Below are 288,358 nucleotides of genomic sequence, written 5' to 3'. Positions count from 1 at the left end.
ACAGAAGAAAAAGGAATTAGGCCTGAAGGCGTCACAGCTGAGAGGAAGAGAAGCTCTTGTGGAGCTCAGTCCTGGGACATGTAGCAGACAATGACTTGGAAAGAATGACCCAACCCTGGGGAGGAAACAATTGTCCTCAGAGGTAGGAACTGACTGAGCTAGGTGGTGAGGGGAAGAGGTGTTCTGGAAAAGGGCTCAGCCTGTTTGGAGCTGGGACAGGGGCTGAGGTCCAGGGTCTCACTGGGGTGGAAGGAATAGTTAGAGGAAGGTGCCTGTGGGCAGGGGTCATGGCAGCACTGCTGTGGCCAGAGTGTAAAGTGGCCCCTGAAACATTCCCCAGGGCCATGTGCCTCCTGGAGGCTGCTTGGAGCAACTGGAGCTGGACCCTCTGGCTTGCATGCAGCTGGGCACAGACTGGAAGAAGGTTGAGCCAGGCCCCAGGCTGTGGGTGTCTGCAATGGGCACTCAGCACTGCAGGGACCCCTGAGTACACAGCCTGCATGAGGTTCTGGGATCTCTGTCTGGGGCCCTACAGGAGATGTTGAGCTAGTTTTGGTTGCCCAAGGGCCCCCCTGTTAGACCCAGGATGTTTGTGCACGGGGAGAGGTTGGCTGTGTGGGGCTGTGTCCCTGCTACTAGCACAGAGATACAAGGCAGAGTCATCAGGCTCCAGGGCGTCCACGTGAAGGTAGAGCCTGGAGCTGTCTGGGCACTCAGGTGAGAAGCGACCGGAGGCAGGCTCATTCTCAATGAGTTCCTTATATCTGTAGGCAAACATGAGCTTCGGTGGCTTCTGACCGCTCTGCTGATACCAGTACACATCATCATGTCCCAGATGTTGTTCACAGTTGAGGGTCACTCTCCTCCCAGGCCCTGTTACCAGGTGTTTGGGGGTCTGGGTAATTCCAGTGTCCATGGGAACTGTTGAAAGAAAGGGACAAAATCAGACAAAGCCCAGAAAGAAGAGTGTTGATGCAACCAAAGGGACACTGCTTGAGGTCCCAAGGCAACATCTGGAACGTGAGACTCACCTGCTCCCAGTAGACAGAGAGCCACAGAGCACAGCAGCCTGCAGCCCATGTCAGAGAGGTTGTGGGCATCATCCAGCTAGGGTGTCCTGGGGAAGGGGCTGGGCTCTGATCTCCTGGGCTTTGGTTGGTGATTTGCCTGTGATGTCACTGTCCCTGTCCTTTTCACCAGCCCCAGAGGATATTTCTTCTTCCCTCTTCCATACCTTTTGCAGATTCTAATCGAAGGTGAATTCAGAGTGACTGTGTTGAGCTGTCCGTCTACCAGTTGCTCTCATGCTATTAGCTGCTGTCCTGATTACAGGACCCTGTCTCCATTCCCCATCATTCCAAGATCCACATCAAAGGACACTGTTCAAGGGAGAGACCTTTATTCTTTAATCAGGCTCCTTTCATCCCTTTCAGTTGTGCAGTCATTATCTAAAAGGTCGTTTCCCTCAGGGTCTAAGCTCCATGGAGCCATTTTGCCCATATCTGTGGAGTGGGGAATTGGAAGGGAGTGCTTCCATTTGGGGCTCGTGCCCTCCATTCAAAAAACCTGAGTGTGCTGCCATCCCGGAGCCAGGTACTGGGAAGGGTGGCTGAGGGGACAAGGGATCAGCCAACCTCGACCCCAGTGCTGAGGGTAAAGTGCTTGGCTGGGCTTAGACCAAACAGGATTTTCAAGAGGAGCAATACAAGTCATCTGTGTAGGACCAAACGGAAACAATATGAAAATGATTTTTATTTAGTATATTTGATGAATCGGCAACCTATGCTCCCACTTGACCTAAGGATGGAGCCCCTAATGCCCAGCTTTCCTCCTCAGTTCTTCCACTATTAGCTCCCATTCCCTCCCATCACCCCCACCTCAGTTTTCAAAGGAGCCACATCGCCTCCTTGTGACCAAGGCACCATATTTCCCAGATTGCAGCCCTATGGTAGCAATATAGAGGATGCCTGTTCTCTCATTCACCAGAGGAAAGGACAGGTGGGGATTGGTGGGGGTCAGTGGCTCCGTGAGGAGTACAAGATGTACGCAGCTCCGAATAGGAAAGAAGCATCTAAATTAACAAAAAAAAGTCAGCAATATTGCCATTCATGCATATACCTAGGACAATCAGTCTCTATTCATTTTTCTAATGTAATAAAGTTTATCAGGATTTCAGTGTAGCCCCTAAAACAAAAAAAGGCAGGGTATATGGGTTGGAATTTAAGCAAAGCAGTTGGTTTCTCCTCCTGACCAGGTAAGGTATATAATGAACCCCAAAATCACTAAAGCTGGAGATATTCAATTCTTACACAGGATCCTAAAAGTAACCCTAGTGGAAAAGCTAGGATTATACCTATTATGCTGGACTCCACTGTAGCAAAGAGACGCTTTCTGGCCCTTCCACAAGGAAAGAGCAGAAACTTGAGTAAATAAAATTTTATTGTATTGTTAGGCTTCCAAAAAGCAAAATTCCAACAATTGCAAAATATATATATATAATATAAACTGATATCTTGAACAAGAAGAGGAAGTGAAGGCTCAGTTGCACTGAGAATAATACTGAACATAAGCCTTTCCCAAGGCAAGGGGTAGAGGTAGAAGGCTGAAAGGTGAGTTTGAGTTATCTGAATTAGGGATGTGCCCATGGAAGGAAAATGATGTAGTGTCAACCTGAATCACAGGAAGAAACAGCGAAGAGGTACAATGGGAAACAGGTAAGGAAATTGATATAAACAATGTATGTAATAATAATGACAAATGTTGCCTTAAGTGCTAAAGAAGGCTTGGATTTAGGGCACAGGGTCCTGTAAAGGAACTCTAAAAATGATTGTAAAGAAATCCTCTTTCTTCTTGGTTACATCCTGATGTTCACTCACAGCCTGGGAGTCCAAAGCTGAGAGAGGACAGGTTCTACTAGGCTGGGGAGCAGAGCAGAGTTTTCAGGAGACACGCAGCTGGAAACCACTGGCATTCAGACCCAGCTAGGTTGAGAGAATGTGCTGTGACTCCACACTGAGACCCTAAAAATGCCATGCACTAGTAATAATGACCACATGCCATGGCTCCCTAACGGGGAGGGAAACACTGAAATAGAATATAGCAAATCCTACAATAAAACTGCAAGATTGAACCTAATGTTCTTCAAAGAAGAACAAAGACTCCAGGTGTCACTTGTATATTGTCCACAAGCCCCCCAGAAACCTTTTATCATCTATCCTGAAGAATATTTTAGATGCCTCCTCATCGATTATTCCATCCCCACACTCTCACTCTTCTGATCCATACTGTACCACCATTGTATCAAAAACCAATGTGCTCATGTTACCTGGCTTCGGGTAGGACCCATGACTAGCTACTGCCTTGAGATTCGTGTCCAGAGTCCTTTGAAGGTCTATAATATCCTCCATCACCTGGGTACGGCATGAGCGGCAGGAATCTTCAAGATGCCACTGGATCTGAATTGGAAAGAGTGACCCTGGTCATCCTTCTGGAAAGGAGGGAGTCTGCAGAGCACAAGCCTACCCCTCCTGGGGCTTATCCCCAACACATTCTTTCTAGTTCACCTGTTGCCATAACTTTCATGCTTCTCCAAGAATATTTTATTCAGCAAACTCAGTGATGATCTGAATTTCCTTACATCCTTAGATAGTTTCATTATTACCTCGTTTCCTCCCTAGGATTTTGCTCATCAACTATTTTTAGTGAATTGCGTGTATTCGGTCACAATGTTTGTACCATTGGCACCCAAATGTACAGCAGAGAAATTCAAGGAATGGCTCCTTCCACCATGTAAGATCTTCAGCACATGGGACAAAGTCCTTTCTTGTTTCTGAAATCCTGAGTACTTCAGTGAATTTATTGGAAATCATTAGAACTTCAGTGAATTTATTGCTCCAGCTGATAATTGGAATTCTGGACACTTGTATGACAATAATGGTAGAACTGTCCAATCAGGCATATGAGCAGCCTGTACTACAGACTGGAAATTCTGATACGGGATCTCCTGGGGGGTGAATGGAGCCTCAGGATCAGGTGAACATGTAGCCCCACAGCTTCCTGGCTGGGCCGGGGGGTTTGTGCACAGGGGTGTAGTGAGTGTGTAGGGCTGTGTCTTGGCTGCTGGCACAGAAATACACAGCAGAGTCACCTGTCTCCAGGGAGTTGACATGAAGGTTTAAATGAGATTTGTCAGATGTCTCAGGTGAGAAACGACCTGGAACTGATTCATTTAGAATGGGTTCCTTATTGTTGTAGATAAACATAACGTTCAGCAGTTGCTTGAGGTCTTGCTTATACCAGTACATAGCATTATGGCCCAGATTTTGCTCACATTTTAGTAACTTCTTCGATCCCACGTGCGCGATGAGGTATCTTGGAGTCTGGGAAACTGTTGTGTCCAGGGGTGCTGAGAAGGAAAGGAGAAGAATTCAGACCAGTCCCAGATGGCAGGCTCTTGCTGGCCACATGATGAACAGGCTGAGGGACGCATCATAGCATCACGCCAGCTGGACCAAGGACTCACCTGCTCCCAGGAGGCAGAGGACCATACAGCAGAGGAACCCGGAGCCCATGGTGGAGACAGGCACAGTCTGGTCCTCAGTGGTAAGAAGTAGGCGGCAGTTCTCCACTGCCCTGACAGGTGCGCTGCCTGTGATGTCACAGCCCAGAATGACTTCCCCATGCTGGGCCTCTCCTCTTCCTTCATTTCCTGCCCTTGTGCCTTTCAAGACATGCTAATTTCTCCTGTTTTCAAAGGAATTTGGAATATCTAGGGATAGTTTGAATGGGACATCTCTTGCCTCAGGAATATATCTCTGCCTCCCTGGGTTTTGGCTGGCCCACATCTGGCCACCTCCTCCCTCCTCCTCGTTTTGGCTCCACTCTCAGATTTGGGCAAGTTTCTCTTTTCTGTATCTTCTCGTCTTTCTCCTCAGTAATGCAGGGAGATCCCTCTCAAATCTTGGTTCCACTGAATCTCTGATGTGTGCTCCGCCGCCCCCCTGGCTACTTCAGTTGTGGACAAAAGAACCACAGTGGGGTCTCCCACAGGCACCAGCTGCAGACAACTAAAATGCATGAAGGAATGTTAGGAGCAAGCTGTGATGATAAGTCCCCTTGAGGGGGACCATACAGCAACCCCATCCCTGTGAAGGTGTTCTCCGTCGGAGGGGCAGTTCAATGTAGTGAGCAGGAGGCAGCTAGGCAATGAGCAGTCCCTGTGGGACAGGAGCAAACAGTTGGAGAGGTGAATGACAGCAAGAGAGTGGGGGAAAACCTGGGCTGAATGACTTTACTGTCCTTGACCTGTCTACAGGTCACCTTCTTTTTTGGTACCAAATTTACACCTAAATGTTTAGCCTAAGGCATCTCAACCTCAGAGATATTGCAGCATTGTTCTGGATATATCTGTGTTGTGGACACTGCTTAGCAGCATTGTGGTCTCTATCCACTACCTGCCAGTAGCTCTCCCACCCCAGCTGGGACAACAAGATGTCTCTACCATCACCAAACTGCGCCTGTTGACAACCACTGCCCCTTTATTCATTGGAGACCTATAGCCCCAGGCCACCACCTCTTTCATGGGTTCTGGTGGTGCCATGGCTCCTCCTAGTGGTCGTCAAGGCGCACTTCCCAGATCCCAGTGTCCTGGGCAGGCTCCAGCACTTACTAAGGCCAAGTCAGGAGGAGCTAGGCATGAGAACAAGACACTATTACTGCCACAGAGACAGCAGGCACATATGCTAATACCCACACCCACACCCACACCCACACCCACCACACACACTGTTTGGCATCACTAACTGTCAACTACTGGTCAACTTCTTCAAACACAGGTGTTTTGCTTTCCTTTTTATTTTTTTCTTAGTTGAACACAGAACAGGTGCTTGAGACACAGTAGTGAACCAAACAGAAACAACCACCATCCTTCCAGGAACTCTAACACGCTTTACTTATTTGCTCTCATTGAATAGTTATTTAGTGCAAAGCACAGGGAAGGCAATATTCTCATGCTCATGACGCTTGTATTCTGATAGGAACAAAAAGAATATCACAGACTGCTCTAGGCATATTAAATATAAAAGATATAGAAGTGAGGATATAATCAGTAGTAACACAGTTAAAAACTACCCTATATGACTTCCCACTTGTTCATCTAAAACAATGGGCTGAAATAAATAATTTCCAAGTCTCTCTCCATGTTTAGATTGTATGATGCTAACCAGGGAGACCCCTAGATGATAGCTGGATTAGTGGGGCTTATGCATGCAGTTCCCAAGTACTTACCTCAAGGTCCCTCTCAGCTTATAAGGGAAGCTTTACAAAGAAAACTGGATCGTGGTGATAGTTGAGTAGTACCTAAGTATATTTAAACTCCAAGAGTTGTACACTTGAAATGGGTACTATTTCATGCAGATTACACTTCAGTAAAGTAAAAATACTCCAGACGTTTCATTTGGAACCTAAGTGATCACATACTAGGAGCAAAGGTGAACAGCCATCCACAAAACTGAAGCTTGGTTGAAATCCAACTCATTTTTCAAACAGATTCAGAAGACTTGCCCCCACCAAGATGTCGTAGTATAAGCAAAAAGGAACTATCTCTATAAGATAATACATCATCCAGAGCCGTCATCTTATCTCTAACATTTTTCACTTACAATATCTAGCATTCAAACACAGATCATCTCTGGGCTGGCTCTACAGAGTGGAGAATGATCCATCAGACCTTCCAGCTGAGGGATCCCTGGATGGCGCAGCGGTTTGGCGCCTGCCTTTGGCCCAGGGCGCGATCCTGGAGACCTGGGATCGAATCCCACATCGGGCTCCCGGTGCATGGAGCCTGCTTCTCCCTCTGCCTGTGTCTCTGCCTCTCTCTCTCTCTCTCTCTCTGTGTGACTATCATAAAAAAAAAAAAAAAAAAAAAAAGACCTTCCAGCTGAGAACTGATCTCTGAGTGTTTAGACTTCTCAAGAGAGTATCCTTGTAGGATAAAATAAGAAACTCCACTTTCTGCCCCAGCATCTGTCTCTACCAATGGAGGTATAAGTGACCAGAGATGGGGTCACACGTCAGGATAACTCTCATCCACCTCTCTGTGACCAGGTGGCTGGGAGTCTGTTTGACTTCAGGTTCTGTGTGTCCTGTAGAAGGAGAAAGAAGCCAGAGATTGAATAAGGAAATGGTTTAGAAGAGCCTCAGGTAAGTCCAAGATGAGAAATTTCTAAGATTTCAACTGCTTACCAAAGACTAAAAATCTCCCAAGAGCCTGGAATCCATGGCAGAGTCAGGGCAGGAATGAGTGTTCTCCTAGCTCAGGCCTCTGCACCCCATGGATTCCTGCTACACCCACTGGGGCGCCCCCTACAGGAGAGAGGAGGGAGCCTCTGTGTCAGTGCAGGCATCTGACTCTCTAGGACACAGGGGTCGGCTCAGCCCATGGTGTCTGCTAGCCTGTGCAGGATGGAGGACCATGGCAAGGGGCAATGCCAGAAATCCTGGGGTTCGGCAAGGACAGCCCCAAGGATGCAGTCCTGCTCTGAAATGTCAGGGGCCCTTCCAGTCTTATTGCCTGTTGTGAGCAACAATCCTGGGGCAGAGGACTCTGTGGCTGATAATGCAGGATGTGAAGACCTGAAGAATTAGGATGAGAGTGACAGAAGGAAATGGAATTAGGCCTGAAGGCGTCACAGCTGAGAGGAAGAGAAGCTCTTGTGGAGCTCAGTCCTGGGACATGTAGCAGACAATGACTTGGAAAGAATGACCCAACCCTGGGGAGGAAACAATTGTCCTCAGAGGTAGGAACTGACTGAGCTAGGTGGTGAGGGGAAGAGGTGTTCTGGAAAAGGGCTCAGCCTGTTTGGAGCTGGGACAGGGGCTGAGGTCCAGGGTCTCACTGGGGTGGAAGGAATAGTCAGAGGAAGGTGCCTGTGGGCAGGGGTCATGGCAGCACTGCTGTGGCCAGAGTGTAAAGTGGCCCCTGAAACATTCCCCAGGGCCATGTGCCTCCTGGAGGCTGCTTGGAGCAACTGGAGCTGGACCCTCTGGCTTGCATGCAGCTGGGCACAGACTGGAAGAAGGTTGAGCCAGGCCCCAGGCTGTGGGTGTCTGCGCTGGGCACAGGTTGCATGAGGTTGCATGAGGTTCTGGGATCTCTGTCTGGGGCCCTACAGGAGATGTTGAGCTAGTTTTGGTTGCCCAAGGGCCCCCCTGCTAGACCCAGGATGTTTGTGCACGGGGAGAGGTTGGCTGTGTGGGGCTGTGTCCCTGCTGCTAGCACAGAGATACAAGGCAGAGTCATCAGGCTCCAGGGCGTCCACGTGAAGGTAGAGCCTGGAGCTGTCTGGGCACTCAGGTGAGAAGCGACCGGAGGCAGGCTCATTCTCAATGAGTTCCTTATATCTGTAGGCAAACATGAGCTTCGGTGGCTTCTGAGCCCTCTGCTGATACCAGTACACAGCATCATGTCCCAGATGTTGTTCACAGTTGAGGGTCACTCTCCTCCCAGGCCCTGTTACCAGGTGTTTGGGGGTCTGGGTAATTCCAGTGTCCATGGGGACTGTGGGAGCAAGAAACCAAAGTTACAGTGTTTAGGAAGCAGTACCATGAAAAAAGCCAGAAGCCTGAGGACAGAGATGTCCCAGGAGTTCTCAGGACTCACCTGCCCCCAGGAGACAAAGGACCACCCAGTAGAGGAGCCTGCAGCCCATGGCAGCACCTGACTGGAAGGGACTGGAGTCTGCTCAGATTCCTGTACCGGCACCTGATGAGGATTTGCTGGTGAAGTTCGTGTCCTATTTACTTCCACAGCTCACATTTCCTCTCTCACTTATGCCCTGTACCAGCGTCACCAGAGCTGGTCTTGGTCTGGCGTGGCAGGACCAAATGTACCAGGGCAGGTGTGGAAGATTTCCTACGCCCAGCTGCCTCAAGGAGGTTTCTCAGTCAGTTGCTTTTTCTTTTCTTTCTTTCTTTTTTTTTTTTGCTAGTAGCTTCCTCCCCCAACTGAGCCTTTCCTTTCTCTTTCTACTTGACAGCACCTCCTCAGCTCAGACATGCATTCCTTCCCTTGGGGTAGATGTCCCCCCACACTGTGTCTCATAGAACCAGGACAATCCCACTCAAGCCTCATCTTGATTTAACTCAGAGATACCACCTTGCTTGGTTTGTGGAGTCTCTCCCTGTCTCCAGCTGTGCTTCATTTTATTTTATTTTTTAAAAAGATTTTATGTATTTATTCATGAGAGACACAGAGAGAGAAGAGGCAGAGACACAGACAGAGGGAGAAGCAGGCTCCATGCAGGGAGCTCGATGTGGGACTTGATCCCGGGACCCCAGGATCACACCCTGAGCCAAAGGCAGATGCCCAACCACCAAGCCACCCCGGTGTCCCAACTGTGCTTAATTTTAAGACATAAGAATTTAATGCCAAGTGGGTAAGAAGCACCCTCAGTGGGTACTGATGAGTTTACAATGTAATATGCTGCAACCTGTACCCCTAGAGAGCATCTCTCTAACCTGGGGTGCCGAGCCTGATCATGGATGGGTCACATACAGAGGAAGCACAGGAGAGTAATGAAAGATCCTAAGGGATGTGAACCCCGGGGGCTGCAGACAGAATGCTATAGAGGTTGGGGAGGTACACCGTGGACTGGGTTTTAGTGTCCAGGTTGTGCACATACCATCTCCCAAGCTGACCCGGGAGCAAACCCAATGCTAGAGTGTTCTCTTCCTTCTTAGGCACCCTGCTTCCCATTGCCTTCCCTTCTCCTCCCAGACTAGCCCCAGAGATTTCAGTGAAGTCACAGCTCCTCCTTAGGGTTCAAAGAGGGACACATTAACCTCCTCTGCACCATCTGTCTCCGTCCTGGGGTGTGGGAGGGGTGGAGGGTGGTGGTGGTGGTGGTGGAAGGGAGCATGGAGTTCAAGGGCTCTGTTAGTTTGTTCACCAAGCATTGGTGAGTAAGGCGATGTTCTCGTCCTTGAAATTCTTCTAGACTCCTAAGAGCAAAGCGACTTGTTTTGAGATAACATGGAGTTTGGAGAGCTTTAGTGTATTTTTTAAGAAAGTTAAAACATAATTGGTTTTTATTCGGCTAAAGCATTTCATCTCCTTGCCTTCTCCTTTCCTCATCCCCGAAACCTGGATCAAGGGAGAGTCTGAAATACTGATCTCCAACCCCCCGTTTAACTCTGAAACAGCATGAGCTGTCAGGATAAGCTTCCACCCAGATGTTTACTGGATGGCCGGGCTACAGAGCTCCCCCCCCTCATCAGAATACGGAACACTTTGCAGGTACTTGACCCATAATTGTCAAATGAAGGAATAGATGGACACAATGGAAAGTAGTAAAAGGCCACACGTGAGTCTAAACAACAAAAAAATTATCTCCAAATGTGCTATGATTGGCACTGGCGTATTCGTACTAGTGACTTAAGGAAATCGAGGGCCTGGTGTCAGGACACAAGGCAGAAATTTGAATGATAAATAAATTTGCTTGGCATGAAGCAAACATTTGGTACTAATTTGTATTTTATTTTAAAGATTTTACTTCTTTATTCGTTAGAGACACAGAGAGAGAGGCAGAGACACAGGCAGAGGGAGAAGCAGGCTCCATGCAGGGAGCCCGATGGGGGACTCGATCCCAAGACTCCGGGATCACAACCTGAGCCAAAGGCAGATGCTCAACCACTGAGCCACCCAGGTGTCCTGATACTAACTTGTACTTTAAAGGATAGGTATAATAATTTTCCAACATGCATCAAGCATCCTCCAAAGGAGATTCAGAAGTCGAAAAATCGTTTCTCTTCGTAAACCATCCTTGTTGTCAGGGCCCCCATAGTGATGGGTATTTGAGTATTTCCTTACGATACAGCACAAGAATATATTCTAGGCTTATCTTCTTCTTTCCCTGCCTTCATCGTGATATCAGCTGTTTCTCCATAGAGCCCTGGTTCTGTTTATTATCCAAAGAGCCCTGGATAATGGTATTTAGAAAACAAGAGATGGGCACTAGATCTGGGCTTTGGGGGTGCTAGCACTCCCAAGTCATCAGTGGACAGATCCTAGGGGATACACATATGTAGACAGGCACACAAATGCACACATATTAACAGGCATCTTTAATTCTATATCTATCTATGCCTATTGAAAAACCAAGAGTTTACACGAATAATTCCAGTTCCAATTCCAATCTGATAAGGCCCATTCTAGTGTTCTGGCGTCATCCCTTTCTATATTTGCAATTCCCTTGCAATACGGAGAAACTTGGCTCCTGTCATCCTTAATAGGTTTACACATTTGATCCACCTCTTCGCATGTGCCCAATTGCCCGTGGCAATGGCAACCTTCTCTCCCCTGCATGTGTCTGCCTCACCCTGCTTGGGATCTGACAGCCTGGGCCAGAGAGTCTTCTCCATGTTGGATATCCCCTCACCTCAGTTCAGTTTCTGATACCTGACATGGGGCACGCCCTGCCCGGTATGGATAACCTTCTCAATGTGCTGGAGCTTCAACGGCCTATACCAGGCCACTGTTCTCACCCTACTTGGGTGCCAACACGCTCTTTCTTGGGAATACCCTCCTCACTTGGTAGAGTCTCTGTCACCTTGTATCAGGCCTCCTTCCTGTGTAGATACAAAGCAATGCGCCAGCTTAGTCCTCAGCTAACAAAGACATTTCACTTCACAGGTGCTTTATAAAATAATATGAGGCACTTCAGATTGGTGGTGGGTAAGGGGGAGGCCTCAGGACTTTGTCTCCCATATACTCTAGATATATGTCTAGATCTAGACAGGGTGATGGATACATAATGCACATGTACTTAACTTGCTTGGGCTTTTCTGAACCTTTTTCCCCCCCTCACTCTGTTCCCCAGGAAGCAATGCCAATTTCTTGATTCTAAAAGTCCTAGACTTTTCCTTTCTTCTCTCCTATACCAATACGTTATTGTCATGTGTGTACCTGTTTTCCTAATGAATTTGCTCTTTTTAAGGTCACAGGCTGTATCTTTTTAAAATTTGTTTTTAAAATATTTCTGCATATTGTTCTCTATAATTTTATTTATTTTTATTTTTTTAAAGATTTATTTATTTATTTATGATAGACATAGAGAGAGAGAGAGAGGCAGAGACACAGGAGGAGGGAGAAGCAGGCTCCATGCAGGGAGCCTGACGTGGGGCTCGATCCCAGGACTCCAGGATCGCGCCCTGGGCCAAAGGCAGGCGCCAAGCCTCTGAGCCACCCAAGGATCCCCAATTTTATTTATTTTTAACAGCTTCTTTGGGGTATAATTGATAGACAAAGACCCATACATATTTAATGTGTATAATTTGATAAATGAGGGATATGGAAACACTCATAATAACCATTACCATGTCAAGATAATACATATCTGTTAATCAGTTTCTTTTTCTTCATTCCCGGGAAAACCTCTTCTTATCCTCCAGTGTTTGCAAAACATGGTAAAGGTGCATTCCTCTGGCCTGAGAAAATCGGAGTACCTGAAAGCCCACCGCATGCTTCTCTTGCTAGTTCCTCTCTTGAAGGAGAAGTGGGAGGGCCCTTTGATCATGTGCAGGTGAGCACACGCTCCAATCACCACCCACTCATCTCTCCAGGACCCCAGGCTGCTGAACCACAACCAGATGCTTTCCCTCAGCCTTCAAGAGTGCCTCAAGCCTCAGCTTCCTTAAAGGCTGGCCATCTGCTATGCTCTGGTCACCAAACAGCCATTGACTATAACTCTATAGAAGAGCCCGGTTGCAATGGGTTCTGTGTTGACAGGGGAAATAAAATAATAAAAAACAAAAACACAGGGTATACATCTTTGGTTTTGTGTGTGTGGATATTCTAGATGATGAGACAGAGCCAATATTGAGGTGACACTAACAGTATTACTATACAATAGTTCACTGATCATAAAATAATAGCATATAAGCTGTATTCATCAGCACTGGAAGAATTTGTAGAAAAACATTTATCCTTTGGAGACTGCCATAGTTGGAGAAGGTATTTTGAAGGAGAGAAGTTTAACCCAAATCTTTAAGCAACATAGTCTTGTGCCAAGTTTTGTTTTGTTTTGTAAGAAGATGTGGCATATGTATATATATATATATATATATATATATATATATATATATGAAAACCCATATATATATATAGTATATATGGTGTGTGTGTATATATATATACCATATAAAGCACTTAAGATTGGTGGATATGCCATATATATATGGTCCTTATCTTTCCATTTGCAAAGATGTGGATGGAACTAGAGGGTATTATGCTAAGTGAAATAAATCAGCTGGAGAAAGACAAATACATTGTGATAGGGGTTAGTAAGGGCTGGACTGACACTTTGGCACGGACGGTGTACTAACAAGGGAGAAAGATGATCCTAAATCATTATAAAACAACTGGGAGTGGGGAGGGCAACATCAGGACATGAATGGGGATGCGAGCCTTCTGAAGGCCTTGGGGCTGGAATGTACTGTGTGGTTGGCGAGGAGGTGGGAATGAGTGGGAAGGGCCACAGGGGGCTGTACCACGATGAAGGGACTCAAGGAAGACCCACGACTTGGCCGGAATACACATCTTCTGCTTCTGTGATACAACTTAATTCTTCTTTTATGAGGTGTACTTCTCCACCTGCTCTGGTGAGATAGAAACAGGATCTGGCTGTAAAAGGGAAGACAGAGCAGCGTGGAGAGAATTCTAAGAGACAGGATTTAGTTACATTAACACTTTAACAAAAACCCTTCTAATGTGGATCAAAGATTGTGTTAACTTCTCCTATTTGCCCATGGTTTTCTGTGGGCGTTCATGTTATACATGAGGATATTAATGTCCAAAGACCCCCAAAATAGAAGCTAGCAACAGAATGAAGGTCAGAACTCTGGTTACTAGATCGAAATGTTCTTTCTCAGAATTTTATTGTGTCTCATGCTTTGGTACAAGTTTCTGTCTCTATGATTCTCTTTTTTGTTCTACCTTGTTCTCTATCATTCCGACATCCCAGCCCTAAATCCCCAAACTCCCACTTACTTTCTCCCTAAAACATTATGTGAAGTAAAGGCCTTAATAAGCTAGTTCTCTTGAGATTACTAGTTTTATTTCAAGCCACACCTGATCATTGCAACTGAACCATCATACAATGTTAAGTGTGGATATGGGGCATTTAAATAGGTCCTTCCTTATGTTCTCAGGCAGGGTCAAGGACAATCTGACCTACAGCCTGTTTTAGCAAATGAAGGTTTCCTGGGACTTAACTGCCCCCACACATGCATGCGCTGCTTTCATGCTGCAAAAGAGGGCAGTTGTGACAGAGGCTGCTTTGCCTACAGAGCCCGAAACATTTACTCCTGGGCCTTTTGCAGAAAAAGCTAGCTGAGTCCTGCACACAATTTTATGGAGAGAATCATGTGAAGTTAGGATAGAAATGTCCTCAAGCCAATGCCATCCTTCATCAGCATCAAGGAAACCTGTTTCCAGGGTTCAGTTTACCAAGAAAGCACATTTTATTTGTCAACACTGATTTCCTGCCTTAGGGCAATGATTAGGAATTCAGGTTAGTATAGACTTGCCAGGCTAGCATCGGGGTTATTATACAAGCACATACTTTGTAACTTGTTCCTTTTTGTAGTCCAACTGCCCTGATTGCTTATTTCAGTGACTTATTGTATCTTTTTTCAGAGAGAGGAGTTCTTCTTTAAAAATTTCCCCTCTGGATGCCTGAGTGGCTCAGTTGGTTAAGCATCTGTCTTCCATTCAGGTTGTGATCTTGGGATCCTGGGATCATGTCCCATGTCAGGCTCTCTATTCAGTGGGGAGTCTGACTCTCCCTCTGCCTCTCCCCCTGCATGTGTTCTCTCACTCTCTCTCTATCTAATAAACAAAAAATCTTTAAAGATTTCTCTTCCTGTTGGAATGGTAAAAAAGCCAGTAATGGCCTCAGTTACTAGTATTGTATTAGCCAGGAAAGTCGCTGGAGGAGCTAAGGAAAAAGAAAAACACATTCCATTAAAGAAAAGATCATAAAATTCCCTTCAGAGGCTGTTGACTCTTGCTTCTGCCAATATAAATGTCAATATATTTGCTGGACCCCAACCAGCTCCCAGTTCAGGAACAAGTTTAAATAGTCCTCCAAGGCCACTAAGCCATGTGCATGAGAAAGAGAGGTGACAAATACAGATTCATTAAATATAGACACGTGCTTCAGGGCCACCATGTGTTTGAAGTTAGGAAAAGAAGAATCAGTACCAACTCACTCTGCTGGGCAAAAGGAATGTGGCCATTCCCACACCTAGTACGTGGCTCTTTTCACGGATGTGACTGAGAAAGGAGAATTCCTCCTCCCTCCCCCACACACTGTGGCCTGTCCAGTGTTGATTATAAATAAGAATTCCTCGATGTTATTGAGGATAGAAGTTTTGCACACATAAAGTATGCCTCTTGAAGTGGGAAATTTCAACCCCATTCTCCAGGGGCCAACTTCACAGAACGATTCACAGTATCTCATAAGTAAAAGGTATCTTGTAGGTCCAAGCTCACACATGATCATGCAAGGGTTTTCTTCTTCGGGTTTGTTCACTCACTTTACCTAAATGATGGACATGATGCTTACGTACAGAGACACCTCATGCTGATCCCATATTCCCCTGGCCTCTTCAACATGTTCTCCTAGTCTCTTCCACTTGGTGTATGTTTCTTTTTTACTTAAAATCCAGATCTACTCCAGATGCCTGGGTGACTCAGTGGTTGAACATCTGTCTTTGGCTCAGGTCCTAATTCCGGGGTCCTGGGATTGAGTCCTATGTCAGGGTCCCCGCGGGGAGCCTGCTTCTCCCTCTGCCTATGTCTCTGCCTCTCTCTGTGTGTCTTTCATGAATAAATGAATAAATACATAAAATATTTTTAAAAGTATCCAGATCGGGGATCCCTGGGTGGCTCAGCGGTTTGGCGCCTGCCTTTGGCCCAGGGCGCGATCCTGGGGTCCCGGGATCGAGTCCCACATCGGGCTCCCGGCATGGAGCCTGCTTCTCCCTCCTCCTGTGTCTCTGCGCCTCTCTGTCTCTCTCTCTCTCTATGTCTATCATAAATAAATAAATAAATCTTTTAAAAAAAATAAAAAATAAAAGTATCCAGATCTACTCTGCTCCATAGCTCTTTCAAACCTCAGCAGCCACCACAGCCCCCACCATCAGCAATCCTTAGAGTTCCCCACTCATTTTGTCTAGCCCTCTGCCTAATACTAGGGGATGTGTATCTCCAGCCGTTTTCAATACGCATTTTCTTTGGTGGCACCATATACTAAAACGACTAGTCTTCAACCTCATTTCAGATAGCGCACAAATGACCATTGTTATTTAAAGAGCTGTATTATTAAATAGCTTATGTTCATTCTAATGCACATTAGGTAAAAATTCACCAGCCAATGAGAAATCTTTGCTTGAGAAAGCAAACTCTTTACAAAAATTGATAACATTGATAAACGTGCAGCCAGAATGGTGGGGGAGAGAGGGAAGACACAAATTATCACAGTCAGAAAAGGAGGAGGTAATGTCACTGCTGCTTCTGCAAATATTAGAAAGCTAACAGGGAAATATGATAAACACCTTTATTCTAACAATCTTGGTGACTTAGAAAAAGTCTATTTAAATATCAAAGCGTCAGTTATATTATAGTCACCGTGTTCAGTGGTTTCCATGCAACATGTAGGAGAGTTATTTGGAAATAAATGAAGTCCAGAAACTATCACTTGGTATTTTCCCCATATCTTTCCCCATATCTCAGGCTGCTGCCTTATATGACTGAAGAATCATCACACTTCCTCCAGAGGGGTCCATGTTCCTTTGTTGCAGGTGTCTATTTGGGAATTTGTAATTGACCCTAGATAATTCTCCTTATCTAGTGACCCTCACAGGAAGAAGGGGTCTAAGTGATTAAGCCTAGAATTCACCAGGGAGAGCTCCCTAAAACATACAGCAGTACATGAGCCAATAATTGTGGAAATCTTGCTCTAAGATGTGTTTTTCGTATGGGCTAAGATTTCTGATGAGGCTCAGGGAAAGTTCTAGGATGACACAGAATCCTACATCTTCTAACACCTCATCAGGGAGTAGTCAGGATGGAGTATAGTTGGACAGGTTGGAAAGGCTTTCCCTTCTTCATTCTGGGCCTGGTTCTTTCCTCAGTTTCCCTGATTTTTAGGAATCAGTAAAGGGCAGCCCCCTGCCTTATGTGCCATTCATTTGGTGGTTAATGAGTGCCCTAACATTTAAGGCACTTTCCCATGGCTATGGCTTTAGAAGCTTCTTTGCTAATCTTTTCTCCTTAGATCAGTTGTTCCCAGCTGGGAAGGCTTTTGCCCCCAAGAGAATATTTAGCAATGTCTCCAGACATTTTGGTTGTCACAAGTGGGAGGAGGGGCTAGTGATATTTGTAACTAAGGCCCAGGATGCTGATAAATATCCTACAGAGTGCAGGGCAGTTACCCACAACACAGAATTAATTACCTGGTCCAAGTGTCAATTCCGCCTTCAAGTTAATCATCTTTTTACCAACAGAATTTCTAATGTAAAAGCAACAAACTACTTCAGGAGGGATGATTTGCTAAAGCAGCAGTAATATCCTGGTTGGCCAGTCAGGTGTTTGGGAGTAGAATCTGGTTCTATGTAGCTACAGGTTAGTTCTTCCCGACATTCACTTATTCTGGATACGTCTACCATACCTCATTAATTATGAGAACTCCTGGTCAGGAACACATTTCTTAGATCTTTCCAAGAATTCTATCTGTTCCCAAGAGTTATCCTTTAATTTTGTAGAGTTCCGACTGTTCCCCTTAATTATGTTTATGGCACCACAGTGGAGGACACGGCCCCTGAAATAAGGCTGCTTAAGTCTGAACCTTGTGTTGGTCACTGAAGAGTATAAAACGTTGAGCAAAGCATGTAATTTCTCTAAGCTTCACCCTCCCCATCTATAAAATGGTAAAAATTAGAATAATACTTATAAAGCAGTTGGTAAGGATTGACCTGAATTGATGTACATAAATCCCATCCACAGTGCCTGACACAGAGGAGGCCTCCATAACTTCACTTGTATTGTCATTGGCCAAGATTTCCACATTAGTGTGGTGTTCAGAATATGGTGAGCTTATTGAGGGAAGTGTTGTACAGTGATTAAGTGCACAGACTCTAACGCCAGATTTCTTGGGCTGGAATCCTGACCCCGTCGTGTCCTTGCTATGTGATTTTTGGTCAAGTCTCCTGCAATTTTGTGTGCCTCCATTTTCTCATATGTAAAGTAGGGATAGTAATAGGTACCCCTAAGGGTTGTAATGAGGATTACTAAATTGATATATGCCAAGTTTTATATATGTAATATATATATAATAATTTCTAGTAAATGTAAGTTGTTCTTTCACTCTTCTGTCTAGATTGATCCTAGCTTCAATTCAGAACAGTTTTTCTTTTCTCAAGGAAACAAGTTATACCTATTAATAATGAAAAGCTAACATGGTTATACAAGACCAAAGATACTACAGAAAAATTATATATTTGTGAGAGAGCTAATTATAATTAAACTTCAAGGGGGTAAGGGTCCCTGGGTGGCTAAGTGGTTGAGCATCTGCCTCTGATTTGGGTACTGGGATCGAGTCCTGAATCAGGCTCCTTTCAGGGAGCCTCCTTCTCCCTCTGCCTATGTCTCTGTCTCTCTCTGTGTGTCTTTTGTAAATAAATAAATAAATAAAATCTTAAAAAAAAAAAAAAAAACTTCAAGGGGGTAGTGTTCAAGATGGTCCTCAAGATAGAAGTTCATAGTTGAGATGACCAAGTACCTAAGATTTTTGTCTGGGAAACAGGACACCCGTAGCCTTGTTCCATGACTTTACTCCAACTTACTTTTCTATTATTGGGAACAGATAGCACCAGGTGGGTTTATTACTTCCATTCCCATAACCTTCTGGAAAAATAGATAAAAGCTAATGTTTAAATCTGATGCTGAATTATCTTCAATTTGGCACAGAATTGAATTCTAAATTTGGATTAGTAAATCATTTTTCTGGCACTCATGGCCTTGAGTGTCAATGTCAAACCTGGAGATATAAATAGCTGTGAATAAGGAGGTTCACTGCACACCCCAGACCAGATCCAGGGAGCAACCATGAAGACCTTTATCTTCCTCGCTCTACTGGGAGCCACTGGTGAGTCTATGATAATAAGTGAATCTGTTGGTGTCCGTGATGTACTTATTTGCACTTTGTACTCTGAAAGACAACAGTGAATGTTGAATGTAATCTCTGGGCTCAAGAAGTTTAAAATATTGAAACAACAGTGTATATAGTAGTCTCATCTTTTCTGTGGCAGATGCATCCACCCACAGTGGGTGCCTGAAGCCACAGCCAGTACTGAACCCTATATGTATAGTTTTTCATATATATATATATATATATATATATATATACACACACACACACATATATATGAAACATATATAACATATATATATATGTTTAATTTATAAATTAGGAATAGCAAGGGATTAACAACAAAACTAATAATAAAAGAACAATTATAACAATATACTGGAATAAAAGTTATGTGACTATGCTCTTTTCTCTCTCTCAAAATATCTTATTGTACTATACTCATCTTTCTTTCTTTTTAAAGATTTTATTTATTTATTTGAAGGACAGAGAAAGAGAGCATGAGCAGGGGGGAGGGGCAGAGGAGGAGGGAGAAGCAGATGAGCAAGGAGCCTGATGTGGGACTTGAGCCCAGGATCCTGGGATCATGACCTGAGCCCCCAAGCCAAAGGCAGACACTTAACCAACTGAGCCACCCAGGTGCTCCTGTACTCACCTTTCTTGTAATAATGTGAGATGATAAAATGCCTGGATGATGAGATGAAGGGAAGTGAATGACATAGGCATTGTGACATAGTGTTAGGCTAGTAATACATCAGAAAATGGATCATCTGCTTTCCTGATCTGGTTAACCAAGGGTAGCCAAAACCATAAATAAGGGGGGCACCTACTGCTGTATAATTGCCTATACATAATTAAGTCTCACTAGTTGGGGTAAGATTATAGTGAGCAGGAGTAATTAGTGTAGAAAATATAAAGAGGCAGAAATTGCCCTGAACTTCAAAGTAAAATCTATGGAGGAAGAGAGAAAAGGAAATGATAGTTAACATTATGGAAATGTTGTTTTGACCTTTCTAAGCATTTGGAGTTAATAATCAGGAGTTATAATTGGGACTAGTAACTAGTACTAGTAACTAGTAACTAGGGCTCATTGAAGAGGCTATGAGGATCAGAGCCCAAGGCTCTTCTACACCAAAGGGCATTGTCACAGGGATCTTAACAGGTGAAGGTACTTTATTTCTCATGAATAAAACCTAAGGGCTGGATTTTACAACATTTTTGCTAATGAAATTTCTCTGTGTAAAATACCCTATTATTTAATCATCAAAAGAAAGAACAATTTCTATTTTTTGTACTACCAAACTTTATAAAAATCTTACTACTAAACTTTCCCAAATTGGATGGGTATACATTCAATACATTAGTAGATACATCTAGAAATGTCTTTTCCAAAATTACTTTAAAATACTTGAACAATAGGGTGCCTATAATACAATCATAGACTTTGAAGCCATAGAAATCTTAATAAATCAGTAGGAAGACTTCAGAACGCTGAATAAATTGAAAAATGTTGGAAAGATGATTGAGATAAAGGGAAAGGTTGGAAAGCGAAAACCATACAATGTTCTATGAAATTACATCCTGAAAATTTTAGGCGAGAACCAAAAAGAGAAATTAAAGTGCAAAAGTCCAAAACTCCCAATTCCTTCCAGGCTAGAACATTCTTAGGTAGCTTCTAAAAGCTCCCTTTCTGTTACTTTATGAGGTTATCTATCCTATGCCAAACACCATAAATAAACATAAGCATGATTACTGTAAGGCTTTGTTGAACACGTTTGCATGTCTGCTGAGCAAAATTTTGTACAAAAAGGATTATATCCTTAGATAGCAATGTTCAGGGAATTTACTACACAGAGAGTCTCTGATTGAGGTGTGTGTGTGTGTGTGTGTGCATACATTAAAAAGTGTATTTATCAGGGGATCCCTGGGTGGCGCAGCGGTTTGGCGCCTGCCTTTGGCCCGGGGCGCGATCCTGGAGACCCGGGATCGAATCCCATGTCGGGCTCCCGGTGCATGGAGCCTGCTTCTCCCTCTGCCTATGTCTCTGCCTCTCTCTCTCTCTCTCTCTCTCTGTGACTATCATAAATAAATAAAAAAAAATTTTAAAAAAGTGTATTTATCAAATTTAAGGCATAAATTAAGGATTAGATACTTAGAATAGTACAAGCAGGGTATGTGTTAAAGGTATAGAATAATAAGATTTTGGAAAATATTATGTAAAAATTATGTTATCATCTCCTGATTATGTGTGACCGGAAAGCATTATCTTTCCTAGTTAATCTGTAAAAACTCAGTGGTAAGTAGACATTCCAAGATGGATCTGTTTAATAGATTGTTTCTAACTTTTTCTGGTCAGTTGCTTTCCCCATTGACGATGATGACAAGATCGTCGGGGGCTACACTTGTTCCAGGAATTCCGTCCCCTACCAGGTGTCCTTGAACTCTGGCTACCACTTCTGTGGCGGCTCCCTCATCAACTCCCAGTGGGTGGTGTCCGCGGCTCACTGCTACAAGTCGTAAGTCACCAACATTCACATCCCTGTCCTCACAGATCAACTCATGCCCCAGCCCTGCCAAATCACAAAGGGAGTAAACAGCGCAGTTAGGCTTCAGGGGTGAGCATTCAGATTCTAGGAGCCTCCTCATTTCCTCCAGGCACTGAATGATGATGCATTGAGGAAATTTTACACGGAAAGGTACCTGTGTGTGGAAACACTAGAAGGGGATGGTGTTCGCGCTTGTGCTCCTGATTGGGGTGAACTGGGAAAGGGGCAAAGCTCAAGCTGGTCCTCACAGAATTGTGCATCCTTTAATCCAGCCGAATCCAGGTGCGTCTGGGAGAGTACAACATCGCAGTCTCTGAGGGTGGAGAACAATTCATCAATGCAGCCAAGATCATCCGCCACCCCAGATACAACGCAAACACTATCGATAACGACATCATGCTGATCAAACTGAGCTCTCCTGCCACCCTCAACTCTCGAGTGTCTGCTATCGCTCTGCCAAAATCCTGTCCAGCTGCTGGTACCCAGTGCCTCATCTCTGGCTGGGGAAATACCCAGAGCATCGGGCGTAAGTGTCACCTGGAACAAAAGTGCCAAATCTGAAAATCCGAGAAATGAAAGACATGTTGAGGGTCAGCAAGTCCAAAGTGTCCAAATTGTCAAGCAAGGCAAGGTTCCTTGAGGATAGTTTGGGGCTATATGGAGTCTTAGAAAGATTCCTTTGCCAGAAAACACAACAGAAATGAGCTATGATAAAGATGGCAGATATCCAGTTGAAGTGTGATTAGTGATTTGCAAAGAAGTAGAAGCTGAGGAGAACAGAACAGAGGCTGAGGGATTTGGTACTGTCTAAAAGGTACACCTGCCTGAGAAATAGTCTCTAGATTTGAGATCTGCAGTGCCTGATGCTAGCTAGCATCAGAGAGAATAACTTGATGATTAAAACTGTTTGGAAGACTTTCCAAGTAAAAGTTGCTTTTCCAAAATAGAAGTTACTGGCAATCTGAGAGAGTGGGTAAGGGGTTGGGGGTCAGGGTGGGGGGCGGAATATTGGGAAGGAAATCTCCACGAATGCTGTGGGTAATATTCTCCCACTTTTACTCTTGCAACCAACAGAAAACTATCCTGATGTCCTGCAGTGTCTGAAGGCTCCCATCCTTTCTGACAGCGTTTGCCGTAATGCATACCCTGGCCAGATCTCCAGCAACATGATGTGTTTGGGCTACATGGAGGGTGGAAAGGACTCTTGCCAGGTTAATTTCTTTGTACTCCTTTTTCTAGCTGAGATTCATGCATTTCCACCATAGTTTCCCTTTCCCAAAACACGGAAAATTGAAAAGCTGTCTCTGGGATGGATTAGAAGTAGGATTTGGGATAAGTGATAAATTTTCTTTTTGAGATATTAATGGCTAGGGTTAAGAGTAAAAAGATAAACAGAAGATGGTGTGCAAACAGAACACCCAGGTGCCCTCCTGAGGAGGTATATTGTAGAAGGAACCTTTCTGAAAAAGCAGGGCTAGCTGGGCAGCATTGCGCTCACTCACTCAGTCCTCCCTTCCTGGCCCTGCATGCCTGTAACTAAGAAAAGAGCAGACATTTGGAGGTGGGAGGAGAAAGGAGAGGGATGTAGTCAGAGGATGAGGATTGGATTTCCAGGGGAAGGGAAGGTGCTTCCTGGAGAATCAACAACCTGGGGAAATGGACTCAGGGTAATGGAGAAACAATTTTGAGCTTTTCTCCCATCCTGGCGTAGTTGAGAGTTCTTAACTGTCTCTTTCTTCTTGTGCAGGGTGACTCTGGTGGCCCTGTGGTCTGCAACGGAGAGCTCCAGGGCGTTGTCTCCTGGGGTGCCGGCTGTGCTCAAAAAGGCAAACCTGGTGTCTACACCAGGGTCTGCAAATACGTGAGCTGGATTCAGCAGACCATCGCTGCCAACTAAGCATGCGACCTTGTGTACCACTCTATGCGCCATCCCCTGTTGGCCAATTGCATCTTCCAACTATGCTTGAGAACAGTATCTAAATAAAACCATTTTGTTCCACAGCACATGTATCCAAGACCTGTCCTTATTTAATATTTATGAACTTTCTCTTCAAACCTGCTGCTGAGTAAGAGGGTGGACATAGAACTGAACAATTACAGGAGAATAGAATTGGAGAGGTTATGTGGTTCTTCACTCAGCCTGACCAAAGTAAATTTACTGATCACTTTCTATCTGCTAGGCTGTGTGGTCCCCTGAGGATATAAGCATGGATAAGCTTAGAGGTCACTGTTACCATCACATTTTTTTTTTTTTTGGATGAGACCTCATGTTTTATTCAGTTTATGCTGTTTGTTCAGACACTGTAAAATAATTTCAGAGAACAAAATGTAGTGTTCTAATTGGAAACGAATTGGTTATTCTTTTAAACTCTGCACTGTACCTAAACCCCTGGATGCTTTGTTTTGTTTTGTTTAATTTTTTTTATTAGAGTTCAGTTTGCCAACATATAGCATAACACCCAGTGCTCATCCTGCCAAGTGCCCCCCTCAGTGCCCATCACCCAGTCACCCCAACCCCCTCCCACCTCCCCTTCCATTACCCCTTGTTCATTTCCCAGAGTTAGGAGTCTCTCATTCTTTGTCACCCTCACTGATATTTTCACTCATTTTCTCTGTATCTCAAGCCCAAAAAGATGAGTTAATTCTTGAAGGAAATGACATTGAACTTGTTTCAAACTCAGCTGCTTTGATCCAGCAAGCGACAACTGTTAAAAACAAGGATATCAGAAAATTTTTGGATGGTATCTATGTTTCTGAAAAAGGAACAGTTCAGCAGGCTGATGAATAAGCGCTGAGTTGTCCAGCAACAGAAACAGCAAGATGCCAGATGATTTTTCAGACTTCTTTGTGATACCTTAAGAATGCAATAAAAACTACACTGATAAAAAAATATTTCTCTTTATTCCCTTTCACTAATTTTTACATTCCCCAAATGAATGAGACCATATAAGGTTTGTCCTTTTCCGATTGACTTATTTCACTCAGCATAATACCCTCCAGTTCCGTCCACGTCGAAGCAAATGGTGGGCATTTGTCGTTTCTAATGGCTGAGGAATATTCCATTGTATACATAGACCACATCTTCTTTATCCATTCATCTGTCAATGGACACCGAGGCTCCTTCCACAGTGTGGCTATTGTGGACATTGCTGCTAGAAACATCGGGGTGCAGGTGTCCCGGCGTTTCACTGCTTCTGTATCTTTGGGGTAAATCCCCAACAGTGCAATTGCTGGGTCATAGGGCAGGTCTATTTTTAACTCTTTGAGGAACCTCCACACAATTTTCCAGAGTGGCTGCACCAGTTCACATTCCCACCAATAGTGCAGGAGGGTTGCCCTTTCTCCACATCCTCTTCAACATTTGTGGTTTCCCGTCTTGTTAATGTTCCCCATTCTCACTGGTGTGAGGTGGGATCTCATTGTGGTTTTGATTTGTATTTCCTTGATGGCTGGTGATGCAGAGCATTTTCTCATGTGCTTGTTGGCCATGTCTATGTCTTCTTCTGTGAGATTTCTTCATGTCTTTTGCCCATTTCATGATTGGATTGTTTCTTTGCTATTGAGTTGAAGAAGTTCTTTATAGATCTTGGATACTAGCCCTTTATCTGATACGTCATTTGCAAATATCTTCTCTCATTCTGTAGGTTGTCTTTTAGTTTTGTTGACTGTTTCTTTGGCTGCGCAGAAGCTTCTTATCTTGATGAAGTTCCAATAGTTCATTTTTGCTTTTGTTTCTCTTGCCTTCATGGGTGTATTTTGTAAGAAGTTACTGTGGCCAAGTTCAAGAAGGGTGTTGCCTGTGTTCTCCTCTAGGATTTTGATGGAATCTTGTCTCACATTTAGATCTTTCATCCATTTTGAGTTTATCTTTGTGTATGGTGCAAGAGATTAGTCTAGTTTCATTCTTCTGTATCTGGATGTCCAATTTTTCCAGCACCACTTATTGAAGAACCATCACATTTTTGAACAGATGATGACAACAAGGTGCAGAAAGTGGAAATCAACTGCCAGAAGTCATTTGGCTAGCTCATAGTTGGGCAGAGACGAAGCTCCAGCTGTCCTTATTCTTGATGCTTTGCTACTGCTGTAATGACATGGTCTCCCTCTGCAGTCTAATTTATCTGAAACTCTGTGAGGCTAGATAAAGGAAACCACCAGATGGAGAAATTTTTACAAATCACTGATTTTGTGCATCCTTCAAGGTTTTCCTTACCTATATGTTCCAGTTCCCTGAGATCTCTCTTGTTTTCCCACTGAGATTTTATTGCTATAGCAGGCATGGTGTCTTCACGCAATCTGTGCTCCTCTTCCACCACCTATACCCCAAATCCCAGACCAAATAATATACTATTTTGAACTCTAAGAAAAAGAAAGTGCAAATGCAGGTAAGTTTGCAGAAAATCAATCTATTACACTAAGGTCCTAAAAGTCTTGGCTATAGAGTTGGAGTATAAGTCCTGACACATGATTCCTATGCATATCTGGTATGGATCCAGGAAAAAGATATAATGAGCATGAAGACACAGCAGCAGGTGGAGGAGGTTTGAAAGGGGGAAATGTTCGCAGCTTTAGTAATAAGGTGAGGAATTGCTTTAGTCAGTATAAGCTGCTATAACAAAAAAGCCATAGACCAGGTGGCTTAAACCACAAACTGATTTCTCATGGTTCTGGAGGCTGGGAAGTCCAAAATCTGGGTGCCATTGAAATAGTGGGGGCCTACTCCCTGGCTTGTAGACAGTGTCCTTCTCACTGTGTCCTCACATGGAAGGGCTCTAGTCTCCTCTTATAAGGACGCTAATCCCATCACAAGGGCTCCACCTTTATGACCTTATCTAAACCTTGCAAAGGCCCCACCTCCTAATATCATCCCATTTATGGATTAGAGTTTGAGTACATAAATTTGGTGGTGGGACACAAACACGCAGGCCATACCAGGTATCTTGAAAGAGGAAGGTATGGGAAGATATACATCCCATTACCAAATTCCTATTCCTCTGTAACTTTGGATGGCACATGCATAGGGAACAGTCCTGAGCCCTTAATATCATCTTGTCAGTGCCACCAGGATGGAACCCAAATTCCTTAGCCTTGTATTCAAGGCTCTTAAATATTTGGTCATAACTAAGCTGATCTGTCTTATTTCCATGGCTCTCATCAAATTGCTTTTACGTTTTCATACAGCCTAAATTAATTTCATATTTAACTCCTCTTTATTAAAATGGGTAGCTTTAGATCTATCTTAATTAAACATCTCAGGTTTCTCACCAGAAACAAATGAGCTTAAAGATTCTCCTATTTCCTCTGAAATGCTTTTTATTCTACTCCATCACCACCATCAATATACACCTACCCACCTCACCACAAGTAGAGGGCAGATTCAGAGAAGCCACAGGCTCAGTGAGATACACAAAAGATGAGAGATCAGGGCAGGCCCAAAGAAAAGTATGAAGAAAAACAAACAAGTTCTATTTCTTGATACCATTCAATAGTCCCTTTTCAGCCTCTCGTCACTTTCTACCTCTTGTCTTTTTAAAATCTAACTCTTTGTAATTTGTAACTGTATATTAAAATGCAAAATCTGTATGCTCTTTGACCCAACAAAATCATGTCTAGGACTCTATCCTATTAAAATATGCTTATAAAAAACAAAAACAAAGTATAAATGGGAATGTAGCATTCAGAAGTTATTCGTTGCAAGGAATACAATATCCAACTCACGTGGTCTTTAAAACTATACTAATAGAAGCTTAGAAATGGGAAAGGCTTCATGGATGTTTTGATTCAGCAATTCAAAAATGTCAAGGACCAATTTATTCCTGTCTTTGCCCCCTGTGCATTACTGTCATTTACTGTCATTACTGCCAGTTTTTCCTAGGGATAAAGCCTTGTGATCAAAATGGCCATTGGAGCCCTGCTCTCCTTTGTCTGTATCCAGGGAAAGAGATAAAGTTGTTCCCAGCAGATCTAGAAAGCTTCTTTCCCAGATGCCCCTGGCAGACATCATATTGTGTGTCTTTAACTGATTTTGGTCACTTGCACAAACCTGAGCCAATAATCTAATGGGATTATGTTGATTAATTTACAATTAAGTGACAAGGCATACCATCAGAGCAAAGTGTGGACTTTTTATTCTGCAAGATATTTGGCCTATTTGATATATGTTTGATTAACTGAGTAGTTATAAGGAGAGTTACCAAGAAAAGGAGGATTGGATGTTAAGGAGGCAGTCACAATCCCCACCAGAATAATCTAGTGTACTTACCGATAGAGTATCCACATAATCCTGAAAATCCAGAAACAACTCAAATATCCATTAATAGAGGATTGATTAAACAAATCTGGTGTGTCCTTCAGTGGAGACAATGTAACTATTCTATTCATTTATCCAGCCACTTACTCAACAAATACTTATTGGAGACCTGCAATGTACTGACCTTGATTTATGTGCTAAAGATACAGCAGAAGAAAACAGTCAAAATCCTACCTTCATGGTATATATATATATATATTATATATATATATTATATATATATAATATATATATATTCTCACTGGGTAAAAAGAAAACAAAAAGAGACTGTAGAATGTAATGCTGATTAATGCAAATGCTACAGTAAAAACAAACTGGATAAAAGTAAAAGGGTGGGTGACTAGAAAGCACAGACCGGCTTCTAAAGTACAGTTGACCTTTGAATAATATGAGGGTTGGGGCATCAACACTCAGCATAATAAAAAATCCTTGCATAACTTATGACTCCCACAAAACTTAACTACTAATAGCCTACTGTTGGCCAGAAGCCTTAGTGATAACATAACAGTTGATTAACACTTATTTGGTATGCTATATGTACCACATACTATGCAGTAAAGTAAAGCAGAGAAAATGTTATTAAGAAAATCACGAGGAAGAGAAATACATTTGCACTTCTGTACTATAAGGTGTCCACATGTAAGTGGACCCATGCAGCTCAAACTCATGTTGTTCAAGGGTCAAAAATACTATCAGAGAAAAACATAAAATGACCTATGAAAACAGGGGTGCCGAGGTGGCTCAGTTGGTTAAGCAACCAACTCTTGATTTCAGTTCAGGTCATGATCTCAGGGTTCTGGGATTAAGCCCTGAGTAGGGCTTAGCGGAGAGTCTCCTTGATGATTCTCTCTCTTCTCTCTACCCCTCCTCCCTCTCATGCTCTCTCTCTCTTTCTCTCAAATAAATAAATAAATAAATAAATAAATAAACAAACAAACAAATAAATAAATAAGTCTTTTTTTCTTTAAAAAAAGACCTGTGAAAATAAGTTACAATTTAAAATAAAAAGCCCCTTTGTAGAGTCAGAAGAGATATCTCTCACCAAAATATATTTACTACAAATAAATACCTAATTCATAATTCAGTAAGATCCAGGAAGACATGGTATATTTGGAGCAAAAATAAGGAAATATATAAAGTGATAACAATCTGAGATTAGGAACAACAGCATAGAGGCAAAAGTGTTTTTTTTTCTTGCTATGTCTAGTCATAGTAATAGATGAACTTACTTATCTTTTGCTCCTGAAAAGTCTGAGATGGCTCTCAACTGTCAACCTCATGGTTAAGACCTTTTGTACCTATATAAAATAAAGCAATATCTGCACATAGAAACTTAGCTCCTTGAGTAAATGTTTTTTTTTCATATAGGATAGATAGGCTTGGTGGAAGTTTACTTCATATTGGTACACTTCATAATCCACTTGTTAGTTTTTCCATTAACAAGAAAAGAATTTCAGCATATGCTCAAGATGAATTTATCTGTGAAACTTTTCTTTAATAAGACAAAAAGAAGCTTCTTTTACCCTAGAAATCTCATTAAATTCATTATTTAAATGTAACTATTCTCATCATTCATCTTTTATGGCAAGTGATTTTAGTACTTGAAATCAAATTTTCAAAGGCCTTTTTTAAAAAAAGATATTTACTTACTATCTTGGTATTATTTTAGTCTTACTTTTAAGGGTCAATTAAGAAGTTCTGTCTCATTTGAATGGATACAAACAAAAGTATTTAATCTTAGAGTATTCATTTATTCTGAGTAGCTCAGTCCAATCATCGTCTATTTGTACTTCTCAGCTATGGGATCAGCTTAAACATAGTCTTATCATATGATCCAACAATCAAGATAAAAACTTATCTCCACACACAAACCTTCATATGGATATTTATAGCAACTTTTGTTGTTTGATAGATCATTTCTTTTTAGCACTGAATAATATTCCAGCTAGTGGAATGTCCCACAGTTTATTTATCAATACACCTACGGAAGAACATCTCTGTTGCTTCCAAGTTTTGACAACTACAAATAAAATTGCTATAAATATCCATATGAAGGTCTGTGTGTGGAGATAAGTTTTTATCTTGATTGTTGGATCATATGATAAGACTATGTTTAAGCTGATCCCATAGCTGAGAAGAGGTATGGGTGACGGGCACTGAGGGGAGCACTTGACAGGATGAGCACTGGATGTTATTCTGTATGTTGGCAAATTGAACACCAATAAAAAATAAATTTATTATTAAAAAAAGACATTGAGGAAACTTAAATGCATATCACTATGGGACAGAAGCCAAACCGAAAAGGCTATATATTGCATGATTCCAATGATAGGACAATTTGTAAAAGGTACAACCATGGTGTCCATAAAAAGAATAGTAGTTTCCAAGGGTCAGAAGTCAGGGAAAGGATAAATATAAATAGGAAGAGCCCAGAAGATTTTTAGGGCAGTGAAAATACTCTGTATGATACTCTCATGATACATGTCATTTATTATACATTTGTCCAAACCCATGGAATGTACAACACCAAGAGTGAACCCTGTGGTAAACTATGGGCTGTGAGTGCTAATAGTGTGTCAGTGTAAGTTTATCGATTGTAACAAATAGACCACTCTGGTGGGGATGTAGGTAATGGAGGAGGCTATGCACTTGTGAGGGTAGGGGGTATATGAGAAATCTCCATTCCTTCCTCTCAATTTTGCTGTGAACGTAAAACTGCTCTTAAAAAAAAAAAAGTTAAAAAATTATTTACTTTTTTTGTTGAGGGCAGATTATAGAGAATGGGCAAAACAAAAAGGCATTGCAAATGCTGGATGTACTAATAGTGGATAACTCTAAGTGGAGTTATAATTAGTGAGTTTTTATTGTTGTTTCATGTTTCTGTTTTTTTCCCCATATTTTTCTCAATAAACATGTAATAGATTTTACAGAGCAGAAATATTATTTGTTTTTAGTGAAATTCCCAGGCTGATTACTTCACAAAGCTAGTCGTAGCCCTTACTACCTTACAAAAGTCTCTTCATGCACACTCATGTCCCAGGAGGAAGGCAGCTAAGAAGGAGTGCAGTGCAGGGCAGGCTGGGACTACTGAGAGGCTCCACCCTCATCCTCCCACATCTGTTCAGAGTCTCACATTTGTCACCAGGTGTCATAAGCAAAATATGGTTACAACTGGAGGGGATAGTCATTTATTTTGGTAGAGAATTGTATTAGACTGGGGACCCCTGAAACCCATGGCACTCAATGATCTCAAATCCCTGACTTTAGGAACAGCATGTTCCAGGACAGTGCTGACCCAAAATACACAATTCTGTGAACCAGAGACATACTGAAGGTTTGCTATTTCTCAGTATTCAGGATGCATTTCTCATTGTTGCAGAGGTAAAAAAAAAAAAAAAAAGTAATCAGCATAATCATCACAACTAGTATTTATTAAGTTTTTTCAATGTGTCACACATTCTTACAAGCCTTTACGTAATATTCAGTCCTCACAACTATCCTATGAAATAGGTACAAATATTCCTCCCTACATGAGGCTTAAGAGGTCAACTGTTTTTCTCAGGATAAGACATCTAGTAAGTCCTGAAGCCAGGAATCAAATCCTAGAAGCTGGACTCCAGAGCCCATGCTCTTCACCATTAAGTAGGACTTCACAACAATATTTGAATATTGGGAAAGAAAGCTATCCTCTGAAGCTTGGAAAATATGGAAATACTATACTCAACTCAGATTTACTTCATTTAATAAGCATTTACATAGTACTTCCTATTTGCCATTAGAACTCACTGTCGTAAGCTTTGTAATTAGAACATTTGAACATATCAGTGAGGAGTTCAGATTGAATCAGTAATCCAAAACTCCCAACATTGAAAACCACAGAGCCAGCTGGCTCACTGGCAAATTCTACTGAACATCTTTTTTTTTTTTTAAGATTTTATTTATTTATTTGACACACAGAGAGAAAAAGAATGAGTACAAGCAAGGGGAGCAGCAGGGGGAGAGGGAGAAGCAGGCTCCCTACTGAGCAGGGAGCCCAATGTGGGGCACAGTCCCAGGACCCTGAGATCATGACCTGGGCTGAAGGCAGATGCTTAACTGATTGAACCACCCAGGCACCCTCTACCGAACATTTAACACCCATCCTTCTCAGATTCTTCGAAAAAGTTGAAGAGGAGGGAGCACTTCCAAACTCATTCTATGAGGCCAACATGAGCCTGATACCAAAGCCGGAGAAGGAAGGACACTATAAGAAAACTATAGACTAATATCCCTGATTGAAACCACTATTTGTTTTGTATTTCTGGAAGTGGGGGACAGCCAGGAAGTTGTCATGTAAGGGTAACTTATAAACAGGAGTGCAGTGCATTGAAAAGAGTAATAAATGTCAAAGACAAAAACTGAAGGAGATTGATTTGATTCAGACTACTGTAGTAAGAGCACCCCAGATCAAAGAAGATGTATACACACACACAACACACTCACACACATATAGATACACACACACACACACACACAATGGAATATACTCAGTCATCAGAAAGGATGAATATCTACCATTTACATCAATGTGGATGGAACTGGAGGATATTACGCTAAGTGAAATAAGTCAATCAGAGAAAAACAATTATCATATAGTTTCGGAATATAAGAAACAGTGCAGAAGACCATAAGGGAAGAAGGGGAAACTGAATGGGGAAAAATCAGAGAGGGAGATAAACCATGAGAGATTCTGAACTCTGGGAAACAAACTAAGGTTGTTGAAGGGGAGGTTGGAGGGGATGGGTTAACTGGGTGATGGGCATTAAGGAGGGCACGTGACATGATAAGCACTGGGTGTTATACACAACTGGCGAATTACTGAAAACTACATCAGAAAATAATGACATACTATATGTTGGAGAATTGAATTTAAATTAAAAAAATAAAGATGCTTTCTACACACACACACAAGAAAAAAAAAAAAAAACAAAGATCAGAGTGTCTCAGCAGGATGGTTTTGCCTTAAGGCTTCTATAAACAAGTTATAGGTGGAGAGATTTGCAGTTGAAAAACTATTGTTTTGCAGTCAGGGGACTTCTCAGTCAGCTGAACAAAAAAAAATGTTTCTCTGTGTTTAGCCAGTTTCAGGGGAAAAAAGAATTCTAAGCTTAGCTAATCATTCATGAGACAAAGAATGGGGAGTTGGAGGCTCTGAGTTGTCACCTCAGCGGGTGCAAGTAAAAGGGGAAAGGTCTGTGTTTGGGGGCATCTGAATGGCTCAGTGGTTGAGCATCGCCTTCAGCTCAGGTTATGATCCCAGAATCCTGGGATCGAATCCCACATCAGGCTCCTCGCATGGAGCCTGCTCTTCCCTCTGCCTCTGTCTCTGCCTCTCTCTCTGTGTCTCTTATGAATAAATAAATAAAATCTTAAAAAAAAAGAAAAGGTCTGTGTTTGGTCTTGTCACAGGTAAACCAGGGAGCCATCTAGAGTTTTATGGGAGCCATGAGAAAGAGTGGACAGAGTCTTTAGTAACTTCTGTGTGGAAGGGTAATTCTTTGTGGTAAGCCATTTCCCTGAACACAGAATTCCCAGAGGCTTTTTAACAAGTGAGGGCAGAGAGAGGGGGAACACAGTCACAAAGGGAGGAGGGGACCAACAAAGAAAGGCCATGTCACAGAGAGGGGAGGAAAAATGTCAGCATATCATCAGGACTCCTGAGAAATTTTGGATCAGAAAAGAGGCACCAGGGCCTTGACCTGTTCTGCTCCTTCCTCTTCTGCCCTGCACCAGAGACAGTGCACAGCTGGACCTTATATAACTGGGTTTTGAGCAGCACTAGTCTCAAGACTGCTATAAGATCCTGGCTTCTCCCTCTAAGCCCCAATTAACATTTCTGCCCAGCTGTCCTGACCTAAAGCTGGACTAAAGATTGGGACGGTTTACAGCTTGATCTAACTACTGTGCTCCCTGCAAGATTGCTGCCTACCATGAAGCCCTGTCTCATCTTCACTCTCCTGAGCACAGCTGGTGAGCAGTTGGCCTTGGCCTCCTGGAGAGGGATGGGGTGGTGCACAGGAGAATGGTGGGGGTCTGTCAGAAGGGGAAGCAGGCAGCCACAACTGAAGGGACCAGAAGGGGCAGACATTTCCTTCAATTAACTGTTGAAGGAAACAAAAGGAACTGCTCCCTCTGCTGGCCAATCCCATCAGGGTGCTCTAACAGTCCCTCTGAGGCCTGTGAGCCTGTTGGGATGTATTGCTGTCATGCCCCACTCTCTCCTGAGACACAAGTTTGTGACTCCTTAGACTGCCACGTTTCCTGGCCAGCCACACTGCCCTCTGGCAAGGCAGCTGGACCCAGAGGAGTGGTCAGGGAAGACAGGTGGGCTGGATGGACTGGAAGCCATATGGCCCTGCCCCAAGCCTTTCCATCCCTCTCACTGCCAAAGTCAGGTGGTATGTAATTATGACTTCCATGCTTCGTTGGCAAAAGTTAATTAAAAATAATGTTTTGGAAAAAAAAAAGGTTTGAAAGCAATAATTCACACCCCCCCCCCCATTTTTGTAATACACCACACTGCCAATCAGGGTTTTTGATCAGCCCATAAGCTAGTTTCACAGAATTTTAATATATTTCCATCTCAAGCAAAGACATGTCAATGTCCCTACTGTGTATAGTTTGGGTGACATGTGTGATTTTCTCTGACTTTTAAAAAGATCTTCAAAATAAGTTGTAGTCCCTGGCATTTGAAAACATTAGGTCAGAAAAAAACTACCGTAGCCAACTCTTGCCTTTCATCCTGTTTGACTCTCTTTCCACCTGTGATCCCCATCAATTCTTTAGGAGTCGTTCTGGCCAGAGATTCTAAAGATGATGACCTAAACTTACCAGAAGATTTTACTATTCCTTACATGGTCTACCTGCAGTCCAGCCCAGAGCCCTGTGTGGGGTCTCTCATTCACCCTGAGTGGGTACTGACAGCTGCCCACTGCTCCTCACCGTAAGTATCCCTTTATTCTTGGGAGCTGGGAGGGATCTATTTAAACAAAAGCAGGCCTGGTGGGGCACAGCATCCTAGCAAGTCTTAATGACATCTGAAGGGAACTAGAAGACTCGAGAAGAGAGAAGATCTCCTTCCTAATAGGAAAAATATATCCATTTGGGTGGTTTAAGAGGAGATCAATAGGAAGGTTTCAGGAGACTCTCTCAAGGAGTATAAATAATATTCATTCATTCAACATATTATTGGGCATTTACTATATTCTAGGAACTGTTTAATGCACTGAGAAAAGAGTAAGGGAACAAGATGGAAATAAGTTTTCTCTCATGAAACTTGCATTCCGGTAGAGGATATAAGCCAAAACAAAAAGCACCCAAAAATAAAACACAAAAAGAGTGGCAAGCTGCAATGAGTAGGAATGAAACCAGGGATCTGCTTTAGTTAGGGTGGTCATGTCAGGCCTCTTTGAGGAGATGAGACCAACAGGAAAGGAAGAAGGCAGCTGAGTGTATAAAGCCTGGGAAATATTCTGGGCAGAGGGGACAGTGTACGTAGGGTCCCTAAAGTAGTAAAGATATTTGGGTATTTAGCAAGCTCAAAGAGCAGTGTGGACTGTAGTGAGTAGGCGAATATTCCGAGGATGAGTTGAAGAGTCAAGCAGAAGCCACAGGATGGAGGTAGTAAGAGAAGGACAAGGAAGTGCTGCATAAAATCCTGCTCTCCCTTGTAAATCTGTGTCCCTGCTGTGACTGCATGAGAACGTGCTGTGTGATTGGGACCTATTGAGGAGTCTACAAGGCTCATTTCAAACTCAGAGCTCTCAACCACCTGGTCACTCAAGACCATTTATTCAAACAGCCTGCTCTGCCCATGATAAGAAATACAAAGGACAGACAGCTCGTCCTCTTCAAGAATGGGAATTGGAAAATTTGATGTTCATTTCTCAGCCAGATCTAATGCATGAACTGATTTGGGTAGGAAATGGCACTTATATCTGTGTCATGACTGGACTCCTGGTGATGGAAGTAGATATGTTTGAATGTGTCCAGGAAATAGAATGGAAAATCAAAAATGGGAGTCCTAATAGACTACAAGCCTTGGGGATCAATGATAAAGAAGCCAGCACATCATAAATGTAGTGACATGGGCTTGAGAGAAGCTAGGAGGGATCTAAAAATATCCAGAAATGAAGGGTACAATGCACTTGCTCAAGAGCTGCTAGAGACAATGTAGTGCAGGCCCATCTCTATTACTTGTCCGTTCAGATCTTCCAAGTCTTAATAACAATAATAAAACTAGACTGTATCGAGTATGTTCTAGGTTGCAGATACATGTCAGGTTTTATACATACACTGACTCTAGCCCCTAATACAACAACCCCAGAAACTATTAGGACTTTTTGACAAATCAAAGCAGATCACTTCAGTTCTCAGGTCTGAGAGAAAAAAAAATAAGATTATTGGGAAGGTAACTCCTGACATTTGTTGCCATTCTGACCTTTTGTGACCCTGTTCTTCCCCACCTCTCTATCTTTCTTCCAAAGCGTTAAAATCCGCCTGGGAGTTTATCAACCTAGCATCAGAAATAAGAAAGAGCAGATACGGAACTACTCATTGATTATCCCTGCCCCTGAGTTCAAAGCACAGTCTCTGGAGAATGACCTGATGCTGATAAAACTGTCCAAGGCCGCTGTACTCAACAACTACGTGGGGACCATAGCCATATCTATGGAGCCCTTAACATTTAATGATTCCTGCTTTATCCCAACCTGGACTTGGAATCAATTCAAAAATCGTAAGTGTGTGGCTCTGTGTTCTTCATCTTGAGGAACGTTTCGGAGCTGGGAAAATGTAAAGGGATACACTTGAAGGGAACAGTTGCCATGAGGTAATGTTCTTGATCCTACTGGGATTATTGCCAGGACCTTATCCTACCAAGATTAGAAAGCAAGAGATATAACTCAAAGAGACGGATACAGGGCAGCCAATCTGATACCAATGAGTGGAGCAGTCAGTAACTGTTATATCTCTAGAACATTCAAGACACAAGTCCAGGGAACTGAATTCAGATAATGGTGGGGGAACTAGGAGTTCTCACTCTAAAAACAGTATCAAGGCATCCTATGGGATGGTGGTTTACTGTCTCACTGACAGCTGCTGGAAGTCCACCAAGCAATTCATCCAACAGCAGCAGGAAAACCAAAAACAGAACATATGGTGAAGGTGACAGAGGACATTTCCCACCCCCTGCCACAGACAACCCAACATATGTTGATGGTGATTCATTCAAGTGGACCCCGAGAGATGAGGGTAGCTGAGGGAGTTCTTCTACCCAAGAATGCAACTCTTACACCTACTACTTTGCCCAAGAGTCCCCCCTCAGAGGTGGACACCAGGGCATGCCCAGGGGGGTGATTATGACATGCTGTTGGTGTCTCTCTGACCTGACCTACCTCTGAGATAAATTGCCATGGCCCCTGTTGCAGGCACACCTGCCTCCAGCCTCTGAGCTCTGATTGGCATGAGCAGAGAAACTCTGGTCTTTGCAAGAGCATGTCTTACCGAGGACACTTATGAAAAAAGTTGCTTTCTTATGCAATTGTTGGTCGTTGGTGGGTCTTGACTTAATGTGGCTGCTAATAATCCGTCATGCTCTCTTTAGGGATTATCAGAGGATGACGGGGCCACCACGCAATATCTGAAATGAAATGATAAAGCTAAATTTATTGCTGGTTATAGTAGGGAAAAGCAATGCTGAACAGACACCAGTCTCACTGAGCGGAGTAGAGTACTGGCCCTTAACAGGATTTGGGGGGAAGCTTTTTTTTTTTTTTTAATAGAGATTGGAGGACTTTCAAAGGCTTAAGGGGGTCGACATCTGTAGAGGCATGGCTGTTGTTCATTGCTTGGCACTTTGAGGTATGTTTATTGCAAGAGGTCTGATTGGCTGACTTTAAAAAGTGACATTTATGGTCTTGATGAAGCTGTGTTCACTGAGGCAATTGTCATGACATTAATCAGGTTTCAACTGTGCACTGATGGCCACAGAACAATCCATCTGTCCTGTAAAAACAAATAAAAAGTGGGAACTTTTATATTCTCAGTATTTGGCAACTTCATTTTTAACTCAGAAGCAACATTCCTGGAAATCTAAATGAATATATTTTCCGAACAAATAGAAATTTATGATTTTTATCCTTGACTTTCAAGTCTTATTCAAAGTAATTACAAAAGTAATTTATCACATCTTGTTTGAAAACAAAATAAAATCATACAAAGGTTTTATCACATGGGTTTTGCATGTCAGAATCACAGTAACAAACTAATTTTGTAAGCTCTTTGCTGCAAGACTTTGAATATTTATTAGGAATTCAATATTTCAAGGGCTTGGTTACTTTCACCTAGCTTATTCTACACATTTCAATTCAACTCCCATAAAAACTTAAAACTGAATATAACTCACCTCCCTTTTTTCTAACTTGACACTTTCTGTTTTAGGACATTAGGTTGGATATACTTCAGAAAAATTCTGCTCTGTAAGCAACACTAGGCTTAATTTGAGCTATCTCTAGTCACTTTTTGGTTCCTTCTTCCTTGCCACTCCCCACTAGAGACTAGAATTATATAACCCCTTGATTAGAAACTTTGCATCCCGAGGTTAACAGTAGAGTAACAATTACAATGAGGGAGATAAACACTATGACTTATAAGGGGGAAATATATATCCATACTTATACACACACATGCATACATTTTTAAACAATCTGTTTCATTAAAAAAGCAGCTTTAGACACATTAAAATAGTTTTTCTCCCTTTATGATTAACTATAAAGAGGTTGATGTAGACGCCAAAAATAAAGGGTTTTTTAGAGACACTGGTTTTGTGTCTGTCTGTTTTCATGGTCCTTTATAATCTTCTTGCGGATTTTCAAAGGGTTTCTAAATTAGGAATAAGAAAGGAAGGACAGATCTGATGTCTGATGTAAGGAGAACGTCATGCTCTAAATCTGCTGCTCTGACATAGATAGAGTTAAGAAACCCTAAGAAGGTTGGAATGTGTTTACAAAGAGGAAGTGATCACAAGAATGTGATAAACAGGGAAACCGTGGACTTCATTTGTCTTTTTTTCCCCCATAGTCAGTGACCCTGACATCCTGACTTGGATAAACCAACATTCTCATCCCTTCAGTGACTGCAGGAATATGATAGGAGAGAGAATGGCAGTAAACATCATGTGTGTGGGACAACCTTTAAGCATCATATCTAAAACCAAGGTATCTTTCTTTTCTTGAGACAGAACGATAGCAAGAGGTCAGTGAAAAGGAGAGGTGATTGTAGAAAATCAAATGGTGCTTATCCAAAAGGCCAAGAGTCCCTCTTTTCTCCCCCCAGGTCTTTGGATTGGTCATTAATTCCCCTTCCCTCATTTTACAGTTCTGAGTAGAACTGTTTGTCTTTTCTCCCCCTGCTTGCACTCAGCTTGGGCTCAAGCTCAAACAAGAGAGGTGAGATCTAAAAAATATATAAAAATAAATGTAATAAAAAGAGAGAGGTGAGATCTAGGTGGATGTGAAGACAGGAAAGTTACCTTTCAAGAAAATGAGTCTAGTCCTTTAGATGCCTCTGTGACTATAATAATGCCATATCTTAGGATTTATTCTTTTTCCATGAGGACCAATTAACATTGACCTCCTGTTCCCTCTCTCTAGCCAGAAGTTTCAGCTGCTCCAGCTGTCTGTGGTGGGAGGCTACATGGAATCTTATCCTGGGACAAAGGAAGTGTCACCCTGGGAAGTGAAGGGTTTTTCACAGAAGTTCATCCCTATGCAAGATGGATCATGAAAACCATTACTACCTACTGAGGGTATCCGCTTCTTTGTCCCTCAATGCAACATCTTCATGATTTCTATACTGAATTCACAACTCTCTCAATCTTTCTTGTTCTTGGACAAAATCCAAATAAGAAAACATTCAGTAAAAAAAAAAAAAAGTGGCACTAAGAATTCAAACTGTGACCCTGATCTTTTTATACGTAAACTGCAAGCATGATGAGAAATGTAGCAGCATACCGGCCATGTGTTCATTCCTTCAAAAAGTATTGGGCTATCAGCTGCTTAGCAGACATTGCATATGCGAGGGATACATGAGAAAATATGACCTGCACTTGGCCATCAAGCAGCCAATTATAACACTTTATGACTACTGTTACAGTGGAGGTGAGCAATAAATTTCAGGAGAGAAGAGAAAAAAAACATTCCGGGTGTCAGAGCCCGGGGATACTTCACCAAATAGGCAGACAAATTAAGGGAGAATATTGTAAAGCTGAGGAGACAGTTAAGTAAAAGTTAGAAAAGCACAAAAATGTGGCATACTCTGGAGAAAATATATATGCAATAAATAATACTGGAAGGTAGAAAGTAAATGGTCAGTAGAGGAGGAGGCCAGACATGATAAAAGATTATTATTTATAGGTGAGCAAGGGTTAGGTAGCGAAGGACCTGATCTGTTAGGTGAAGAAATTTAGATTTTTAATCTTGTTGGAATCAGAGGGGTGTCGTTAAAACCTCTGCAGTAGAACATCATCAAATTCTTGAATTGGGAGATACCAAAGAAGCAGAACCTATACAGTTTACATGTATTGACTATGAGTAGAAAGAGAAAGAGAAGTGTCTGGAATAATGCCCAAGTCAGAAACTAGGGTAGATTGGGTAGATGGTCGTTCACAAACATAATATGCAGAGAACCTATGTTTTCATGTATAAAGGATCAGAGTACAGTCATGGGTAGGAGAGATGCTGGAGACAAAGATCTGGGTCTTATATAATGTCTGGGCAATGACAACAGAGGGGTTGTATGGTTATGAGTGGTAGCCACAGACTTCAGGAGAGTTCTGTGCTACTGGGAAGAGCTCTGAGCAATGCTCGGTCCTTCTCTTGCATTGGCCTAGAGTGGGGAGATACAGAGCATTTTAGACCCATTAACCAAAGCATCTAAAAATACAGAATTGAGAGGATTCCAAGTCACCCAAAAGCAGGAATCCAGAGTAAGAGGCCATGGAGTTACAAACAGAGGAGGAACAGTGTGATAATGACATCATCTGTTAAAAAGGGAAGGAGGAACAGAAGGGGTCAGTGAGATGAGAGAGAACAATGCCGTGGAAGGAGAAGACTCTACAAAGAGTGAAGTGGCTTGGCATACATTCCATCACATGAGAGAGGTGGCGAACCCATGCATCTATAGAGATTGCAGGGGAGGAGAGGAGGGTTGATTCTGGGGCATTGATATACTCTGTTTTTCCTCCTCTACCAAAGCCAAAGCCAAAAAAAAAAAAAAAAAAAAAAAAGCTGGGTATGACTAAGTCCATAGCTTATCCTGACACATAAAAAAAGAATCGAATCCTCAAATTTGGAAACTAAGGCCATTTAATTCAAATATGCTTCTTCTTTCTTGTAATCCTTGGCCATCCAAAGCACAAGCCCCTCTGTTTGCCTGTCTTCTCCAGCAGCCCGGTTCCTAGTTTCTCCCTGCTTCCTGTGTGTGATTCACTGCCTAACATCCCCTGCCCCCTTTACTGAATCACATTTAGATCATTCCAGAGTTTTTTTTTTTTTAGGATTTTATTTATTTATTCATGAGAGACAGAGAGAGAGAGGCAGAGACACAGGCAGAGGGAGAAGCAGGCTCCATGCAGGGAGCCTGACGTGGGACTCGATCCCGGGACTCCAGGATCACGCCCTGGGCCAAAGGCAGGCGCTCAACCGCTGAGCCACCCAGGGATCCTCATTCCAGAGTTTTTAATAAAATACTCATCTGATCATTTCTTATAACTCTTAAATTATGTCTTCAACACGTCCTAGAAATCCTACATGTCCCAAGTCACTGTCTGTACAGTTCTCCATAAAGGCCACCTCAAGCATTCTCCTCTCTCCTCTGGCCTTCAGTGCTTCATCTGCAGTGGATGACATCTGGTCTGCGAGTACCTGGAGGTTGAAACCGTCAGCTATAACTTCATTAACTTCCCACCTCCCTCCCTGCAAACATACTTAGTGCTTTTCTTCCTCATTCTTTTCCTGGGAGCAGGACCCTGCTGTCTACAGCTTCTATCTCCACTGTGATGTGGATCACCTCTCCTCTGACTTCCTCATTGACCTGCTTTTTGAGCATCTCTACTACTTTATATTTTTCCACTTCCCCTATCGACTTCTTCCTGTCACCACTGAAGCAGGATAAAGCCTGTTCCGCCTATCATTGGAGCCCAAGGATATGCTTCCTGGATCTGCTCTCTGGTTGCCTCCTGGGTCTTCTTTGTAGGCAGCTCCTACTTAACAATTCCCGAATGATCTGTTCTGTAGGATTCTCCTCAGTCTGTCTTAAAATTCTTTTGCTCTCTCTTTTGAGTCCTCATCCCCTATCTCTTCATTTGGTTAACTTTTACTCATGCTTTAAGCTTCAAACATCACTTCCTCAAGGAGGTCTTCTTCTGACCCTTACATTAGGGTCCTGGCTATGCACGTTTCTACCTCCCTTTCCTTCTCCTGTTTTGACATTCATGATGGCAAGTCTTCTTACACTTATTTCCCCTGCTGGTCTTTATAATCTGTGAGGGCAAGATTTTCATCTCCCTTACCACAAAATCATCAATATCCAATAAAGTGCTAGCACACGGTATGCATTTGTATTGGTTTTCCACTGCTGCATAAAACATTGCCACAAATTGAACAGCTTAAAACAACACGTATTATTTCACACTTTCTGTGAATCAGGAGTCCAATCATAACCTATGCGGGTCCTCTGCTCAGGGTCTAGCAAGGCTTTAAGGTAAGAATTTGCTTCTAAGCTTATTCAGGTTGTGGGCACAATTCATTTCCTTCTGATACCAGATGCTCGCTTTTTGCTGGCTCCTCGCTGAAAGCTGCCCTCGGGTCCTCGAGGCTATCCCTTGTGCAGTGTGGTCATCCATACATAGTTCTTTGTCACTTAGGCTTCCTCAGTGTGGCTGCCTATATCCCCAAGCCAGTGGGAAGAATCTTTCTTGTGCATGTTAGCAAGGTGGATGTGTGTGTGTGTGTGTGTGTGTGTGTGTACACGATGTTCAAGTTATGTATTAACATGATTATAAGAATGACATCCCATAATTTTGCCATATTCTATAAGTTCAAAGTTCAGAGGAAGTCAGGGTCTGTCCTGGGCTTAGGATCTGTCTAAAATCTTCAATACAATTTCATCAAATAATACATTTATTGGATCCTTATCTCTCACACAATAAATACTTATGCAAGTCTTATATGTGCAAGGCTTATATAATAAGGCTTTTCATTATATAATTTCTGTTTATCTTTCTACCTGGTTCTTAACACTTCCACTGCAATACGTGGTTGCTGTTCTACAAACACACCATGTTGTTTCATATATTTATGCATTTACAGAAGCCTTTCTCTCTTTTTGAATTATTTTTTCTCTTTTTCTCTCTTCTTTTTTTTTATGTCAGACAACCTCTTTCCCCTTCTCTAAGACCAAGGTAAAGTATAAGATTTTGGGTGTGCCTTCCTTACACACAATATAGACTGAAGTATCTTTAACCTTATGCTCTAAGGCACATCCCTCAATTTTAATATTTTTTCCCACATTAAGAAACAAAACAAATGAGCATAGGGAAAAAAGGAGAGAGAGAGAGAGAGAGAGAGAGAGAGAGAGAGGCAAACCAAGAAGCAGACTCAACTACAGAAAACAAACTGGTGGTTGCAGAGGGGAAGGGATGGGGGAATGGGTGAAATAGGTGATGGGGATTAAGGAGGGCACTTGGTGTGATGAGCACCAGTGGTGTGTGGAGGTATTGAATCAGTATATTGTACTCCTGAAACTAATATTATACTGTATAGTAACTGACTAAAAATTTAAAATGTGCTCCCACATGTTAATATGAAAAATTTTAAACATGCAACAAGGCTGAAAGAATTTTATAGTGTACACCTGTAGCTCCATTACCTGGATTCTATCACCAAGTAACCTATTTTTTAAATTCATATCTTGCATTGATGTGGTATATTTGTTATAGCTGATGAATCAATACTGTTAGTAACTAAAGTCCATAGTTTATGTTAGGGTTTGCTCTTTATGTTATGTAGTATTAGGGATTTGGACAAAGGCATAATGTTATGTATCCGTGACATTGACATGATAATTATAGTATCCTACAGAATAATTTCACTTCTCTAAAATTGACCTGTTCTAACCTGTTCATCCCTGTCCCTACTCCCCAAACTCTGACACCACTCATCTTTTTATTGTCTCTATAGGTTGCTTTTTGAGCATCTCTACTACTTTATATTGTCATTCTAGGTCTATGTCTATATTGTCTAGGTCTATGTCTATATATGTCTATATTGTCTGCCTCCTTATATTGCCTTGTCTACTACTTTAAAATGTCATTCACTGGCACCATACAGTAATTGATATTCTTTGGCTTCAATGCTTAGTCATATGTATTTAAGGATTCTCTATGTCGGGGAATCCTTGGATGGCTCAGCGGTTTAGTGCCACCTTCAGCCCGGGGAGTAATCCTGGAGTCCCGGGATCGAGTCCCACGTCGGGCTCCCTGCATGGAGCCTGCTTCTCCCTCTGCCTGTGTCTCTGCTTCTCTCTCTCTCTCTCATGAATAAATAAATAAAATCTTTAAAAAAAAGGATTCTTTATGTCTTTCATCTTTTTTTCTTTCATCTCTTGATAGCTCAATTTTTAAAAAATCATTGAATAATACCTATTCCAGTGTGAATGTACCACACTTTGTTTACTATTTACTTATTTAAGGACATATTGGTTGCTGCCAAAGTTTGGTAGTTATGACTAAAGCTGTTGTAATTATTCATCTGTAAGATTTTGTGGACATAAATTTTCAATTCATTCAGGTCATACCCAGGAGCGCGATTGCTGCCTCATATGGTAAGATTATGTTTAGCTTTGTAAGAAACCACCAAACCATCTCTCAAAGTGGCTGTACATTTTGTATCCCTATCAGCAACAAATGAAAATTCTTGTTATTTTACAACCTCACCAACATTTGGTGTCCTGTGCCTCAAACTTTAGCCATTCTACTAGGTGTGTAGTGGTATCTCATTGTTGCCTTAATTTGTTATTCCCCATTGTACGTTGATAATCTTTTCATATGCTATTTGCCATCCGTACACCCTCGTGTTGTTATGGACTGAACTGTGTCCTCCCAAAATTCCTATGTTGAAGCCCCAAGCCCCAAAGTGACTGTATTTGGAGATAGGTCCTATAAGGAAATAATTTTGGGGAAATGAGGTCATTAGGATGGGGTGCTATTCTGATAGGATTAGTGTCCTTATAAAAAGAGATACAAGAGAGCTGGCTCTTTTTCTCTGTACACATAAATACAGAGGAAGTGCCACATAAGGACACAGTGGTCTACAAGCCAGGAAGAAAGCTCTCACCAGAAACTGAATTTTCTGGCACCTTAATCATGGACTTCTAGCTTCTAGAACTGTGAGAAAATAAATGTCTGTTGTTTAAGCCCTGGAGTCTGTGGTATTTTGTTATGGCAGCCTGAGCAGATGGATGCATTTGGGAAGGTACCTGTTCAGAACCCACTTCTTAATTGGGCTGTCATGTTCTTGTTGTTGAGTTTAAAGATTTCCTTATATATTTTGGATCCAGATCATTTAATGGACAATGTGTTTTGCAAATATTTCCACCGAGACAGTGATAGAGGTAGAATTTTAGCTCTGACTACCTTGTTTTAAAATTGCCTACTCAGGAACCTATCATCCCCCCTAGTCTATGGACTCTCTGAAGGCAGAGCAGTGTGTTCACATTTAGGCATCCTCCATAGTGAGCACAGAGCCTAGCACAAGTCAGACATATAATATAGATCATAGGCTGGCTGGTTGAATAAATGAGTGGGTAAATAGTGACATGAAAGGAAAAGCTGATATAACTCAAGGAGGAGGTCAGGGTCAGGCAGAGGGGTCAGGCCAGCACCAGAAGGCTGGGTTATGGTGGCTGGAGACAAATGTCTGTGTCACACAATCAGGGGATAGCATCACACAGATGGGAGGGGTCCCTGTCCTGAAGGTAGTAGTATAGAAAAGGGCCTGATTTCAGAGTTTGACAAAAGGTAGACCAGAGAGGAGGGGGCTGTGGAAATACTGTGAGCTCCAACATCTCTCAGATTAGGTATGTTTTTCCCCTGAAAAAGGAGAGCAAAATGCTGAATTCCAGATCCATTCTCTACTGTGTCAGGGACCAAATCACCTGATCTCCATTCTTGTCCTTCTGACACCTGACACCATCCTCTCTTCTGACCTATAGATACCTCTCCTGGAACTGAATCCTGCCACTGAAAGAATTCAGATGAACTGAACTTCATCCTTTGAAAAGGCTTTTGATATCAATATGAAGTTTATCCTCTTCTGGGCTCTTTTGAACCTATCTGGTGAGTATCTTCACATTTTTCTCTTTCCTTGCCAAAGAGAAATCCTGGAGGAATCATGAAAGATAGACAGACACAGACAGGAGGCACATTCCAGACTACAAGTGTAGAACTGGCTCTCCCTCACCACTGCCATGATCCCCACCAGCTTTCCACCTGTGACACTGCCTGCCTGCCCCATCTCAGCCTGATTGCTTGTATAGTCTTTGAGGAGGCATGTACACCAAAACCCTAATACCAGCCCCACTCCTGAGAAAGACTGTGGCCCGACTCTGGGCCCTTCTAGAAGAGGACTGTTGTGGGCACAAGGGAATGAGAAGTGGAGGCAGGTGTTGAAAACAGAGGTTCAATTGATGGACACAGCAAAGCATTCAACGGTTTTTGGTCTTGTCCTGGCAGGTTTCAGTTACTCAAGCAAAAACCTTAGAAGCATTCATGAAATCTCTTTCTCTCACACCCCACATTCAATCTGTTTGGAAAATTTTTTTGGTTCTATCTTCTAAATATATCCCAAATCCAATCACATCTCACCACCTCCACTGCTCACGATGGCCAAGCCATCATCTTTTGCTTGGATTACCACATGAATCCTCTAACAGGCCTCTCTGCTTTCTACTCCTACACTCAGTATTTCTCCACAAGGAAATGACCATCAGTGCCTTACACAAAACCCTAATGTGGCTTCACAGTCCTTCAGAAGAAAGTCCACAACCTTATGATGCTCTACAAAGCCCTGCATCACTGCTTTGACCTCCATCCTTTCCTGCCCTTCTCTCTCTCCCCTGCCACCTCAGCCACACTGGCCTTTGTGATGCTCCTAAACAAGTCTTAGGACTCTTGCTTCAGCTATTTCCTCCACCTGAATCCAAGTTCCCCAGATATCTGATGGTCTAACTTTCCTATCTTCATTTAATTTGTCATCTCTCATGCTATCTACATAGTCTACCTAAACTAAGGTGTAATATTGCAGAATTCCCCACCACACACACACACACACACACACACACACACACATCCATCCGGTACTGTCTTTTCCTCTTTCCCTGTTCTACTATTTTTCCCACAGTACCAATCATCATCTAATACACTAGATTATTTACTTATGTATTGTGTCTACTGTTATGGAATGTCTTCTCTCATCAGAATGTATGAGAGCAGGGCTATTTCTCTGCATAGTTCCCTATAAAGCCCAAGCCACCTATAACAAAGCCTGGCACATATGAAGTGCTCATACTTGCTTGTCAAATGAATAAATTATCTCCCTCTCCTCAGATTCCGTGAGCAGGTAGTCTGTTCTTTAAATCACTCTTATATTGTTTTTCCCTGCATTGTTGTAGAGAATAAGGAGTCAGACTAGTAAAAGCATTCTTAAAAAGGTAAAAGCATTAAGTTGCTCATGAGTAGATTTAACATATGTTCCCTGAATTGTAGAAGGTATTTAAGAACATTTGTATTTTAATCTGAAAAATATTTAGTGACAACAAAATGAAAAACACCTTTATCTGTTGAAATTGAGATGTTTCTATCATTTTCTTCATGTTTTTAGAACAAACTAAGCCAGTTTGCAAATTCAGCTTACAGATAAAGGTATTAGAGAGAAAGGTAGGGGAACTTGAGCATATTAAATAATTTTCCTTGTTTTTTTCTAGTGATCCCTGCAAAAATCTCAGAATTTCCTGTATATGTTTCTCTTTCCAGTTGCTCTGGCCTATGATCCAGATTACCAACATGGCACTGCTCCCCCCTACCTGGTCTATTTGAAATCTGATTACTTGCCCTGTGTTGGGGCTCTGGTCCACCCCCTTTGGGTGATCACAGCTGCACATTGCAACTTACCGTGAGTAATAAGCCCCCAGTGCTACTTTGCACTTTAGGTTCTCAGATTGGGCATAGACTCAGATCCCTGTCTGGCTCCATTCTCTAATGAAGTGGGATTTGGGAGGCCTTCTGAGGGTGTTTATTGGTAGAGAGAAAGGCCTATAGGAAGGGGCTAAAAGAGGCCCATGGGAATGGATACATTATCTCTGTCAAGTCTTCTCTCAAACAACTATATTGTTCCAGAAAACTTCGGGTGATATTAGGGATTACAAATCCATCAAATCCTGATGAAAAGGATGTACAAGTTGTTGGCTATGAGAGGATGATCCATCATCCACGCTTCTCAGTTACTGCTATTGAGAATGACCTCATGTTAATCAAGCTGAGAGAAAATATTGAACTCAATGACTATGTGAAAGTGGTCAGTCTGCCTGAAGAACCTGTCCGTGAGGAAGCCATGTGCATGGTCTCCACGTGGGCCTACAATCTATGTGATGACTGTGAGTCACCTCATGATAATCTTTTCTCTCAGAGTATGACACACTCTGTCCCTTCTCTACTCTTACCTTCTGCAATTGTTCCCAAAAAAGACTTCTTTCCAACCTCTTAATTCATCCTTATTATCTCTCCCCCCTTTCCCTGTACTTCCCTGAAGGAGTCACAGATGTAGTTAGTTAAGCATTTAAATTTCTAGAAAATTTTAAAGTAATTCGTTTCATTTAATGCAGAGATGTCTCATATTTACATATAAATTCCAGGAATTTAATCTCTTTTATAAAAAGATAGACACTTGTATCATGAGAAATGGTTAGTCTGCTCATTTCCTGTTGTCCAAGCAGCCATAGTTGTGATTTCTCTGTGTTTGATCTCCTTTTCTTTTTAAAATTTTTTAAGAGCATAGATCTCTCTCTCTCTCTTTTAAAAGATTTTGTTTATTTATTCATTCATAAGAAGCACAGAGATAGAAGCAGAGGCATAAGCAGAGGGAAAAGCAGGCTCTCTGTGCAGATCCTGATGTGGGACTAGATCCCAGGACCCTGGGATCATGCCTTGAGTTGAAGACAGATGCTCAACCACTGAGCCACCTGGCACTCTCTTTCTTTCTTTCTAGATTATTTATTTATCTATTTGACAGAGAAAGAGAGCAAGCACGAGCATGGGGAGCAGCAAAGGGAGAGGGAGAAGCAGACTCCCCACTGAGCAGGGAGCCCAATGTGGGGCTGGATCCCAGGACCCTGGGATCAAGATCTGAACTGAAGGCAAATGTTTAACTGACTGAGCCACCCAGGCACCCCTCTCTTTTCCTTCCTTCCAGAAGAAGAAATATGTTGAAAAAGAAGGCAACAAAAAGAAGGAGGTTTGTTAGATACTAACTCTTAAGGAAGTTGTACATCTTTCTTTCCCCTAGCCAAGGAGCCCGACTCACCACAGAGCGTGAACATATCCGTAATCTACAGGGATGAGTGCCTCGATGCCTATAAAACCCAAAGGATCCAAGAAAATATGCTGTGTCTGGGCATTGTGCCAGGAAGGAGGCTGCCCTGCAAGGTAATGTACTCTTGATGCCTAGTTTTCCCATTTTATTTCTTGTGTCTTTTGCCAGAAAGATAAGATAACCCTATTTCCCTTTTTATTCTGGCAGGAAGTCACAGCCGCCCCAGCAGTCTGCAATGGGGTACTTCAAGGAATATTGACTTTTTTAGATGGATGTGTTTTGAGAGCTGATGTTGGAATCTACACCAACATCTTTAAATACATGTCCTGGATTAGAAATACAATCAGAGACAACTGAGCTGCCATGGCAGGAATTCTAGATCATGTGACACAACCTGTGCCTATGTCCAGCCTCACAATTAAACCTAAATAGATGCCCTGGGTTGCATCAGGCATGCCTGTCTCACTTCTACCCAACAGAGTGGGTGATTGGTACCTCCCCATACCATGACTATACATGATAATCTTCTTCCCCTTTTGATGAAGATGACAAACTCCATACCCCTTAGGCAGTTGAAGTTTATGAGGTGGGGATTGTGTTCTAACAGAGATCACAGGCTATGGGAAAAAGGCCCACTCAGCCATTTTGGGTAATAAAACCCCTATTACTTGCACTGAATTAACATGTGCTTTTGGCAAGTTACCCATGCTAGAAGGGAAAAGGAAGCCTGACAAAGAGTGAGCTAACTAGAAGCATAGGTGAGGGAAAGAAAAGGTTCTAGGAAGGAGCCTCTAAGAGGTATTGCATAGTTTCCCCTTGCCTATGTAACTATCAAGAACAGCCATAGATCTTGCTCATTCATTTTGCAGGATTCTGGGTAGGGACTTGAGCTATGAGGGGTTAATACAAAAGTGAACTAGGGCATAGGACAAAGCAGATGAAACAGGGAGTCCAGGTCAGATTTTGCCAGCACATGCTTGCCCTTTCTCTTATGCCATCTGCCACAGAGACTCCATTCTCTCCAACTATTACTCTTATATTTTTCTTCCTTCTTCCCTCTCTTTTCACCTCACCCCTGCAGTTCCAGTTACCACGTGAGAGTTTTAATTGATAGTTACTGAGGATCAAAATCACAGAAACCAAAATGATTTTTAGAGGGTTTTGCCTGTGGCCACTTTGGGTGGACTGTTGAAAACTTACAGTCCAGCGAGCGGACACAGGAGCTCCTCTCAGGAAGCAGAGTGTGCAGCTTGCAGAGTTAAAATGCAACATTTTGTGTTTGGTTTATTAAGGCAATTGTGAGAGCTTCACCTTCATGTGTGTTATTAACTGACATTTTAGCTATGGGATAAACAGATGGTTTTTGCAGGAGAGTACCTCACCCTCTGGGGATGTTTCCCACCTTAAAAATGGTGCTACAATTTCAATAGTTCATCCTGGTATCTTATAAGGCTAGTTGATTCTAGGTGATGAAGCATATGTCAAGGACACCGAATTCCATGGTCATCAGCCTACTGACTCACGACTGTCACTGTACAGTGACTTCCTTGGTTGGAAAATACATTCCTTTGTTGCGGGGTACATAAGGGTTTCAGTTAATTCAAGGATGGTGGTGCTAGAAAGGTGACAAGGGATAGAAAAATCCAAATCTAGACTATATCATTTTTGGTGAGGAAAATAGCTATTCTCTCTGTGTTGAAAAGGGCTGCTGGGGGTACCTGGGGTACATACAGTACTACATCAAGACTATATCAAGGCTGAGATTGGTCATTGACACTGTCACAGTGGATCTGCAGCAATGGTGGTAGCAATGGTGAGACTTGCAGGGAGCCTGAATATGCTCCATCTGGACCCACTATATGTTTATGGAGCCACTAAAAAGCACGAGAGGGAATGAAGAAAGACTTCAGAATAGATCTGCTTATCTCTCTGATTATTAAAGTCTACCGAATCAAAAGCATTTTAGTGAGAGTTCTCATGGGATACAATATTCTCCTTCTCTAAACTCACCCTGAAAAATCCTACTACATAATTTTCCCCTAAATAGCTAATCTCCATTCCCTCCACCTTCCCCCTTCTGATTGCCTGTCAGGGCAGACCACAAGCCATTCCCAAGAAATTCAACTTCAGGGAAGAAAATAACCAGACGTGTTAATTGAATTTCTGTCTCCTGAGAAGAATGAGATTCTTCAGGGCATCCCTCTGAGGGGTTTTATTATCATAATAGTAGACATGCAATCAGTACCAATGTATCAACCAGTGAAGTCTTTCCACCCTCAAGAAACTGTTTATGAAGAAGTCTCTTTGAAGTCACTGTATGGCTTAAGGGAAGATTCCCTGGAGCAATTGCTTGGGCAATTTATTCGGACTTTCGGGGTCTAATTTACCCCTTTGGTCCACTTATACTCTGAGTTGGGGCTGGAATGTTGCTGAGCATACCCCAGTCACTGACAAAGAGTCAGGTGGCCCCACCTAGAGCAAGTTTCACGGCCAATTGGTGATCTGGAGTCAGGCATTTAGTTTCTACTAGACCCCAGTGGCAAACCAGAAGCTATTTCCCAAAAAGAGAAAAGGAGCATGACTTTGCCACCATCTTTTGGGACCCCTATCTTGATTTTATTAGGTTTTGCTGTGTCATTTAGTACACTAAAAATGATACTTCTAGAACCATTGAATCTACAGAGTTTTAAACCGAAGAAACAGCCAATTGTGCTTCAACCTGTGCTGGAGGCAAAGTCTTTTCTGAATTAGTATCTTTCTAACCTATCAACTTTCTAGATCACTCATGAAATGGTTCAGAGCAGGATACCCTGATGAGATATATGTTGCTTATAAAATTTAGAGGTCTTCAGATATCATTCTTCATAGTAGGGAGCACAAGTATAACAATGTGTTCATTTCAATAGAGGAATCCAACATATACCCACAAGGTTCACTAGTTATATCACCTACCCACTACCACACACCTGTCTTTCCAAGACACCCAGGAACCTTGCTACTTCCTGTCATCTCATCCTACCAACATGATATCATCAATACAACAGATCAGTGTGGTGCGCTTGGAGATTTTCAAGTTCCTTAAATACTATATTCAGGTTCAGGAGCAGAGCAATGATGACTGCCTGAGCATGGAGGTAAAAATATACTGTTGTCCCTGACAAATGAAAGCTAATTAAATTCTGAGCTTCCCAATGCAATGTATAAAAATACATTTTCCAGACGGATAGTTGCATACTGAGTGTGAAAGACTGCATTTATTTGCTCTAGTAAGGTCCCACATACGAAACAGCCACTATAATTGGACTTATCATGTGATACTCAAACACTATCATTCCCCACCACTCTTTTATGACATGGCCAACTGAAGAACTGAATGACATTATAATACAAATTATCACCCAGCCTATTTCAAGTCTGTATAGTCTGGTAGTACTGACCTTTCCAATGTGCTGATGTTTTAGATTTACTAAGGGGAAATTCCATCAACTTTCTCTTAGCCCTTTCTATAACAAAAGCTCACTTCACAGCCCTGAGGGATATTGTACAGACTCTAACCAGTTGTAGAAAAAAAAAATTTACCCCTTGTAACTCTGCCAGTGCACATAGGAACTATGGAAATAAATTATAGATGGTTTCAGAGCCCCATTGAATTACTCTAGGGAAGACTTAGGTAAAAAAAAAAAATCCATTTATCCCTCAATTTTCATAAGCTCCACTCTGATCAGAGGATAGCACTGATTCTAAGTCTTCCCCACCACCACAAACACCACAAATTGGTACCAATTCAGAACCAGAATCTCAAAAAATTTAGCTATGTTCTCGTCCCTAGAACACAAGTCACCAAGTAAGTTGATCCAGGTCATCTTGTATGGGCTGGAAGGCTCAATGTTAGAACAAGGTTCATTCGTTGGGATATCAGGTTCCCCTGCATTCAGTTGAGCATTGGATCGATTAAGGTAACTAGCTGAGGCTTGTGACCTAGGAAGGAGCCCCTAATCAGTCCATTATTATCAAATCTGTCAAGTGGGGTTTTTTTTGTTTTTGTTTTTGTTTTTTGTTATAGAAGTCAAATAAGAACTTCAACTTCCTGTCAGGTTCATTCCTGAGGATCCCATTTTTGTGGAGAACCCTTGAAAGAATCCTCTAAAGGGCTCCAAAACACACTAGCTAATATTATTTGTTTCCATTTTAAGAGTAAAAGAGGCAAATGAACATAATAACATGATGTTTTGTCTATTTTCCTTAAACAAGTTAAACTAAAATCTGAGATGCCCTTTAGCAGGGGACAAAGGCCACTGTAAGGGGAAAACATGACATCTGTAAACTTCTTCTGCACAGCCTCTTTGTTTATTTGAACTTTATGTCTTTAGTAGAAAATATGGTAGGCTCCATCACTCAATATATCCTGAATCTTTCTAATTTTCTAATCTTTCTAATCTACATCTTTCTAATTTTAAGTTGCAGCCTTAGGAATCCCATGTTGTCATGTATCTAAGTCATATTCTCCATCAGCTCTATAAGTAACATGGCCAGAAATTTCCCATCCCAGCTGCCTTACTCCTTTGTCTCTCTCAAGTTGTCAGAATTTAAGTGGAGAAAATAGGGGGAGTCATTCAAAAGTTTCCTCCAATCATAATAACATGTTAGGATTTGGACAGCATGTTGTTCCATTGAGTAAGGGGGGGTATCCCCTATAACCACTGTTCTCAAGGCTGCAAAGCTATGATTCCAAAAGCTACCTAAGGATGGAGGATGAAGATGGCCAAAGTCTTACAAAAACAAGGTGAAAATTAGGCTAGAGCCTACACTTGTGCACAGAAATTAATGCCAGCTACTATATTGATGAGACTTTCAAGACTTCATACAATTTGTAATTTTTCTCTTACGCATTCATTTCAAGGACAGGAGGATTTCAGTAACCATAAAATGAGCTCTGTTCAATAGGGAATCAGGGTGGAAAAAAGCCTTGATTTGAAGTCACTGGCTATAACAATTGGAGTAGAATCAAGGTGCCCACTGGAAGCTAAAGATGGGAATTAGAGAAGCTGGCCTAGGGTCTGACACTGGCAAGGAACCCCAAGATCATCACTCCAAGGCCGTTTGAAGACTCAGAAGTCCTAGGTATCTTCATTATTCCACTCTGAGGTTTCCGGCAGCTATTTTGACTAAAATCAAACCAATGTTTCTTGTCTCTCTCTCCCAGTCTATGATTTGTTGTTTGTTGTTGTTGTTGTTGGTTCCTTTTAAGGAGATTATGATGTGTTAGTAAATCACATGTAGGATTTGCTTCAACTATAAAATGTACATCCAAATTTGCTTTTGCCTTGCTCTCTGTAGCTCCAAACCCCTACCTTGAGGCATTTAGTTGGCACATCTATAACCTCAAGAGCCCCATCTACAATAGCAGCCCAAGATATGGGTCCAGTACCATTCTTGGTTAAAAGAAGTTTAGCTCATCACCAAACTTGCTGGTATACTCTTCTACCCAAACAGCTCAGCTTTAGTAACTGGGCTTCTGTTCTGTTCCCGCAGTGAAGCCCCCTTCCCACCTTTCCCTACCTTTTTAAAATCCCAGTTCCATTAATGCTGTCTTTGTCTTGACAACCTTGTCTTCCCCAGTTCCTCTAAGCCTAGGGCTCTGCCCAACGCTTCCCAGATGTTGCTGGAAACCCATACGAGGCCAGCTTCTTGCTGTTAACAACTTCATGCTGCCGATTACCTGCCATATAGCCAGTTTTCCTGGCCTGCCGCCCTCTACTGGCCACCTGCCTGACTTCCCTTCCACCTTCACTCCAGGATGCTTTGCGGTCTGGATTCTGATAGCCCAGAATCTGACTCTTCCCTGTGATTGTTATCCCCTCACTCTGATTTCTACCATCTGCCCTTTAGTGTGAGTTTATCTCATTTCTAGATCCTCAAAAGGATGATCTTGGGCTTAGCGCAGCTGAAAGAGCATGGGTTTGGGATCCAATTTGGTATTTAATCCCAACTCCCATAGCTGGTAGCTATGTGTCTTTAGGCAAGGAATTAAGAAATTTAACCTGTCTTATTTTAGTTTATCTCTAAAATGGGACCAATAATACTTTTCTGGATTGTTGGGAGTAAATAAGATAACTTACGTAAGACATGAAGCATAATATTTAGCACATAACATGGTAGGCACTTAAATCTTTGCCAAGGGATTACTGGTAATCTGTCACCACTTCTTTACATCTGTGTTTATCTTTCTTCAATTAGGATAGAAACTATTTTCACGTTCACACACACAATCAATCAGGTTGTATCAGAGCACGAAAGAACATTCTAATAAAATTTACCAATATACCTTTCCTCAGGGGTCAGGCCCCTGTGCCTTTCCCAGCCTGTGTGGGAGAAGTCTTAGGCATAAAGGACAGAGGCAGTTTTACAGTGTTATTGTATTTCTTTGTGTAGAGATCTAAAATTATAAGTGCAATGTAAGTCCATTATAATATCATTTAGACAGGTGATTGCCAGGTAGGGTTGCTCTGTTTCTGAAGTGTTTCCATGATCTCAGACAGCCTAAACACTGATTGCATATAATGAGGAGAACCCACAAAAGTAGAAAAATAAATTTAAATTCACAATCCTATTATGTTATTTTGTGAAGTTTTCAAGTGTGCTATACTTTCTCCTCAGTTTAGTGAACTGCTAATCCATGTGGGGACTGTCTACCAAACACAGTCTATGCAGTTTATCACAGTTTACCCTTAACAAGCTCCACCAGCGTGTAAAGACAGACATGTGCCTAAACTCAAAGGACTTGCATGGATCCTGAAGCTCTAATAGTTATTAACCCACTATCAACTCTCTCTTCCCAAGTTCACCTGTATCTAAGCCCTTACCTTCACATTAAGCCCACGTTTGCTCTTCTGCTCAGGGGCCCTGAAATGATGGCATAGGGGCCATAAACATGGGCTATGTTTCTGTTTGGAATCTGAATTATAACAAAAACGTTCATCTTCCCTCCTCTGCCTCTCGGAGAGGCAAGTGAAACTTTGAGCTCATGCTCTCTGCTCTCCAAGGACCTTCTTAATGACGGAATAAAGCAAGTAAGAAGAGGGGTAAAATTTGGAGAAGACAAAGAAGAAACATGCATCATATTTCTTGAAAATTCACACCACATCTGTTAAAATACTGAAAATGGAGTGGGTATTCTCTGCATGTCGATCAACTGAGAGGATGCCTAGGAGAAGGGAGAACAGAGAGACGGCTGCCTTAGGTGAGTATATTCACCCGCCAGTCCTGCAGTTCCATGATCTTAAAACTCACCCAAACTATGGAGATACTACAGAGCAGGATTTAATTTACACAATCATAAAATATATTACTTTCCCCTCCAAATGATTAGATGTGATTAGTGTAATTCCATCTGTTCCTATCTGGAGCTGTTGAGCCCCAGGACAAGTCTGCAGGGTACTTAGTGTCTTTTCAGGACACTTATCTGACCTGTTGCCATGTCGTGTATGGGCTTCTCTGTGCTCTCTGACCATGTCTGTAATGTGATGGAAGCTGCCTTTCTGGAAGAGGCAGAGATGCCTGCCATGTCACACTTCCCTAATTAGGGTGACAATGTATTCAATTCAAAAAAAGGCAGCATCACAAGGTGTTGAGAGTCATAGATCTGACTCAGAATTCCTGTACCTGAGTCCTGGCTATACTACTATTAGTTACGTGACATCAGGCAAGGTGTCCAAAGTGTCCCAGGCATCAACTATCCATTTCCCTATTAAAATAAAAACAACCAGGGACCTCTGGGTGGCTCAGCAGTTGGGCGGCTGCCTTCGGCTCAGGTCGTGATCCTGGGATCTGGGATTGAGTCCTGCATCGGGCTCCTGCAAAGAGCCTGCTTCTCCCTCTGCCTGTGTCTCGGCCTCTCTCTCTCTATGTCTCTCATGAATAAATAAATCTTAAAAATAAAATAAAATGAAAACAACAATAAAAAGCAAGAAATGGTGGTCCTTGCCTAATTGGGCATTTGAAAATATTGACCGAGAAAATGAAGTTAAATATATTTCTGAAAGACATGGTCAAATCACTCACAGCGGCCTGCAGACTGGAGGCTACACCACATAGACTGGTATTTCCTATCTGAATAATGACAGATGAATAGCATGATCTAATCAAAAAGCATTGTTTGGACCCTTACCACCTGCCAATCCAGGAGGGCTAGTTTGATCATCAAGGAATCAAGGTTTCTGGCAGTGGTCTTAAGGCATAGTCATGGTCCAGGTGAGCAGTGTTGCATCTGGGAAGTCTCCAGGGAACTCTCAGGGACAGAAGTTGAAGGGATTCCATCAGAGCATTGGCGCCTTCGGTCACTACAGAGGTGACTTGGTTGTAGTTATTTCAAGAGCCGCTAGTGGAGGCCTCAGCTTTCCTTGAGAGCAGGTGGTCCAGGGACGCCTGGGTGGCTCCGTCCATTAAATGTTTGCCTTCAGCTCAGGCCATGATCTCAGGGTCCTGGGATCAAGCCCCTGGCGGGCTCCCTGCTCAGCAGGGAACCTGCGTCTCCCTTTCCCCCCTCCCACTTGCACTCATGCCCACATGTTCTTTCCCAAATATATATTATATAAGTATATATCTAAATTAAATATATATATATATATTTTTTTTTTTTTTTAAAGAGTAGGTGGTCCAGGCCTCTCTGCCCTGCCATCTCTGTATCTAACAGCCTCTTGGTGATCTCTAGACCGAGGATCTTCAAGGATCTCCCGATGAGGGCCTTTTCAACAGAGGTACCCTTCCCGGAGGGAGGAGAGAACACAGGTATCCAAATGTCTCTGGACGCTGTACCAGGCTCTAGACCTACTCCCCATCACTCTTGTCCTCTGGAGCTGGGCAGGTGGTCACCCAAACAGCTGAGTGGGGGTGCCAAGAGAAGACTCAACACCTTTGAGTCAGGCCAGGCCCAGGCAGAGCAGAGCATGGAAAACTATGGGCAGATGGTTCCCCCTGGTGGACAAAACTCCTCCCTCTCCACAAGCGGAGAGGAAAGTGCTTGCCTGTAGCTCTGGGCCACAGCCACCCAGATGGCCACCAGAGACCCAGCATTGAATGTCTTCTCGTTCTCTCCCACCTTGCACCCCGGTTACCTGCTTATCTGCTTTGAGATAGAGATGCTCCTACCTGGCAGCGGAGTGGCACTGCTACAGCCGCCTGCCACCTCCCATCTCTGTAGGGCTCTCACCCGCAGTGCTCCTGCCTGCTGCTTCTGGGATCTGCGTCTCCTTGTTCCACCCCTCACTCTGTGTATGGCCTTGCTCAGGTGGTAGGCCCACTTTTTTTTTTTTAAGATTTTATTTATTTATTCATGAGAGACACAGAGAAAGAGAGGCAGAGACACAGGCAGAGGGAGAAGCAGGCTCCCTGCGGGGAGCCCAATGCGGGACTTGATCCCAGGACCCCAGGATCATGACCTGAGCTGAAGGCAAGACCCAGTTCTGAGCCATGGCTTTTTGGTCAATGTTTGGTGAGCCCTCACCATGGACCCAGACCGTGGTCCTTTCTAGGTCAGGCCCCCTCTGTGAGGATCTTACTTTTAAAAAGATCAACTTGAGGTTAGTGAGTCAGACGTCTAGGCAGTGGTAAGCACTGAGTATGGGGATCTATTGGAAAAGTGGGTGTTTAGGGGTGTGAGTGAGGGGCTACACACTGAGATACTCCTTCTTCCTCCTTTCTGAGCTTCCAGAATTTCTCCAGGTTTCTTTCCAGCACCCCTGGGGGCTTTGATACTGGTATTAAACCCCAAATGCTTGTTACCTAGGCCAACTGTGGAGAATCATGCCCTTTGATCCTCACAGCAAGCCTCTGAGCTGGGTAGAGTTACCGCCTGTACTTTACAGGCACAGAAACCAAGATTCAGGGAGATAAAGTCTTTCCCAAAGCTCTCAAGTGGCAGAGCCAGGTCCGGAACGGAGCCCCCCAGAGCCTGGGGTTAAATCTCTGTGTTAGGCAGCCAGAGCGTTCCCCAAAAGGGCCATGGGCAAGCAGTAGGAAGTGTCTGCTTGTAGAGTAGAGGCAACAGGAAGGAGGTAGGGGAGCGGAGGAGGAGTCAGGTCAGAGGAGGAGGAGGTTGGGTCTGTGGCTGGCAACCCAGGATGGTTTGTATTCACTTGTCCAAGGGGAGTTTATCACTGTGTCTTTACTGCAGGTGCAGTACAGGGTTCTGCTCTGGGTCACATTGGCCACGTGCAGCCTCAGCTCCGTGCTGTTGACCCTCGTGGCCCGGTAATCTGCTCCAGGACGGGATACGAGCTCCTCGTCCCCGGGGCTCCGCAGAGTGGCCAGCACCTGCAGTTGCCCCTGGAGATCCTGTTGGTACCAGCTCATCCAAGGGTACTGGGAATCTCTCAGGATGCAGTGCAGGGTTTCAGCCTGCCCACGAGCTACCAGGACCCAGCGGGGCCTTTGCTCCACCAGGCTTGCAGTGGCATCTGAAAAACACAGGCCAGGGTAAAGGTCCCCAGGGTAGCAGTAACTCCTCAAATAACCAGCCAAATCCCAAAGAGGGGGGCCCATGAGCAATGCCAATAGGAGACTCCTGGAAACGGAAGGAATACTTTCTCATAGGGGTGCTATGCCAGGGAGGGCTTCAGCAAGCCTGGAATCAGAGAGCAAAACCTTCTGTGCCTACTAGTCCTTGCCCTCCCTCAACCCGTGGAGTGGCTTTTTCTGCCTGGCATCTGACCTGTACTCACGGTAGCCATGAGCACCCAGCCCCACAGGATGGAAAACAGTCCCATTCCCTGGCCACACTTTCGCCAGCAGGGCATCGGGCAGCAGCCCGGAGAGCCGGATCCAGGTCTATGAGGTGGCCGTGAGCAGCTGACACTAGGCCTGAAACTCGAGAGGGAGTGGCTTTTCCAGGAAACGTGACAGTCTGTCTCATTTTCTCACTGAGGTTCAAGCCCCCTGACGTTCCCTGCTTTCTGCCTGCCAACAGCCCTCACACAGGCAGGCACACACTCCCCATATTCACTGAGTGCCTCAGTGAGGTTGTGTGGCCCCGCACCCTCTCCACCACCGTGTCCCAGAGATTCTGAACACAGACACTAGTGGTTCTGAATCTGTGCCTCAAACCTTTTCGAGGGATTCCAACATCTCAATGCAAGCGAGCAGGCCGGCAGATTGAGCAAAGACCTCTCCACCCCCCCCCCCCCCGCCCATGCATTTCACACATAGAGGCTGGGCAGTAGGCAATGGGCTTTAGAGAGTCGCCTCTCTAAGGGCAACTAATACACTAAACATTAGAGACTTAATTTTTCCCTGTTGAAAATAAGGGAAGAGACTTACCTCCTACCCATTTCTTTAGAGGATTTACTGTAGAAAACTTATAATTTCAAGTTCTCTCTCTTTGAAATATATGTAAATCACCCAGAAATGTTTTTCTCCAGGACCTGCAATCATCTCTTTGAAATGCAAACATCAAAATGAACCTCACTTAATGTAGAGTTAAGCTGCAAAATGATGCCCTGTTGTAAAGACGTGGCAAGATTGCTTGTCCTTTGGGTAGAGCAAATTAACAAACCCAGATGGACACCCCCCCAGCCCCCCAGTAAGCAAGTGACTCCAGGATGTCCTGTCCAGTCCTCTTATTTGAGGACTGGTTATCACTCTATCTCAAGAACGTGTATGTAATGGGTTGTGTCTGGTGGCCCATATGAAAGGCTGGGATTTCTGCTTTTGCAATATCCCCATGGAATGCCTGGGATGTGAATCATATTCTGGTTTAATGCTTATTCAATGATAAGACTGCTTTCTTTCTCTTCTACTTCTGGGGAGAGAGTTCCTGACAACGCCCAGTGCTGGCACTACCTAGCGCTGGGGCCTTGGGACTCAGTTTCCCCATCTATAAGATGGAGATAATAATGATTTCATAAGAGTAAATAGATTCACACAAGAAAAATTCTTGGAATAGAGTTTGGCACAGGCTGAGCGCTTAGTGAGAGTTGGCTTCCGTCACTGCAGTGGTAAATTGCCAATTCAATTTACATATGACAATATTAATGGCAGCATTTATCTTCCTTTCTTTATCTCTCCTTTAGTCATCAGCTGAGATGAAAATCACAAGCTCACATAATTTTCCAACATAGCTAAGAGGCCTCGTTTTTCAGAAAGTTTGGAAACCAGTGATCTGGGAAATTAGATTTAAAAAGACCCTGTCTTTACCTTCAGCCTTTCACAGACAAAAATATGGGGACATATAGGAGTCTAGCAACCAAACTACTATTTCAAGACCTCGGATCGCACTGTATTCAGGTCGGTGCTCCAGTGAGGTGTCTGTGCTTTCAGGGACCCTTGAGGAAGAAGAAGGGAGATGGAGCCAGGCGAGACTGCAGACCCCTCACCCTGGGGAGCCCGCATGTTGGGAAACAGCTGGGACCTGGTGTCCTGGGGCTTTGCGCCTCCCAGATTCACTATTTTTGTTAATCTGCGAAATTATAATTACTTCCAACAATATGGTTCACATGATTGTGGGGAAGGATAACAGGTATTGATGCCATGTGGTGATGGCATAATAGTTTATAATCCAGTTGGCTTGATAACTTTGAAGTCCTGTTGTTCTGGATTTTTTTTTTTTTTTTTAGAAAAGACACTCTTTCTGGGGTGCCTTGACAGCTCAGTCTTTAAGCATCTACTTCAGCTCAGGTTAAGACCTCAGGGTCTTGGGATCAAGCCCGCTTTGGGCTCTCTGCTCAGTGGGGAGTCTTGTCCCCCCGCCCCTCTGCCTCTCCCCCTGCTTGTGTGCTTTCTCTCTCTGTGTCAGATAAATAAAATCTTTTAAAAATAGACACTCATTTTCATTATGTACAATTTTGTGTATAAAGTGAGTTAATATTTTCAATAGCCAGATGATTTCAAATTTGCATCATCTAATTGTGCACGAAATGTCAATTGCCCTGCATTCTAAATCACATGCGCTGGTCCCCTTCTGCCGTGAGCTCTCTTACCTATTCCCAATCTCTTCTCTCCAGAGAGGGTAGGAGGGTGATGCTCTGGGAAGCATTGCCCAAACCACACATCTTGAACACCAGAAATATGTACATGCCAACCCAGAGGCGTCCTCACCCGGCAAGCCATGTGCATTGCATTCTGAGTTTACCGTGGAGAGAGTGGCTCTGGGGATCAGAGGATGGAAGGGAAGAAGGCCGGGCAAGGGGAACAAACCATAACTAGGGGAAAAGGTCAACAGACAGAGAAAAATCCTGCTAGTGGCCAGAGGGAGCCCAGGAGCAGATACTCTGAGGCTGCAGGCACTGGCTCCCTGTCCCTCCCTCAGGCAGGTAGATAGATTGCACGATAAGGGATCTGGCCCCATCTTGGCTTACAGGGCTGGCTCACCTGTCTCCCTGTCGCCTCCTCCCTTAGCCTTAATCCCCAAATGCGATTGGGATCAGAGTGTCTCTGACACTCCTGTTATCTCCTCCCTGGATTCCTGCTCCTCAAGGTCAGGCTCCTCCTCTGGTCTTGGCCCTACTCCCAACCTGGGCCAAGGTAAGCCTCTTCCTTCCAGATGGCTGCCTAGCAACCTCTCTGCTCCCATGCCCAGAGTTGGGCATTATGGTTGCTGCCTTGGGAAATAGATTTTTTTTTCCTACTGCACCATAACTCCTACCCAGGTGCTCACAGCAGCTGCCAACAACCTCAGCTGGGTCCTTACCAGCTTTGATGAACTCAATAGATACTGAAAAGAGTGTGCAGGCCGTGACTAGAGGCATAAACAGATGCTCCAGCTCCTGTCCACCTCCCCCCCAACCCCACCCCCCTTTGAGATGAATTCCCGTGTGATGTGTGGTCCAGTTTCTGTGCTGGGAGACAATACCTCCTGGGCACAAGTCCTTGTTAATTTTTCAGTGTTCCTCCATTGTCTGATGGAGAAAGGACACTGGGGGAAAATGAGGCAATTCCAGCTGGATCAGCTGTGTCAGAACCTGGACAGAGAAACCTCCAGGCATCGAGTGAGTCCCTTCCCTAAGAAGCAGTCAGCAGATGACAACTCCATCAGGGCAAACCTCGGTGGGAAGGCATGGCGGGTGGCCAGGCGCCCCGTGGGTGTCTGTAACCTAAGAAAATAATGGAAAGAGCACTGCTGGGGGGGCAGGACCCCTGTGTTCTGGTACTAGCTCTGCCTCCGACCAGATGGGGGTTCAGGCACTACTCGTGTTACCTCTGGGTATTTAATTTCCCTTTCCTCATCTAAAAATTAAGTGGATCTAAAATTCCTTTTCACTCTGGTATTCTAATTTTCTAACATTCCTTCTGTGCTTTTATGGTTTGAATACTGAGGCACTTGCCAGCGAGGACCCTGGGCCAAGCCCCCAGTGGAGCGAGAGTCACTAAATGCCCTGGCAGGCAATTCATGTAACAAGGGTAGAGCACCAAGCCTCCCAAGGGCCAGTTTACACTTATCCCCCAATCTCTCCCTCTTCCCCCCTCCCCTCCTCCTGCTGCTCCCCAGGAATGTGCAGAAACTCAAGGCCACCCCAGACTTGCCCATCTGGAAAGCTGATTATGGCTCCTTCACCTCTATGTGTCCTTCCAGGGATTAGTAGCTAAGACTCCTCCGAGAGATGGAAATCATCACCTTCCCTGAACGCCTCCTCCAAAACTTCTCTCCTTCCTCTGCTGCATGTAATCACTCTCGCCCCCACCCTCTGCTCTGCTCCAGTTCCAGATATAGAAGATGCCCATAAAAACTGGGGTGGGGGGCAGGTGCCAGAGGGCAGAATGTTCACTAAGGACATCCAAGGACACAGGGATGGGGGTTGCAGAAAGGTAGAAAGACAAGGAAGGAGAGGCAGGGAAAAACCAACCCCCCCCCCGATTCTGCAGGGTCCCCATTGGCAGGACACTGGCATGGGGTTGGGGTGCAAGAGTCTAAATGATCTATTCCCGAGAATTTTGCATCAGGACCCAGCTCCAGGGCAAGAGCTATCTTCTCTGTACCCTCTCTGGACACTCATACCTCCAGAGTTATGTAAGTGGCACCACTCTGAATCCAGAGGATAATCATATCAGAAGAGCCCCAGTCTGTCCCTCCCCCATGGCACAGTGCCTGGCACAGGTAGGGACACATATAAACCCATACTTCCTGCATGTCCATCTGTAGGAGAGATGCTCCAGACCCCAGGAGCCATGACTTGTGCCCTTCTCTTCAGGCTTCTCCTACTTACGGCCCTGGTAGTCCCCTCCCCAGGCAAAGGCCTTGGTCCCACATCTCGCCTGCGTTATTCCAGGTTCCTAGATCCGTCCAACGTCATTTTCCTGCGCTGGGACTTTGACCTTGAGGCTGAGATCATCACTTTTGAGCTGCAGGTCCGGACAGCTGGCTGGGTGGGCTTGGGTGTCACAAATCGTAACGCCAGAACGGGGAGCGATCTGGTTGTTGGAGGAGTCCTGCCCGACGGCAATGTCTATTTCTCGGTAAGTCTGAGGGTGGCCCCCTTCCATGGATGAAGGTCCCTTGCTGAGTTGAGGATGGCTCTGAGTCCAGGAAGGATCCACATTTTCCAAACATATCCAGGCCCATGCCCAGAACACCAGCTGACTGCTGACCTCTCCCTACAGAAATGGTCCTTTGGAGAGTTTCCAAACTAGGCCTTCCAGGCTCCATGGTCCTAAGGTGCTAAGAAATGGAATCACTGGACTGAGGGAGTCCTGCACCACTAAATGCAGGGCAATGGGGGAGAGTCCATGCTATTGGTGACCCAGTCTCCAGTCCTAATTCCCATTAGGCTCAGTCAGGTGGGCCGCAGCATAAAATGGTCTAATAACCACAGCAGCAGCTACAATAATAATAGCTTAAAATTGTCACGTACTTTTGATCAACCAAAAGTTGGGTTAGCTTGGGTTGCTAAAGGGAACAGCTGCTCTGAAGTCATGACCACAGGGGTTTCCTGTTCTTTCTCTTTGATCTTCACTGGACCCCAGGATCAGCACCTGGTAGATGAAGACACCCTGGAGGAGGACGGGAGCCAGGATGCTGAGCTGCAGGGGCTGACGGAGGATGCTGTCTACACCACCATGCGCTTCTCCAGGCCCTTCCGCTCTTGTGACCCTCATGACCAAGACATTACGGTAAAACAGTAAGGGGAGAAAGCACCCAATCCTAAGCAGCTTTTCCTTCTGGGGAGGTTCAGTCACCACCAATCTGGTATATGCACGTGTCTCAGGCAGCAGTCACAGTTCCCAGGGGTCCTGTCCCTCTCTGCCTTTCCATTGTCCTCCCTTCCAAATCCACAAGCCCACTGATTAAGCACCCACCTCAACCTCCCCTGGGTTCCCCTCTCCAAGAACCTTGCCTCATTTCACTGAACGTTAGGGTGTCATTTCCCAGATGTGGACACAGGCATCGAGAAGGGATGTCCTTGCTAAAAGTTTCCAGCAAGTTGGCCTCTGAGGTAGAACTAGAACCCGACTAGTTCCAACCTCCAGTTGGAAGCTCTTTCTGTTCCATTGTGTATATGTGAGCAAGTGGCTTGTGTCAGTTCTTGGGTGTGGATATGTGCAAAGTGTTGCTCATGGGCAGCACCTCAATGCCGCTGACATCCCTAGAGTGACACCATGAGGGTGCTGGCCACCTATGGCCTGGATGACACTCTGAAGCTGGACCGGGACCGTACTTTTGTCAAGTCTATCTTCCTGCTACAAATAGTCCACCCTGATGACCTTGACATTCCTGAGGATACCATCATCCATGACCTGGAGATCACTGATGTAAGAGGCCCCCACCCCACCCAGCCACCTCAAAGCCTCCTTCCCATGTTCCCACTCAATCCAGACCCTACTCTGGCACCCAATACCCAGTATGTTCCTTGAATCGAGGTAAATGTGACTTCCCCCAGCCCCCTGAGGACGCAAAGTGGGCCTGTCCCTTCCCCAGCTTCTCTGAGAGCTCATTTCCAACCCAGCTCAGTCTGTGTGTGTCCTTCTCCAGTTCCTCATTCCAGAGGATGACACCACGTATGCCTGCACCTTCCTCCCTCTCCCCATCGTTAGCAAGAAGCATCACATCTTCAAGGTATGGGGAACCAGACATGGACAAGGTAGTGAGCACAGCCAACTGAGAAGGGATGGTGTTCAGAAAACTTTGAGAGGAAGCTGGAGAGAAGTAGCCAGGAGAATATGGGGGCCAAGTCAGATTTGGTGGGGGGCGGGGTTCATGCTTCCTGAGCCCAGAACTATAGCTCCCAACACTTTTCTAATCAAGCCCCACAATGCAGCAGAGATTTTGATGGAGGTCATCAATTAGTGTTTCCAAAGAGCAAAGTCTTGAGCCCTACCTTGGACCCAGAATCGTACTCATGGCCTAGGAGGAAGTTCAGGCTTGGAGGACAAAGGCTGTCAGGTCAGTGAATTTTGGCTAGAGGGAACTCCAACTTGATCACCTGATTTCACAGTTGAAGGATTTCAAATTTGGATCTTACAATAACTAGCAAATGTGTGGGAGTCATTTTTTTTTCTTTAGAGCAGGATCCAATGAGGCCTGTGCTCAGATACAGTGAACTGGTGAGGTTATTAAGGGAAATTCAGAAGTCTTAGGGATTGTCTCAGCTAGATTCGGTATGTCACACACTCAGGGAAGGAGTTTAAAAGGGTAGGGGCTGAGAGAGAAGTCAGACAGAATTGGGGGTAAGTGATGGTTTGGGGAAGAAAAACAGAACAAATGGAGAAGGAAGAGAAACAGAAATGTGGAATGGGTGTAGTTTTATTTGGGGCAAAGGAATGGGGGGATAGGACTTGACATAGATCTTGACCATGCTCTGCCTTCCTTCTCTCACCCAGTTTGAGCCCAAGATGGTGGAGCATGATGAGACAATGGTGCATCACATCCTGGTGTATGCCTGTGGCAATGCCAGCGTTCTACCCACGGGCATCAGTGACTGCTATGGAGCTGACCCTGCCTTCTCCCTCTGCTCACAGGTCATCGTAGGCTGGGCTGTCGGGGGCACAGTGAGTCCTGAGATGAGGGAAATAGGTGGCTAAGGGGGTGCATGGTGTCAGGAGACTGGGATTGCTGGACTGATGGAGAACCAGCAGACAGGGGAGGTCTGGGACGAGGGCCAGAAAACATAGGCAGGTCCTGGCCCCTGCACCTAGCACCTGGCCCTCCTTGCTGCCAAACCTTCCTCCATCCAACAGAGTTACCAGTTTCCAGATGATGTGGGTGTCTCTCTTGGGACCCCCTTGGACCCCCAGTGGATCCGACTGGAGATTCACTACAGCAATTTTCACAACCTTCCTGGTGAGCATCTAGAACATTTTTGGAGGAAGAGCTGGTGCGGCTGGCTGATGCTTTTAGGTGTTGGGAAGGTGCTGTGGGAAGCACACGGGCTCGTTTTGGTCACAGCCCTGTCTCAGCTTTCCTGGGTCTCTCGCTCCCACATTGTGATCAGCTCTCTTGCCTTCTGTCACTGTTCCATTCTGCACCAGGTGTGTATGACTCCTCGGGGATCCGATTATACTACACTGCACAGCTGCGCAAATATGACATGGGAGTCCTCCAGCTGGGCTTCTTCACTTTCCCCATCCACTTCATACCCCCGGGCGCAGAGTCCTTCTTGTCCTATGGGCTGTGCAAGACGGAGAAGTTTGAGGAGGTGAGGCTGGTGGAGGGAGGGCACATCCTTCCTGAAGTTTCTTGTTTCCCATCACAGATCTGGGCTGGTCCATAAGCACACACAGCCTGAGCCTGGGACTTGGCGAATGGCCAACAGCCTAGCCTGGTGCTTGGGAAAACTGCTAACCTGGATCATGCAAGGGAAGGAAGGAGTTGGGCTTTGGGAGTTGGAGGGTGGGCCAGGAAGAGGGTCTAGGAGGGCTCAGTAAGAATGAAAGAGGCTTGTGTCGGTCATAAGAGGAAGGTTTTCCATATTAAGGGGGGCAAATCAAGGAGCAGGGCAAGACGAGAGTTCCTAACAAACCAGACGGGTCTCCTCCCTATCACAGATGAATGGGGCCCCAGTGCCTGACATACAGGTGTACGGCTACCTGCTCCACACCCACCTGGCTGGCCGTGCTCTGCAGGCTGTGCAATACAGGTAAGGGAAGGCGTGGACTTGAAGCTTTCCCATCGGCATGTGGGAACAAATTTGAGGATAGTTATTTATTCTGCAGCATAGGGTTATGCTTGGTTGGGAGTAAGGAAGAACTAGAACTATCCCTAGAGTAGAGGTGACCAGAATAAGACTGTGGAAGGAGGAGCTTTTTTGTTTTATGGGCAACCTGTGCCCCCAGCATGAGCTCATACACTGCTTCGTTCCCTCTAGAAATGGGACACAACTCCAAACAATCTGCAAAGATGATTCCTATGACTTCAATCTGCAGGAGACTCGGGATTTACCGTATCGAGTGGAGATCAAACCGGTGGGAGCCTGCTGGGAGGCAGGACTGGAGTCGGGGTGGGGAGGCAGGATGGGAGCTCATCACTGTTAGCCATGGGAGCTCTAAGGCTGTCACCAGTCCTTCCGTGTCTTACTGTCAGCCTTTGTGTTTCACTCTGAATAGGGAGACGAGTTGCTGGTAGAGTGTCACTACCAGACGCTGGACCGGGACTCCTTGACTTTTGTAAGTACCTCCCTTCCCGTCACAGTCAAGGACGAAGCCTCAGAATAGAGCCCATCCCTGGCTTTGGCTATCGAGTGACTCTGATTATTCTAGATGAAGCCCTTTTCTTCCTCCAATGGTGTTACCCATTCACATGGGGATTTCATATTCTCACACCCCGGTGGTTGTAAGATGCGTGCAAGGATCCCCTACTTTCTCTGTTGATGACCCACTAAGACCCCGGACAGACAGCATGTTAGAGTGACACAGAGCATGGACTTTTGGTCTCCTTGCCTGTTTTTTTTTTTTTTTTAAGATTTTATTTATTTATTCATGAGAGAGGCAGAGACACAGGCTGAGGGAGAAGCAGGTTCCTTGCAGTGAGCCTGATGTGGAACCCGATTCCAGGACTCCGGGATCACGACCCCAGCCAAAGGCAGGCACTCAACCACTGAGCCACCCTAGAGTCCCTTCTTGCCTGGTTTTGAATGTCAACATAATCATTGGTAGCTTTCTAACCTTAGACAAGTTATTCTATCTCTTTATGCCTCAGTTTTCTAATTCATACAAGAACTAATAATAGTATCTCATAAGATTGTTGTGAGAGTTGATTAACCTATGTAAAGCATCTAGATCATTGCCTGACTTGTAGTGAATTCTCAATTAGAGTTAACCACTGTTGTGATGGTCTACAAGGAACACCACCCCTTTGGTGTGCCAAGAGTGGTTCAGTGCTCATAGGATTCCAAAGGGGTTGCATGCTATTGAGGAAGAAACTACAGCCATATATACTACTATCATGTGAGGTAGAAAGTGATACATACTGTAAGAGACAAATGGGGATAATGCAGGAGGGGAGTCACAGGGAAAAACCATAAGGTCCCACTGCGGTGAACTGAACATGTGACTTATTTGAGTAGGTCATGCTTTAGGACATGTGGAGATGGGGAATCCTGGAGAAACTCAAAAGGGAGTGGCTTTTTCAGGAAACTCAATATCTTCTCTCATCTCCTCAACCATTTTATCTGCTCAAACCAGAGCAAAGGCCGTGGCAATGTAGGGGACGGGACAGATATATGGGATATGGCTTAGGAAATAATATCAATGATTGTCTATCAATTGGAGGGAGAGGAAGGGAGAGGAAAGAGTGGGTAAGAAGTAGAAGTAACAATCAGTCAGCTGGTTGTAGGTTAAGGGAAAAGTAAAATGGCATCATTGGCACAACGACCACCTGCCCTATTTTCTGCCTGCCTTCTTCCCAACTCTCTGCTTGCCTTAGTAACTTTGTGTTCCATCTCTTTCTCCCTCTTCTTCCCCAGGGGGGTCCCAGCACCATTAATGAGATGTGCCTCATCTTCCTCTTCTACTATCCCCGAAACAACATCTCCAGCTGCATGGGGTACCCTGACATCATCCATGTGGCCCATGAGCTGGGGGAGGAGGTATCAGAGTAAGTCATCCTGGAAGATGAGACCTTCAAGTGTGTGTGTGTGGGGGGGGGTCTTGGGGAAGATCAGGGAAGGAAGAAAAGGAAGACCACCTACTACCCCCTACATAGTGAGTCAGGATTCGTTGGTGGGCTGCCTTGTTGGCGCCTACCATCCTAACCCTGGCTTCTGTCGATGTCTGACTCTCAAAGCCCTGACATAAGACAAAATAGCATCCCTCCCATACCACTAAGGTCATTCAGAAAAGCAGATAAGAACAGACCTCTAAAAGTTAGATCACTTATGTATAGATTCCTCGTCTGCCTTTTTCTCATGTGCTCTCTGACTCAGTCAAAACTGTTTATTTTCAAGTAATAACCCTTAATTATTTAGAGGTGAAGGTTGTCTCTGAGATTCTATGAAAGCCCTGAAACTCCTTTCCAAGGAAAAGGCACTTTTGTGCAGACACACCCATTTCACACACAATTTCAGGGCCTTTACAAGTTCCCTGAAGTCATTCCATCCAGGACTTTATGACCTCCAGATTAAGAACTACGTCTTTAAAGAGTCAGGACTTTCTCTTTTTCACTTTAGAAAAATCCTCATCTTTGAGTTTTGCTATTTCTCTCTTTCTGCCAGAATCATGGTTGTCTTATTGAGTTGTGAGGCATTCCTTTTGGCTCTTGTTGACACGGAAATATTGTTAAGAAACATGAGGGCATTTTGTCAAAGATTTGAGTGGATCCTAGCCTATCATGTGTTCCCCCTGTCCACGGCAGCTCCATGGAGGGCATGATGGCCATGAACAATGTTGAGTGGACTCCAGAGAACATTAAGAAGGCTGAGAAAGCCTGCAAGGACGCCCAGCAGATGGTGATAATAAAGACCATTGATGTGAGTGTCCCAGGAGCCAGCACCCTCTCAGGGCTGGGGATGGAGGGGTTTGGGATGATGTAGGGCCAGGCCAGAAAAAGAAAGGAGGAGGCTGGTGAACTACAAAGGTGGGAATACTGGGTCAGGGAAGGAGTGGCTGGGGAGTAGAAAGATGGACTGATGCTGTTCTGGAGTGGGGTGGCTGCAGTCTCCCAGCTAGTTTGTGAGGCTGCAGGGACTGGGGATCACCAAGTAAGTGTGGAAGAAAGGAAATGAGTGGGGGAGGCTTCTGCCTTTACCCATTTTCTCCCATTTCCCTTGTCCTGCAGGAGGTGGTGGAAAATACGACAGGCTGGATTCCAGAAATCATCCCTACTACTCGGGGACCCTGCTTGGAGTCCTCTGGAGGCAAAGTGGAACCCCAGGACAAAACCCCTGCAGGTTTCAGGGCTGCACCAGTGGGCCTCTCAAGCTCCAGCACTGCTACCCTGAGGTGCCTCCCTCTGGCTGCCCTCTTGTTTGGGCAGGGGGCTTTTTCTTGGCTTCTTGCCACCCTGAAGGTTGTAGTCTGATACTGTATCCTCATGTCAAATACTCAGGTTCCACTCTGCTCAGCCTTCCCCTTAATATCAAATACAGAAACTCCCCTCTGCTTGGGCTCACCAAAGACCCTGACTGTCCCCCTTCCCACAATCAGGCCACAACATTGTAGGCCTGGGTGATTGCACTTGTTCCATAAAGGCTCTTCCTTCCATGCTCAGGGATGCAATTCATCTTTTAAAGCTTTAGAAACAATAATGAGACCACATATTTTCTGACAAAATCTGGATTCAAGGCTGGCTCACTCTCTGAGAAGCCTGATGCTCCAGCTTACCTAAGGGGATGCCACCTGGGGAGATGGGGACTGCAAGCCCTCCTTTGCCCATGCTGACCCTAAGGGGGGCTCCTGTTTCTCTTTTCTTATGGCATTTTTTTTGTCCAGCCTTCCCTATGAGGCAGAGGTAGCAAGCCACATGTGTGATTTGTAGTAAAGGGAGAGGCTCTGTTTATAGGGGACAAAGTTCAAGACAACAGATTAAATAGAATTCAACCCGCTTCCTGTTGCCATCTCCTTCCTTTGAGCCTTTGGCCCAGGGAGGCAGCTGGGAGGTCTCTTGAATGGCTCAGTATAAGGCATCCAGAGGGCATTTGAGGACCCGGTTGCCAAAAAGCAACATTGAAAGCAGTCCTTGGTCTCCTCACCTGTGCCTCTACTATCAGATGATTTTCACTTATCCCACCAAGTGTGACATTCTCCACACTCAAGTCATGAGGGGTCAAGAGACTAACTGGCAGGGCAGGCTGAATTGGGCTCTGAAAAAGTCAAGACCAAGGTGGAGAGGGGCAATCCATAGCTCTGCAGGGGATGTCAAGAAGGTTCAGATGGACAGAGTAGGGAATAGACCCAAATGGTTTGTGGAGTCAGGTTGCAATTTGCAACCACAATCGACAAGAAAGGGGTATTGGTCATGGCTGTTCTGGGCTTCTGGGGGGCACTTCTGGTTTCTAAGATTGAGAACCTGTGTGGTGCCTTTGAGACTTAAAGTCACCATTCTACTTTATGAATTGCCTTGCTCATTGTTCATGTGCAAGGGACCCCTACTCTGGCTATCCCAAGGTATTTAGAGGAATCATAATCATAATTATAACCCCTTGAAACCAGGGATCTGGCCTCTGTAAATTGTTAACCACTGCTTGAGGGGACCAGCCTTGATCGAACATAATAGCCCTGCTTCCTAGCAGAGTAAGCTCTGGGCTTGGTGAGGTATGTGCCAGATACTGAGCCCATTACATGTGCTGAAACTTCTGGAGAATTCTGGAGGCTCCGTTCAAAGATTATGCAAAATCTTCAGTGTTAGCATTCAGTTCCTGCAGTCTTAGTCTTGGATATTTTTAATGTTTGGGGCCACTTCTGGGCCTTGTAATGTGTGAGCAGAGGGACTTGCTATCCTTAAATCAAAGAGGTTTTACAAAGTTTATGATTATGGAAGGATCTAGTTTCACCTGAAGCCAGAGGACTGTGTGTGCTCGCAGTTGAGTATCTCTGTGGTCCCACCATTCAAGGAAAATGGAGGATTTCCTTTTGATCCTCAAACATGCTTGATGCCGTTTGGCAGCTGTGTGAAGTACGCAAATTACTCTCTACAGCATGAGGAAACATGCAGATAAAGATGAGATGCAGATAGAAGCATAAAACAACGAGCACAGACCACTTTTGTCTTTGCCTTGTCAAGTCTGACATTTCTATTCCAATATTCTGTATTACTCCAAGGCCCCCAAGCAAATCCTTTCAACTTCAACCTCCCAGGTTAAAACAAAAACCAAACACCCTTTCTGGCTGGGTTTCAGAAGCCAACCCTCAATTTAGACAGCAGCCTTACCGTCCCGTCTACCCTGGCAGGTTCAAGCTACTGAGGCAGCTGCCCCCAGGTTCTGTGCCAGAATTTCCCAAGTCTCCCTTTGCCCAGCTCACAGCCCAGTGTGGGACCTAAGCACCTCTGCTTTCCTTTGTGTTCCCTTGAATTTCTTGTTCTTATTTAGCCTTCCTTCTTTAATTTTATTTTTCTTTCCATCTCCTGACTTCAGCATGTAGTGATCATGCACATATTTGCTGAGCACCATCTGTGTGCTTGACATTAGGTTAGAACAGGAACCACTGAAACTAATAAAAACTGGGACAAGCACCTGCTCTGCCCTTGTGGGGCTATGGTCAAGTTTCTACAAACCCCTCAATGGTCATTTTTCCCTTTGGCTCACACAATCCACCTCTGAGGGTTTCCCAGTGCCACTGAGCATTTCCTCCTCAACTACCTAGAGAGAGGAACTCTCTATCAACCTATACAGAATGATATTTCTATAGGTAAGAGGGATGCATTTACATCATACATATACTAGACAGAGAGCTCAGACCAGTACTTCTGGGGAAATGTTTTAAAACATTCATACTTAGGGGCAGCCTGGGTAGCTCAGTGGTTGGGCTTCTGCCTTTGGCCCAGGGCGTGACCCAGGAGTCCCCGGATCGAGTCCTGTATTGGGCTCCCTGAATGGAGCCTGCTTCTCTCTCTGCCTAGTCTCTGCCTCTCTGTGTGTCTCTCATGAATAAATAAATAAAACAAAAAAAATCGTACTTAGGGTAGGAGACTTGATGAGACACCTTGAAGTTTTTGCAACTCACAAGCTGTGACTGCAGTTTCTTAGTGGCCTAATGACACACTGCAGGAGGAAGGGGCTCAACGTTGAGGTGGGAAGAGATAGACCTCAACTTCCTGAACATTCTGTCCTTGGGGCTGCCACCCCTTAGCCCTGAGAGGTCGACTCTAAGTGACTGAGACTATAGTTCCTTCTTCATCTCACCTCCTCTACTAGAAACCCCATGTAAATAGGAGGGTAAATAAAGGATTTATTCCCTCATTATTTTTTGTCTGTGGTTGTGTGAAAACAAGAGGAGCCATGGGCTCATGTTTCCAGTAACTCCGGTCTTTCTTGTTAAATATTTTCTTAAAGATCTTATTTATTTATTTATTTATTTATTTATTTATTTATTTATTTATTTATTTATTTTTATTCATTTAAGAGAATAAAAGAGCATGGGAGGGCAGTGGGAAACAGTAACCAGCGGACTCCTTGCTGAGTGCAGAGACTGATGTGGGGTTCCATCTCACAATCCTAAGATTAAGACCTGAGCTGAAATCAAGAGGCAGATGCTTAACCAACTGAGCCACCCAGATGTCTCTCTTGTTTAATATTTTGGTACAATTTCTAATTTATATAAAACTTGCAAGAATTCTTATATATCCTTTATTGACCTTTACCCATTGTCTATATTTTGTCACATTCCTATCTCTCTCTCTCTCTTCCTCTTCACTCCTTCTTCCCCTTCCTCCTTTTTCCTTCTTTTCCCCCATCTCTGTCTCTCTCTCTCTTTCAGGAAACTGAGAACTTAGTTTCTTTCCCCTGTTGGCTAGAATCCCCATCAATATTTAAATTCCTACTACCATCAAGTCAGCAGAAACTAAGCAGGAAAGCTCCCTGCCTCACTATTCCAGTAACATGGTGGCTCCCAACCTTGATTCCATATTGCAATTACCTGGGTGGTGAGCATAGAGTCCAGGCATTAGTGAATTATGAAACTCTCCAAGTGCTTCCCATATGTACCCAAGACCAAGTATCTCTGAGCTAGAAGTTCAATTGCTCTTGACTAATCCATTTCCTGCACAGGCAGGAATCCTGTTCTGGCTTCACACATTGAAGGTGTTACATAGGCACTCACCAGTTAGAGTGGCCCCAGGAAAGAAGAGCCTGTAAGCCCCCTGGATTGCTAGGAGTTAGAACTTTAGTTGTTGGATTGTGAGGCTATGTGGGGACCTCAGAGAAGGGGCATATTTAGGGGACTCAGGGAAGTGGCTATTTACCAAGAATTACTAAAAAAAATAAATGGTAAAGAACAAACAACCACTATAATGCCAAATAATGAGTGAAGGAGGAATGTGAAGTTATAAAACCATTTGAAAAATTCATAGTAATAATTGATTCAGGCAAGACTCATCAATGCATGACAAAAGAGACAGGAGGGGAATCATAGAGCTACCTAGCCTCAAAGTATTCCTCATGATGTATTTGTTACTAACTATGAGATAAAAGAGTAATTTTCCTGTGGAGAAACCTGGAAGACAGCATCTCAATCAAGGTAGTGCCACCAAAAGTGGACAAATAGATGTCACATACGTGCTGCTGTGGTGCACAAGAGCGACAGAGCATCACTTCATGGTATTTCTGCCCAAAATATACAGCATCAATGCAATCATTAGGAAATATTAGACAAACCCCAAATGAGGAATATTCTACAAATAGCTGGTTTATAATACTTAAAATGCAAAATCATGAGTGAAAAAGAGGGACTGAAGAATATAAAGGCAACTAAGTAGCAAACAATCCAATTAAATAATCCAATGCAATATGTAACGCATGCTTCTGGACCAAATTCTTTGTTGTTACTGTTGTCATTGTTATTGTTTTGTGTTTTCCATAAAGAACACTACTGGCTTTACTGGAAGTTTGGTGTCTATGCATTAGGTGCTAGTATTGTATGTACTTTGAAGTCCAGGTTTCCTTTTATCTACTTTGTTTGGTTTTTGTTATTGTTGTTGTTTCTATCGCTTTTTTTTTTTTTAAGGAGTACTTACCTTTTCAAGATCCCAAATTTTCAATTATGATTGATTTATATACACAAAGGGAATGAATTTCAGTAACTACAGAACTGTGGTTGTTTGAACAAATTAATCCCTAGTTTTCCAAATCCCAAGTGCTTTAAACAAAGCCTTTAGCCAACTAATCTGTCTTGGTGTGGTGGGCCGGCTACAGGACCCCATGTGCCCTAGGACACGGAACACTTTGTAGTATATCAGGGTTTGTGGTACCAACAAAATAAGGGCACTGGAGCTCCTTCGGTAAAGACAAGTGAGGGAGTCTATGACTAAGGTCATGGATACAGTTTGGAATTATGAGTTTTGTTTTGTTTGAGTTGGAAGGTCAAGTAAAGATGCATATAGGCCCTAGTATAAGGTCTGTCAACTTTATTCAGAAGAGTGCAGTTTGTGGGAAGATTCGAAAAGGCAAATGAGGGATCCCTGGATGGCTCAGCGGTTTGGCGCCTGCCTTCAGCCCAGGGCGTGATCCTGGAGACCCGGGATCGAGTCCCACATCAGGCTCCCTGCATGGAGCCTGCTTCTCCCTCTGCCTGTGTCTCTGCCTCTCTCTTTCTCTCTCTCTCTCTCTCTCTCTGTCTCTCATGAATAAATAAATAAAATCTTTTTTTTTATTTTTTTTATTTTATTTTATTTTATTTTATTTATTTATGATAGTCACACAGTGAGAGAGAGAGAGGCAGAGACACAGGCAGAGGGAGAAGCAGGCTCCATGCACCGGGATCCCGACGTGGGATTTGATCCCGGGTCTCCAGGATCACGCCCTGGGCCAAAGGCAGGCGCCAAACCGCTGCACCACCCAGGGATCCCCAATAAATAAAATCTTTAAAAACATTAAAGAAAAAAAGAAAAGGCAAATGAAACTAACTGATGAATCTTTGTCCCTCATGTGGAACCCTGTCAGGCCAGCCACACAACAGTACAGGTGTGGTGTTAGGTCAGAAGGCCATGCAGATGTGTTCATAGTAGGGGGTAGACATTCTTGTGTAATTAGAACCAAACCACAGATGCTGGAGCTCCTGAGTGCTGGAGAAGTTCATAATGTATTTGACTATGGAAGTGATCCTCAAACTACTTAGTCTCAAAATTGCTTTCTTTACAGGTGCATCTAGGTGGCTCAGTTGGTTAAGCATCTGACTCTTCATTTCTGCTCAAGTCATGATCTCAGGGTTGTGGGACTGAGTCCCTCATTGGGCTCCACGTTCAGTTTGGTATCTGCTTGTCCCTCTCCCTCTGCTCCTCCCTCCACAGATGCATTCTCTCTCTCAAATAAGAAAATAAAATCTTAAAAAAAAACCTTTACTTTTAAATTTAGTGAAGACTCTGCTTTGGATTTGTTTAGGTGGCTTATATGCTAATATGTACTGCATTCCAAATTAAACTTGAGGCATTTGTAAACTGCTTTGTAAAATATTTATTTTTTCATTCATTAAAAATAACAGTATATCAACTACATGTTTACATAAATAATACATTTTTATGAAAAACAACTATATTTTCAAGGCATAAAATAGTGAAAAGAATGATATTTTATATTTTGTAAATCTGGTTAATGTCTATCTTAGAAACAGCTAGATCCTTGTATCTGTTTTTATATTCATCTATTGTGACACCATACAGCATAAAGTCTCTGGAAAATGCCACTGTCTACAAATAGAGAATAAGAATAAAAAAGGAATATAAGAACATAGTATTATGAAAATATATTTGACCTTGTGAACCCCCCAGAAAGAGTTCTGTGGCCTTCCACGAGTCTCCAAACTACATTTTGAGAATACTGTTCTAGGGTGAAGCCTTCAATACCATTCAATTGGCTATATTAGGTTATGACCATGAGTCTACTTATGGGGTCTGGATGATCTAAGAAAGTAACAGACCAAGGATAAATAGTAAATTTGGATACGAAAGACCAAGAACATGCTCAAAGTCCTAACACAGGAGAGTTCACAGTGAAGTAATAATGGAAAAACTGGCAGATAAGAAAAAAAGTAAACAAGGTTATAGGTCAATTAAAACTAAATAAGAACTCTGATCCCAGGGTAGAGACTATCTCCCCTAAGCCATATCTTTAAATATTCATCTCCATCGTGGTGATTTCTGGTCTACAAAGAGTTAGAGATTTGTAAATGAATCCAGTCTTTCAGGGTACCAGCAAGGGCCTAAGATTATCTCTTAAGTAAAATTAACTGTAATTTCCTGGAAGTGCTTTTAATGTCTGTAAATAAAAGTACTTATCAAATTTATATTAAGAGTATCAGTAATATCTATGGAAGTAGTGGTTGCAAAGTTTAGGAAGTTATGTTTTTAACATCTATAATCACATTTTTATTCCTATGATAATAAAGGTAACATCTAATATTTTTAATTTAATTGTTTTAGTTCCTGGAGTCCAAGTATGTACAAAATCTACAATAGTAGCACTTTCCATATCTATAGTTACAGCTAGGATTGCTTTAGAAGCAATAATACTTTCAGGATATGTGATAGTGAATTGCTATACTGGTAGACATGGCATGTGGAAAAGTCATAGAAAAATGAAGCATGATTTTAACCTTACTAGTTAAATAATTTACTATAATATTAATAATTGTTGCTACAGGGGCCATGTGAGTGCCACATATCATCAGTATTCCAGGGACAATATCATGTCCTGTAACCCAAGAATAAGTTAGGTTACTTCAATAACTATATCTAAAGCAATAGTATTTATGGAGCCTCATATGGTATTGTCTGAGATACCAAACACATCTGTGAAATCTCTAGCAAGGATACATAAAATATCTAGTTTAATTGATAGGGCTATAGGGGTTATCGTTTTTAAAATAAGAGTATATATTCTGGCTGCAAAACAAGGATTCACATCTTCTTTAATTACATTTTAAAATGTAGTCATGGATGCATCTTTAGACCTATCTGCCACACCTACAGTGCTTGGAGTAGCCATATCTATAAAAGCTAGTGTTAATATCTGTGAAGATTTATGTAGCATAAGATCATGTATCTGCTAATTGATTTTTTATATCTGTTGTTTTAAAGAGATGTCTGTAGTAATTTTCCTGCTTTGAGTATTAATCACGGAACTAGAGTAGCATTTGTGACATTTGCAATATAAGTAGATACAGTAGCAGGAGCATTCATCGCTGTTCTACCAAGAATGGTAGTATTTAAAGCAGATGTGGTGATATTTGTAATATCTGTGGTAGCATTAGTTGCAGTAATAGGTAAATAACTAACTGTAGAGTTTGTTGTTACCCGATGGTGAGCTACTGCATCTAGACGAGCTGTCATTAATGTATCTAAGGTTACTGTGGTGTTTGAAATAGAAACATAGGTAGTGTTACCTGGAACACTGCTAGACTTATCTGCATCAGTAATATTTACTGCATACCCTGTACTATTTAGAGTACTGGTGGTGGGGATAGCTGTGGTATTAGTGCTAGTAGTATAAATATCTGCAGGAGTGAACACTGTGGGAATAGTATTACTAGTACTATTACCACCAGAAATTGTAGGGGAAGGAGAACTGGTAATAGGAGTATGGTTGCCAGTGCCAGCAACATCAGTACTTCTAGGAGAAGTGGTTACCATAGAAATGTTAGTATCCATAGTATAAGTACGTGGAGAAAAAGTAGTCATAATAGTAAAACTATTGCTGGTACTATCAGCATCACTATTTGTAGAAGGAATAGTTGTAATTGGAACAGTACTTTTGGTACTAGTTATATCAATACTTGTTGGAGAAAGAGCAGTGGTAATTAGAACAGTAGTATTGGTGCTAGCATTAGTATTAGTTGTTGGGAAAGGAGGGGTTATGATAGGAAGAGTAGTATTAGTGTTAGCAGTAGTATTAGTGTTATCAGTAGTACTTATAGGCGAAAGCATAGTGGTATTAGTAACAGCAGTACTAGTTCTAACTTCAATAGTGTTTGCTGGAAAGGGAGTGCTTGTGATAGGAAGGGTAGTACTAGTGCTAGCAATAGCGGTACTTGCAGGAGAAGGTGTACTGGTATCAGGAAGAGTAGGAGCAGTTGTCAATGAAGAAGCATTAGTTGGGAAAGGAGTGTCTGTGACAGGAAGAGAACTATTACTCCCAGTAGTGCCCGTGGGGGAAGGCATAGTGGTATTAGGAACAGCAGGACTGGTTGTAAATGCGGTTGACAAAGGTGCAGTGGTATCAGGAAGAGTAGGAGTAGTTGTCAATGAAGAGGCATTAGTTGGGAAAGGAGTGTCTGTGACAGGAAGAGAACTATTACTCCCAGTAGTGCCGGTGGGGGAAGGCATAGTGGTATTAGGAACAGCAGGACTGGTTGTAAATGCGGTTGACAAAGGTGCAGTGGTATCAGGAAGAGTAGGAGTAGTTGTCAATGAAGAGGCATTAGTTGGGAAAGGAGTGTCTGTGACAGGAAGAGAACTATTACTCCCAGTAGTGCCGGTGGGGGAAGGCATAGTGGTATTAGGAACAGCAGGACTGGTTGTAAATGCGGTTGACAAAGGTGCAGTGGTATCAGGAAGAGTAGGAGTAGTTGTCAATGAAGAGGCGTTAGTTGGGAAAGGAGTGTCTGTGACAGGAAGAGAACTATTACTCCCAGTAGTGCCGGTGGGGGAAGGCATAGTGGTATTAGGAACAGCAGGACTGGTTGTAAATGCAGTTGACAAAGGTGCAGTGGTATCAGGAAGAGTAGGAGTAGTTGTCAATGAAGAGGCATTAGTTGGGAAAGGAGTGTCTGTGACAGGAAGAGAACTATTACTCCCAGTAGTGCTGGTGGGGGAAGGCATAGTGGTATTAGGAACAGCAGGACTGGTTGTAAATGCAGTTGACAAAGGTGCAGTGGTATCAGGAAGAGTAGGAGTAGTTGTCAATGAAGAAGAATTAGTTGGGAAAGGAGTGTCTGTGACAGGAAGAGAACTATTACTCCCAGTAGTGCCGGTGGGGGAAGGCATAGTGGTATTAGGAACAGCAGGACTGGTTGTAAATGCGGTTGACAAAGGTGCAGTGGTATCAGGAAGAGTAGGAGTAGTTGTCAATGAAGAGGCGTTAGTTGGGAAAGGAGTGTCTGTGACAGGAAGAGAACTATTACTCCCAGTAGTGCCGGTGGGGGAAGGCATAGTGGTATTAGGAACAGCAGGACTGGTTGTAAATACGGTTGACAAAGGTGCAGTGGTATCAGGAAGAGTAGGAGTAGTTGTCAATGAAGAGGCGTTAGTTGGGAAAGGAGTGTCTGTGACAGGAAGAGAACTATTACTCCCAGTAGTGCCCGTGGGGGAAGGCATAGTGGTATTAGGAACAGCAGGACTGGTTGTAAATGCGGTTGACAAAGGTGCAGTGGTATCAGGAAGAGTAGGAGTAGTGGTCAATGAAGAGGCATTAGTTGGGAAAGGAGTGTCTGTGACAGGAAGAGAACTATTACTCCCAGTAGTGCCCGTGGGGGAAGGCATAGTGGTATTAGGAACAGCAGGACTGGTTGCAAACTCAGTAGTACCTATTGGGAAAACAGTGGTTGTGATGGGAAAAGCAGTACTAGTATTAGCAGTACTAGTGGTAGTAGACTCAAAAGTCGTATTCTTAGTAGTAACTGTAGAAGGATGTAGAGAACTTGTTGGGAATGTACTTGTCATAGGTGTAGTAGAAACTACTGGGCCACCGTATATCCAGGTAACCTCAGTTAGCTTTTCTAGGCTGATAATCTTGTCAGTCAATTGAATAATCAGCGTCTGCCAGAAAAGAAGAGATAAAATTGGTATTTGAGAATTTCTTACATATCTCTTTTAAGTCATTTTTCAAATTAGAATTTAACCAAAAGCAATGCATTCATTTTTTTTCCAGAGTGCAATAAAAATATATAAAGATTCCTTTTCAGGTCACTGATACCAGACGGATAAATGGGGGGATGTGTTGTGTGCGTGATCCCTGTGTTGGGAATCTGTGTCTCTCCACTTCATCAGGCTACACCACACTGTTTGCTAATATTTTCAGCTTTAAAACCAATGCTTATAAAAATCTCTTTGCCTTGCCTCTAGATTTTAACCTTTCTAAGGGTAGTCCAGTTTCATGTTTTCACCATCCCCATACGCTACAGTTTCTTACAAAGGTCTGCATCAGTAATTACTGGAAGTAATTACTTGCAGTGGGTGGTCTTGAGCTCAACTGTCTAGGAAAAACATGTTAAAGTAGAGAACTAGAAAGGACTAGAGAGAGTGAAGCCATCTGAGTGTTCAGAGGGTCATTTTCCAAAATCCAATTATCAGCAGGGAGGTACTCTTTCACTGGGTGGAGGGTAGGAACCAGACTTAACCCATTTTAACTTGGCTAAATGACCACTACAGTTCGTTGGAGCATGCTTAGGACCAGTCTAGTCTTCTAAAGTGGGATACTTTTCCTTCTGTGTTTACTTCTTGGTAATTCTACTGGTAATTTGTCTTCCATGTAGGCGGCTCTGAAAACAGACTCTGCTATAGGGTCTACTAGGGTCTGCTATCTTTGCGTTCTGTTTTGTTAACCAAATAATTTTATCTCACATCACAAGTGAGAATATTCATTTTGATGATTCCCACAGTAGACTGCCAGTTTTCACCAACCTATAAGACCTATCAATTTGACCAGGGACATGAATAATTCCAGGAAGGAGGGAGAAAAATCTCCAATAATTTTAGAGGATTACACTTTCATTTTAGCCTCTGCTCTAGAAACCAATTAAGTTTTGTGACACTAGCCTGAGAGACTATCTTTACTTGACACATGGCACCACTTCTGGGAAGCACATGGAAAGGATTTCACCAGACCATTGATCTTGATCCCTGGACCGCTTTGGGAGGGCCATCGATGCTACACATTTTACAATAGGATTTAACACTTGTAACTTTTCAGGAACATACTATTGCACATATCTATAAAATCTTTCAAATATGAGCAAATAAAAGAATGATAATAAAAGTGGTGATAACGCTGTAGGATAATAAAATTAATTCATAACATTCCTTTGAGACATACCTGATAGCCACTCTTGAAATTCATCTCCATGAATTGCTGGTTGTCATAGGTGAAAGTAACTTGTGTCACATTAGTAGAGGGTACCCCCCAGATTTTAATATATCCAACTTTTAGCGGGTTTGAGTCACTCAAATACTTATTGTGTATGGTTTGGATTTTCAATAGATTCTATAAAAAACATGTAAAGAGAAAAAATACATAATCCATCTGTTGAGAGACTCTACTTCACATTAAAATATTAAGAAACCTCATATTACTCTTGTCGTGTTAGTTTGCTGTTTTTATTCTTAAATACTTTATGAAGATACACTTCCTGAGTACCTGCTACGATAAACTTGGTAACACCAACATAATGAAAGTTAATTTACCTATATTATTACTAATTCTTGCAAGGATTTTGAAAAGCAAACATCATTATCTCTCTATGGATGAGGAAGTTGAGGCTCGGGGTGAAAAGTGAGTAGCTAAATGATACAGATACGGTTGGAATCATGATGTGCCTATGTGCATAGCACTGTTAATACAGCGTGAACAAAGAATCACAGCAAACAGTCCCTAGACTAAGAACAGTTTGCGACAAATATAGGGACTTGACTAAATCATCAACTATTTAAGTACCAACACCAGGGTTACACTAACGTGAGGTAAGTAGTACTTTTCAACCAAATGAAAATCATAGTGAATATTTGTTATGGGTTGTAAGAGAAAGGAGAAATCACTACAGAATAAGAGGATCAAGGAAGGACTTAGGAAGGACATGGGAATTCAGGAAGCCTGGAAGGGTAGATGGATTTAGAAAGGTGAAATGAATGAGGAAGGGGATGGGGGCAGGGACATGTTGAAGAAAAAGAAACACTTGTTGAGTGCAAGAGCTCCAGGAGCTGGTGCTGAGCAAATGAAGTAAGACTGGTTAAGATGGAGGAGAGGATGAGGAATACCAGGACTACTGTATGCAATGCATCAAGGAGATAAACTCCTTGACTCTCATGGCAACAGTAGAAAGAAAAAGAAATCTGTTCAATTGGAGAATTAATAAGCTTTGAGACTGACTGCATAAACAGAATCAAGGGAAAATGAAGACAAAGGGACGTAACTTGAAATAATTGGGTGTCTGAGGCCAGTGCTTACTGATTTGGGAGAGCCTACTGTTAAATTGCCTGGAATCTTCCAAGCCAGTTGATTGTCTGAAATTGGTAAAATGGTGAAGATTTACATCACAGGAATTAACAAATGCTACAAATCAGCTCCACACCTCCAAGTCCCCATCCTAGCCCTCACACCATTGATAATTTCTCCCAGAGAAAGTTAGAAGCTTTCTTTCATGTCAAGCCTCTGATCTTTAGGGGGAAAAATGCCATCAAATATCATGTGGAAACAAGAATTCATTTATCACATCTTTGGAGAATAACAGATGAATAGATGAATGGAGTCTTAGAGTTTGAGACTAAGGGAAATGTAATGCTTTATAATAAAGAAACAGATTAAACAGGGGAGGTGTCTTCCCTTGGTTAAGCAATTGGTTAACAGTACAAATATAACTAAAATCCAGGACTTCTAAATCAATAGCTTCATTTAAAAAACAATATCTTGAGAGGAAAAATATGTAGTCTTCAACTTTTCTTAAGTTAGGAACAGAATTTATGCATTTAATTAGTATACAAAGTCTTGCATTTAAAAAGGCAACTGCAAGATGGAGAGAGCATGACCTGACAATCATGTATATGAAGACAATTTGAAAGTTTTAGCTGACCATGAGATTTATAACATCTAATACATGTGTTTAAAAAATTAACACAATGTGTGGCAATAACAGTAAGAAAATAGAGTATAGCTAAAAAGAGGTAATAGTTGGGCAATGAACTATTTATTGTTTCATATCACTGATGTTTTGAGGTTGCCTGTTTTGCAGTATTAAGTTCATGCCATCCTACAGAAGTATAAAGCAAACCATATATGTAATTTTAAATGTTCTCATAGCCACATTTTTTTAAAAATAAAAGGAAACAGGAGAAATCGATTTGAAAATACATTTTATTTAACACAATATATCCAAAACATTATTTTTACATGTATTCAATATAAAAATACTAATGAGGTATCTTACAATCTTTTCAATTAGGCTAGTCACATTTCCAGTGCTCAAAAGTCACGTGGGGCACCTGGGTGGCTCAGTTGATTAAATGTCCAACTCTTAGTTTCTGCTCAGGTCATGATCTCAGAGTCATGAGATAGAGCCCCACATCACCCTCCACAGAGGGTACTGAGTCTGCTTAAGATTCTCTCTCTCCTTCTCCTCCTGCCCAACTCTTCTTGTGTATACCCATGCAGGTGCCCGTGAACATGCTCCCCTCTTTCTCTCTCCCAAGAAAAAAGTCACATGTGGCTAGTAGCTATCATACTGGTTAATGCAGCTCTAAGATATTCTTTCAATCCTGGGTATCAGGTTTTAAGAGGAATCTAGACTAACTGTGGTCCAAACAGAATAACCAGGTCTGGAAACTCACATAAGCACAAAGCAGAAGAAGTGAAAAGTTAGCCTGCAGATGTATAATTCCAAAAGAAGACAGAAAGTATATATGACAGCCATCCTCAAATAACTGAAGCACTCTTATGCAGAAAAGAAACCCAATAGATTTGTGTTATATATTCCTTAAATGCAAATCAATAGGTAAAAATTATAGAGAAGCAAATTCCAGATTTGACAGAGTGATCCTCCTAGTCTGAGAATGATATCAGTTATCTGTGGGGTCATTTAACATGACTGGTAGTTTGGTTGTTTAATTTTCTCCAATTATTCACTCCTGCTCTTCATACCCTTTTCCTTGTAATTTTGGCAATGCCCTCCCTTTCTGGATGGGGTTTTCTATCCCACCTTTGCCTTTGGGCTTGGCCATCTGCCTTTCCCTTCCTAATAGGATGTTAGTCAACTTACTACCAATTGGAGATTTTAAAAAGTGCTCAAGCATTTCCACTTCTGTTTTTGCCCTCTACCTCATAAAAAAAGGTCCTGCCCATACCTGTCCATAAGGCCATCTTAGATCATGGCTTGAGGACTGGCTTGCAAAATTCCAGGCAATTTAATGGCAGAGTCTCCTGAATCAATAAGAGCTAGCTTCAGCACATCCATTTACTTCAAGTTATGTCCTCTTTTCTTCATTTTCCCCTGATTCTGCTTGCAATCAATCTCAAAGTCTTGTTAGTTCTCCACAATACCAATTGAATATTTCTTTTTCTTAGATCATCAAGGAGCCAGATGCCAGGTATATGAATGAGTACAGTAAAGATCATCCAAGCAGCCAAACAGTCAAGTGATTGCAAGCTAGCCAAGATCAGCCAAGTGCAGACAAGATCATCTGAACACTATAAACTCATGGACTAAATAAGAATTTATTGTTACAAGCTGTTGAAGTTTTGAGGTTGTTTATTATACACCATTGTTGTGCAATAGATAAGTGATCTAGCATTTATCCTACAAAATATTGTCAGCCAGAAAATGCTGTCTCATCCTCAGAAAACATGTCATACATTTAAAGACTAATTTTTTCACTGGCACTATATGAATTATAAATTTTCTTTTTATAAGACTGATAGATATCAGATAATTGTCAAAATAAGGACTGTTCCTCCCTTATATTAATGTCAAAAGACCCAATTTATAAATGTAAAGGTAGGAAGTTCCTCCTACTAAGATGTGGGATTTTATTTTGATACAGTTAAGTAATAATGTTTAACCTGTAGCTAACTGGGAATGGATTTATAAAATTCAATATATTTTATTGAATAAATTAAGACTATTTGTCTTACCTGAGTTGCTGCAAAGTTTGCCAAGAAATAGTTGCCATTTTCATAGGTATCTGCAAACAAGAAAAAAGAATGAGCAACTACCTCATTGCTTCAATGGTAGCAGATAATCTTGTATACAGTAAAGTGGTCACAATTACTGATTAGGATAATCATGATCTCTCTGAGGAACACTAAGGATAGTAGTCAAGTCAAGGATAGTAGTCAATAAGGATAGTATTCTTTCACTCCAGGGTAGTGTGGAGGTGTGCAAATGGAAGACAGTTTCAGGCCACAATCAAGATGTTGTAAAACCAAAAAATCTTAGTTGAACTAAGAATAGATACCCCAGATGAGGAAACGTGGAGGCTACTGACTGGTTTTTCCTTTGCCGATGTAGCAAGCGCATAGCCATGAGAGTTGACACAGCTGTGATGATAAAGGCTCAAAGCAGGGGAGAGTGGTTAGGAAGTCAGGCTCTCAAGTCAGATTGACATGAATTCAACTCCCTGCTCCTACCCTTAGTGGCTGTGCAATCTCTGGCAAGTAGCTTAACATTTTATCATCTGTAAAATGAAAATAGTAGCACCTAGCTCGTGGCGTGCTTCAGGAGCAGAATAAGTGCTCAAAATGTATTCTTCACTATCATTAGCAAAGTCATCATCATCTTCATTTTCATTATTCTTCTCTCCCTACTCTTAGATCACCCTATCACAGTGCCATAGTTCCCAAGCCCTCCTGCCTATACACAACTTACTCCATCAATTCTTCCTGAGACCCTCTCCATTCCTCCAGGCTCCAATCATGCTCCAGAACACTCCATTCCGACAAACACTCTACTTGACTCTTTATATCAAGCAACCACCAAATTTCTTTTTTTTTTTTTTTTGTGCCATACTGTCTAAAAAAAAGTATCCTCTGCTTGTTATGTCTGTATACTCAACTCGTAATTCAATCCTACATCTCCTGTGTTTCAGTTCCTGTGTTTTTTTTTTTAACACTGAACTCAATCTTTTCAAAGTCACCAGTGACAGAGTACATTAAATCTAACTATCTCTTCACAATATTCAGGTTTTTCAGACCTCTTTCCCCAAACATCTCCACCTTGAAATAATCCTTCATAGATACCTACTTTATTCATTCTTCTCATGTGGCTTCTATAACTCCTATTTCTTTCCATCTTTCTTTCCTTTTTCCTTCCTTCCTTCTTTCCTTACTTCCTCCCTTCCTCCTTCTTTCCTTCCTTCCCTCCTTCCTTCTCCACACTCAGCATGGACCCAATACGGGGCTTGAACCCATGACCCTGAGATCAAGACCTGAGCTGAGATCAAGAGTTGGATGCTTAACCAACTGAGACACTCAGGTGTGCCTATAACTCCTATTTCTTAAAAGTCAGTTTCATTTCATGCTATGTTCTTGCCCTTATCAGCATTCTATCTCTTACCAATATTCCAACATATTCCCTCCATGAACCAATCCTCTTCTTTGCTTTCTATAAATCACCTCCACACTTGCAGAAACAGTATGAAACTCATATTTTGAAATTTAGCCTTGGCTAGAAAATGTAACCTAAGCAAATAGAGACTTTTTTTAGCAATTTTAATGAAGAATTTTTAAAGAATAGAATTTTGTTAAATTGGGTAATCTAGGATTATCCTCGAACTAGCTATTAAATCTCCTTATGTAAGGAAAAAATTCACAAATAGAAACCTATTAACAGAAAATTTAAGTTAAATTTATACTTACACTGTATATTGGTGTTTCAAATTTTGAATTTCTAAGTCTGGTGAAAAGGAGCAGAGAGCCTCTCTATAGAAGCTAAAAATCAGGGACTATTGATTTTTAACCTTGAGAGTAAGACATTTGTTGAAGTAAACTAGAACTTTACAGAAAATTGTTTTCCCCCTACATTTTTTGAAATATATTGTTCTTGGGAGCTGATTTTTAACACTACACTACCTGTGGTGTTATTAACCCACTATGGCATGAATCATCTAGTCTTAATTAGCTCAAGCTGTATAAAAGGACTCTAGATTCCCTTAAAGCAGTGGTTTTCAACCAGTAGTGATTTTGCTTATGGGACACCTGGCAATAGCCAGAAACACATTTTACTGTTACATCTTAGGATTAGAGAGAGTGCTTTTGGCATTTGGGGGATATTGCTAAACATCTTGTAATTAACAGCCAGCCAGCACAAGTAAAAAAAATGATCGAGCCCAAAATGTGAGTACTATCAATCATATGTCTGATAAGAGACTCATATCTAGAACATCTGAAAACACAATTCAATAATAAAAAAGACAATCTGATGTAAAAATTGACACAGAATGTGAACGGACATTTCTCCAAAGATGGTAAGTACATGAAATGGTAAGTACATGAAAAGATGTTCAATGGGATTAGTTATCCAAAAAAAATGGGATTAGTTATCATAGAAATGCAAATCAGTTGAAGCCACAATGACATATTACTTGACACCCACTAGAATGACTATAATCAAAAAGACAATAATAAATGTTTATAAGGATGTGGAGCAACTGGATCCCACATGCACTACTGAAGGAATGTAAAATAGTACAGCCTCTTTGTAAAAGAAGCTGGGAGTTCCCAAAAAGGAAACACAGAGTTACTATATAAAGTGGAAATTTCACTCTTAGGTATGCACCCCAGAGAAGTAAGGAAGTATGTGATTACAAAAACTCGTACATAGATGTTCATAGCAGCATTTTTCCTAATAGCGAAAAAGTGGAAACAACCCAAATGTCTAACAGCTGATAAATGGATAAACAAAAGGTGGAATGTTCATACAGTGCCATACTATTCAGTCACATAAAAGAAATGAAGTATAGATACATGCTACAACATAATGGAACCTTAAAAATATTATGCTAAGTGAAAGAAGCCAGTAATAAAAGGCCACATTTACTCCATTTATGTGATTCCATATGATTTCATTCATATGAAATGCTTAGCATACATAGATCTATAGTGACAGAGTAGTAAATGCCTAGGGCTACATTTCCTGGGGCTGGAGAGAATGAGGGCAGGGCAAGGGAGGATTGAGGGATGATATCTAAAAGTTAGAGGATTTAGGGATGCCTGGGCTGCTCAGTGGTTTAGCATCTTCCTTTGGCTCAGGGTGTGATCCTGGAGTCCTGGGATCAAGTCCCACATTGGGCTCCCTGCATGGAACCTGATTCTCCCTCTACCTGTGTCCCTGCCTCTCTCTGTGTGTCTCTCATGAATAAATAAATAATTTTTTTTTAAAAGGTGGAGGGCTTATTTTGGTGGTAAAAAAAATGTTCCAGAATTGTCTTTGTAATGATTGCACAAATTGGTGAACATACTAAAACCACTGAATCGAAAAAATAAAATAAAATAAAATAAAATAAAATAAAATAAAATAAAATAAAATAAAATAATAAAACACTGAATCGCACACTTAAAAACGGTAAACTACATGATGTGTGAATTATATCTCAATAAACCTGTTACCAAAAAAGTTAAAGTCAGGCCCAAGAACTAACAAAAATAAAGGGCATTTCTTTTTTATAAAAAAAATATATATATTTTAAAAACCTACCCGATTAATCTTAAACATTAATCCAGTGTGATTTCTACTTGCTATAATACTCCCAGGCTTCTCACTCCACTTGTCATCAGACTTTTTGTCATCACACCCATATTTACAAAGTGTGAGCCCCACCAGGAGACTCCATTAGGCATCTCAGATTCCAAGTGTGCAAATTAATCTCCATAACTCTCATCATTCTTTAACCTGACTTTATTGCCCATGTTCCATATCATGATAATGGAATTGTTTCCTGCCTAATCACCCAATTGTATAGCTGGCATGATCCAACGATGCATTGTTCACAGTCACCTTGGCAAGATGTCACTGACGTGACGCCGTGTTGAATACCTCAACACAGTCACTAGCTCCTTTTGCTACAATTTCTGGTTCACCAAACAAATCCTTGATTAAAATTTTATCCTTCACATAACTTTAAGGAAAAATATGTACTTCCCAATAAATGGGAACATTCTAGCTCATTAATAAGCATAGTTCTTAAATTTAAAAATTGGCATTGTAGCTTATTATTCTCTTACAAGGTTTAAGTCTGTGACTGTTTTAAAATCTAATTTGGATGGTCAGTTAACCTCCTTTCTCTGACTTTTGGACTTTCTATTGTCATATTGACCACACTTTTTTGAATGTAATATGTCTTGTCTAATATATCTTATCTTAAAGGCTTATACTGGAATTTTATTTACCTTACCATATTAATGATATATTCTACTCAACATCCACGTGCCAGGAATTCTTTCTCTATATGAATTAATTTTGTCTACATGAAAGGCTCTATGTGGTAAGTAGGGTTTTGTAGATGTTAAGGATGAGAAAATGCTGGCAAAGAGATGTTAAGCATCCTTCCAAAAGGCATATAACCAGTAAATGGCTGAAATGATATCTGAATCCAGAGCTACGGGATGCCACATGTCACATGCCACATGTCACAAGCTTACTTATCAGACTGAACTTCACAGAAACAATCAAGGACTAAGTAAGTTGAACTTTGAAAAAAGTAATCTAATTCTTTCATATCCCACCTGTTAGCCAGGTTCCTCCTCTAAATAAGCAACCAAATCACTTGAAAAATAGCTCTTTTAGATACCATATTAAATGAATATGGGGTTATAAAGCATTATCCATACACTGAGAAGGGAAATTTAAAGTCCCATCTGTAATATTATTTATTAGGATGCATTTAACAAAATATGTGTACTGAATGCACTGAAAATTACAAAATGCTCTGAAATAAAGAAGACCTAAGTAATTAAAGATGATAGACAGATGTCCCCAAATTGATTTGCAGAATCAATGCAATTGCACTCAAAATTCTAGCAAGTTTTTTGTTAATTATTATTTGTTAAAACAATTTTGAATCTACCTTTGTTAACACAGTGTGATATTGCATAAGTATGGACATAGAGATCCATGCAACAGAACAAATAATCCATGGGATGCCTCGGTTGCTCAGTGGTTGAGCATCTGCCTTTGGCTCAGGGCATGATCCCAGGGTCCTGGGATCCAGTCCCACATCAGGCTCCCTGCAGGGAGCCTATTTCTCCCTCTGCCTTTGTCTCTGCCTCTCTCATGAATAAATAAATGAAAATCTTTTTTTTAAAAAAGATTAAATAATCCAAAAATAGACTCTCAGCCATACAAGATCTATTCATAGCTAACAGAAGTGTCAAGGTAACATAACAGGGGAAAAGATTCTGTTTTCAAAAAGGTGCTGGATCAGTTGGATAAACATATGGGGGAACAAATGAACCTTGACCATAATGTACAGACAAAATTTAATACAAAGTAGGTGATAGTGACAGAACGTGAGAGACTCCTAACTCTGGGAAACGAACAAGGGGTAGTGGAAGGGGAGGGGGGAAGGGGGATGGGGTGAGTGGGTGACGGGTACTGAGGGGGGCACTTGATCGGTTAAGCACTGGGTGTTATACTATATGTTGGCAAATCGAACTCCAATAAAAAATACACAGAAAAAATAGGTGATAGTCCTAAATGTAAACGCTAAAACTGTAAAGTTTCCAAAAATAAAGGAGAAAAAATTTTGTAACCTTGGGTTAAGCCATGTGATGTGATTTCAATATGTATTTGGTCTTCACCCCCTTTCTGGCACAGAGTTCTTAAAATGCTTGGAATTTCCTAAGTGATGAGAACAAAGTGTCTTTTGTTATGTTAATGAGGACCTTTGAAAGGGGATTGGAGCTGGAGATTGAATCAATCTCCAATGGCCAATAATGTAGCTAATGATGCAGATGTAATGAAGCCGCCATAAAAACCCAAAAGGACGTGGCTCAGAGTTTCCGGATTGGCGAGCATGCAGAGGTTCAGGAGAAGTAATGCCCCGGAGAGGGCACAGAAGCTCTGAGTCCCTTCCCACATACCTTGCCCTATGCCCTACACATTTTTTCCACCTGGCTGTTCCTGGGTTATATAAATATATATTTAGTAATAATAAATATATTATTATTAAAGTATATTATTAAAATAAACTTTAATCAAAATTAAAGTTTCTTGCAAGATACTTATAAAAGAATTGTATGGGAAAGTTACAGACACGGAGATGCAAATCATATCTGATAAAATACTGGTATACATGACTCCTACAGGTCAATAATGAAAAGACAATATAATAAAGAATAGGCAAAGGACTCAAACCAATACCTCAATAAGAAGACATACAAATAACCAATAAAAAAAAAAAAAAAAAAAAAAACAAATAACCAATAAACATACGATGCTCAACGTCAAGGAAATGCAAATTAAATCCATAAGGAGATGCACTATGTACTACTAAAATAGTTAAAGCTTTAAAAACTACCAACTCCGAGTGTTAGTGAAGATGTGGGAATGGGAACTCTGAATTATTGCTGTTGGGAAGGAAACACATTATAGTCATTTTAGAAAATAATCAGGCAGTTTCTTCAAAAGTTAAACATACACTTATCATCTGACCCAGCCTGGCAATTTCACTTCTAGGTTTTTACCCAAGGGAAGTGAAAATGTATGATCTTGAAATGACTTATACTCAAATAATCATGGCAGGTTTACACATAATGGTAAAAAACATAAAACAACTAAAATATTGATCAATAAGTAAGTTGGATAAACAAATTATGGCATATCCATACAACAGAATGTTACAGGAGTCAAAAAGTAATAAGCTACTTTTATATGCCACTGTATGGCAAAACATTTTGCTATAAAAATTGTTTTGCTAAGTGAAAGAAGCTAAGCACAAAAGGATACACACTGTATGATTCTATTCACATCAAACCTAGAAAAGACAAACCTCAACTATAGTGACAGAGAACAGACCAGTGGTTGCAAAGGCCTGGGAGTGGAGGGCAGGTCAATGGAAATATGTAAAAGCGGAATTTTGGGTTATGAAAATATTCTTGATTTTGATTATGATGGTGGTGATACAACTGCATATATTTGTCAAACCTTATTGAACTATATATTAAGGATGGATACATTTTATTTGTGTAAATAATTATTTGTGTAAATAAAATAAATTGTATAACTCTAACAAGTTGATTAAAAAAGCAATAATTTCACTTCTAGGAATGTACCCCATAGAAATAATCTGAAACACAAACAATGGTTAATATTTGATGGTGTTTATAACTGTGAAAACTGAAAATATCCTGTGTCCTAGATAGAGAGTAATTACAGAAAGTTAGATAAATTATGGCATATCCTCTCAGTGGGATGTAGTAACCATAATTGTGTTTATAAGGAGTATATGATAACATGTCAACATATTTCTATCATTGTTAAGTGCAAAAAACAGGATTCAGAAATTAAATATGCAGTATGTTTTCATAGATATAAAAATTAAGCATTTTCTTAAGCAACATAAAAGCAAAAGAATACAGCAAAAATATTAATTACTTTTTTCTAGTTTTCTATCTTTCAGATATTTTCTTTAATGATAGCATATTAATGAAGAAAATGAAAAGGGGATATTACCAATAAAAAAACAGTTTATAATTTCAGAAACTGTGACATGTTATAAGATTAAAATGTTCTCATCCACAGTAATAAATACTGGAAAATGGGCATCGGTTGGTCAGGACATGTCAGTATTTCTGTAGAAATGTTTAAGGAAGAGGATGTTCTGACTAAAGTGACAAACCCCAATTATCTAAGGTAGCACTATCATGCCCCTAGATTGGGGAAAGAAAGCATACAAAGTAATATTTCATTGATATAAGCATCTTGTTGACAATGCTTAATTCTATACTTCTGAGACTAAGAAAATTTCTGAGCTCTAATCAGTCTCCTGTGTGGGCCTACTTAGGAGGAACAGGGTACCTGGTTATAGATGGCTGGCCCAAATAACAGAGCCAGGTCTGTCAACCACTGAGAATGAATGAATGGTCAACCCAATAGCTGCATCCACACTTTTACCAGAGCAAGGCAGTTAATTACACAGACATAGGTCACCCCTGGCTGAATCCGTAACATCATGTTGCTGAACGTACAAAGCTGGAACCATATACTCTTCTATAGTAATTGCAATGTAAAATCAAGTGCAGGCAAAAATTGCAAAAATTCTTTCAATATCATCACTTTATAACAGTAGCAGAAACAGGTTTAGAAAGAGATTTTCAGGTCACGCCAATTACATCCTGAGCTATGGTTTTTCTGCAAGTTCTATGGAGATCCTAGAATGCTACTCACCAATACTTTGTCCATCATCCCAGAATAGCTGGCCTTCAGCTTCCCCATTGTCATCCAGTGCAACAATCAATCCCATAAATTTTTGTCGGCTATGAAAAAAAGAAGGAGTTATTTTTATCTAGATTAGAGGTTGTAAGAATGAAGGATGGTTTCTGTTGAAAGTATTACTCACCCAAAACAACAAAAAAATTAATGCATTAAAAGGGTATTATGCTGAGTGAAGTAAGTCAGTCGGAGAAGGACAAACATTATATGTTCTCATTCATTTGGGGAATATAAATAATAGTGAAAGGGAAAATAAGGGAAGGGAGAAGAAATGTGTGGGAAATATCAGAAAGGGAGACAGAACGTAAAGACTGCTAACTCTGGGAAACGAACTAGGGGTAGTAGAAGGGGAGGAGGGCGGGGGGTGGGAGTGAATGGGTGACGGGCACTGGGTGTTATTCTGTATGTTAGTAAATTGAACACCAATAAAAAAATAAAGAAAAAAAAATGCACATAAAAATGCACATAAGAGTTCTAAAAATAGGTAAGTTAAAAGGCATCTTCTTTACAAAAGAGCTTATTGCACACCCCTTAAATATTAAGGTTTCCTACATGGTTTAAAACAATTTTATTTTAAAAATTATACACATGAATGTCTAATATATAACACATCGAAACATGAATACCATTAAATTGAGATGTACTTAGATATTTGTCTGTGAAAATATATTTTGCAAATAGCAATGGATTCCATCTCAAAGGATATATGTGCAAACCAATTTTTATTAAAGAGTCCTATTTAAATTATTTTATGAAATGAAAGAAAATATTTGTTTGAAATTTTGAGGTGGTTTCTTTATTTTTATTGTTTTTTTAAAGATTTTATTTATTCATTCATGAGAGACACAGAGAGAGAGGCATAGACATAGGCAGAGGGAGAAGCAGGCTCCATGCAGGGAGCCTGATGTGGGACTTGATCCCGGGACTCCAGGATCATGCCCTGAGCCGAAGACAGATGCTTAACCGCTGAGCCACCCAGGCATCCCTGAAGTGGTTTCTTTATAGTAGAAGCTTATAAATAATTATGGTAAATAAACACCAAATATGTATAATTGATGTCCTTTGATTTGAATACATCTCAAAAAACTTAATTTTTAAAAGATTTAATTTTTAATAATTAACACAAATTTTTTAGACATGGTTTTCTTATGAATTAAAAAAATAGATACCTACTAAACAAATACACATATAAGATATGAATTCCTTAGGAAGAAAACCACCAAACAACCCTTCAGTAGCTTCCAGATTGCTACAGAATAAAATGCAATTTCTGTCTTGGCATTTACAATCTTCCATGACCTGATCCTACCACGCTTGAATTGCATTTATTTTGTATTTCATCCCTCTCCCTATCTGCACTCCAGTTAAACTGAGCAGTCTACTACTCCCCAAACCAGACTCATTTTTCACCTTTAGCTCTTTAATACTCCCAGAATATTTATTTCCTTGTCTTCATATATTCAAATCCTATTTATTATTCAAGACTCAGCTCAAAGCCCTCTTTCATATGAAATCATGCTTTATACCACAAGGCTAAGTTAACATCTCTCCTTTTAAATGGTTATAGTTTTTTTATGTGTGTCTCTCTTGACATAACATGTTCCCTTTAATTTAGTAAATGTACACAGATATATGAATATAAATAAAATATATAAATAAAAATAAACTACTGAGTTGACCAAAGCAGACTTCGAAATAAGCACTAAATCATCCTTGGACAGCCATCACAAATCAAAGAATTCATTAATATTCCCAGCTTTTTTTAATAATGTGGAAAGAGGTAAATGCTACTGTCCTCAAGGAAATTTTTGCCCAGGGGTGACTGAGCAGCTCAGTTGGTTAAGCATTGGATTCTTGATTTTGGCTCAGGTAATGATCTCAGGATCATGAGATGGAGCCCTCCAACTCGGTGCTCAGCATGGAGTCTGCTTACGATTCTCTTCAACTCCTTTGTCCCTGTCCCCCTTCCCACCCCCATGTGCACTGTCTCTCTCTCTCTCTCTCTCTCACACACACACAGAAAAGAAAAGAAAAGAAAAGAAAAGAAAAAAGAAAAGAAAAGAAAAAAGAAAAGAAAAGAAAAGAAAAGAAAAGAAATTAAAAAATAATTTCGTCCTAGGCTTTGGACACAGAGCTACAGGTAAAAGATCTCCCCAAGACTGACTTCATGAACGCAACCTCCCCCAAGTCACTCAGAAGGTACTTACAGAATTTAATCAATGAGACCATCTGTAAGTGTGTTTATTTATCCCCTGAGCCCTGGTTAAGGCAAGCAGCTCCATTCGAGGCGACCTCATTACAAAGGTGAGGCCAAGGACAAAGTGAGGCCTTTGGGACCATTGGTCTCCTTACCTGGCGTGAGTGTTCATCGCAGGCTCTTGCCAAGGCAGGATGTAGCCCCCTCTGATGTGAAGGTTGATGTGGTCAAGGGGAGCGTTCAGGATTTTCCACTGCCCTGTTGATACACTGCCAGATTCCTAGAAGAGAGAATTCAGGCAGGGAAGGATGAAGATAAAGAGATGGAATGAATGCTGCAAGCTTTAATACAACAAGTCTTTCCAAGCCTGCTGGAAAGTCAGCAAGAAACAGCAAGTCAAAGGAGAAAAATCGCTGATTTCAGCTTTGTTTAGAACTCTAGAAATCTAGTCTTTTCTCTGTATCCTCCAGGAAAGATGGGGGTGGAAGAAAAGTCACTCTGATATGGGCGGCAGGTTTTACCTAATTATGCTTTTGTGTATACTTTTATATAAGCAAATCTTGCTTGGCTGTAAGGTTGAAAACTACTGCCTTGGAAATTAGGTGCCTCAAAGTCAAGAGAACTTGAAGAGAACAAGAAGAACTTGAAGAGAACAAGAAGGCCACCCTTCTAGCCAGCATGAGCCAGTCTGATTCTTCACAAAATGTAGGTTCTTACCGTGCTGTAGTCATACCAACGAGCTCTGGGAAAATAAGCGCTGACCTGAAACTTGTTCTGAAACATAAAATCGACATGTCATTATGCATATTCCAATAACTTAATTATTAAAATAATTATTAAAATTCTTTCTGTAGAACAAAACTACAAATGAGAATTTTATTAATGATTTTAAGAATTTGGGAAGTTTGAAATGAAAAAGATCTGAGAAAATTCTTCAAACATATAGAAAAATTCATTTTTAAACAAGGTACACTTGATGAAGATATGGGGTAATGAGACACTAAAATGAGAAATCAGTTGGGGTTGTGAAGTGAAGTTTTCATTAATGGAGATTTTGAAAAAAGAAAAAGATCTCCCTTAAATATTCTAGAAAGATATTTACTAGAAAATAGCTAGTGGGACAAGATGACCTTTAAAACACCCTTCTTGTACTTTATTTATTTTTATTTACTTTTTATCTATTTTTTTTTCCTTCTTGTACTTTAGATTGTGTAACTGAGGGTTTCTGATCTCTGATGGAAAACTCACATTTTCCAGCACAGGGCTGATTAAGATGGCAGGGCCCAACATGAACTGGCAGTCGATGACCCATGTTTCACGGTCATTCGTAAACCTTCAAAAGAAAAAATATGAGAATACCCAGCAGCCTGTGAGGACTGTGGCAGAGGACTATCCCCAAGACCCAGCCACAACCTCTGCTTGGGGAGACAGGCTGTACTCACTCATGGAGCAGGGGCCGCACAACGGTGCTGCCCTCCACGTGAGCTTTATGCATCAGAGTGTAGAGGTAGGGCAGCAGGGTGTATCTGGTCTCGAGGACTTTTCTTGAGAACATCTCGAAGGTTGAATTCCAGGCCACAGGATCTTGTCTCTAAAAAGGTAAAAGAACATGTGGCAGATATTTCTTTACATCATCCTAATGGTATCAGAAAAGGGTCAGCAGGCACGTACATGTCCCACATACCAGTTACTGGGATCTCACCCTTCATTTCTACCCCACCCATTCTCTTCCCCTTGCTATCCTGCTAATCCATGCTACTTGCTTCTCACTGTTTACCACTGACTCCTAAGTCACCTGTACAGCCCTGGAGAGACGGGTCTCTATGCAGCATTGACAGAGCGTGGATGGATTTGAATAAAATAAAAATTCTCCAAAGAAAAGGAGCTGCTCTTGTTTTAGCCCCATAGGGAGCTCTAAACCCCTCTGTCCTCATAGGCATACATCCCCCAAGACATGAACAAAGGTCTATTCTTGAGAATTGCTTATAATTCTGGGGTTTTGAACTCTGTGGGTTTTATAAGAAGTGGAGGTTCTGATTTTTATGATTTTTTTTTCCTCATCCTACTCAGAATATGATACTTTTGAGGGTAAAAATGAAGTTGTGATTCAAGGGCGCAAAACATGGTGGCACCAAGCTGCTGCCTCACCCTTGTCCCCATGGTGTTGTGGTTTCTGGAAAATGGATAAAAGGCCCCCAGTTGCATCCAGCGAATACACATCTCGTATTCGGCATTTCCAAAGAAGCCACAAATATCTGCTCCTGTCTGAGAAGATGCAAAATCAGAGCATGAGGTGGGACAGTTTGTAGGTTGCGGGCGCTCTGGGGTCTGACTGGTTAGCGACGGCCCCAGTATAACTTACATACGGTATTCCAAAGAGACTGAACTCCATCATGCCTGCAATGAGAAGACACAGCTGTGTTGGACGAAGCAGCCCTTTCAGAGGGTAGGTTTGCCCTTTCTCTTCCATACCCTATTTGGAAGCCCTGGGCCACCTATGATGAAAATATCGAAAGATGGGTATAGACTATAAACTAAAATTCACACCCACAGAGAAGTCGGCTGCTGCTGCTTCTGCTGCCCATGTGGATGGTACCTGGACATAACCAATGCGGCTGCCAGCACACAACCCAGTCCCCTCCCAGCCAGCAGAGGCCCCTGGGAGTAGGCCCACACACCAATGATAGACTTCTTCAGCTGGTCCCACGCGGCCGTGTTGTCACCCAGCCAGTGGCCTCCCCAGCGGCCAGAAGAGGGGAATGTGGAGCGGGTGATGACGACCCCTCGCTGTCCCGTCACCTCCTGCACAGCTCTGATCGGAGGGGAACAAGGAGGTGAATTGAGGGTGAATTTGAGGGTGGACAGCTATGGAACTACATTACAGAGAGCAGCCCCAGTCTGGAGTGTGAGGCGGCAATGGCACTCCATTCTGAGCCAGAAAGCATCTTCCCCAGAAGCATCTGGTGTTTAAAAGTGATGCTAAGTGTCATGGCAGGACTACTGGAGATCTATCATCACTTAAATGTGGATTTCCTTTCTTTAAAAAAATTAAATTGACTAGTTGTCTACATAGAGGTGGGAAGAAGGAGCCGAGGGAGGTATGCGACAGGTGTTTACTCTAACCCAGGTAATATCCTGGTCACTCCCATGTACATGGGCTAAAAACCATGATAGACATATCATGGAAGGCTTATAGACATATCATGAGGAAGGTTTCCTTGGCCTCCTTTTACTGTTACAAAACTGAGGCTCAGAGAAGTTAGACAATGTGTCAGAGGACATTTAAAGAGTAAGGAGACAGATCTGGGATCCAAATGAGAGTATGTTTGACTACAGCTCTTCGGCAATATTCTCTCTCTGTATTTGTGGCTACTCCTCACAAAGTGGGATAAATTGGGCACACGAGGACAAATACACACAAAAGATGTTCAGATATGTCCATATGGATGGTGGATCTTTTGCCTGCAGCCTCAGTAAGAAAATAAAAACAATTGTCTGAGAGAAAAATCAATGGAACAAAAGAGAAAGTCTATTAACAGATCCGAGTACGTAATTCAATCCACACATTTGCTGAAGGAAGCATTATAAATCAATAGACACAGATGAATTATTCAATAAAGGATGTCAGGAAATGGGGCTAGCTACTCTGGTGGAGATTAATCCATTCGGTCAGTTCCAATATTTCACACCAACATAAATCCCCACGTGGATGGACACACACACACACACACACACACTCACTCACTCCTACACACAAATCTGAATGAGAGATAATGAAGGCCTGAAATAAGGCAGGGATAGACAGGAAGGGTGGATGTGAGTGATGCAAAGAGCTCTGTCACTGGCCATTGCAGAACTCTAGAAACTAACCAGCTCTAGAAAGAAATGAAAATTCTCTATCCAAGGGAAACTACTAAATCTTGGCAAGACAGTGAGGCCTGTGGGATTTGAACTTGGGGCTGTTCCTAGCTGACCCCATCCCTAGTGCAGTGGCTCCAAAAGCCAGCAGCCCCGGCAGCAGCCTCAGAGGTCTGACCTCTTTGGAGGCTCTGTTAAAAGCACCAGCCCCAGAGCATAATTAATACTTTGCTTTTAGCTTCCAGACCCCTGGAGAAATCTCTATTCCCACGGTGTTGTGGCCATTTGATTGGACTCACAGCGCAACTCAGCAGAGGAAAAAAAATAATTCTCAAGCTAGGGAATTACCAAAACAATAACAATCTTCTGGCACCATCACAGGTATTCAGGCTGGGGTTCAGTTGGGACAAACAAAGCTTGGCTGGTCTTAGAGTACATCCTGGAGAAGTAGAACCACGGAGCACTTTATAAAGCACCTACATATTCCTGGGGATTAACAGGACAGCATATGCACAAGGCTCTGGGCATGCCTGGGAAAGAGCCACGAAAGGAGAAAATTCCAGTGACTCACTGGCTAGACCCGAGATCCTGAGTCAGCGGGAAGTGAAAGGTAGTGCTGTCCTACAAATTGCCTCAAGTTGAAGGCATGGCTTTTCATACTTACCCCTTGGCAAAGGGTAAAAGACATAGAAGCAAGGCATCCAGGGGACCAGGGAAGCCTTAACTTTCCCTTCAGCTTGACTACACCTTAGGCAGCCTTCTTCCTTTTTTTTTTTTTTTTTAATTTTTTATTTATTTGTTTAAGTAATCTCAACACCCAGTGTCGGACTTGAACTCATGACCCCGCGATCAAGACTTGCAGGCTCTTAGGACTGAGCCAGCCACTCTAGGAACACACTCACTCATATGTGGGTCTGGTCTGGGCCCATCCATACAGGCTGTGAACGTCATAGTGCCGCACCCGTGAGCCATCTGGCAGGATCTGCTCACTCTCCATGCACAAGGTCTTGATGCTCAGGCCCTTGTCCCTGGACTCCAAATCTGAGTGGAAATGCCGAGTTAACTTCCCAAAATAACCTGCTTTGTGCATTCACCAGAAATGCTCATTGCCTTGCTTTTTCTCCATTTCAATCAACAACTTTGTTACCAGTGACAGTTGGGATTTCAAGAACTCTTTTGTCTAGAGAATCAACATCCTGTGACTTTATAACTAATGAAGGGTCAGGACACAGTGAGGAGCTGGGGAAGGCCCGCTTCATTTTCTTCTGATATTTGTAGAATGCAATCAGAGCCCACTTAACAGCACAATAAATTCCTTTGTTATTAAGACTGTTTCTTCCACTAGATGGTACCATTCTCAAGGGAATGGATCTCGTTTCAACCAACAGTATTAAGGTCTCCATTTTCTGTTTTTGGTGGATTTGTGTGTGTGTGTGTTTAAAGATTATATTTATTTATTCATGAGAGACACAGAGAAAGAGGCAGAGACATAAATAGAGGTAGAAGCAGGCTCTCTGCGGGCAGTCCAATGCGGGACTTGATCCCAGGATCCTGGGATCAGGACCTGAGCAGAAGGCAATGCACAGCCACTGAGCCACCCAGACATTCTGCATTGAGTGGTTTCTTTCATAATACATCATGTCATTATTTCTCTGCCTGATTAGTAATTTACTCTTGTTCAGGGTAATCTATGTTCTATTTGGGATTTTGTGTCATGTGTACAAGTACTTTCTTTTTCCAAAATTAGGGTTCACTTTGACAGGAAGAGGGAAACTTTCAGAGTTTTTGAGTAGGGAAGTAATTTGAGGAAGGAATCATTTACATACATGGCATATAGGGTGGATTATTAAGAATTTCATCACTGCAGCCTTTGACAGATCCATTCACAAAGTTTGAGGGCTCATTCATATCCTGCAAAGAGTCAACAAACATTCTGTGATGTCAGAGGCAGTGGGGCCTTTTCTCTGGAGGACACTGACCTTACAGAGATGAACACACCCTAGGTAAGCCCTCAGCTAGTCATTTCATTGACTTTGTTTACTCTGAGGCATTGACCCAAATGGAATCTAAGAATCTATGTTCATCTAAGTAGAGTGTTAAACTCCCAGTTTACCTGGCATTTTTAAACTTGGGAGGATCATTTCATAGTAGCACAGATATGGAGATTATGCTGGATCCATGACCTAAGGAGATTTCTTGATACATCTCCCAACACAAGAAGGCCATCTTTGTTTTCTTGTGTGTGAATTATACACTTTTTATCTGTGGCCAATGGTTGCCAATACCTTCCTTTACTCTTTCTCAGTCTAATTCTGACATCAGCAGAGACCAAACACAGGAGGAGTGTCTCGCTTTCTGTGGTAGATGCAGTCCTGAAGAGTTGTAGGTAACTCAGAAACAAATATGGAGATCAAATCATTCTCGGGGGCTTATTACTTAAAGGCAAGAAGTAGCTGTTCCCGAGGTGAATGTTCACTGCCTACTTTATTCGCAGAAAAGTTAAGATTTTGTAAATCGGACTACCTTAAACCAGGCATACTAAGGGCAAAGGCAAGTATTTGGGGAACTGTTTACTATTTTGAGTTTTTCAGTTGCATCTTCTTTCCAGCAGAACAAATATCCCAGAGTGATCATCTCCCTATTCCTCAGAGCTACCCATACCTCTTCACTACCTGCTTTGCCTGTTCAGGCTAATATTTCATATGTCTGCTTTGCGCCTATCTACCCCAAGAATAGTGGCCAGAGAAGCCCCAGGGCTGATAGTGGGCTTATAGGTTTGTCTCTGGGTGAATTATGAGCTTCTTTCAGCCTAGTCCAGACCTATGAAGCTCTTGAGAGCTAGCCTAGAATATGCTCAGGATTTCAGGCCACTGGACAGTGAGGAAGAAAGTTAGAACACTGATATGCCTCCCATCCCTAGGAGAACACGAATAGAACAACCTTTGGACACATATCCCACAGACATCTCAAGAAGCCCTACTGACAGGTGTGACAAATATCTGAACAGGCCTTTGAAGATGAGTCTGTACCCTCACTATGGTAAACATCTATTGTCTCTTGAATTCATGCCTTGCCCCCACTAGCTCTACCTGTATCATAAGATACAGGACTGTCAAGCTCCTGTAGTGTTAGCTTCTGGGTAGTTTGACCAATGGAAGGCACTGGCCAGTGACTGGAGGATGGGAGATAAGAGAAGCTGGGGTATTTGTCCCTCTCCCTCTTTCTCTGGCAGCATCTCCAGCAGTGGCACATCTCTTCCACTGGCTCCAGCCACAAGCATGTTCCTGGGCAGACCCACAATCATCTCTGTCTCTGGGGGTCCAGCACCTCAATTGTACAAGAGTATCCCTCTCTCTTACTCCTTCAGCCTTAGTTCCCTCTTTTGCTAGTCTCTGAATTGCCTCTCCATGGTTTGACTGCCAACATTTCCAAAGAAAAAACAAGGGTACACTTACAATCCACAGTCCATCAAACTTCAAGCTCTTTGTTGAGTCTCGAGGGTTTAGATAGAGCTCTTTTATTTCCGTCTTCCACCACGCAACTGTGCTATTACGTAAGAAGTCAGGAAAAGCAACGTGGGCTCTGTAAAGCTGTAAGAGTAACACATCCTCTCACACTGGGTCTTTGCCTATCCAGGAAGGGGAGTCTGGGGACCAGGAAGGGGCGATGAACAGGTCTTTGTGCAAGGGTCTGAAACTAGTCTCAGCTCTGCTATTGCTTCTACAGAGTTTACTGGGAACACAAAGAGATCAGAGAAGGCTGATTGATTGCCTTCTTTATTCTCCTAGAAGGAGGTTATATAGTCTTAAATCTCCTTTAAACATGAGATTCATTTTATTACTGGGTCTTTAATCATATGAACTGGAAAATTAACTGTCTGTGTCTAAATGATCGAACTTGAGATATACAAGTGTTTTTTCTACACTGGCCAAATAAAGGAGACCAGTCATCCAGAGAAAAGTGAGCTACAGGGTGAAGGGGATGCTACATGCCCAGAATGATGTGACATCAATTGCTGAGGTCAAAAATATTACTCCTTTTAACTGACTGGCATATTTTTTTTATATGGAGACAATTCATTAAAAAGGCTGTTCATAACCTCTCCAGGGAAAATATTTTGGACTTCATTATTTTTCAAGCAACATTGGATTTAAACAAAATATAACCTATTAAAGATACGCATGTGGAGACATTTCACTTGATTTCCTTCTACACATATCCAGTTTAGTTGCTTGTTGTGTTTTCTATTTGAGGATCTCTTTCTACCAAGAAATTACCAGTTGATAAGCATGCTCAGAGAGCTGCTTAATCAAGTTCTGGGATAAAACTTTTAAGTATCCAGATGTTTAGGGCAATGTGGACAAAAATCTGCATGTAACTATACCTTAACCTGAGTTTCATGGTCAAGGGATGTATCCACATTCACATTGGGTAGATCTGGCCAAACCTAGAGCAAAAGAAGAAAAATTAAGGCCTCTAAAAGGCATTGCATATGGATCATGAGATGATTCACATGTTAGACTCTATTGACTTGCATCTCCACAAAATTCTTGAAGATCTTTGCCATTAATTAAATTATAAAATCTGAATATGTGAAATTCTCTTAGGGGAAAATAGGTTGGGGTCCCTTGACTCATTTCATAAATTTTCAAAATGATTAAGTTCAAAAATGAAAAGAACTAAATCTTTTTTAAACATATCCTCTAAAAAATCACCTTTCAAATGATTGCTCTGTGTCTGTCATAGACATATACAAAATTCTCTTCATAAATTACAAATTTAAAGCATGACTCTAAAGAACTAAGATTGAATTCACTCACAACCCATAAACTTCGGTTCAATATGCTTAAGCAGCATTACCACTTATTGGGGACCCCAAATATACATAGCATTAAAAAATCCAGAGTTTCAACCAATCTCATCTATAACCAGAAGGACATTAATTACATACATTCATTCATTCATCAGCAAACATTTACAGAGCACTTACTTTATATGATAGGCACTGTACTATAATCTGTATTTACTGAGATTTAAGTAAGATGGTCCTTGTTTTCTTTTTTTCTAAAAATGATGTATTTATTTATTTTAGAGAGAGAATGAGCAGGGGTAGAGGCAGAGGGAGAGAATCTTCAAGCAGACTTCACTGAGCCTAGAGTCTGACACAAGGCTCTATCCCAGAACCCCAAGATTATGACCTGAACCAAAACAAAGAGTTAGACTCTCAACCCACTGATTCACCCAGGTGCCCTGATAGCCCTTGTTTTCAAGGAGTTAACAGATAAAATGTGCATGCTAAGTGACATGCTATCCTCTTGAGGATACTAATATAGAAAAAGGAAGAAACAGGGAGAGCTAAACTGGTCATTGAATGCTTCATAGGAGTATATATTTGAGTTGGTCTTGAAGGGCAGATATTATCTGCCTAAGCTGAGAAGGCAACATTCAAAGGCATGGTAAGCATGGCATGTATCTAGAACAACAGGAAGTAGCATAATACAGTAATGGAGCAGAGTCTGAATGCTGGCTAGGAGCTTCTATCATCTGGGGTCAGGAAGTTCACCCACAATCCTATTGCTATAAATCAAACAGATGAAGAACCGAGGTCACAAAAAGGAAGTAAAGGAGACAAAAGGAGGAGAATCTACAGGACTTCATGGTTTATTTGGGAATGAAGGATGCAAGCATCATAGGTAAAAGATGAATGCAAGCTTTGAGTGGGGGTGCCTGGCAGACACAGACTTCAGAGCTATTCTTAAAGGAATTCTTTAGGTTGTTACATGACCAGCTGACATGCATAAGGGGTAGAGCACCAGAATATTTCCAGACAATAAAACAAAGCTTACTGATATTTTAGAGAATTAGACCTGTAACCTTGGTCTTATTAATCAGCATCAGGCAAATTTCTACTCATTCATAATTTATTAATTACCCAATATATTTTGCCAAGATTTATAGACACCCTCTTTTAATCAAGACATTCTGTTGCTGATTAATGATGGACACCTTCTCCCAAGGCTTACCTTTCCCCAGACAATGTCATTCTTGCCAGGCCATTTGATGAATACATTGTTCTCCTGCCCTCTGGTGAATGGGAGATACTGAGTCTCATTGCCAGAAATGGCTGGGTCCTGCAAAGCAAGGGTTTAAAACAGAGAACATGAGAAGAATATCTCCAAGACAAAAAAAAAAAATACCCATAGATAATTTGCCTCACATCTATGAAGTTCTCGAGGAATTAAGTACACTGTTTGAAAATATTCCTGGAGATAACCAAGTTGATAAGACATTTCCCTCCCATGAAGAAAGCCAATTTTATTGTGCTTCCACAGTGTGACATCAACACTCCTGAAGAACATGAAACTTCTTTCTTCTGTGGCCCAACTTATGTAACCAAAGTGGCTTCCCTGTTCACCCCATTCCATACATGCCTCAGTTACTCTATATAGTATCCTATTTCATAATTGTCACTATCTGAAGTATAAATCGCCACTATCTGAAATGATCTTTTTTTAATGTTTATTTAATGGCTGTCTCCGTTTGATAGAATAAAATCCTTGTAAGAAAAAGAACAATGTCTTATTCATTAATTTAGATTACACACACACACACACACACACACACACACAATTTTTAGAACAGTGATTTTCAAAGACCCACTATTTAATTAATACTTGAATGAATGAATGAATAAAAGTCAGCAAATAATGTTTCATTTTTTGGAAGCTAGAAGGGAAGACCATTTGCAGGTAACTACTTCTGTGTTTATCAAAGTATAGCTTCCAATGCAAAGTAACGAATTGCAGTTCTGGATCTTAGGTCAGTTGTTTGTGAGTTTAATTAGGAAGAAATAAGTCCCCTGAGCCTCACCATTGCTGGGTAATGATACAACTGGAGTGGGTTTTGAATGCCTTAAGGTAAAGATTAGACTAGGATATAGCTATTCCTCCAAGGCACAGCCTGAAACAGTCAGGCTTTTTGGATGTTGTTGCTATAGTCAGTGTTTCAGTCCACAGTTCTAACCCTAACCAAGGGAATCCTAATAATAAATTACATCCCAGTGACAGTTGTAAAAAATCAATATTGCAAAACATAACCTTTTGAAAGCCAATTTTCATTTGCTCTGTCCTCCTTTGTTTATTTGCTTTTTAAAACTTAAAAAAAAAACAATTATAATGTCACAGGAAGTTGAAAAAAATGTACAGAGAAATCTCATGTACCCTTAATTTAGTTTCCCTCAATGGTACTATTTTAAAGCCATGAACACAGAAACAGAAAATGGGCTCTAATCTTCTAAATACTTACCAGAATGAGAATGAATCTCATGCCATCTTTCTTCATTTCGTCAATCAGGAGACTGAGGTTTTTGAAGTTGGGGCTGAGAGTGAAGTCCAGCTTCCGGTCCATGTAATCGATGTCTACATGCTGGACATCCTACAGGAAGGAGCAGCAAGATGCTGGGATCCTACAGCAGGACCCATCAGGGCACACAAACAGCTCTGCTAACCCTAGCCCAGGCCCCTCCTAATTTGTCCCATACCACCCCCACTTCTCACCCCCCACCCCCTATCACTGACTTTTCAATTCTGCTGATTGAAATTATTTTCTGATTCCTGCATACAGATCACCTGTCCCCATCCTTTTCCTTCTGTTTCTTTAACTGGAATTCTCTTTCCTTTCCCTCCCTTAATTCATGTCTTTTCCACTCTTCAAACTTGGTGAGCCTATCAAAGTGCTAGTTGAATGTTCAAGGTAGAAAGCAGGACTTCTCTGATTAATAGAATATATCTATTCCCCCACCCCTAGTAAACCTTATTGGATTTATTGACATTTAGAAGTATATTATTGTATAGCCTTCTAGACTGTATATTTCTGCCATTCCGTTCGGCTGGATGGTCCTTGGGATTAGAATATTGTCTTCTTTTTTCTCTAAACGGTACCAACCTAGGCTTCTGCATGTGAAAGTTACTCAATCCAAGATTGGTGACTGATGGCTACCATGGTCAATATCTAGTTTAAAAAAAAGAGATGCTGCTTTTTAGCCTGAAGAGGATAATCACTTGTATTGCCTTAAGACTCTAGGTAAAACTTGTTTGGGGAGCAGAGACTTGTACAAAAGTCAAAGCATGGAAAAGAACAAACTGTCATGTTATTAACACTGATCACTCTGGTGAGGTAGATCTCTGGATTTTTTCATCTTTTAATTTTCCTATCTTTTCTAATTTGCATTTAATAAGTATATGATAGAATAGTATATAAAAATAAAATACTTGAAGCCTGGATGAATGCTTCAAATTATCTTTGATGAGAATATCATTACACCTTATTTTCATCCAGTCATTAATTGTCCTCTAAACTCTCAGAAGGTGGACTGAAAGCAGAGAAAGAGCATGAATGATGAGAAACTGATGATTATGGAGAAGGAAGGGTATGCTATCTTGGAATTCTGCTTGCTGACAGCAGTGGACTGCACTTCTCGGGGCTTATGAAGGGGACTACATTGCCATTGTATGATATGCATATGAGTGCTTTAGAGAGGGTAAACACTTGATTTTTACTGCTTTCTTTCATATTGTCATTTTTTATTAATCCTTTCTAAGGACAGGGATCCCTGGGTGGCGCAGCGGTTTGGCGCCTGCCTTTGGCCCAGGGCGCGATCCTGGAGACCCGGGATCGAATCCCACGTCGGGCTCCCGGTGCATGGAGCCTGCTTCTCCCTCTGCCTGTGTCTCTGCCTCTCTCTCTCTCTCTCTGTGACTATCATAAATAAATAAATAAATAAATAAATAAATAAAAAAATCCTTTCTAAGGACAATCACAGTATAATCTAGAATTGTCATCTTCTTGATGTGATTCTCACTTAGAACTCCCTAGCATCATGGCTTAAGACCAGTTGTGCCTAGAGCGGGATATTCCCAGCAAAAGGCAGTGAGTAACAATATCCTTCAATCACACTGTTAATCACTGAAGAATTAATGCAACTTTCAATTTTGAACCCTTGATATAAAAGGGAGGCATGAAATTCAAAAAGCAATGTATTCCACACAAGACTAGCTCCACAACTATATTTTCCTATACTGAAGTAGTCATCAATAATTTCCCCAAAGACAATTTCAATCTGTAATTAGGTGCAAATTCCCATAACTAATTAAACCACAGACTGAGTGGGGGATTCATACATAGGGAATCTGGGCCGCCATCATTGCATCATACAATTGGGAGATCTCAATGTCATTCTGGTATCCATAGCGACTTAGTTGGAATCCCAAGGCCCAGTATGGAGTCATTGCTGGCCGACCAATCAACTAGAAAAAAAAAAAAAAGAGAGAGAGAGAAATGAATCCAGGAAGACTTTTTGGGGAAGGGAAGAAAAGTCTTATACTTGAAGCAACTTGAGCACTTCTACTGAGCCCTCTCCAGTCTAAGAGGCCTCTTCCAAGAAAAATAAGGAAGTCAAATAAATATGGAAAAACCATCAGCATGCAGAATGACAGAATGATAGAAAGTCTCCCGTGTTGTGAAGCTTCCACTCTGGGGAAGTTGAGAACTCAGGAGTTATTACCGATTAGAGATTCTTAGGTTACTTAGCATATAATTAAGAGGCATGTGGGGTATCTTTATGCCTTTATACCAGTAAGACTAAAACCTAACTTCAGGAAAGACAGCAATAATGTAGTAGGAATACCCAAGGGTGATAAAAACAAAAAATTAACCTATCTCAGTGCTAAGAACATGGTAATACCCAATAAACATTTGATGGTTTATCAATGCATAAAATGAATTCCAACCTCAGTGTATTGTTGAGTTACAAGCTCAGGGGTTGGCCCCAAAACAATATAAAAGTCCAAAATCCCTCCTGTGGTGCGGTATGTCAGGGCAGGAGTGGGCTGGAATGACACATCTGTTAAAAAAAAAAAAAGATAGATAGATAGATAGATAGATAGATAGATAGATAGATAGAAAGCAAGGAGTCCTTGGAGTGTATATCACCCAGATAAGAAATTTGCCCTAAAATGTACTCTTCTCTCTCTCTCTTTCCCTAATACCCTCCTCCTCTGGAAAGTCTTTTCTCATGTGGTGGAATAGATGGGTTTGCAGGTATAAGAAACATAATCTTAATCTCAACATCCCGTATCATGCTGTGAAAGGAAGTTAAACTGTCACAGTAAAATAAGGTCATGCAATTTGGTCAAATTTTTATGCATAATACCTGGCCTATAGCTTCTCATAAATCTAGAAGGAATGAATGAGGAAATGAATGGAAAGTCAGTTTATCTGTCCCATTTCCCTTGCCCTTGAATTTCTCTACTTCTATTGATATTCCAAACCCCAGGAAAATGGTCACAGCTAGTTATGGTGATACCCAAGGAACATGCCTCTGTCTTACCCATGGCATTGCTGTTTAGCAGGAGCACTCCATGGGCACTGCCATCTTCCTCCAGTGCCATGTAGTACGGGTGGACACCATAGGAATTCTTCTTGTACTGGGAGAGTCATAGGGGAAAGGAGGCAGTAAACACACACACACAAAATCCAAAAAGTTGTTTCTATGTCATAATCCAAACAGCAAGTTTCTACTCAATATTAAAGATTCAGCACAATGTCACATCCTTTATAAAACCATCTTTAATCTTCCCTTCCACCCAAGTAAAAAAATTCGGTGACATCCCCCTCCAAGCCCTCCTCATTTATTATTACATACTTCTAATATATTCCTGATTATTCTGGATTATCATTAGTTCTGCATCTCTCTCTCTTACTAGCCTCTGGAGAACAGACAGCATTTTATTAATTAAGACATGTACCTGACACATAGAATATACTAAATAAAAGTTTTGAAGTAAAATAGTCCATGGGGGAAAAATATGTCTGTCTTCTAGGAACAGAAGAGTATAACCTGTGGCTTATTTCATCTGAGAACAGAATTTATCAATATAAGGTGAAGCTGATTAATAGGGTGCTATATATGTACATACAGATTAAGATAAATTTACACAGGGAGAAAATGATTGAGAATCTTATTTTTCTGTGCTTACCGCTGGTGGCTCATCACGAGCAAACATTCCCCACATGGTCCAGTTCATATCTCTTCTGAAAGCTGTGTGCTCTGTCTCCCCAAAGCCATATATGTACTGAGAGGGGAGGCGAGTAGAAATGGAGAGGAACATGTCGTTGAAGGTGAAGCCAGGGAGCTGAGAATCCCAACTGCAACACAAAGGCATATCTCCGCACTACACTGATCATAGGCCAGAGCAAGCACAGGGCACACAGAGGAATTCTACTTGATTCTGAAGCCTCCTAAAGGAATGCACCACTGGATCCAGGTTCAAATACTGTGAGAGGACACAGCTTGTACCAATGGCCATGACTCACTGCCAACGTTTTGTCTTTGCATTTTTATTCTGTGGTCTGCAAGGCTGAGACCTCATTTTCTGGGTCATGGGCTCCTTGTATGCAAGGACTATGTCTCACTCATCTCTTTAGTTATCATTGCCTGGAGTATTAGTTTGAATACATGGATGAATAAATGAACAAGGTCTAAGCAAATTTCCCAACAGAAAAGTGCGAAGTTCTCAGAATGGCTTTTCTGGATGGGCCAAAGGAATTCTTAGCAAAGAAGGCAACTGACCAAAGTCAAACACACAGTCAAAGAGAGCCAAAAGCTGTCCATATGTGCATATACAGGTGATGGTTTTTACATGTATGGGGAATTGCAGCCCCAAGCAAAATCCAGACCTTCACTTCATTCCATTTGGCAGCAGGACAAGGGATGAGAAATGACAACTCTTTTCACATTTAACATTGTGAAAAGGCTTTAAGTCTACAGCACTGATAGAAGCAACGATTGTAAGAAGCTGTTTCTCTTTCCTTAGTAAAGTTTGCCCTCTCTCTGAGTCTTCTGTTATTTTGTAATGAGAGTATATAGAGCTGATTTTTATCCTAGGTTATCTATCACACTTATTAAAAAGAGTTTTCTGCTCTACTTAACAAGAGCAATGAGTAGAACATGCATTTTTCTTTTTCTGAAATCAAGCAACACTTATTTTAAGCCTCTGATTAATTTTTCTTGTTGAGTTAGTGACTAGTAGAAAATGGAGCAATAGATCTGCTCCCTGTAAACACAGACACACAGACACACACACACACACACACACACACACACACACTTATATTGTCTCTAAGATTAATATTTCATGTACATTAATTAGAATCACCATAATTAGATCTAGAACTACTTTAATGAGAACTAAGTAAATAATACTTACATTACGGTGCTGGAGTTTTTTCGTAGAATCTGGATCCCAAAAGGATTGTTCTGAATCCTGACATCATACAGACGGTTTTCAGGAGAGCCAGATGGAGAAGGAGGGGTGTTCAGAGGCACTGGGACCTCGTACCTTTTGTTTGTGGGATCAAAGATCTAACAAAGAGAGAGAAGGAGACTTTCTGATGGAATAATATTAGACCCAAAATGCCTCCTGCCAGCTCAAATAATTCAGTTCCCATGTTTTCTGGCCAGTTTGAATCATATTGGGAGGCATCAAATATCCCATAACATATAGATATGAAGCCCCTGCCACCTACAGTGCCCAATATGGATCCTGAACTCCAAAATGCCTCAGAAATGCCTATTCAAAGGCAGGGAGGGCACTTCCTCTAAATAATGTATGAATTATGTGTAAAGAATTTCATGGATAGAATAACTGCATGTATGTTTATGTGTATGTTTATGAATATGTACATGCAAGTAAATATGTAAGGTTATGTTTGAGCATGTATGTATATACCAGAAATTAGAGAACTGAGTTTTTATATGGACTCAGATCTTACTGGTTGAGCCTCCAGATGCTTAAGACAAGTTTTGTCCATAGCCTTGCTTCTCAAAATTGTGTTTCTCAGACCAAAAGCAGCAGTATAACCTAGAGGCCTGTGAGGAATGCAGAATCTCAGGCTCCCCCACCCCTCTACCTCCTGAATCTGAATCTTCATTTTCACAAGAGCCCGGGTGATTCCTCCAACATTACAGTGTGAAAAGCAATGTTTAGGGCTGAGTTGTCCAAGGTGGTATTGTCACTGGTGAGGCCCTGTAACCTTCTGAACTCGAGATTGATGCCCTGAACTCAGAAAAGTCCTAGAAGCTTCTGCCTGTCAGTTTCATCTTTTAGAAACTTAACTAAGGAATTTCTAGAACAGGAAAAGAAACATTTGAGGAGAGGCCTTCGTAGATGAATCAGAAAGTGTGTGGCACAGTTACCTCAGCTTCATTATGATATTAAAACCCCCTTCTGCTAGTCATCCCAAGCCCTAACAAGAGAAGCCTGCTTGTCCCTGTTGGGGAGTGACTGGCTTTGGAAATCATTCCTTGAGACCTCCTTATTTGGACACATAAAGATGACCTGGTGAGGCAGCTCCACCTGGTGTAGTCTCTGTCTATAATTCACCCAGCATCGGACCAACCAGCCACTTGTGGCCATTAAAGACTTGAAAGGTGCTAATCTGAATTGAGACTCACTATAAGTGCAAACTACACACCAAAATTTAAACAGTTTGTATGAATAAAAGATTCTAAAATATCTCAAAAATTGTGTTTGGATTACATGGTGAGGTAATATTTCAGCATCTCGGTTAAATAAAATGCTATTAACGTGAATTGCACTTGATTTTTTTTCAAATACATTCTTAGGAGTGTGGCTATTAGAAAATCTATGTGGTTCACGTTGTACATCCCTCAGAGCAGAGCTGTGGGTCTCAAAGTATGGCCCCCTGACCCGTAGCATCAGCATCACATGGAAGCATGTTAGGATTGTGGACTCTCAGGCTGGAAACTCTGGGGCTGAGACCTAGAAATCTGAGCTTTACCAAGACTTGTGGGTGATTCTGATGCTCTCTGAAGTTTAAGAACCACTGCTAGAGAAATAACTCTAACATCAGAAGTGAATTAATGCCACTTGTGTGAGTTTTCCACGTAGCAGACACATTTTTCACAGGGCTAAGAAGGGGTTATTTGAGGACACTGCTGACTGAGCAACTTGATAGTGAAGGCCATCCACAACCCTGGTGGTTCCAAGGTCACATCCCGGCTCTACCATGCTCCTAAGTCTCTGATCTTGACCTCTCTGGGCTGTGTTGCCTTTATCTATAAAATGAGGGATTGGGCACAACGGTGTTTCAATGACTTTCATCCACCTGGAGCTGTAAGAATTCCATGTTGAGGATCAGAACCTACACCACCTTGGCAATTACCTTGAACTGCAGCATGTTTTCTGTGTGGTAGATCACACTTAACTGGAGGAAGCTGACCGTTGCAGAGAGAGAGCCAGATGCCGAGGCTGCTCGGGCTGAGTTGGGGGCTCCCAGGTAGGCAAGCTCTGTGGTGATGCCCGTAGGCAGGTACTGGATGTTACTGGCAGCGTAGCTGGGGATGGTATCGTAGTAACAGGTGGGCACGCCAGGAAGAGTTGTGGACTGGAACAAGAGGAGAAACTCCCCATCAGCCTCTAACACTGCACTTCAAGGGTCTGATTCCTAAAGAAGTTGGTTCACACAGACTAAGTCTCTTACACCATGCCCGTTATCATGGCTTGAATTATGTTCCCCAGAAGATGTGAAGTCCCACCCTGGAATCCGTTTAGAGCTGAGTTGGAAAGTGACCTTATTTGGAAATAGGGTCTTAACAGATGATCAGGTTAAATGAGATCATTGGGATCAGCCTAACCCAATATGACCGGTGTCCTTATTAAAAGGGGAAATTTGGGCACAGAGATAGACTTGCACCCCATGAGAACCCCATGTGAGGATGAAGGTGGAGATCAGGCGATATTTTTATAAGCCAAGGAAGACCAAAGAGTGCCAGAGAACCACCAGAATCTAGGAGAAAAGTCTGGGACAGATTCTCTCTCCCTTTTCTTAGAAGAAACCAACTCTGCTGATGCCTTGATCTCAGACTCCTAGCTCCCAGAACACTGAGATAACAAATTTCTGTTGTTCTAAGTCACCTAGTTTGTGGTACTTTGCTATGACAGTGCCAACAAAATGAATACATCCATTTAAAAAACACATGCTCATTGGCCTCCTCCACTGGGTGGCAGGGAAGGGTCAACAGGAAGCCTGATCTGGAGACTGAAATCTTCAGGCAGGCTTCTGCTCCCGGTGTAGTGGCCTCACTGCCCCCATTGGACCTTGAGGTAATTACTTATTTTCTCTGGCTTTCATTCTATTTTTCAAATGAAAGAAATAGTTCTAGCTTACCTTCCACAAGAGCTGTCTAATATATGAAAGAAAAAATGACTTCAAATACTCAATGTACAACACATACCCAATGTATTATTGCTGTGTTAAAAATAAAAGTGGGTTTTTAAATGCTGTGGTTGGAGGAAAGAGAGAGCCAGAGTGGCAGTAAGTGTCTTCTGATTCAGGATATCTGAGGAAAACACTGACACCTATCATACGGAGTTAGCAAAATAATTCATCAGTTATTAATAAACTGATAACTTATCAGTTGATAAGTGTCATTTTCTTCCTGAAGGATGATTACTCTTCAACCCATCAACATCTGGGAAGTGTTTCTAGGTGTCTAATTACTCATGGGACACTTCCTGTTCACTGTGGTAATGTGCGCCCGATCATTACCTCCCAAAGGCACCCCCGCTGCCTGCAATTCTCCTCAGAGACAGCAGGGTCCTCAGGGTAGCAGTTGAATTTCTCCAGGTCACTGACTGGAAGTTTCCATCCAATGGAGAATTCTTGACCAAGTACCAGTCCCTTGAGATCACTGATCTTCACCACCTGAGGAAGAAGAAAGGAAGCCACGTGACAAACAGAACGAGGTTGAACCACCTGGATAATGTCCTTCCCTGATGATCTGGAAGGTGAGCTAGCCCTTCATCCAATACCACTTTGTCATGGGTTACTTGAAATATTATTTTTTATCCTTTGGGGCTTTTGACCTCCTTGTCGGGAAAATGAACTTGGCTTATTCTTGACCTTTCTCACCTCATGAAGTCACTGTGGAATATTGAATGGGAAGGGCTTCCATCAAGTTAAGGAGTATAGATCACAGGTAGGGCTGTCTTTGTCAGACTTATTGCCCTCTGGGTGTGGTGCTCACACATTGTAATAATGATGGCAGTAATAACAATAGTTAAACTTTACTGAGCATTTATATGGGCCAAGCACTGTGATAATCATTTCATATGCATTATCTCCATCGATCCTAGAAGGTAATCCTATGCTGCAAATTATATGGAAATTTCATTTTACAAAACAGAAAACTGAGGTTTAGAGAGATTTAATGCTTTGCCCAAGATCTCATAGCTAGGTGACGGCAGAGCTAAGATTGGCAACCAGGCTCTTAATTTTTTGTTCTCTGTACCTTCAAAAATGAAAGGGACCTGCCCTAAGAAATGGTGAATTTCCCAGTGCTTGAAATATTCAACTAACAATTGGAACCTTTTGTTAAAGATTAGCATGCAAGGAACTCATTCAATGAGAGCAGAACTGGATTACTCCTCGAGTTCTATTCAACTCTCCTTTTCTGTAATGGTATCAAAGTAGTGTGTCAATTGTGTCTCAGACAAAGAGAGTCTTTAGCTTAAATGAGAGGACAAACATGTAAATACTCTCCTGAACTAGGCCAATGTACTGAATCATATTTACACTCTATCACATCTGGGATCAGTAGGTCTAGTTTTAAATCTACCCAGAGAACTGCCTTCCCCCAGGGTCCCAACTCCCACTGTCCCCTTCAGCGTTCTGATGCAAGCAAAGCTCCAGAGTCCATGTTTAGCACGCGTGTTTCTCCTGCTGCAATGGCCCTGTAGTATGGTAGATTTTGCAGCAAGCCAGCTATCTCTGTAACTGCCCAAAGTCAAAAGAGCAAGAGAGAGCTGGCTGTCAGAATCTTAGGCCAGGGCTTTTGACAAGGGCCCTGCAAGGATGGAGGAGTCTCCTACCTTTGATGAAACATTGTAGTTAACATTTGAAACGGGGGTAGGAGAATTACTAAGTAAGACAGTAAAATCAGTAGGTTGCTTGTCCATTCCCAAGATTATGATATCTGTAAACATGAGGTTGTCAGGGTCCATATATGTATTATTTATAATTTTTGCCTGTAGCCGGTTCTAGGAAAAAACACACACACGCACACAAAAGCATCTGTTTAGAAATTGGGTACATCACCAAATACCATCAACATCTTTCTTTCTGACATCCAAGGTATGTCCTTTATCTCTGAAGCGCTAATTGGTATGTGGTGATCGTCCCCAGGGAATTTGTTGATCTAGACTTTTAATGGTATTCAATCTTACAGTAACATTTCATGTTTGCTTGATTCACTGGTTATTTATTGATTCTATTGCTCAGGAAGTACGTTCTTGACATCACAGAATTTCCAAGTGAGCAAGATGGGTATTCATAAAATGAACAAAAAGACACCAGCACCCACAGAAGCCTATTGGCAGAAAAAGATGAAGACAGACAGACAGACAGACACACACACACACACACACACACACAGAATGGCCCAAATACTGTTTTTCCTTTTTCTTTTAATGATAATGAGAATAGGAACTAAAATTTATGAACGTTTGCTCTGCGCCAGGCACAGTGCTCAGCACCTCATTCCATTGACAGCAAGCTATGAGGCTGAAGCTACAATGAGCCCATTCTTCAGATGAGAAGACTGAAGCCCAGGGGAAGCTGACAACCTTCACAGGGAACCACAGTTCAAAGGTGATGAAGTTGAGCTCTGGCCAAGGTGGAACTGAAGAATGAAGAAAAAAAGGCGGGGGGGACATTTTGATGTTTAAAAAGATTAGGTGACCCACAAGTGCGCCCAAATGATTTTTTGCAAAGGTGCAAAAGTACTGTAGTGGAGAAAAGAGAATCTTTTCAACAAATGGTGCTGGGATAGTCGGCCATCCTGTAGCCAAAAGCCAAATCTGTACCCAAATGTCACACTGTGTGTAGAAGTTAACTCAAAGCAGATCACAGACTTAAATGTAAAAGGTAAAACTAAAATTTTTAGGGAAAAAATAGGGGAAAATATTCAAGTTCTAGCGATAGAAAGAGTTTTACAGTGGACACCAAAAAGCACAATCCACAAAAGAAAAAAAAGTTAAATTAGACCCATCAAAATGTAAAACCTCTGCTCTGTGGAAGACTCTGTTGAAAGAATGAAAAGACATGTCTACAGGCAGATAAGAAATCTTTACAAACCATGGATCCAACAAAGAACTCCTCTCTAGAATGTATAAAGAACTCTGAAAACTAAACAGAGAAATCAGCCAAAAATAGTCAATGAAAAAATGGCTAAAAGAACTAGACAGACATTTCACCTAAGAGAATATACATGGAGGCAAATGAAAAGATGGTCAACATCATTAGATATCAGAGAAATACTAACTGAAACCACAATAATATGTCATTATACCCTTATCAGAATGGCTAAGATTTAAAAAATGTGACAACATAAATGCTGATTATGATGCAGAGAAACTGGGTGGGAATGCAAAATGGTCTGGCCACTCTGAAAACCAGCTTGGCAGCTCCTCACAAAATGAAACATGCAACTCCTGTAAGACCCAGCAACTGGCTCTTGGCCAACCTCAGACAAATGAAAATCTGTCCATAAATGTTCAAAGTAGCTTTATTTGTAATAGCTACGACTGGAAAAAACCCAGATACTCTTTATTAAGTGACTGATTAAACAAACATCTAGATCTTGGAATGCTCCTCAGCAACAAGAAGGAATAGGCTTTTCATATGCCACAACTTGGGTGAATTTTGAGAGAATTTTGCTGAGTGAAAGAGAAGCCAGTTCTAAGCTTACATGCTGTATGATTCTATCCACATAACATTCTTGAAAGGACAAGATGTTTCCATGAGGAGAAACGGGGTGAAGGGGACAACGGGGCTCTCAGTATTACTTCTTACAACTACATGAGGCTCTAGAATTATCTCAAGATAAAAAGGATAATTAAAAAAAATGCTTTCTTATTCTTTATTCTTTCTTAAAAGAAAGGCAGAATAAAGGAAAGAGATCCCCCACAAAAGAAATCTTCGCTCACACATAATCAGACTTCCAAGAAAATCAAATTAGAATTCTCACATCCTCTGCTAGCATTACTGCTTTCCTTCCTGTTGGTCCCTTTGGGAGACAGAGACGAGGCAAGGGATGATCTATAGTTTTTGGTATCTCCCAACCTCTCAACACCACCACTTAATACCTGTGTCCAAGGCCAAGTTTGGGGGCTGGAAAAGAAGGCCGTTATGGGAGAACCTCCGAAAGGCCCCATACCACTCATCACCTATTCACATCCCTACCCACATCCCACATATACTTGCGTGGGAACACACACACACACACACACACACACACACACACACCATCCTCCCAGGACACATCCCAGAAGCCAGGACTCATACTCATATCAAACTCAGAGACAATGAATTTTTTTCCAAAGAACCCCCCAATTTCTAAAAAAAAAAAAAAAAAAAAAAGAACCCCCCAATTTCTTCACTGAAGTCATACTGATTTTTGATAGGCTTAGATATCTAACATAGATTAAAAACTCTCATATTTTCTGGGACCATCATGGCCACAAGACCATGATGAGTGGTCCTGTTCCAAATGACCAAGCATCATAGCAAACCAAAAACTCAAAAAGGTATCACAGAAAAGAATGTACACTGTGTGTTCCTCAAAAATTGTACTTACCGAGGTGACAGAAAAATTATACAGAATATACTTTTCAGTTACAGTATCTAAAAGAGGAAAATAGAGGAGGACTCATTATTATAGGAAGTTGAGGAGCCTTGAGGTCATGCTTTTCCCTTCTCTATCTCTGCTTATCCAGGTTCTGCCCATTTTTGTCAAATCTCCCAACAAGTTTCCTGGACTGCTTCAGCCAAACCTAACTGCTTCACCCTCTGAACTCCTGTGGCACTTCGTGGCACCATTTTGCTGGCACTTAAAACATCATGACTTGTACGTATAGTCATCCACATGCACATTGTATCTATCCTGCTGGATCAAGAGTTCCTCAGGGGCAATGCCTACATCTTACTCAATTTATATCCCCTGCGCAATAATATGTATTGCATACAGTACAATAATAAGTAGCCAACAAATATTAATAAATGCTAATTCTACACAGGGCAGGATTTTTATATAATCACAGATCACAAGCTTATGGAGTTACTTCCATGAGAATCTTATAGTGGAAAAGCACACTATACCAATTAGGTGCTTCCCCTTCAATAGTAACCAAAGCAGTATTTTACAAATCGATTAACAAAAGGTATTATTTGGTATTGGTAGAGAGACCCAAAAAAGAGAGTAATTAAACTAAACCCAATAATGTCTGTCGCTTTGGTAGTCAATAATATATGAGTTGCTCATCTGAAGTCGATTTTAATGCATCATACTTGGCTAACCGAACCTTTAGGATAAATTGATTCTAAACTTAAAGAAATAAGCATCGATGATAACAGAGTTAGTGCCACACTGGACAGCTTGTAATGATTACTTTTCACTGAGAACTCCAGGGAGGGCACCACAGGGAAGCCTACCTTTAGATACACCATCATCCCAGTACAGCTCTCCCTGTGCTTCTCTCTTATAGTCCAAGGCAACAATGAGTCCCAGGGAATTCTTCCGACTATAAAACAGCATCTCTCAGTTTCAGAGAATGAAGAAGACATAGAACTTTGTTCAACCAGCCCCTTTCATGCCTCAGGGACAGTCAAACTATTGTCATCCCCAGCTTGCTAGTGATAAGCAGCAACACAGAGAGTACATTGCCCATGGCAACACATCTGGTAGTAATAGTGCTGGGGTCTGCACCTGAACATCCTGGCTCTTGACCTTAGAAGCTATGTTTGCTTCCATGTGATAACTCTCACCTCCTATTTAACTCAAGGGAATCTCCTTGAAGACAGTTTCTGGCCATAGGGAAATCCTCACAAATGATTGTCTGGGCTGTTCTTAAAGTCTGATTCAATTTCCAAGTGAAAGACTCTAGACAGTGAAGGAACTGAGGCTACCTTACCCACTAAATGAACATGAAGGCGCCACTTTGGGGCTGACCTTGAAAGGAAGGGGAGTGATTATTGACTAGAGATGTTTTTCCTTGATCTATCCACTTTTAGTGTCCATTTGTCTGTCCCTTAACATGCTCCCCTTGAAGCATCAGAATAGTCACACCTTAGAAGAGTGTGAAATCACTTACCTGATTTCCGTGGTTGTGCTGGGTTGCTGGGTGGGAAATATGAAGCCTCCTCGGAGGTGAAGTCCTATCTTATCAAGTGGCAGCTGCATCTCCACTGATTGTTTCCTCCACTGCATGGCTACCCCCTAACCAACAGAAGGACAACAGAGCAGATAATGGACTGTTAGAGTAGGAGGGACCATGCAGATCCTCTAGTTCAGTTGCCTCATTTGAAATAAGTCAGTGAAAGAAGGACAAATACTGTATGATTTCACTCACATGTGGAATTTAAGAAACAAACAGATGAACTGGGGGGGGGGGGGAGAGAGAGGCAAACCAGAAAATAGACTCTTAACCATAGAGAATACACTGAAGGTTGCTGGAGGGGAGGTAGGTGAGGGATGGCTTAAAAGGGTAATGGACATGAAGGAGGGCACCTGTTTGTGATGAGCACCGGGTGTTATATGTAAGTGATGAATCACTAAATTTTACTCCTGAAACTAACATTACACTGTATTCCAACTAACTGGAATTTAAATAAAAACCTGAAAAAGAAAGAGAGAAAAAGAAAGAAAGAAAGAAAGAAAGAAAGAAAGAAAGAAAGAAAGAAAGAAAGAAAGAAAGAAAGAGGAAAGGAAAGAAAGAAAAGCAGAGACTCCCCAAAACAAAGGGTTTCCCAAGGCATAATTGAAATAGGTAGCAGATCTGAGACTCAGTGGTTTGTATTATTTGGGTTACACAGTGCAGTGATTCTTTCACAACTGTGCTTTCATTCACTAGGGTATCAGAGCTTCACAGTACCCAGGTTGATACAGTGAAAAGTGCCCTAAACCTACCCCAGTTATTCAAATTATTTCATAGTACATCTAGAAGGGCCTTCCTCATAGAAAATTACCCTCTATCAACCAAATGTAAAATCTTGTGCTATCATCCTACCCCAAGATCCCAGGACTCCTGCCTTAGAATTGCCCTCTGCTAGGGGCTGGTCTCTGATCCAAGCAGGGCAGCCTTACTTACGGTCTCGTAGTCGTACCAGATGGCGTCCGGTATGTATGCTTTCACTAGGTCCACACCCTAGGGAAATACCGATAATGAGCAACATCAGCATGCCCCTTATAGTTTACATACCTCATGTGTGGTTGCACATGCTTATCTGCACAATCCTGAGATGGTTGGGACCATCCCATTCTACAGGTACAAATACAGGTACCCAAAGCATAGCTGTGCCTAGAAATTAAGTTTGTTTTGTTTTGAGGGTCCTGAACCTTTTAAGAGAAGTAGAGAAAGTTGATTCACTGTATAATCTAACAAGTTAGATTACTTGTGTTACATGTGTAATCTAACAAGTGGGAGGAGACTGAGACAGCCAGGTCTCCTGGAGAGCCTTCTAGCAGGACCTCTGCTGGTCACAGCACCTGCCAAGAGATGGGCCTTTGACATGAGTATATTGGCGATCTCTCATGTTTATAAAGTGAGCAGCATAACCCTGATCCCTCCCCCACACTGCCCCACTCGTACTTTGGGAGAGTATGTGTGGTCCTTCATATCTGAAGGGAAGGAAGTAACACCCTTCCCTTGCCCAGACCTCTCTCCCTTGCCCAGACCTCTCTCCCACCCTGCCCAGACCTCTCTCCCACCTCTTCTCTTTTCCCAGCCCAACCTCAAGAACACATGTCCTCTGGTTAAAAGGAAGCACAGGGCAGCCCCAGTGGCACAGCGGTTTAGCGCCGCCTGCAGCTCAGGGCGTGATCCTGGAGACCCTGGATTGAGTCCCACGTCAGGCTCTCTGTATGATGCCTGCTTCTTTCTCTGCCTCTCTCTCTCTCTCTCTCTCTCTCTCTCTGTCTCTATGAATAAATAAATAAAATCTTAAAAAAAAAAAGGAAGCACAGACAGATGGCCAGCCCAGACTTACAAGGCATTTAAAGTCTGTCAATCCATAGTCATATGCTTAAGAAAGCAAGCCTTAAGGTAATTTTGCAAAATATAAATTGTTTTGCTTGGTGGGGCAGGAGGACCAAGTATTAATTTTTCTAATTTCCAAACTTTCATGATCGATCTCTCTCTTTCTCTCTCTCTCTCTCTCTCTCATTCATTTATTTATATTTAAATGCAGTCATAGATACTCCAGACTTAGCTTATTCAGCTATAGAGCCACGGGGACAAGTGTGATATTCTAATCCCATTGTTCGGATTATAAACACACCTCATATAAAACAGGGGTGATGAGGAGTCCAGGCCCCCATAAGAACTGCTCGTGCACATCCCATGTAGCTGGGTCCTGATAGAACCTGGAAAACAGAAAAGGGAGATGAAGCCCCCAGTACAGGGCAACAGCACACTAGGTGGACTAACCTTGTTACCACTAACAAGGCAAGTGAAATTAATGATCTGAAAGAGATTCTTTGTGGGTCAAGAAACTCACTCATGGACCAGTGGCCTTGCTACAGTATCCCCCCGGGTGTGAGCTCGGTAGAAAAGGGTGTAGAGGTAGGGCAGCAGGGTGTAGCGGATGTTCAGGTAATGTCTGGAGGATTTCAGCAGCAGAGAGTGTTCACCAAAGGCAGCGGGATCCTGGTCCTAGAAGAAAATGAAACAAATATTAGAGATTTCCATCATGTTTTAAAAGTTTGTTCCCTTATAAAAGAAGCTTTCCCAGATGAAAGTAGCCATGTTCTTCAACTTGGATGATATCAGAACATTTCCAAAACTAAAAGGACCTTGGTACTGTTTCTTTATTTTATAGATGAAACACAGGACAAAAGATTCCATGATTCTCCCAAGGTAAAAGCAGAGTGGGGAGTTTATATTTGACATGTGTCTTCTGATCTCGGTCTGTGGTAGCCTCAAGGGGGATACATACAGAATTTCATAGAGAGGGCCACCTGGGTGGTGCAGTCAGTTAAGCATCAGACTCTTGGTTTCAGCTCAGGTCAAGATCCCAGGGGCTCAGAACTCAGCACGGAGTCCATTTGGGACTCTCTCCCGCTCCCTCTGCCCCTCACATGCACACTTTCTCTCTCTCTCTCTCAAAATAAATAAATACTTAAAAAAAAAAAAGGAGGTTGTCATGGAGATAAAGGGGTTATAGTGGCCCTGTTCCCTTCTTAGCTGATCTAAATTATTGTTATGTATTATGTTTCTCCATTGCCTACCATCATATTCTATAATTCATCTTTTCCTTTCCATGCAATTTTATGAATCTGCAATATTAAAATTTACATCTAGTTCTGTCTGTAACGTTTTCACCACCAATATTTGTTTTCTTTTCTCTACCCCAAAGACAGTGACCTCTATTTTTTTCTTCAAAATACATTGTGCAAAGAAATCATGACTTTATCCAAGAGCAAAGACAGAACCCTTTAGAAGGTAAATCTAATTTTCTTAGGACCCACAAACAGAAATTTTCCATTAATGAGGAGACTTATTTAGTTCATTTTCCTTGCAATTTCTAAGATATGAAAGATAATGTATGTCATATTGAGATGCATCATCCTGTACTGTATTACTGAGACTGAATTTTAGAGAAAATTACCTAAATTTATTCCTTTCTTTTGTTCCTAAAGATGCTCATTTCCTCCCTTCAAGGGGATTAGAAAGTAGAGCAGTCTATTGCAGGAGACCACTCCACACCCCCAGTGTAGGGCTCATGAAAACCCTGAGGCCAAACACCAATGAAAAATAATACTCCAAAGCCTCCATCACTCTGGTCTCCAACCAAGAAGGTATAGAGCTGCACTGTTCACCATGGTGGCCACATGCCACATGGAGCTTTTGAACACCTGAGATGTAGTTAGGAAGACTGAGGAACGGAACTTTAATTTTACTTGACTTTAGTGAATTTAAATATAATCCTAAAAACTGAATATTTTTAAATAAATATTTTTAAATAAAATAAAGAATAAAAATAAATAAAATATTTTAAAATATGTTCCCATTAACTATAACTTTATTGTTTTGGTTCATTGCACTCCAACTGCTGAAAACTTAGCACTTAAATTGAGATGTACAATGAGTGTAAAATGCTCTTGAGGGGATCCCTGAGTGGCTCAGGAGTTTAGCACCTGCCTTCGGCCCAGGGCGTGATCCTGGAGTCCTGGATCGAGTTCCACATCAAGCTCCCTGCATGGAGCCTGCTTCTCCCTCTGCCTGTGTCTCTGTCTCTCCCTCTCTCTGTGTATCTCATGAAAAAATAAATAAAATCTTTTTTAAAAATGCTCTTGAATTTTGAAGACTTAATAGAGAGAAAACAATATAAAATATCTATTTGACAATATTTTATATTCAACACAGGTTGAGGGGATCCCTGGGTGGCTCAGCAGTTTAGTGGCTGCCTTTGGCCCAGGGCATGATCCTGGAGTCCTGGGATCGAGTCCTGCATCAGGTTCCCTGCATGGAGCCTGCTTCTCCCTCTGTGTCTTTGCTTCTCTCTATATATCTCTCATAAATAAATAAATAAATAAATAAATAAATAAATAAATAAATATCTTTAAAAAATAAACTCAGGTTGAAATGATAATGTTATAGATAGATAGATAGATAGATAGATAGATAGATAGATAGATAAATATCTTTAAAAAATAAATTCAGGTTGAAATGATAATGTTATGGACATATTGAGTTACATAAAATATACTTCACATGATTGCTTCCGTTTCTTTTTTTTTTTTTTTTAAGATTTTATTTATTTATTCGTGGGAGACAGAGAGAGAGAGAGAGGCAGAGACATAGGCAGAGGGAGAAGCAGTCTCCATGCAGGGAGCCTGATGTGGGACTCGATCCCGGGACTCCAGGAACATGCCTTGAGCCAAAGGCAGGTGCTAAACCACTGAGCCACCCAGGTGTCCCTGTTTCTTTTTACTTTTTAAATTTACATTTTTTTTTAATTTTTTTTTAATTTTTTTTTTAATTTTTTTTTTAAATTTTTTTTTTTAAATTTACATTTAAACTTAATATGTGACACTCATTATCATTCTATTGCATAGGACTAAAGGAAGGACAGGAAAACAAGCACTATGACTTAGTAGACTAAGTGATCTGAGCACCCTTATTTATCTGCTTCCAAGCCGTCTCATGAGGAAGGCAACCTGCCTTCCTCCCAGCCAGCTGCTTCAAAGTTCAGAAATAACTCCTCTCTCTCCAGATCACAAACTGGACAGTCCTGGGATAAAATTCTTTGATGATTTGGCCATGAATCTTTTCCCAGGTTAGAGACATATCATCAGACAAGTCAAGAATGGGTCCTAAAATCATCCTCAGTAAGTTATTCTGTTGATCCTAGTAAGAACTAACCTACTCAATTTTGAAATACTCCAAGTGCAGATTACATTAAAATAAAGGGCATTCCACCTTACTTGCTCTTGCCATCGTCCTAAACGTCTCCTTAACAGGAGCTCTGAGCTCACTTCTATGTATTCACCCATCAAAAACATGATTTTTGGATAGAAAAGGACAAAAGAGTGAAAAGTAGTGAGTGGGGGACAGGGTCTCCCAAATTATTCATAGAAAGATCGGATGAATTTTTCACCTTGTAACAAGGTGAAAAAAAATCTTCAGATCACTGGCCTGCCACTCCCTAAACTATCCCTCCTTGCTCCTCCAAATCTAGAATTGGCTTCCCTTGTATTGTTTGAGATAGAATACCAGTGGACTCCAATTGTCCCGTCTTATATAAGGAGGTAACAGAAGTAATGGATAGCAGCACCACAGAAACTCTAACAACCTTCACACCTTCGTTGGTGAGTTTTAAAAAAATCAATATCAATCACAATAAAATCATCCAATATGTATGAACTTCCCATGCACCTTTATCCCAATACTCTTGCTTTTTAGGTATATGACCAAAAATTTATCTATTTTCTTTCTACACTAATAGCCAAACTATAGGATTTTTTTTTAATTCTTTTTGAGAACAAGTAGATAAGACAACCCAAGAAATTTCTGTTGCCTCTCTTGGGGACCTTACCCTGAACTCAGGTCCATTGTGATTCCTCGATAGTGGATAAAATGCTCCAAGCTGCATCCATCTTGTGCAGAGGTCCTCTGTGACATTTTTTGTATAACCGCAGATGTTGGCACCTACCTGGAGAATTAGCACATATACAGAGTGGTCAGTGATAGTGGAGAAAGCACTGACTCTATACATGTGGTAAGGGGGAAAATACCTAATTTCCATCATTCCATGCTTACAGAGATCCCAGGCTTTCAGAGCCAGCCTCAGCCAAATGGAAGAAAGCAGCAAATGTGCATCATGAATCAGCTTCCAAGAACTCATCTCAGTGTTCAGTTCCCAATTTCATACTTTGCTATTCACTGATGCTTCGCTAATGGAAATTTTCTGTGATGCTAACATATTTTACTTATGGTGTTTCCATGCTAACTTCAGAGATTCCATGGATGACTACCCAATGATAAAGTTTTACCATTCTATCTTCAAATGACAGTTCATGCCACATATAAAAATGGATTCTCTAATACATACCGCAAGGAGACATATACTCCTTGGTCGTCAGACATCTCAGAGACTAACAAAGGAAAGAATGCCAAAGGACAAAAGGTTAAGGTTCTTTGGTTGAAAGTAAAACTCACCATGGGGATACCAAATAGGTTGAACTCAAGGATACTTGGGATGGACCATCGGAGATCATCCCATGTGGCGGCATTATCCCCCAACCAATGTCCAGCAAATTTGCCAGATCCAGCAAAAGTAGAGCGGGATAAGATGAAGTTATTTTTTCCGGGAAAGATATTCTCCATGGCCCTGAAAAGGAATACAATCGATTGAAGATGAGTGATCTCTGAATGTCCAGGACTCATCTGTACCCAAGGAGACAATAGGCCTTCCAGCCAAACAGAAAAAAACATCGGGGCATCAATAAACTAGGTGAGCAAACTAGTCTAGAACTTTTAAGAGCTTCTTTCCTACTTCTGAATAAGGCCTCAGACTTCATATAAGACAGTCCAAACTTCTAGTCCAACCCCCCAGGAGATATCTCTGGGTTCCTGTCCTTTTGATTATGGTCTCTTTATCTCACTGGATCTGGTCGTGGTTTGGTTCTTTTGGTTGATAATACTGGAGCTGTGTCTTGAGTTATTGACCCCATCTTCTCCCTCCAGACAAATCTTTTCCAGTGTCCCTTGTGTCCATGTCTTGCTGCCCCTTTATAATCCTGTTTAGCTCTATACCAGCTCACGTTGGAGCTCTGTAACCCCTGCTGGCTTATGAGGACAGTTTGTATACCAGCTGGGCTCTAGGCAGGTGGGTTCCTCTAAAGCTTTAGAACTTAGTATTAGCCATCCTCAATGTTAGGAAATCTTAATCTACACAAAATAATAATAATTTTAAATGAGTGAGTCTGAAAAGATGACATATGATACTCTTTATAAAGTTAAATGCAATTAAAATATAAAATATTATTTTCATTGTACAACATATAAAAATCACATATCAAATAAGACTATAAAAGGGAAAGCAAAGGGATGGAAAATGTGGGATTCAGAAAGATAATTACTTTGGGATGGAGGATCTCATGAGGTGGGATAACACAGTTAGATGTAAGAGATTTTCCTAGCTTTTATTCTGAACACTCTTTTGCATAGGCATTTTCCTGAAATGCCTCTCCCTCCCTTCTGCTTCCATGCTAAATAGTTCATACGTTCCTTTAGCAATCTGAAATTAAACAAAATCATAACTTTGGGATGGTGATACCTGGCCACAATCACTTTGAGCCCTTCTATCTTTCGTTTCAGTCCATGGTCTGAGATAAGCATATCACCAGGCCCTGGGCAATTCCTCACAGACACTGTCACAGCCACCAATGCTCCCCCACTTCATATTCCTGAGGACTACCTTATGGCGAGTCTATAAATACACAATGATGTATAGTGGCAAATGGGAGAAAATTCTGAAATAGAAGATGGATTTGAAAGAGTGAAATCCTCCATTCTAACAACTTAACAGCCAAAAAATAAAGGTAACATAAAGGAGAACACTCATTCTTCAACTCCTACCCTCATGTCTACTTTGATCTTGACAAGCAGGTATTTTGCTTTTATTACCACTGGCTAGAGGGTTTATGGCACTCTTCAATTATCGATCATGAAAGAAACACATTCAGGTTATACAGAGTGAAACCGAAACAGGGATAAAGTTATCTGAGGTTACAGGTTATCTAAAGGCCGACCTTGGATTAGATTAGATACGTCTGTGTTTTCCAGCCCAGAGGAACAATCTTTTTCAGAGATCCTCAAGTCTCTCTTTTCCATCCATCAGAATTGGCTGACTTATCCTCAGTCCTGATATCTGAGGGGATCTGGTCTTTCTACTTCCAGCTGAGAAGGAGGAGAAGCTCTTTCTTGGGGTAGACCAGTAACCACTGTCCCCAAACGATACTTCCAGGAAGACTGAGCCAAATATTCATCAGATCTACGGCTTAAATGTCGCTGATGCTCAGATCCCCCTGAACAAAAGCATCCTGTTTTGTTTTGTTTTGTTTTGCTTTGTTTTGTTTTCACCACTCTGCCTCCTATCCAAAGGCCAAGTTCACTTATCCCCACCGTTCTCCAGGAACTTAGGTCATTTGGCCTGACCCAGAGAACTCAGAAGGGCACCTAAACTTCTCCATCATAGTTATCTTTTAACTACTAATCATAGCCATTAGAATATATTAACCAACCTCATCACTATCTTAAGCACTTTTATTGCATGGAGACACTGACAATAAAGCAATGTGCAACTCTCTTCTCTCCCCCTGCTCATTCTTTCTCACTGCAGGCATGTAGCCACTCTCCTGCCTACCTCCCATTCTTTGATAGAAGCATCTTAGGGTCAAAATAGATTGGAACAAGAAGGAACTGTGGGAAACATCAATCCGAGCCTCTCATTTCAAAGATGAGGAAATTGAGTCCTATTCTTCTAGTTTATTTCCCAGGAAAAATAGAGTGAGAGAGTCAGAGGTCAGAAGAGAAAGGCTTAACAGCACCAGAAATGCGAGTGCTTCATCTTGAAGCTTTTCTTTCATTGATATTCAAACTTTCGCATTTATCAGACAAGGATTTTTCTCTCACCTGGATAATCCCACATAATACAAAGTCAGGAGGACAAAACGGTGCTGGAGAACAAAACAGGGGCAGTCCTTGCCTCAAACTCACCAGGCCTCCAGCAGGCCCTTCCTGACTTCTCTCCCTCGGGCCAGGCAGCGAAGCAACACACACTTTATTTAGTACACATGCTATTCCTCAGGTAAAGTTACAGAGATGACTTTGCCCTCAAAATCTTGCAGTCCAGCAAGAAAAAAAAAGGGAAGGTGGATTATCTGAAAGTTATCATACAGGATTTTTGCATATTGAGCATATTGTAATACAATAAGGAGCACAAAAAAGGGACGTAATCTTTTCCTAGAACCAATAGGAAGGTTTCCAGAAAGAACATCTGAAGAGGCTTTAACCTAAGCGTATATTTGCAGGCAGCAGAACTGCAGGCAGTGGGGAGAGAAGCCATATAGCACTGCCAGGTAAACATATGGGACCCTCGGGCAAACTTGAATTCCGTTTAAACAATGGATAATCTTTAGTATAAGTCTGTCCAGCACAAATCTAACAGGGTCCTATATTTTTATTTGCCCAATCAAGCAACCCTAGTGTAGGAACCACAACATTTGGTAATAGGACCTACACACAGGATGGCTTCCGACTGGGGCCTCTATTTACCTTGCACATAAACACCTACTAGGATCTAAGGAAGTCCTTTAGTCAAAAGCCAATCAAAACTAACTTCACAAAGGAACCAAAGGGCCCTATGAGAAGAGCTCTTAAGTAGCCCATAAGATCTGAGTTGTAGGTCCTTATAACCATAAAACATATTTGAAAAACATACTTAGGGAAGATAGGCAACATCGTCCACCTCCCGCCTCCCCTACACTGAAATTCGTGGGAAAACCAAGTGCTTACGAGTGTGTAGCTTTTGCCATGGAGTAGCCATACAAGCTGTGGACATCATAGTGAAGACCCCAGTAAAGTTCTGCATCCATGCAGAGGGTTCCGGCAAAAAGTGAGCGGTCCAGAATTTCTGTGGGGAAATAACCACCCATGAGGCACTTCACCATCAATCAGCTCTAACGCAATAACTACCCAATTGTTTGCTTCCTGGTTATTGTACCTTCCCACCCAATCGCCACCTGACAAAATCCTCTCCAGATTTTAAATTCTATCCTAAGGGCTACATCCTAGCAGCACACTAAGCCCCTCTCTCTGAAGTAGATGGTCTAAACTAATGTGTGTTCCCTCAATGCTCACAGAACATGGGGCCATATAGAGGCAGCTGAGAAATGAGCTCAGAGCAACGGGAAGTTGGCCTGAGATGAAATATAAATAAAGCACACACATTTCTCTACATATACTTGATTGAGAAGAATTGAGTGTGTAAGGGACAGATATGAGAGGCAGTGGGAAGGAAATACTCTCACTTTTCCATGGTAGGCATTCGATCCCAGTTAGGCCTTTTTTTTTCTTTTTTTAAGAAATGAGATACGACATTTATATGGTTTCATGAATAAGAATAAGAATAGAATCCACCACAGTATGACTATTATTTTCCCTTCCTCAGGCCTAAAATGCTTAACATTTTCTGCTTTGTAGCCTAGAATCTCATTCTTCCCTCTTTTCCTTGCGGACCAACAACTGGAGGCCATAGCAGCTCTCCTTCGGGAAGCCTTGCAATATGCCTCAATATGAAGCACAGTTTCAGAAGAGTGGGACCATGAAACCCTTGTTGGGTTTTTCCCACCAGCCCAACTTAATCAGAAATTAAGCTGAATGACAAAACATTAGGAAATTTATATTTTTGGCACAGCTCAGTTTGTGGAATGAGTGAGACTCACATCCACTTCAGTGGCAAGAAAAGACACTAAACTTGTCCCAGGGTCAAAGTTAATTTATGTACGTCATCATTGTGCTACTGTGTACTGTCCAATCTTGAAAAGGTGAGAAGCAGAGCAGCTATGAATGAGGTAGTGTCTAGTCATAGGTAGGTCGACAAAATGCTGGGAGCTAGGGAGTGAGGTGCTTGCCAGAAGCAGACAGAAGGAGATGAGATTGCAATTTTCTATAGAAAAACAAAAACTTAGTTTTGGCTAAGAAGAAGTTTAAGAGATTAAAAGGGAAACTTGATAAACTGATCCGCTATGGAAAAAAAAAATGGGAGGGGGGAACATAGCCTGAGGAGAGAAGATTAAGGAATAAACAGACAAGCAAACAGATTTTGCAAGAAGTTAAGTTGTCTGAAGCTAGGATTCCTCCTAAAAAAAAGTTATCCACTCCTTCGGTGACCAAAAGGGGCTATCGAAACAGGTCAACAACCATGGTCCAGGGTGCAAGTGAAGTGGACAAACCAGAATCAACTGGCAGAGACTGGCCAGATGCTCACCAAGCCTGTGTTCTCTTCCTGGGAGTGTAAAGATTATATTTCACATTTTCGCTCAAGGTTAAACTGAGAATATGTGATTGGATTCTGGGGAAAGAAATGTGAGCAAACTGAATACACCCCACTTCTAGGCCTGCCAATAAAACTCCTTCTACCGTCTCTCTCCTTCAGCCCGGAAGCTGGAAACAAATGACCCTGGGATGGGAGAACCAAGCAATGGAAGTAAGTAGATCCCTGAACCACTGCTTGCATGAGAGCACACATCTCACCCTGGAGTATTACAGGAGCAAAAAATAAACTTTTATTATGTTAATCCACTGAGATGCTGGGGTCCATTTATTTCCACAGCATAATCCATTCGATACTGTTTTACACATATATACACTTTGGAAATCAGGACTGGAAAATCTAAGAATGAGACTCAAAGATAAAAGGAACCATTGGTGCTTTAAATTGTGGTTAATGAGCTAAAAAAAATAATAAACAAAATTACAGATTTACTTTAGTGGAATAGATAAGTTTCTGAACTAGAAAACCCCCTTCACACCTGGGGCCTCTTACTGACTTTGGCATCTTGAGGTAGTTTGCACCTTAAAGTATTCTGGTATTCTCCAAAAGTTGAAAACAGAATCGTTTGCCTAGGGGTTTGGAGACCATGAAGAGGATGGGAGACAGCGGAGGCCGGTGGGGAGGAGCGCAGCCAGCAGGTGGCCAGAGCCCAGGGGTGCAGCAAGGCCTCCAGCAGTAGAGGGGACAGGTGTCCACAGGCCCCTTGCCCTGGGAGCTGAGACTGTGCTCGGGCACGCAGAGTGCTGCTGAGCTTGCTCAAGCACATCTTCTCACAACTTACGGGGAACGAAAGGAGGAAAGTTCAAGCTGTTCCGCTCACACTTGCGATCGGAATCTTGGAGAAAGCTGGAGACTTCATCCATTTCCTTTAAAGACACACAAGACACACACCGGGAAGTGTTACCGATGTAGGGTTGGTTGTCCGGGGAGGAGGAGGCTTCCTGACCTAGAAAGCCCCCTCCACACCTGGGGCCTCTTACTGACTTTGGCATCTTGAGTAGTCTTCCTAAGTTTTCTTGACCTCTGTTTCATCTTTTGCCTGTCCTCCAACTCAAAATGCTGTCAGGCACACTTTATTTTTTATAGACTGATTTCAATGAGCTGATTAAGCGATACCATCTCAAAGGCTGATTCTTACCTTATGCATAATGTGAATTTTATTGTTGCTGTTACTGATTCAGTGCTGTTCGAAAGAACCTAAGACAGAGGAGTATTTCTGTTTTATAGTTTCCTCCCATCTTTTATTCCACTCAGTGAAGGACAAGAAGATGTAACTGAGACCAAATCTGTCTCTTACAAGTGGATTAAAAATTGGTGATGCCTAATCTTGCTAACAGAGATAATTTTCCAAATTTCAAAGAAATATCTCCACCTGCTATCCCTACCTAAAAAAAAAAAGTGTTCATTAAATCATGCTCTGATTAACTTTAAATTTTAATGAATCAATGCAATAAATAATGTTGGGAGCAATGATAGCCTCTCATAAAACAGTAATACTGATTTTTAAGGTGAAAGACAGTTAAGGGAGGAAGAAGCTGAAGCCCTGGGAACTAAAAAGAAATGATCACAAAAAGAAATAATCAGCTGGTGGCAGAGCCAGAATTAAAAATCTAGGGTTTTCAGGGGTCTTTTTTACTGCATATAAGCTCAGCATTAAGTAAAAAAGGATTTTAAATACCACTATATCAAGAAAACGATTTTATTACAGATCAGGGTCAAAGCTCCTTCTTATTATATCTTAGAATATCCATTTCCAAAAGAAGTTTGATCCTAGAATAACAACTTACAATCCACACTCCATCAAACTGGAGAATTTTATTAAATGCACTGAACTGCTCTCTCCACCACTCAACGCAAGTCGGATTACTATAATCAGGAAACACTGTCCATCCTGGGTACCCCTAGAGAACAGAGAAGAAGGCAGGGGCAGTGGGTGAGCCACAGGGCCACAGACACATTCATTACTGCTACTGCTTCTTCCACCAGGAGCTCCAGGCATCTTATCATTTCAGAATCAAAATTTCCCCCCAAACTAAATAGTAAACGATAAGCATAGAACCAAAAGAAGAAAAAGAAAAGAAAAGAAAAAACAGCCAATTAAAAACACAACAGGCCATAGATGTCTTTTTTCTATGAAAACACAAAAATAAAATTTCATGACGTCAGACCACCTGGGAGAGCAGTCTATGAAACCTCCATTCATCTAACTAGATAATATTTTAGGAAAGAATGACTGGATTCATTTAAAGTGTTAATTAAAGGTCATATAAACCTGCTTTGAATAATGATGTTTATAAACGATATGTTGCCTTTGGTAGAGAAACAATCCGTTTTGAATGACAAAATGGATTTTGTGCTTCTTACTTGGTTCTGATATTTCTTATCCTCTCTTTTCTTCCTCACCTAGTCTTATCAATGTAGCTTTTAACATTTTCCAGAAATAGCACAAAGGTAGAACTTATAGCTACATTATTGAAAACTCTGAATTGATAGAATATATGCTTTTGTGCTTACATTCTGATTTATTTTCCCAACAAATGTATAAGTTGTCACATTAAGGACCTTATGCTCAGGCAATATAATTAATACATATGAATATATATATTGTGTGTTCTATATAGCATATTATTAATATGTAATATATATTAGTATTATATATTATAAATATATAATGTAAATACATTATATATAATGTAAATACAAATACAAGAAAAATTCAGAGACATCTTAAAACCTAAGATGTGAGCTTAAAATTCTCAGTTTAACTGGATTAAAATCCTGGTCTCTTGTTTTAGGTGACAGGGCATCAAGTAATAGCTAGAGGTAATTTTGGTCTTCAGGAAATAGGCAGTGTGGTAAAGAAGTCACCTACAGCACCACTCTATCTAGAGCAGATCCAGCAAACCTCATTCTAACCAAATATCTTTATTTTTATTTTATTTATTTATTTTAGAGAGAGGGAGAATGTGCATGGAGGGGGTAGGAGGGGCAGAGAGAGAGAGAGAGAGAGAGAATCTTAAGTAGATTTCACCCTCAGCCCAGAGCCCAATATGGGCTTGTCCTCATGACCCTGAGATCATGACCTGAGCCTAAATTAAGAATCAGATGCTTAACCCACTAGGCTACCCAGGCACCCCCCCAAAATATCTTTATAATAATCCTCCAGCCACCCACCCCCATGACAATGACCTCTGTGAACATCTCAGATCAAATAATTTATTTATTGATTAGTGGAGGTAACTAATTAAATTATTGTAATTATATACAAATTATTAATTGTATGCCATTCAAATATGAGTACTACTGAAATGACCCACAGGTCTGGATACTCTGCTTTTCAGATAATCAAAACCATGTTTATGTGACCATGGTCTCTGATTTTGTACTTATATATGAATATTGGTCTGATATTTTAGAAATTCACTTCAAACAAAATAAAAGCAAAGCACTGGTTTAGGGAAGGAAGGAAACTACTGTTTCATAAAAGGTTAAGCTCAATGAAAAAGAAAGTAAATAGAATTAAGTATTGTAAACAAAGTCAATGATAGGAATTAAGTGAGCAGTTAGATTAAGGGGCATTGATAACCCTGAAAAGACAGTTTGGGAAAGTAAACTGCCAAGGAGCAACACAACTTACAGCTACATAAACTTTTCAGATTAAACATTAGTTTTAGTAAATCTCATATAATCCATCAGCTAATGCTGACCCTATAAGTAAATGGAAAAAAAGCTGCCTCAATGATTTGATATAAAACATTCTGAAGATAGGCTTCTTCTTTTTTATTTTTTTTAAGATTTTATTTATTTATTCATGAGAGACACAGAAAGAGAAGCAGAGACACAGGCAGAGGGAGAAACAGGCTCCTCGAGGAAAACCCGATGTGGGACTTGATCCCAGAACCCCATGGGGCACGACCTGAACCTAAGGCAGACACTCAACCACTGAGTCACCCAGGGCACCCTAAAATTAGGCTTCTAATCAGCCCACTCCAATGTCTGAATAAAAGCTTGGCTCTATCTTTATAGATATGATACTTATGTATCATATAAAATAACAATACATTAGCCAAGACATTTTTCACATTAGACTGTGAGCATCTTGCTGCATTATTGTAGCTGAATGCATTGTGTTAGGAAAGAGAAAGAAGTTGGAGGCAGAAAGACCTTAAGAATAAATGAACTTTCTTCTAATAATACATTGCTTCTCAAGTATCTATAATATAGGAGACGGTCAGGGGATAGTTTTTTAGAACCCAGATATTAATCCTTCCCACCACAAAAAAGAAATGATAATTATGTGACATGGTCAAAGCGCTCTTGCCACAATGACAATCATATTGCAATACACAAATGTATCAAATCAACATGTTGTACACCTTAAATTTATACAATGTGATATGTCAAATATATTTCAATTTTTAAAAACCCCTCAGAATTTTAATTATTTTACTATTACATCTACTGGTTTAAAAATAATAATGAAGGGAGCCTCTAAAGGCATGGAAACAGCGATAATACAACAACTTGCCTTCTATTCCCTTTTATAACAAAACTACAAGCTTCCCCAAATTACTATAATTTATTGACATTCTTGCAAAATTACCTTCCCAAGAACAAAGCCATTGTCCCCCAAGATCCATACTCTCTTTGTACTTCCATTCACATAGGGCTGGTAGCCAGAGTTATTTGAGATGCCAGGATTCTAATAAATAAAGATGATAACAAATATTATTTTTGTTAATTTCTTTTGCACTTTGAAAGGAAAAAAATGAGGCAACAGACTTGTTTGAACATACCATAATGATTACATATTTCATTCCTTGGTTATGTAACTCGTTGACAAAATTTGAGAGATTAGAGAAAGCCACTTTATCAATAGTGAAATCCTTATTTCCATCCATGTAGTCTATGTCAGAGTACTGGACATCCTGAAAGATAGTGCCAGTCAGTTAGAACGTAGAAAATAATCACAGTGCTGACAGAAGGTATCATAGCTCTGGTTCTTGCTCACTAAAACTAAAGCCATATTTCTTTTTTTTTTTTAAGTCTATTCATTTACTTGAGAGAGAGAGAGAAAGAAAGAGTGAGTAGGGGAAGAGGCAGAGAGAGAAACAGATTTCCCGCCGAGCACAGAGCGCAACACAGGGATGGATCCCAGGACCTGAGCCAAAGGTAGATGCTTAACCGACTGAGCCACTGAGGTGCCTCTGAAGCTATATTTCTTAATGATCCTTGAACTTCCAGGACTTGGCTACCTCCTAGAAATAAATAAGCCCATTCTGAAAGATGCAGGTGCTCCAAGGTTGCACTCTTATCTCTTTGTCTTGACAGATGCAAGTCATAGGTATTGGGAGGAACTTGAGGGTAGGGATGATGTCTTGTTCATCCCTGCAAGTTGAGAGCTCGGTTGCTTGACATGAAATAGGTGCTCTTTACATGTCTCTTTGGGTGAGTAACAATAGTAGTGTTGTAAGAATGTGCTAACTTGGACCCTAAAAATTAAGCTAGAATGTATCATAAGAGGAGAAAACAGTCTTCTTGCCCTATAAAACTGATAGAACAACTAACAAAGGTAAACAACAAAGGGGCAGAGCTTTAATTAACTGAAGTCTCACACATACATTATTTTAGTGTTTGTATACCAATCTGTGAAGAGCAGGTGTTATTCTTAGTGAGAAGACTGCAGTGTGAAGGGGTTGAGTGACATTTCCCAGTCATGTGCATGGGTGAGTGAGGTAGACTGGGACTTTTGTGATAGGCCCTTTGAGTCCAGCTGCTCTTTCTTTCCAATACGCCACAACTTCAAAGACATTTGAAGGTCTTCTAAGAAAGTGTTCCTCTCGTAGGAACACTTTCCTCATGTGTCTTAGAAGCCTCTAGCTTCCAGGCCTACAGGAAAATGTGGCTGGTGGCCTGTTGCCAATGCAGCACAACTGTTCTAACACTGGGCAGATGCTCAATACTCAGGTGCCTCCACTACCACATGGTCAGAAAGAACCAATCGTGGGGAAAAAAGCTCATTTGTTCCTGAATTAGCAGCACCTCAGAAAAGCCCTTCCCATCAGATGTTCAGAGATACATTGAAACCAATACCATATGTAATATTTTTGAATCACAATCTTGCCATTTATTAGTGCTAGTGACCTTAGAAAAGTTATTAACTGTGCAATGTGTCTCCATTATCTCATTTGCAAAATACCAATAAATGACAGTTACCCATGATTGTGAAAGCACCTTGTAAAATAATAACCACGTGGAGAGATTTGGCCTGATTTTTGCTGGAATTGAGTGCTTGCAGGTATCAGACTTGGGAGCATTAAAATGAAACACGTGATCAATTACCCCTTAACACCAAACAAAACAGCAGACATGTTTTCTCACAGGAAAAAATTCATTTCCCTGCCTACTCCCCTTGCTGCCCTGAGAGGGGATTGGAAGCTCCCGAGATTAAGCCAAAGTCATTCCCACCTGCATGTTCTTCCTTCACACGCTAACCACATTTCCAAAGATCTCACCCCAAATAAACTATTTTGATAAGTTCATTAAAGGTGTTATGAATCTCCTGGATGAATTTATCAAATAGTATATGCTTAATAATTATCTATTTACTAGTGGAGATTGAACATCATAAAAACTTTGCAACCAGACAGCTTTCAAAATTAGAATCTGCTAGATCTGGAAGGAGTGTGCAAGGTCACTATAAGAAACTTATTCTAGGTAATATTTATAATCATCAGCTCTTGTTAACCATATCACCCCAGATGCTGCTTTCTTTTATAAAATAACAGCTAGTTTTGATGGAGCTCATCCTCTGTGCTGCCTGCCTATGCATAGTGTAAGGCATTCCTCACTACCAGTCCATCCAAGGAAGTCTTCCATGCTCATTTATAAAGAGAGAAACTAAGACTAAGAGATGCTACTTAACTAGCCCAACACTGATAGAGCTAGGAAGAAGCAAAGCTAAAATTCAAAACCATATCCATCTGATTCCATAAACTGCTATTTCTATGATGACATAGGTAATTTAGCACACAAATTTCTGTTTGTTTATCTCTGTCCACTTATCTCTCTCTGTATTTCTTCTTAATAAATTGATTTTGTTTCAAAACTAAAAGATAGGACATGGTGCCTTACGCACAATGAGAGAAGGTCCAACTTACATAAGGGATCTGAGCTAGACGATTTCGGTTCACAACCTCCTTCAATCCATTGATGCCACCATAGTTCCTGCGACTGAGCTGGAAACCAAGACTCCAGTAGGGAGGCAAGAACGGTCGTCCAATGAGCTGAAAAAATACATACAGACATGTTTGAGCATCTAAAAACTATTGTTTTGAGCACCATGTCTAACACAGAAAACAGTTTCCATTTCACATTCTATAAAGTCCCCAGATCTAAAAATGTCAGAGGCAAGACTAATCTTGGGTAATTTGCAAAATTCTATAGCTCACATCTTTGTTTCCTATGCACCTAAATGCATCCCCAGCAACCTCAACATCAGAAAATAATGGGATTTGCAAAAACCGGTAGAATAATAGTGTTAAACTGGGAGGAAAAAAGTATTCATTCACTCAGTAAATATTTTCTGAGTGTTTACAATGTGGTAAGGGTTGATGTAGGCACATGGGATATAGTAGCATAAAGTGAACATCGTTCCCGCTCTCACAAAGATGAAAGGAAATACATAAATGCCCATTAGAATTTCAGATAGTGGCATGGGCTAATGAAAAAGGAATAAGGACCAATAGCATTCATTACAAGTGGGGTAGGCAAAGAATTACTGGACTATGTTTAAATCCAAGTCTACGTGTTGTTCATGCCAGCACTCTGAGAAAATCCCACACAAACCCTTGTTAAACATTATTCCCTAGAAGCTCCTGTCCTCCCATGTGACAGTTCCCTCAGCGGGGCACTTTCTCTCATGCCTCTGAATTCCCATACAGTTTCTTTGCACTTGACTAATGGCATTTATTAAGGTGTTTCCTATTATGATTATAGGCAGTGTCCTACTTCTCCTATCAGATTATAAATCAACTGGCATCCAGGACCATATTTCACATGCCTTTTTGTATGTCATCTTGAACAAGTCAATTAATCTTTCTCTATCTAAGTTTTTCATCTATACAACAGGAAGTTCAGGCTAACTGGTATCTAAAGTTCTTTCCTGTTCTATATTTTGAATAAAAAATTAAAAAGCGTAGGGGTCCCTGGGTGGCTTAGCTGCTTTAGCATCTGACTCTTAATTTCAGCTCAGGTCATGATCTCAGGTCATGAGATCGAGCCCTGCATCAGGCTCCACACTCTGCATAGAGATTCTCTCTCTCCCTCTGCCCTGACCCTTCATAAATAAATAAATAATACAATTCCTTTTAGATAGTTTCTTTTCACTAAATTTTAATTATAACTCTCTTCAAGCAAAGCACATACCTCCAGGTATTCCTGAATCACTTGTTCTGGAGTATTTCCCAGGAATACATAAAAGTCAAGGATGCCTCCAGTTGTGCGGTAAGTGATTGCAGGAGCAGGCTGGAGGGTGACCTCTGAAAGGATTAAAATGAGAGTTTTTATAATTTTGTGGTTGCAAATATACTTTTCTGTAGAATATCAATACCTGAGCTATTCAAAACAATCTCCGTCTCATTTTGCCGGAGATGAAAATTACACATTTCTTTTTTTTTTTTTAGATTGCTGAAATTTAACATAGTGTTGAATAAAACACTAATGAAGAATTGATTTTTTTAAGAGAAAGCAGAACCAATTTTATTTCAATATGGCTATGAAACAACACAAATGTCTGGAATTTGTGAGTGACTTAATGTAGTGGAAAGGTTCTAAAAACCTTATTAGATGACTCTAAATATAATGTATAAATAAAAATAAAAACAAACCCTTATTAGGATGCTGTTAGTCCAGAAGCTGGAGGGAGAAGATGCTGGAATGGGGAAGGGATGAGCTATGGGAAATAGGCTATAGAACACAGCCTTGTTGCCTACAAACAGACAATCTGATTTACATAGTGAAATCTACAGCTATCTTTGGGACCTATCTGCCAATGCATCTTATTATCTGCAGAATATTATGGAAAACAGTGCATCAAAAGAGGTCCCCAAAGAAGTTTCCAATGGAAATAGCTTTCAGCAGATTTATAGCAGGTTACCCCACATTTGGGTTCCCATATAGAAGCTTTGTAGGTTAAATACACTTCCTGTTAAACATTGACCTCAACACAAAAGTTATTTTTATAAAAGCCACATCCCAAAACATATTCCTGCTGAGATAAAAATATGCTTCCTACCCATGGCATTACTGTTCAACAGAAAAACCCCAAAAGAGAAGCCACTGATGTCTTCAAGGCACAGGAAGAATGTATGAGCTCCATACAGATTAATCATGCCCTGTCAAGAAAAAATAATAACACATAGTAGTAGTACATGTTTTAAAAAATGCTTTTATTTACCCCAAAATAAAACCAAAACCCATGTACACCATGTGCTTGGTCAGCACTTGATGTAATCTAGTATTATATCAAAAAGGTACTGAAATGGTAACATCAAGTGATAAACAGATAAACAAAATATGGTCTATTCATGCCGTGGAATACTATTAGCAATAAGAAGTGAAAAACCGATCCATGCTACACACGAATAAACCTCATAACTGTGATGCTGAGTGAAAGAAACAGACACAAAAGAAACCATATATTGCATGATTATATATATATATATATATATATATATATATATATATATACACACATATATAAAGTATCCAGAAAAGTCAAATCTATCCCGACAGAAAGTAGACTAGTGATTCCCTGGAGATGAAGTGGGCACTGGGGTGGGAATCGAGATTATGTCTAAAAATGTATGAGGGATCCTAATGGGGTGACAAAAATGTTCCAAAACTGGATTATGACAACAACTGCGCAAGTCGGTAGTGTGCTCCACAATCACTGAATCGTATGCTTAAAACAGGTGAATTTTAGTATATAAATTGTATCTTAGTTATTTTTAAAATTTGGAAAACATCTGCAAAGACATACAACAAAATGTTAGCAGAAGATTGTTATTATGAGAATTTTTGTATTTCTTCTTGATGCCTAAAATTTTCTAATTTTTCTATAATTAATATATAATATTTAGGTAGTAAATAAGTTTAAAGAAGATACTGAACCCATAACAGGGCTGTGATGAGCACTGATATTAAAAGAGATAATATGTATTACTGTGAGTGAAAAAGTTGGGGGAGGAAAGGGTAAAAAGGAAGAAGGGAGGGTGGAAGGGAGGAAGGAAGGAAGACAGGCAAGACTAATCTAATCTGTGACTACATAATTCAAGGATTTTTCAGCTACAGAAAGCCAAGCTTAGGATGATACTAGTCTTCCATGTTTGTCAGAGGCCTTGAGCAAGCACTTTAGTGAATGTTCTGGCTATTGCTTTACTTCATTTGGTTCAGTAAGTGTGCTCCCTTCATCTCATCAGATGTTGGTGGGTGGAGCAGTTAATGTGCTACTTGATTTGTTCATCTCCCATGGAATACGAATTGCAAAACTTCAGTCCCATCCCTCCCTTGCGATGTACTTCAACCTGCACGTCTTGCACAAATCAGGGAAATATCACCAGCACAATGGAGACTTCAAAACCTGCTCTACAAAGCAATGCTATTCAAAGGGTTGTCCATGGGCCAGGACCTCCCCATACCCTTTGCTGTAAATCAGCAAAGAAAGTACCAAACAAAACAAAACAAAACAAACAAACAAACAAAAAAAACCCAAGAGAAATAGCTTAGAAACTTTTATAGCAACTTAAAAGAATAATTTTATATCTGTTCAATTTAAAATTTGAGTTTATGTTTTATGTTTTTGAGTAATTTTATTTCATTTTTCCAGGATTAAAAAAACAAACAAACAGAAAGCAAGGAACTGATCCTTCACTACAGATAAATTGAGAGGCACTGCTCTAGACCAGCTCTTTGCTCACTTTACTATGCATGAGGCTCACTTGCAGATCTTGTTAAAATGTTCAGTAGGTCTGGGCTTTGACCTGCGATTCTGCATTTCTAACAACCGCCCAAGTGATGCCAACACTGCTGTCTCTGGAACATACTTCAACTAGCAGAGACCTGGAAAATATTAAAGCTGCCAAAAGAGGGTTTTTTTGTTTGTTTGTTTGTTTGTTTGTTTGTTTTTAGTTCACAAAGTTCTACTGAGGATAGTTCCTGCTGCAGCTCTCCCCAAGATACTACTCAATTATTAAAGGCAAATATAGTTATTTTGCAGAAGGATTTTCCAATATATATTAGGCCATCATATAATCATTAAATTATATTTTCCTTTAAAAGTGGGATGTTTTCAAAGATTGATCTATTACTGATGAATCACTGACCTCTACCTCTAAAACTAATAATATGTTATATGTTAATTAATTGAATTAAAAAAAAAGTTCTCATCACAAGGAAAAAAATCTGTACCTTAACATGGTGACGAATGTTAACTAGACTTATTGTGGTGATCATTTACTAATATAGAGAAATATCGAATCATTATGTTGTCCGCTTGAAACTAATGTAAGGTTGTATGTCAGCTATACCTCAATAAAAAATAATAATAAAATGAAATAAAACAAAATTGATATATTACTAATTGTGAGTTTATAAACCTCAAGAAGAAGTATTCTTTGGCACAAACGTATCTAACTTGGGCAAAATAATATATGGATGTAACTCGTAGGCTACTTGACTCTAGGTCACTTTCTGGAAAGGAGAGAGGGATTCCTCACTGGGAACCATAAGTTAGAGGAAGGGAAGCTCACCTCGGTGGGGGCAGCGTCTCGAGTGAAGATGGGCCAGGTCTTCCAGGTCATGTTGTGGCGGTACTGCTGATGTACATGCTCTCCCAGCCCATACACAGTGGCACTGGGCAGTCGGAAGGACAGCTGCAGGTACTGCTGGGCGAACTGCAAGGGCCCGATGCTCGTGTCCAATCTGGACGATGGGGTAAGAGTGAGAGTCACCAAACAGCTCTCTGCCAGGAAACTGTCTGCTACACTCCCTGTTCTCTTTGTTCTCAAAGTGTGAGAACATTCACTTTCATACTACCTTTGAAGGTCTTTCTAGGGTCTCTCTGATTCTTTCATTCTAGAGAAGATTTGATACCAGAAACTCAAGTTGGATGATTGCGGGGAAAAGAGCAGATGGGACTTTATACTTGCCGGGCATCTACTCCATGCCAGGAACTATTCTGGATGCTTCATGAATATATCTCAGTTCATATAGCAACAGTGGCGATTCTCATTCCCTTTCTATGGACCTGGGAACTGAGGTTGATGTGAGACCAGTGGTGACTTACTGGTGCAAGAACTTGAACATAGGTTTTACCAATATTAATCTCTGTATTTTCTCTAGTATAATGTATGGTTTAAGCTCAGGCTGTTGTTAGATTCTTTGTGGCAAGTTTCTCAGGAAATAAAAATTTGGAATGATAGTGAAGTTGAGTTCCAAAGTGAATGCTAATCCAATATAATACAATTTCTTATTTCATAACATACATGAACTACAAGTGCATTAACTTAGCACACCAGCACATTACATTTTAGCATGCTGTATTCTGCAATCACCACAGATTAGCAGTGTTAGTGATTTACGGTAAAAACTTTGACATTTTTCTGAAGTTCAAACAATTTCCCAAGTCATACTTATCTCATCATCCACCCCTAGTAAGTCAGATGGAATGATACTGAGACTATATACTCAACGATATACAAAGATTATTGAAAAGCTCACAAGACTCTTCCGTTGCTCCTCCTTATTATTTTGATGCTGAAGGGTTTATGAATGACCTCTAGGTAATAGTTGAAATTGATGGCTCTATTAGTCCTATTAAACAGGTTAATATTTTCATGCTGGACTTCATAGCGTATGTTATTGGTATCATTGATCTGTCAGAAAAAAAAAAAGAGAAAAAACAAAAGTGATGAGAAGGATTCCTTATAAAGCTACAAAGGATTTTCACTCTTAGCACCCAGTGAAAATAGCTTCTAACTCTTTTTTAAAAACATTATCTTATTTGATAGAGACAGAGAGCAAAAGCAGGAGGAGGGGCAGAGGCAGAAAGAGAGAGAGAGAATCCCAAGCAGACTCTACACTGAATGCAGAGTCCCATACGAGGCTCCATCCCATGACCCCGAGATCATGACTGGAGCTGAAACCAAGCGTCAGATACTCAACTGATTGAGCCACCCAGGTGCCCCAATAGCTTCTAATTCCTAATCCCATGTTTCTTGAATTGTGAGAAAAAAATCACCCAATCGTGAGTCCCCCACAAAATTCAAAACAACCCACGCATCCCATTGGGAGAATCCTGCAGAGGGTAACAGGGGTACCTTCTGCCTACACAGCTCTATGTCATGCTGAAAGGAGAATGATGTGAACCCAGTGTGAGGTCACTGCTTTCCTCAGAGATGTGCTCAGTGATAACTTCTAAACCAACCTTAAAATGGAAACGATTGGATGTCTGATACTCAGCTGTGAAGAAGGCTTCGTCGACATCATATCCAAACAGAGATGGGAATGACAACTTTTTCAAGTGGGCTGTAAACTCTAGGGCTGGAGGGGAGGCAGCTTTTAGACTTTATTTTTCAGTTAGCTTATCTGAGTCATAAATAGTTGTTCCCTGGGACCTCATTAGGGCAGTGCTCACCTGTCCTTGTATTATTCTGGCTATCAGTGACTTCGTAGCCCCAATTTCTGGGGAAGAAGCACGTAGGGACATTAATATCTGACACAGGCTTCCAGCAGCACCTATGTTGCTGGCGGCAGACATCCTGTAACAATGGCACAGAGTTAGCATTATATGGAATGAAGGAAGAAAGTTCTATCTGTGTATTTATAACCAATTTTATTCCAAGAAGACTTTAAGATAGGTCATATTTACATGCAGTCATTTATTTCCTCTTCTTTTATTACACACTTATCCAACCTCCAGTATGCATTTATTACCTACCTAACAAGAAATGCATAACACAGATAAATAAGACACAGTTCTTGCCTCTGGGAAACTTCCATTACAGTCTAGTAGTACATGCAGACAATTTCAGCATGAGAGGAGTACCAGACAGAGAGTGCCCAGGGGCTGAAGGAACACACACACCAGCCATGGCATACGGCCTAGAAGGCTGTGAGCAGGGTGAGGTGGGTTTCCAGGTAGGTGAAAGGTAATCCCACTCCTAGCGCACCAGAAAAGGTTAGCTAAGTGAACAGTAGAGCAGTATTCCAAGTAGAGAATGCAGCAATGCATGATAGAATCATAAAAACCACAAGTTCATTCTGCCAAGAACACTGAGTAAGAGAACCATGTTGGGGGGATACAATATTCACACCAGGAGTAAGCTGGATGTCAGACCAACCAGTTTAGACTTTCTTATGAGGAAAGGACATGGAAATGACTAACAATATGGCACAAAGAAATGCATTTCTAAAATGTAAGAAAAGAAAAGGAAAATGGGAAAAAAATTAAGATAGACCTGGGATAGAAGGTGACATAAAGAAATTCACAATGTCCACAAGGTTAAAATAAACCATATCTGGTTTCTCAGAGTGGCTTGATTACGGATTTTTTAAATTATTATTATTTGGGGTACTTGGGTGGCTCAGTTGGTTAAGCATCTGCCTTCGGCTCAGGTCATGATTCCAGCATCCTTGGATCAAGCCCTGCAAAGAGCTCCTCGCTCAGTGGGGAATGTGCTTCTCCCTCTCCCTCTGCCACTCCCCCTATTTGTTCTTTCTCTGTCAAATAAATAAATACAATATTTTAAAAAATGATTATTATTGGGCAGCCCGGTGGCTCAGCAGTTTAGCGCTGCCTTCAGCCCAGGGCGTGATCCTAGAGTCCCAGGATCAAGTCCCATGTCGGGCTCCCTGCATGGATCCTGCTTCTCCCTCTACTTGTGTCTCTGCCTCTCTCTCTCTCTGTGTGTCTCTCATGAATGAATAAATAAAATCTTTAAAAAAATGATTATTATTTGGTGAGATGTATTTTCTATAGGCTCTACAACTTTAAGATTCACTTGTATAAAAACTGTTTTGTTATAATAAAGAAATAAGATAGACGGCAAATTGAATCAAACTGTTGAAATAAGCATCCACCTGTCCATCCAACTAAACTTACATGAAGTGACAGAAATATCATTAAGAAAAAAATACAAAACCATTTAAAAAACATCCAGCTAAAATGCAATATGGCAGAAATGGCATGAAATTACTGACACGTGGGACGTAGACTTTACCAAGTATAGGGGAAAATATATCCATAGCCTAAAACACAAGAGGAGACCACATCAACGTGAAGATGTTGAAGAGAACCTGGGCATAGTTTTGGATCATTAATTGGGAAGCTCCTGTATGAACATTTAGCTGCCTAATCTGACATTCCTTACAGCTACTATAAGTTCTGGCTAATTGGTGGGTATCCTGAAGTATTTATTCATAGGGTAAAGGGGGTTAGGAAAGATTTTAGGATTCAGAAGGCATAGCAATACACCAGATAATAAGCCAGTGTCCCTAACTCCCAAACAAGTACCCACATTCTCTCCAGCAGTCCTTTCCTTCCTTCCTAAATACCTAGAGCAAGCCAAGGTAAATAGGACAGGCAGTTATAGATAATTAAATACAAAGATGACAGTCAACAACCACCAAACACGAAAGGAACCAACACTATGATAGGCACCAAACTTAATAAACAGAAGAAACAAATTGCAGGCAACAATTAATAGAAAAGAAAACATTGCGAATCTTTTAAATAAATACAATTATTATCTTTATAGAGAGGCACATAGCTGTTGCTTCCATTAGAAAAAAAAAGCAACAAAGAATATTGAAAGTTAAGATATTAATATTTGGACAAGTAACAAAAAGGAAAGAGAACAATGTCAAGACAAGAAGAAATTTTCTTTAAATCAAATTTAGGATTACCTCAGAACACAAGGACAAAGACACGGAAAGTATGAAAGACAGGGTAGGCAAAGTGCCCCATGGGGTCAGATAGCAATATTCAACTAGAAGATTCCAGAAGGGGTGAAAAGAGGATACAGGCTAGGGAAGTGGGAATTAAAGAGAGTAAGTATTGTTCTACATGATGAACAACTCAATGTACAACCCAAGTAACTAGAAAAAAAAACTAAATAAACCCAGAGAAACTACACGGAAGATTAATGAATAAAAGCAGTAATTAATGTAAAAGAATCAAGTATCTATAGTTATCATTTTAAAACATGAAATGAGCCTCTCCTCTGTTTCAGGTATTCATCTAAGTTCACATGATACAGTGATGCCAGCAAGTGTAGTAGGTGAAACAGACACCACCATTAATTAAACAGATCTTGTTTCCACCACTGATTTGAAATGCCATGCTCAGGACAAGCTAAATTTAAGTGCACATATATGAGGCTATGAATATGCATTTTGGAACTTCCTATTTTATAGGTATGTATGTGTCAATTCCTGCTACAATTCCACACTGATAATTACTACAGTGCAAGGATATGTTTTGATATTAGTTTGGCAGATCAATACATCTAACAAAGACTCTTTGAGAAGATCAAAGAAATATGAATACCTTATGAAATCCTGTTTTGACATAAAGAAGGACAAACAAGATTAGAAACAAAAATTATGAATGACAACAGATACATAGGATTTTTTTGAGAGAGAGAGAGAGAGCACATGAGCAAGGCAGAGGGTAAGGGAGAGAGAGAGAATGTCATGAGATCATGATCTAAGCCAAAATCAAGAGTCCGAGGCACAACCAACTGAGCCAGCCAGGTGCTCCAGAGGTATAGGATTTTTAATATAACTATAGATTGTGAGAAAACTATTTGTACAAATATTTGCCAATGAATTTGAAACTATAATTTGAATCTTTAAATGGTAAAATATTAAATAATCAAAATAAGAAGAGATAGAAAACCTGAAACAACCAATTGCCATGAGAAATTATAAGTAGTCAAGGAACCTTCCCTAAACAAACAAACAAACAAACAAACAAACAAACAAAAAACAAAGACTTTGCCTAGATGACCTGGAGAATAGAATATTCTCATATTATACATTTTTTTCAGAACTTAGGAAAAGATGGATAGTTTCTTGTTTCATTTTATTAAACTATAATAATTCTGGCAGCAAACTAGACAAGGAAAAGTTAAGATAAAAATATATATGCCAATTTCACTTAAAAAACATAGTTGTTTTTATAAACACCTATTTTAGTGTATTATAAACACTGTTTTAGTGTATTTTAGTGTATTAAAAGAATTAATGCATAATAGCCAACTAAGGGTTATCAGGCATAAAAATGGTTCATAATTAAGAAATGTTTTAATTTTTTTTATTTATTTATGATAGTCACAGAGAGAGAGAGAGAGAGAGGCAGAGACACAGGCAGAGGGAGAAGCAGGCTCCATACACTGGGAGCCTGACGTGGGACTCGATCCCAGGTCTCCAGGATCGCGCCCTGGGCCAAAGGCAGGTGCTAAACCGCTGCACCACCCAGGGTTCCCATTAAGAAATGTTTTAACATAATTTGCATTGTCAAAAGAAAACCACATGATCATCTCAACAGAAGCAAACTTTTTTAATTTTTAAATTAATTTATTTTGATAGAGAGAGTATGTGTGAGTAGGGAGAAGGGCAGAGGGAGAGAGAGAGAGAATCTCAAGGGGACTCTGCACTTAGCACGAAGCCTGACACAGGGCTTGATATCATGACCCTGAGATTATGACCTGATCCAAAATCCAGAGTTGAATGCTTAACCAACTGAGCCACCCAAGCATCCCCAGAAGGAAACTATTTTTAAGATATAATAATGTGGTAAATTTAAATGCCCTACATTTAAAAAGTAAATTATGAAATAATACGTATAGTATAATCTGTTAAAATAAAATAAACATATATTAATATATGTGCGTAATATATAGATATTTGCAAAAGCATAGAAAAATCAAGAGAAGGACATACACCAAGCTATTGACTTGATTCTGGGAAGGGGATCTGAAGGTAGAGAGAAAGCATTATGAACAAGGAAAGATTTTTTCCACTTAACTCTGTACATAAATATAAAGTCTCAATCTTCCTTATTAAAGGAATGTGATTAAAAAAAAGAAAAGAATAGAGAAAATAATATGTCACAACACTACTCATTTGGAAAAGGAATAGTACTGACAAGTATTTTAGATGCTAACATCTGATGTAATTGCATTGAAAAATGACAATATGAATATAACTTAAATCAGTGTTTCATGTCTATTATAAACAAAGCAATCACAGTATAACCATAAAATATTCTTAAATGTACATATTAATTCCCTGTATATACAGCTGATATTCCTGCCTCATCTTCTCCAGATAACAACAACAACAAAAAAAAAAAGCTGGAGGGGATCAGTGGAGAAAGAGTTTGCAGGTTCTGGATAACCTCTGGATAACTGATATTACTAAGCTCGAGGCAAACATTCATTAGCTCTGTTACTTCTGAAACTGAGGTTGGTAAAGTCCAAAAGGTTAGTTTCACTGCCATAAATTGTTCCAAAGTCTGTAGACCTCTGTAAACAGCAGTAAGACAAGAGATCTAATATATTCAGGTAAATACAATATTTTTAAATGCAGTCTGCCATAACATCCTTAGTTCAATTTTAAGCCATTCTCAGTATTGCAGACACAAAAGGTCAAACCTTTGATATACATTTCCTTCTTCTTTTCCATTTCCACTTCCACCACAGACAATAACAGAGATTCTCATAAACTCTTACCTAGACGACAGTGGTTGACTCATGACAAGTCTCCCTATCTTTATTCTTTCCTCTAACACCAAACTTTCCCAAAGAGTATTCTCCAGTTATCTTTTAAATAGACTTTTATGCTATTTTCCACTCAAATAATAATTTGATCAGTAGAATTTGAGAATTGTTTGGAAATTTATCTAATCTAACTTCCATTTGATATAGGGATTTTTTCAGTAGTGCCTCTGAAAGATGCTTAAGTTCTGTAAATGATGTGTAGCCAACTTCTTCCAAAATCCAATATTTCACCTTCATAGTTAATATTTTACTGCAAGGTTATTTCTTATGTTTAGTTAAAAATCATTCTCCAGGGGACACCTGGGTGGCTCAGCGTTGAGCGTCTGCCTTTGGCTCAGGTCGTGATCCTGGGGTCTGGGGATTAAGTCCTGCATCAGGCTTCCCACGAGGAGTCTGCTTCTCCCTCTGTCTGTGTCTCTGCCTCTCTCTCTGTGTCTCTCATAAAAGAATAAAAAATCTTAAAAAAAAAAATTATTCTCCAGAAAGTTCCATTCTCTGAAACTTCATATAGCCTTTTAGATAAAATATTTCAAACAATATTAAAAAATTAGAAGGAAAAACAATCCTTGGTGTTATAAGACAAAGAAGAAGAAAAGTATATTGGAAAAAAAATTAAATGGTTATTAGTTGCAGTATCATTATGTTTAAGAAAAATCCAAAAGTTCCTATAAACAAACTAAGATAATTAATAAGCAAATTTAAGATTTCTGGCTATAAGATCAATATTCAAAAAATCAATTTTAAATCCATATGCCAACAATAGCTTAAATGGAAAATTAAAATGTAAAAATATTTATATAAAATCAAATATCAAATAGTTAGAAAAACCTGGAAAAATTTTTCAAGCCTCTACACCAAAAACTTCAAAATTAAAAATCTCAATAAATGAAAAAATATATCATGACCATAGATTAAAATATTCACTCTTATAAATATGGAACTTCTTACAGATTTATTTATTTTATGTGTACAGAATAAAATTTCTGGTAGATTTTTTTGAGAAAACTGAGAGACCAATTCTAAAATGTATTTATAAGTCTAAAGCGTTGACAATAGGCTAGGCAATCTTGAAGAAAAATAGGAATGATAAGGAGGACTTACACAACCACATATCATGACCTTTATAAAGCTATACTAATCAACACAATGTGATATTGGCAAAAGAACAGACTGATAATGGAACAAAATAGATGTTCCAGAAACAGGTCCTCACATATAAAGACATAATTTACAATAAATGTGTCACTACAATGCAGAGGGGAAAAGATGGTAATTTCAATAAGTCATGATGGATCTATTAAGGATTCATGAAAAAAAAATGTTCTGGACTTCTACTTGATACCATACACAAAAACAAATTTTAGTTTGATTAAAAGTCTAAATTTGAAAAATAAAACAATGCATTCAGAGGAATGTATAGGAATATATTTTTCTAACTTTGGAGTAGGTGAGAATTTTTAAATAGAATACAAAATGCATGTTAGACCTCTTAAAGTGTATTTTAGTAAAATTAAGAACTACTTTTCACCAAAAGTGACCATTGGGTTAAAAGTCAAATCACAGAATAAGAGAAGATAAGAGATTTGTATCCAGAATATATAAATTACTACTACAAAGCAATAAGAATAAATGAAGAGCCCAGCAGAAAAAAACTGGTTAAAAAATTAAAAAGACACCTCATAAATATGATTATCCATGTAGCCAAGAAGTATAGGAAAAGGTGTTTAACTTCATTAGTCATGTGGGATGTACACAGCATAGGGAATATAGTCAATAATATTGTAACAACGTATGGTAACAGATGGTAACTATACTTATCATGATGAGTATTGTGTAATATATAGAAATGTTGAATCAGTATGTTGTATACCTGAAACTAATAAAACATAATGTAAACCATACTTCAATATTCAAAATTTTTAAGTGAAAATTACATTAAAGAAAACAAAGAAAAAGGAAAAAACACCAAAAGAAGGTTAGGATGCAAAGTAATTGCTCTTATATACTGCTACTAGGAGTGTAAATTGGTACAAATATTTTGAAAAACTATTTTGCAAGATCCCCAAAATATAAACATGTATATTTCCTATGAACTGAAAATTCCATTTTTAAAGATCTTATTTATTCATTCATGAGAGACACAGAGAAAGGCAGAGACGTAGGCAGAGGGAGAAGCAAGCTCCCTGTGGGGAACCTGATGTGGGACTTGATCCCAGTACCCCAGGATCATGACCTGAGCCAAAGGCAGACACAATGACTGAGCCACCCAGGTGCCCCTAAAAATTCCATTCTTATGTATCATTATTTGCCTAGAACATAACTGTATACTTAATAATTCAAGAAGAAGAACTACAGAAACCACTTAGAAATAATAGAAAATTTCAGCTGGCCAATTATATAATTAACATGTTATGTTGTAATCGAACACAAATGTATAAATATAAAATAAATATAATAAATACAAAATAATCATTAGTAATAAAAGGAGCACCAATTAGAAAATATAATGGATTGTATATACAATAGAAACTAACTACAGGAAAGATCTAGGGGGAAAAAACCCTCATGATGCATAGGTAATAAAATGCATATCAAGAGAAATACAAAACCTGATTGAGGAATATACATACATTAAAAAGAGTTGATATGGTAAGACTTCCTGTTTTTAGAATGGGAAGATTCAAAATTATGGAGTTATCAATATTTCCTAAATTAAACCAAAAAATCAATGCAGTCCTAATTAATATCCCAATAGGATATTATGGGATATAGAATGTAGAATATGGGGGAAAGAAATAAAATCTAAATACATATTTCCTTTTTGATAAAGTCACAAATTACAATTAAACGGAGTTTAAAGAGTTGATACTCTTGTGGTGACTACCCAGGGAGAAAATCTAAATTCTTTAGCATATGTTCATTTGGAAGATCTGTTGCCAATACACCATTTTATTTTTGTTTTCTTGGGTTTTTTGTTTGTTTCAAGTTTTTATTTAAATTCTAGTTAGTGGGATCCCTGGGTGGCGCAGCGGTTTGGCACCTGCCTTTGGCCCAGGGCGTGATCCTGGAGACCCGGGATCGAATCCCACGTCGGGCTCCCGGTGCATGGAGCCTGCTTCTCCCTCTGCCTATGTCTCTGCCTCTCTCTCTCTCTCTCTCTCTCTCTCTCTGTGACTATCATAAATAAATAAAGAAAAAAATATTTAAAAAAAAATAAAAAAAAATAAATTCTAGTTAGTTTACATATATTGTAAGATTGGTTTGAGGAGTAGGATTCAGTGATCCACTTAACACCAATTTTAGAAGGCTCTTATAACAAGTCACTGGAGTTCTACAAATGACTAACTCAATCATCCATATGTGTTTGATGGCCTCTATTTTCAAGCAATACATGGTCTAGCCCACAAACATTTAACCTTCCCATAGCTATCCTTGGAATCACACTTATGACACATTATGAACTCCCCCTTCTACTCTGGACTTGAGACCCCATGAGCCAACACTCTTAGTTCCTTCCAACCTATCCTGCTTCCACAGTGTTGCTGTTTATTTTAATAAGGTGAAAGAGAAATGACTCCAAACAAATCAGAGGCCCATAATCCCCTCCACCACCACCCTTGTCCCACTTCATATACTCATTTCTGTAAATAAAACCCAGCAGACCAACATCAGGGAGCCCATTTCTCTGACCTCTGTCACCACCTGGCCAGGAGCACAGTCTATCCTCTCTGATTCAGGGATCTCTGGGCACTCTGGAGCAAATGCAGTCGCTGTATAGGAATTAAAGGAAAAATATTGAACATCTGTATGGTAATCAAAATTCCAAGAAGGATGCAGGTGAAGTTATAGACTTTCAGCCAATTCTCCTGTATTGACCAGTATATTGATCCCTAGTAGCTAGTACCTACATGTACATACAAGTGCTAAACATATTTGCCTTTTTTTTGTTTTTATTGAGATATAATTCATATGCCATCAAATTCACCCTCTTAAAGTGTACAATTCGATGGCTTTCAGTATTTTACAAAGTTGCACAACCAATCACCACTATCTAATTCCAGAACATTTTCACCATCCTGAAAAGAAATCACATACCCATTAGTGGTCATTCCCCATCCCTCCCTTCTCCCAGTCTCTGGCAAATGCTAATCTGCTTTCTGCCTCTATGGATTTGCCTATTCTGGATATTTCATATAAATGGAATCATAAAGTATGTGGTCTTTAATGTCTGGCTTCTTTCACTTGGCATAATGTTTGCAAGGCTTATCCATGTTGTAGCATGTAACAAGCATTTCATTTCTTTTTATGGGTGAACCATAACCATAGTATGGATATAACACTAAAAAGTCCCCTCCAAAGTTGACGCACATTTGGGTTACTTCCACTTTTTGACTATTACACAGAATTCTACAATGAACATTTCCATACAGGTTTTTGTGTGAACAGATGTTTTGAATTCTCTTGGTTATATATCTGGAAATGGAATTGCTAATTAGTACGGTTAACTCTAAGTTTTTGAGGAACTGCTAAACTCTTTTCCAAAGGGACTGCACAATTTTCCATTCCCATTAGTGTGTACCTAAGACAGTGTTGCCTAACTCGAGGTCAAAATATTTGTGTTTTCTTCTTAGAATTTAATGGGTTTGGCTCTTACATTTCAAGTCTTGATCCATTTTGAGTTAATTTTTCTATGTGATTCAGGTGGGGATCCAGTATTATTTTTTTTTACATGCTGATATCCTGCTGTCCCACACATTTGTTTTTTGTTTATTTTTTGCCTTTTTTTCCCCACTCATTTTCAGCCACCTGTGAGGTAAACTAGGTAGGTAAATATTATTGTCCTCATTTGGACAAAGATCTTCACTCAACATTGCTATTTTTACTTTAGACTTTGTCACTTCTATGAACTCCCACCCCCACCCCCGCCACCTGCCAATGTAACATCAGAAGTAGGATCTGGTTCAGTAGGCTCCATGAGCCAGTCAAAACCCAGAATTCCATTTGAAGCTTGAGTCAACAGTTATTGTAAGCATAATAGGTCTCCTTTAGTATCTTTGTTTCTATTCAAAAAAAGACATCAAAACAACTCTCCTACCTTTATGGCTCTATACTTATTTGTATATATATTTAAATAAAATTTTATTTTAAAATTGCATTAAAGACTTAAATGTAAGACCCTTGAAACCGAAATTCTTAGAAGAAAACATGTGAAAAACACTTCATGAGATTGGTCTTGGCAAGGATTTCATGGATATGACACCAAAAGCACATGCAACAAAAGTAAAATTGGACAAGTGGGACTAAAAAGCTTCTGCACAGCAAAGGAAACCATCAACAGAATGAAAAGGTAACATAAAGGATGGGAGAAAATATTTGCAAACCATCTATCTGAAAATGGGCAAAATTCTAAAATATATAAGGAATGCCTACAACACAATAGTAAAAACAAAATAAACAAAATGAATCTGATTAAAAAATGGGCTAAAGACTTCCATAAGCATTTCTCCAGAGACACACAAATGGCCAACAGAAAAGAAGCTCAATGTCACTAATCATCAGGGAAATTTAAATCAAAACCACAACTAGATATCACCTCACATCTTAGGATGGATATTATAGAAAAAAAAGAAGAAAGATAACAACTGTTGGTGAGAATGTGGAACAATTGGACCCTTGTATGCTAATGGTGAAGTTGATGCAAATTGGTGCAGCCATTATGGAAAACAATATGGAAATTCCTCAAAAAATTAAAAATAGAAGCACTATATGATCCAGCAATCCCACTTCTGGATATTTATTCAAAGAATTCAAAGAATTGAAATCAAAACTTCAAACAGATACTAGCATCCTCATGCTAATTGCAGTGCTATCCACAATAACCAATATGTGAAAACGACCCAGGTGTCCATCAATCAATGAATGAAGAAAACGTGATGTGTGTACATATAACAGAATATTATTCAGCCATAAAATAAGGAAGGCAATCTTGTCATTTGCAATAACGTGGATGAACCTGGAAGACATTATGCCAGTGAAATGAACTGGTTACAGAAGGACAGATGCTACATGATTCCATTTATATGAAGAATTTAAAATAGTCAAAATCACAGATACAAAGGCTAGAATGATAGTTTCCATGGCCAGAGGGGAGGAAGAAATGGGATGTTGCTAATTAACATATATAAAGTTTCAGTTACACAAGATGAATAATAAGTTCTACATATCTGATGTACAACATCATGCCTACGAATGATGGTACTGTCTTGTACACTTAAGAATCTATTAAGAGGGTAGACCTCATGTTGTGTTCTTATCACAATAAAAAGATTTAAAAATTTCCTTTTCAACTCATGGAAGCATATCTTCAAGAAGCATCTCTAAAGAAACCCAACGTATAGAACAGGTGAAAGTGGAATTTTATTACTCTGCATGAATTAGAGTGTGATTTAAGGTAAATGCCTTAGGGTAAATGCCTTCACACCTTCAGGTGTGAAGACCTAGTTTTATGTTAACTAAAATAAACTACTTATTCATGTACATTGGATAGTAATCTCATAGGATTTGTTACCCCCAAAAAAATTCAATAGGGGAAAAATACTAATAGACTAAAAATAGTTTATATCAATAGTTTTCAAATCATCTTTCAAAGACATAATTGTTCCTAGAACGCGCCCTAATGTTTATTGTGGAGAGTGCTGAAGAGAGATTGAGTAGGGTTTCTATTCAATGCTCGCTTAAAATACATGTCTGAAGTGAGTTTTAGCAAGCAAAATAAACTTCAAATTCTGTTTTAATTAAGGATATATTTTTTTTGTATTACACATTATTTTATTATTTAGAGTATTGTGTACATAGAGGAGAAAGTGTTCTGTTGGATGCTTTTATGTGAGAGAAAACAGATTCAAAGGTATTGATGAAGAAATCACAGCTATTTCAATCAGAATATGGGCTGGAAGCTAATTGTAATTAATATATTTAAGCCAAGTTAATCAGCCCCCAACTTGCCTATAATCTAATTTCCTTTTCCATAATGTAATGGGATTAGGTCCTGTTGCCCCAACTGTTCTTTCTTTTTAAAGGTTCTATTACTTTATGACTGGACACCTGATGAGCCTAATTTTGCATCTTGTTAAACTTCATCAAATGGGATTTGGGACCCTGAATGTCACTAGCATTCAAGGTTTTGTTGTGGAAAAAGAACACTTGTCTTTTGTCAAGTTTTGGTTGCGGATGTGGGTTGTGAATCATGCAATATGCTGCCATACTGAAAAGCAAAAGAATGAAATGATGTCCTTGGCATCCAGAGGGGACTTTCTTTACCAATCCTTCCAACCCCAAAGCCACAAGCATCCTCCTTACCTTCAATATTCAACACAAAAAACATCAAGAAGATATCTAAGGCCAGTACAGTTAGGAAGAAGATGATCAGAAGGACTTCCAATATAGTGAGTTTCCTTGCCATCTAGATGGACACAGATAATGAGAGTTAAGCAAACCGCAAACCCCATCAATCCAAAAGGACAGGCATCATGATTAAAATGTGAACTCATCTGCAAGATGACTTGATTACAAGCATCCCTCCTTACAATATCAAGAGACTATTGGTTTCCACTCATCACAATGTTTACAATTAATTCTAGTCTGTGCACCCAACACCTCTAGAAAAAGAGCCCTTGCCTTTTTTTGTCTCTGGAGGGATTGAATACTGTCCAAGGAGAGCATATATCAGACATAAAGAACTAGAGGTAGAGAGTGAGGAGTGGAATGGAGTACAGGAGGGAGACAAGGGGTTAAGGTGCCTCACAAAGCCCTTTTATTTTTTTATTTTTTATTTTTTTTTTACAAATCCCTTTTAGATGCCACTTTGATCCTCACATCCACCCTACACAGTAGAGTGGAGGGTCACTCTCAGGGAAGGAAAAAGTAACAAAACCTGAATCCTAGTCTTCTTATTCCAATTCCATGCCACGATGGTAAGGTGTTTAGTTATTTAGAAGAGACTAATCCTGTTAAAACTCTGGTAAGAAAAATGAACCGAATCCTGATCTCCAGCACAACGTTTGCTTGCGTGGTCACAGTACACAAACTCACGTAAATTTGGTGGCTCACCCTGGCCCTGCCAATCATGCATCCATAGACTCAGGCTTTAAAATATTTGGTGGATTGGAGTGTGTAGTGATCAGGGAACCCAAGAACTTTGATGCTCGTCCTGGCTTGCATACTAACAGGTGGAGGCGTTAGCTATTTGGATGTGCATTTCTTCACCTCCAGAAGTCAGGTTCTGGAGGTACTCTCATTCTTCTGCTCTAGTTATAGTAAATCTCACATGCTTCGCAATCCCATGACCGCCCCACCATGTCATTCCTTGACCAACTCTCCACCATCTTCAGTACTCTTCCCACTGCCCCTACACACTGGCTATTCCCTGGAATTTATCACTCCCCAGAACTGTTCCACTTGTGAAACTCCTAGCCTCTACTTACTATTTACTGGGCAGAAGCTCATTCCCTTTTACCCTCTCATTGCACTGTTTCTTTATTCTTCGATCACATTGAGGCTTCTGTTCTGTTCCACTCCCTCTTAATCTTAGTCTGTTCTGGCTATTATCCTTCCTTGACGTAGTCCTCAATAGCTATTATTTCTCTCATCTTCCTTGCTCCCCTATATGCTAAGTGAATCCATACAATGAAACCATTGATCCAAACTTCTGCCTTCCGGGTTTATGTGCTCAGCGCAATGTAGATGGCCTTGGGTTCGTAATCTGACAAATACACGGGGCCTTCAAACTGACTGACAATCTTGCCACCTTCTTTCATTCTTCACAGGAGAAATTTCCAACACTAATCCTTGTTTTCAAACCCAACCTTTGTCACCTATGGTGTTACTCTCAGCCAAAATCATCCCCAACATCACAAATAAAACAACTATTTTTGCAGAAACTATTTCATCTCCCTGCTTCTCAACCCAAACTTCTTTATAAAAATTATCCATATCTAGGTAAATTCTTATCTTTCCCCTTTTCTTAAAGGAAGAGTTTTCCCTCCTCTTGTCTAAGCATAACCCTTGTACCTTTTCTGTAGATCCCACACACTTTGAATTTCTCAAAAATCTTGTTCCACCAATTATCCTTCCTCTTTCTTGCATTAAAACCTCTCCCTCCGAATGTGCTCTTTCTCCTTAAAAGTATATCCCAAATCATCCTAAACTCTGGTGACGATTCTGTGTCCTTCTCTACGTACCATTATAGCTTTATTTTTCCTTTTATAGCTAACTTTCCAAAAAGATAATGGAATGCTATCTGCATTACCTTCCTCCTATATTATTGGCATGGCTTCTGTTTCTTGCATTCCACTGAAATTCCTCCTGCCAAGGTCACCGGTGATTGAGCTGCTAAATACAATGGGCGCTCTCTTAATCATCCAGCACTATCAACCACTCCTTCCTCTCTAAATTTCTCCATGTTTGGATTCCTTGATTATCATTTAATCTTGGTTTTCACCCACTTTTCTGGCTTTTCTTCAATTTTCTTTTAGTCCTCTGTTTCATCTAGTATTGACATTCCCTATATTTTCAACATAGGTCTGCCATCCCCTCTTTTAGCGAGCTCCACCATGCATACGATTTCATATAACACCCGAGGACAGTGCAATCTATATTTCTAGCCCAGAGATTTATATTTATATGTGCAACTGCCTATTAGACATCTCACCTGGATGTCCCACACACTTAACCAAATTCAACATGTTTGAACATGTGTTCATCTCTCCCCATACCCCAGTCCCAACTTCCACCAATTCTGCCCAATTGGCCTCTCCTCAAATAATATCTTGAGGAACAGAATCACAATTTCATTAAAAAGTCTGCGTAACTTTTTTGACTCCTCTCTTTCTTGTAGTTCTCATAGCCAGTCACCAGTCAGACTCCTCTCCCAATACTTTTCAAATCTGTTTCTTCCCCTGCATCACTACTAGAAATGTTTTAGTTGGGCCATCATTTCTGAACTGTGACCTGAACTGTGACCACAGCTTTCCCACTGGCTCCTTGCTTCCATTCTGCAGATGGATTCATCTTTCTACTGCACAAACAGGGTTATTTGGGTTTCCTATATTCAAGTCCTCAGTGGTTCTTCAAATAATTTGTAAACTCTTTAGCTTTGTAATCGAAGGTCTTTATGACATTTCCTATGCCCACCTCCCCTGCCTCTTCTCTCCTCTACGTTCTAGCCACACCAAACCAACAACTGTGTAGTGATAACCTTTATTTTTTTTTAATTTTTATTTATTTATGATAGTCACAGAGAGAGAGAGAGAGAGAGAGAGAGAGAGAGAGAGAGAGAGGCAGAGACACAGGCAGAGGGAGAAGCAGGCTCCATGCACCGGGAGCCTGACGCCGGACTCGATCCCGGGTCTCCAGGATCGCGCCCTGGGCCAAAGGCAGGCGCCAAACCACTGCGCCACCCAGGGATCCCAGTGATACCTTTAAATCTATGTGAACAAAGAATTTTCTTTCTTTCTTTTTTTTTTACTTCACCTCTCCTTTAACTGCATTTCCCTGCACCCCTGTTCTTCTCAGCCCTGGCCCAATGCCATGACCATTTCTATTAGTTTTTCCATATGCATCTAGTTTCACTTTTATATTGAGGCAGGATTTTGGTTAATGTGTAATGAGCCAAGTAAAAAAGCACCTTAGTTCTGAAATGGGGGTAAGGACCAAGGATCTACAGATAATTTGCCAAGGGAGGGGGGAGTTAGGTTTGGGATTGAAGTTAGAGTGTATTAACTATTTTTTCCTGTTAGCCTAAATCTATCAAGTTTGTCTCCTCTAAATTATTCAAAAGTTTACTCTAATCTCCATATGATATATATATATAATTATATATATTATTATATATATATAATATATATAATTATATTGCTATGATACCCATACATCAAAGTTCACCAGGCAGGCATTATGATTCCCATTTCATGTAAATGTTAAGGAACTTTGCCTAGCCATGGTTAGTGGTATAACTGAGGCAAACACTAAGGCTCTGCCTCTTACACTAGTCTTTGAGTATTCTTGCTGTCTCCACAATGTCTCCTACACTTCAGAGCTTACAGATCTAGAGGCTGGACCTTCAGTGGTGGAATTTCAGGCAGTGAAAGAAGTCTGACGGATCCACCCCACAGCAAACAATTGTCACTCAGCTTCCCTTCTCCAAGCACTGTGTCTCTCCATGAGGAGACTTTCCTTTCTGGCCTCTACAAACCCAAGGCAGCCACCTATTCCACAATTCCTGAATCCTTGGGGGAGCAGTTTTAACACCTGTGGCTCAGGAAGTTCAGGATACCCTGGGGACAACCTCAAGCATTTTCTTGCCACAAGAACTATTACCATCTTGGCAGATTGCAGGTAGATGGGGATTCCTAAAGGTACAAAGTCTCTGCTACTTAGACACTCTTCCTACCTACAGCCACATTATCAACCACAATTTTAGAAAAATTAAAATCCAGGTTATTATTAAAAATCTTAATGATTGTATACCATTTCTCTCTCTGCCCAAAGAGATGCATCCACTCTCTTCCCAATCCATGTCATTTTCAGCTAGCTTCCAGAAGGGAATACTATTTGTTTATTCTTTCCTGTTTTATCCCAGTGAGAGAGGAACATCATGCATCTGATTTTCTCCATCTGTTACACACACTCACACACACACACACACACACAACACACACACACATATCCCTCTCCTGTCCAGTAGGCCTGTGACTCCATGTGCTATCTCATCCCTTATAGTTTCTGGAAAAGGAAGAAAACATCAGGTTCAGAAGAAAAGTGCGAGTTGTCCAGATCATGTAGCAGAGCAGATAGGGGCATTTATAAGAAAAAAAGAACACTATTTATTCAAAGCACGACATGCATAGGGAAAAGTACTCACCTCATAGCCGTATCCCTTTATTTGTTGCGTCTATCCCTCAGTGGTTCTTGAGGAGCACTGAGCAAAGGTGAGAAGGCTGGTGTCGCCAGCTTCTGCCAGGATTGATTTATTGCCCTGTAAATCTGATGGCGATTGGAGGAGAGGAGGGCATTTTGCAACTGACCATAAAAGGGCCCTTGCTTTCCCGGTGACTTGGAGAAAGCTCCATTTGTTAATAAAAGAGGAAGGTGGGGTTTTATTCTAATAGTTATGCTTCTTCTGTGTTCCTGTTCATATCCAATTACTTTGCTTGTCATACTACATTATACCTGCTTGTCTGTCCCAGTGGCCTAAAGAGTCCAGGAGCTGGTCATCTTCAGTCCTACATGCAGGTCCTGCCCAACACCTGCAGTTTTAAATATATAGCTATTTGTTGAATAAGTAAATGAAAGAATGAATGTCTCATGCTTGGTTCAACCACATTGTTCCTTTTTCCATTTTGTCTCCCAAAGGTCTCTTGAATAACTAAGCTTTCCATTAATTTAAATAAGCCTTCCCATCAGTTATTCTCAATAAAAAAAAAAAAGCACCATCAAAGTAGACATTATATAATCTCAAAGGGGGAAGACATCTCTACTGGAAATTTGTCATGCTCTTTGACTGATCGGCACCTATAAAAAATTTCTAATATTTAAGGAACTTTCCACCTTGAGAATTCTGACTTTCCAAGTAGGGGGCTAGAAATTCTCTTTCACAATCTCCCTTTCAGCCAAAGTAGAGGCAAGTGACCTGTGCTCGGCCAATGAGATGTGACCCGGGAAGAAAGTGGAGAGAAGGAGGTACCATGCAGAATCCAGGATGGTGAAGAGACATTGTTTCAGAGGCAGCAGGGACTGGGAACCTAGTGGCATCCTATGCTCGATATTGGGGGTACAGGCTGCCGGACATGTACTAAAGACAGTGGCAGTGGAACCTCCCACAAGGCAATCAGGCTGCTGTACCTAGCCACATAGTCCACACCAAACCCGACACCCTAGACTTCCTGGAGTTTCGGTGAGTCATTAATATCTTTCAAAATTCCTTTTTGTTCTTAAGCTAGCTAAAGTGGGTTACTTTTATAATGAAATATAATTCACATGCCATGACATTCATCCTTTCAAAGTATACAATTCAGTGGGTTTTGGTATATTCATAGAGTTTTGCAACCATCACCACTATCCAATTCCAGCACATTTTCATCATTCCAAAAGAAAGCCATCACTCATTCGTGATCACTTCCCATTTTTCTCTCCCCCATTTCTGCAGCCACTAATCTGCTTTCTCTTTATACTTTTTTAAAGATTTTATTTATTTATTTGAGAGAGAGAGGAATAGCAAGAGGAGAGCACAAGCAGAAGGGAGGAGCAGGCTCCCTGCTCAGCAGGGAAGGGGCTCCACCCCAGGTCTCTGGGATCATAGCTGAGCCAAAGGCAGATGCTTAACCAACTGAACCACCCAGGCACCCTCTACTATCTTTCTTTATGGATTTGCCTATTCTGAATATTTCTTATAAATAGAATCATACAATATGCAGCCATTTGTGTCTGGTTTCTCCACTTGGCATAATGTTTTCAAAATTCAACCATATTGTTGTAGGTATTAAGTGCCCTCAGGTACTTTATACCATTTTATGGCTGGATAATATTCATTACATTGATATATTACAGTTTGTTTATATATTCATCAGTTGATGTACTTTTCGGTTGTTTCTCCTTCTTTTTGATATTATGAGCAATGCTGCTATAAACAGGCACATACAAGTTTTGTGTGGACATACATTTTCAATTCTTTTGGGGGATACACTTTGGAGTGAAATTTCTGGATCATATGACAACTCTATCCTTACTTTATGAAGAATTGCATTTTCCAACATGGTGGCGGGTAACATATTACATTCCCACCAGCAATATATGAGGGTATATAGTCATATATCCTATATATATAACAATATATGAGGGTATGCCATCTTTCAATGGCATCTAAGATCCATAAATAATGTAGTAGCAATAGTAGTCCATGTTTGCTTCAAACGTTCAGTGTATGCAAGTTTACACACACACACACACACACACACACAGAAACTTGGTTTCTACCTTTATGAACTTCAGGAATGACATAAGCACCTTATCTTTAACTCTAGTAAAAGAGAGCCTTTGTCAGAGGGAAAATGTCCCTGGATCTCATTTCAAATTGGGATGGTATCTTGGCAAAAGATCAAGAAAGGAGATTTATTGCTACATAAGATCATTTTATTCTCTGTGTGATACTTTACTCTTAGCTCCCCACATCCCAGGCTCATTTATGACATCATTCACATTTCAGTGCTGACTATCCCAGCTATTATCTGTTTCCTAAAGTGCAGAAATTAGCTAACTTTGCCATCCCTTCTTGCTCACTAGCAACTGGAAGATACTGGGTCACATACTTGTGTTGATCAATGAAAAAGAGACATTTTGAAGAGAAGAAACAAGCATGCCACTTAATTTTCTTCCAGTTGCTTATTAGTAAAAAGGACGGTAAAGTTAGCTCTTGACAGAACTTATGAAGTGATCAAAGCAAGCAGATGATTGAATCAAGTCAGAAACCAACAATATGCATGGCCCTTAACTTTCAAAGCACCTTCCTCTAAGGCAAGACTCAAAAATCTCTGATATTGCTGTAATGACAAGAAAGGAATGTTGCCGACACTTGGACCACATCTGCCAAGGTCAACACAAACCTTGTCTTTGTAGGTAACTATGATGATTAATATTATAACAAGGATGGTTTTAATAAGAAAAGGAATGAATTTCTTCCTCTTTAAGTGAAAGGGTTTCAGATTGGTTTTTGTTTGGTTGGTTTTTTGTTTGTTTTTTAGCATACCTACAAACAGTTAAAGTGAAATTATGTGGCCTTGGAGAGAGAGATTGTCTCAAAAAGACTCCAACCTTTCCCCAATAGCTTGCCAGGAGTTACAGGTGTAGGTCCATGTTACAGGTCTGCTTCAAGGCAGCCACAAGTGTATATGGCTCCATGTGTATTGATTCTTATTTTTTTCCCCAAGTTTTCATTTAAATTCCAGTATAATATTAGTTTTAGGTGTACAATTAATCATTTTAACTTTTAATATAATAAATACTGATAGATAGAACCCTATGAACAAAAGCTTTGGAATTCTCAATATTTTTTTCAGATTATAAAGAGGTGCTGGGACCAAAATGTTTATGGAACTGGTGACTTGGTGTACTGGTTTTCAAACTTTTTACATAAATATGATGCATGAAATGTATATGAGGCTATATATATATATATATATATTCCACTTGAATAAAAAATTTCAGTGTATGTATTATATAGACTTTTGTATATTAATATCTATGTATATGTATTTAAAATTCTTTATTCAAATAGAATTCCAGTATGTAACTGAGTGATTGACTGAAGACAGGATGGGGAGCTCAGATCCCTGCCAATCTGCCTTCTACACCCACTCCCAGAGAGCAAGGCTAAGCCTCTTTCCAGTGTTTGGAAATTTCAGCTTTGACACCAGCAGTTTGCAGATGAGGAGGCATGATCCCCAAGAGACAGAGTGACTTCACCAAGTCCCTGACCCAAAAGAGTGCTTCTGTCTTTTGTTTTTTGTTTTTTGTTTTTGTTTTTGTTTTTGTTTTTTTTGCTTCTGAGTTTTTGTCACTCAAATGAAAGCCCCAGAAAATGCTCAACTGGTGGATCAAACACCTGTGATTGGGGCTAGGCAGGATGTAACCTTATATGTAAGAAGGACAACTCTGTTCAGAGAGAGAAATTAAGGGAGCCACAGAGCCAGCTCCCTCACTGACCCCCCTCCCAGAGCTACTATGAATCATTTCAGTCCTACAGTGAAAGTCTTCACATCCATAAGGAACTGGCTGTTTAAAAGCCAAAATAGGGACACCTGGGTGTCTTGATTGTTGAGGGTCTGCCTTTGGCTCAGGTCGTGATTTGGAGTCCTGGGATCAAATCCTGCATTGAGCTCCCCGCAGGGAGCCTGCTTCTCCCTCTGCCTATGTGTCTGCCTCTCTCTGTGTATGTCTCTCATGAATAAATAAATAAAATCTTTTAAAAAATAGAAAAAGGATGAATGAATTCAAGAAACATGTGACTAGCTGAGGCTTAGGGACTCTTAAAATGCTAGAGCCACATAGGGACCCAGCCACTAATCTGAAGTCTGAGAAGCAGACATGCTTTAATCTAGGAATTCTTGAACCGAGGTCCCCAGAAATCCAAGGAGTATAAGTATAACTTAGGGAATGTGCAAGTATTGACGGGAAAAATACATCTTTGTTTACTAATTACTAACTGAAATTTAGCATTTTCTTAGATTATAAATGTAAAGAGCAGAGCACAGCAGTCTTAGCAGTACACAGGAGTCTTTCAAAAATAGAAGCACAGATATTTTCATATCACACTAGGAAACAGTAGTAGATATCTCAAAATATTGTCTATGCTGATCATCATGAGGAAATTAGGACATTATGAAGTCCACTGCTAGATCTTGTTATTTAAAGTGATCATTAAAAATGCCTTATGTGTTACTATATTAAATTTTTAAAATATTCATTTAATGTATTTTAATTTAACAGGATTTCTTTAAAATAGTATGCATTCTTGGTGTTTTAAAAAAAGAAAAAAGGGCAGCCCGGTGGCTCAGCGGTTTAGCGCTGCCTTCAGCCCGGGGTGTGATCCTGGAGACCTGGAATCAAGTCCCACGTCAGGCTCCCTGCGTGGAGCCTGCTTTTCCCTCTGCCTGTGTCTCTGCCTCTCTCTCTCTCTCTCTGTGCCTCTCATGAATAAATAAATAAAATATTTTTTTAAAAAAGGCTTAGGGAAGTATACATATTTATTTTCAACACACTCATTTTCAAGGAATATTTCAAGTAAATATTCCTGTTGAACACTAATATGTCATTTCTTTATCCCAAATTTTAACCATCTCAAATTTTAACTAATAATGTTGCAAATTCTGTTTTTATCAGTAGACATTTTACCAGATATAACAGTTGTTATAGTTGCTATGATGACTAAAACAACAACGACCACCTAAGTACATGCTTCTGCAAACATGAATCCTAAGAAAAACCCATCCGGTGGTGTGAGGGAAAGAGTGGATAATCATAAATCTGATCATTCTGTCAGTGGGTTAGACTGTAGGAACTCTGATGCCACAGAGAACAAGACCAACTTACAAGGGTTTGCTAAGCAAGAAGCCTTAACCCCAAAGGGTGGTTAACCAGGGTAAAAATACCACAAAATCCAAAATCTCTTGTAAATTAGCTTGTTTTATTTTTCTCTGGCATTTAAGTTGTACACATTTGTGTAAACGGTGGTTATATATGTTAGACACAGAGCAAAGAAATATGATTTACATATCTTGAAGCACACCACTGCAAAAATAAGTTACATTTTTTACATTCAAACTCCTTCCTTCAGTTTTGCCTGCTTAAATATCATCCTTACCCCTATTCCCATATGCTAAGCATTGCCCTACCCATCTTCTTGCTTCCATGTGAGTTGGCCCTTCTTGTCTCTTCCCCCTGAGTCTACTATTCTGAGACTTCTGTGGTTTCTTCTTATTGTGGTGATGGCTTCTTATCACCATCTTCTGTTTCCTCTCATCTTTCCTGCTAACTCTTCCTGTGTTTCCTTGCTTTCCCCTCATATCATGCTCTCAGCCTATTGCTCCCCTCGCCCTAGAACCAACTAGCCGATGTTCTTTCTGGATACTTTCTTGAGGCATTAGTCAACTCCAGGATCTGGATTGTTCTGGCAAGCTTTTACTTATGTATTCAGCAAGAGTGGAGCCCATTCAATGATTACACACACACACACACACACACACACACACACAACTTCATCATGGACCCAGTTCATCTTCAGTAGATACTGTATGATGAGCCAGCAGTACCATGTTAATCACACAGAGACAGAAAAACAACCCATAGATTTCCCACACTTCCCTATGGCCTACACCACAGGGCCAAGACACAGACAAAAATATGTGACAAAATTAATAAAATACTTTACCCACACTGAGCATGAACCAATTAACTACTCAACAACTTTATAAGCATGAAGTAGAAGTAGTTCCAAAGCTATTCATAATTAAAATCTTGCTCTAAAAATTCACAGAGTGCTTCTCCACGTCAGTGAAATGAAATTATGGAGGCTGATATCTCTGCCGGTCACATCAATGCTTAACACCTGTTGGGAACCAAAGGAAAAGGAGTGGGCATCTGGCAATTGAAATTTCCTGCACTCAAGTGAATCAGACACAATCCAATGGTTCACATGCACTCTGCTACTTTCACAAATCATTGCCTAGCTGTCAGGCAGCCCCCAAATTTTCAGGTGAAGAGGCTGTTTCTTGATTCCTTAGAGTACAAAATTTATTCAGTGATAGGGAAATGACAATGGGCCCTAAATAATGCAACTACCCTAAAACAACTGCACAGAAAATTGGAGATGTCTTCATTTCCATTCCTTGGAACCCTCCTTTCTTTTTCTCCTTTTCCTGTTCCCCCCATAGCGACTTGGTGTTTCCCCAGTGAAAGTCCAACAGTTCAGCTTTTTTCGAGGCAAATGGCTTCCATAAAGTGTCATTGCGAGTGCCGTCAGCAGCTAGTATGACAGTCCAGGAGTGGGTCAGCAACAAGATTGGGCAAAGTCCTTTATGAGCTCTTAGTAGAGTTGGGGAAGTTGGTTGAGAAGAAAGCCACAAGTATGAGGAAACAAGTAAAAAATACAAAACTGAAGGGAAAACTTTTGTTTCAGGCCTTGTAATCAGGAAGGATTATGAAAGAAAAAGTCCAGAAAAAAGCAAGAAGCAAGCACACACAGAAAGATCCATTTACCATGAGGACAAGTGTTGGAAACACCACATTGCACTGATGCTAAGGGGCAAATTTTCTACATATTTAACATTCATGAAATCAGAATGTGTCTTGCAGTCAACAGCTTTAGAATTACTGTGAGCTAAGTAGGATTCATGACAATTGTTACTGTCTGTACATGCATGAACTTCATTGCTATTGTTGGTATTATGAATGGATGGACTATGAACCACTTAAGGATTATTTTAGGAAAAAATAGGAAACCTGACTGGTAGTAAGATCAAGAAAGTGTGAGGATGAAAACTTGTATAATGCATTTGCTAGCTTTGGAAAAAATACCATAGAGATTGGTGGAAGAATTTTTTTGAAATGATATATCACCAATGCTTCTGATAGCACAGAGAAATACCTTAACCCATTCATGCCACATATTCTTCTTTTAAATAATAAGATGGTAATTTGCCATATTCACATACAAATTTTAATATTAAAAGAAAAATCTGTGATACAAATTGGCTAAGGCATTTCTTTTTCTTTTTTTTTTAAGATTTTATTTATTTATTCATGAGACACACACAGAGAGACACAGAGAGAGAGGCAGAGACACAGGCAGAGAGAGAGGCAGGCTCTATGCAGGGACCCCAATGTGGGACTCAATCCCCAGGGGTCCAGAATCACTCCCTGGGCTGCAGGCAGACGCTCAACTGCCAAGCCACCCAGGCATCCCCATTTCTTTCTCTAAAAAAATTATTTATTTATTTATTTATTTATTTATTTATTTATTTATTTGATAGAGAGAGAGATTACAAGCATGGGGAGAGGGAAGGGTGGAGGCAGAGGGAGAAGCCAACCCCCTGCTCAGTAGGGAGCCTAACAGGGGGCTCAATCCCAGAACCCTGGGATCATGACCTGAGCAGGTGCTTAACCCGCATAACTGACTGAGCCACCCAGGCGTAGCAAGGCATTTCTAATATTTCTTCACATTCAGAGTTTACCTTGTCTAAATTACTTTAATGCAAATTTATCAATGTCCATGTGTCCCTACCCAATATTTTCCTCTGTATTGTCACTAACATTAAAATGATAAAAAAAATCTTTGTTTAGAGAAAATTTGCAAAGCTCTCTGTGTGTTTAGAGATTTTAAATGATACGAAAGCATTGTATCATACTTTTGTAATCCTTTTTTTTCCTTCTTCATGCCACATGAAATAATGGGACAACTCTAACTATGGTGTCATATTTGATGGAATAAGGTAGTTCGAGCTGTCTGGGAAGTAGAGCTCTAAGGCAAGGTGAAGGAGTAAAGACAGTTTTATATAAATTTGCAGGGAAGAAAACATATGTGGAAAGAAAGGATCAAGACCCACAATTCCCAATGATAATAAGTCAGAAATTTCCCCTTCATCTCCATGCTGTCCACTGCTGGTGCACTGAACACAGCTTCCCAAAGGGCTCTGCAGGAAAGGCTGTCATTTGGAAAGGAAGTAGGCAGGGACTGCCCTAGGATTAGCCCAGGAAATACCACAGGGGCTTTTCACTGGTCACAAACCTGTGTTGCAGGGTTGTAAGTGAAGGTGGGCGTTATCACCATGCCGCTCACAGAGATGCTGACACTGGAAATGGAAACACTGCCCACTCCCCAGATCTCAACGTAGCCCAGTTTCAAAGGGTTTGCATCGGTGATGTATTTGTTGAAAACTATATGACTCTGCATCATATTCTGTCCATTGGAGATAAAAGGAGACCAGAGGGGAAAACAACAACAACAACAACAAAATCCATTTAAATTTTTCCCAACCTTTTTTTAGGCACAAATATAGGTCATGAAGTTAAGACAATGTGAGAGTCCCCATCTTGTGCCCTTGGATAATGCAGAGTATGATTTCAGCCCTGTATCTCCCGCTTCCAGCTATCATCCAGCTTTGCATTGGCTAAGCACCTGCAGTGTCTCTAGACTCACCCTGAACTCTAGGGAGACAAAAAGTCTCAGCTATCAGGAACTGTATCCTCTACATGTAGAGGAGTCACAAAATGTGCAGACCATCCCAAGGCAACACGGGAGCAAGGGCCAGATAACATAGAAACAATCTGTCCGTCTGTGCCTTGGTGAACTGGAATAAGTTACTGATGAAATATGAATGGGTTTAATCACAGAGAACTTCCTGAGAGCATACTAAATGTCCATTTGAAGTCTAGAGGAAGGGAAAGATGCAAATTAAGAAGACAAGCAGGGAAGGGATTCTAGGCGGTACGTAATGCCCTATGATATCCAGCATTCAACTAAGCCAACAGAACTCTATTCTCTCTTCACAGTACCAGTTACACTCACCTGGCTGGCAGAAAAGTTGGCCAGGTAATAGAGTCCTTTTCCATAGGTGTCTGCAAATGAGCAACAAAGTAAGTGTGATCTGGAGCTGTGCTCTTGAATTCCAATTGCTTACTTGTTGAGAAAGTAGGGATGATTTTTGTTCCTCATTTTACTTTTCTTCTTTACAGAGTTCCATTTTGTGAGCTCAGATGTTCCCCCAAACTCCGCTTACACAGTGTTTGAAATGAGTGTGTATAGATGCACCTGGCTAATAGAATCCCTCATAGAATGCAGTTTCCTGACACCACTCTTTAATCTGCTTCTCTTTCTCATGATCTACCATTCCCCACACCTTCCTTGTCACCTCAGAATTCCCAGATCCCTTGTGCTAGAGGCACACAGATGTGTGCACAGGTGCATGTACACACACATTGCAAACATCACTGGTATCTTGGTCAGCTTGAGAGGTATGAGGCAATTTTTTTAATGCAGTCTCCAGAGACCAAGAAAATACTTTTTTGAACTTTATCCTTCATGTATGCCACAAGTTCATGGAGAATATGAAGCTCAGCATTTCTAGCATAGACATCCCCATCCTAGCTCCAACTTCTGGGGCTTGCTCACTCTTCCCCCATATTCTAGCTTCTTTCTAATTTGCTTACCACTCAATCAGAGGGCTTTGGCTACACTCTAGAGCTATGCCACCCAAGATGGCAGCCACTAATAGTATATAGCTATTTAAATTAAGGTTAATTACAATTAAATAAATAAATTCAGTTCCTCTGATGCACTTGTAACATTTCAAATGTGCAATAGTCACCTATGCCAATGGCTACCATATTGGGCAACACAGATACAGTCTATTTCCATCATTGCACTAGACAGAAATGGCTTAGATAGAGCTAATCGAGCATAAGCCTCCTCCCAAGAGTTTGCCAGTTCCTGTAAACTCCTAATGGAAAATCCCCCCAAATAAATAGCATGGCGGCTAGAGGCATTGTCTTTCTTACTGGGACAGTAAACCATGTAATTAGGAAATGTGCCCTTGAATGTAAACCATATGGAAGTATATCTCACTTGACTACTAAGAAACTCCCTATGGCTTCCATACTGCTATCTCACACAGTGAATTAGGACAGTTGGGTAATGCTGAGAGATTCAGAGCTATACATGAGGCATACAGATCATATACAATAGCTACCATGCACTTAAAATGACAAATGGCTATGTTTAGGAATGCAGAATTGTTTTAACATGGACAGCAGGCCTGTCCCCTAGTCAATGGTATTCACACGAATCCCAGGCAATCCTACTCACCAATGCTTTGCCCATCATCCCAGAAGAGCCAGCCTTTAGCAGCCCCCTCATCATCCAAAGCAACCTTGAAGCCTATGAATTTCTGACGGCTGCAATGAGGTAGGAAAGAGCCATTAGCTAAAAACAAAACCACAGCCATAAACCAAGAGTTTTCATAGAGACATAATGGAAGTGCTTCATAGTATAAAGACTGGGTACTAGGATTCAAGAGACTTGTGATCTAGCTCTAGTTCTGTCTCCAGTGGCTATATGATTTCAGGTCAGGAGTGAATGAATGAATGAATGAATGAAGTAGGGGAATTTTCCTTTAAGGTTTTATAAGCCTACATGTGTTGTAAAAGTACTACAAGAAACTACAAGCAAATTCAGTGGTTCTGTAAGAAAAATCCTGATGTGATCTTTCTTTTTTCATGACCTAATTTCCTAAGGACGTGTACAGTGAGCTCTGTTTATAAATGTCCTAAGCTCTTTAGTTTTTAACTGAATTTTTTAATCAAATGAGTATGGCTCTAAGATTTTAGTTTGGCATCAGACATTCATGGATTTTAGTCTGTGCTCAACTACCTAAAAACTGTGTGACCACTTGAAGCCTCTCTTTGCTCATCTGTGAAATGGGGATAATAGCATTTATATCACAGAGTTTATTTTTCCTTTTGTTAAGAAAAATAGTTTTTCAAATAGAAAACTCCATATTAGTATTGTTCCAGGCACATAGCAAGCATTCACTTGATGTTAGCTATTATTAATTATTGTGTAGACTTAGGTCCAGAATTCCAAAATCCTGTATGTGAGGAATCTCAGCCTCAGCCATCAATTGCAATGTGGCTTACACAATTTTTTAGCAATAGTTTTCTTAGCAGAGTCCATTAAGACTCAGATGATAGTCTTCTAAAACTAGTATGAATTGGGTTGCTCCTTGTTTGACTTCCATTTCAAGTGTTATCAGTTAGACCTATTATCTCACCCACTGGAATCTAAAATAGTTGTTAATAATTGTTCAAAGAGTGCAGAGTCTAGGAAAAGTTAAATCACAAACAAGCCAACAACAAAAAAATCTTTAGTAAAATTCCTTTGGGGTCTGAGGGTGCTGCTTACAGATTGGCGGGCTTCCGCAGGATCTAAGCTAACTGGCAGGTAAAGGAGAAGCCTTGTCCCATCATTCACCTTAAGTGGGTGTTCTGCGCAGGCTCTTGCCAGGGCAGGATGTAGCCCCCACGGACATGAAGGTTAATGTGGTCAAGAGGGGCTGGCAAGGACTTCCACTCTGCCCTTGCTCCAATGTCCACACCCTGTGGGCCAGAAGAAGGTAAGACAGGATGAGGGTAAGAGAACACACCTCACTGAACAACGCATTTACCAGACAGCTTGTCTACTGTTCTGGACTTGCTGCCTGTCCATGACCTTCCAGCACACAGCTGGTATTACCCGTCTCCACTTTCACCCAGCTACTGGGTGGACTCTTACCCTGATGCTCCAACATCACGTCAGCACCCCTTGTCTTCTGGGGTTTCTACCGTACATACTACATGAGATCGTAGTGTGGATCTCAGCCTACCCTCATTCCACATCCTGTTTCTGTGTCAGAGAGCAGTGCTGGAGGAAGTTGAGGAATTCTTTTGCTTATTTCTTGTTGGCTTTTGATACATGCCCTGCAATGGCATTTCTAGGCCTTCTCTTTCACTTTGCCTCTGCTCCGGCTCCTTTTACTGCTCCCACTTCCCCACCCTGACCAACTTTACTAAAGCTTTGATTCCTACTTGACAGAATTAAAATGAGAGACCCCAACACCAAGCGCTCCAGAGGCCTTGGGTTCCTCATGTACGCCACTGTGGAGGAGGTGGACGCAGCCATGAACGCTCGGCCACACACAAGGTGGACGGGAGAGTCGTGGAACCAAAGAGGGCTGTCTCCCGAGAAGATTCTCAAAGACCCGGTGCCCACTTAACTGTGAAAAAGATTTTTGTCGGTGGCATTAAAGAAGACACTGAAGAACATCATCTAAGAGATTATTTTGAACAGTATGGGAAAATTGAAGTGATTGAGATCATGACTGACCGAGGCAGTGGCAAAAAGGTTTTGCTTTTGTGACCTTTGACGACCACGACTCTGTAGACAAGATTGTCATTCAAAAATACCATCCTGTGAATGGCCACAGCTGTGAAGTAAGGAAAGCCCTATCGAAGCAAGAGATGGCTAGTGCTTCGTCCACCCAAAGAGACTTAAGTGGTTCTGGAAACTTTGGTGGTGGTCGTGGAGGTGGTTTTGGTGGGAATGACAACTTTGGTCGTGGAGGGAATTCAGTGGTCGAGGTGGCTTCGGTGGCAGTCGAGGTGGTGGTGGATACAGTGGCAGTGGGGATGGCTATAACGGATTTGGTAATGACGGAAGCAACTTTGGAGGTGGCGGAAGCTATAACAATTTTGGCAATTACAACAATCAATCCTCAAATTTTGGACCCATGAAAGGAGGAAATTTTGGAGGCAGAAGCTCTGGCCCCTATGGTGATGGAGGCCAATACTTTGCCAAACCATGAAACCAAGGTGGCTATGGCGGTTCTAGCAGCAGCAGCAGCTATGGCAGTGGCAGAAGGTTTTAATTACTGCCAGGAAACAAAGCTTAGCAGGAGGGGAGAGCCAGAGAAGTGACAGGGAAGCCACAGGTTACAACAGATTTGTGAACTCAGCCAAGCACAGTGGTGGCAGGGCCTAGCTGCTACAAAGAAGGCATGTTTTAGACAATACTCATGTGTATGGGCAAAAAACTCGAGGACTGTATTTGTGACTAATTGTATAACAGGTTATTTTAGTTTCTGTTCTGTGGAAAATGTAAAGCATTCCAACAAAGCGTTTTAATGTAGATTTTTTTTTTTGCACCCATGCTGTTGATTGCTAAATGTAATAGTCTGATCATGACGTTGAATAAATGTGTTTTTTTTAAAATGTGCTGTGTAAAGTTAGTCTACTCTCAAGCCATCTTGGTAAACTACCCCAACAGTGTGAAGTTAGAATTCCTTCAGGGTGATGCCAGGTTCCACTCGAAATTTATTTGCAACCTGCTTGGGCACAGAAGCCATTGTCTCCACAAACTTTGGTGTGGTTGAACTGACAGTTAATGTGTTGTGACCTGGAGTTCACCGTTAAAAGGGTCACCCAAGCAAAGTCCTGGAGTTTATTTGGTTATTATGATTGTTGGCACATCCTATGCAATATATCTAAATTGAATTATGGTATCAGATAAAATTATAGATGGGATTGAAGCTTGTGTATTGTCCATTATCATGTGTAATCAATAAACGATTTAATATTCTCTTGAAAAAAAGATGAACTTACTTTACAAATCCTTATCTTTAACTCACTAAATTTCCTTTATGTTTAACATCTTTATCTTGCCTCCCCTGTGACAGGAAGAAGTGCTCTCTCACCCAGAGCCATGAAGCTCAGTTTCTAAGAAATCAGCCTTCCATATTTCTTCAATCTAAGGCAGGGCTTTCCAGCTCCAGCACTGTAGACCTCTGGGGCCAGATAATTCTTTGTCATGGGGGCTGTCCTGTAATTTTGGAATGCTTAACCCATGTCCATGCCCTAGATGCCAGTAGCACCTCCCCCACCCCACCTCAACCACAAATGACACCCAAAAGGTCTCCAGACATTGCCAAATGTCCCCTGGTAGGCAAAAAAATCCCCCCATTTGATAATTGCTACCTTAAAGGTAAGGAGGAAAGCTACCATAACACTCCTCCACTTTGGTCCCTTTTGTTCATTTTAGCCATATTCAGCCTGTGTGAACCATAGGGGTAAGTGGTCAGAAGGAAGCATGCTGACTGATGCCATTCTCCCTGAGGCCTGCCTCAGGACTCCAGAGTCTACAGGATTTAATAAAAATTTCAGTCCTACATCTCTGAGCTTCTTCAGTTTTCTCACTGATAACATGAGAAAATCCGATTATATGATCTCTAATGACATTTCACTCTGGTATCTTATGAACATTGGACATTTTCTCCATTGATTATCCTGCCTACTAGTGAAACTCGACACATATAAAACTGTCAAAGTTATCTCCCTACCAAATTCTTTATCTCTCTCAATAATATTTCTATTCTACTACACATTATGTAAATGTGATGTGAGTTTAATCTCATGATTTCATTTCTAATACTTGATTTATCAGAAGCTTATTGGCTTTCCATTATATAGTTTCTGACCAGAGTAGTCTAATAAATTCCTGTTTAAATATCCATTAAGATATGACTGTATGGTAAAAATCTAAAAGCACACTACTAAAATAAGAATAGACAACCCAAGTGCTTTTGTAGGGGGAATTTGCATCAACTGAACAGTTGATTAAGTATCTTTGCTTGGCACTCTTGTAAACACTCATTGGGATTGAGTGCTGATAAAACCTTTTCAGAAAGCAACCTGCCAATATCTGTCAAATTCTTAAATCCCAGAAATTCTACTGACAAAACTTATATGGAGATACACATACAATGGTGTTACCTGTAACCTTGTACCACTACTTATAAAAAGAAAGCAGGCAAACCTAAATCCAAAATGTCCATCCACAAAAGTGATTTGCTAAATGATTCCATACAATGGAATATAATATAGTTGCTAAAAAAAAAATAGGGAAGAGCTTCAAATTCAAAGAGTTCAAGTTCAAAGTTCTTTAATAAATAAAAGCTTCAAGATATATTATTAAGTGAATTAATTAAGGAGCCTTTTAGTATGTACAGTAAGATACTATTTGTGTAAATAAAAAAGAATACACATATGCTAGTCTATGCACAAATTTTTATCAACAACAAAGATATGTAACTGTTAACAGGGATTAGCTCTAGAAGGGGGACCAGCAGTTGGGAGATACGGAACATGGTGAATTTTACTTTCCATTTTACCATGTTTGCCCTTCTCCAATGTTTGTATTTATACCAGGGGAGGTATCTCTACTCTTCTAAAGTATTTTTGGCACCCTATATTTCTTTTATGATACCCTTCCAATCTTATCTTCCCCCTGGTGACTTTTATCCTTTAACCAGTACATCTGCAGCTCTTCTTCCTCTAACTTTTGACACTATGTTTTAATATTCCACTGTATTCTTTATACTGAATAATGAATTTGTTCCTTTTCACATGATCAGATGGTGGACTAGGTCTCATACTCCATGTATATCTGCTAGAACTAGAATTGGTAAACTTTGTCTATAAAGGACCGAATACTAAGTATTTTAGGCTTTGCAGGTCAGACGACTTCTGGTGAAACTACTCTACTCTGCTGGTGTGAGTACAGATGTTGTTCACAATAAATAAACAAATGCTCATGCCTGTGTTCCAATAAAACATTATTTATAAAAACAGGTATGAATCAGATGTAGTTGTGGGTGGTAGTTTGCCAACCTCTGCTCTTGTACAAAATAGGTAGCCAACCATGTAGATTAATCAAGGAGACACTTCTTCATTAATTCCAACCACAGAATCTCCATTTTAATTTAACAGCAAAATTTAGTTTTTTTCTAAATGGTTTGCTCCATCAACTTGAGCCTTCCTAAGTGATTTTTTTCCCCTTTCCTTCCTCAACCAAAGCTCTTCTGTTTAAAAGTCATGTATAAAATCAACAATTTCCAGGATACTTTTCTTTCCTAGCCCTCACACTTCCCTTTCTTTCATGTAGTGCCTACGATTATGTACATAAGTATTAGTGTTGACCACATGCAAATATCAGCTCCAGGTTCCAGGGTGCACTTAATGGGAAGCTGTCACAGTATTCTAACACCTGAAACTCAAAAGGTGGCCTGCACCTGGGCCAGGCTGGGACTAGAGTGGAATTAAGTGAGATGCCTAGGGGGCCCAGTTTAAGGCAGTGCTCACTGTCAGGGTCATACAAACACTGGCTCAGCCCTAGGAAGGAGTACCTCTTTAAACTGCATGCCCAGGGGATCCCTGGGTGGCGCAGCGGTTTAGCGCCTGCCTTTGGCCCAGGGCGCGATCCTGGAGACCCGGAATCGAATCCCACGTCAGGCTCCCGGTGCATGGAGCCTGCTTCTCCCTCTGCCTGTGTCTCTGCCTCTCTCTCTCTCTCTCTCTCTCTCTCTCTCTCTCTCTCTCTCTCTCACTGTGTGCCTATCATAAATTAAAAAAAAAATTAAACTGCATGCCCAGGCACCTCATGTATTCCACTGTTCCAGCGAACCTCAGGGTACTCAAAATCTCTGTGAGTGAATGGAGCAGTCAACATGCAAATTCAGGACCAACGCTAGGTGACTTAAAATCAGTTGGCTGCTCCCCCACTGAAGGCCCTAGCTGGGGAAGCACACAGCAGAGTCCTAACGCAGGGCCATCTAGAGGACAGATCCAACCCACAAGGGAAAAAAAAAAAAGATGGGATAGGTGTCGGGGAAGGACTCAGGGCTCCAGTGAGACAAAGAGGAGGAGGAACAAGACTTCCATTGTTCTTGTCCAGTTTTCACCTAATCACACTGCAAATGCATTGACCCAAAGGGCCAGAGTATGCTCTGCCTCTTGTCCTCCCGCTATTCTCCTTTTGCTGGATTTTGAGTCCTCTGCTTTGCTCTCCTCAGAAAAGTCAAAGTAGGCTTGGTTACAGGGAGAGGAATTACCTCCTTTGATTCTTCCTCAAGAATCAAAGTCCGACTTTTGTCCTTACAAGAGAATATGGCCTTGCGGTTGCTTTGAAAGGCCCTGTTTACTCAGCTGAGTCTCTGGAGCTCCCACTAGTGTAGAAATGTTCTAGAACAGAGAATGACATGTTCGTCTTCCATTTCTAAATGCACTTGTGTTGCTCTGGCACACAAGGGTTGGTTGCGTCTCATACCTCCATGTGCATTTTATATACTGCCTAAGACTGTGCTTACATCAGATTACATTTAACAACTCCTCCTGGAGCATCCATGCTATAGAAGGAGATATTTAATAACAAGAGAGGAGGGGCACCTTAGTGGCTTAGTGGTTGAGCGTCTGCCTTAGGCTCAGGTCATGACCTCGGGGTCCTAGGATTGAGTCCCACATCAGGTTCCCTGCATGGAGCCTGCTTCTCCCTCTGCCTATGTCTCTGTCTCTCTCATGAATAAATAAATCAAATCTTTAAAACTTAAAAAAAAAACAAGAAAGGAAAGGCCTCAATACTTTTTGAGACTTACAGTCTTATAAGGGATGATATGAACAAAAACTACATTTGACAGCACAATTTCAAGTATTTACTAGTGTTGCCATTATACACCAGCATGAAAGATAAAAACTAACACATAAAGAACACTCACAAAATGTGTTATTTTTTAACAGTTCTGTGAGAAAAGTGCACTTATCCTACTTAGAGGTGAAAAAATTGAGGCTACGAGGTTAAAAGTGACTTGTCCAAGCTCACACACATCAGATGAGTTATGGAGCCAGAATCGGACAGATGATGTGTCAGATTCTGAAGCCTGTGTACACTACCATTTTCCCAAGTTGTATAAATCATCAGAAAAACTTACCGTGTAGTAATCATACCAGCGGGCTCTAGGGAAATATGCAGTGACATTTCTGGCATTCTAAAATTAAACACAAACAAGACTTTGACGGTGGGCTCTTCCATCCTGGACAATATAACCAATTTGCATAGTAAAAGGGTCAAAACAATAGTGTTGGTCTTGGACCCAGAGGTTCATCTTTTAGAGACCAGCAATGCTGGGGAAGCCTTTCCTCCCATGCCTCCCCTCTTCCCAAATGGGAGAGTTGCCTACCAGAAACTAATAGTTTCCCTAAAGCCCTTTGGGATCAGGACTTTTGGGGAAAAAAAATCATCATTTGCTTATGGACTTATCTCATACCCTCTCATTGGGACTGGAGTAGAAGAACATTTTGTAGATTTTATGGTGCCAGTACTTTAGGGATTATAATTAGTGCAGTAAGTTTTGGTGAGGATGGAATTAGCTGGTATTCTAATCAGAAGCCTATATATCAAGAGAAAAAAAAATGAAGAAATGGCTTTTGCTGCCTAAGAATATCTTATAGAAGGAAGAGAAGGGCTAGCCCACAAAAAGATTATGCAAATTGGTATAAACATCCTGCAAAATTGTTTTTAATGGTGATAAAGGACTGAAATGAATTTTTATAACATAGCCTGATATACCTGGTCCATTCGTCTTATTTTAGTTAATAAAGAAATGATTATATCTTCAAATGTATCATAAGGTTCTTTGTTCTTGATTATCCTAGGAATCAGAATCTGTTATGCTGGTTTTAAAGATTAGGGAGCAGAGGACAGAGCACCTAAGTAATGGAATTCAACTCAGAGGGAGACGGAGAGGGAGAGACAGAAGTAGAATAAGAGACCACATCTCAGGACTTCCAGCAGACCAGGCCTCTTCTGCTGCCTCTAGTCACTAGGCCTCAGAACTCTAATTCTCTATTCATCAGAGGCACCCATACTCACAGGCTCCAGGACAGGGCTGACTAGGAAGGCTGGGCCCAGCAGAAACTGACTGTCTACATTCCAGGTCACCCAGTCTGACACAAACCTGGAAAGAGAAACCAAGGTACTACAATTAAGACCCCAAAAGGCCTTAGGCCAAGACCCTGAAGAAACTCAAGTTCAGGGTGATGGGCACTAAGGAGGGCTTTGGTGGGATGAGCACTGAGTGTTATATATGTTGGCAAATTGAATTTAAATTAAAAAAAGAAAGAAAAAGAAAAGAAAGGAAAGAAAGAAAGAAAGAAAGAAAGAAAGAAAGAAAGAAAGAAAGAAAGAAAAGAAGAAGAAGAAAAAGAAGAAAGAAAGAAAGAAGAAAGAAAGAAAGAAAGAAAGAAAGAAAGAAAGAAAGAAAGAAAGAAAGAAAGAAAGAAAGAAAGAAAGAAGAAACTCAAAAAAAGAAAAAAAAAGAAAAGAAAAAAGAAACTCTTTAAGTTTAGACCCAGGTCAGAAATCCAGCTGCATTCTACAGCTTCCTTTACCATTTCCCTATGTCTCCTTTAATCAGATACATACTTGCTTTCTGTCACGTTCTTCAAACCCCATAAATGGTTGGATTTAGACATGTTCTCACCTATAAATATTTCCATGTTTCTTAACTATGGCAGGTTTTAAATCCAAGAATGGCTTTCAACCTTCAAATCTCCATCCCTCATATCTGGCCTTGTTTCTGTGACCTGAGCCGCTACAAAAGATAGGCAGCAGCTCTTCATATGCCCAATTTAGAAAGAAAGTATTCCATGTTGTATTATAATCACTTTGAATTTTTTTTCATTCAGTAACATTTTATCAAGGACCCTTGGGCATGACTGATGCTGTGCTAAAAGATGTTATAATGTATGATCTGTGCCCGGAAAGCTTATGGCACAGGGCAATCATGTCTTTAATTTAATTTGGAAGTACTTTCCCAGAAGCCATCACATAGAATGATATTATCCCTTAGTCATTGGGATCCCAGCTAGACACTCACTCATGGAGAAGAGGCCGCACGACAGTACTGCCCTCCGTGTGGGCCAGGTGCATCAGGGTGTAGAGATATGGCAACAGGGTGTATCTGGTCTGCAGCACACTTCTGGAGATATCCTCAAAGGTTGCATTCCAGGACACAGGGTCTTGCCTCTAAAGGAGAAAAAAGAAATGTTCAGAGATTACCTTGGGACCTGGAAACTTAAGGATATCACCGAATGCTTATTACAAATGAAGATCATATTTGATCAATTTGATTATAGATGAGCCTGAGAAAATTCTTAGTATATTGAAAGAAGTCCCTCAAGCTTTCCAAAGACAGTTGATGAAATTTCTCCCTAAGACATTCTTTTTGGGATATATTTGGTAGAACACAGCCTAAACTAACAAAGGAATCTAAAAAGCCCTAAGGAATCTGGTTCACTGAAGCATGAGGACCTTTCCATGTACCTGTTAGCCATTTGTATGTCTTCCTGGACAAATGTCTATGTGGTTAGTCTCCCATTTTTAAATCAGATTGTTTATGTGTTTTATTTTTTTTAATTTTTTTTAATTTTTATTTATTTATGATAGTCACAGAGAGAGAGAGAGGCAGAGACACAGGCAGAGGGAGAAGCAGGCTCCATGCACTGGGAGCCTGACGTGGGATTCGATCCTGGGTCTCCAGGATCGCGCCCTGGGCCAAAGGCAGGCGCTAAACCGCTGCGCCACCCAGGGATCCCTGTTTATGTGTTTTAAATCAGATTGTTTGTGCTCTTGATTTGAATGAGTGCCTTACATATTTTGGATATTAATTCCTTATCAGATATATAGTTTGCAAGTAATATCTTCCATTCCATATGTTGCCTTTTCATTTTGTTGTTTCTTTTGCTGTGCAGAAGCTTTTGAGTTTGATGTAGACTTATTTTTTTTTTAAGATTTTATTTATTTATTCATGAGAGACACAAAGAGAGAGAGGCAGAGACACAGGCAGAGGGAGAAGCAGGCTCCATGCAGGGAGCCCGACGTGGGACTTGATCTCGGGTCTCCAGGATCACGCCCAGGGCCGAAGGCAGGTGCTAAACCGCTGAGCCACCCAGGGATCCCTAGACTTATTATTTTTACTTTTGTTGTTTATGCTTTTGGTGTCATATCCCAAAAAATCATTGCCAAGAACATCATCAAGGAGCTTTTCTCCTGCTTTCTTCCTGAACTTTCACAGTTTAAAGTCCCTATGTTTAAATTACTAATCATTTTGAGTTAATTTTTGTGAGTTATAAGATAGGGCTCCAATTTAATTCTTTTGCATGTGATTTTCCAGTTTCCCAACAGCATTTTTTGAAGAGACTGTCTTCTCTCCATTGAATATTCTTGCAAAGGTTTACTTCTGTGCTTTTGATTCTGTTCCATTGATCTATTTTTAGGTCAATAACAAACTATTTTGATTACTATAACTTTATTTTTTTTTATTACTATAACTTTGTAATATAATTTGAAACCAGGAAGCATGATGCCTCCAGCTTTGTTCTTCTTTCTCAGGATTGCCTTACTTCTTTGGGGTGTTTTGTAGTTCCATATGAATGTTAGGATTGTTTTTTCTATTTCTGTGAAAAATGCTACTAGAATTTTGATAATGATTGCATTGAATCTATAAATGGTTTTGGGGTAGTATAGACATTGTAACAATATTAATTCTAATCCATGAACATAGAATATCTTTCCATTTGTTTGTGTATTCTTCAATTTCTTTCATATATGTCCAATGGTTTTCATTGTATAGGTCTTTCACCTCCTTGGTTAAATTCATTACTAAGTATTTTATTGATTTTTGATGCTATTGTGAGTGGCATTGCTTTATTTCTTTTTCAGATATTTTGCTGTCAGTGTATAGAAATGTAACTTATTTCCGTAGGTTGATTTTTGTATTCCACAACTTTACTGAACTGATTAATTCTAAAGGTTTTTTAAATGATAGCTTTAGGATTTTCTATTTAAAAGATCATATGAACTATAAACAGAGATAATTTTACTTCCTTTCTGATTTAAATGCCTTTCAGTTCTTTTTCTTGCCTGACTACTCTGGCTAGGACTTCCAGTACTATGTTAAATAAGAGTAGTGAAAATGGACACTTGTCTTATTTCTGATCTTAGAAAAAATGCTTTCAATCTTCCACTTTTGCATGATATTAGCTGTAGGCTTGTCTCATATGGCCTTTATAATGATGAGACACATTCCTTCTATGCCCAATTTGGTTAGAGTTTTCATCATGGAAGGATGCTATATTATGTCAATTTTTTTCTACATATATCGAGATGATCCAATGATCTTTATCTTTCATTTTATTAATGTACTGTATCACATTTATTTATTTGTGCATGTTGAATCATCCACACATACCAAGTTAAATCCCACTTGAGGGTGTCTGGATGGCTAAGTTGGTTAAGCGTCTGCCTTCAGCTCAAGTCATGATGCCATGGTCTTGGGATCGAGCCCTGCATCAGGCTCCTCTCTTAGCAGAGAGTCTGTTTCTCTCTCTCCCTCTGCCCTTCCCCTGGCTCCCGCTGTCTCTGTCTCTGTCTCTCTCTCCCTGATAAATAAATAAATAAATAAATAAATAAATAAATAAATAAATCTTTTTTTTAAAAATCCCTCTTGATCATGGTGTACGATTTTTCCAATGTGTTGAATTCAGTGTGCTAATATTTTGTTGCAAATTTTTGGATCTGTATTCCTGAGGGATACTGACCTCTAGTCTTCTAGTAGGGCCCTTATTTGGCTTTAATATCAGAGTAATGATGATCTTGTTTGGAAGTGCTCCCTCCTCTTAATTTTCTGAAGTGTTTAAGGAAGTCTTGGTGTTGATTCTTCTTTAAATTTTTGAAGCACTTCATCAGGAAAAACATCTGGTTCTGGACTTTTCTTTGTTAGGGGATTTTTTATTACTAGTTCAATCTCCTTTTTCAGTATTTATCTGTTCGGCTCTTCTATTTCTTCATGATTCAGTCTTGGTAGACTGTATGTTCCTAGGAATTTATTCATTTCTTCTAGGTTGTCCAATTTGTTAGTATATAATTGCTGTCTCTTGTGATCCTTTGCATTTCTGTGGTATCAGTTCTAATGTCTCCTTTTTCATTATATTTTTTATTTATTTGAGTCTTCTCTCTTTTTTCCTTAACAAATCTAACTAAAGGTTTGTTAATTTAGTTTATCTGTTCAAAGAACCAGCTCTTAGTTTTGTTGATTTTTTCTATTGTTTTTCTGGGCTCCATGTCACTTATTTCGCCTCTGATCTTTATTATTTCTTTTCTTACCATGAGCTTACTTTGTTCTTCTTTTGCTAGTTCCTTGGGGTATAAAATTGGGTTGTTTATTTAAGATCTTTCTTTCTCTCTTTTCCTTAATGTAGGGGTTTATAGTGATAAACTTAGAAATGCTTTCACTGTAACCCATAAGTTTTGGTATATTGTGTTTCCATTTTTATCTGTTTCAAGATATTTTCTTTATTTTCCTTTTGATTTCATCTTTGACCCATTGGTTGTTTAATTTCCACATATTTGTGAGTTTTCCAGTTTTTCTCCTGTTATTGGTTTCCAGTTTCCAAAGAAGACATGCAAATGGCCAACAGCTACATGAAAAGATGCTCAATAATGCTCATCATCAGGGAAATACACATCAAAACCAAGTGAGATATCACCTCACATCTATCACATCTATTACCTCACATTCCTCTAGATAGCAGAATGGTGGATATCAGGGGCTGGGGGATAAGAGAAATGGGGAAGTATCAGTCAAAGGGTACAAACTTCCAGTTACATGATGAATTTGTTCTGGTAATCGAATGCACAATCGAATGGTGACTATAGTTTACAATACTCTATTATATACTTGGAAGTTGCTAAAAGAATAAATACTGAATGTTCTCACCACAAAAAAAGAAACAGCAATTATGTGAGATGATGGAAGTGTTAACTAATCCTGCTATGGTAATCATTTCACAATACATAAGTGTATCAAATAAAAACAAAAAACAAAAAAACATAAGGGTTTGATGGTTTTGAGGATGTCACAGAGAATATTAATTAATTGTAGCTCAAATATGGAGGTTGTATTTCTAGTGACACAAGACTTTTGAGCTATAAGTTAACATCCTACCCTGGTCCCAATGGTGTTGTGGTTCCTCGAAAAGGGGTAAAAGGCTCCCAGCTGCATCCAGCGAACACACATCTCATATTCAGCATCTTGAAAGAACCCACAAATATCTGCTCCTGTCTGAAACAAGGTAGAATAAAACAAGCTTATTGGTGATTTCTGAAAGATGTGACTATCTTCTTGGGGATTAGAAGTGACCCAAAAGACACTTACATAAGATATACCGAAGAGGCTGAACTCCATCATGCCTGCAACATGAACACAGCTATGTGAGAGATGGGACTCATGATCTGTTACCTCCTCCCTCCTCAAGAATCCTTTATTAAGGAGGCCTAACCCCCTTCCCACCAGCAGAGGACCCTAAGGATAAGCCCACACACCAATGATAGACTTCTTCAGCTGGTCCCACGCGGCCGTGTTGTCACCCAGCCAGTGGCCTCCCCAGCGGCCAGAAGAGGGGAATGTGGAGCGGGTGATGACAATCCCTCTCTGTCCCGTCACCTCCTGCACAGCTCTAGTTGGAGGGGGAAAGGAGGTGATTGGGGAGCAGATTAGGAAAGGAAAGGCCACAGAGCTTCTCCATCCAGAGTTTCAGAGCCCAAGGCATAGCAACAAAATGTCTCCTGCATTGCTGGAGGAAATATGGAAATCTGAGCCATAAGGAAGTCCCCAGTGATTGACCCTGGATGATAGAAATGATGGTACCAATTGTGCTTTTAAATAGTGTTTTGCGACAAACTTTGTAATAAACTTACTGGATCACCTAAAAATAATGAGTAACCACAAAATCTTACACTTATTTACTAAGTACTAAGTTTTTATATTTTTATATTTACGGAGGAAGAAAATAAATTCCTTTGTAAGGCTTTCCTTAGGATAATTCTTATTATTCATTGACTGAGCTCACAAAATGGGACAGCACTAATTCAGCAGAATTAAAACAAAAAAACCCAACAGAGATGAGTCACTTTCAAAATAAAATAAAAGGAGAGCTAGTCCTCCGTATTCCCTTCACCTCTTATATTTAATTATAGCATCAGCTGCACTGTGTGATCATTGCTTGTGTCTCCATGTGTGTCTCCTCTACAAGGACTATCGTCTCTCGCTGTTAGGACCATGTCTTACTTAAACCTGTCCTTCTAACCATGATCATGGAGCCTGGCTCCATGCTTGTGTTCCTTTAATATGTAAGAATTGTGTGGCTCAGGTCATGATCTCAGGGTCATGAGATCAAGCCCCTCATTGGACTCCACACTCAGCAGTCTGTTTGAGATTCTCCCCCTCTCCCTCCTCCTCTGCTCCTGCCCCTGCTCATGCTGTCTCTAAATAAGTAAATAAGTAAATAAAATCTTTAAAAAAAATAAGCATTGTGACACATTTGTAATTAATATGTTCTTAACCCTTGAGATGGGGCATGAAAGGAAATGCAGGGTAACCTCCTCAGTCATTGGCTGTCCCTGCAGGTCATGTGGACCAGAGAAGGGAGAGCGTGACTCACTCGTAGGTGGGTCTGGTCTGGGCCCATCCATACAGGCTGTGAACATCATAGTGCCGCACCCGTGAGCCATCTGGCAGGACCTGCTCGCTCTCCATGCACAGGGTCTTGCTGCTCAGGCCTTTATCCCTGGACTCCAAATCTGAGGAGAAAGATCTAGTGATATAAATGCCATGTCTGCTCCTGTTTACCCCTGACCCCTCTTTAAGGAATTGGACACTAGATCTTAAGACCCGTGCATGGGTCCCTCTTCTCCTCAGGGGCATGGGAACATGCTTGGCTTGGGGCTGCAATGGAACCCACAGGTGCTTTCAACATAAGGTCCCCTACAGGGTTCTCCAGGAGAAAGCAGGGGCAGGGGGAGGAAAACACAGGTGTCAAATGCCTAACTGCTTGAGACACCTGTGTGGCTCAGTGGTTGAGCATCTGCCTTTGGCTCAGGATGTGATTCCGGGGTCCTGAGATAGAGTTCCACATGGGGCTCCCCACAGGGAGCCTGCTTCTCCCTCTGCCTATGTCTCTGCCTCTCTCTCTCTGTATCTCATGAATAAATAAATAAAATCTTTTTAAAAAAAAACTAATTACTTGACTGGATGCAGTCTAAGCATTTTTCTTGTAAGTCATTTCATGTAATTCCTATAACTCTATAAAAAAGCGATATCTCCCTTCACAATTTTTTTAAGATTTTATTTATTTATTCATGAGAGACACAGAGAGGCAGAGACACAGGCAGAGGGAGAACCAAGCTCCATGCAGAGAGCCCCATGTGGGACTTGATACCCAGGACCCCGGGATCATGCCCTGAGCCAAAGCAGATGCTCAACCACTGAGCCACCCAGGTGCCCCTCCCTTCACAACTTAAAACACAGATTTGGAAATATCAAGTAACCTGTTAAAGGTCACACAATTCATAGTAAATATAATTTCTGGAACCAAGATATGAACACAAGTATAACACCAAAGTCCATCGACTTCATGATAAGGGGGAGCCACTACTTTCCACCCACTGGGGGCCTAACAAATTCCTGTGGAGGAATTCACAGAGGCCTGAAGAATTAAGAAACTTAGTTCTAGAATCCTTTGGAGACATAACTGATATTAAGTGGGTTGTTGTTGTTTTTTTTTTTTTGAGATTTTATTTATTTGAGTAGAGAGAAAGCATGAGAGAGAGCACGAGTGAGGGGGGAGTGGCAGAGAGAGAGGGAGAAGCAGAGGGAGAAGCAGACTCACCACTGAGCAGGGAGCCCCATGCAGGGCTCGATCCCAAGATCCTGAGATCATGATCTGAGCTGAAAGCAGATGCTTAACCAACTGAGCCCACCCGTTTGTTTTCTGAACAAATTTGAGAAACTCACTCAACAGGGCCAGTAACTTATACACACTCAACTGGATAAAGTACTTGACGCATGTATGTCTTTGTTCCCCCTAAAAACCACAGTGCCAGTTAAGATATGCCCTGAACAGTCAGGATAAACCCTGGCTGCTGGGTTCTTGTTGAGGTCACTCCTCATAGCCATGGCTCTGCCAACAAAGGAGACCGAGGGCTCTTACGTGGCATATAGGGGGGGTGGTTCATAGTGGCATCCCTGCAGCCTGGGGGGACTGCTCCATTCACAAAACTTGCTGGCTCATTCATATCCTAGAAATGTCAAACACAGATATAGCTTACTTTTTCAAATCATTACATCCTGCCAACTCAGAGACAAGGAAGCAGTGAATAAATCATTCACCTTCCAGCAATCCCATAGATATCAGCCCAGGGAGACTCATCAGATCCAGCTGAGAACTGACTAGAAAGATCAATGAAGCCCTCAAGAATGATTGGCTAGAGGATTAAAAAAAAAAAATCTCCCTCAAGGTATGAGGCAAGGCTCAAGTCCAAGAAATTCCTAGTAATCACCTCGCATTTTACAGCAGGAACTTCGGGCAAGGTATATGATATGAGGAATATCAGAGATGCTCCACTTCTGATTGGAGGAACTGCAATTTGATCCGTCCAAAGTCTTTCTTGGATGATTATCATCCCTCTTGATTAAAGGTCATGATCCATAAGCTTAGCAACACAAAGATAGAAACATGCCCACCCACATGTGCACAGATGCAAACTCACACACTTACAATCCACATGCCGTCAAACTTCAAGCTCCTCTCTGGATTCTGGGGGTTGGTGTATAGTTCTTGCAGCTCCCTCTTCCACCATGTGGTAGTGGAGTTACGGAAAAAGTCAGGAAAGGCCACATAAGCTCGGTACAGCTGTAAAAATGACATATAGTTTATGCGTCCTCCCCCAAATTATATCATAATTCATGCACACACCTGTACTGCATGATGATAGATAATCCAAACAGAGCCAAAATAACATTCGCGGCTTATGTGAAATATAACGAGTGCACAGAAGAGACATTAGCATGCATTAGACACCTGCTTAGCATCTGGAAGGTATCTGGGGACTGTCCTTTTTGTGTCAACATGAGTGGTAGCAACAAACACCCTGCACTCACTATCTCACTTGATGCTTAACTTTCAAGCTCTGGCTGACAATTTCTTAAGCTCGACTCAGAGTCAGAGTAGGAGCCAGGGAGGGACTGCAGCTTGAAAGACATCAGATGCACTGTCAGCAGGCTGGAAGGCAACAAGCAGGCTCTCTGGTCTCATTCCCCCTGGGGAAGGGAGGACAGGGGAGAGATGTCTAACCAGCACCCTTGTGTTTTCCATAGTTAAGGAAATCACTTGAAAACTGCATTTGTGTGTCAGGTCACTTGGGAGGAGCTAAAGAGGAAGTTTTAAACACTGCCCCCTTCTCTTTATCTCCTTCAAGTAATAAAGCTCTATCTGTATTTTAATCTGGAGAGTGGATCCAAAGATCCCACACTACAGACAGGGTGTGGAGACTTTGTTTAAAATATGGGCCACCCAAACCCATAGAGCAGTAATTTAAGCTCTCTGAATCCTGGTTATGCTGAGGATAATAATCCCTGTCTCCCAGTCCGGAGTAAAATGTTATATGTAAAGTGATGGCGCACAGATGAACACACAGGACACAAGCCCTCAGTGCATTCCTCACCAGGCCCACTCCCATGGCTGAGGGATGTCCACTGTCCCAAGTACAGTCACCCTCACTTCACCCGCATCCCCGAAGGTCCCTTTACCTCCACTTGACTATCCCAGTCTAGGGATGCGTTTATGACGACATCAGGGAAATCAGGCCACACCTGTGGAGAGAAAATTGTTCAAAAGCAATGCCCTAGATAATTTACTTTACAAACTTCCTAAGAAACTATAAACCATGATTGTGGGTGGTAATAGTTGATTTTGGTCTAGGGAAGTGGATCCCACAATGCACACACATCTACACATTCCTTAGACATCCCTTAAGCGTGTTGACAAATTTTGATGGACAGAACGAGAACTTCTGATCTCAGAACCCAAATGGAAAAGGTCCCAAAACAACATGCACACTAACCACACACACACCCCAGCCCCCAGGCTGGAGTTTAGTGGTTCACCGCTCACACCGTACCTTCCCCCAGACAATGCCTCCACCATTTGGAGCTTTGATGAAGACATCATCCTCCACACCCCGAGTGAATGCAGGATAGGGCTGCGTCTCATTACCAGAAATGGCTGGGTCCTGAAACCAAAGCACAGATCTGGGGAGAAGTCCAAAGCCAGAGAACAGCTCAGGACAGAAAAAAAAAAAGAATTCCCAAAAAGAAGGCATCAGCTTTCGCGCAAACCACAGTGCTTGTGTGAATCCTGGGAAATACATCTTTCTTACTGAACCTCAACTTCTACACTCGTAACACAGAAGGAAATACAATAGAAAGCTTTCTATTTTTTTTTAATTTAAATTCAATTTGCCAGCATATAGCATAACACCCGGTGCTCATCCCATCAAGTGCCCTCCTCAGTGCCAGTCACCCAGCTAATCCATCCCCTCAACTCACCTCCCCTTCAACCCTTTGTTAGGAGTCTCTCATAGTTTGTCTCCCTCTCTAATTTTTCCCACTCAGTTCCCCTCCTTTCCCTTATAGTCCCTTTCACCATCTCCTATATATTGGCAAATTGAATTTAAATAAAATAATAATAATAAAACCTAAAAACCCATCATTCAGTTCTGGAAAAATGCTATTTAGTGATTTATTTGATGAATTTTTCCCCTCTATTTTCTCTCTTTGCTCATTCTAAAATTTCTATTATTTGGATATTGGGCCTCCTACTTTCGTTTCTTTCCAATTTTCTTTATCTTTTGCTTTACTTTTTGAGAGAATGCTTCTATTTTATCTTCTTTTCATTAAGTTTTCCATCTCTTCTGTTCTATTATTTTCTAATTCATGAAAGTAATACTTTATCTCTTTGAGGATACTCTAATAGTTTCTTGAAATGTTCTCCCTAAATAAATTCTACTTCCTCTAACCTGCTTTTTAAGTTTGTTGATGTTCCATAATTTATAATGTTTTGGTCCTCAAATGCCTTCACCATCTTCTCATAAGTATGAAAAAACAGGGGATCCCTGGGTGGCGCAGTGGTTTGGCGCCTGCCTTTGGCCCAGGGCATGATCCTGGAGACCCGGGATCGAATCCCACGTCGGGCTCCCGGTGCATGGAGCCTGCTTCTCCCTCTGCCTGTGTCTCTGCCTCTCTCTCTCTGTGACTATCATAAATAAATAAATAAATAAATAAATAAATAAATAAATAAATAAATTTTTTTTAAAAGTATGAAAAAACACTATAAATGACTGAAATTTCAATATGTGTGTGAGGCTTGTCAAATGCGGTTTTTATTCTAGTGTGGATAGCTACACCATTTTCTTGGGAATCTTTGATGCTAATACCTTTAGGTCTTTTCTCTCACTGGTCTCATTCTTCAAAGATTACTTCCTATATCTTGCCTACTTCCAGTGTCTTCTGGGAGAAGTAAAAGGCAGAAGAGGAGTAACTGAAAGTTCTCAGTGATTTTCAGATCAGCATTGCCACACACAGCTGTGCTTAGGTGTTCCCCAGTCCAGAGATACTCTGATTCTTTGCAAGAATGAAACTTCAATCTTTTGGGAGGCAAGAAAGTATAACTGTCCTCTCTTTTCAGCCCCACCTCATCCTTCCTTTCACTTTTCATTAATATCCGAGCCTTAGAGGGGATGTGCAACATAAAGTGGGATGCTTTCCAGCCTTCCTCAGTGCTACTTTAGAATTGACCTTTCTCAGGTCTGTTAACTCATTCAACATTCATCAGACACTCAGCTTCTAAATTTGGTTGCCATTTTTGTCACTTCCATTTTTTTTCCCCTTGTGGGTTAATGTCTTTAAATAAAGGTCCACTTACTGTTAAAAAAGAAAAAAAAAAAAAGAAGAAGAAAAAGAAAAAAAAGGAAGAAAAAAGAAAAAAAAAAGAAAGCTTTCTCCACCAAAGCCCATTCAGTCTCCCCAACAACTGCCACCCATTCGCAGAGGGACTAACCAGAATGAGGATGACCCGCATTCCGTTGGCCTTCATGCGAGTAATCAGAGCTGGAAATCCTGCGAACTTGGGGCTGAGGGTGAAGTCCAGCTGCCGCTCCATGTAGTCGATGTCGGAGTACTGCACATCCTGGGGGAGCACACGGGGGCAGTGAGTGGCTCCTGCTTGTAAAAGGCCAGGTTCCAGGTGAGAACAAACCTCAACTAACCAATGGTGAATTTCAGATGGCTTCCTTTTGACTTTTTCTAATCCCAGGTATCAGGTATTAGATCCTGGGAAATTTTCAAATTTTCAAACATAAAATAGGCCCAAAAAACCCTAAATTAGCAAAAATAGGATGATGCCTATGTGGCAAGGCTATTGCAAGGATAAATGAAGAGAGCAGATGAGAAAGTGCCTTGTGAGTGGCCAGTGTGAGTGATTGTGGTTACCTACCCCCCAAGAGGCTGCTCCTGGGATCAGTGGTTCACTTTCAGAGAAAAGAACATAATGTAAACTCCCCAGCACTGATACAATTAGATGGATAGTAAATCTACCTTTTTAAAAAAAGGCTCCTGTAGTTGCTTTAGAATATCCAATCCTGGGGGTTATCAGACACAGCTTTCTTACTAAAAATGAAATATGGCATGCTATGCTTACAATTGATAGCAATAATTGTAAGAAATAGAAAAATAAGTAGAATAAAATTAAATATGTAAGAAGATTATGGGATCAGTTCTCTGATTCTTGGACCCCTCTAGCCCTCAAGTGAAGAACATAACTTGTTTCTGTATGCATTTTATCACGAAATAGGTACCCCAAGATCCCTCTCTTCAACTTTAGCTCAAAGTCGAGGGAACACTGTCGTACCAGAAAGCATTGGAACTGAGGTTATATCTGCACCTACTGCGATCTGACTGAATTGGGGTCATTTTCTTTTTAATTTAAATTTTTAGTTTTAATTAAGCAAAACCACTGCCTGGGCAACCTTTTGTTCTTAAGATACCAAAGATGGTTTTGACCAAGTCTTTTAAAATTGTGTAGCTGTAGGAACACCCTCCTCCACCCAAGTCAAGCTAATCCAGACACAGAAACCACTAGTGTTGGCCACGAGGTCCCAGAGCCAAACCACCACATACGGAAAACGTACATAAGGGATCTGGGCAGCCACCATCTCATCATACAGGCTGGCAATCTCAGAGTCGTTCTGGTAGCCATAGCGACACAGCTGAAACCCCAAGGACCAGTAAGGAACCATCACTGGCCGACCAATCATCTACAAAAATAGACAGAAAATTTAATTCTTAAAAAGGAGAATCTGGATTGAAATTGTCAACAAATTAAGAATATTTTTTACCGTGGCCCAAGTTAGATAATCAACAAATTCAAAAATGGAGAGAAACGGAGAGGATACAGAGCCCCTGGGATATCTTGGAGAAATCTTTCTGCTAGATCTGACCTTCTTCCCCAAGAATTTGGAAAATCTGATTTTATCCTGATTCTTAGAGGCAGTCTAGCTTACTGGTTCAGAACTCAGAATCTAGAGGCAAAAATGCCTGGTTTACTATCCAGGCTCCAATCCCTGCTGGCTAAGCGGCCCTGTGCAAAAGTTAAAAACCTCTTGTTCATCAGTTCCTTCACTTGTAAACTGGGGATAATAATAGTGTTTGCTTCATAGTGTTTTTGTGAGGACTGAATGAGCTAATATACATAAAATAATCAGTGACACACAGTAAATTGTATATGTGCTTGTTGCTGCTGCCAAAGTGACTGCCATGACCACTGTGACCACCATTACTAACAGTACCATCACCATTACCACATGACCACCACCTCCACCACCACTTCCATCACCACTATCACCTCCACCATTACTATAATCCCATCACCACTACCACCTCCACCGCCACCATTGCCACTGCCAACACCACCACCGGCACCACTACTGCTCTGCAATCTTTGAGAGGCTGCAAACTTAATGGTTATTGGGATATATATTTTGTTCATCATTTTATAGTCTATATTCCAAAAGTGTCAACAATTCCAGGTATCAACTGAGAGTTACACTAATAAATGTGGATTTGGAAACTCGGAATGCACTGGATGAATACTTGATAATCAGTTTAATTCCCTCCTACCTCAGTATACTGCTGAGTGACAAGCTCTGGAGTTGGCCCCAAGAACACATAAAAGTCCAGAATTCCTCCTATGGTGCGGTATGTCAAGGCAGGCAGGGGCTGGAATGTCACATCTGAAAATATAGGAAAATATCAATCAAGCTGGAAACATTCAAGGTGAGGAATAATCCCTGAAATTCTTCCCTTTGCCTTCTCCTTATGCCTCTGTATTATACAGTATTAAGAGAAAGAATTTTTACCATACCTACATAGAATTGAAGAAGTTGAGTGAAAGTCTACAGGGTGCTACCCCTGGATTTGTTTGCCATTGGGCTTATTATTATTTTATAATATGTTTTGTCATTCTGTTCTTTTAAAATTATTATAATTTTTATCTTAGAATACTTTAAGATTTATAAGAAGTTGCAAAAATAGTACTGGTGGTCCTCTGTATACTTCACTCAGCTTCCCTCAATGGCATCTTATATAACCATTGTACATTGTCAAAACCAGGAAACTGACATTCATATAAAACTATTAAGTCGGGAATATACCTGACTCTGATTTGACCAGTTTTTATGTGCATGCTTTCCCCTACACCTCCTGATTTTCCACCCTCTTTCCAATAAACCATATAAATTTTTTTCACACCCTCATACCCCCAGAGTGAGCACTCTTATCCATAGCTTCACCACTAACTCAAATTAAAAAGATGGCTCCTACCGGCTGACCTCCAGGATATTTCAGACTCACTTGGTCTTTCTATCCCTTCTTACATTTTTGCCAAATAAGAGTTAACTCTCATTACCACATGCTACTGAACTGAAATAAATAGAAAGTCTACCCAGAAAATAAAAAGTAAAAACAAAAACACTGTCCCCAAGATGATAATTTTGACTCCAGGGGGATGCAGGTTCAAACTCATTGTAACATTACTCACGAATGACTGGTTCACAAAAATAAGGGGAGATGTTGGCATCATCTTACCCATGGCATTGCTGTTGAGCAGTAACACCCCATGGGCACTACCATCCTCCTCCAGTGCCATGTAGTAGGGGTGGACACCATAGGAATTCTTCTTGTACTGGGAGAGTCATGGGGCAAAAGTGGTAAGAAGTTAAAAGACATTGTGACTGAGAAAAAAACTCCACAAAAAAATGACTGACAAGGTACATTTCGTCTTCTCTACAATGAACTTTAGGTATGTGAAAATCAAGGGAGTGTAAACACTGGCCCACTTGCCTAAGTGCCGAACATGCCCATCTAAGGTGAGTCTGGGAAGATGACGCATGAAGTATACACAGCATGTAGAGAGGGAGACACAGATCCCAGATGCTCTGCCCTTACCCCCGGAGGTTGGTCCCTGGAGAACATCCCCCATGTGTGCCAGTTCAAGTCTCTCCGAAAGGCTGTGTGCTCAGTTTCCCCAAAACCATAGAGGTACTGGGAGGGAAGGCGAGTGGAGATACGGATGAACATGTCATTGAAGGTAAAGCCAAGGAGCTGAGAGTCCCAACTGCAACACAAAAGAGAGTATTTGGAAAAGAAATGAGCTAACCTGTTGGCTTCAAGTACCTGACCTTTCAAGGACAACAGAACTCTCCATTCCCTCTTCCACCCAGAGCCTGTTAATCTTCCAAACAGACACAAAGTCTATTCAATTAAAATAATCTTAGATGCACCTGCTACCAGCCCAAGAGCCAGCCTTCATTCTCCTGTTTTCCTCTCTCACTGCCTTTCTTCAGTTTTCTCTTCAGGATGCCAAATCCAATCACTTTTCACCGTCTTGGGTGCTACCACCCTACACTAGCCTGGCAGTCCACTCTTGCTCTCTACAGTCCTTTTGCTACTTAACATCCAGAGCAATCCAACTACAATGTGCTCCAGCCATGGTGGATATTTCCCCCTTCAATATGGCAAGTGTGCTCCTGTTTCATGGCCTGTGCACTTCTTATTCCATCTGTCTGGAATGTTCTTCCCCTTCCTCCAGATCTCCACAGGGGTGGATCCTTCTCATCCAAGTCCTATTTCAAATGTCACCTTCTCTGAGACACCTACTCTGATCACAGTATCAAAAGCAGTAAACTCCCTATGACTCTGATTACCCTGTTCTTTTTCCTACATAGCAGTTGTCGCTACCTAAACTTTCTTATTTATATTTTAACTTGTCTTTGTTATCTAGCATTAATTTTTGTCATGAGAAGAGAGACTTATCTTCTAGAACCACCTAATATAGAGATAATATAGCCTAACCACCCCTGTAAACATTGGTTGAATGAATCCCTAGTACATGTAAATGCCTCAGTAATTATTGCCAGGGGGCTAAAGATTGAGAAATCTTTAGTCCAAAGGGAATAACATATTCATAAACCTGGAAATGGATAGTGTGATGCTTTGAGCCAGGATATCTCCAAGGACAATGGACTTGGCAGTGAATGTATAGGTAACTATCAATCCCAAGTCAGACCAGGAGCCACCTACATCACAGTGCCCGTACTCTTCCGGCGAATTTCGATTCCAAATGGATTCTTCTTAATGAGGACATCGTAGAGTTGACTCTCAGAGGTGCTGGATGGAACTCTGGGTATGTTGAGAGGGACTGGGACTTCATACCGATTATTATTGGGATCATAAATCTAGGGTGAGAGTGGAAAGAAAATTAGGAAAATATGGTACTCTAGAAACCTATATCCTTAGCAGAAACTTGGTATCTTTGACATGGAGTCTGAATTCTATTATTTCTCTCTTTTCATTAAACTCATGACACCAGGGATTTATTTACTATATCAAAGAACAATGTTAGAATTAACAATTTGATCTGAATCTGTCATATCTCATTTTTAAGGCCCCTATTACAGTAACACATTCCCTTCGACATTGGTGATATCTTGGAAAATCAGTCTAAAATCAGCTTGGTACATATATAGTATTTATTGCTTTGTGTGTGGATATATGTGATTATCTGAAAGCTTCTCTGAATTGAAAAAAAAATCCATCAAAAAACATGAACTCTATTTTGATTAAAATTACCACAGATGTCCTTCCTAAAAATGGGATCTAAGTAGATTCACAAAATACGTACTCTACTATACTGTACTATACTGTACTACAGACACTAGACACACTAAACCAGACAAGACACAATTACTATTTTTAAGAAATTCACATGCTAACCGGATGTAAAAGAGGTATCCACAGCACCCGGGCTGATACGTGCTCCTGTAGAGCTACATTAAGTGTGTTGTGAGATTACAGAGAAGAAAATGCCCAACACAGTTTCTGGAAGACTGACATGATATCATGTGAAAATTACAGGCTGAGTGTTAAAGCCTTTGCAGCTGTTAACCAAGCACAGCAAGGAGATAAAGTCATTCCTGGTAGTGAAACAAAGGCAAAAGCCGGAAGTATTAAAGCTGGGTCAGAGAAAAAATAAATAAATAAATAAAATAAAGCTAGGTCAGAAAGAAACAAATGCTGGGGCGGGGAGAGCTACTGTGTGATCAGGAGGTAGGACAGGAAAGGGTTCAAGCAGGAAATGCAAGTAAATCCATTTGTTCAAAACTAGGTGCCTTCCACAGGCCAGTCCTAAGGTGAAGACAGAAATATCAAAGAGCATCTTCCCTGCGCTAGAAGATGTAAAAGGACTCCTAGTCCAGGTTGATAGCAGGTCGTTACGAAACTTTGGGCAGTGCTCGATGTCTTTCACTTACTCTCTCAGGAAACATCTGAGTGCTAACTATTTGCCAGGCTCTGTGTCAGATTTCAGAAACACAAAGATGAATGGACAAATACCGATCTTTGAGGAACTTACAAGTAGTAGAGAAATAGACCTAAGAACAGCCTGCCACTAATCCTTTGTTTAATTAAATCACAGGAAAAAAACCAAGATCACTACATTCTCATGGCTATTTCTCAAATATCCCAAACTCAGCCTCCCAAACTGAATTCGTCATCTTATTTTGCCCAAGCCCAAATCTTTCCAGTGTTCCCATTACAAGTAATGTCACCACCATCCATATATAGACATATGCCAGAAACATGGCAATCATTCTTGATCCCTCCCTCTCCTTCATTGCCTACTTGCAGTCATCACTGGATCCTGTGATCCAACAAGATGTCCACCATCGTTCTCCTTCCTTATCTTTGGTCTACACTTGGTCACTCACATGGACAACCTAACCAGTAGCCTCCTGGGTGGCCTCTCCTTTTTCACTCTTATCCTCCCAACCATTTTCCTCACAATAGACACAGTGATCTTTTCAAAATGCACATCAGAACAGGCAGCACTGGTCCATCAATGGTTTCTCAGTGTTCTCAGCATAATAATCTAGTATATTGCAGCACGGGGAGCTCAGAGAAGCACACTTATTTTAGGGTTCTGTGACCTCGACTAGCAAAAAGTAATGGAACTGCCAAGTGCCCAGTCGGTACTTGATACATATGTGTGCTGCAAACATATACCTTAAACTGTAGCATGTCATTCTTATGGTAGGTCACACGTAGGCGGAGAGAAGTCACGGGCACTGAGGGCAGAGCGGAGGCATAGACAGAAGATTTTAAGGAGATGGTAGCAGTGGCTCCATGTGAGTCATACTGAATATCGCTGACAGAGTACAGATCGTTGACAAAATAACAGAATGGGACTCCAGGAGAACTGGATGCCTGAAAAGGAAAGCAAAGGTTACCTCTACATGTGGTCCTAGAATTATCAAATATAAAGGGGCTAGAAAAGGCCACTTACAGGGAGTAAAGCCAGACCATCACTCATTTTCTTATATATTCTTTGATAGTGACATAAGTTTAAATTCCTGATCTCCTTACGAAATATTTGTAAAAAAAAAACCCTCCCACTCCTGTCCCTACCTATTCTTCATATCCAGATACAAATTCAGGTTCCTTTGGAAGTCCTTCCTTTCTATGGGTTTTTAAGTAGTGACACAGATACTGGTGCTATACTCATGAAACTGCAGCTTGAGTGTCAAGGATTTTTTTTTTTAAGATTTTATTTCTTCATGAGAGACACAGAGCGAGAGAGAAAGAGAGAGAGAGAGAGAGAGGCAGACACAGGCAGAGGGAGAAGCAGGCTCCATGCAGGGAGCCGGACATGGGACTCGATCCCAGGTCTCTAGGATCAGGCCTTGGGCTGAAGGTGGCACTAAACCGCTGAGCCACCCGGGCTGCCCAAGGATTTCAATGCATTTTAGTGCAGTCAGCACGGTTACCTCCCAGGCACAGCCACGGGCAGTACAGTTTGCTGCAGAAGCACCGCTCTCATCAGGAAAACAGTCTATTTTCTCTTCATCCCTTATCTTCAGGTCCCACTCCACCGTGTATGCTTCTCCGAGGATAAGATCAATTTCTGTGATAAGAGCAACCTGTGTAGGATGGGCAAGTGACAAGGAAATTTATCCTGAGGACAAAGGCCTTGTAAGATCTGAAACGTCTTTTAGGAAAGAAAATAGAAACGAGACTAGGCTCTCAACAATCCAAATGACACCACACTGGAGCTTCTAAGAAGGGAGCCACATGGAGGGAGGGGGAAGAGTGCAAATGTCCCAACTATCAGAATCTTGTACACCACATTTGGAAGAGAATTAGGCCAAATAAAATCTTCCGTGATCACCCATTTTCTTTCCTTCCCTGATTCCCCTTCCTCTTCCTTATCTGGTCAGAAGGCCTTCTGTGTTTCCCCTTGTAGCATAACACACATGAGCTCACGGGGCCATCCAAAAATCGAGCTTATGTTCTTGCCCTCCATTTTTAACCCCGGGTGTCCTGCCTTGGTCTGGAATAGTGGCAAGAAAACAGGAGTAACAATTGTGTGGCTTGAGCTCTCATCTCCATCTGCTAGGAAAATTTAGTCAAACCATTTCAGATCTTTGGGTCTCAGTTTCATCAACTGCAAAAGTGGGGAGTTGGCAAAATCATTACATTTCCTTCCATTTCTAACTTCCCAACCTCTTTATTTCTCCATGACCAAAGCCTCAAAACCTGAAACCTTGCCTCTTTGAGTCCCACTAATCCAAATATTTAATATTTTCTGTGTATTTATATCTCTTCTTTAATTAGCAATTTCCCTAGCAAAGGTCCCCATTTGCCCAGAATTACAAAATCACACTCTAAGGATAATCACCCTTTTTCCAGGCTCTTCTCAGTCTAAATTCACAAATCCCACTCCCCAGAGCAATGCTTTGACAGTGAATGGCACAGCCTTGATTCAAGGATCTATAGGACACACTTTGAGAATCAGATCTTTCTCACCTTGGCAGCTAAGACCATCCAAAATCTGATGACAACTTATTTGGCCACACTGATCCCCGACCTCTTCTCGTTATATAATCCCTGCAGACTAATGTAAGGCTGATCTCAATCCTTCGATTGGCTTATTTTGAAAGAGACCAATGCTCTTTCTAGGAAAATGGTGCCCTTTCGCGGAATACACTGCTAGTTACCTGCCTTATATAAAAGTTCTTTTCTGACTCACTATTTCAGCTTAGAATATTAAAGTTCATGATTAAGAACTAAATTTTTAATCCACATAACATAGCTGTGGCCATAAATGGGCAAGTACAAGTCCACTAGGAGTTGCTGGCTCAGAGTCTCCTTCTTCATTTAAGGGCTTGCCCCTTCCCTGCACCTTTTCCTTCCTGACTCTTCTTTCATTTTGCAGTAATAGGGCCGCAACAGCTGGTACTAAGCAGTCACTTCCAACCAACCCTGACAACCTCGAGCGACTGAACCAAGACCAGCAACTCACCACTTTCTAAACTTGTTATTGCATGAAGAAGAGAATCCCAATTTGTTCAAAGTCCCATTTTGCTCAGTTTCCTATCACTTGTGGCTGAATGAATCTCTGTCTGATACACCCTCATTCAAAGTCCAGCTTAAACCCTGATTTTTCTAATGGCTTTGCTCAGCTACTCCATGAGGCTTTGAACATTAAATCTGGTATAACGTAAGTTAACGTTTCCTCTCTTGCTTTGGATTGCCTGTCCCCTTCCCAGTAGTGTCACATATATAAATTGTATCTCTCCACCACCCAAATTCAAGCACCGACAGTTACTTTGCTCTTACATTAATTAATTTACTTAGCAGGTATTTATTGAGCTTGTTTTGGTATGTGCACATTTCAAATGGCTCGCACTTTGCCATAACTAACCATATAGTGCAGTTGTCCTTTGAATAACCCAGGTTTGAACTGCGTGGGTCCACTTACATGCATCGTTCTTTTTTTTTTTTCAATAAATACACTACAGAACTGCAAATGTATTTTCTCTTCCTAATGATTCTCTTAATAACATTTTCTTTTCTCTCGCTGGCTTTACTGTAAGAATACAGTGTAGAATTCAGATGATGTACAAATTCAGATGATGTGTTAAGCGACAGTTTACCCATTAGGGTTTTTGATAAAAACAAGTTGTTAAGATTCGGAGTCAAAAGTTAGTTATGAATTTTTGATGGCATGGGGGGGTCAGTGTCCCCCATGGTGTTCAAAGGTCAACTGTATTATTTCTAACTTTATAATGCACACATCCTCAACCTACACTGGAAGGCAAAATGGCCAATGTCATCAATACCTCATTATGGGAGAATACCAGATTTACTTATTTTCTCCAAATGGGGAAGATCCCTCACAAACATGCTGACCCAGGAGCTCCCAGTCCCAGGTCATCTGGAGGGCCTGGAGTGAGGAGGATGGGGGAAAGGATATTTCATAACACTAAGATACCAAGTGAACAGATTACAACCTGCTCAGGAGCATCAAGTCTCATTACACCTGATGAAAAATTATTTTTTATCCTTATCTAACCAAATAAGTAGCCATTAGCTAAGCTGGTCAGATTCTTTGACTTGAAATATTTCTTTAAAATGCATATGTTGGAGAGAAATTCCATATCTGAGCACAGTAAAAAAAATGCACTTCAAAATTTTAATTAATGGGGATCTCACCTCCCACTTTGCCTTTCTAGCTTCAGCCAGCAGCTTTCAGACCCACTTTCCCTCTAATCCTGTCCCCCACACTCCTCACTCTACTCTTCTTCTGTCTCCATCAGAGAGAACAGAAGACTGATGGGCAAATAAAGGGAATATGGATGAAAAGACCATTTTATCTTATTCCAGTTTCTCAGCAGCTCCCTGCTCCCTTCTAGCTCTAGCTTACCCCTTGCTTTTTTTCCCTCTCCTAACCCTCTGACTTCCCCACCCCAGACCTCAGAGTGTGTCCTTGTTCTTCAGGAACCCATGCAACTTTGGCAAGAAGGAACACCATAAGCTATGAATTCTTGATAAACTATCTCAACAAAATGAATTTTTACCTGTAGGTTAGAATCATAAGTGACATTAGGAGAAGTTTGACTTGGGATACCATTGTGTTTCACTATAACATTGGTAGGTTCCTGGGTCCCAAGAATTTTAATCTCTTTAAATACTAAATTATTGGGGTCTTTGTAAGTTGACTGCAAAATCTTCACATCCAAGCGGTTCTGCAAAACAAACACAAAGGTCTGCTGATTGGTGGCCAAGTCCCTCAAATGTTCTATCCTAGACCAGATACCCAAAACTTCTTTGAATGCCTCTTAACTGTCTCAAATAACATGTGCTCAAGGAGTACAAATTTATTTTAATACTGCCCTGAACAAAAAAGAGAGAAATACACACAGAGGAATTTTTAAACTGCATTTTAAAAGGCTGGCTACTTTGATTTATCCATATCATTGCCTCTTTTTACTAACATGGATGATTCAATTATTGAGAGTTAAGTCATAAATTGAAATGTGCCCATCTAAGCACCAGGTGATACATAGATATGCTGAATCACTATATTGTACACCTGAAACTAACATAATACTGAATGTTAACTAACTGGAATTAAAATAAAAGCAAATAATAATAAAAAATAAAGTTCTTTTACCTTCACAAAAAAGGAAATGGACTCATCTATAGTCATAAAGGCATGTGAAACTACACATATAATTACACATGTACACAAACACACATGAGCTGTCAGACAAAAGCCCACACCTAAGATTCATTAAAATGTGCTACTTACTTGGGTGACAGAAAACTCACATAAGAGATAAACTTGATTGGCCACGGTATCTGAAAGTGCAAGGAAGGTGAATCAACCTCTGACTTGCCCACCACAGAAGAACAGATGACCCCTCGGCTGTATCGAAAGCTACATCTTGAGAATGACAAGATTATAGACAGGTGTCCAAGGCCAGGCCACTTTTTTTTTCCTCTTCCTTCCCACCTTACCCTTGAAAAGATTCCCTTCCAAGAGCTTCCAAGGCAGATGCCTCAAGTGAATCTATCCCCTAAGCTTGAGCCACAAGAGTTGTTAATATATTGGAGCCAGAAAAATGTGTGAAGAAGCATGACCGGATACAGGCACATGAGAAGAATATACTCTCACTCTGCCTCACTGGCATGGGTATGTGTTTCTTATCATCAACATTTATGCAGAAATATTTTAGGGGAAGAGATCTACAGTTAATGGCAGGAATAGTCTTGAAAACATCTCTTTCAGATGCCTGTTGACAATAAAATGAGAGCCTGTATATATTGCTTGTTTGATGAGAGCATTTTAAGAAGTAGAAACATGTTTTCCTTCTATCTGAGGTCCATCTACCACTAGCAGTGAACAGTGCAACCCAAACTAAAATTCTCCTCTGAGTGATTAGCGTTGCTGTGCCTGGTGAGATTTCTCCCCCGCTGAATGACCAGCGGGAAAAACTCACAGATGCAGGTTGCTGTAACAGTGCTCACCTTTAGTTTCCCCATCATCCCAGAAAAGTTCGCCTTTTGCTTCTTTGTTTTCATCCAGGGCAATGATAAGACCAAGGGGGTTCCGGCGACTGTGGGAAACAAGATTTAGAGACTTAAGACTCAAAGAACTTTGCCGAAAGAGCTGGGAATGTTGCCATCAGATTTCTTTCCTTTTCTTTTTTTTCTTTTATGCACCAACCGAAACCAGTTTAAGAGAAAGAGAGAAAACACACGTGCAGGAGTGGTAGAGGGAGTGAGAGAACACTGGCCTGACATGGGGCTATATCCCACAACCCTGAGATCACAACCTGAGCCTAAACCAAGAGTTGTATGCTTAACTGACTATACCACCCAGGGGCTCCCGCCATCAGATTTCAAATGTGAAAGGTTATAGCAAATGGCTCGCTTTTCTCCAGGCACAAAAGCAAAATCAGCAGGCGCATCTTTCTCTAGAATCAGTAACATCACAGGAGACAGAAATACTGTGAACATTAGCAATAAACATCTATGTAGAAAGCAAGAATTTAAGTGCCAGCATCACTGTGATTGCTACTATAAAACTTGCTGATGCAACTATTATTTAGAATGCAGACTATTAGAAGAGAAAGAAATTCTAGACAATAATTGTCTCAGCCTAATTTTGGAGTTCATACAAGGGAAACATGAACTACGGTTGGGGGAATAAATTTTTGTTTTCCTGCCAAAGAACCATTTTGACTCAGAAGGCAATAAAATACAATAAAGTCCATCTATTTAAGGCAACTTTCCTAATTTTATTATTTATAATTAGTTCATTTGGAGAGGAAAATAAAACATTCGAGTTTTCTGCTTTATAATTTAAAATATGAAACACAAAACAGGACTTAAAAAGGCAATGAGGTAGATAGGCATTGAGAAAGAGGGAAAAAGAGCCATTTCATGTGGAAGCCCTCCTTGTGTCACCACTCCCTTGACTACTTCCCAGCTTCCTGCTCCCATTGGTCCCTCCCTGGCCTCACATTTTATATTCTTTCCCTGGTCAGCCCTCCAGTGTGCCCTATGAAGTCAGGTTCCATTATCAATCAAATCACCTGCTTTTTCTTAACACATATGTATTAAGTAGCTTTGTTTGTCAGCAAGTCTAAGAGATATAAAGACATATAGATCATAGCCCTGTTGATGGCCTTAAATATTGTAAGAAGGACTGAACATATTCACCACATAATCAAGACAGGAAGTAGAGGGACATACAAGTCAAAAGACTTATATGGGAGTCCAGAATGGCAGTTCCAGCAGTGTGGCTGACCAAATATTTTGGGGGATACCAGGCACCCTGAAAGATGCACCCAACACATGATCCTTAAAGGTTGCTTAAACTGCCTTCAAGATGATAGCAATCCTGACTTGCAACCAAGTAAAAAGGCAAGATCTCTCTGGAGTAATGAGACCCCACATTTGGACCCTTAAGATCACTACATTTGGGGGAAAAAAATGACTAAGCACACAAGGTAATAAGCCAGCATGAAAGAAAGTTTGCAAAAACAATGAACAATAATTTGGATTCTCCAAAGGATTTTAGATAATAGAAATTTCAAATACAAGGCATAAAGTAACTATGTTTGAAATACTTAAAAATATTGAGAAGGAAAGAAAAAAAATCCGCTAGGGAGCAAAAAATAATTTAACAGTATAGCAAAGAGAAAAAGTATTTAAAAAGTTTGTAGTGGCAGCAGGCCCTCTGCTGGAAGAATTGAGGAAGATTTCTTGCAGATGAAATCTTAAATTTGGAGAATGTATAAGAACACACCAGGCAAAGGATGCTGGAAAGGGTCATAAGTGCAGAAGCCCAAAAGCAGTCAAATAAATAGGTATGCCTGGGAATAGCAAGCTTTTGGGCATGGCTGGTCTACAGGTGTGTATTCAGATGTCTCAGGAGGCACAGTTAACTTGCAACTAGATTGTGATTGGCCTGGAATACCCTGCTAATGAAAGAATTTGGACTTCATGCAGGGAAGCAACAAGAAAAAAAAAATCTTCATTCTAGAAAGATAATTTTGGTATCAGTATGCAGAATAGCCTGAAGCTGAACAATACGATAAAAAGAAACCATTTGGTATGAGATGTGAAAGTATTTGGCCTCATTATCATAACAAGTCTGCAGTTTAAAAAAAAAAAAAAAGTCTGCAGCTAGAAAAATTTAGGTGGTAAGGAAAGTTGAAAAGAAAAGAAAGATTTCTAACCTCCCAGTCTATTAAAGACAAATAATACTTTGAGACATATATAAATGTGTACATCATTAGTACAGATGGAATCTAGAATTTCAGAATCAATGAGTCATAAAGGAGAAATCAGTGAAGTGATATGAGATAGACTTGAAGTGAACAAGTAAATTTTGTACCCTGTTCTGCATCACAGGAAAAGAAGTGGTTCAGTGGGAAGAAAGGAATGGGAAATTGAAATTATAGAGGAATGGAAATGAGAAGGAATGGGTCAAGAGCATAGCATAATGGGTTACCAAGCAGGTAGAGTAATCAACAGACCCCATTTCCCTGGAACTGAAAGGTTTACCAAGACATGAAACTTTTGGTGCTAAATTTGAACCGGTCCTGGGGAAACCAGGAAGGATGACCACCCCAGCGGTCAGTGTGTTTTGAGGAGAAATGCAGGAGGTTTAAGGAAGGATAGGGATTAAGTTCTTTCAAAATCCATCTTGTAAATCCCAACTTCCTCCAAAGAGGCTGAGAGAAGGGACAGAGTATGATGGACACACACACACCCCAGTCCTCCCCTCCCCGCCCCCACATGCCACAGAAAGCTTCAGCATCTTCTACACCACCGGCAACAGATGGGAACAGAAATGACCAGCTTCGTCAGCAGCCTCCCCCTTAAAGGAAACTCCAACCATGCTCTACCTGGCCACCGTGGTGGTGGCTGGCTGTTGTGTGGGAAAGATGTGGCCTCCGCGAAGGTGAAGTCCAATTTTGTCTGCAGGAAGTCCCATCTCCACTCTTTGCTTCCTCCATCTTGCTCGGGCCCCCTGATGCAGGCACACATGTCAAGCACCTTGGCAGGATGGCACATTCGCACCCCCCTCTTACCCAGGTGCTGAGTTATCTACAGCTCTTTTTTTTCCACCTGGCTGACCTACTGTCTAGTCAGACAATCAAACGAGAGGAAGGAAACAAATTAAGAACAACAGGTTTTGCCATCACTTGGGCATTTGGGGGAGCATTTATGTCATGCTGAGGCTATCTGACATATATTAGATGAATGGGTAGTTTTAAACAAGTTAGCTGACACCTGACCACACTGAACCCTCCACTGAACTCTCCAATATTTGCTCTTATCTTACTGTTAAATAAAACATACAAAAGTGGGTGTTTTTTTTTCCAGATCTCTTCATGACTGACATTAAGTGATTTAGGCTCACTTTATCAACTGTGCTATGAAATTATAGAAAACAGTACAAAAACACTCCTTAGGGTACTGATAGATGTTCCTCTCTCCAGGGAGGCATCTTGTCTATGCAGCTGTGGTCTTGAGGAGTTTAAGAAAAGTCAAAGCTACTTACAGTCTCATAATCGTACCAGACGGCATCGGGTATATAAGCCATCACTTTCTCTGCACCCTGAAATTAAAACAAAACATCATTCCTTGTGGCACAGTCTCTGAAGGGAATAAAATGGATTTCTTAGCATTCCCAATGGAGCTTCTTAACCATATACTGAGAGAGCATAAACATCCTTTCTTTTCTCTGTAAAAAAATTGTGTCTTTCTTCCGATAGGAATAGTAGAAGCAATAACTTGGCAACCAAAAGAAAAATCCCAGGGGAACCACATTAGGAATAATAATATTTAAATATATGTTGTGGTAAAAATAAATAATAAAATAAAATAAATATATGCTCTGGTAAAAATTCAAGCTTTACATGAACTCATGTAATCCAACTGTCCCCAGTGGCAGGTACTCTCATGATCTCACCTTTCCAGCTGAGGAACTCGCCCCAGGGCACATGGTACTAAGTGAGGCAGAGGCAGCAATCACACCCTGATTCCACCCAACTTTACAGACAGTGCTGGACCCCTGCTCCATTCTGCCTCTACCTCAAGGAGCAAGTAGGATCTGCTATGAAAATCTGATGACAAATAGGACCATTTCTAGCCCCAGAGCCACCATTAGATGCTTCTCCAGTGACTGGGAACTTGATCGAGGAAAAAGACTCATATAGAAAAAAAGATATGTAAGGAACACATCTCCAACTTCACCAAACCTCAGCACACTGTCTTCAAGGCCGACTCAGCCATAGGGACTGCAATCAGACTTGGAATAAAGAGAAGATAAATGGTTCCAGGAAGAGAAAAGTTTGGAGGGTAGCAAGAACAGAAGCAGAGACCATCCGGGTGCCTCTGTGGGACACTTACCTCATCCAGAACTGGAGTGATGAGGAGGCCGGGTCCCCATAAAAACTGTTGGTGTACATCCCATGTACTGCTATCCCCATAGAACCTGGAGATCAAGAGACGTTCACTGAGATCTGGGCCAATGCTTCCTAATAACCCTCCCCACAACTGTCCAAAACATGCAGGGTGCCTGCCTGCGGTAACCCCCCACATTATTCTGGGACACCCTCTCAGCCCCTTCCTTGTGCTCTGGCAGACAGATTCACTTTCCCCAACCCATGCACTCTCCTTTTCTTCTCCCTGGTTAGACACAGGTGCCTATTACAGGACATATGCGAGGCAGGGTCCAGACTGTAAGTCTATTCACCACATCCCCCTTTAAATAAATAAGTAAAATAAGCAATGCATCTTACAACTTCAGTTGACTATCAAGAAGGAACTGGGTATGATCACAATTAGCAGATAATTTAAAATTCTACCCTTTTAGGGTATCTGCCTTTTAACAGAAAATTCCAGGAGATGGTAAAAAGTGACTCAAAAATAATGAATGTGGGATCCCTGGGTGGCTCAGCGGTTTAGCGCCTGCCTCTGGCCCAGGGCGCGATCCTGGAGACCCAGGATCGAATCCCATGTCGGGCTCCCGGTGCATGGAGCCTGTTTCTCCCTCTGCCTATGTCTCTGCCTCTCTCTCTCTCTCTCTGTGACTATCATAAATAAATAATAAAAAATTTTAATAATTAATGTGTAATAATAGTAATAATTAATAATAATAATAATAATAATAATAATAATAGCAGGTATGTGCCTGAGAGCCTAGAATGTCAGATCCGTAAGAGAATTAACTGCATTTTGACAAGGAAAGTGTCTTTAGGGCCCTTTTTCAGAGTTAAGTTGGAGATGGCAGTAAAGGCTGGCAGTAAAGATTCTGGAACTCTAGAAATCCTCTGTAATATTCTTATTCATGTATAAATGATAAGTTCATCCTAGAACCTAAACATAGTGTGTTACAGAAGACACCATTCTGTTCAAGCTATCAAATCCTTTAAACTAAGAATCAAGAAAAGAAGGATGAAAGAACTTAAATGATTTGTCTAAGTTAGTCGGTGGTAGAACAAAGACCTCAAAGTCCTGTGATTTTAGTCTACTTCTATCCATAATAGGGAGCAGTCTATTCCACTTAAATATACCTTAAATATACCTCTAGAACAGTATGGAGGCAGCAGTGGCCTTGCAAATGCCAACTGAATATTTCAGTTAAAATATACATATATAGATTGGGATGCCTGGGGGGCTCAGTGGTTGAGAATCTGCCTTTGGCTCAGGGCATGATTCCAGAGTCCCAGGATCGCGTCCCACATCAGGTTCCCCACAGGGAGCCTGCTTCTCCCTCTGCCTATGTCTCTGCCTCTCTCTGTCTCTCTCATGAATAAATAAAATCTTTTAATAGATATAGATATAGATAGATATAGATATAGATATAGATATAGATGTCTGAATAACCACTTGAAGTGTCTCAATGTCCACTCTGATATTTGGGTCACCGGTCACACTAACAAAACCCCTTTGGATTATGTGAACTTACTCATGCATAAGGGGCCTGGCCACTGTGTCCCCCCGGCTGTGGGCACGGTAGAAGAGGGTGTAGAGGTAGGGTAATAGAGTGTAACGGATGTTAAGGTAGTGCCTGGAGGAGTTCAACAGCAGAGAGTCAGCTCCAAAAGAGGCAGGATCCTGGGCCTGGGAGGAAGAAGAGGTTGCCATTGTGATCTGACTATGAATAACTGAAGCATCTGGAGAACTCCAGACCCCATTCATCAGAACCAAGAGTTCCCTTCCCCAAAGGCCTGGGGCCTAGGGTGTGAACTCAGCCTCTGAGCAGCACAGGTGGGTAGAGGGAGATCCCGTCACCAAGTAAGTACCATTCTTCAGCTGGCAGCTCATCCAGCCTCATTCACACTTAGGACTTGCTCTGTCAGGGGATTGTCATTTCAATCATTTAGAAATATTTCCTCATCTGATTCTCATTACAAAATGAGCAATGTAGATAGAATGCACAGACATCTGGTAAGAATCTTCACAGACCCGCCACCTCCTTGACTGTAGCACTACCAAGAGCAGAGTCTGTGACAGCAGAGGATTTTCATGGCGTGCCAGAGGCCCTGGTTAATTGCAAATTAGCCTAAGTGAAGCACCAGGTAGGAGGCTGGCTCAGCAGATGTCTTGGCGAGGATGCAGCCAGATCCAGCTCTAACATATGTCAAATTTATCTTAATCATGTCTCCTGGGAGACTTACCTTGTAGCCTTGGCCATTGTGATTCCTGGAAAATGGATAAAATGCTCCCAGCTGCATCCACCTCCTACAGAGCTCCTCAGAGGTGTCCAGTGCAAAGCCACATATGTCAGCACCCACCTGGAAGGACACACAGACAGGATATATACCTCATTTCCATCATCTCGCCCCCTTTGCTTGATATCAGGGACCTCCCAACTTCACTTTGCCAATTTTTACTGAGAAGGGTTATAGAGTGTGGTCAGAATTGGGTCACATCCCATGTTCACTCTTTTAAGTATATTTTTTTTAGGTGGGGAGGGGCAGAGAGAGAGAGAGAGAGAATCTGAAGCAGGTTCCATACCCAGTGTGCAGCCCAACACAGGGCTCCAGTCAAAATCAAGAGTCACACACTTAACCAACTGAGCCACCCAGGCACTCCTCATGTCCACTCTCTTAGAAGACCATGACAAAGCTACTTCATTTTTCTTTGCCTCAGTTTACTCATTTCTTTAAAGTGGACATTAATTACCCACACAGGGTTTTAGTAAATGACATAATGGAAGTAAAACACTTGACATACAATAGGTCTTGTTTTTTAAGGATTTATTTATGAATTTGAGAGAGAGAGTGTGTGTGAGTGTGCAGGGGGGTCGGGGGGCGGGGGGCGGCAGTTTGGTAAGGGCAGAGGCAGAGGGCTAGAAAATCCCAAGCAGACTCCCCAGTGAGCATGGAGCCCAAGGCAGGGCTTAATCTCACAACCTCGAGACCATGACCTGAGCTGAACCAAGAGGTAGACCCCAACGCATATTGTATGCCCTGCCATACAATAAGAGCTTTTTGATGGGTAGAACTAGAATTACTGCTGGTATTATTATTTTGGCCACATCACTATCAGAATTAACTTTCCAAAGCCTAATCTGATTCTGTCACTCACTTATTCAAACATCTCCAGGTCTCCTCATAGCTTAGCTAGCACCTCCTCAAAACCTGGTTCCAACCCACCCTTCCAGTATCACTTTCTACGCCAGTCCTACAAACCAACCCTTATAGACACATAAATTCTCCCCCTTACTACTTTTCCTCATGTTTATTTCTCAATCTTAAAATGACCTCCCCAGTAATCTGATAAACCCACTTTTTAAAAAAGATTTTATTTATTTATTCATGAGACACACAGAGAGAGAGAGAGACAGAGACATAGGCAGAGGAAGAAGCAGGCTCTCAGCGGGGAGCCCAATGAGGGACTCAATCCTAGGACCCCAAGATCACTCCCTGAGCCAAAGGGAGACACTCAACCACTGAGCCACCCAGGCTTCCCAAGATAAACCCACTTTTTAAGGGTAAACTCAAGTGCAACCTGTTCCATGAAGTTTCTCCTGATTCTCTGTGTTCCTTGTAATCTTGTCAGAATTAAAAAGTATCTTGTGCATGATTTCCCTCAACATTTAATTTATATGTCCCTAGCTTGTCATAATTATTTGTTTATATATTTTATATATAAGGGAAAGAGAAGGTGTTTCTGTTACTATATTTATGCTTTTCTCTACCCTTACCATGCGTACCTAGCTTAGTACCTTGCACATAGTAGGAGTTCCATAGATACATATGTTGAATTTAACTAAAAGATGTCAAACCCCCCCCTCTAGGGACCTGGCAGCATTATGTTTTCTTATGTGGGTGCTGGATACACAGATGTGTCTAGCTTGCAAAATTCATCAACTACATGCTTAAGTATATGTATATGTTTTTGTGTGTGTGTTATACTTTAATAGAAAAAATGTTCCAATGATAGCACTTCAAGGGTGCACTGTCTTCTTCATAAGTCAGTGCAGGAAAGAATGTAGTAATATCAGAACTATAATGATATAGATGAAGCCATTGTTCTTAAGACATTAAACCCCAGGGCCAGGAAGGGTGGGAAAGATGAGCTCCATGCTTTCAGAATTTTCTGTAATGAGGCTTTCTGGGAATTAAGGTTGGGATGGGGACTCACCATTGGGATACCAAAAAGGTTGAACTCGAGCATGCCAGGGATAGACCACCGAAGATCATTCCAGGTGGCCACATTGTCTCCTAACCAGTGGGCTGCAAACTTGCCAGATCCCGCAAAGGTAGAACGGGTTAAAATGAAGCTTCTCTTATTAGGGAACACGGTCTTGACAGCTCTAGAAAGGGAGAGAAACTTAGAATCAATGTGTGATCTCAGCATGACTTGGCCCCACAGATATAGCGACCAGGCCGAAGATCATTCTCTTTTAGCTCTTTCTAATAGGGTTAGAGTTGCTACAGAAGCAGACTGCAGCATTAAGTATATTTACATTTTGTTTTGTTTTGTTTTAAGTATATCATTAAATCTTTAATTTCCAAGATTTTTAAAAGCAGCCTTGAAAAGGCTAGTATCCAATTTTTATGGAACAAAGGTGAATATTTTTTTATAAAGGTGAAATTTATCTTTACATAGATGTATAAACATTGATCTTGCACATTGTGCTATTTTAAGCATATGCAAAAAATGACCTTAGGAACAGCCTTTTGGAACTTAAGTTCTTTTTAAATAGAAACACTTTGGCCATAATTTTGTAATAAAAAAAAGACATTTTAAATTTATAGATGCTTGTGTGTACTTTTATAATTACTTATCATCTAATTTTTAAAATAAGAAGTCTACACATATATTTTAAAAATTTTGCTCTACAATTTTTAAAACAACTTTCAAGAAGGCTAAACATATACTATGACTTTGCTAATGAAGGAATGTGGTTTTGTTCTGACTTCCTGCTGACAAAGTTACAGTAAAATCTCAGTACATTTTCCTCACTGTAGAACTTGAGTCTATACACCAGGGTAGACAAAGCACAGTGGAAGTTGAGCCAGTATCTAAAGCCCTGAAGCTCATGTAGTCTATAAGTTACTTTACCCTCCATACTCCATCTATACAGTGTAACAGAGAGGAAAATACATGGGTTTTGGATTCATGCAAAAATGATTTAAATTTTGCTTTTACAACGTCTTAGCTGTTTGCCCTTGGTCAAGTTACTTCCCTTTATTTCTTCCAACCTTCCACTCATTCATATATTCATCCATTCTTTCTTTTTTTTTTTTTTTTACATTATCTGTCAGTTCAAAATTTATTTTCTCCTATAGCTTAATGGAAATAATTTTTTAAAATTCTATGCATTGTCTTTTTTAATTTAAGTTCAATTAGCCATCATACAGTACTTCATTAGTTTCAGATGTAGTTTTCAAATTTATCCATTCTTTCATTTTATACATTCCACAAATATTTATTGGATTCCTTCTTCCTTATGTGCCAGGTAGTTTATTCATTCATTCAGTAATAATAACCACATTCATTTTGCAGAGTTCTTAAAAATAACACCCTAGCACCTGGAATCTAACAAAGATCAATAATTTGATCATGTATTAAGTCCGGAGCAGCAGTGGCCTTACTCTGCCGTGGCGATCGCCATGGAGTAGCCATACAGATTGTGGACGTCGTACTGCTTGCCCCAATGCTGCACTGCATCCATGCAGAGACTCTTGGAGAACAGGTACCCATCCAGGATTCCTGGGGCAAAAGAGGGATAAGTCAGTGAGAGCCTCAGATGCACATTCCCTGCTCCTGGACTGTCATATGGCAGAAACTGGAATCGTGGCACTTTGTGTGGGGGTTTACTGTGGCCATCCTGCAAATGATCACACAGCGTCCTCACTATCAGAGGGTTATACATTTGGAGTAGTTTCTCTGATATATAAATAAACTGTGCTGCCCCCTACACATTCTTCTACCCTGGGCACTCACGTTGACTCAAAGCAGGCCTTTGGAAGCCAGAGGATCCAGTTAGACTTGAAATTTAATCTGAATTCTTCTAACTGAGCCAAATCATGTGGTTTGAGAATAGAAATATTTGATGAAAGTGTAAATTAATTGTTCACTTCTTCTTTCCACTGACCGGATTGTATAAAGGCTACCTCCCCAATATCTCTCATACTTCTATTCTTTTCTGCTCCCATTGTACCATCCTGACTCTGATCCCAATTACCTTTGCATCTTAACTACTGCAGTAGTTTCTTAATGGCTTATTTACTTCTGATCTATTGATCTTCGAATTCATACTGTACTAACACCAGATTAATATATCCCAAACCATTCAACTATCCTATTTCCCTTATATGAAAACATAAATAGCTTCCATCGCCAAAAGAATGAAGTGTGAACTATTTAGCCTCCCACCCAAATCCTTGGCCCACCTGCCCCAATTTCCTATTTTCTCATTAGACTAAAAGTCTTCATAAGATGCCATAATGCTAGCACCACATTCTTTCCTTAATAAAGATAAAATATATCAGTGATCCTCTAGCTTCCTTCAAACTACAATAAATGCCATGATTCCAGGGCCATACCCTGAGAGATGGTGTTGTTCAAAGTTCAATTGGAGCTCAATAGCATCATATTCACTGACTCTGACTTTGACCTTCAAAGCCTGGGTTCTGGCTTCTTTTCACCCTGCAGTTCATGTCTGTTCTTCACATTCTTGGTATCACCAGACTTCACCCTCATCTGAAGACCAAGCCTGGTTATCTGGACTTTCTCTTGTAAGCCCTGACCTCTGGAGATACTCACTCGAGAGTAATAAAAACTAATCACTAGCCTCTGGCTTCTGTACTATATGTTCTTTGGACCTTCCCCTAGAAACAGCCCAGACTGTAGGTAAAAAGACTAGTGGCCTCCATTTAATTTATGCCTCATTTAGGAAAGCTTGGAGTGCTTTGATTTTCTTTCCTAATTTTTGGTATATATTACCCACATTTTCCTCTCCCTATGCACATACATGTACAAATTTCTTTTCTAGGTTGTTCATATCTATCCTTATGAATGTAAAATACCAAACATGCATTGCCAATTTAATCATACTACCACCAAGACTTACTGGGAACAAATGGGGGATAATTTAGATGGCTCGTGGAACACCCTGAAATGGAACCATCAACAAAGTTGGAGACTTCATTCATATCCTACAAGACAAAGAGTAAAACTACCATGACGGAAAAGTAACAAGCCCCCTTATGTCGTACTAATGTTTATCTCCATTTTTTTTTTAAGGAATCAGAGAAATGATTCTAGATATTTCTTCTTTAAAGAGGTTCTTATGCACAAGACAGAAACAGATCTTCCTGTTTTCTCTACCCCCTGAAGGTTTCACAAAGAAGTCTTAAAATCCCTTCAAAATGCTATATGCTGGCTAATGGAATTTAAATTTTTAAAAATGCTTTATGTCTATAATTGTGGGAAATGAAACATTTTCAAAAATATTAGGTAAAAAAAGATCTCAGTTTATATGATTCCATATAAATGGAAATGAGCATTAAGGAGGGTACATGATGCAATGTGCACTGGGTGCCCGAATCAACTTATACATTCTCCATATTTCCAAATATAGCTATGAATGCACACGCATATCAATACATATATACAAATATATACATAGAGAAATGAAGGGGTAAGCCCCTGCCAATAGCTGAGCAGGTGAGGGGTCTGGTAAGATGCACAGCAAAATATTCGTGGTAGATGTTTGCAATTGATAACTTTTTAGAGGGGCTTTGCTTTCACCCTTTTAGCTCTCTGTATTGTCCTAATTTTCTACATTTCTCTTAAAGATAGAAAAAAGTTCAACTCTAGAGCCCCCTAAAATTTCCTGAATGTCTGCTGCTTTGCATTTGTTTTCATTTGATATTATAGGTGACATTTGTCCTTATCACCCCCACAACTTTGTCATTTATCACTGGGTACTTTGGTTCTGATCAATCTGTCCAACGTGTTCAAATGAAAGAGCTCTGAACTGGCAATTGAACAATCCATGTACTTTGCAACAACGTAAGGCATATGTGACCTATTTTTACTTCATCTTTTGTTTAAATTCAATTAGCCAACATATAGTAATCATTAGTTTCAATTATAGAGTTCAGTTATCCATCAGTTGCATATAACACCCAGTGCTCATCACATCACATACCCTCCTTAATGCCCATCATCTAGTTACACCATCAACCCATCCATTTTCAAAAGAAGAGCTGGATTCAGAAAAAAAACAAACTTCTGAGTTTACTTCCAGAACTAATCATCTGATTTAGATTCTAAGCTACACGTTTCAGTAAGATTAAATAGTAACATAGGGAATATTAGAATTACTGCTATATGTGCTTTCTTTTCATCTCCTTCCTGCCATGTTCCTTGACTCAGTGACATAGATACACAGTCTAAACATGAGTCACCGAAAATTCAGTAATAAGGACTCACAATCCAGATTCCATCAAATTCTATTTTGTTGTGGAAAAGCTCAAATTCCTTTGCCCACCAAACAGCACAGCTAGGGTTGGTATAATCAGGAAACACAGTTTTTCCAGGCCAGACCTACAGTAGAAAAAGAAAAACATTGACCAGAGTCAATTAAACGAATATAGGATAAAACAGAGTATTTTGCAAAGAGATTCCCAATATGGTCATGGCAATGGAGATATCTAGGCACAGGCTTTTTCCAGTTGGGAATGGGAAGCACCCCAAATACTCAATAATAATAAATGTCAGGTGGACTCAATTGGTCATATGAGGAAAAACTTATTTTAAAAAACCAATAAAGCCCCAAATAAATGAATCCACGGACACAGGCATCATCTACATTGTTCATCTTTGCCTCTGCTACACCTTCCCCCTCACTTTCTCTAGTTCCAGGCCCAAGAACAGCAAATTCAGGAAAGTCCTGTCCAAGTGTCCACTGAGCTGTCACAAGTTGTGGGTTCAGAGCATCATTTCCTCTTCTGTATTTCCTGCCACCCACGTCCTCTCAGACACTGCGTGTTTGGGACAGCAGAGATGTTAGAAGTGAACCAGGAGATCACACCCTTGTGAAAACATGGACAAACAAAAGTTTGATGAAGTAGTCAAATTGGTCAAGAATTACAAAGGAGAGGAATGAACCAGTTCCATTGGACCTGGTGCTTAGGAGGTATGTGGTGGCATCCGTCAGGGCAGCACCAGTGCCATGAAGCCTACTGTCAGCTGGAGAGTGAAGGGGACACGAGGACATTCAGGGTGCAGGCTACTGTTCAAAGGGATTCAGCTGTGGGGGGCATGCATGAGCTAGAGGTGTCTAGGTGTCTAGGGATGAAGAGACAGGAACAAGTTTATCCCCAGCATATATAAGGCATTTGAAAGTGTCAAGGCAACTACACACACACACACACACAAACACACACACACTCTGCCACAGTGGCCCCCCCAGAAGTCCCGAGGTCCCCCATTCAGTTACCTCTCCAATGAGCGGCGTCAACCCATCTGAAGCATTCACCCATATCTTTGCACCTGAACCTCTGTCATATGGGCCGTAAGGATTGCTGGGGGAAGAGTTGTTGGAGATGGCTGGATCCTAAGAAGAGGAAAGAAACAATGAAGGACTCAGCTTCAAGCTCGAGGCACAGAAAGGAGACTGGAAATTGAGGGTCAAAGGAGAAAGAGGTGGCTGCAAAGATAAGAAAGAGCAAGCCACTGATCTGGGGGAAAGAGAGGATGACACGTACCACAATGATGACCAATTTCTGACTGTTATTGTGTAACTCCTTAACAAACTCAGGGAAGCCTTTATAATTTACTGGATCATAAGTGAAGTCCTTCCTCTCATGCATATAATCAATATCAGCATGCTGCACGTCCTAAAAGTGTAGGCAAAGTCCACAATTTAGCACTCAGGAATTTCCCTGTTCAAATGATTCAGTCAAATGATCACTGTTAAGACCCCCATATACACTGACTCTGCGCTGGGCTAGAAACCAGGTTCTAGATCAGTCCCTGGCATCGAAGTGTTTCTTCTCCATTAGTAATTTCAAAAACAGACGATCCATTGTATCCCCTAAGGCCTGAACCCCACCCCTGGAATCAGGTTAACTGCATCACCAGGCCTTGTTGCACTCCAGCACTAAAAGCCAATCTAACAAACCATAACAATTACAACAAATGGCTATCAAAATTATATGCATACCTAAATCCTACCCCATCCACAAGCTGAAAGGGAGAAAAGACAGTTTGTCCCATGTCTCTGTCATTTTACTGCCCCATGTTTTGTTTCGTTGCCTTTCTTCTAACTCAAATTTTCTTTGGCACTTATTTTTTTCCTAATTTTACCTGTATGATAATAGTGGTGCCCAGAATGAAATTGATTCTTACTCAAGATCTATGAGTCTGCCTTCAAGGGAAAGGGGTATGGGAGAGAAGGATTATTCCAGAGACTACTGGGCTTTCTCCTTTGCACCTCCTGAAAAGCCTTACTCTCCATGATAGAACAGATATGTTCAAGTTGAGCCATTCGAAATATAAAAATATTCTATTATTATGTTTATGTACTATGTGCTTTTGCTCACTTAAACTAGTAAAGAAATGCTTTGAGAACTAAAATTAAAAAATATAAATGTAGTCAATATGGTAAGTAAGCATACGAAAATGTTACTAATAAAATGTTATAAGAAAAACAGAGACAAACAGATTGCCTCCAAACCCCAAAATTGTGGTCCCTAAGTATTATTTCCTGTGAAAAAACGGGTTCCTTAGGGGAATGGCCGGCCCAGCAAAAAAGTCTAGCATTCTGAATATGTAAAATTCTTTTTATTATATATTAAAAAAAAAAAAAACTCCAGGAGAGAAAGCATAAGCAGTTGTTCTTATTCCCCAAGGGAATTCCTTTATTTCTGGAGGATGTTTAAAGCCTGACTTACATAAGGGAGCCGAGCCACACGGTTTCTCTGCACGACTTCCCTCATGCTCTCTAGTGTTCCATAATCATAACGACTGAGATGAAATCCAAGGGCCCAGTATGAGGGAAGGGCTGGCCGTCCAATGAGCTGAAAGAAGTACGCGAAATAAAAGTTAGCAAATACTCTATCTTTAACAAAATTTTGTAAGCATTGGTTTGGGGGCACAAGACATACTCCAATTTCCAATACACCATTTCATTAATGTTGGAATGTTAGCCTAGTCTCCTAGCCCCTCTATAAATCACTGAGGGTAAGATAGATTTGTAGTAGCAGATTTATAATAGCTACTTCCAGCTGCAGATTTTTGTGCCTCACATCTGCATATTAAATTTACTTTTCTTTGTATGATTTAGGATTTATTTCCTCAGTCATCATCATGATATTGTAAGTTTACCTCTAGATACTCTTGAACAACTTGCTCTGGAGTGTTTCCCAAAAACACATAGAAGTCGAGAATGCCCCCGATGGTGCGGTAAGTGATGGCTGGGGTGGGCTGGAGGGCAACCTCTTGCAAGATTTAAAAGTGAAAAACATAAAAATTAGAATTTACTCTAGAGTAATAACTGCAAAGTTTTAGACCAAAGGATAGCCAATCATTTGAATATTAAGAAGGTGAATCTAATGCCTCAAATTTTGTATACAAAGGGACACATTCTGATGATCAAGTCCACCCTCGCAGCACAAGAGAGGCAAAGCCTTTGATCTTTGACAGGTTTTGATTAATCGGTGACTGGAGTGTCTTCACTACTGTATCAGGACTCAGGCTTTCATGAAAAAGCACTCAGTTTTGTGAAGGGGTCCAGAATAAGCCACTGTAGCACAGAAATTATTTTAAGCTGAAGACATTTGAGTTTCTGAAATCCGTAATCAGCCAAAAAGCAGAGCTTTCCAAATAAACTCAGTTGTCATAAATTCCTACCCCTGAAGCAACTCCATCTTCTCTGAGACAATATGTTGGCAGGACAGCCAAAGAGACATTATCATAAGAATATCCTATCCACCAGCAGTTCTCCTAAAGCCTCATTTATCTTTCCCAAAAGTCATTTGTTTTTCCATAAGTACCCTTTCTTCCCCCTCCTATTTACATATGAAGGTGGGATATAAGCCCCAAATTCTAACCACCCCTCTGAGAAGTTACTCTGGTGAGTGCTCTCCTGTGTACCTATGTGACACATGTAAATAAACTGTCTTTTCTCTTGCTAACCTATCTCTTGTCCCTTTGACTCACAGCCCCCAAATACTGGGCCTGCGAGGGCAGAGGAAAAGTTTTTCCTTTTTTTTTTTTTTTCATTCAGCTTTTATTTATTTATTTTTTATTTTTTATTGGGGTTCAATTTGCCAACATTTAGCATAACACCCAGTGCTCATCCCGCCAAGTGCCCCCCTCAAGTTTTTCTTCTCTGACATTCACAACGACAAAACCCGTTGCTCCTGCCCCATACCCCATCGCCATTGCAAGAACATAGCCCAATTAGACACACTGAGGTACTAGCCTCAGCGAATCTCACATCAGGCAAAAGCCAAGCTAAAAAAAGTCAGAGACAACATTACAAGTTCAAAATCTATCTAAGCCTCAATAACAATTCTCAGAGAAGTCTCCCCATAGCCTCGGTTTGCATTTAGGAAAAAAGGCTTCAAGATCTACTGAATGTAGTCTTCGATCATAAGAACAACTCACACAGAGTATCTAGGATCCTGAGAACTTGCTCTTTAAGCCTGTCTTAACTTGTTTTCTGGTTCCTTCCAACACCCTGAAACTGTACAATCCTTGTACTATCTCAGTCAATTCTTAGACTATTCTGTATTTTAGAAGCATTTTAGATCACCTAGAGTGAGTCTCAAACAATCTACAAATGAAGGATCAGAGATTTATGTTTTAAATTTCTAATTCTTTGCAATCTGATACTTTCCACAAAATAACATGAAAACAAATTACTAGAAAAGGGTTCGTGTACACACTTGGATGCTACAGCAATGTTTACTTTCCATTTCTATATTCATTTTACTGTACACCTGAACAGTCTGTGAACCATCCACAGGCCATGCTTTGAGTAGCTCTGATCCAGTCCATTGATTCTCAGTTGAAAAGAGGTAGGGATCAATATCCTATCAACCCTGGGAGATTCTAATACGTCTCCTCTACCCCTGTGGTGACTGATTCATTGCCACTGAGATCCATTGTTACTGGTGCAAGCAGAAAAAAAAACTGGAGCATCACTGATCCTGTCTAAACCTTCAAAGATGGGGAAGCTAGCTACTTTGTGGAATCCCTATAATGTTACATTGTTTGGTCTTAAACAAATTGGTCTTACTGTGTATGACCCTTGCGACTCCACTTTGCCTTGCTACCTGTGGATTATCTGAATGAAATATTCATTGCTCGGTTGTAGCTACCTAGTTAGGCCCATTAGGCCCAAGGCATTTGGCTGTTTACTTAGGAGCATCTCTATCAACCCCTCTACTGGATGAAAGTCTAAAGGACAAGAACAAATTAGTAGAAACTGCCTCTGAGTAAATTATAGGAAAGGCTTAGTTGTTTTTAACTCTGCAATAGAAAATATTCTAAAAGAGGCAACCAGAGTCAAGAAAGTCATTAGCTAGGAGAAAAAGCCCTACTCATGGCCACCATATAACAAAAGGTAATGAACTACAGATGGGACAATCAGAGAACATGCAAGCCCCTGAGCTATGGCTTGGCCATTCCTAAAAGGCTCTATTCCTTTTATCACAGTGCTGAAAATTGTTCTTATGCATCTTTTCCATGAATATGCCTTTAGTATTTTACCCATGGCATTGCTGTTCATTAGAAACACTCCAAAGGACAATCCACTAGCATCTTCAAGACACAGGAAGAATGTCTGTGCACCATACAAGTTAGTTCCATCCTGCAGAAAGAAAATTAAAAATACAAATTTACCATCTAATAATCTAAACCCCAAACAGCTGGAAATGACTTAAGAAATCAGTGTTGGGACACCCTGGGTGGCTCAGTGGTTGAACGTCTGCCTTCAGCTCAGTATGTGATCCCGGGATCCGGGATCGAGTCCGACATGGAACTCCTTGCAGAAAGCCTGCTTCTCCCTCTGCCTATGTCTCTGCCTCTTTCTCTCCCTCTGTGTCTCTCATGAATAAATAAATAAAATCTTAAAAAAAAGAAATCAGTGTTAATCATAAGAATAATTGTCAGGGAACTCATGGTCAAAGAAGACACAAATAAATCTATAAAATATCAAGTCTATATTTGGTTGATGTCAACCAAGTGAATTAGTACCCTCTTTTTAAATTGAGCCAGTTATGACCATTTATCTCGTAGAAAGGTGAGCTTGTGATATATGTTAAAATGTGAGAGAACAAGAACTTTGAAACTGTGGTTCAAGAAAATCTATTCCCTCAAAAAGGCTTAACCTAACCCCATCTGCAAAAGCTCCGTCAAGCCTTAATATGAATCAGACATCTCTCTAAAGTGCAACTAGATGGAGCTCTACTCAAGATATCTGGTCTTCTAGTCTTTAGACTAGAAGACTTTAGAACTTGAGCTAATCTTCCAAGACTTTAGAAGAATAGGTCTCAACCTGGGGCTGCATCCCAGTCCAATTAAAACAGAATCCCTGGGGGTGTAAGCAGGCATTGATATTTTGTTAAATTTCTCCAGGAGATTCTAATCAGTAGCCATGTTTGAAATCACTGCTCTGGAACAGCATTTCTCAAATTTTGGTGTGAATAGAAATTACATACGAATTTTAGTTAAATGTGGACTCTAATTCAGTAAATGGAAGGAAGAGCTTAGAGCCCACATTTCTCACCAGGTTATGTCCATTTGAGTAACAAAGGTCCCAGACTCCTTATTAAATAATTCCCAGATGAGCTTTTCTGACTCAACACCTATTCTGTCTTTCTGGTAGGCGTATGATAGAGTAAGGAGCATGGGCTTAACATTACACAGAGTTAGATCCTATTTCTGCTACTTCAAACTTTTTAAAATATTAGGGTATTTCTGAGCCTGTTCCTTGCCTGTTAAATGGAGCAAATTATACTTATTTTTAAGGATTCTTTTGGTAAATTAGAGATCATATATTAAAATAATCGCTTAATAAATTATTCCAATTATCTTCTTTATCCAGAAGCTAATCTGCTTAATCAGGAAAGTTGCTGACCAAGATCTGTAGGTAATATTGCTGAGCCTAGACAGTAACTCTGATTTGGATTTTCACAGTCAAAGCAATATAAAAACTAAAACAAAAATGATACAATAGCAACAAAACTCTATTTATTTTATTATTTCGCAGCCCCAAACATTCTTCACACAGGAATGAGCAAGACAATATTTTAGTTAATATTTTATCCTATTTTGTTGTCAAGCCTGGTATAAGTTAGTGATTTATAAAGGTCAACCCAAAACATATGGACATAATAACCCACCTAGTGTGCAGAGTCAATATTAGTAATGTTTTCTCCACAACTAGTTAATTCCAAAGGAAAATAAAATAAAGAGTATTTGGCATTTATTGAGCACTTTTTATGTAGCAGACACGCTCTTCTAGAGACTATATGGATAAATTCCTTTAATTTCCATCACAGCCCTATGAGGAAAGTATATTACCCCTGTTTTATAGATGAGAAACTGGAAATGCATAGAGGTCACTCACCCAGAACCACTTAATTGGTGAGTGGCAGTATCATTCAAACCTACACAGCCTCAGCTTAGAATCTCACTCTTAACTATTATTCTGTACTGCCAGACGTGACCTTCAAGAATGAGGCTGACCTTCAGTGCAGAGGGGCTCATCCTTAAAGCTTACCCCATTGGGAGTTGTGTCCCGGGCAAATATAGGCCAGGTCTTCCAATTCATATCATGCCTGTACTGTTGGTGCACCTGTTCTCCCAGACCGTACACATTAGCACTGGGCAGTCGGGTGGAGAATTGCAGGAACTGATCAGCAAACAGGAGGGGTCCAATGCCTGAGTCCAGCCTAGATTCCAATGCAAAACACAGGGACAGGCAGGCAAGTAGAGTAGAGAGGACACAACCTTTCAGAAAAATGTCCTTTACATTTTAATGACTCATTATTCCCTGTTTAACTGGTCTCATTCACCCTCCTGTGATGTTCTCCCATTGACATCAAGAGATCAGGACTTCTTTTCCCCTTAGATATCCTACTACATGACCCAAATAGTCTTCTTACATGATAATAGATGTTCTGTAAATAGTTATTGGTAGATACATGGTTAGATGGATGGAGAAAAGGGAAAAATAAAGAGGAAAAAAAATGATCATGCAGTAATAAAAATGAGAAAAAAAAAAGGACCCAGTCCAGTTCCTGGACTACAATAAATGCTTAATACCACCACCACAACATAAGAAAAAGTCAGAAGAGGAGAAGGCAAAAAAAGTATACATTTGGAGAGCCTGGTCAGCAACCATGGGCTGATGACCTTTGGGAGTCCTATTGTAATGCATACACCCTTCCTCAGGCTCACACACCTCCCTCCCCCATGTCCTTCCTACACTGATCCCCAGAGAGGTTCTCAAAACTTACAGAACACGATTATTGCTTGTTCTGATTACTTTGATGCTAAATGGCTGTTTGGAAACCTCAACTTCATAGGTCAAGGGTGAAGCAGCATCTCCTTTAAAGGGTTGCACATGTTCATGGGGCACTTCATACCTGTCTTTGCTCTGATCAGTTAACTGCTCGGGACATAAAGGAAAAGAAAGCCAAAATGAAAACTCAGTATTTCTAAAACAGAAACCTCCCTACCAACAGCAGTGCTTCCCAATGACTATGCTCATGGTACTGAATATGGATACTGAGCCAAATGGCATGATGTCAAAGTAGACATACCCATCATACTACCAAATGCAAATGTTTAATACTTGGGTAGAAATTAGCCTTTAGGTAGAAATATACATTGTAAGTCTACAAAACAGACTAGCTCTAGAATCGTCACAGCTGTGATCATTCTTTTTATTTTCCCTCCTGACTACATTTCACATGATATCATGGACAATTAATTGAAAGCCAAACCTCACCATTTGACTCTATAAACTATGTTCAGGAAGTTATCCCATTGAAAGAAGGCCACAACCATCTTCAACACAGAGGTATGAAGTCTAATGATGGTAGAGAAAAATGCCTCCGTCAGCAACACTGTCAATCTTGTTGCAACTGTAGCCATCAGGTAGAGAATGAGAACCTTTCAAAAAGATTTTTACAGAGGGGCACCTGGGTGGCTCAGTGGATAAGCATCTGCCTTTGGCTCAGGTCATAATCATGGGGTCCTGGGATTGAGTCTTGCATCAGGCTCGCCATGGGGAGCCTGCTTCTCCTTCTGCCTGTGTCTCGGCCTCTCTCTGTGTGTCTCTCATGAATAAATACGTAAAATCTTAAAAAAAAATTTTTTTTAAATAAATAAACCAGAACCTTAAAGTGGAAGCGATTGGACGTCTGATACTCTGCTGTGAGAAGGACATTGTTGACATCATTTCCAAATAGGGATGGAGAAGGCAACCTCTTCAACTGGGCTGTGAACCCTAGTATGTAGAGGGGAAGAGGTTGTGGAAACTCACAAGCAATAGTCATGTAAAAATTAAGCTGTATGTCAAAGGGGCTGTGAAAAGGCTTTATTTCTCAAAAGAAGGGAAGCTCCTGCCTCAGGAGCTGGCTTACCTGCATTCGTTTTTACAACATCACCCTCCCCTTGATAACCATGACTCCTAGAATAGTAGCACCAGGGTACATTTATGGTCCCCTGAGGTCTCCAGCAGCACCCACGCTGATCACATGTGGCCTGAAATAAGAGATGAGTCAAATCATTCCATTTCTTTGTGGAACATTATAATTTATAAGTGTAATTTGAGGTTATGGTATCATTAAGTTCATTTTACAATGATATTTAGAGAAATTTTGCTATATCCCAGTCAATGCACAGCTTGTACTCAAAACATATTTTTCTGGCCAATGTCCTACTCTGTTATTATTATTATATAATAACATAGGGAGCACAATGCAGTCCCATATCTGCCATCACAATAAAATTGGTAACTTTATTTAAATATCCTAAACTACAATATAACTATATCACTAGAAACTCAAAATCACAAATGAAGCTTCACTTACATTGTTTTTTAAGGACTTTGTTTTATTCATAAACTTTGAAATCAAATCAGTTTTGACTTTTAAATGTCTATTACGCGTGTATGTTACATATATGTGATAAATAGATACATACGTACATACATAGTCTCTCAACTTCCCCAAAAGCAGAAACTAATTGTTCCTTGAAACCTAAAGAGATTCTAATTTTTAGTTAAGAAACCTGTCTGCTTTATACCACAATTAATGGTAATTAATTAATTAATTCAAGTGGAGACTAAAATGAATGCAATCCCTTTCTCATGGCAACTCATTTATTTGGAAGGAGCACAAGGCTAACTACAAAAAAGTACAAAGAAATCTTTCTCATGAGTGTAGATTAGGCCTAATAATTTGTAACTAACAGAATAAAGAAAAAATAATAGGATGTTGCTTCTAAGATTTTAGATTACAGAAAGATGATGTCTCCTATCTGGCTTGCTCTTTCCTTTGTTCTTTCTACTGGAGCCCTCATTCTGGGGGAAATGAGATGTGCTGTGCATGGAACCACATGGTAGGTTACTAAGAGACGTCTCTGGCCAATGGCCTTCTAGTAACTGAGACTCCCATCCAACAATCCTGAAGGATCTCGATCCTGCCAACAATCACATAAGTAAGTCTGAAGAGGATCATGCATACTGACAGCAGATGCCTTGATGGCAGTCTTCTAAAATATTTTGAGCCAAAAGCATCCAGCTATCGTAAAGCCAGATTTGCGACCATAAAAAATGTGAGAAAATAATGTTTGTTGTGTTAAGCCATTCAATTTTGGGATAATCTGTCACAAAGCAACAAGTTACTAATACATCTGCTACATATTTTGCAGGTGTAGAACCTGAGACAGGCAGAAATTCACAGAGGTGAAGTGACCAGCCAAAGGTTACTCAGTCAGCTATTGAGAAGGCAATCACCAAAACTTGGTTCTCTTGCTATCCATTGCCTTTTTTCTATACTCTGGATTTAGGTTCTGTTAAGCATGTTTTCAGGAGGACATGGCCATGCTTCACAAATGATAAGACAAAAAAATTGCTTAGATATATGGACAACTGGATCTCATCACATGCTTATTTTTATGTGAATACCAATTTAAGGATGGGAAAACATCTGTGGACGACATGGATGTGGGATCGGGCTGAAGTCTATTTCAATCAGCAGATTGTTTTTTCCTTTTAAAATCCACTCAGATGAAACCTCAGTACATCAAACAAAGAGCAATGTGCTGTAAAGGGTGTTAAACAGAATGGTTTTTGCATGCTTTCCAGGGCTTACTAATTTCTTCATTGAACTGGAAAGGACAAAGATCAAAGAATAGCCAAAGGAGCCAGAAAAGTGCATCGTCTCTGTTGGCCAACTTGAAAAGACCAGTCCCTGCAGTAGTACTAAGGAGTCACGAGAAGTGGGAAGAGAAGTGTGGTGCACATAAACAGGAGAGTAAAAGGGATGTGAAACCTAGAAAAGCTGTCATAGAGAGAAGCTCTACAAAATGATGACATGGATAGGACTGAAGGCACACAAAGGGAAGAAATAGACCCAAGACACAAAGGTCCCTTTAAGTTCTTGTGAGAATTTAAATTTAAGAGGCATTGCTAAAATAATATAGCACGTGTAACTTCCAAGACAGTATTAAAAACTCAGAAGAAAAAAATCCTCAGTGCAAGAAAATAAGGAAAGAAAACACGTTTGGGGACAGGGCAGGGGACAGGTCCCTACCTGTGGGAGCAACACATAATGAAACAGAACAAATGGAAAACACAAAATAAGACCTTAAGAAAAAAAATTGTCAACTGAATGGGAAGTCACCAGAGAGGGAGAAAAACCATGAGAGACTCTTGACTCTAGGAAACAAACTGGGGTTGGTGGGGAGATGGGGTAACTGGGTGATGGGCATTAGGAGGTCACACGATTGTGATGAGCACTGGGGGTTCTACGCAACTGATAAATTTTGAACACTACACCTGAAACTAAGTATGTACTATATGGAGGCTAACTGAATTTCAATTTTTAAAAAAAATTTGTCATGTCAATTATCACATGTTTTATTTTTTTTTTATTTATTTATTTTTTATTGGTGTTCAATTTACTAACATACAGAATAACACCCAGTGCCCGTCACCCATTCACTCCCACCCCCCGCCCTCCTCCCCTTCTACCACCCCTAGTTCGTTACCCAGAGTTAGCAGTCTTTACGTTCTGTCTCCCTTTCTGATATTTCCTACACATTTCTTCTCCCTTCCCTTATTTTCCCTTTCACTATTATTTATATTCCCCAAATGAATGAGAACATATAATGTTTGTCCTTCTCCGACTGACTTACTTCACTCAGCATAATACCCTCCAGTTCCATCCACGTTGAAGCAAATGGTGGGTATTTGTCATTTCTAATAGCTGAGTAATATTCCATTGTATACATAAACCACATCTTCTTTATCCATTCATCTTTCGTTGGACACCGAGGCTCCTTCCACAGTTTGGCTATCGTGGCCATTGCTGCTAGAAACATCGGGGTGCAGGTGTCCCGGCGTTTCATTGCATTTGTATCTTTGGGGTAAATCCCCAACAGTGCAATTGCTGGGTCGTAGGGCAGGTCTATTTTTAACTGTTTGAGGAACCTCCACACAGTTTTCCAGAGTGGCTGCACCAGTTCACATTCCCACCAACAGTGTAAGAGGGTTCCCTTTTCTCCGCATCCTCTCCAACATTTGTTGTTTCCTGCCTTGTTAATTTTCCCCATTCTCACTGGTGTGAGGTGGTATCTCATTGTAGTTTTGATTTGTATTTCCCTGATGGCAAGTGATGCGGAGCATTTTCTCATGTGCATGTTGGCCATGTCTATGTCTTCCTCCGTGAGATTTCTGTTCATGTCTTTTGCCCATTTCATGATTGGATTGTTTGTTTCTTTGGTGTTGAGTTTAATAAGTTCTTTATAGATTTTGGAAACTAGCCCTTTATCTGATATGTCATTTGCAAATATCTTCTCCCATTCTGTAGGTTGTCTTTGAGTTTTGTTGACTGTATCTTTTGCTGTGCAAAAGCTTCTTATCTTGATGAAGTCCCAATAGTTCATTTTTGCTTTTGTTTCTTTTGCCTTCGTGGATGTATCTTGCAAGAAGTTACTATGGCCGAGTTCAAAAAGGGTGTTGCCTGTGTTCTTCTCTAGGATTTTGATGGAATCTTGTCTCACATTTAGATCTTTCATCCATTTTGAGTTTATCTTTGTGTATGGTGAAAGAGAGTGGTCTAGTTTCATTCTTCTGCATGTGGATGTCCAATTTTCCCAGCACCATTTATTGAAGAGACTGTCTTTCTTCCAATGGTTAGTCTTTCCTCCTTTATCGAATATTAGTTGCCCATAAAGTTCAGGGTCCACTTCTGGATTCTCTATTCTGTTCCACTGATCTATGTGTCTGTTTTTGTGCCAGTACCACACTGTCTTGATGACCACAGCTTTGTAGTACAACCTGAAATCTGGCATTGTGATGCCCCCAGATATGGTTTTCTTTTTTAAAATTCCCCTGGCTATTCGGGGTCTTTTCTGATTCCACACAAATCTTAAAATAATTTGTTCTAACTCTCTGAAGAAAGTCCATGGTATTTTGATAGGGATTGCATTAAACGTGTATATTGCCCTGGGTAACATTGACATTTTCACAATATTAATTCTGCCAATCTATGAGCATGGAATATTTTTCCATCTCTTTGTGTCTTCCTCAATTTCTTTCAGAAGTGTTCTATAGTTTTGAGGGTATAGATCCTTTACATCTTTGGTGAGGTTTATTCCTAGGTATCTTATGCTTTTGGGTGCAATTGTAAATGGGATTGACTCCTTAATTTCTCTTTCTTCAGTCTCATTGTTAGTGTATAGAAATGCCACTGACTTCTGGGCATTGATTTTGTATCCTGCCACGCTACCGAATTGCTGTATGAGTTCTAGCAATCTTGGGGTGGAGACTTTTGGGTTTTCTATGTAGAGTATCATGTCATCGGCGAAGAGGGAGAGTTTGACTTCTTCTTTGCCAATCTGAATGCCTTTAATGTCTTTTTGTTGTCTGATTGCTGAGGCTAGGACTTCCAGTACTATGTTGAACAGCAGTGGTGAGAGTGGACATCCCTGTCTTGTTCCTGATCTTAGGGGAAAGGCTCCCAGTGCTTCCCCATTGAGAATGATATTTGCTGTGGGCTTTTCATAGATGGCTTTTAAGATGTCGAGGAATGTTCCCTCTATCCCTACACTCTGAAGAGTTTTGATCAGGAATGGATGCTGTATTTTGTCAAATGCTTTCTCTGCATCCAATGAGAGGATCATATGGTTCTTGGTTTTTCTCTTGCTGATATGATGAATCACATTGATTGTTTTACGGGTGTTGAACCAGCCTTGTGTCCCAGGGATAAATCCTACTTGGTTATGGTGAATAATTTTCTTAATGTACTGTTGGATCCTATTGGCCAGTATCTTGTTGAGAATTTTTGCATCCATGTTCATCAGGGATATTGGTCTGTAATTCTCCTTTTTGGCGGGGTCTTTGTCTGGCTTTGGAATTAAGGTGATGCTGGCTTCATAGAACGAATTTGGAAGTACTCCATCTCTTTCTATCTTTCCAAACAGCTTTAGGAGAATAGGTATGATTTCTTCTTTAAACGTTTGATAAAATTCTCCTGGGAAGCCATCTGGCCCTGGACTCTTGTGTCTTGGGAGGTTTTTGATGACTGCTTCAATTTCCTCCCTGGTTATTGGCCTGTTCAGGTTTTCTATTTCTTCCTGTTCCAGTTTTGGTAGTTTGTGGCTTTCCAGGAATGCGTCCATTTCTTCTAGATTGCCTAATTTATTGGCGTATAGCTGTTCATAATATGTTTTTAAAATCGTTTGTATTTCCTTGGTGTTGGTAGTGATCTCTCCTTTCTCATTCATGATTTTATTAATTTGAGTCTTCTCTCTCTTCTTTTTAATAAGGCTGGCTAATGGTTTATCTATCTTATTAATTCTTTCAAAGAACCAACTCCTGGTTCTGTTGATCTGTTCCACAGTTCTTCTGGTCTCGATTTCGTTGAGTTCTGCTCGAATCTTTATTAACTCCCTTCTTCTCTTGGGTGTAGGATCTATTTGCTGTTTTTTCTCTAGCTCCTTTATGTGTAAGGTTAGCTTTTGTATTTGAGTTCTTTCCAGTTTTTGAATGGATGCTTGTATTGTGATGTATTTCCCCCTTAGGACTGCTTTTGCTGCATCCCAAAGATTTTGAACGGTTGTATCTTCATTCTCATTAGTTTCCATGAATCTTTTTAATTCTTCCTTAATTTCCTGGTTGACCCTTTTATCTTTTAGCAGGATGGTCCTTAACCTCCATGTGTTTGAGGTCCTTCCAAACTTCTTGTTGTGATTTAGTTCTAATTTCAAGGCATTATGGTCCGAGAATATGCAGGGGACAATCCCAATCTTTTGGTATCGGTTCAGACCCGATTTGTGACCCAATATGTGGTCTATTCTGGAGAAAGTTCCATGTGCGCTTGAGAAGAATGTGTATTCAGTTGAGTTTGGATGTAAAGTTCTGTAGATATCTGTGAAATCCATCTGGTCCAGTGTATCATTTAAAGCTCTCGTTTCTTTGGAGCAATTATCACATGTTTTAAAAACTTAATTCAAAAGACAGAGATAGCTTATAACTACAATAATAAATTCAGCTATAATTGCTTAGAAATCAATTCAGCTAAAACGGCTCGCCTAAAATTTAAGTTCACAAAAGTGCATAAGAATAAAAGGGGAAGAAACAGGTATGTGAATAGGACCCTAATTAAAGGCTAGTGTTGCTATAGCAATATCTGACAAATAGGTCTTAAGTAAAAATGCACTATTAGGGAGACGGAGTCACTATAGGATGACAAAAGGTTCAACGCTCCAGGAAGATGTGACATAGCAAATTGATATTCACCTAAGAAATAAGACTCAAGTATTTACAGAAAATTTTTAAAGAATCACAGGGTAAAACTGAAGAAGATAGTATATGATGGCCTATTTTCAAGGAGCTGGCTCAATAATTGACAAAGTACATAACAAGGTAAAGATGTTGTACTTTATTTTTTACTTATTTTACATTTTACATGATGGATATATACAAGCTTTTTTACCAACACAAAGAGAGCTCAAGTGAACTCAGAGGTGGTGAGAAACCAGAGGCTGAAGACACTATGTAAGACCTAATCAAGTTCTGCTCTGCCCAAGCCCTCCCTGAGGTCTCCTCCAACCCTGATGCTTCCCCACAATTAAAAGAGAGAAAAAACAAAGAGGGAAGTAATTTATACCACAAGGAAACATGAAAGGGAAAAGAAAACTAGGGTTCAGCTTTATCTATGAACAGAAATGCAAAAGTCTAAAAGAAAAAGGGCACACAGCATTAATGGAACTCAGCAATATATTTGATAATAACGAGTGGCATTTCTTCTAGAAACACAAGGATCTTCTGATATCAGGAAATCCACTTTTGTAATTTACCACAATAATTTATCAAATTAAGTACACCTAAAAAAAAAAAAGTACACCTGATGGTCATTTAAAATCATCAGCTATTCACCATAAAATTCTTAGCAAACTGAAATAAAAGGAAATAAAAGTAACTTCCTTAGTTGGATAATGGTATCTACCAAAAGCTACAATAAGCATGTTACTAAATGGAGAAATGTCAGAAACATACCCTTTAAAATAAAAAGAATACTAGCTGACTCCTGTTCTGACTTCTTATAATTAAAAATATATTGGAGGTCTTAAAAAAAATATATTGGAGGCCTTAACAATACCTTGGGCCAAGAAAAGAAAGATAATTTATGAGACTAAAAAAGAATAAAGCCAAATTATCATTATTTCCAGATATAATATTGTCCATGTAGAAATCCAAGATTTATAGAGATGAATTTAAAATCTCATTATTATTTTAGATGCTTTATTTTCTTCTGAAGGTTGTAACTTTTTCCAAATGCAAGGGGAAAAGGTCAGAATTGCCACAATGGAGTGAGGAGGCTAGAGGAAGAGCAGGTTTTAGCACATATGGGAGATCAAGAGTTCAATTTTGACATGTTTGTTTTGAAATACATTTTATTTTATTTTTTTAATTTTTTTATTTTTAAAATTTTTATTTATTTATTCATGAGAGATACAGAGAGAGAAGCAGAGACCCAGGCAGAGGGAGAAGCAGGCTCCATGCAGGGAGCCCGATGTGGGACTCGATCCCGGGACTCCAGAATCACACCTGGGGCGAAGGCAGGCGCTAAACCGCTGAGCCACCCAGGGATCCCCTGAAATACATTTTAGATACCCGAATGAGAAAGGTGAATTGGCAGTTGCATACATAAATGTGGAATTCAGGGAAGTGATTTAGGCCGAAGACATTAACTGTGATATATAAGTACAGAGGAGTTGCCATCTGTAGGCAGGACCCTGAATAAAATCATCATAGATTGAATACAGATAGAGAAGAAATTGTGCAATATTTGGAGGTCATATAGAAGAGGAAGCATGAGGAAAGGAGACTGAGAAAAGAAGTGGCTGTCAGGTTAGCCACAAAGCGTATGTGATGTCCTGTGAAGAGAGCTGTTCACCCAAAATTGGTCCTTGGATAAAATGGTGACATGAGCAGCAGCCACAATTGCCAAGACAATAGTGAGCTGAGAATTTCTGCTTCCGTCTGGGTTCAAGCTACCCACACTATAGCTCTTTTCGGATCATCCTTGTTGCCTCAAGGTATGGCGTTCACAGATTGTCAGCTTCCGTGGACAGGAGACTGACTATCTGAGCCAACTAAACAAGCAGTTAGTAACAGTTGGGGGATTGTTCGGTGAGGAGAAATTTGGGGGGGGAGGGCGGGAGGAAAGAAAAACACATTCAGAGTAAAAGTTGAAGGCTAGAAGCCACACAAATTCATTATTAAAACCCATCTTATACCCTATGCTGATGGAAACTTATTTATTAGGACTAAAACTCTAAATTTCAATAAAATACGTGATATGAATGAATATTCCTTTAGAACCTTCAAAATGCCCTCACAGTGCCTTCTTATCTCCTGCTGATAGGCTTGTACAGATAAAACTGAAAAAGTTGTAACCTTATCAGAGTAGAAAATACTTGCGACATATATAATAAAGATATGAATTAGAATCCAAGGGTGTTTGGGTGGCTCAGTCGGTTAGGCATCTGTCTTCAGGCCATGATCCCAGGGTTGTGGGAGGGAGCCCCTAGTCTATCTCCCTGTTCAGTGGGGAGTCTGTTTCTCCCTCTGCCCATCTAGCTCCCTCTGCTCGTGCTCTTTTGCACGCACACTCTATCAAAAAAAGGAATTGGAATCCAGAATAACACAAATAAGAAACTTGTACAAATCAAATATTTTAACATAAAAGAGAAATTGTTGCCCTATACACTGAAGGATACATGTCTAAGAAGAAATCAGTTATTAATCAGAAACTTCCTCAGAAGTAATTCCACATGTCTTTCCACATGTGAATTGAAAATAATCTCCTGATAAGATTATGCATACTTTGGAATTCGTGCATTATTAGGTCATCAGGAAGCAGCAGATCTAAGATAGAAAAAACAATCAAGACCTCAGCAACTGTAGCATTTCGAAAAAAAAAAAGCAGGCAAAGTTGCAAGGGCAAATGCAAGCAGGTACCAAGGAAGGATCTCAGGTGTAGAGAAAGTCAGCAGCATTAGCCAGCTCCTGCCACTGGAGGAAATGGGCACGGGCTTCCTTCCGGCTGCACTGGGCTTTGCTCACCTGGCCCTGCCAACCCTAGTGCTGGCTCTGCTAACCCCATGAAGCCCCATCCTGCTCTGTTCTGTATTGTCCAGGGCATTCTGCAGCCTTTACAGTTACTGATGCCTACTCTGAGCAAAATAAGCATTTCTCTGCTGCTGTTTAAAATGGCTGCAAGTTCTCTGACATACTTCCTATCAGGAGGTGGGATCTTTGCTCTTTCCCTTGACTTGAGTCTGGCGGATGTGAGCAACAGATTGCAGCAAACATGCTGCTGTGTGGGTTCTGGGCTTTGTCTTTAGAGGACCAGTAGCTTCATCTCTGTCACTCCCATGGAAGGAATCCATGGGCCCTGCTATGGAAGACCACTGAGACATCGAGAGAGATCCGGAGGCCATAGCACAGAAAAAGAGAGAGACCCAGGGGAGGTCAGTCCTCTTCACCATCTTCACCAAGGTGCTGAGCATGTCAATGAAGATATCTTGGATCCCCTGGACCAGATCAGCCACCAGCTATATAGCATCAAGTAATCCCCGTCAACACCATATGGAGCAGAACCATCCACACCAACCCTGCCCAAATCTCTGACCCATAAAATCATGAAATATAGTACAATGACTGTTGCTTTAAGCCACTAATTCTGGCTCACTTTGCAGGAGTAGATAAATGGAGAGTCTGGGCTCTAAGAAAGAGGGGGACTTAGAACAATTTTAGCTAGGCTGGTGTTTAGTCCAAAATAGAGAGAATCTAGGGTAGATAAGGAGGAGCTGGGCTCACAGTTTTCCAGCTCTTCCCACAAAAGCAGTATCACTGGCCTTCAGGAGATCCCCAAAGCATTGACTTGCACTCATTCAAATAAAATAGGTTCCATATCCAACTATAAATACATTTTTAAAATATCTAGCTTCCGTATTTTTTCTGCCTTCTGTTGTTATAGGTAACAAAGACTTTACTTTCTAAAAAGGCAGTGGATGGGATGCCTGGGTGTCTCAGTGATTGAGTATCTGCCTTTGGCTCAGGTCACGATCCCAGGATCCTGGGATCAAGTCCCACATCAGGCTTCTCGAAGGAAGCCTGCTTCTCCCTCTGCCTGTGTCTCTGCCTCTCCTTCTGTGTCTCTCATGAATAACTAAATAAAATCTTTTAAAAAAATAAAAAGCCAGTGGAACATGATGTTGTGAACAAAAAGAACCAGAGAGTCTCAGTACAAGGACAATGAGTAAAATAAGGAAAAGTATACCTTTTTCAAACAATGGCAGAAATTTTAGAAGTTAAAAAACACTTTATGATAAAGGAATTCCAAATCACCTTCTAGTCATCAAACTATTACCTATTTTTATAGCCAGTATCTTTGGTAAAACGAATGAATAAGTAAAATTAGCCTCAAATCAGTGAAATCCTGTAATTACAGACTATTGTATAATACACACATTTCGAGTCAGGTTTTACAAGTTACCTTGGGCACTTCCTTCCATCCCAAAGTGAGGTCTGGTGGCAAAGACTTTCAAAAACATGCCACTCTGTAATTCTGAAAATCCAGACTTTCTAGTCCCCCCAATAACACTAAAGTGAATGTTCAGAACATCTGCCAGTACTTTAGAGGTGAATATTCTAAAATCGTGGAAAGCACAGAGTTTAGTATAATTCCTGGCTCATGCTCAGCATGCATTTGTTTAATGGACAGATTTACCTGAGCACACTGCCTCATTTCACTGACAAAGATTTGACAGTCTGCAAGGAAACAAGTCTTAGTGATCAAGTCACAGAGTTCTTCAGGTGCAAAGCCAGGACTAGAACCAGGTACTGGTGCCCCCCTAACATGCTGCTGTCCAAGGGCTACACTATTATTAACTCAAGGATAAAGCATAAACTTGTCTGTATACAGGGTTTGACAGCCCACTGCTCTTCCTAGCACCAAATAATGGCTCTTAACTAATGTTGTGTAAACACAGAGTAATTTTGAAGGTGGAGACTCATAATGATCTTTGCAAAATGCAATTTGCTTGCTGATATTCATAAGACTTGATCCAGTAAACACTTCTTGATTTAAAAAAATGGAATTTGCAAAAATATATCACAAGCCAACAAGTATATAATACATAGATAATTACCAAGTGTGTCTGCTATAAAATATGACAAAATTTCTGAATAAAAAACATGGTAACTTCTCAAATATCATCATAAAGATTATCACTAGTACTAGTGTTATCCATAGAAAGGACTTACTGTAAACAGTTCTCAGTTTACCCATTCTAAAAGTTAGTCAGGATATGCAGGTTTATTTTAAGCATGTAAACCTGCTTCCCATGTTTATACAATATATTCTAATCCTGGCAACCAATGAGTTTTAAATTACTGTCTATGGGCTCTTTCCTGAGCTGAGTATCTGGAATTGATTGTCTTTCTGCTCCCAGCCATCAATGGGATCTTTCAACTCTTGAATTGTGGGTAAAAGTTCTGAATTTAGCTAAAAGACCTCATGATGAGGTAGAAAGTGATATGCTCTTTCAGAATGGATAGATTTCAGATAAGTATAGAGAGTTGTCTCTAAAATCTGCACAGGAGATGGCCTATATGCAGCTTTAGAGGCACAAAATTTAAATCCAGTCGAAGATGACAGATTGAGATATTTGAACTCGACCCAATCAATAAACAGTAATGAAGGCTATTAGTATTCAAGTTGAGTAGTAATTTGAGTTGAAATGAAAGTAGGATGTTCAAGAGGGTAATTTTAATCCCATGTGTAATGAAACAGAGGAGAAAAAATTCAGAAGAGGCACTGGGGAGTCTATGGGAGTAATCATGAGGTGTAAAGGGCCAGCATGACCAAAGTGAGAAGGGAATAAAGTGCTTATTCTGGGAGATATTGTTAAGGAAAATGTTTAAAATATATAAAATATTGACCAAAGTGCTTGAAGGAACGAGCCAGGCAAGAGTTCTGCTGTCTCTGCCACCAAGACAAGAAGCATAACAGAGGTATGAACAGAATCTGATGGTTGAGGAGAGAAATAAGATTTGGTGAAGGGTGACGAGTTCAGGAGAGGTGATCAAGGGACACCCAAGTGAGATGCCCTGCAACCAGCTGCAAGCCCAGAACTAAACATCAGAGGCAGAGATTTTGATGACTGAGTCATCCTTTTTTTCCCCACCGAGACTCGTGGAAAGGACTCTTGGAGTTCTTTCTCTCCCAAAATATCTCCCAAGAGTATTCCATGGGGCTTGACAGATTCATAGGATTCCCTCCCATTATTGGGAGTGAGAAACAATGAGATCTACAACAAAGAATTACCTGAAGGGAAATTTATACTGTTAGTTCCTCATAAGTAACCCTGGAGGAGACAAAGAGATAGGATTGATAAAATGTCACAGCAATGGCCTCCACACTGGAACATTCCACTAGCCTCGTATCAATTTCATAATTTCTTTCCATTCCCCTACTCCACACAGCCATGTACTTCCCTTTAACATGTACATTATATAAATACATCATTATCCATAGACTCAGCCTCTCAACAACACTCTGGGGCAGCATATAGTACCCAGGATATTTAAAACATGCACCAAAATACATAAGATATATCTTCTATGAAGAAACAGGCCATTGAAAGTACTCCCAGAACATTTCTCTCTGGCTGAGCTAAAGAGGAGGCCAGTGAATGAATGTCAAGGTCACAGATTGATTGGTCAAAATATAGAAAATATAGAAAAAGGCAAAGTTCATTTATTAAACTATAATCTTGATACCAGAGAATTTATTTAAAGGGTTTAGGCTAAAACACCAAAGAAACGTTACTAAGGCAATAATGACATCTGAAGTTCAATAGTCAATATCAAGCTAGGATGCTTTAGGAGAGTGAATAGACTTAGGATGCATTAGAGTCTTCTAGCTGGCCTCCCGAGCAACAAGGTTCCCAGCACACTGTGAGAGGGGCAATGAATGGGTGTGGATCAACCTTCCGCAAACCAAGTGTGCCAAACATCCTGCTTAGATGTGGCATATCTAGACCACAACTTCCCTTTCCTATTGACAAACCAGTACATTAATGGTCCTCTCTCATCAAGCTCTAATTTACCTTACAGTCTCAGGCAATATCTTCTCTCTGGCACCCACTCTGTATCTTGGCCATATGGGACCATTTGATATGTCATGTGTGTTCCCCACAATTTTCTCGTCCATCACTTTGTTTACATTCCTCTTCTATCTTGAATCCACTTTCCATTCCTCCTATTTGTGTCAAAATCCTCCTTATCTTTAACTCCACACTGTCATCTCAATAATATTCTCTTCTAATCTGTGATCCCCATCATATTTCTTTTATATCTTATGACTTTTGTTTCATATGCCAGTTATTTATTTACTTGGCTTATCTTCTCTACAAGAATCTATGAGAAGAAAAATATTTCATTTAATTGAGCCTATCATCCCAAATGCTGAACTTTGACATCTGGCCTCATACCAAAGCGCTCTGCTTTTTCATTCTTCCTGTTATTTTCTTTTTCCTTTATTCCTGTTTTGATGTTCTCTTTTCTTTGTTTCTAATTACATGATTCTATTCAGCCTTAAATGGCTGTCCCTAGCTGCTATGTATCACATCAAAAACTAGCCTCCTCTACCTGACTTCCAAGGTCTTCCAAAATTTAAATCCACCTTTCCTGTTCAGTTTTGTTTCTTCCTACTCCCAGAAGGCAACTCTCTTCACTATTCTAAGAGAAGGTCAAGTTCATTTCAGTCAGGCTAAGATGCCAGATAAAGGGAACTAAATACTATGATATTCTTGGTAAGTTAAGTTGGTCTAACTGGAAAAATTTTCTACTTACTGCCCAGGCTACTACCCTTTGGTGCCATAAACAGCTAGTCAGGGCACTGTGTCATCCTGTCTAGGAATTTCCTGATCCTTAACTATCGGTAAGATTGAGTCTCTCTCTTGCCTTCAACATAGTACCTGTACTTCCTGAATAGTTCTATCCCATCACTCTGCTCCAATCTTAGGCATCTTCTCTATACCAAGCCACTTATCTGGCTCTGATTCCCTTCTCTGCCTTAACTTCACACTTCCCCCAATCCTGGTCCATCACATCTTACGGCTGATCTCATCTGTTCTCTCTCGGCTGCAATGGTTCTCATTGACTCAGCATCTATGCCCAGTCAGTCAACACCAAAGTCTCAAACTGTAACAATTCCCACTTTCCACAGTTCCCCTCTCTATGACTTGGGCTGAATTGTGTCCTCAGAAAAGCCATGTTGAAGTCCTAATCTTTACCCCTCAGATCATGGTCTTATTTGGGAGTAGGACTGCTGCAGATATAGTTAGTTAAAATGAGGTCATAGTGGAATAAGGTAAGCCCTTAATCCAATATGCCAAGTATTCTTATTCAAATGAGAAATTTGAACAGACACACACATAGGGGGAATCCATGTGAAGACAGAAATTGGAGTGATGCAGCTACAAGCCAAGGAATGCCAAGGATTGACTGTTACTACCAGAGGCTAGGAGAGAAGCATGAACAGCTTCTTCCTGAGAGCCCTCAAAAGGAATCAATACCCTGCCAACATCTTGATTTGGGACGTGTAGCCTCCAGAAATGTGAGAGAGGCAAAAAAAAAAAAAAAAAAAAAAAAAACAGAAAAGAAAAAAATGTCTTTTGGCGATAGGACCTTCAGAAAAACCAAAACAGCAACTCTCAAGATTATTCCAGCCTACTAATAATATGATGGCTAGAGAGATCAATGTGAGCGTGCCATGTGCCCAGGTAACACATGCAGCCAGTGTCCTATCTGTGTCTGATACAAATCTGCCATTTCACATCAGTGGACTTCACTCAGAAGCCTGTATTTTGTTTTCATTCATTCTTAGTGTGAAAGGTGATTGAAATTGTGTGTGTAATGAACTTTACAACCATAATAATCAGCTGGACTTAGCTGATGATCAGGAAATACTGCCATAAAATAAAGACCAGATGACTGCACTATCTTTATTCTGGTATTTATTACTTTCTTCCTTCCAAAACATGTCTCCTAAAATTTAGTCCTTATTCTAAATATTTTTTGCTTGTATATGACTTTTCATTGTAGATCCTAGATAGACTTTGGGAATCATGAAAAGAGAGAGACAGAAAAGGCGAGAAACAGAGGCAGTAACAAAGTCAGAAAGAACTAGTAACTGAGTAGTGTTGCCAGATAAAAGACAAATCCATTTTTAGTAGAAGTTCCAAATCTTGCCTGGGACATTCATGCTAAAAACGTATTCATGATTTATCTGAAATTCATATATATATATATTTTTTTTATTTATGATAGTCACACAGAGAGAGAGAGAGAGAGGCAGAGACATAGGCAGAGGGAGAAGCAGGCTCCATGCACCGGGAGCCCGATGTGGGATTCGATCCCGGGTCTCCAGGATCGCGCCCTGGGCCAAAGGCAGGCACCAAAACGCTGCACCACCCAGGGATCCCCATATTTAATTTAATCTGGAGTTTTCTCACTCTTCTCCCAAAGCTGCACTGTTACTCAGGCGTGGATACAGGATTCATTTGCCTGAGCCACCAATAGTCGCAATGCAGTTTGCAACTCCCGAGAGTTACAAACAACAGGAATTAACAACAAAAACTATCCAATAGCATCAACTCTTAAATGAAAACAAGATCCAAAATTCAAACCTTTGTTGGTGGCTGGTCAGGAATGCAGTTGATCCGTTCTGCTTCATCTACCACCGGGCACACAGCAGAATTAGGGGTGGTACTTGCTGTCCCAGGATCTGGGGTAACTACTGTCCCAGGATCTGGGGTAATCCCAAAAACAAACATAAAATGACCATCAGACAGATTTAACATTATAAGCATTTGATATGGAACACCTGGCTGGCTCAGTGGTTGAGCATCTGTCTTTGGCTCAGGGCATGATCCTGGAGTCCTGGGATTGAGTCCTGCATCAGGCTCCTTGCAGAGAGCCTTCTTCTCCCTCTGCCTATGTTTCTGCCTCTCTATCTCTCTCTTTCTCTCTCTCTCTCTATGTCTCTCATGAATAAATAAATAATTTTAAAAAAAATAAGCATTTAATATGATTGTCACAGTTCTCAATACCTCCAAGTCTATGAAGTATATGAACTCTACTACTCCAAGTATATGAATTCTACTGCTGATTGGGCTTCACCCTGACGTCCTTGAAATGCACACATTCACTTTAGAAAGCCTCATTTTGTTCATGCTAACTGTATTTACCTCTGTGTATATTGCATCCTCTTCTTCCACCACCAACACCCTTTTTGAGATGGTTCACATAAGAGCAAGGAGTTTGGCATTACCATTAGATCAAAAGTTCACCAAGGCAAGAACCAAATCTACTTTCTCTAGTCCAGGAGTCAGCAAACTATAGCTCATGGGCCAAATCAGGTCACAGCCTGACTTTTAAATAAAGTATTGCTGGAACATGGCTACACCCACTTTTTAATGTATTATCTATAGCTGCTTTTGTGCTACAATAGCAAAATTGATTAGTTATGAGAGACCATATGGCCTGCCAAATCTGAAGCATTAAGTACCTGGTCCTTCACAGAAAAGTTTGCAGACTTCTCTGGTCCTTTACTTATACCCCCAGCAGCTGGTTACAATATGTTTGCACATAAAACATGCCCAGTGTGTGCTGTCTTGAACTTTACCACCCTAATCAGAGTAACCTCAATTCTGGTTGCTCTGTCAACAGGCATTCCCTCAACAGGAACACTTCTGAGTGATATTCTTATGTAAACATAAAGTCTCATATCTCAAAAATGTAAAGGAAGGCCACCAATCTAAAAATTGGCAGTTAGGAACTGCCCAAGGGCCTTGATTCAGATGTTAAAATCAGTTAAATAAAAAGGACACATTTATTACATTCTAAAATAAGGAGGTGAGAGTTCTTTAAGTTACTCTGTGGTAAGTTAATAAGGACATTAAAATAGAACAATGAGGCTTTTAATTAGTTTTCTAATTTCTTTTCCAATTTAAAAGGGATGGATTAAAAGGACTTCAATTTTGTGCCACTTTCTGCATAAGGATTTTAGTTGCATCTTCAAGATCATGGAATTTTAAGAGTTAAACCATCTTTAAGATTATTTGATCTAACCCCTCACAAAAGTAGAAATTGTCAGGGCTGGGACAGAGGGAGTGGGAGCAGAGAAGTCTTCTTCTAGCCATAGACTGACCCTTCATCACTTGGTTCACAGAAGCTGTTCCTAGATGAACCTGATAAGAAATCAGGGATAACTGAGCACAATCCAGCCCCTGTTTCTGAATAAGACAATTCAATAATTGTCTAATTAAAGAAGTCTGGTAGTTGCTACTTTGTTAAAAACAGAACTTTCACCTAAAATACTTTGATTATATATTTATTCGATTGCCTTGCATGTAAGAGATAATTAGTTAATAAAGGTTAATAATGTTGTTAATGAAATGAGAGTTCATCAATGCAATTCAGCAAATTTATGTCAAGAGTCAGTTGTGGAATCCTGCAATGTGCTAACTGGGAAATAAAAGTATCAGCTTAGGCATTCAGTGAATACCTAATGAGCTGCCACAAGCCACAGTTCCAGTCAGGGGCTCACCAATACACATATAACATCCCTCCCCCCCATAAACACACAGACGCATTCACACCAATGGACAGGAGACCATCACTTCCCTGCCATTTATGAGGTTTCTACTCTGATAAGAGCAACACATAGAGGAGAACATCAGAGTTCCTTGTTACCTTTTGATTCCAAAGAATCTTGAGCTGAAAGCACAAACAGAGGAATAGTGATGATAAACACCATAAGCAGAAGAACACTGAGCATAAGCTCCAAAGTCGTGAAATCTTTCCACCTCCTTCTTGCCATCTGCAAAAAAAAAAAAAAGAAAAGAAAAGAAAAGAAAAGGCGGTGGGGGGAAACAATTTTAGATTTGAGTTTCATTTAATTTATCTAGTAATTTTGTAATGGACAAGCTCAAATGTCACTTAAGTAAAATGAATAACTAGCAAACACTCAGGTACACATCCATCATCTAGATTAAAAAATTATCAATTCATGACAATCTTGTTTTGTCTTTATTCCTACTTACTTCTCTCCCTAACCTTAGATTATTTTAAAGCAAATCTTAGATATTTTTGAATCTGAAAGTATCTAAGTATTGGGGCATCTCACTGGCTTAGTTATAGAACATGTGACTATTGATCTCAGAGTTGTGAGTCTGAGCACCATGATGGGTATAGAAATTACTTAAAAATTTATTTTCAATATTTAAGTATTAAAATATAAACTTCATGCAACCCAATCAAGATATTGTTAGAACACCAAAGGTATTTTTAAGATAATTTTTAATCATCAAATATCTAGTCAATGTTGAAATTTCTCTCATTGTCTAATATTTTATAATTTGTTCTACTTTCATCAGGATGCAAGCGAGATTTCTATATTGTAATTGGTTTGTGTCTGTTAAGTGTTTTGTTGTTGTTTAGAGAGAGAGCGCATATGCACTTGCATGAGCCTGGGGTAGAAAGAAGGGCCGAGAAAGAGAATCTTAAGCAGGTTCTGTGCCCAGCATGGAGCCCAACGGGGGCTCAATCTCATGACCCTGAGATTGTGACCTGAGCCACAATCAAGAGCATGACACTTAACCAACTGAGCCACCCAGGGTCCCTCTGTTAATCTTCATTCAATCAGTAGGTTTGTTCTGTAGATTTCCCCATAGTCTGGATTTTGTCAATTGCATCTGTGGATACACTAATATGTTTTTCTACCCTTATGTTTCCTGCAAATTTAATTACCAGATCTAGAGTTTTGGCAGATATAGGTCTTTTAGCAAGAATGGTGCATAGCTCATATACAGTCTTCTGGCAAGAGACACATAAAATCTAGCAGATTCTCCCTTTTTCATATTAATAGCCATTGGTGAGTATATTTCTTAGATCCATTATTTCACTAGTTGTGACAGTGATACTGTAATTATACCATTCCTTATATACTTGATGAAATATTACTATAGAGAAAAACTTCCCCTCATCTGTTATTTGCACATAAAGATAAAATTCATATATGGAAGGTAGGATAAATGTTTGACCCTATTTTCTGGGTTTCAGAATAAGGAGTTGTTGCCCTAACACCCTTGAAAGAGGACCAGTGAGATTATTTGCCCAATATATTTGTGAAGTTATGGATTTAAACACATCTTATCTGTACTAATCCAATGATATTATTATTATCATTAATGCTCATTCCGTCTCACCTATACTTAGTGGGAGTCTCTTCAGATTGGTTCCTGGTAGTCTTTGATAGTTTCCTTATTCTCTGTTATAACATGAAGATCTAGGCTTATTTTGTACATCCCCTTCCCCCAGACTCAAATCAAACATCTTTAAGGAGGCTTTGTGTTTTTTTTTGTTTTTTTGTTTTTTTTCAGTGGGAACAATACTCAGAAACCACAGTTTCAGTGAGAGTTGGTGAATTCTACAACTAAAGATACCTAAAGTATCATCCTGACCAACTGGCTACCTTTGGAGTCCCAGGAAGAATTGTCAATTAAAAAAAAAAATACAGAAATAACACATTTATTACCTATGTTAGGGTCGTTATAAATCCTAGCTGGGGATTAAAATATTTTGCCAAGAAGTTTAAATCAGATGTTCAGCACTTGCCTACTGTCTCAACCTCAGTGAATCTAAATCTCTGGGGTTAAGGCTTGGATATCTGATTTTTTTTTAACTCCACAGATAATTCCAATATGCAACTATATTTCAGAAACAGTGACCCTATCATGGTCTTATAAATTGTAAAAATGCATTTTATCAGGTAAAAATATATTAAGAAATGGTATCTATAAAGTTAAAAAAAAAATGGAACCAATAGTCAAGACCCTCCATTTTATGCATAAGTAAAGTAAGGCATGGTCAGTCAAGTGTCTTTTTCAGAGCCACCTAGTCAAAAACTAGAACCAAATTTCCCAAAAGGCTGAATGTAGTTCCCTTTGGTTACTGTACTCCTGGCAACTTTTGGTGGGCCGCTCATGGACAGAATATGCTTGAGCCTACCACAACTTGGTCTTCAACAACTCATCTCAACCTATCTTATTCCTGACCCCTTCTTCCAATCAGCTCCTGATCTCCATCAGATTTGAGTCAAAGGGGGCACCTGGGTGGCTCAGTGGTTGAGCATCTGCCTTTGGCTCACATCATGATCCTAGGACCCTGGGATCAAGTCCCATATGAGGCTCCCCTACAGGGAGCCTGCTTCTCCCTCTGCCTTTGTCTCTGCCTCTCTTTCTCTCTATGTCTCTCATGAATAAATAAATAAAATATAAAAAAAAAAAAGATTTGAGTCAAAGTATTGCATTCCAGTCTGTAAAGAACTTGATATGTACCAACCAACTACTACTATAAACTGCCTTGGAACTGAGTATTCTTCTCCTTAAAACATCTAACTTCCAGAACTTCTGACCACAGAACTTCCCACACAGAAGTTGGTGGCCTCCCCCTGTGGAGTCTGACACAGCAGCATGTGATCCCCTGCTCACTGCTTCCTGCCAAACACACCACACACTGGGATCAACAACAAAGCTGGTCTTTTGGGGGGTGCTAAATGCAGACAGTATTTTAAGTCAAAATTTGTGTCTTAAAGACTCATAGAATTCAAACCCTAAAATCATTCTCCTTCATATTCAGAGGTCCAGGACAAAGAATGCCTTGAAATATCTTCTCACTGACAAGGAAGGATGATGGAAAGTCAACCTTCACTCATTGAACCTGCTAACACTAGGGGAGACCGTGCCCAGAGAGAAGCTGAACTGCTCCCAGGATGGATACTGATACCACAAGTCTAGGTATGGAGCACAGCAATATGGCAAATGTTTGAATAAAAATAAGATACCACCTTCCTAAGGGTGAATATGATGAACAAGACAGAAACAGGACCTGAAGGAGGAAAGGAAAAAACTCATAGCTGTTAAAGCCTGGACCACCGCAACTGGCAGTGTCACTGGGGCCTTTGAGCAGCTTCCCTTAGCCCTACCACAAATGCACAGACTACATTTAAGGTTTTCTTCCGATAAGGAGTTAGGCACTGTGTACCCATTCAGATGACGATTATGCCTCACAAACAGTCCTTTCTAGAAATCTGCCTCAGTGTCTGCATTGCAGGATTTTGTCCTTTGTTAGGGATAATTTTGATTCTGGCCTGAGCTGTGGCACTGTCCTCCAGCAGTAGCAAGGAACATGACTCCCCTATCACTCACTCCGTATCCTTCCCAGGGTTGTCCCAGATGCCACTGTATTTACCACCTCCTTCTTCTGACCCACTACTACCATTCTTTAGAAAGTGTGTCCTTTGCAAGTTAACATTCTGTATACTCTGTCAAACATTGAGTAAATCACATCTTTCAGTCACTTGTGCCAAATTCCAACAGCATTTTATTAGATAACATTTGCTGTCTTTGAAAAGGAAAGCTCGACATTTCATGCCATTAGCTGAGCTAAGTTTTGAGAATCACTGAAATATCCTGTTTACCTAAGATAGCAACATCCTATTCTGATTGCATTCTATATATGCAACAATACTGAGATACTAGAATGACCAGGCTAATTTTCCATTATACCGTGGATGATGAAAGGACTGAGGTGTTATGTGGTTTTAAAAAAAGATTTATTTATTCATTTTAGAGAGGGAGGAGGGGCAGAAAGAGAGGGAGCAAGAGAAAATCTCAAGCAGACTCCGCACTGAGTGTGGAGCCCAACATGGAGTTCAGTCTCACGACCCATGAGATCATGACCTGAGCCAAAATCAAGAGTCAGATGCTTAACTAACTGAGCTACACAGGCTCCCCTATGTGCTATGTGTTTTAATGACACTCTCCCAAGGTTTAGGACAAGTCTGTGGCACAATTAGGGATGCTGACTTCCGCCTTAGAGATTGTCTTTATGACCTCACTGCCTCTTAGGTAAAGGCAACACTCTTTCACATTTTGTGTGAGGATGTTCATCTATAGGAGCAGACACAGCACTTTTTCAAAAGCATGAGAAACTACATAGAGCCATATTGTAATGCAGAAATGTGTCATTCACCAGGAAGTGAAGCTGACAAGTCACAATCAATACATCAATCAGCATGGAGACAAAAACGTCTAAGATCTTCCATAGAAGAAGTAAACAAATCCATTGTCAAGTTGGATGGCGTGACGGAATGATTTCTAAAGTGAGTTTCGTTGATCTAACTAGCTCCTTGTATCCCCTTGAGCAATAGGAGACTGCACATCAGTAGAATCTGGAATCAGACATAGTGAGGAGTGTAAAGTCAAAGGGAAGAGGAGAGCAGAGCAGAACTGCCTCCACGAGTGGGGCCATTGGTTTTGGGGCCTCACAAGCTTGTAATGCCATCACTTTCAAGACTAAATGGTACCACTACAGTCTAATTCTTAGTAATAATTATAGCTAATGTTTTGAGGTTTTTCTATCCAGTATTTTCCAGACATTACTAGTTATCTTTATAATCCCCAAATGCAGGTATTATTCATCTCTATTTTATGAGTAAGGAAACAGAGGTCAGAAAGGTATAAAACTTATCAGCAATGATAAATATTGGAGCTGAAATTCACTCCCAGTCTATGCTCCAAAGGCATACTTCTCTTCAGAACTATAGCAAAGCCTACACCCTCTCCCAACCCCACCTTCTCTCCTTATCAGAATCCTGCTTCTTCAGTTCAAACAATACCTCCTCCAGGACTTAAAATTAACCCTCTCTCCCTCTCTTGCTCTCAAACTCTCTATATCTATATTCATAACTCTGAGGACAATCTGTCTTCCCCTCCTAAGTTTTAAGCTGCCAAAAGCCAGTATGTGAGAGTCTCTCACCCCTCCCTGAGTGACCCCTCTCAACCAGAGAGCCTGAGATACTGACTCCCTGGTTCTGTGGGCAACTGGGTGGGGCAAGGGCAGAGAGTCCAGGGCTGGGGTATGCTTCTGCTGAGAGTTGCCTCTTCTGGAAATCCAGATCCCTTTCAATTAGCCTAATGATGCCATTATCATTTTCTTTGTGCTCTATCATGGGGAAAATGTTGGGAAGAACTCTACAATGCTTCACTGGATGCCCCCTGGCAAGTGCTCTAAATGAGCATTTGCTGATTTGGAAGTAAGACTGAGTATAAATACCACCATGTTATGCTCTCTGCCACAGATGTACTTCAGAGAACCTGTTCCTCTTTCCTGAGGGATATGAGAGGGATTAAAAGCAGGAAACAGTATGCCTTCATCCTAACAATCTCGCCAGTAACCACAGGAGTCCAAGTGAAAAAAAGAAAAAGAAAAAAATCAGATATAAACAATTATAAAAAAAAGAATACAGTTATTTATTTTACGAAAGGATTCAAGTCAAGCTTTCTTTTAATCAACCATTTTTGAAGGATGGAGAGATAATCGATATCTCTAGGGAGTTGGGTTTTTTTTTTTTTTCAGAATATACAGCCACTTCCCTCTCTATATGACCTTTGTAACTGTAGCTTATATGAATTACAGCTTTCATATGAGCTGTAAACATAAAAAGTAATAGCTGGAAACCATCTTTTTTAAAAAAAATATTCATTCATGAGAGACAGAGAGAGGGAGAGGCGGAGACATAGATGGAGGGAGAAGCAGGCTCCCCACAAGGAGCCTGAGGGACTCGATCCCAGGACCCCAGGATCATGCCCTGAGCCGCAGGCAGATGCTCAACCGCTGAGCCACCCAGATGTCCCAACCACCTCTTTATAAAGAAAACATATATCAGTAAATCCACTTTCTGGAAAACAGTGCTCTTCACAACCCCTTTATTAAGCCCAACCATAGCTGAACACCAGTTCACACCCTTCTGCTGCTCTACCCTCCCCTTGCTCATCAATGCTTAAAGCCCAGTGGTCTCTCTGTGCAAAACTGCCCCCAACTCCACAACAGATACCCGAGAGGTATTCTCTGCTCTGTTATACTCAGCACAATGTTCATGGCTGTTTTTCTTTTTCCATTTTGTTACAGACTCATTTCATTTAGTACATCTTTACAAGAATGCCAATGAAAGTTTGGAAAGGAAAACAGGTAAAGTCCTGTGACCAGTCTACCATCTTGAACCTTTCTGGGTAGGTTTTAAAAGTTCCCCAGATAACTTAAATACTCAGCTCCTTCTACTCCTCTTTGAAAATCACTTTGGAATTTTGAGTTTATCCACGGACTTAATAATATTGCAAGATACTATGCTATAGAGTGGGAGTACAGGTGTAAATTGAGGACAGTGAAAAATGGGACAAACATTAAGTAGGAGACAGTAACAACTAAACACCAAATAATATATTTGGAGGGAGTAGTAGGGGATGAGTAACCTCTTGTGAAATTATCAAGCCCATCAAAGCACCCTTTCCAGTTCCTCCAATATGTCAACACATCCTGTCTATCCTCAGCTCATTTGTGGTCAAGTAGATAAGTTTTTTCCTAAAGCTTTTTCCCAAAAGGTGCCTCTACTTACATAGGTTTGCAACACCCCTTTTCTCTCTCAAATTGTGAGCTCCCAAGGTATAAAAATGATGGCTTGTCATACCTTTTTATTTCCTTCCTAAGTATCTACTAGTCGAATCTGCATAATCAATACCTATTGATTGATAATATTTTACTTCCTGGTCAATTACTGTGCTAAACATTTCATTAGTATTTTCCTGCTTTATCTTATCCCGAAACTCTCCTTCTCAAAACAGAGAGCTAGCTAAATAGGTCACAAAAAGACTTGCACTTGACTCCCTGCCCTACCATTTCTTGCTGCATTAGGCAAATGAATTTCCCTAATACTGGTGAGTCTTGGTTTTCTTATCTGCAAAAATGAAATTAACAGTACTTAGAGTATTACCTATCATCACCTTCTTTTGTGAAAATCAAATCAAACACTGTATTTTTTCAGATTTATTTACGAGAGAGAGAGAGAGAGAGAAAGTAGGGGAGGGGCAGAGGGAGAGGAAGAGGAAGAGAAGCAGCCTCCCCACTGAGCGAGGAGTCCAACACGGGCTCTGTCTCACGACCCCAAGATCATGACCTGAGCCAAAATCAAGTTGGGCACTCAACTGAGCCACCCAGGAGCCTCTCAAAAACACTTTAAATAACAAAGCATAACTTGCCATTACATTATCATTTGCCTTAGAGAAGACAATTCATGGGTGATGAGTAAGAAGCAACATGTCATTAAGAATTACATCCATTCTACTTTCAATGAGTGTGGCATCGCACCTCACTCGGGGTTTCATGAGGTGGGAGATGCATATTCCTGACTGCTGCCCTTATGAACCTTTTCTGATCCTCCCTCCAATCTGTAGAGTGCTTTACAGCCATATGTTGGGTGAGTCACTCATTACCTGAGACACATGTGCAGAAAGGTAGGAAGAAACAGTGGGAGCCAGAGCGGCAGCTTACCCATCCAAGACCCACTTTCTGCCCCAACAGCTACTGCTCCTCTCGCTGGCTGCCTTGTAAATCCCACTAACTTTACTCAAAAAACATATCCCTGCCCATCTTCCCTCAGTCCCTAGTATAAAGCTCCCAGCTTGAGAATCTTGAACTTACTGTTTGAGAACAACCTTGCAGCCTTGCTCTCCATCCCATCAATGTGTCTTCATGCAAACTCCATATTCTCCTCAATCCTTTGCCCAAGGATGAAATCACAAGGGGATTTGCTTCCCATACACTGATGAGAAATTGCTCTTTGTCAACATAATGCCCTCTTTTTTTTAAAGATTTCTTTATTGAGAGAGAGAGAGGAAGAGAGCACACGAGAGTGCAGAGGGAGAGAGAATCTCAGACTTCCATACCTAATAGAATGAAGTTAGCTAATGAGGTGAAGAGTGATCTCACGTTCACTGGCAAAGAAAGAAGTTATCAGAATGCCCTAAGTGGCCGTGTCTCCTCTTTGGTTGTTGCTGGTGGTTATGAGATAGGGGATTGTTTATTTTAAATCCCTCCAATGTTTATAAAACACATTGTGTGAAAGATGATGAAGTAAAAGGTACCCACAGTCAAATGTAAACAAAATATGCTTAATGAAGGTTTGGCAAAAACCATTAAAACTATGTACACTCTCAATCTGGAATTCCATTTATAGAGCTTTAGCCCACAAATACACCTGCACAAGTATGTATAGATAAAGGTTTTGCACTGTGGCATGACATGAAACATCCATAACAGCAAGAGATTGAAACTAGTGTAAACATCCATCGAGAGAGGACTGAGTAAAAAGTGCAATAAAATAAAATTCATTGATATTCAAAATTATGATATCGTGGTTAAAAAAAAAGAAGTCCACAAGTTGTTTGATACTCCTCCTTTCAGAGGTGGAGCCACGTACCCCATCCCTCACTCCTTGGTAGGCTGGACTCAGTGACTCATTTCTAACAAACAAAATATGGCAGAGGGCATGGTGCATACCTTCCAAAATAGGGTTATAAAAGGCAGTACAGCTTCTTCCTTCCTATTTCTGTTAGATCACTTCCTCACTCTTTTTCTTGGTTCATTTCTTGGAGAAGCCAGCTGCATGTCAGAGTGACACACTAGCAGGTTGTTAGAAAGGTCCAACAACCCACGAGAAACTGAAGCCTTTAGCCAACAGCCAGGTGAGGGCACCACCTCACAAGTGGGTCCTCCAGCACCAGTCAAGTCTGCACATGGCTACAGTCCCTGGCAACATCTTGGTTGCAAGGTCAAGAGAGACCTTGAAGCAGAACCACCTCACTGAGCTGCTCCTGCATTTCTAACGCATAAAAGCTATGAGGCAAAAAAACATTTATTGTTTCAAGCTGTGAAATTTGGGGCTAATTTGTTATGCAGCAAGAGATAATTAATACACATGGGTAAATAAGACTTCTAATAATGTATCATTTGCATTTAAAAAATCCTTTGTCTCTTATCAAAAGTCTTTTTATGTCATATATTCAAATACAGTTACCTGCTCTCTGGAACAATAATAATAATTTTCTAGCTATAAAAGAGAAACATTTCCTTAAACTTTAAGAAAAAAACAAACACTGTCATCAGCATCATCTGGCTAATGTTACTTTCTGAATCATAGGGATCCTAATGGTGAAACCTACAGTCTCATTTAGGAATACAACTTAAGAAAACAAAATCAAGACAGATGGCAAAAGGCAAATACAATAAGAAAACTATTTAAATTGCTTAATTGTTTTTTAAAAAAATAATTTAGGGGATCTCTGGGTGGCTCAGCAGTTTAGCGCCTGCCTTTGGCCCAGGGTGTGATCCTGGAGTCCCTCGATCGAGTCCCATGTCGGGCTCCCTGCATGAAGCCTGCTTCTCCCTCTGCCTGTGTCTTTGCCTCTCTCTCTCTCTCTCTCTCTCTCTCTCTGTGTGTCTCATTAATAAATAAATAAAATCTTTAAAAAAACATATTTTTAACAAACAGCTACTTGGAAGTCCATCATCAACTTTGAATATTCTATTTCATATTACAAAAATTGTGCAATTTGATAATAATGATAAAAATAACTAATGAAGAGTGAGTGAATGTACTAAGAAGTCACATAATTTGTTGCATACGATCCTTACAACAACCCCATGTTACTTACTCCTACAGGCCCACTTACTAATGGGGAAATTAAAATTTTAGCAAGGTCAAATAACTTGACTAGTGTCACACAGCTGATAAGAAGCATAGCCACAATTTCAACACCTGGCCTTTGCACTCGACAGCCAGAACTTTCAACCATTACTCTGTACTCTATGGTATAATGTCCCATATTGTACACACGCTTAGGCTTTTTTTTTTTTTTTTTTTTTTTTTTTTAGGCTTTTTGTGAGATTGTGGTTTTATCGGATAGTATCTGGGTCGTTAACCAAGTACTCAGAATGTGCATGGTACATGGCTAAGCACTTAGATGCATTATTTCCATTAGTCCTCACAGCTACCTTATTAGGAGGGACTGTTATTATCCTCATTCTACAAATAGTTAACGGGGCCTGCTAGAAGCTGCAGTGCCCACGGTCCAGAACTCAGAGTCAAGCTTCCAACCAGGCAATATGACTCCAAAGCCAGCTTCCACAGTGTAATGTAAATATAGCAAACTTCTATATTTATAAATAATTAAGGCTGCTAAATTAAGATGAGGTAGGATGTATGGAAGATGGCTGTGTTTTTCCAGAAACAATCATGGGGTTGGAAGGCCTAGGGAAAGAAAAGGAAACAAATATGTGGCAACATTTCAGTCCCCATAGCACCTGGGAGATTCAAAGTGCTTTTGTAAGCATCCATAGAAGTCAATTCGCTTTTAGTTTATGGCCCACGGCAGTGTGTTAAATCCTCTGTGAGATGAAGGAGAATGAGCTGCTGATGCACACTTTCCATGTTTATTCATCATTGAGTTATCAATGCTGCATCTTTGGGCAATTTATTTATTACTCATCAATTATGTATTAAGCTCCCAAAATGTGCCAAGCACTCTTCCAGGAGCTGGTTCTAAAACAAACAAAACAGATAAAAATCCTTGCTCTCATGAGATTTATGTTCTTATGGTTAGAAAAAAGACACAATAGACAAAATAAGTACATCTATGATGGGTTAGACTGTGGTAGGTACTGTGGAGAAAAAACGGTGGAGGCGGCAATGAGGAATGTGGTGTGCTTTCGCTTAGACTGGTCAAGGCAAAGCTCGCTTGGAAGGTTCAAATTATTACTGTACATAAACTGTGCTGACTGCAACAGTAATTTTCTCTTCTTGAATTAAAGTGGTTATATGAATAGTTGCCAAAGGTCATTTTCCTGGTGTTGTTATAACTGTTTAAGCAAAGTAGATAGATTAATCAGGTAGGGGCCCAAAGTGTTGAAATGGCTATCTGAATTAATCTGGAAAAACTGGATAATCAATTGTCATATTTTCTAAATACGGTGTCTGTATTTGCATAGGATCATCTGATCAGTGTCTGACTTGCATATGATGATCTAAGTCTTTCTTCTAAAAACCCTTTGATAACACAAGGCAAGAGATCTAGTGGAAAAAGAGAGGGTTAGTTGTACAGACTAGGAATCACTTGCAAAAAGCAGTCTGGCAAGTCATGACTACTTCTCTAAAGTAGTCTAAATCCATGACTAAATCCTGGGCAAAACCCCCTGGGTTGGTTCATCATCTCCCAGCTACTATCTAACCACTCTGGGCCTCAGTTTCCTTCCCTGAACCACAAAGGGATCATCTCTATTAGACATGTATGGCCTATGACCCCAACATCAGGACATGCAAAGGTTTATCTTTCTCATCATCTTCTGCAGCTAACTCCCAAGCTAACTTCAAATGGAAATTTTCTTCTTCGGAGTCCCTCTACTCATGACTCTTCCATGCTTCTGGAGCAGTTTGTGAAGTAACTTTATTAGCTCATCAAAACTCACTTGTGAAGGAATGGTTGACAACGAGAAATCACTGACATCGTGTGCAAGTATGAGTGAAACAGTGATGAGCTATCTTAAAACTAGGATACAGGACAGAGTGTTCTTCTACTTCATTTGCTCCCTGATATACTTTGGCTCAACCCAGCTCAACAGTCCAAGACCACTTCCCTCTCACTCCCTCCCTGCCCAGCACATGTGTACTCACTCTTCTACCACCTGACATCAGAGCGATAGCCAGTTGGGGAGCAGGAGGTCCCTTTAGCACATGGAAACCATCGTTCAGCCCCTGTATGAGGGACCATTGGTAAGCCTATTCTAGTGAGACCATGGCATTGATCTTGGCCTCCTCCTCTTTCCCCAACAGAAACTCTTTCTTCCCACCTCAGTGCCAGGAAACACCACTTGTATCTAGCTAGACTTTAGCAACTAGTAAGGACCAGACTTTCTTTAAGTTTTACCAGAGAGAGGCCAGCAACAAGCCACTACTTCCCCCCTTCCCCTGGGCACTTCCATTCTATTTCACACATGACCCCCCCATCCAGGACCTACACTTTCCCTCCACATCCTCCTCACAGACTCCACCTAAAATCGCTCCCATGCCTCACAGTTCCCAGCACACCGACACGTGCACACTTCTGAGACTATTCCTTAGAATAATTCTTGATTTGGTCACTAAGGCACCCAACTCATGGAGCTTCATAATAGTTTCTCAATTTCCTGACCACGATGGTTTCTCTAATGACCACCCCAAAATCACAGCCCCACATCCTCTCAGAAGGAACATCCCCACTGGTTCTATTTTAACTCCTCTGCCTCCCCTCTCCCACCTTACCTCCTGAATCAGAAAGAATTGCTACTCTGAATATTTATTCTTTCACATTCGGCACCCCCCACCCATACACACCAACACACACACACACACACACACACACAGAAGTTTAGGTACAGCAGGGTTTGCAGACCCAGCCTCAGTCTGGAGGCATGGGCACGTGTGCACACGCACACACAGGCACACACACCAAAAAAGAAAAGAGTTGAATCTTGTTTTATGTGTGTCTTTGTGTAATGCTGTATTCTGTTATTTAGTTTTGTATTTAACCAATTTCAAGGGTGCACTAACTCACGGAGATCAGTGGCAGTTCACACACACTTGCACACTCATATCTACATCCACAAATGAACACCCGAGTCACGGTTCACAAACATACCTCACCACCTCCTGCTGCTGTTCCTGCTGTCTCACTGAAGGATGGCCTAGGAATCAAAGCAAGGAGCACAGTCCACCAAGGGCAGCCACAGCCCTGGCAAGCTGTGAGTGTGTTACGGTTAATGGGTTTCAAATGCAAATGACTGCCCAGATTTCATTCTCCAGATCAGATCTGCTAGTTAATTAGTAATCGTAGTCTTCTTCTGAGAACATCCCTAAGAACCTGGAGGAAGAAGCGACCACCCTGCCCCCCTCTAACCCCTCCAGGAGCTGAATCCAGCACTGATCACTGAATCCAGCACTGATCACACTCGGGGGGCCTGGCAAAGAAACACAGACTGAGTCAATGGGTAGATGATAAAGAGCAACAAATAAACCATCCCAGGGTCCCAGTGACATTTACTAGCACAATCTGCTGATGTGTGTTTGAAGGAAATAACTTTGAAAATGTTTTCAGAGTAGTTTTCTTCTTTTCTTGTCTCTAGAAGAGCTGCCCTCAAGCATTTTCATGCAGTGGAGACCCTTTGGCAGGCTGGTGCCTCCAATGGACCTCTCTTAGAATTACATTCTTAAATGCATGAGACAAAATATGTTAAGAATTCAAAAGAAACCAATTCCATCGAATTAGTTACTAGAATTTCTTTTCAAATTTCAGTATAATAATGCATGTGTTTCTTTAATGATGTATTAGCTAACCTAGGAACAAGTCTAACAGCTACCACAATCTCAAAATAGTAATAAGTGTAAATAGTACCTAGACAGTATCTTTAAAGTATGATAAAAAAGTATCTGTAGCTTCTCCTGGAACCAAATCTTAGGTACTTCTAACAGTCTTGAGGTTTGTGACCTCACTTTATACTTAAAAGGCCAGATTTCAGTTGGATTTCAGCAAAGAAAAAATAAATATTGTTCCTTCCAAATTCACTTGCTTTCTGAATTATATGCATGAATCTCTGGTTAAGAATCCTGTTATATTTCCTGGCAGATCCCTCCCCTCAAAGTAGGGGGGTGTCCTCCCCTCTGTGCCTGTGTTCAGGTGTGATCCATAAATCTGTTTTTGCCAGTCTCCCAAGAAATAAGTACCAAAATTAGAAGTTTTGTTACAAATAGCATAATTTTGTCCTTTTACCCTCATGATTTAAAAAATGTAGTGGATATTTGTATATGCCTGGTTTTTCATTTAGTTTTCTTGTAATGCAATTGCACCTTAAATTTACAAGAATCTTGGTCTGTGACATGGTAGAAATTAAAGAAAAAAAAATCTAATTAGCACAGAGAGTTTTTAAAAACCCTGCCCCAGGTGTTATTCCCAGAAAATGAATTGCTTTTACAGACCAGTGAAAATTCAGGCATAATCTGGGTCATGGGACCTAAAGTCATAGACTGTGTACATTGCCTGAAAAAACTAAAGTCATGATTTCTTATCATCATTTTATCAGGGACACAGACTATTATAATGAAATCATCTTTTCTTTTTTAAAAAGTCCCCTTCCTTGTCCTCATTTCTCTCATCACCCATCACCAGTAAAATGTTGTCAGGAACCAACAAAGCCTACAGATCAGATTTTGGGCAGCACGGACCTACCATATTTCTTCAGCATCAGGAAGTCAAAGAATTTAGAGCTACAAGAGGAGGGAGAGGCAAAGGAAGGTACAGGGAAGCCTGCTGGGCACCGAGGCCATTTGCCTGCATTGTCTCACTGATAGACACCACAGGCCAACAGCAATGAGGACCTGAACTGCCTGCCAAATGCCTGTCTACCCAGAGTTACAGCCCAGATGGGTTGGAGCATTTGGTATGACCTCTAAGGACCACCAATGACAGCCCCCTCATTTTCCAGAGGAAGAAACCGGGACCCAAGAATTTTGAGGTGTACATGAGTGTAGTGACAAAAGGTCCAGATCTGAAGTTGGGCAGACCTGAATTAAAAGCCCAGGTCTGCTTACTGGCTTGGGATGCAGGACCACATAAGCCTCAATGTCCTTAACATAAATGAAGACAGGAGTGGTACCTATCCAATCAAATTATAAAGATATAAGGGTATTAAATAATACAAAACAGGTAAAAGACTTGGTGTTACCAAATAACTACTCAGTAAGAGTCAGTTACATTTGTTAAGATTATTATGCACCTACACAGTGATGACTAGAGCCCAGATCCTGGACTCACAACCCAAGGCACCTTCAACTACGTCAATATCTCCTTTGCCCCTCAATCGGTACTCCAACTGTAGTAGGTACTCATTAATGTTTAAAAAAGAAAACTTATCGAATACCTACTTTGCACAAGGCCCTGTACTACATAGAGACATCTATGTTGCTGTCTGAGTGTAACAGTTTAAAAGTTTAGCCCCTATATTAAAAAAAAAGAGAGGTGATTCAGGCCAGACCAAAGTACAAGTACCATGATACCTAGAGTACTTTGTTGCCTTAGTGACACGGCCTTACCTGGCCTGAGGATGTCAGGAAAACACGTGTACTTGGGAGCCATGGAAGCCGTGCTGATATAAGAACCAGTAACGTGGTGACACCTCCTCCTCCCCATTCCCTAGACACCACCCTTACTTAGACTTTCATGACCCCCAGTCTTTGCTTCTGACCTCTGAAAACACAACACTAACCACTTCGTAAACACAATTCAATTCAACATATAGGTACATGTGTATCTATAAGCAAGGTATTGTTGGAAGAGCAACAACAGCAACATTTATGACATGCTTCCAATGGCCTGTGCATTATGCTAAGTGACCACATGCATGATTTCACTTCCTCCTCGTCACTACACTGTGAGGTAGCAGCCGTCACCCCAGTCTCGCAGACTAGAAACCCTAGAGACAAAGAGCTACTTGCCCAGGGTTCTGTCACTAAGAAGAGTTGAAACCAGAATGCAAACCCAGGCAGTCTGGTCAAATCTGCACTCAAACAGGAACATGAGTGGTGCTTCCATAATGGCCAGGAAAAGATAGAAGTCAAGTGGCTACCAGACAAAAGACAAGACAGCACTGACTATGCTATTGGACAGAGAACACAATTGGGAGGGACAAGAAAGAAACCGAAGGCATGGAAAGGTGGGAGTGGGCAGGGAAGAAGGAAAGACACTTTGAGCCAAGGGATCAGCATATGCAAGGCTCAGAGTAGAAAGAATGGGACCTGTTTTAGAAACGGCAGCAAAAAGGTAGAGACAAGGAAGACAGTTTTGGGAGAAAGTCGGGGACACTATTTACAAAGCACACTGGAGTCACATCGAGGAGACTCTAGCCTCTTAGCAACAGGGAACCATCAGAGATAAGAAACTGCCCAGAGCTGCCATAAGCATGAAATCAATTTCTGAGCCCTCTGCCCAGGACTCAAAATCCTAGCAAATCTGTCTCTTTAGTCTTTAGTCAGAATATTTAGTCTCCCACACCTCTACACAGAACAAGTGCCTATCAGTAAGGAATTCTGGAAGCTGTACCAGCTGCTTGTCCATGGAGTGACACAAAAGTGGGGAACTCCGCCACCCTGAGATCCCCACAGGTATCCCCTAAAGATCAAGAGAGCAGTGAATCACCTCACCAGTACTGATGCGAACATCTGTCTCTCCCCGTGTTGACCTTCCCTAAACAACACTTGATTCTGGCTTCTGTTCTAAACCAAAAAAAGAGTCAGTCTGTTCTTCAGGATAAATCCTCAAATTCTTCTTTCTCTTTAAGGCTTCTTTATTATTCTTGACTCTACCATTTCCACATTTTTTCAATATTTACCAAAAAGCTTGGCTCAGTGCTGTTTCTGCATATTTGGGGCAGCCTCCCCCTGAAATGTCTATATCCTCTATCTTCCTATATAAACTCTTATTGCAAAGTCAAGTTTAAACTCAAGTCATTTTGATGCTTCCCCTTTTCTGAACTACTAAAGTAGTACTATTTTCAAGAATACATGGTTCTACTTATAGATATGCATACCCCAAAGTGCTCAGAGGAGTGCTAGCCACTCATCAAGCCCCTGCTGGCTGAGTTCCCTCGTCACATGAGAGATAGACCCAGGTGAGGAGCCCATTCTGACTGCTGAGCACTGGTGTGTGTCTCTTTCCTCCTGGCACTGAACACATTATTGGATTTTCCCTCCCTGGAACAAAATTCTATAGGAAACAAGGTATACACCTGCTTGTACCTTACCGACTAGGGGTGGATAAGATAACTCTGACAGTGTCCCTACAGCCTATTAACCTCAAACAGTTGAATACAAGATTGGAATCAAGATAAGTCACAGAAAGAGCATGGTGTTCAGAATCAAACTAGCCTGAGCTTGAATATCAGAGCCCCTACTTACTTGCTACAGACTTTGGGCAGTCATTTAAATTTTCTGAAGCTTAGCTTCCTTCTCTGTAACTTACAGATGACAATACACATGACATAATATTATTTTTTGAGCCTATGCTGAGATAGTAAGTACCTGACATCTAGGATCAGTTTTCCAGTCTCTCCCTAACTGGACTTTTCTGAAAATAAAGTCAGATAAAACCCAATGAGCAGGGGCATTGGCTTAAATCCTGTTTAGAACTTTTCCTCCAGTTCATCAACTGCTGGAGAGAGCCTCAGGAGAGGTTTGGGCTGGAGGCAGTGGGCTCTTCCCTCCATGGACCACTGACAGGCAGCAGAGAGCTGTCCACACCTGCCACATAGAACTGATTCCCCAGGCTAGCAGGGGAAATCCAGGCAGAACCCAGAACTTTGTTCAATAGGACTATCCTATCCCCTGTACATGTGCACATGCACACACACTAAGGCACTCACACTCACAGGCACATGCCATCTACACCCTTCCTGTCACCGGTCACCACTGCCCACAACCTTTAAGCTGTACCTCTTTCTTCTAACTGCAGCTGAGTTGGTTTTCCTTCTTTTGTTCCAAGTATAAGCTCTTCACATCAGAGGTTACCTGGAAATGGGAAACAGATGTCTGAGGTAGGAGCGATTTCTCTCTCTAGAAGTGTTCGGAGAAAAGGAGGGGGAGAGCAAGCGACCCGTACTGAGCATTACAGCATTTCCTTCCCTTGGGAAATATCTGTTATTCAGCAGTTTGACGCAGCCTTGCATCCCTTCCTACCTCTTACCCCCTCAGACAGGAACACGTGCACACTCAGGTGTGGGTCCAGGGAGCGAGTTCTTGGTGATAGTACGTTACCTTGTACTCATGTGTCGGTCATAAAACATCAGCTGTATCACACCTTGTAGCTCTCAGAGCACTTTAACCTGTATTATTTCTTTAATTGCATATGATAGGGCAGATGTTTTAATCCCCATATAAAAATGAGGAAACAGAAACTAAGAGAGATGATTTGCTAAAGGTCATTAGAATCATGGCAGAGTCGAGCTCGTAGTTATTTCAATAGAGTAGTCCAATGTTCAGAGTCTGAAGTTGGTAAATAATTCAGTAAATATAGACATTTCTTCTTCAGACTAAATATTTGTTCATTCATTTGGCCAATTCTGAGTTCATTCTCTACCACATCTCCCAAAGTGGAGACTCTCAGATCCCATCCATTATCAAACTTTGCCACTTTCACCTTAGAGTTGGCCATTTCTCTTTAAACCTGTATCTTGTACTAGAGATTCCCGTGGTCTCCACTGTGTCTCTCCTGCCCCACGCCTGGAGGACACCTGTCCACTCATGTAAGGGAGCCCAGCATGACCCTGACCCACTGGTCCCAGCTGACTGAACCAACACTGGACAGCAGACCAACCTGGTCTGGTTGGATTCTTTCTCCCAGAGTTTAGGATTAGAGACACAGAGTCTGAATCATAGTTCACTGGGCACTAAGTCTGTGAGGTCAAGTCATGTTATAGAGAGAAAGAAATTAAAGCTTTGCTGAACATATTTGTTTACTCAAAAGAGGATGGAAGAAAGCAGTGGAAATTAGTGGAAATAAAAGACTGCTCAAATCCAAAGGAGGAACAACACAGAGAGTATTTCTCCTATTTCTGTGAAGGCCAAGGTACAACTGAATTTCGTCTGACACTCCTGCATCTTCACCAAAAGCTATCCCTACTGTTACTACCACCATCTCTTCTACTACTAACCACCACCACTACCACCACCACATCATCATCATCATCATCATCCTTTCTTCCAGATAATTTCTGTGAGTTTCCATGGCTGGCAATCAATCAGTCTCTGCTAGCCCTGGTGCACAGGCTCTCGTTTTTCTCCCTTTGCCCAGTGTAAATATCTTCACCAAAAATCTCTAACCATTCCAGCTGAAAAATACCCTCCTACCATCTGGGTTTTGCTAGCCTTTATGACCACTTACAATAATCGTAGGACCTTCAAATCCCAACAAAGTCTCTCTGAATTGTTTGGCATCCCCATAGAATTGTATTTTTTTAGATCAGGAGACACGTAGCCTAGGGTTATGCAGTGACCTGCTGAGAGGTATACATAGTACATTTTCTTGGAAATTCCATTTTAGCCCAAGATCACTGAAGAAAAATAAGTAATTTAGATCAATATTTTGAATTATGAGAAATGTGACAGTATAAAGTAGTAGCATGCAAATCTATATGATGTTTCTCAACATGAAATACTAAATTTTACAGAAATTTACCCCTGTGATGAGATGCTAGTGAGTATGCTTCCCCACTTTGCCCCCATCCCAGGGGAAAACATGTGAACAGGATGGCACAGGAAACATCTTGCAGCCATGCATAGACTTTCTCTCTGTCACTGCTATTCTCCTTGGCTCAGCCTCTCTCCCTACTCCCATGCTTCCCTCTGTTCTGCTCTCTGGAAATCAGCATGTCCATACAATCTCCCTGTCTCTGCTGGACAGAGAACCTCTCAAGGTGTCAAGGCTGAACAGTGTTCTCCTACATTATTGCGTCACAGAGAAACAGAATGTCTTACAGTTCTATCCACTTTTATTGAAAACCTCCTCTTCCTTAATTCACTTTAGTGAACAAAATGAAGCTTAAGAAGGGGCCCAGGATTTAAGGATAAATCACCAGGATTTAAGGATAAATCATGTTAATACCTCCACCACGCTGGTACCAGATCCCATGACTAGACCAGGGATGCGCACCTAATCCAAAGACAGCAAATCCTTGTTTCAACCAGTCTCTTACAAAGATTTTCTGAGTGTGAGACACAGAGAGAACTTGCAGCAGGATCAATTAGTAGTAAGAGCAAAATGTAAAGAGAAAGAATCAGAAATAAGAGTGAGACAATCCTGAACCTCCTCTCCCCATACCAGTACCACTCTGCCCACATCCTTTTGACAACCATGAGTGGACAAAATAGGCTTTAAAATGCAGGAAGCAGAAACATCCTTCCTTTTGTTTCCTCTCTTGTGCTTCCTGATTCTTGCCTCTCTGTGACAAGCACACTTAGACAGACAGAGGCAAGGCTGTCTGTCCTTCCCTCCATACCATTTCCAGGCTTAGACAGACAGACAGATTCCCAGGGCCCTTCTTGCAGGCAAATTATCAGCTAGTAATGGCATTCACTTTTCAGTAATGGTGGCTCAAGCCTTATGACTTAAAACCATAAAGAGATTACCTTTCTCAGGGAAGAAGCCTGGAGCAGACTAGTTGCTGATGTGATTTCAAGTACTCAAAGAATTCAGAGAGAGGGCTTTGCAATTCTCTTGGCTTTTCCCTCACGGTCAGAGCCCCAACCATAACATTCAAGTGTTGGCACAGAAAGAAGAAAAGGCAACAAGGGTTTTCTAAAATATTCCACCCAATAACTACTTCTTGTGTCCCAAATGCTGTTCCTATATCTAAGAAAGATGGGAAATGCAGTTTATTTTTAGATGGGAATACTGACACAGCCAATAACACAGGGGTTCTGTTGGTAATGGAGAGTGTAGGCAATCAGCAAAACCCATCGTGAGCATGGTGGCAAGTTGGACGTGTGGACTCTGCCTAAGTCAACTGCATGCTCCATCCAATGTGCTCCATTCAACATACAGCTCTGCCTCGGGACTCTTCAGACACTGGTCTAGCTTTTAATAAAGTGATACACACCCTACATGTAATAAGAGTGACTGGCAGAGCTGGGTTTGGGAATTCCTGGAGCTCTTGGCTCTGTGCTGTCTAAAAGCATTAACAACTGTCTTTAATTTCTAGCAACAGCCTGAATCTCACTATGGTGGATCAGCCAAGTGAATGGCAATTGACTCTTACTGCTAAAACACAGATTCTGAATAGATAGCCAGTGCCAGAGCCCTGTTCCAGACTCGGGTGGGGCTACTGCTGGGATCCTGGGAAGTCCCTTATGCCCTTTTACCCCAGGGGTTCTCAAATGTTAGTGAGCACTGGAACCACTTAAATGGCTTGTCAAAACAGATCACCAGGCTCCACCTTCAGAGATTTTGGCTCAATGGTTCTAAGTGAGCCCCAAGAGTTTGCATTTCCCACAAGTTCTCTGCTGATAATGATCTCCATGGTCTGGTGTAACTGATAGTAAATTTGCATTACTGGAGATGACCCAAATGAATCTTTACTCCTTGCAGCAAAAAGAAGCTGCTTAACATACCCTTTGGGTTCAGACAGAAGCCCATAAGGTCAGATAAAGGACAAGATCTAAGGACAAACACCACATCCCTTAGAATCCTGCCTATGAGCTGGTGGCTCCAGTTGTTTCTGGGCTAAATTTCACTGCCTAATTCTTTCTTCCCTTAGGATGAGTGCTTTCCTGAATGGCATAGGCTATGAGAGATTTTCAGCCTTTAATCTTCAGTGCAGAAAACACATTTGAATTCCAGGAGTGAATTCATCTACATTCAAGCAGGGCCCACATACTACATTCATCAGAAAGCACAATTGATCACATCACCGCCCTGAACTGAAAGCGAATGACCAAGTAAATGAACAAAAATCTAGCTGGATGTCATATATCATGAGGAGCAAAGAATGAATAATATGCAATCCCTACTTTTGAACAACTCAGTGTAATTGGGGTACACACTTCTAAACCAATGCCTATTTTGATCAATATAGTAAGCAATATAATAGCACTATGGACAAAGTGGTGGTATGGAAGCAAAGAAGATGTAGGAAGTCTATAGGAGGGCATCAAAAAAAGGCCTCAGCCCAGATCTCCTCAAAGACATTCTAAAGAATTTCATTTATACTTATATTTATACATTGCTAATAGCTATGTTAACCTCCTAGGTAGATAGACATTTTCTTTCAATGACCTTACCCGAGCCAACAGAGATTTCCCCCATACCTTTCCCTGTAAGAATAGTCATTCCCTGGGATATGAACCCACCAGACTCAACTTTTCTATCTTTCTTGAAAATAGAATGATTATTCATCTTTCCCTCAATCCCTGCCCCTACTTCTACTCTGAGGTAGTTCACAAGGGCTCAACTGCCACCCCCCAAAATAAACCCATTCAAATAAACTCAGGTTGGAAAGAATGTTACCAGACATTTTACTCAAATAAGGATACCCATTACACCCCACTCTACAGATTGGTAGCTAGACTTAGGAGAAAGAACACCAAACATAAAATCAGAATGTCTGGAATTAGAAACCCAGCTTCTCACTTAGTACTTTAGTTATCCTGGCAAAGATATTGAACTATTTAACCTTCCTGAAACTCTACTTTGTCAATAAAGTGGAAGTAGCATACGGTCTTCACAGGGTACCTGTGAGATTAAAGGATATTCATCCTACTATAGAGTAGTAAGTGGAGTTTACAATTTCAATTCTGTAAGATATGGGGCCACATTTTCTCAAGATCATGTAAATGGCTGGGCGTGGCCTGCACAGTAAGCATGCAGGAATTCCAGGCTACACAGTGGTCTGGTGCCCCCTGGTGGGAGCTGTTAGATAACGAGAGGCGGGTTCTGGGTCCCAAGCTGGTTTGAACTTCTGGGAAAATGGCAGTGATTATAAGATTTTTCCAGTTTATTGGGGCCCATTTCGTTGTCCAATTATCTGGGGACATTGGAGACATGGGGATGAGTCCCCAGCCTCCACACTTCCTGAAAGTAGGTTACCCCTTAACCAATATTTCCCCATCACCCCCAACCATGACCCTGAATAGCAACCATTCTACTCTCTGTTTCTATTAATTCAACTCTTTCTAGATTCCATATATAAGTGGTATCATGCAATATATTTCTTGCTGTGACTGGCTTCTTTCACTTAACATAATGTCCTCCAGGTTCAGCCATATTGTTGCAAATGGCAGGATCTCCTTTTTTGAGAATGAATAATACTCCGTTGTATGTATATGCCACAATTTCTTTTTTTTAATATTTTAGTTATTTATTCATGAGAGACACACACAGAGAGAGGCAGAGACATAAACATAAACAGAGAGAGAAGCAGGCTCCTTGTGAGGAGCCTGATGTGGGACTCAGTCCTTGGACCTGGATCATGCCAAAGGCAGACACTCAACCACTGAGCCACCCAGGCATCCCAATGCCACCATTTCTTCATCCATTCATCCACTGATAGACACGTAGGTTGTTTCCAAATCTCAGTTATTGGGAATAATGCTGCAATGAACATGGGAGCACAGATACCTCTTCAAGGTACCCACGTCATTCCCCTTGGCTATATATCCCAGAAGAATGATTGCTAGATGATGCAGTGGTCCTATAGTTAACATTTATTGATCCGATGTCATGTGGCAAGCACAATGCCAAGCTTGTAGTATGTGTCAATTCAGGTAATCCTTCCAGTTCTCTGAGCTGGATGTTATTCTGATCATCATCTCCATTTCATATGAGATAAATATAGAAAATTCAATCATTTGCCAAGGTCACACAGAGAGAAAGTAGCAGTCAGGCCTCAACCTTCAGGAGTCTGGTTCCAGAGGCTCTCTGGAACACAGAACACCCTTCCTCAAGATGCTTTACAGAACTACAAGCTCACTCACAGGAGCATACTTTCTAGAGCCAGACTGTGAAAAGCTAGCAAAAATGGCCAGTGAGGCAGGAAGCTGAGCAAGTAGAAGAGTAGAGGTAAAAAAAAAATTCCACCTCTTAGAGGAAATGTTACCATATGACAGATTGCAAACCAACCATTCAACTGCTCCTTTCCATTACTCCACAAAACAAGTGAGAGACCAAATGAAGCAGGAAAGACAACAATAAAAGAACTGGAAAAGCTAAAGCATTTGTAAGAGTGAAAAAGAAGCACCAGGTGAGGCAGAAATGTTATGAAACAACCTCTGGTCTCTAAATAATCAGCTCTCCAAATCTCCACTGAGTTAACTAGCCTGAATTTTTACAGAGCTTGCAGAAAGGACCAGAAAATCAGCTCATATTCCTTTAGAGATCAAGCAGAATTAAAGATGCCAGAAGGCCCAAATACCTCAAATATTTGGAAATATTTAAAAGGGGAGAGAGCTAGACTTCAGAAATTACAGCCAAGTACATTAGCATATGTTAATATAATGCCTTGGAATGTTAAAACTGTCCTAGATATAACCCATAGGGATGTTATAGACTAATAAACACTTCATTTGTGGGCATTTAATCCATTCAAAAAAATATTTCTTGGGTCCCTGCTATGTGTCTTCATGAAGCCTGTATTTTTAGTGAGGTGTAGGTTAGGCAATGAATAACTGCATGTGCAGGAATATACAAGAGGGTAACTATAATTACAAACATCCAAGATGTGGGTAAGAGATACCATCCACAGGATGATCAGGAAGGTCCCTCTGATACGGTGACCCTTGGGAAGAAATTGAAACACCTGTGTAGGTATGGGAAAAGCAATTTGGGCAATGGGAAGGGCAAGCACACCAGTCCTGAGGTGGCAGCATGTGTGGTGAGTTCACAGAACATGAAGGAGGCCCATATGGCTGGTGTGGAGGAAGGAGGAAGCAAGTATCATGGATGACATCTGAGAAGGGACAGAGGCCCTGATTAGGTAGGAAGGACTCATAGACCACTGTAAGGACTTGGCTTTTATGGTGAGGGAATTGAGAGGCCCCGAAAGGCTTGAACGGAGCAAGCCTTGACATGATCTTAGTTATATTTTAACAGGATTGCTATTATTGCTTTGTAGAAAATGGGATAAAGGAATGGGGGTAGAAAGCAGAGTGAAAAATTAAAAGGCTTCTGCAATAAGCCAGGCCAGACCACCCCCTGCCCTATCCCTTCATGGCAGGTGCTGACCTTGTTCATAGCAATGCTCCTCTTGCCAGCACAGTGCTTGGCATAATGATGATGTTTGAATGAAATTTTAGCAACAGCAGTCATAACTCATGGCTAATCCCGGGCGAGGAACCATCTATTTGTCCCCATTAAAAACAAAGTCTATGAGAAGAGTCATGCCTCAGAGGTGATAGAAGAAGGCATGCAAATGGAAAGAGGCACCATTTCAAACCTTAGTTCATCAAGAAGATATGCTTTGCCTGCTGCCAGTTCCCTTCAAACTCATAAGCAAATCCCACTCCCCCCTCCTCCCGTGCAGGTCCAGATGGGCATGCAAAACCAGACTTGGGAAACTGAGACCCTGTCTCATTTGCATCCCTGATGCTGTGAGGGACACTGCATGGACACACCTGAGTTTATTAAAAGCTTCTGCATCACCCAAGAGAAAGAACCATCATTCTTCTACTCTTACAGTGAGCCCTTGTGTGTATCCAAGAGATATTCGAAAGCAACAATATCCCTCTAAGTTTGCTTTCAGAAATTTTTATGCATTCACTCTGGGACAGATCAGGCAAGAGCCTGATGCCTTGTGAAGGAGAGTTCCTGGCTTATAATGCACACTGACCCTTCTTTGCTGGGTGGTATGTTGAGCCTTAGATAGCCAAGTAAGAAGAGACATCATGTTGGCTCTGACTCCTGTTATAACTGTGTCCTATGAAGTCAAGAGTGCATTTATGTTCCTTTCAGTACTGGAGCTCGCAGTGGGGATCCTGACCAATGCCTTCATTTTCTTGGTGAATTTTTGGGATGTGGTGAGGAGGCAGCCACTGAGCAACTGCGATCTTATCCTTCTGAGTCTCAGCCTCACTCGACTTTTCCTGCATGGGCTGCTGTTTCTGGATGCCATCCAGCTTACATACTTCCAGCGGATGAAAGACCCACTGAGCCTCAGCTACCAGACCATCATCATGCTCTGGATGATCACAAACCAAGCTGGGCTCTGGCTCACCACCTGTCTCAGTCTTTTCTACTGCTCCAAGATTGTCCGTTTCTCTCATACCCTCCTTCTCTGCTTGGCAAACTGGGTCTCCAGGAAGGCACCCCAGATGCTCCTGGGTGCCATGCTTTTCTCTTCTGCCTGCACTCTCCTCTGTTTGGGGGACTTCTTTAGTAGATCTGGCTTTGCATTCACAACTGTGCTACTCATGAATAATACAGAATTTAATTCACAAATTGTAAAACTCAATTTCTATTATTCCTCCATCTTCTGTACCCTGGGGTCAATCCCTCCTTTCATGTTTTTTCTGGTTTCTTCTGGGGTGCTGATTATCTCTCTGGGAAGGCACATGAGAACAATGAAGGCCAACACCAAAGACTCCGGTGACCCCAGCCTGGAGGCCCATATCAAAGCACTCATATCTCTCATCTCCTTTCTCTGCCTCTATGTGGTGTCATTCTGTGTTGCCCTTATCTCAGTGCCTTTAACCATGGTGTGGCACAACAAGATCGGGGTAATGATCTGTGTAGGGATCCTAGCAGCTTGTCCCTCTATACATGCAGCCATCCTGATCTCAGGCAATGCCAAGCTGAGGAGAGCTGTGGAGACCATTCTACTCTGGGTTCAGAGCAGCCTTAAGGTAAGGGCAGGCCACAGGGCAGATCTCAGGACTCCAGATCTATGTTGAGAGCAGACACAAAATGGGCTCTTCACGAATATGCCTCCAATTATTCATGAAGCCTTCAGAAACTTATTCCAATTTCTTCTGTGGACATAATTGAGAGTCTCTCTACTTATAGCAGAATAAAATAATTAAAGCTCTATCCATAGCCTAGGCAAGGATACCATGCATGGGTTCTCCAAGCTTTGAAAATGAATGAAATAGAGAGGTGAGATACTCAGTGTACATGCTTTGTATACTGCGGGTTTATTAGTGCTTGATATGAACCAAACCATGACCAATGACCTCTTATGAAATACTATCTAAACCCCAAGATAACATGGTTGGCTTTTCATATGACTGCTAAACCTATTTCTTAAAACAGGTGCTAGCTAAATATTTGAAAATATTCACTACTACAGCAATTACACAATCCTCTTCAAACTCCACAATTTTCATGGAAGTGCAAGATACGGAAAGACAGACTTGGAAGATCAAGTGTCATCACTTCAGCTTCAAGAGGTACTACACTAAAACTCCTACAGGAACCAGAGAATAGGGGTCATTTTGCCTGAAAATACACCAATTCAGAAATGTACATTCAACCTACTTTTATAGTAAGAAGAAAGAGAGGTAGATATCTGCTTGGTGGGTACCCAGGATACCAGCCCTAGAATGTGCCTTCTGACTCTGCTTTATTTGCCCTTGAATACAGTGCTTTGCCTGGTACCAAACATTGGAACCTGCCAAAATAGTCTTGCTGAGAGACACAGAGATTCAGCATTCTCTGTCTGCACAGGAGCATAGCCAGGAAGGCTCTCCTCAAATTGGATCCTACAAGACTCAGCAGAGAAAAAGATATATAAGACCTGTAAATCTTGATGGGCTTCAAAAGCATAGCAGGTCATCCACAGAGGCTCATAGCTCTGCCAGCTGTGGGAGATGCTGAGCAACTACTTCCTCTTCTCCAGCATCCAATTCCTCCTCTCAGTTATCCAAAACCTCCAAAACCAACTAACATTTTGTCACCTCCACAAGCTACACAATTTGTAACTGCATCTGGTTTCCTTTCCTTGGTGGACACCAAAGTTGTCCTAGATTTCCCTGCAAGACAGGGGTCCCCACTCTTGGCTGCACATTAAAATCGCCTGGGTAGCTTTTTAAAATCTCAGTGCCCAGGCCGCACATCAGGCCAATTTCATCAGATCTCTAGAAGTAGAACCCATGAATCATTTAAAGCCCTCAGGTGATTCCAGGTTGTAGCCAATGTTGAGAACCACTGCTCTAGATGCCTTTTGTCTTAAGCTGAATGATGTCAGACCCTCCCGTGGAAGACTTGTTTTATGACCTTTTTATTTTTAAAGATTTTATCTATTTGTTTATTTGTTTGAGAGAGAGAGAGCAAGCAGGGGGAGTGGGAGAGAGGTAGAGGAGGAGGGAGAGGGACAAGTAGACTCCACGCTGAAGGAGGAGCCCAACGTGGGGCTCTATCTCATGACTCTGAGATCATGACCTGAGCTGAAACCAAGAGTCAGAAGCTTAACCAGCTCAGCCACCCAGGTGCCCTGTCTTGTGCCCTTTTTAAAATTCCTTTTTCCCCTAGAGTACTTGGGAAAATGTGATCGTACAAGAAAATAGAGAACATTCCTTATTTTGCTTTTTTCTTTTTGTATAAATTCTCTGTGAACCAGTCTCCATTACCTCTGACTCCTCTCCATGGCTTCATTTTAACATTATATTTTGATACAATTTCAAATTTATAGAGAAGTTGCAAGAGTTCCCATATATCCTTTACCCACATTCACTCATTATTTGTTTTACCCCACTTCTCTCTTCAGTCCCCCACACAGATACTTCCAGTTCTAATCCAATAATACATGATTCCCTTTACTTTTCCTTTTTACACACTTGTAACTCCCTTGTCTTACCACGAGAAATACATTCCATTTATGCTTAATATATTTGCTCATTTGCTTATACCTAGATTATATAGTTTTGAAATTGTTATCCTATAGCACTGCAAAAGGCAAAATGGCTAACTAGAATTCAATATTTGTTTATAGTATTTTTTCATGTTTAGGTAGAATTTATGTACAGCAAAATGCACAGATGCTAAATGTACAACATTGTACTATGTGAAATAAACGTACACAGGCACCTAAGTGACACTCCAAATAAGATATACAGTATTTCATTAGCACAGACAGATCCAGTATTCCTCTTCTAGTCAATCCCCATCCACTTTGGGCAACCACTATACTCATTTCTTCCCATAGGTTAGTTTTGCCTGTTCTTATATAAATCCTATAGTAAATACTCCTTTGTTTCCTCTACTTTTGTTCAACATAATGTCTTTGATCCTTAATACTGCATGAGTCATAGCTTGTTTATTCACTTACTATTGATAAACATTTGTATTGGTCACAGTTTGGGGCTATTACAAACAAAGTATTTGTTTAAGATTTATTTATTTATTTTAGGGAGAAAAGAGGGCATGAGTGGGGGGATGGAGCAGAAGAAGACAGAGAGAGAGAATCTCCAGCAGATTCCTGGCCAAGTGTGGAGCCCATTGCAGGGCTCAATCCCATGACCCTGAGATCTTGACCCAAGCTGAAACTAAGAGTCAGATGCCTAACCAACTGAACCCCTCAGGTGCCCCATGAATAAAGTTTTTTTTTTAATGTTCTTAAATCCATCTTTTCATTTCTCTTAGATAAATATTTAAGAGTAGAATTACTGGATTGTTAAATTGATGTACACTTAACTTCATAAGAAAACTGCAAAGGGGTTTTCCGAAGTTAGTCAAACATTTTATGCTCCTATCAATAATGTAACAGAGTCATTCCATATTCTTACCAGCATTTGGTATTACCAGTCTTTGGAAATTTTGGCCACTCTAGCAGGGTGAATGGTGTCTCATTGCGGTTTTAATTTGCATTTCCCTGATAACTAATGATATGGAGCAACTTTTCATGTGCTTTTTGACCATTTGTATATCTTGTATTATAAAGGGACTGATTTGTTTGATTTTTTTTTATTTGTTTGATCTTTTAAAAAATTTTATTATTTAAGTACAGCTGATGCCCTTTTTATATTGAATGGGTTTTTAAAATTAATTTGTGGGAGTTTGGTAGCATTGTGTGTGTGTATAAAATAACTTCCCTCTTCTATTTTGTTAACATAAGCATTTGCATTGAATAATTTTTAAATGTTAAATCAATCTTATATTCCTGGGACAAGCCCTCAATCAAAATGTATTATTATTTTATATGTTGCTCTATTTGACTTCCTAATATATTGTTAAAAATTTTTGTATCTATGTTCATGAGGAATACTCACCTCTATATTTTTAATACCATTCTCAGGTTTGGTATCAGAGTTATTCTGACATAACACAAGTTAGGAAATGTTTCATCCATCTTAATTTCATTTAAGATTTTGTATAAAATTGGTATTATCTTTCCCTTAATATTTGGTGGCATTAATCAGAAATTTTATGGACCTGAAATTTCCTGTTTAGGGAGGTTTTCTAAATTATTCAAATTACAATTTATTGAATAGGTATAGTACTATAAAGATTTTTAATTTCTTCTTGTGTCTCTTGGAAAGTTGCATTTTTCAAAGAATTTACTTATTATATCTAGGTTTTTTAATGTATTGCCATAAATTGGATCATAATATTCCTTTATTATCATTTTAATGTCTATAGCATTTGTTTTGCTATCCTCTTTCATTCCCAAGTTGAGAACTTTTGTTCTCTTTTTAATTCATCACTCTAGTTAGAGATTTATCAATTTATTGATATTTCCAAGAAATAAACTTCTTGTTTCACTTGATTTTCTTTACTTTTAATTTTTCTACTCAGTACCATTATATTATTTATTATTTTCCTCTTTCTACTTTGTAGGTTTAATTTCTCTGCCTGTTTTAGCTTCTCAAGGCAGAGATTTAGATCATTGACTTTAATTTTTTTTTGTTCTAACATAAACATTTAAAGCTTTAACTTTCTGCTAAACATGCTATCTCACAAGGTTCAATATATTGTATTCCCTTGCAGCTTGCTTATGTAATTGACATACAACATTTGTAACATTAAGATGTACGTGTGATAACTTGGTATACATACAGTTTGCAAAATGTTTACCACAATAAAGTTTGTTAATACATCCTTTATCTTACATAATTTCCATTTTTCTGCTGTTCCTGGTTATGGTGAAAATATTTAATCTTTACTGTCATAGAAACTTCAAATATACAATACAGTATTGTCAGCTATAGTCATCATGTTGTACATTAGATCCCCAGAATTTATTTAACTAATAACTGAGAGTCTGTAGCCTTTGACCAACATTTTCCCCTTCCTTTCCCCCCAGCGCAGCCCCTGGCAACCACCATCTTTCTCTGTTTCTATGAGTGCAATGATTTTACATCTTAAAAACAAGTGAGATTATACAGTAGTTATCATTGTTGGACTTATTTTATTAGTAAATGCCCTCAAGATCCATCCATATTGTCACAGATTGCAAGGTTTCCATCTGAATAATACATATCACATTTTCTTTGTCCATTCATCCACTGATAGACACTTAGATCGTTTCCATGTCTTGGTTACTGTGAATAATACTACGATAAACATAGGAATGTAGATATCTCTTCAATGCCCTGTTTTCATTTTCTTTAGACATATACCCAGAAGTAAGATTACTAGATCATATGGTAGTTCTACTTATAACTTTTTGAGGATTCCCCCATACTGGTTCCCACAGTAACTGTATCAATTTACATTGCCACCAACAGGGCACAAATGTTCCACATCTTCACTAGTATTTGTTAGCTCTTGTCTTTTTGATAGTAGTTATTCTAACAGGTGTGAAATGGTATTTCACTGTGGTTTTGATTTGCATTTCCTGATGATGATGATGATGATGATGATGATTTTGATTTTGATATTGAGAAACTTTTCGTGTACTTGTTAGCTATTTGTATGTCTTCTTTGGAAAAATGTCTATTCAAGTCCTCTGCCCATTTTTAATCAGGTTATTTATTCTTTTGCTTTTGAATTGTATGAGTTCCTTTTTTATATTTTGGATATTGATTCCTTATCATATATGTAGTTTACAGATATCTTCTCCCAGACTCAAGAGTTGAGACTTGTTCACGTTAATGGTTATAAAAGAACTTTAAATAGGGAAGTGATATGATTACAGCAATAATTTTATAAAGATTTGTCTAATATTGGTTTGAAGAGGAGGAGGGAAAGAGTTTAAACCATTTGAACTTCAACTGCAGTTAAAGATTTGGACTAGAATGGGGCAGTAGAAATGGAGTAGATGGAATAAATATGAAAGAGCTTTCAAAAAACATCAACTAGCATCTTAAGACAAAAAAAGGAAGATTCAAGGAAGTTTCCAGTGTGTGTGTTGTAATATGATGTAATAACTAACAAAAATAAAGAAGTTGAGAAGAGAAGTGGGAATGAGTTTGAAGAAAGTGGTATATGTGGTTTGGAACTTCCTGCAGATGGATTGATATCAGGTTATCTATTTGGAAAACAGCATAATTTTGGAAACAAAGAACTGAAATTCAGATTAGAAGATAGAACCAATAGACCTGTGGTCATCAAAAGAGAATCTATCTTGAAAAATGTAATGTAATGTAAATGTAAATCTTCAATTGGTCATAAAGTTAGAAGAAAATATATTGGCAAGGTTAGGCGGAGCAATTAGAGGTAGTGAGAATGGTTGCTCGGAATGGACTAGATTTTTGTTTATTGCCTTCCTAATACCTTTTTTCCCCCTCCACCCAGAAATAATTGCTCTTCATGCTCCAACTAAGATATGTACCAGGATCTTGCCCTCTGACCATATTCGATGAATCCATTCTAAGCCTATCAAAATCTACCAAAACCTCTTTTCTAACTTGATCCAAGAAAAATTTGTAAGACATGAAATCCAGCAGCTTCTCATGGTTCATTTCCTGAGAAGGTATTATGCTTTTTAAAGGGGGTGAGGGGAAGAGGAGGTGATGGTATAGGAGACAATCCTAAACCCTCTTACAAAGTAGTCTCTAAATATGCACAACTACTTTTGTAAGTACTTGGTGGAAATGCTCCAAGTCTCCCTCACTCGAGATAATTTCTCCTCATCATCCAGCAAATTTTCTGTGTATAGCTGAGGGATATTCATGCTAAAAGTGGACATAGGGGAAATAAAAAAAAAAGAGCTAGTGATAATAAAGTATGTGCTTCCCTATTTTGGTGAGAACCAGATCTGCCAAGTACAGACACAATTCAGGTCCTCTGGATCCTTTTAGTTTGACCAGAAAGGCCATTGAAATCTTCCTAAGTGAAAGCATGCATACATATGCAAATATCCCAGAGGAAGCATGATTGATGGGATGAGCACTAGGTGTTATACTATATGATGGCAAATTGAACTTAAATTTTAAAAATGTAAAAAAATAAAACAAAACAAAAACAAAAAACAAAGGAAGCATGAGAAAACTAACCACCCATCTATGAACTAAGAATTTCCAGCATTCATTCCAAACATTCCAACCTCACACTTATTGAAATGATTAGTAAGATTCCTGGGGGAGGTGATATTTGACTCTCTGAAGTTAGCCTAACACTCAATGGATCCGAGCAGTTGTTTATACAGAGTTTAGTTTTGTGTAAACCTGGATTTTTCTACTGCACTATTTTGTATGTTTCTTTTTCCATTTGGATCTTTGCACAATGACTTTGAATATCAGGTAGAGATGCTTTTTCTTGCCACTCGTTGCTTCTAGAATAGAAACTTTCAGAGAGACAATTTATAGTGTAGTCAGGGAATAATGTAGTCAGTGATTAATTAAGCATAGGGGTTCTAGAGTCCTAAAGCCTGATAGTTTCAAATCTCAGCTACAACACTGACTAAATTTGAAACACCAAAGTATTTACTGATAGATGAACAGATGAATAAATTGTGACATATGCATGAGATCGTATACAACACAGCAGTGAATTCACAAATTTACTGTCAAATGAGAAAAGCATGTTTTAGGACAATTCATGCAATCCCATCTATGTAGGCCTTAAATACCTAGAATATACCACAATATATTATACAGAGATAATTAAGTGTGTAACAAAGTATGAAAAAATATGCAAGAATTATAAACATCAAATTCAGGAGAGTGGTTACTGGTGGTGGAAGAGAAGTGGAATGCTCTTGGTGAGTAGTACAAGATGAATTTTAATTATGTTTTGATGTTTCATTTCTGAGATTAAGAGATGGATGGGCACTTATTATATTATTCTTTATTCCTTTTTATACCTCTGAAATGTTACATGATACATTTTTTGAAAAATTGCATCAAAGACTCAGCCCTGTTTTTGTTAACATTACACACAATTTAAGCACTCTGGATACTTCTTTGTTAGGACATTTACACGTAGATACACAATTGTATAAATCGGATTCATTCTTTCTACTAAAAGTCTGATTTTGGAAAACTTATTTAACACTAAATAATCTAACCTATTTTCTATGCTAAAATTTTTCATAAGTGAAACAGATGACATTAAATAAATTTCTAAAGTTACAAAATAAAAGATTAATTTCCAACATATGTTTCTAATTTCAAAATTGTTCATCAAATGTTCTATTCACATTTTTAAAAATCTATACTTGAAAACAACTATTTTCCATTATGAAGCAGAATGCAACTAAATGTTTCTAGTTAAAATCTCAGTGCACAATATTATATCTCAATGAACATTATTAATCTAAAATTGTAATCTGCAAAAGAAAAAGAATTAGGTTTCTAACTCCAAATCAAAAGCATTATAAAATTATTAAAATATAATCTAACAATTAAACATTTCTAATTTTCAATTGGTATTTTTTCAGTTGATTTAAAACATTGTCTCAGTATCATATATTTTGTGTTTTGTGTTCAGTTTATTTATTTATTTATTTTTATGTTCAGTTTAATACAACATTTTTTCTTGAATGAATCAGCTGCGATTATAAAATAGCACACACAAAGAACAAACTGAGGGTTGATGGAGGGAGGTGGGTGGGAAGATGGGCTAAGTGGGCGATGGGCATTAAGGAGGGTACTCATTGGGATGAGCACTGAGTGTTACACGTAAGTGATGAACCACTAAATTCTACTCCTGAAATCAATACTACACTATATATTAACTAACTTGAATTTAAATTTTAAATAAAGAAATCTAACACTCTAAATTCCATTTAGCCTTTTGAACATGTACAGTTAGAATGATGTTTGATAGGAGTTGAATGACTTCGGAAATAAAATAAATTGCTTGTAGCAGCTTAAAAAAACTAAAAAATAAAATATCATAGGTTCATTCTTCTCTAGCAAGTGCTCCACCATCTTCAATATTCAAAACACCACAGTATTTCTAGCTATAAGGTAGTCATATAATTTCTCCTTCACTCCACAGACAATCTTTCAGAGCATTGTAAAAGTTTTATGGCCACTTTTTTTTTTTTTTTTTTTTTTTACAAAAGCAAGACCTATTTTATTTTCATTCAGAAATTAATCCTATAGAAATTCTAATTCTTTCTTCCACTTAATTAAATTTTCATCAGATATCTTTTCTATATAGCAATTGTTCTTTATTTTGTAATGGTATCTTAAACTTTATTTTTTGGCAAAGACATATTTTGCACTTTCAATACATAAAGTATTATTTGCTTTTCACAAAGAAATGCATTGTCTCCCATTTTTCTAGCAGCATATGGCCTCATCCTGATTTCCCCCTTTCAGTAGAGGTCTGACTTTAAACTCTTGCTCTACTCTAAGAAAAAAAAACAGTTTTGCAAGCATGACAATAGCTACCAACTAAACTCCTTCCACTGAGGTAGCACTGGAAACAGACGTGGTGAGTCCAGATTCCTGCTCCAGCCTCCAGCCCACTGCTCCCTGTGGGAATGTGTTCTCAGCAGTATCAGAACTTCTAAATACTTGGCTATGTGTTGAAAGCTCCAAAATTTCAAAATGTTGACTCAATTTTTTTAAAACACTGAAGAGATCAAACAAAACACAGCTGCATGCTGAATGCAATCTGTGGGCTGCCAGCCCATGACCTCTGCTACCAATCTATGACCTCACTCTCGTGTGGTGTGAGGTGTTTTCCTGTTTGGGCACTTACTCACAAGAGATGAGGAACTAGAGAGGAAACCAAGAGAGAAACTCTTCAGAAGATACTATTTAAGTCAAATTACCCAGAATGTTATAATGGATTCTTCTAGTCTGATGTCATTTTCCTATTGATGGGCGCAGAGCAAGAATATTGCCCTGAGGAATTCTCCTGAAGGCTGCTGAGTTTAGGGACTAAAGAGAAGGGTAGAGTCTTGCCTCCCATCAGGCTTCCCATCAGTTAGTCCTGGATCGCAGTGACCACAGACAAGTACTAGGTGCTCACCATATGGAAAGAGCAGGGGTTGGGCTCCAAATTCTGAGTTTTAGCAGCCACATCCCATGAGCAAGTTTAAGTTCAACTCTGTCATGTATTTCAGTTATTAGTTCCTGAGCATCTCCATCAAAACTCTAGACATTGACTTACCTTCTGGGACTTAGGATTTTTGAACAAAAATCTGAAACACACATAGTATTTTACTTCCTTCATAGGTTTTTCTACCTAGAGGCCTCTGGAATATATATTTTTTTCTTCTTTTTTAAACAAAGCCCCAGTTTATGTAGATTTGGATCCCTTTTCATTGATTTTGCCTAACTTTCAGCCTTTTTCACTTACACTTTCTCTCACAATTTCTTTGACCATTACAGCTCTTATAAATATCAGTTTCACGTTCTTCCCTGGCAAAGCACAGCACAACATACATAAAAGTTCTGCTGGATCCAGCATCACAGTCTCTTCCTCCTCCAATAACACTTCTTTCTTTTTTTTCTCTGTAAATTTTGAATTGACATCTTAGTGATATCTTCAAATATTCTCATTTTTTTTTTTTTTGCTGTATCTAATCTGCTGTTCAGAACCCTTCACTCCACAAACTGTCTCAAACATCAGCCACTACATCTCAAAGCATTTCTTTGTCCATTTCATGATATGAGGGCACATTCTTTTTATAAAATCAGTCAGTATTCTCTAAAATAGTGAAAATGTAAGAGATGTTTTCTAGCATTTCCTGTGTCTGATAATGACTTTGTGTCACCGACAGACATGGCAGGTCTTTCTTCACAGTGTTCACCCTATTTTGAGTGATTGCATTCTCACATATCCACTGATCTTTTTTTCCTCTGTGTTAAAACTGGAAGTGGGAGATTAGGGAGTCTCCCCTACACTCAAGGTGGAAATGAGACTGTTATGATATTAAAAGGGTCAAATCTTATAGGATTTGATAAAGGAACATGGGGGGAGTTTTTCCATCCTTTGGTTCTGTTTTGCCAAAGACACCCTGAGTAGGAAGTCTGACCACTGAGCATAGTGTTTCTTTGTCCTGATGCTGCAGTAGTTGGCTATGAATGCAGCAATGTCCTCATTATCCAAGTGGATGACTATCCCCTGCAGCATGACCTCTCATTTATTCAGTGAGCCACTGTACAAAGTGGAAGCCAACTTTCCATGCTGTTCCTGGTAGGCTCCAGAACCTGACACCCTTCCCATAAGCTCTAAACCTTCCCCTCTTTAGGCTCCACTGCCACCTCTCACTTACAGTTCCTGACTCTTAATGTTAGAGCATACATAATACATACAGTTCTTTTTTTTTTTTTTAAGATTTTACTTATTCATTTGAGAGAGAGGGGCGGGGGGAGGGAGAGCACAAAACAGGGGGAGAAGCAGAGGGAGAAGCAGTCTCCTCGCTGAGCAGGGAGCCTGATGCTGGCTTGATCCCAGGACCCTGGGATTATGGCCTGAGCTGAAGGCAGACACTTAACCAACTGAGCCACCCAGGTGCCCCACATAATACAGTTCTAATAGAGAGTTCTAGTTGCTCCCAAAGCAGGCTTATTCCACGCATCCTATGAATTCTGGGTTGTCACATTATCTGCAATGTGGCAATTTACTTTAAAATAACACAGTGTAGTATCATATATATGAACATAAATTATGAACATAAATTAACTCTATATAAACTAAGAGGTGATAGTTATCATTTGAAGTACTGTTGTCACAATCCTTACTTCAGGGTGGTTATTTAAGTAAGATATGAAACTTTCTAATCAGGAATCACCACCTTCAGAGATGGTCTAGCTCTTAAATTATCCTTATTAAAAACTACTTAACTCACACAAAGAATATTACACAAAATTTTAATTGATTAAATGTATTTTATAGGCCCTACCGCACTCTCATAAGTAAATGATAAAAATCCAACAAGCCTAGAAACCTAGTGCCATATTGCAGTGTTCCAAGCACCATGGATGTTCTGGGGTTATAGTGCTGATAAGAATAAGCTCACCCCTGCCTTCACAACTTCATAGAGTCTAGCAGAGGAAGCAAACAGCTGCATTATCATGCATTTCCCTTTGCCCTCAGGGAGAAAGTACATGATACCTTAAGTCCATAGATAAAGGGCACTGAAACCCAATTGGAGTAAGGAAGGAGAATCAGAAAAAATTTCCTGAATGAAGTCACCTTCAACCTGAGACTCAAAGAATGAGTGAAAAGTATCTAGTTAAAAAGAGTATATAGGGATATATATATATATATATATATATATATATATATACACACACACACACACACACCTTGGAGAAAGGAGGTAGTTTGATTACCGCTTTGCACGTATTATGTGCTCAGTAAGGCTATGTCAGGTGAATATACAAAAACCTTGATCTAAGAGAGTGTATAAAGAACTAGAAGTCTAATGTCACTAGCAGATAGTCCGTGGGTATATGTGGTGTCCAGAGATGTACAGAAAAACCAGAACGTATATCCCAAGTGCCTAGAAGAGTATCTGGTACATGGCAAGCACTCAGAAACATATGTGAAAAGAATGAACATATAAAGATTCACAGACCACATTGAGGAACCAAAACATTATTCTAACAGCAAAGGAAAGTTATTCAAATGTTTCATCAGGGAAATGATACAATCAAGTCTGTATTTTAGAAAGATCATTCTGATTGCAGAGTTAACAGTTGAAGCGAGATTATGGCAAGAGGTTTCTCTGGAAATTGTTGAGAGGATGGAGGATAGACCTGGTGAGAGAGCAGGAGCGAGCTGTGAGAAAGGAGAAAAGAACACAGGTTGACAGACTTGAGTCAGAGTCATCACGGCATAGAGTCTGAGTGGAAGAAAGGAGAAGAGAAAGGAAGGGAAGGGAAGGGAAGGGAAGGGAGAGAAGAGAGAGAAGAGAGAAGAGAAGAGAAGAGAAGAGAAGAGAAGAGAAGAGAAGAGAAGAGAAGAGAAGAGAAGAGAAGAGAAGAGAAAGAAGAGAAGAGGAGAGGAGAGGAGAGGAGAGGAGAGGAGAGGAGAGGAGAGGAGAAGAAGAGAAGAGGAGAGGAGAGGAGAGGAGAGGAGAGGAGAGGAGAGAAGAGAAGAGAAGAGAAGAGAAGAGAAGAGAAGAGAAGAGAAGAGAAGAGAAGAGAAAGAAGAGAAGAGAAGAGAAGAGAAGAGAAGAGAAGAGAAGAGAAGAGAAGAGAAGAGAAGAGAAGAGAAGGGGAAGAGAAGAGGAGGGGAGGAGAGGAGAGAAGCCAAGGAGAAGACTCATATTTTATGATTTGGGCAGCTGAATAGATGATCTTCACATTCCAAGAGAGAATATAAGGGGAGGAATGTGCTTTAGTAGAGGGTAGTAATTAATAAATTTAGGGACATGTTGACTTCAGGTTGCCTATGGAGTATCTCAGTGAAAACTGAACCAGTCAGAAAATACACAGATCTGAAACTCAGAATAAAGATTTAAGAATCACTTTAGGAGTGACTGAAACTGTGAGACTCAGAAGAGAAGAGAGATAAGTATACAATTTAAGGAATACACGTAGGAGAAGAAAGTAAAAGGAGAGGCTAGAGAGAAAGATGGGAAACCAGGAGAATCATGGAGGCCAAAAAAAGGTATACAACATAAGATGATGTAGGCCCTTGTTCAAGATCAGGAAATATGAAGACCAAACTGTATGCATTTAACTAATGAGTAGGGGTCATTACTTTGTGATGTAGTCATGGTGGGATATGTATTGGAGTGACCTGAGGAGAAAGTGGGAGGTGAGGCAGTAAAAACTGACAATCCTTTCAAGAATTGTGACTGTGAAGCTAAGAAGAAACACGAGGTCTCTTTCAGTTTCCAAGTTTTCTCATTAAACTGCTTGAAAGAATTCCTGCAATATATAATGAAGGCAATATATACATTTAAATGTCCATGTGCCTAATAATAAAGCTC

The 288,358-nt window shown here is 40.6% G+C and overlaps 7 protein-coding genes, 1 long non-coding RNA gene and 2 gene segments (V, D, J or C); 5 read left to right on the top strand and 5 right to left on the bottom strand.

The window, feature by feature from the left end:
- Positions 1–529: 529 nt before the first annotated feature.
- LOC140604528 (T cell receptor beta variable 4-2-like) lies at positions 530–1,080 on the bottom strand. The segment is given in 2 exon segments: positions 530–921; positions 1,032–1,080. Coding segments are annotated over 2 exon segments (441 nt in total).
- Positions 1,081–4,110: 3,030 nt separating this feature from the next.
- On the bottom strand, positions 4,111–5,514 carry LOC140604444 (uncharacterized). Its single transcript, XR_012007328.1, has 3 exons — positions 4,523–5,514; positions 4,331–4,405; positions 4,111–4,219 (listed from the first exon to the last, which is right to left on the bottom strand). It is a non-coding gene; the product is annotated as an uncharacterized lncRNA (long non-coding RNA).
- A 13,532-nt stretch (positions 5,515–19,046) lies between these two features.
- On the top strand, positions 19,047–23,758 carry LOC140605261 (serine protease 1). Its single transcript, XM_072777503.1, has 5 exons — positions 19,047–19,205; positions 21,565–21,724; positions 22,027–22,280; positions 22,829–22,965; positions 23,502–23,758. Exons 1-5 carry the CDS (start codon positions 19,166–19,168, stop codon positions 23,649–23,651), a joined length of 741 nt encoding a protein of 246 aa, XP_072633604.1. The 5' UTR covers positions 19,047–19,165; the 3' UTR covers positions 23,652–23,758.
- A 10,002-nt stretch (positions 23,759–33,760) lies between these two features.
- On the top strand, positions 33,761–40,023 carry LOC140605259 (probable inactive serine protease 58). The gene is made up of 5 exons (XM_072777502.1): positions 33,761–34,073; positions 34,890–35,046; positions 36,590–36,840; positions 39,183–39,319; positions 39,755–40,023. The coding sequence occupies exons 1-5, from the start codon at positions 34,034–34,036 to the stop codon at positions 39,905–39,907; spliced, it is 738 nt and encodes a 245-aa protein (XP_072633603.1). The 5' UTR covers positions 33,761–34,033; the 3' UTR covers positions 39,908–40,023.
- Positions 40,024–46,083: 6,060 nt separating this feature from the next.
- Positions 46,084–50,187, top strand: LOC140604443 (serine protease 58-like). Its single transcript, XM_072775714.1, has 6 exons — positions 46,084–46,238; positions 46,374–46,497; positions 48,193–48,331; positions 48,556–48,812; positions 49,721–49,860; positions 49,955–50,187. The coding sequence occupies exons 2-6, from the start codon at positions 46,458–46,460 to the stop codon at positions 50,102–50,104; spliced, it is 726 nt and encodes a 241-aa protein (XP_072631815.1). The 5' UTR covers positions 46,084–46,238; positions 46,374–46,457; the 3' UTR covers positions 50,105–50,187.
- Positions 50,188–59,824: 9,637 nt separating this feature from the next.
- Positions 59,825–60,659, bottom strand: LOC140604527 (T-cell receptor beta chain V region E1-like). The segment is given in 2 exon segments: positions 59,825–60,201; positions 60,456–60,659. Coding segments are annotated over 2 exon segments (462 nt in total).
- A 3,717-nt stretch (positions 60,660–64,376) lies between these two features.
- Positions 64,377–87,234, top strand: LOC140605255 (putative DBH-like monooxygenase protein 2). 2 transcript variants are annotated; one of them, XM_072777495.1, is made up of 14 exons: positions 64,377–65,191; positions 65,699–65,845; positions 66,323–66,484; positions 66,705–66,788; positions 67,553–67,720; positions 67,910–68,012; positions 68,201–68,367; positions 68,717–68,808; positions 69,037–69,133; positions 69,275–69,334; positions 70,633–70,763; positions 71,520–71,634; positions 71,943–72,106; positions 87,082–87,234. In XM_072777495.1, exons 1-14 carry the CDS (start codon positions 64,883–64,885, stop codon positions 87,110–87,112), a joined length of 1,830 nt encoding a protein of 609 aa, XP_072633596.1. In that variant the 5' UTR covers positions 64,377–64,882; the 3' UTR covers positions 87,113–87,234. The 2 variants fall into 2 exon arrangements, with proteins under 2 accessions (XP_072633596.1, XP_072633594.1); XM_072777493.1 differs by lacking the exon at positions 87,082–87,234 and having other exon boundaries at positions 71,943–72,708.
- Positions 78,247–165,594, bottom strand: LOC140605253 (probable maltase-glucoamylase 2). Of its 2 annotated transcripts, XM_072777488.1 has the most exons (48): positions 165,459–165,593; positions 160,898–161,000; positions 157,229–157,308; positions 148,390–148,513; positions 148,180–148,295; positions 147,474–147,628; positions 146,504–146,675; positions 143,989–144,088; positions 143,121–143,233; positions 141,854–141,979; positions 139,490–139,621; positions 139,297–139,395; positions 136,481–136,594; positions 135,475–135,559; positions 133,154–133,271; positions 129,794–129,965; positions 129,171–129,287; positions 125,631–125,785; positions 125,412–125,496; positions 124,223–124,279; positions 123,227–123,351; positions 122,568–122,656; positions 121,714–121,760; positions 118,949–119,116; positions 117,627–117,782; positions 116,241–116,462; positions 114,263–114,417; positions 113,033–113,201; positions 112,384–112,480; positions 111,785–111,897; positions 111,176–111,301; positions 109,302–109,430; positions 108,020–108,127; positions 106,381–106,443; positions 105,452–105,586; positions 103,823–103,907; positions 102,899–103,037; positions 100,817–100,950; positions 100,501–100,535; positions 100,287–100,403; positions 99,581–99,729; positions 99,387–99,471; positions 98,856–98,912; positions 98,294–98,418; positions 95,897–95,985; positions 87,649–87,698; positions 83,845–84,012; positions 78,247–82,568 (listed from the first exon to the last, which is right to left on the bottom strand). In XM_072777488.1, exons 2-48 carry the CDS (start codon positions 160,998–161,000, stop codon positions 79,929–79,931), a joined length of 7,998 nt encoding a protein of 2,665 aa, XP_072633589.1. In that variant the 5' UTR covers positions 165,459–165,593; the 3' UTR covers positions 78,247–79,928. The 2 variants fall into 2 exon arrangements, 1 of the variants encoding a protein (XP_072633589.1); XR_012007962.1 differs by lacking the exons at positions 78,247–82,568; positions 83,845–84,012; positions 87,649–87,698; ... (1 more) ...; positions 98,294–98,418; positions 98,856–98,912 and having other exon boundaries at positions 100,287–100,399; positions 165,459–165,594.
- A 5,161-nt stretch (positions 165,595–170,755) lies between these two features.
- MGAM (maltase-glucoamylase) lies at positions 170,756–268,030 on the bottom strand. Of its 4 annotated transcripts, XM_072777491.1 has the most exons (49): positions 267,826–268,030; positions 266,085–266,159; positions 248,369–248,495; positions 246,301–246,422; positions 230,448–230,568; positions 230,202–230,311; positions 229,317–229,468; positions 228,578–228,749; positions 226,564–226,663; positions 224,173–224,285; positions 223,740–223,865; positions 222,552–222,683; positions 222,284–222,400; positions 221,275–221,388; positions 219,908–219,992; positions 218,427–218,544; positions 216,970–217,141; positions 214,998–215,114; positions 214,286–214,440; positions 212,725–212,809; positions 211,874–211,930; positions 211,215–211,339; positions 208,324–208,412; positions 207,605–207,654; positions 206,871–207,038; positions 203,778–203,930; positions 203,017–203,217; positions 201,037–201,191; positions 199,903–200,071; positions 199,543–199,639; positions 198,577–198,689; positions 197,589–197,714; positions 196,460–196,588; positions 194,523–194,633; positions 194,152–194,214; positions 193,121–193,255; positions 192,554–192,641; positions 191,006–191,144; positions 189,888–190,021; positions 189,721–189,755; positions 189,511–189,627; positions 185,383–185,531; positions 184,377–184,461; positions 183,436–183,492; positions 177,114–177,238; positions 175,950–176,038; positions 174,654–174,703; positions 173,874–174,044; positions 170,756–171,695 (listed from the first exon to the last, which is right to left on the bottom strand). In XM_072777491.1, the coding sequence occupies exons 3-49, from the start codon at positions 248,493–248,495 to the stop codon at positions 171,618–171,620; spliced, it is 5,496 nt and encodes a 1,831-aa protein (XP_072633592.1). In that variant the 5' UTR covers positions 266,085–266,159; positions 267,826–268,030; the 3' UTR covers positions 170,756–171,617. The 4 variants fall into 4 exon arrangements, with proteins under 4 accessions (XP_072633592.1, XP_072633593.1, XP_072633590.1 ...); XM_072777492.1 differs by lacking the exons at positions 266,085–266,159; positions 267,826–268,030 and adding an exon at positions 266,160–266,263; XM_072777489.1 differs by lacking the exon at positions 267,826–268,030 and having other exon boundaries at positions 266,085–266,238.
- A 5,992-nt stretch (positions 268,031–274,022) lies between these two features.
- TAS2R38 (taste 2 receptor member 38) lies at positions 274,023–275,027 on the top strand. The gene has a single exon (XM_072775713.1). It carries the CDS (start codon positions 274,023–274,025, stop codon positions 275,025–275,027), a length of 1,005 nt encoding a protein of 334 aa, XP_072631814.1.
- Positions 275,028–288,358: the final 13,331 nt, after the last annotated feature.

The sequence above is a fragment of the Canis lupus genome, chromosome 15 (genome assembly GCF_048164855.1).
Source record: "Canis lupus baileyi chromosome 15, mCanLup2.hap1, whole genome shotgun sequence".
Taxonomy (NCBI): domain Eukaryota; kingdom Metazoa; phylum Chordata; class Mammalia; order Carnivora; family Canidae; genus Canis; species Canis lupus.
The sequence above is the reverse complement of the archived record's forward strand: the minus strand, read 5'-3'. Positions and strand labels throughout refer to the sequence as shown.

What these genes read in the sequence shown, in the direction of transcription:
- LOC140605261 (XM_072777503.1), top strand. Translation starts at nt 19,166, where the DNA reads ATGAAGACCTTTATCTTCCTCGCTCTACTGGGAGCCACTG. An exon ending in GCGGCTCACTGCTACAAGTC is followed by an intron (nt 21,725 to 22,026) that starts GTAAGTCACCAA and finishes CCTTTAATCCAG; the next exon opens with CCGAATCCAGGTGCGTCTGG. An exon ending in GTGGAAAGGACTCTTGCCAG is followed by an intron (nt 22,966 to 23,501) that starts GTTAATTTCTTT and finishes CTTCTTGTGCAG; the next exon opens with GGTGACTCTGGTGGCCCTGT.
- LOC140605259 (XM_072777502.1), top strand. Translation starts at nt 34,034, where the DNA reads ATGAAGCCCTGTCTCATCTTCACTCTCCTGAGCACAGCTG. An exon ending in CACTCTCCTGAGCACAGCTG is followed by an intron (nt 34,074 to 34,889) that starts GTGAGCAGTTGG and finishes TCAATTCTTTAG; the next exon opens with GAGTCGTTCTGGCCAGAGAT. An exon ending in TTGGAATCAATTCAAAAATC is followed by an intron (nt 36,841 to 39,182) that starts GTAAGTGTGTGG and finishes TTTCCCCCATAG; the next exon opens with TCAGTGACCCTGACATCCTG.
- LOC140604443 (XM_072775714.1), top strand. Translation starts at nt 46,458, where the DNA reads ATGAAGTTTATCCTCTTCTGGGCTCTTTTGAACCTATCTG. An exon ending in GGCTCTTTTGAACCTATCTG is followed by an intron (nt 46,498 to 48,192) that starts GTGAGTATCTTC and finishes TTCTCTTTCCAG; the next exon opens with TTGCTCTGGCCTATGATCCA. An exon ending in GCTGCACATTGCAACTTACC is followed by an intron (nt 48,332 to 48,555) that starts GTGAGTAATAAG and finishes ATATTGTTCCAG; the next exon opens with AAAACTTCGGGTGATATTAG.
- LOC140605255 (XM_072777493.1), top strand. Translation starts at nt 64,883, where the DNA reads ATGCTCCAGACCCCAGGAGCCATGACTTGTGCCCTTCTCTTCAGGCTT. An exon ending in ATGACCTGGAGATCACTGAT is followed by an intron (nt 66,485 to 66,704) that starts GTAAGAGGCCCC and finishes GTCCTTCTCCAG; the next exon opens with TTCCTCATTCCAGAGGATGA. An exon ending in TGATAATAAAGACCATTGAT is followed by an intron (nt 71,635 to 71,942) that starts GTGAGTGTCCCA and finishes CTTGTCCTGCAG; the next exon opens with GAGGTGGTGGAAAATACGAC.
- LOC140605253 (XM_072777488.1), bottom strand. Translation starts at nt 161,000, where the DNA reads ATGGCAAGGAAACTCACTATATTGGAAGTCCTTCTGATCATCTTCTTC. An exon ending in TCTGGTACGACTACGAGACC is followed by an intron (nt 123,352 to 124,222) that starts GTAAGTAAGGCT and finishes TCTGTTGGTTAG; the next exon opens with GGGGTAGCCATGCAGTGGAG. An exon ending in ACTACAATGTTTCATCAAAG is followed by an intron (nt 117,783 to 118,948) that starts GTAGGAGACTCC and finishes CTTCTTCCTCAG; the next exon opens with GTGGTGAAGATCAGTGATCT.
- MGAM (XM_072777491.1), bottom strand. Translation starts at nt 248,495, where the DNA reads ATGGCAAGAAGGAGGTGGAAAGATTTCACGACTTTGGAGCTTATGCTC. An exon ending in AATGAACAGCAATGCCATGG is followed by an intron (nt 224,286 to 226,563) that starts GTAAAATACTAA and finishes AAATCTTGCAAG; the next exon opens with AGGTTGCCCTCCAGCCCACC. An exon ending in GCCACCACCACGGTGGCCAG is followed by an intron (nt 208,413 to 211,214) that starts GTAGAGCATGGT and finishes TGTTTCCCACAG; the next exon opens with TCGCCGGAACCCCCTTGGTC.
- TAS2R38 (XM_072775713.1), top strand. Translation starts at nt 274,023, where the DNA reads ATGTTGGCTCTGACTCCTGTTATAACTGTGTCCTATGAAGTCAAGAGT.